The sequence below is a fragment of the Ursus americanus genome, chromosome 3 (assembly GCF_024610735.1).
Source record: "Ursus americanus isolate L20-20 chromosome 3, mUrsAme1.1.p, whole genome shotgun sequence".
In the NCBI taxonomy this organism is placed as follows: Eukaryota; Metazoa; Chordata; class Mammalia; order Carnivora; family Ursidae; genus Ursus; species Ursus americanus.
In genome coordinates, this window is record NC_142129.1 from 16,431,502 (window position 1) to 16,719,859 (window position 288,358).

The 288,358-nt window shown below is 38.6% G+C and overlaps 1 protein-coding gene and 1 long non-coding RNA gene across 4 annotated transcripts; one reads left to right on the forward strand and one right to left on the reverse strand.

The window, feature by feature from the left end:
* Positions 1-710: 710 nt before the first annotated feature.
* Positions 711-140,597, reverse strand: CHRM2 (cholinergic receptor muscarinic 2). 3 transcript variants are annotated; one of them, XM_045792576.2, is made up of 3 exons: positions 140,346-140,597; positions 139,924-140,085; positions 711-6,350 (listed from the first exon to the last, which is right to left on the reverse strand). In XM_045792576.2, the coding sequence occupies exons 1-3, from the start codon at positions 140,378-140,380 to the stop codon at positions 4,904-4,906; spliced, it is 1,644 nt and encodes a 547-aa protein (XP_045648532.1). In that variant the 5' UTR covers positions 140,381-140,597; the 3' UTR covers positions 711-4,903. The 3 variants fall into 3 exon arrangements, with proteins under 3 accessions (XP_045648532.1, XP_087716930.1, XP_087716929.1); XM_087860804.1 differs by lacking the exon at positions 140,346-140,597 and adding an exon at positions 20,765-20,938 and having other exon boundaries at positions 139,924-140,119; XM_087860803.1 differs by lacking the exons at positions 139,924-140,085; positions 140,346-140,597 and adding an exon at positions 16,385-17,090.
* On the forward strand, positions 48,786-55,465 carry LOC148110343 (uncharacterized). Its single transcript, XR_015723819.1, has 3 exons — positions 48,786-48,983; positions 52,318-52,499; positions 53,761-55,465. It is a non-coding gene; the product is annotated as an uncharacterized LOC148110343 (long non-coding RNA).
* Positions 140,598-288,358: the final 147,761 nt, after the last annotated feature.

Below are 288,358 nucleotides of genomic sequence, written 5' to 3' on the forward strand. Positions count from 1 at the left end.
AAATCATCTCCCCCACTGCCTACCTTGGTAACTAAAGACTAATAGGGATCTTGCAGATGTTCAGTGTTTCTGCTTTTTTATTAAAATGCAAGTGTCTCTTGGGATGGCATGCCCCATATCAACTAAAATCGTAACAGTATTTGTTACATAGGAACTCATGCTAATGAGCCAAAGAAAATGTTTTGGGGAATGTGGGTAGCTGAGTGGGCAACAAGGAGAGGAAGAGAAGTACTATGGAGAAAATGTAGGGCTACGGAGAAAGTGCTGTGGAGAAACTGTAGAAACAAACCACCTATTTCACCATTTCTTGGAGAAACCCGTAATATACTACACTAGAAATTTCTGGCATTTAATGTATAGGATGTTGTATTGGACTCAAACTGAAAAGAATGGTTTATAAAATATGGTGCTTGCATGTTTCTTTTTCTTCTCTCTTTCTTTCTCTCTCTCTCTCTTTCTTTTTTTACCTTGCTTCACAGAATGAAAAACATTCTGAAGGTCATCCTTTCCTCCTTGTCTGATTATTTTTTATTTGACAAAAATCAGTTAATTTGGAGGAGAGCAAAGCTGTATGTCAATGAATTGGTTGCAATCTCATCAGGCAATCAGACGTGAGATCAACACAGCTGTTGGAACAGTAACAGCCAGAAAGATTCTAGTCACAGGCCAGTCAGGAGCACAGGAGCAAAGAGCATTCTTGTCACATGGGATGACACCAGCAAAGATTTATTAATATATTCCTCCAAGAGATATTTAAAATCAGTGCCATGCTTTCAAAGATTATAAAACAGCTTAATAGTAATATGGGTAGGATTTTGGCTGTTCTTAAACCTCTTCCTTCAAAAGCAAGTACTACTTCAAAAAAAAATTGGGCATATAAAATCTAGTCTTGTTACTCTCTCTAGCAACATATACCATTTGCATATTAAGATTTTGTGTATAATATATTTATTTGCATACAGAAATATGTATTTCTATGATACAGTTCATTACTTTATTTATAGAATATGTATATTAAGCATACAGCATATTCCAGAAAGATACATTAAATATGCACACAGTTCATGCTGCAGCGTGCACCCTTTTAAAAGAAGCATATTTAAAAGGCATGGTATTGTATGTACATGCTGAAAATACACTGTGCACAATTCATCCAGCTTTGGGTGCTTCCCTAATCTATTTGCAACACCAGTGCTGTGGTTGTTGAAAGGGGTATCATCAAACTGGGGAAAGGCAGCTACCAGTGAACTAAGTAGGAGAAAATAAAAGTAAATTGCATTTCTAAGTATATGTTGCCATCATTTTGAATTTCCGTCTTCCCCAATGTCAGATCTCCAGGATCAAAAAAGCAGCAAATGGATAAGGAGCAAAAGTATGTGGGATCTCCAGCTTCCACATTCAAATGGGAAAGCTTATCCCATGTGACTTATTATATTGGTGACTTTGTCCTAACACTTGGAAGCTGATACTAAATTAATGTGAACTGGTAAAAGGGAAATCATTTTTTTTTTTTTAAAGAAATGAACTGGCTTTTTGACATTCTTAATCTCCTCTTCTTCTAAGACCACTCTGGAATATTTACATTATTGCTATGAGGAGAGAAGAAATTCTTGACAGATATTCACCTTTCCAGTGAAAATAAAGGAGGTGAGTCATATTGTTTCTGAAAGAGTCTCTCAATGTTTTTGAAAGGAAAAGTGGCAGCTCTAATAGAAACTGACCACATCAACTGCAATCATTTCAATGGCCAATTACCAGCAACCTCAATTGACTAGACTCTGTAGCAATCATAATGGGACATGAAGATGTCGGAGACAATGTGCTATGTGCATGGTCTGGTAATTCTGGATATGTCGATGTCCCCTGTGTTCCCGATCTGTGAATTACAAATACACCAGACTCATGGATGACAGTGTGTCTGATACACAATTGGTGAGCATTAACTTTTTGAAACAGGTGAGCAATTTGCATTGATATTCTAATAGTGATACAAGATTATGTTCCCATGTATACAAAGCAAGCTCCAGAATTCCTTAAAATAGACCAGGGTTTCTCGACTTTGGCACCATCGACACTTTGAGCCAAGTAATTCTTAGTTGTGTGCATGTGAGGGGGAGGCTATCCTGTGCATGTAAGCTGTATAGCAGCCTCCCCGGCCTCTATCTACCAGATGCCAGTAGCTCTCCCCCAAGTTGTGAACACCAAAAATGTCTCCACACATTGTTAAATGTCCCTGGGGGAGCAAAATCATTCCTGTATGAGAGCCACTGAAGTAGACAAATCCAGCAACAGTTCACGCAAGCCTTTGCATAAATCTCTGTGTCTTTCTAATCATCTACCGTGTTCAGTATTCTTCCCATTTCTCTGGTTCCAGTTGACAAAGCTTCCATGATGTGTTGCTCTGTAGTCACGTCCTTGCTGTAATGCGTGATTGTTTCTCTTTCAACAAGGTTGTGGTGGCTGTGGCGAAGACCAAGAACAGGAGGAAGGAAGGCAGGGAGGATGTAATGGCAAGGAAAAGCAAGAGGCAGTTTGATTCACTGTGAGTTGAATTGTTAGAGTGGACCAGAAAAGACTCAAATCCAGACTCCTGAATCCTTGAGTCCAAAGAGTTCATCCCAACTAAAGCTGAATCTACATCGTAAGAGTACAACAAGCTAGTAAGTGAAATATTCAGCCAGTCAGTTGATTCATTTACAACAAACCAAAGAGCCCATTGGCTTAATGTCCCTTCCATTCAACTGATTCACTGATTTGAAGAAATAAAATAAAAATAAATGCCAATTTAAAATTGTAAACATTTACAATAACCGTAGAGTAAAGGAATCTGTATGAACTGATCCTGTATGTTTATACCTAGAAGATTTGTGGGGGAATGATTAAAGCTTTTCAAACAGGAAGTTATTTTTATAAAGGCTAAGTTACATACAACTATTGTTGGCAATTTGCTTCTTACTGTTCTTTTTTGTTGTTGTTTATCTTGTGCTTTTTTTTTTAACTCTCAAAACTGCTGAGATGACATCGATGAGGCAAGTCACAGAAAACAACTCTAAAGTGCTAAGGTTTAATACTGAAAAATTAATCATGCTACTCACATTGATATTACTGGTTAAGATATCATAAGGCCCATAAATCTAAAATGCAAAATAGGAAATTTGGGGTGGGTTTTATAAGTTTGATTTCTACTTATCGGGCCATCTTTAGAAAATCTGATTTTTAAGACTACAGCACATACAGTAAGAAAAAAAGTTGAGGGATAAAAATAGCTAAATGTGAATCAGTACAATCATATACTAGGGGTACCGAATAAAAATTCTCTACATGGACAAGATTCTATAGAAAGCCACTGTTTGGGTAATAGTTTCTGATCTGACTTTTGATGGTCTAGAAATAAAGAGATAATGAGAAGTGACACAGGCACAGCTACCTACACTTTTTTTCAGATTTTGCTGATCTCACTTGGCCTCCATTAGTTATCCATCACATAGGTGCCACAAAGATTACTATACTTCTACGGACAGAATTTTGAAGTTAAGAAATTTTAGAGAGAATTGACAGTTTGAGGAAAATGGAACAGGTGGTTTCAGGAAATGTTTTTTAACGACTTCTTCCTTCTCCAGTGGGACATAGGGCGGCTACGAACAACCTCACTGGACGATGAATTGAGTATCATTCGTTAGCAGGCATTGAAGAGAAGGTCTTATTCTTGGGACTGACCCAGAGGTCACGGGTGCCATGAGAGTACGTTAATCCTACTTAGGATTCCAAATGAGTAAAGCAGCTTCGTCCTGCTGACAAAGGCCAGAAGGTCATGTTTTTCAAGTCAGCATTTCATACACGGGTCGGGCAAATTCCGGTTAAAACAGAATGCCCTCTCTGCCTTCCATTTGCCTTTCGCAAAATACATCTGGCCTCAGTAAACTTTCTCCAACTAAAAATGACTACTATTTAATTTGACAAAACCTCAGTTTAAAAAATGACTTTGGTTTCTCAAGCATGTTTAGGTTTTAGGTAGGCTATTGCATTCACATAAGAAGCTCGTGTGGGAGAAAACCAGGTTGGTGAAAACATTTCACCCGAAGGATCCTAAGCCAACTGAATGTTTATAGGCTTTTATACCCCAAAGAATGCAAACGACACAGTGGGCAGGAGTGAAAGGCCCATCTTCATGGCTGTGTTTGGTTGTAGTTAGTGGAAGTCCTGCAGATTTTTGCCCTTATACAATGTAGAACAGGGAAGTACGAAAGCCAATGGTATAATGAGAAAAATAATGATATGATCTAGTTAGGGTTTTTGTTTGCTTTCTTTTGATGGTGGGAAGAGGGAAAGGTAAGGGGAAAAGAGCATTTATTATGTTGCAACTCTCCAAATAAAACTGTAACAAAAGAATAATATAGGCTTAACACTCCGGAGACCATTTCTACATCCTGTTTGGACTCTCTTTCTTCACTTCTCCATTGTGTGATGTCTATTTCCTTATGTTTAAGTCTCCATGTGAGCTTGTAACTGTGGCATTTCATCCTTGTATGGACACCCAGGAACAAAAAAAAAAAAGGGGGGGGAAAAAGGAGGGAGGTTATTCTTCTTGTGCAGAGATAAAATTGTAGATTCAGAAGCCCTTCTTCAAGAGAGTACAAGAAAGCATAGATTGTCCCTCAAATCCACAATTCCAACATGTCTCTTTCATGGTCTCATTGCTCCTAAACTGACAGGGTTTATAAGGTGCAGGTTTCTCGAACTGGAGCATAGGCACGACAAAAGTGTCACTGTTAGGCTCCTTAATTGCACATTCCGTAATGAGACTATAAAGTGCAATGGCAGAGATTTTTAAAACTGGGAGCTCTTCTATCCCTTTTCTTTTTCCCAAGCTCCCCTGACCACCTTCCTTCTCTACAAAGGTGTTTCACCTTGTAGCGCCTATGTTCTTATAATGACACATGAGAAGATGTTTAAAGGTCTTCTTGAAGGTGGCGTTACAAAGTGCATAGCAGGCGGGGTTGATAGTGCTGTTGATGTAACAGAGCCAATAACCAATCGTCCACACTGTGTTGGGGATGCAGGGCGCACAGAAGGTGTTAATGAGCACCATGACATTGTATGGGGCCCAAGTGATGATGAAAGCCAACAGAATAGCCAAGATCGTCCTGGTCACTTTCTTCTCCCGGGAGGGAGGAGGCTTCTTTTTGGCGGGCTGCTTAGTCATCTTCACAATCTTGCGAGCCACAATGCTCTGCTTTTCATCTCCGTTCTGACCTGCTGAACCAACGAGCTCCACAGTGGCATTAGTTGGGGTAACCGAGTCACCTTTTTGGGTCTTGGTGACGATTTTGATGCACGTTTGCTTCGAGTTCTCATCTTTGGAATGGCCCACGGAAGTGGAAACTGTGTTTTCATCCTGGGTGACTTCATCATCTCTCATGTTAGAGGCGACAGCGCTGACGGAGGTGGAGTCGTTGGAGCTCTCTTTCTCCTCTCCCTGGACACAGTTTTCGGTCACCGCATCTCTGGGGGCCTTGCCATTCTGGATTTTGTTGTGCTGCAGGCCGTCGTCACTGCCAGGCATGTTGTTGTTATCTGGCTTGACTATCCTGCCTTGTACCAGACTGGGAGAAACTGGGTCTTGGTTGGCCACAGGCTCCTTCCTGTCCTTCTTTATCCTGCTCTTGCTGGCTCGGGATATGTGCCAGTATAATACAGTCATGGTGATCACAGGCAGGTAGAAGGCTGCGATGGCGGTACCGAAGGTGACGGCAGCGTTGGAGAAAAACTGAATGTAGCATTCCCCGTCCTCCACAGTCCTCACCCCTACGATGAACTGCCAGAAGAGAATGGCCGGGGCCCAGAGGATAAACGAGAGGACCCAGGCAGCTGCAATCATCATACCTGCCATTTTTGTGGTCCGCTTGACTGGGTAGGTGAGCGGTTTGGTGACACAGAAGTACCTGTCAAAGCTGATAATGAGCAGATTCATCACGGACGCATTGCTGACCACGTAGTCCAGGGCTAGCCAAAGGTCACACACCACAGGTCCCAAAGGCCAGTAGCCAATCACAGTGTAGAGGGTGTACAAGTTCATGGAGAAAACACCAATGATGAGGTCAGCACAGGCCAAGCTGAACAAAAAGTAATTGTTGACGGTCTGGAGGTGGCGGTTGACTTTAATGGAGACCATGACCAGAATGTTCCCAATGATGGTCACCAAACTGAGGGATCCAGCCACAAGAACAATAAACACCACTTCAAATGTCTTATAAGGACTGGTCAGAGCCAGGCCATTGTTAGAGGAGTTTGTTGAGTTATTCATTTTGTGTTCGCTAATCAGTAGCCAGTAGCCAAATACACATTTAAACCTGCAGGGAAATAGAATAAAATTAACAAATATAAACACTGGGTTAAAATATATCAGATTTCTTCCTTTTGAACCACAATTTTTTCTCCAAAATCTTCATTCCTTCTGCTCCATGTTTATTGTGCCTATCTGCCTCAATTCCCCACATAAAAGGCAAAGACATTAACTGGAGGATTCAAAAGATCCTTTCAGGCTGGCAACGTATTTGAAGTCTGATAACATTTTGAATGTGTCCATATCTAGATATGAATATCTGTCTATCATTAGTCAATTTAACTATGTTATTTTTTAAAGTTTTTTAAAGATTTTATTTATTTATTTATTTAGAGCATGAGTGGGGAGAAGGGCAGGGGAAGAGAAGAGAGAGAATCTCAAGCAGACCCCGACTGAGCGCAAAGCCTGATGTGGAGCTCGATCTCATGACCCTGACATCATGACCTGAGTCGAAATCAAGAGTCGGGTGCTTACGTGACTGAGTCACCCAGGCGCCCCTGAGTATACTACTGATGAATTAAAATGAATGAACTAAAATTACCCTTAAGACTTTCCGAAGCATCAAGAGGTTTCTGGTATATACATAAAAATTAATAAGCCGATAGGAAGAAGAAAGCATAAAACTTAAAATATTGAATATGTCACTTTTATAGCCAATAGCACCTATCCACCTGGAAGCTTTAAGCCTTTTTCATAATGATACTGACACTGATACTAACAAAGATAAGATAATAATAATTCGTTAGTCAATACCCTTCCCCCACAGACTATTATTTTTCTCTGATCTCCATTTTACACTTGTAGTTAGCATCACATAGCTAGCATTTCCAATATTCCATGCCCTGCAGAAAAAGTTGTTTATTAAATGCATACTGACAATGATTATGTGAATTCTCTGAACGTTTTATTTTCCAAGTCACTACCAAATTTATTATTCTACTGTTCTTCCTGCCAAATCTTTGGTGCAGTCTGGCTGGGATTTATATTTGTTTGTCAGAAGAAGGAACTGAAGCCCAGAAAGAGTCAGTACTTTATATAAGGTCACATATCGAGTCAATCACAGAGATAAGACTATGAACCAACTTCAGTTTGCTCGAGAATTTACTCATTCACTTTGTCCTCACATACCTACTAAGTGACTTCTCTGTATTAGGCATTTGCTATAGGCTGGATATTCAGTGATGATGAAGACAAGATCCCTGTGTGGGAGATGTATGCGCTCTGGTGGCAGCCATGGGTTGCCGAAGAAGTAGTGAGGAAACCTGAGTGTCCTTTCTGCTGCCAAACACTGCTGAGTTTCAATAAACACATCATTATCATTTTTCAGACAATATCAAGCAAGTCTGGTGACAGACTGCAGCTAGGAAGTCCTATTTCAGCTATAGTTACACAAATGTGCACAGAGGTCTACTCAGGGATGTTCATTCAGAAATGTTACAGCAAAAACAAAAACAAAAACAAAACCCTTAGAAATATTAAAATGACTCACTGACAGAGGATTGGTTAAACATACTATGGAATACTCTTACAATGGAATAGTACGCAGCTGTTAAAACAAAAAGGCAGATACATGTGTTCTGGCATTGTCGTGGAAAGTTATAGTTAGAAGACGATATGATCAAAGCAAGACTCATAATATTACAGAACAGCGTTCCATTTAAGCACAAAGGCGATTACATATATGATAGGAATCTGTAGGTCTTGAGGAAACACTGAAGAGTTTGCTCAAGGAAACGATGTGAATGAAGGTGCAACTTACCATTTTACTTTCCAAAATTATACATGTCAGTTACTGCGCTGAGAAAAAGGGTCTTACAAAGTGTCATTTACTTTTGACATCAAGTGCTTCAGAATACTGCCCAATGAGTCCATTATGAATATATCCTTTTGCAATTAAACAAAATGTAGATTTCAGGCTCACTCCAGACCTCTGGAGTGTTAGGAAACACTTCTAAGACCTCTCCTGTGTTATCTCTTTTAAAATTTGGTTTTGTATACCACAACCTATTTCTCTGGGCTTGGTCCTCACCCATCACATAAACATTCCCAGTGTCTCTTGTGTATTACATGTAGGAGAAAACACTTTCTCCAATATTCTGTTCCTCACTGGGTATTATGAAGAGTTTGGTTTTGTTAACAGATAACACGATAGGCATCCACAGGAGATGTTGAAACGTACCCCGCAGCGGGTAAGGGAGGACTACTGTAGTTAGTAGCCCTTAGGTTTCCACTTCTACAGATCCCCTGTTCATACATTGACCCACGGCACACTGATTGATACACCTATCTAGGATTTTCTTCCTTCCCTGGAAAAGCAGTGAATTTTGGCTTCTGAGTCTTCCTAGCTCTACCATCCAGCTTCCCGACTCAAATGTAATTGGTGCTCAAAAACGTTTATCAAATCAAAACAGGATTAATAATTAGTACTATTAATCCAATCTCTATTTACTTATCCAGTGGAATTGTTTCAGTAACATTTCTCTTTAACAGCACTTTTTTTTTTTGGTCATGATTCATACAACTGTTTATTCATGAAATTTATTTGAACAATGTAATTTCACTAATCCAATCACTGATTCTGATGATACCTTATTAGCTAAGGTAACTGTAAGACAGAATTCTGACTAACTTATCAGCTTGCTTTTGTCTATTCATTAAATTCATTGACAATTTTTGAATTGAGTTATATTTACATTTCACAAATTGTTCATTTTAATAAATTTTGATTGAAAAACACCAAACATTACTTTCTGAATGTCCTGTTTGACACTTCATTCTTCACATTCATTTTACTAAAATGTAGGACTATATTTATTTTCATTTTAAAAAGCCTTCTGGTGACTTCCCCTGGAGAATAATGTATAAATATGACATTTTGTCAAAAAATAAACTAGTTTGATATTTTATTTTGTAGATGAAGAAAGGGTAAGAGTAAGTGATTTGTCCACAGTCATCTGGCCTTTGCCATTGCTTGTGCTAAGAATAATACCTATTATTATTCTAAAACATCACAGTAATACAGAGATGTAACGATTCTGTTTATTTGCTAGTTTGTTTTTCTCCTTCCTCCTTTTTCCCTCTTCTTGTTTACAATGAGCGTGCATTACATTTCAGCTAAAAAAACAAACAAAAAACCCAAAAACAAAGAATCCAAAAAGCTAAAAGAAAACAGTCTTGGGACTCTCAAACATACGTTATCTCACTTAAATTAACAACTCTAAAATATATAAACATCCTATCATCCCCTTGATCTGAAGACAGAAGCTGAGGCCACAGAAGAAGCTGAGGTGATCACTCTCGGTTTCAAGGCTACAGAGCAAAAAGTCTGCCACTAAAACTAATATCCTTACCTTTGAGCTAGATACTCTTTCTCTGTTTCCCTTCTCCACTTGAGAATTATACTTTATCCGAAATTGCTAGGCATTTGTATAATGGCGAGTTATACCCAAAGGTTTCTAGCTAAGCCACATGCTGTCTGGGGGACCTGGAATTCTTACGCAGGTAGAACACAGCAAATTTATATAATATACTTTGTTGCTATCAATCTCCTCTAAATTCTTAGAGTTCTAGTATTTGCTCGTTTATACTAAGGCTATATGTAAAAATGGAAAACATTTCACTCAGAGACAAGCACAAACGTTTGAGGGATGGCGTTCCTGTCTCCCCACGTGATGCACAGCTATGGAAGGCCCGCGGCGCTTCTATCAAAGAAAACAGCTTCTTTTCATCACCCTCTTCCCACCTCTGCTGTTTACATTTCTGGAGAAGTTTTTACTTCTGGTGTGGCACCGCAGGGTTTTATTAAAGCAAAAACTGTGACATCATTGATGAAATAACGTGATCACAACAGACTAAACAATGAAGATGATCTCCAGGATTCAATATCTGAATATGGCAAGTGTTCACCAACCCATTTGTATTTTACAATGTTAGCATATGACTAAGGTTTGAAAGTATCATGGAAACTTATGAGAAAAACATTTCTCTGGCCTTACTTTCTCTATTACTTGAGTCTCTATACATAGCAGTGAGGAATGCATCATGGTTTAATATTATCTTTGCAAAGTTGCGAGTGCTAATCTCTGCTCTTAATTATTAGCTGTGAGAGTCTGATCATGTCACTAAGCTTCCATGAACCTTAATTTTCTTTTTTTCTCAAACAAGAATAATAATCACCCTATTTTTCTTCTGGAGCTGTGGGAAAGTTCAAAGTGAGATAATGTCTCTGAACCATGATCTATAAATGTTAACATTAAGTAAGTGCCATTAATATTTCCATTTGCTAAGTGGGTATAAATTAATCACTTTTCTTAATAGTTAACAGAAAATTGTGTGTATGGGGGGTGAACAGACTAGGAGGGAGGAGGTGTAGTGGAAATGGTAATACTAAATTATCATTATCCATGATATTAAGTTATCAATAACATTAAATCATCGATGACAATATATTGACAATAATTAATAGGTATTGAACATGATTACTCTTCACAGCAACTCCTGAAGTGATTATTATTATTATATGCTTTTCTATATAAACAAAAGATCAAAGAACTTGAACAAAAGATCAAAGAACAAAGTTATTTGAGATTCAACTCCCGAGTGCCTGACTCCAGATTCTGCTACAAATATTTACTGTTTGTCTGAGGAGCAACCTTACTTGGCAGCAAACGTGTGCCCCAAATATTGATTCCTTAACTTGCCATGACTAAGCCTTTTGCCCCAAATTCAAGTCAGGTCCTTGGTTCAGACAACGGAAGATCATCGTGTCCAGGCTAAAATAGTGACTTTGGGCAGGAGCTGTTCACAATAAGATACCGAATAGTAAGTAAGGTTCCTGATTATGTAAATACATGACATTTAAGATTTAAAACATTTTCCTAAAAAGCAATCATCATAAAAATATGTCACCATGTGAATTAATATATAACCTCTCACCAAAGTATTCATATCAATCACATAGAAGTTCTACACAAAGAAGCTCAGTAACATTTTTAAGAAGTTACAGAGAGAATGCTGAGCAAAATGATTTACAAAAATAAATTCTGATATGTATTTAGATACACAATGGAAATTAAATTAAAAAATGGGATTTTCTCCACACCCTGCCCAAGCGAGGCAGCATGCCTGATATATAATGATCTCTTCATAGGTGCATCCACAGTGTAATAAGCTAATCATAAATTTACCAACACATGAATTCTAACCTAAGTTTTAGAATTTCCTGCACGTTATTTTATTTAATTATCACAATAACCTGGTAAGAATTATCATCTTCTCCAGTTTTGTAGATGACAATGATTAAAGAGCTGGCAAGTACTGAGGCCATGGTTCAAATTTAGGTATCTGACTCTTCTATGCCACCCATGACATGAACTTGAAATAAAAAAAAAATGTTTTCTAGAAGAATAAGAAAAGTCAGGGAAAAAAAAGAGGGAGTCCATGATTGATAACTAGAATCCAGAGAGAAGATACATAATTATACAAAAAAAAAATTCAGAACAAGAAATCAAGGAGAAGTCACATGAAGTTGACTTTATACTTGTTTATATTTATTTAACTTTTGTTTTTCAAATGTAATCTTGGTGTATATTCCTTTTTATAGATTTCTAATTTCTGCTGCTATTTGAACACATTACCAAAAATGGCAGGGTGTTCTGAGTGTTCTCTGTCCATGTCTTTCACTGGGACGCAGGCTAACTGTTGAGCAAACACGAGGGATAAAATCGTCAGCCTCACCAGGGTTGCCTGAATGTCCTTCAACGGATAGTGAGATAAGGCCCACGGTAGCTTTTTAAATTGTATGTGTAAGGGCTAAACATGCAGACTGTTCTGAAATAATTAAAAATTTACTTCAACAATATTATGTCAAGATATCTAGCTTCAGTACAAAATACTGCTATTACAGCAAACATGAAAACTACAAGGATGGTACAATATAGTGTCTTGGAGAACCGTCAGACTCTCATTAGGAGCAAGACTACCTACGACTGAGGAGCTTAACAGAGACATTCCCACCCTCTCCTCTCTGACTGAAGAATGAGATGTGGTCAGTTTACACTGTTTTATCACCAATGAGAAAGCAAATAGAGCTTATTTGTTTTTAATTTATATATTTAAAAATAAATCTAATGTATTATAGAATAGTCTGATGAATGAGATAGTAACTGTAAGATTACCCTGACGTCGGACAGATGACCACTGGGACATACAGCCTGTATTGTTTTAGATCTTCTACACATGCAATTAATCCCACTAGTTTATAAATAGCATTGGTACAGGTAAATGATAGGCTTTGGAATTGTTCCTACACCAACGATCCATCACACCTGCCATGAATGATGGTGGAGAAAAAAAGAAAGGCAAGAGAAATAGGGAGAGATTTTAAGGAAGTCTGAGGAAAAAAATCCCCTTCTTTAAAGTTTCAGTTTTGATACCAATGCAGTAGATATAACACAGTTTGCCTATACTATGATGACCCCTACAAATCTTGAGTATCTTTCCATTTTACTTACAAGAAACGGAGAGTTCTGACCTGGGGCTTGGGGGGACAGTGCAGCTCTGAGAGCTGAACACTGACATTCCACACTCTGGTACTTTGACAACATCAGACAGAAATGGAGTAAATTTCCACCCCCCCCCCCAATTTTAATCAGGCTTCCCTTTAGCCAAAGAACATATTAGGAGGGAGTACACATACCGAGAGATTTTTCATGACTCCTGAATTTCACTACGTGAGCAGCTATGGTGGGGTGGGGGCTGCAGGAGCAACAGGGGCCCTCCTCGGAAACCAGGGCTAGCTCTGTTTTTGTTTTTTTATTTATTCTAAAACACCTTATTGAATTTCTGCTGTGAACAGATCTTCATATACCTTCAAGGGCTTCAGAGGATGGAAGTGAAGGTGGAAGGAATGACCAAACAAAATCGAACACATTCTTGTCCGCAAGGAGCTTATACTCTCAGGGAGACACAAATTACTGATGGAATTTCCAGCTACCGAAAACAACTCTGGGCCAATATAACGATTAATGGTCAAGACTCAGAATCCATGGAGGAAGGCTGGTCAGATTGGGGTGAAAAATACAGACGTTTCCCCGGATGCCTTTCCTGGTAGATCTATCACTCTTCTCTTTCTCTTTTTCTTACTCCCCTCACCGTTTGTGTGTGACATTTATATATATAATACATGTAATATAAATATATATATTTACTATGTTTTCAAGATTCTGCATTATATTACATTTCTCAGAAAAGCACAATATACTCATGAGGGGTGTTCACTCCAGTGCACTGAGCCTGACAAGCTGTAGGTTTTGAAACACAGAGTAAGACTGAGCTGTGACCTCACCTATACTGGGTTTTTAATTCTGTCTCAAAGGATACGTCAAAAGTATTTTGGAAGCAATGTGTAGGGTTGTTCTCATTTAGAAAACTTCAGCACAGAACTGCAGACTTTACCGGATATGCAATATGCAAAATATTTGAAAAAAGAAAACCACACTTAAATTGCATTTATCAAGCTGTATCCTTAAGGTTTGTGCACTTTACTATATGCAAGTTGTACTTTTGTAAAAAAGGGAAAAAATGTAAAAGCAAATGGTAGAAAAAGAGTGAAAGTAGCAGAAACAGCAATCTGATCCCCACACCAGTACAAATACAAGAGAATTCATGAGTTTTTCCAAGGTAAAAACCTTAAAGAACCTTCAAGCCCTTATTACAATGTACACATGTTCGCAGTTTTGGCTGCCTGTCAAACACACTATTCTTAGTGATGCTGGACAGACTTTCACTCCCTGTTCGCCAAACTATCTTTTCCTTTCTTTAAAACACATCCTAAACAACACTTACTCTAGAAATATGTCATGACTAAGAGGGAAAGAGACCTTAAAATGGTTTAACGAATACCTTAGTCCTTGCCTTTGAGTCCGTGGCACATTTAAGTTATTTTTCCACACAATGTACCTCATGCCAAAAAGGAAAAGAGGTCTGGATGGCTCTAAAGAAAACACGGTATGGAATAAACCATTCTTCTGACTTTTCAAAATGAAAATCCATCTGAGTAAGCACTGGTGCACCTTCCTTTTCTGTCCTAGGAATCTGACAGAACTCAGTATTGATGATGAACATAATCTCCTGAATGGTGCTGACCAAACGGTGCGCTCTAGGACCAACAGCCGCAGAGCTAGAGAAAGCCCTCTGTCTAAAGGTTATTATGTCCTGACAAGGAGAGTGAAAGGCAAATGGAAGCAATCCTCAGAGAGCTACTAAAAGTTGTATATGATTAGGCAGCTGTATTTGAGTTGATGTCTGTGTCTTTCTCATCGTCTTGAGAAGTTGGAAATGTGTATAGTTGGCTTTTTAAAAATTTTGTTCTGTTTTTTTTTTCCCCTAAAGTCGGCAGGCTTCTGGTTTAATAACTCTAAATTAGTTAATTCATTGCTTTGAATTAAACATGTGAATCAAATTTGCAGAGGAGTTGAGGCTTGTTATGACTCTGACAGAAAATTCTAGAACGAAAGCTGTTGTTCCAGAAAAGCTGAGCAACTGCAAACAATGCATCCCTTTAGGGATCCTTTTCAATGGCACACGTGCCTTCCACTGGAAGCTGAGGCAGAACACAAGGCAACAGGGAACTTCGGATAGTAGGTCAAGGACAGTTTTGAAAAGGGAAGTAAGGAGCAGTTTAGGGTCAGGGAGAAGCTAGAAGAGTTGCAAGTTAGTATTTTTCCTCTGAACTACTCTTCAGATTCAGATAGTTAAGAACTAATGGGACCAGAAATCATGAAAAGATTAGGAGGCACATACAGAAGTTAATTTCTCTTCTTCTGAGTACAAAGAAAATGCAAATTTAGATAACACATCTTATAACAGGTAAGTAGAGAAAAAGACATTTGGCCATACTTAGGAATCTATATTTATTGTAAACACATCTCTACTTAATATTATATTGTTTAAGGACAAAAAGGAAAAAAAATCAATACATGTGTTGCTCTTTTCATAAAAATATACATATGAAAAATAAACTGTACTGAATTTTATAGACATGATTTTCCTCTTTAAATAAATGTACCCTTAAGTGTAAGCTTAACAGACACAATCATTCTTCTGGTAGCAACACCCAGAATGTAGGTAGGCATGGAGTCCCAAGAAATGAATTCACCTCCATGAGGGTAAATCTGGGTTCTTCAGCTTTTCAATGACAGAAATGACACAGGCCTCATATGCCTATGACTCACATCAGATTCCGTGACACTATAAAAATAAAATAGTAATGAAGTGTAGACAGTAATGCGCAGCAACTGTTTTAATTGTTCCCAGTCGAAAGACAAAATGATTGTTTCCTCAGAGTCTGATTGCAGCCTATTTCTAGAACGGAGCAAAATGACCACCATGTTATCCCACAGAACGTAAGAAATGAGAGCACGGAGAAGATTCAAGTCTAAATGATCTACAGCAACGAGATGGGGACACACAAAAAGATGCAACAACTCAGCAAAGATTTTGTATCTAAAGCACTAATTTAGAGTTCAAGCAAGTTGGTTGGAGAGAATCAAGTTTTATGTGGTAAATCAGGACAGTCCATCCTTCTACCGGCTCGCAAGGAGATCACTTGCCCGGTGGTAGCCACGGGAACCACGCCATATTGAATGTCTGTAGTGTATGTCACTACTGCTGCCTCACCCTCTCTTCCTCCACACTCCCCTCTCCTCTCTGGGCACCATTAGTTCAAGCCTATTTCAATATTTAAGTTCCCAGCTCCCCCAACTCTTATGACTCTCTCAACACTTCGGAAAATCAAAGCTCTCATTCAGACTAAGCTAGGATTTGCTAGTCCTGTTCTTTCTCTTCCCTCAGGAGACAGGCTTCCTGTTGACTGCGCCCAGAGTGAGAGCCATGACAGTGACACTCCCTTTCTCAAATTACAGTGTCTTGGCTAGTAAACATCCCCAGGACAGTTTACGTGCTCCACCTTGTCATCTAAGAAAAAGCAGCTAAACTTCGAGCAGTTCACATTGCTGAGATATTTAAATACGTTGTCTGTACCTGAACAATGCATGAGAAGCGGAGATCATCAGATAGACAGGCTATGCCTGGATGGGGGCTTGTGCACAGATCTGCTGGGTGGGATGTTTTTCCTTCAAGTACAATTGTACCATCAGCAGAGCAGTTTTAGTTTGTGTTCTCCTGGGGCAGGACTATACACAGCTGGACCTTGAAGAGAACATGTTAGACTAGAATTCTGTGGTTAATTAATCCCCCAAACAACTCAAAGTGAAAGGAAATAGCAAGCTGAGAGAATTTCCCCTGGACTCCCTCACCTAACCACTGTGTGTGCAAGTGTGTGTGAAGAGTTTTAGCTGATGAAGAAGGGATAATGACACATCGAGGAAGAAAAGAAAGAAAGAATGTCTCTGCTCTTAAGAAGGTCTAAGTCTAGGGAAATTCTTTCACAAATGTCACTTCCTCTTGAGGAAGACAGCAGCAAAGGCCACCAGCCTGGATATCCTTCTAAGAGACACGCAAACAGGAAGGCTGGCCTCCTTGCCCCCTAAGCCTGGTCTAGCTTTTCTCTCTGTAGGAGTTATCCACGGATAACTAGGATGGGTCTTGGAATACAGCAGATTTGGTGTTGAATCTAAGACCAAAACCTATCTCTGCTACATTCTACTTATGTGAAGTTAAATCTGTTGACTCCCTTTCCACATTTAAGGGAGGTGGAAAATAAAATTTATCATTCAGAATTTAAAAAAATATATATATAATACACAAGGCTCTTAGTGGGTGCTTATTAAGAAGTCATGATTATTAAGTTCATTATCATTTAACATGTGGTTCCTTTTTTTTTTTTTTTTTTTGAGAGAGAGAGCACATGTGAGGTGGGGAGGGACAGACAGAGGGAGAGAGAATCTCAAGCAGACTCCATGCTCAGCACAGAGCCCAATGTGGGGCTCCATCTCACCACCTTGAGATCATGACCTGAGCCTAAATCAAGAGTCGGACATCTAACCGACTGAGCCACTCAGGTGCCCCTAACATGTGGTTCTAAGCAACAAGTAGAACATTAATAACAAAGGAAAGAAAGAAAGAAACAAAGAGAGAAAGAAAGAAAAAAAAAGGAATGAAGCATGCACTCTGGATTTCTCCCCCCAAAATAAGGAAGTAAATTGAAGCAATTTTTAATTTGGTGTGAGTCTATTCCATGCCACTTTTATTATTTGCTTCCATTTATATTAAGCATTCGGGAAGTCCCACGATCATTCTATGGTATCCTGATTCTTAATGCCAAGATGGTAAGACTCTTCGATCTAAACTTCAAGGCATGTCAGTCTGAAAGTTAGTGACTAATTCTGTTCCTAACTGAAAGGTCACACGGTCAAAGACAAGTAAACCTCCATTTAAAATTCCTGCTGTATATAAGGAATACGTCAATGATACTTTACAGTACTATATGCTGATAGAGCAATGGTAGGTGTACTTGCGGTGAGCACCGTAGGACGTAGAAACCTGTGAATCACTTGGTTGTGTACCTGAAACTAATGTATCATTGTGCATCAATTATACTCAAATACAAAATATCAAAAATAAAATTCTTGCTGTGGATCCATGAAAGATTATTTAGCAATTCTATACTTATATTTTAGCTGAAAGTTATCAGTTTATTTTGGAGGAAAATATGATCTTCCCAAGGAACTAGGAAAAATTTCTGCCCCTACATAAATTAAGAACAAATAATGAAACTATGAGATTGATTTGTTGTTAATAAATACAAAAACAGCAAAATTCCATTCTGTGTCAAACTGTGAATGCTTAGAGCAACGTAGTGATATGATCTGTGGACATGCATAAAACTAATCTGTGACTTAACATTTACCGTATGACTTGAAGTGCTGTTAAAAAAAACTTTTAAAATTTCATTTTAGCAGTTCTGCTAAATGAAGGTAAAATTGAAGGTAAATACCTTATACCAAGAATAGCAACATAATAGAATGTTCAGTCTGCCACAGACTAGTTTTCTTGAGTGTTTTCAGGCCTTTTCTGGCTTTAACTGTGCTTATTTCTCATGACTTCTCCAATCTCTTGATTCAAGTCTTTACCTCCTGCATATCTGCATCTCTCCCTCATCATCCCATCTTCAGTGAGTGTTCCATGTAGGAGATGGTGCAGGTTGTCCGAAGAACCCCCAGAAGAGGCCAATTTCCCAATCTCCTAAGGTCATGTTCCTTTTCTGCCATGACTGGCTAGAAGTAAGACACTTAACTTTATTTATGATATGGTAACCATGTAACCTTTATCTGGAAATATTATTCCACAGACAAGAGACATGGCCTCACCATCTTAGAATCCAGGGGTCATGCAGAGGGGTTAGACCTGACCTGCCATAGCAGGACAAAGGATTTGGACCTATTCTATGGACAATCTCTTGGGTAGAGAGGGCTCACCACAGCCTCCCAAGCAGGCAGGCCCTCGCCAGCTTGCCCCAGGGCAATTCTCATCCTGAACCTGGATATCAGGTCTATGCATCTTTCGGTCAGTCTTCACTCTGGTTCATGTGTGGCTAGTGGGATGGGAACACTTAGCCGAAGTGTTCTAAGAACAGGCTCATTTGTAAGCTGCTTCTTCGTCTCTGTTCTTCGTGTTAAAACATCCTCAGCTCTGTGTCTGCATTTAGGAATGTAACTTGTGAGCAGCCTGCTTCTGGCTCTTCCCTTGTTTGGCTGCTTTCAAAGCCCACTGGAAATCTGAAAGGTGACAGCCTGACCCACTTTGCTACATTTTTTTTTCTTTTTGGTATTGCTATTAAAATAACAAATGACTCTGTGCATAAAGCAGAAAATCGCAGTGAAACAGCCCTAAGGGGAGCAGCAGAAAGTAGCTAGGCCACAGGAATGACAAAATCAGGAGGCACGGTGGGGGGGCAGGGATGGTGAAGTGGGGTGGGGTGATGTTTCATTATATATGAGACAATGCCTGGGACAACCTCAGATTTCCAACTTGGAGCCATTTGAATAAAGTCTAATTTCTGTTTGGATAGAATTCCAAGTTTTTAAACACGCAACCTATGGCTAGCTCCTTTATCCTTACTATGAACTGCACATTCCTATTTATAGAACCCAAACAATATTTTCATGTGCTGAGGTTAAATGAGTTAGAAAATTATTAATTACTTTCAATAAAATGGAAATTCTTTGGTTATAAAGCCAGAGAATAAGCAACCATGCAGTGTAGTTTCGTGCCTGCTTGATGTTTGGATAGATAACGGAGAGAGAACGGGAGCAAGGTGGGCAGAGAGACACCTACTTTGTATCCCGAGGGTAAAGCAATGTGGGGAAAAAAAAAAAGGTGATTTGAAGAAAACACAAGAGGCCTTTGAAAATTTTTGGTTTGGTTGCTTAAAAAATAAATAGGGATGACAACCTGAAGAGAAGAAAACCCTGCTGAGTGAGGGTCTCAAGATTTAAGAGCAACAGGTGTCATCAGGAGGCAATAGCTGACAGAAGCAGAAAGAAGAGCATCTGGGGGACATGGGGAGAGAATGGCCCAGAGTTAGTGTTGCAAAGAGGAGGGAAGGGGTGAGGGTGAGAGTAGATGTGATTCGTTTGGGAGTATCAAGGAACAGGGTGTTTAGGAACCTTTTTAAAGCTATCTACTGAGTCTGAGGAAGGTAGTAACGGTAGAGGACGTCAGGCGTCTTAGAAACAGAACCCCATGGCAGTGAAGACCACTTGAAGTCAGAAACCGTAACAAACTACTGAGGTCATGGACCCAGCTGGTATTAAGAGTCATCTCATTGCCACGGATCCTTAACCGCACTTCAGTTTCAAATCAACCATCCTCATTATCTCAATCATTGTCTCTCTCTGGGTTCAGCCCTGGCTTGACCTGATTTTCTGACCACGGGCTGAGTGTCTTCCTTTTGACAACCCACAAACTCCAGTCCAGGCATGTGAGCCCACTCCAGATTTTTAGTAAGTCTCTAAATTTTCCAAGAGTAAGTTTTCTCGTTGCTTACGTACTGACAACACCTGTTCAGTAGATCCCTTTCAAGAATCAAATGAAATAATACTTGCAAATGGATTTAAACCGAGCCCGGTCTGGGCGTCTCAGCCTTTCCTCAGACATCAGTAAAGGCTGAAGTAAAGGCTCTGGCTAGGCTGGAAGTAGAAGTGGAAAGAGAATTACCTTCACAGTTTGCAAATTGTTAACTGTACAGGAGGTCTGTTGGAACTGCCATTTGACTACTTTCTGTTATTTGGAATGTATGGTCTTGCATTTCTTAAGTTCACAGGAATTACAAAGATTCCTCTACTTCTCCCATACAATAACAATGTTCACGAAGTCACAACCTCTCACATTCACATAATCGCCATTTGTTACTCAACTCTGTAGAAGTTTATAATAAATAAATATGCTAATAATTGTTACCTGTTCAGGAACATTAACCGGAAACTGATGCTGAGTTCCCAGACAGCGCGGTGTACATACCGGGGAGGCAAACAAGTGCTGGGCGCTGTGTCTACATAGTCTGTTATACAGAGCACACTGCATCACACTGTGAGTACCAAGAGCAAAACGGAGTCCTGTACGGCTTTTGTGAACCTATGAATACATTTTTGAAGGGTGATAAATAGTAAATGGCATTATTAACGGTGACTCAAATGCTCTACATTTTTAAGCTATATGATGAAAAACAAATAAATGGGAAAAGGGAGATAGGAATATAAAAGAATGTTCGTGGGACAATTTAATGACTAAATTCAGTAAACCTATCATATGAAATAGTCTCAGCCCCAAACCATCGATGTATCTAAGTGAGTGTTTTCCTCTAATTTTAGGATTTGACACTGTCTGGTATCAGCAACAGAATGAATCTGAGACATCCCTGCTCCCCTTATTTACCGCAAACCACTCATTTTGCTCTCTTTTAACTCACTAGTAGCTGGTCCAATTATTTTCTCTGCCTGAGTCGCTGTGTTTTCTTTTTTAACTTAGGACTTTGGGGGTGCCATTTGGGAGGAGCTTTATTTTGAATCTGTTTCATCTCAAAAACAAAATGTTTAATTATGCAAGATAGTGTCTTCCTCAGGACGGCAAACAACCACACCCTCCACCCATGCCCATTTCTCACAGGGATCTGTTTGTTTTCAGATAGCAGTGTTGGTCTACACTCGCACAAAGAGCAGGGGTCTGTGATGTTAAAATACCTGTATTCCCATCCTGGACTTGGTATTTAACCTCCCTGAGTCTGATTTTTGTCCTCTGTGGCAGTGAGGACGTTCGACTCCAACGTCTCTCTCGGCTCTAAAAGCATTCTAGAATTCTAATTTTACTTTAATTCTCTTAGGATCCATATGATGCTGACTGAGAGGTCAGAGATGATCGTCACTGACTTCTGCCTTAGGTCTATATTTTCCTAACTACTGAACTGCATATACCTACAGAGAAAACCACGCTCTCTCTTTCTCTCTTGAATTTATACTACTGGGGCTCTGATGTACTTGCTGAAGAAGCTTCTGCGTTGTGTCAGCTGGTTTTCTTTGTTACCATCCCTACGTCTCCCACCCCCAATATCCTGGTACGTCTCAGCTTCCCTCTGTGACCCTTCATCCATGCAAGCTTGAAAATTAGATTCAAATTGCTATCTGTATTTTCATTTCACTCTCAATATTGAAAACGTACAAGCATGAACTAATTCTCTCAATCTAGCTCCGTTTTTACCTACCAACTCATTAAAAAGTGGCTTTAGCACTGGAGCAAGAGATCATATATTAGAGCAGGAAAGCAATTTACTTGGCAAGTTCATTTGTGTATTCTCTCCAATGTCAGAGCAAAGGTTTGTCCTTGGGATAAGGGTGTCTTCTCGCCCAGTCTGGTCTCTCCGGCTGTCTGATTCCTCAATTAGCTGACACCTCTGTGGCAGTGATTTTCTCCTGGACTTGCTTAGTGGACGGACTAGAAATAGTCGTCCAGTGACTTGCATGCTGGTTTTACAGCATCGCTATAATCGCTACCTAAGTATCCCTGCACGGAAGCAGAGATGTGAAATGAGGCTCCTGGAGCGGGTGTGTTTGAGATCCGCAACAATTTGCAAAGGGTAAGGAAGGGTATTTTGACAATTTTCATTGGAAGCCTGAAGTCTAAACAAAATTACAAAATCAAACAAGAATAAACTGGCTCTTGTATTATGTTCTGTGTTACAGAGCAGAATTTGGTGCCAGAGATTTCTGTGTGAAGTCTCAACTAAGAATGGTGTGTTTATCTTTTTCATTTCAAAAATACACGAGATTTAATTACGATATATTTTTGCTCTGCTTACACAGTTCCCTCTGCCCTTGGATGCTGAAAATAAAATTTATTGTGTATTGTCTTTCTGATTTTCAAGTCAGAACACTAGAAAAGTAAACCAAGAGAAAAAGGATTTTTAGTCATTCATAGGTGACCCGAAGGGGCTATTTACTTGAGCATTCAACAGATAATTTTCTCCTAGCTAACTTCAGGGGATAAAAAAGGGAACAATGTTCACTTGTTTCCTGTTGTCAAAAACTTTATAGTATGGTTGGAGAAACCTGTGGCTTTTAGGGCTATTGATATTTTGTTGTCTATCTTCCTACATATATATGTTAAAAGTTTTAGATCACATGATATACGTCAGTCCACTGTCACTGGGGCCAGGCAGGGAACTGAAACAGAGACGCAGGCTGGGTGTGAGTGAACTAAGAGGGCGAGATGTGTGGCTGGGAGGCTCGGAGAGGTGGGCAACTGGAGTTAACTGGAGTAGCTCCCAGCTACTCCACCGTTCAGTTCCAACTGAGCTGGAAATGGGGACAGAGTTGTCAGATACTCAGAATTGTAAACATACACTGGAAATCTGGATTTTTGTGTGTGGTCTTCCAATTTTTAAATCTTGGCTCAACATGATAAAATACTGACAAGAAAGCAAAATATGTCTGTGTCAACAGATCTGGCCTGTTGGCCCCCACTTTAAGACCTTTGGCATCGAAAGGCTTACAACATTTTCAAAATAAAGATAAACATGGACATTTTTCTAGGACATTACCTAATCTTCTAATGCATCATTTTAATGGGTAAATTATGTTTAATTCTGTAGCCACACTACAATTTAATTAAACAATCCTCTATTTGTGACAGAAGTCATTTCCAATTTTTCACTTTTCACTCTCACAGAGAATGGTGCAGAGAACTTCTTTGTGCATCTTATTTTTTTTTTTGTTTGTTTATAGATCTCTAATTGCTTTTCTTGGATTAATTCCTAAAAGTTGGATCATTGCCCAAAATTACATACCCTTGGTATTTTTGACAGTAAATTCCCACCAGCAATGGATCATTATGATATTTTCCTATAGCCATTAACCAAAATAAGAATTGTCACTAAAAAACGCTGTAGATCCGTTAAGTAAAATTTTCCATTTGAAGTTTTAGTTATTATTTTGATTGTGAAGTTTTACATTTTTCATCTTATTGACCACTGGCATTTTTTATTTGCCCTTTTTACATGGAAACTTTTGGATATGTGTTGTATCTACTAATATTTAACTTTATGGTATCATATTCAAACATTCAGATTTCTTTACTCCAAATAAGTCAATGTTTAAGATAATATCCTTTAACTATTTCACATATTTTATACTTGAAACTCTAATTTATCAGACTATATTTTAGAATAAGGTATGAAGAGATTTAATATAGATTTTTTTCTAAATAGTTTTGAAAACAACTCCAGAAACATGTATTGAACAACTCACACTTTCTCCACAAATCTGAAAAGCTAACTCTATCATCTACTAAATATTTCCAAAAACCTACATCTATTTCTGTGCTTTCCGTTCTATTCCATTGTTTCATCTGGTTTGTCCTAGTACCAGCAACGTGATTTTTTTCTACTTTAATTGTATAATGTATTTAGAAGCTCTAATTATAAATCCCATTTATTAGTGTACTGTTTTTAATTACCTTTATTGCATTTTCATGCTATTTTTACGTAAACCTTAGAATATTTTGTGAACTCCTTTTCCTGATGGTATTTTTATTGGACTGTTATAAATTAATTTGAGAAAAATTAACCATTGTCTAGTATTAAGTATTCCCAGCGAGGAACGTTTTTCATTCATTCCAGTTTTGTCTTTTGTCTCTCTATGATGTCTTAGAGTTCTTTTCATATAAATCTAACATGAAATTTTTCTAGACCTGTTTGTGTATGTATATTGTATATATCTTGCTAAGACTGACCTTATTTATTTTTGGCTGCATAATGAATAGAATTTTTGTCACTATATTTCTAACTGTGATATATAAAAATGTTTATCATTCATATAGACTATAAACTATAGTCTTTGTATTTGGCCACCTCTACATAATGTATATGGAATACATTTTATGTGAAAGCTGTGATTTTACATTTGGCCACTTTATAAGTACAAATAATGCATATATTAATTAAAAATTATGCTTACATATTCACTGAAGTTCATATTATTTCACAGCCTTCTCACCTATGAATAAGGATTGTTATAACTTGGTGACTATTTTCTTGCCTCCAAGTTCATTCTGTGTAGAACTGAAAGTTCCCCTCTCAAAAAATATAGCAAATAAATCTGCATAGACCCTCCTCCTAATTAAACCAACTATCTCACTTATTAGCAGAGACTGCATAAAATCTAGTCCTACTCATAAGTTGTTTTCATCCCAAAATTTAAGATACTTAAAAACAAAAATTCGTATATAAAATACTTAATACATTTGCTGTAATCACATATAACTTGAAAAATAATTTAATAATTATGACAGTTATCTGTGTAAAGATGCTCAAGGTAAGTGTCTCTGTTGGAAAGGAGAAGGCACTGTGGAAAGTGACTACTGTATAACCAAATAAATACGTCCGTCTTAAATAAGGAATTGATGTGGCATATGTAGTGTGGTCTAGGAAGGTTGAAATGGTATTTCTGAAGCCAAAGAAATAATATTGATTAGATGGCAATGCAAGAATACCTTGCAAATAACTTTCATATGGAATGAGCGCTAAATGTTAGTAAATACAGACAGAAAATACATTACTGACTCTTCTGAATCACCATTGATGTTTGAGCTCTGACACTTTTGACTGTAAAAATGACAGATTTATTTTTGTTTTAGCATGTCCCCTCATTCTCCCCAAGGTCTGTCATTTTGTGATGGGGAGGTCAGGGAAGGGGTTGGAGCCCAGCAGCAGGTACACTCAGAGAGGCAGCGAGAGCATTTGGAATAGCAAGGTCCTGATTTCACCTTTCATCATCGAGTCTTCTGCAATTACATGGCATTGCAACGATCATAGAAGCAAGCAACCTTTAAACAAAGCCGCACACCCGTTTTTTAGCATCAAGTCTATGAGCTCAGTGAATTTTTCATTGTTCAGTTGGTGGCTGTAATTTCTCTGTTGACTGATTTTTATGAGTGCTTTCTTCTTTTGGGGAAAAAATCAGGTATGGAAAGCATTTAAGGTCTTTGTTTTCCTCCATCATACTTATTCCCTCTGCTTACTTATTTCCCATCATAGAACTTTGGAATAAGAATTCCATGTAACATATGTGAAAGCTTTTCTTTATTGATGAAGGAAGGTCCAAACCTTGCACCTAGCCCATTCCCATGCTCCTCTTAGCCTGAGCTTATTTTGGTGGCAACCAGAAAGCCACTAGGCTGCTTTCCCATTGATGGCCATCCTTGGCATGGGCTATGGCTTCACCTTCAAGGGAGTTTGTGCTGTTCAGTCCAACTGCTCTCTCCACATTTCACAGGGAGCTAGGACTGACAATAGCTAACATGTTTTGAATATCTAAAAAGAACGGGCCCGATGTCATGGGTGGTACTACAGTTATTCTCTCTTTTGGATAGAAGAAAGCAAGTTTTCCAGTGCCAGCTAACGGTGGTGCTCATGATTGAATCCAAGGAGGTCTGATGGTGAAGCTTTTGCTTCTGATCATGCAAACTTCTCACCTGTCAGAGCAGGAACATGTTTTTCTCTCTCTGTGTGTTTGTGTGATGTGTTGAAAATATAGTTATAACTTGCCTCTATAAATAGAAACACCAGTGGCTCACTATAAATTCATCAGTATCTATCAAAACTGTGATGATTAATTTTGGATGTCAACTTGGTTAGGCCATAGTACCCAGTTATGTTAATCAAACATGAATCTAGATGTTGCTGTGAAGGTAGTTTGTATATGTGGTTAACATCTACAATCAGTGGAATTTACATCAAGGACACTGCTCTCAATAATGCATGTGGGCCTCATCTGATCAGCTGAAGCCTTTAGAACAATAATTGAGATTTCTGGGAGAAGAAGACATTCTGCCTCAAAACTGCAGCAACTCCCAAATGTGAGACCAGAAACCATCAAACTCCTAGAGAAGAGAACATAGGCAGTAACTTCTTTGACGTCGGCTGTAGCAACATTTTTCTAGATATGTCTCTTGAAGCGAGGGAAACAAAAGAAGAAATAAACTATTGGTATTACATCAAAATAAAAAGTTTCTTTCTGCACAGCAAAGGAAGCAATGAACAAAACCAGGCACCCTACTGAATGGAAGAAGATATTTGCAAATGACATATCTGATAAAGGGTTAATATCCAAAATACATAAAGAACTTACACAACTCAACACCACAAAAACAAATAAGCCAATTAAAAAATGGGCAGAAGACATGAAAAGACATTTCTCCAAAGAAGACATCCAGATGGCCAACAGATGCATGAAAAGATGCTCATTATTATTTATCATCAGGGAAAAGCAAATCAAAACTATAATGAGATACCACCTCAATCCTGTCAGAATGGCTAAAATAAAAAACACAAGAAACAAGTGTTGGTAAGGATGTGGAGAAAAGGGAACCTCGTGCACTGTTAGTGGGAATGCAAATCGGTGCAGCCACTGTGAAAACAGTAGGGGGGTTTCTCAAAAAGTTAAAAATAGAACTACCCTATGATCCAGCAATTGCACTACTGGGTATTTACACAAAGAATATAAAAACACTAATCCAAAGGGATACATGCACCCCTCTGTTTATAGCAGCATTATTTACAACAGCCAAGATATGGAAGCAGCCCAAGTATTCATCCATAGACGAATGGATAAAGAAGAGGTGGTATATGTGTAATACAGTGGACTATTACTCAGCCATAAAACAAAATGACATCTTGCCATTTGCAATGACATGAATGGAGCTAGAGAGTATTACACTAAGTGAAATAAGTCAGTCAGAGAAAGACAAATACCATATGATTTCACTCATATGTGGAACTTAAGAAACAAAACAAATGAGCAAAGGGAAAAAAAAAAGAGAGGAAGAGAAACCAAGAAACAGACTCTTAACTATAGAGAACAACCTGATGGTTACCAGAGGGGAGGTGAGTGGGAGGATGGGTTAAGTAGGTGACGGGGATACAGTGCACTTGTCTTGATGAGCACTGGGTGATATACAGAATTGCTGAATCACAATATTGTACATTGAAACTAATATAACACTGTATGTTAACTATACTGGAATTAAAATAAAAACTTAAAAAACACTGTAGCAAGTCCTATCTGAGTTTTCAGCCTTTGGCCTGCTTTACGGATTTCAGATTTGCTGGTCTCCACAATCACATGGGTCAATTCTTTCCAATGAATTTAAATAAATAGATAAATAGATTGATAGATGAAGAGATAATAGTACATCCTTGTTATGTGCAGCAATTAGATTCTATAAAATCCACATGAACACTAAATCAGTGAATCCTGACACATTGCTCCTAGAGGAAATACAAGGTTAGGTTCCTGCAAGCCTCTGGTCACAACATTTCTGTCAAGTAATCAATATATAACCTTGTTTTACGTACGTATGTGTTTCTGTTTAAAGACATCTTATTTAACACACACTGTTGACTTGTTAACATTGAACTCACAGCCGACAGCACTGTATCTGTGCCTGAATGACGCCTGCTTAACACACATATTTTCTCCATATGGCACATGACAGCTTTCTGTGCTTATAAATATTAGATAGCAGTTCAACACTACACTTGAAGATCATTTTAAGCAGCAAAATCATTTACAGAAAGCACAAAAATGTGAAACATGGCACTAAGTGGACCACAAAAAGGACACAAGAAGACAGAGCATCACACTTGACCTCAGCTGAAAACATGTTATGTCACAAGACTCAAATTTTCACTCTTCCACGCATGTCTGGAATGACCATGAAAATATCACAAGTGTTGACTTGGGGATTACAATTAAATTTTAGTGAGTATATGTCAATTCACAAATATGGAATCCACACATAATGTATATCGACTGTATACACATATAGCCACACATCCTCCTGGTTATATTTCTCTGGAGAACCTTGACTGATACAATGACCATACAGCCCCAAATAAAGTGACATTTTAATTTGTTAATTATGAATAATTGATAGAAAATGAAATGAAAGCCTCATGAGAAATATCAACATTTTGCCCAATTTAACAGTAGAGCTTATTAGAATTAATCTAATAATTACAAATGTGCTCCTGAATTAAGGCTGTAATACAGAGAGAGATTGAGCCTGTGTTTCTTACACTTTAACCCATCATAGGGGGAAAATACTTCAAGTTGTTAAGATGTAAGTTCAAAATCTTGGTTGGCAGGTTGCATATGGTTGTTAAGAATACTGAATCCACTTACATGGTCTGTGCCAATGGAGGCTTATGCATACAGATAACCTGATTGTTTCTTTCATTCCTCTTTCTAGTTATCAACTATGAGCATTGCATGTAAGGTAAGTATTCACTGAAAGTTGTTCGTGCTTTATATATGTGGCTTCATACATATTATTATACATAAATTAGAATGTAAACATATATGTATTGTCATATATCTGTTATCAGCAACTTTTTTAGCCACAATATAACTGTTTTAAATGATATTTTGTCAGTGTCAATCTTACCCTCTTCTTCATTCCCTTCTACCTATCTTTTCCTTACCAATATATTAGTCTCTGGTACGTGTTTCTTGGGCCTCCTCTGCCCCTACCATCCCTCCTTCTTTAGGACTCAAATAAAGTTTGACTCTTAAGTAGTCAACAGATCAAGAGCCTATGAACTATTCAGAATAGAAGTTTGTTTTTCAACAGCAAGAAGAATGTCCAAATTCAGAACATTTTGACATATTAAGCAATGTGTTTAAAGTACCGTGTGGACCCTCTTCCTGATAGCTGAATCAACTTGACTTAGAATAGCAGATACATCTTAACAAATAGTTTGTCTCTGCTCTGTCATTGGTCTCTTCAGGCTGAAGTCAATGAAACATCCTAACATGACAACCTAGATTAACTGGTATTTCTAAAACCATAATAGTATCTGATGTTCAATCTGAACTGACATATCCATCTCTTCAAAGCATTATTATGACTTCATAGCAACGTAAAGTTGTATCTATAAATGACTTATTTTAGCAACTACAGGTTGCCTTCATGATACAGTGTATTTGCTACGTTCCCCTCACATGGCATCACTGAAAATTGATTATGCATATAACTCTATCAGGTAGACATGGCAGAGGAAGAATTTCCATCAGAGAAAAAGAAAACCAGGAGAAGACTATACATCTGTATAAATGTCTTTGAAGAAGAGCATTCCTCCAGACCTTTAGATGGTAGCTACAGAAAGCTAACCCAAGCCTGCCAATGTTCTGAAATGGAATAATTATAGTACCCATCTCAACAATTTGCTGTAAAGACTAAATGTGATCACGATAATGTGGAAGGGAGCAGACTGAACAAATTTAGAGAGGAAGAAATTGCAGGGCATCTAAGTTCAGTAGTGCTGCGAGTGCAAGATTGAGTCTGGGAGAGGTCAAAGGAGGTAGCCGAGAGTCAGAAAGAAGTTAACCTGTGGAGCACTCGCATGCCCCGCTGAAGAAACTCAGACTTTATGCTATTGGGTGGTGATCTGAAGAGGGTTGAAATAAAAGGCAGCCCAACGGACACATGTTTATTTTAAGTAGATCTATGAGGCTGTTGAGTTGGGGCTGGATTTGAAGAGACATGACCCGGAGCAGGGAGACCAGTACCTGGATCACAGCAATGATCCATGGCAAAGAAGAGACCCAGGGCAGAAGTGGTAGGGCCAGAAAATGGATGCTAGGTTTTAAAATGAGTGATGGAAATGGAGGGAAGAAGAGAAGGGGGTCATCAGAGATAACGCACACATTTCTATCATTAGCGTGAACTCAAACAAACAGAGGGACTTGAACTCCTTACAAAAGGCTAATGAGACCACCGTGCATATCACTGATGCGTATCTTTAGCAGTGAGCCTGCAGGACATGACAGATTTTATTCTCATTAAGTAAACTGCTTCTCAATTAAGCATCTGGCTTTGCATAGGTTTGCATTTACCATGTGTCACACAGAGAAAGAGCCCTCAGATCCTCATGGCCTAAGTTTGAATTCCACTTCAGTCATTAATCATTGTGTGACCTTGAATAAATGAAGTAACTAATTTAACCTTCATCTCTTTAAATATTAAATAAAAATAAAGAAGATCTATTACATGGGAAGGAGATACACGAAGGCAAGATGCAGAAAGTACAAACTATGAAAGTAAATATGATTGAGTCCTTAATAATTAATTTACTACAGCATGGATTTTCCCTAACATGTATAGAAATAAATAAGTAAAATACAGAGTCAATATAGTACTGTGGTCAAGAGAATGAGGTCTCAAGTCAGACTAATGAGGACGAGGTCCTGGCTCTATCATACCCTAACTGTGTGACTTGCACGGTTACACATCTGCATGTTTGAATTTTTTCTTTTATATAATGGGGAAAATGATAACAAGCTTATTAAGTCTGATAGGAAGACTATGTGAAATGACAAATGTAAAGTGTTTTGAATATTTCCTAAAACCTGATATGCCCTGAATATGTTATTATTATGAATACATAAATTTATGTCTCTCTCTATATATGATACATGTATATATAGACATTTACTTGTCCGAACCACATGAAATTGCCAATATTCAACCATTTGAAGATAAGAATGGTGCTGACTTATAGTACAGTCTTATATATAAGGTATTCTATAATAATATCCAATCTTAGATACATATACAAATGTATACAGATACATCTTTTGTTACTTCTCTTTTTTGCTCCTCTTCCCAGGGAAGCAATGGCTTCAGGACAGAGTTGAATTAATTGCACACTAAATTATGTTTGCCTACTTACTGTCACAACTATAAGAGAAGCAGTAAAGCGTGTGGGCTAAGGTGGACAGTACCACTAGACTCTAACTCAGATCTGAAAAACCCTGGACAAGTTATTTAAGCTCCCCAGGCCTCCGCTACCTCCTCTACAAGATGAAGGTATTATAAAATTGTCCTAAGTATCAAATGGGATAATGAATGAGGCCAGAGGCCAGAAGGTTGTAAGCACTCCAAAATGGTAGCTATTGTTACACAAGTTGCTGATTATTCACTAAAATTCCATTTTCTACAGATTATCACATTATATTCTGTCATGCAATCTACTTCCTTGCCTTCCCTTCCCTCCACTCCTGACCTCACCTTCCTCCTCTTTCTTTTCTTTCTTTTTCCTTTTTAATGGTAAATGCCTATGACTGACTACATCTGAGTTTCTCTGGATCTATCTATAAACGAACCTTTCCCAGAAGAAAATACATTGTGTTTGATTTTTTATATATATGTTTTCAGAGTGATGAGATATATATGTGAATGGCTCAGTTGGTTAAGCATCCAGCTCTTGATTTTGGCTCAGGTCATAACCTCATGATTGTCAGATGGAGCCCTGAGTCAGGCTCCATGCTCAGTAAAGAGTCTGCTGGAGATTCTCTCTTTCCCTCTCCCTGCTCCTCCCCATTCCCATGCGTGTACACACTCACTCTGTCTCAAATAAGTAAATAAAATCTTTGAAAAAAAAAGTATGGTTTATAGACACAGTATTTCTTCTCATTCTAGAAGGGAAAAATAATACTAATACGATGCTAATGTGTCCCCCTCCCCCCATTTCCCCTACTTGCTTGTAAAAAAATGTAATAAAAATGCTGGAACCTCTTTTTTTAAAAGATTTTATTTATTTATTTGACAGACAGAGACACTGCCAGAGAGAGAGGGAGCACAAGCAGGGGGAGTGGGAGAGGAAGAAGCAGGCTCCCAGCAGAGCAGGAGCCCGATGCGGGGCTCGATCCCAGGACCCTGGGATCACGCCCTGGGCTGAAGGCAGACGCTTAACGACTGAGCCACCCAGGCGCTCCAAAATGCTGGAACTTTTGAGATCAATAAAGAGTGTTACACACAGTCCGTGAAAGAAAGAAAGACTTAAATAAAGCCTGAATGTGTTTAAAAGAACACTTACATGGCCTGGAATAGGGCAATTTGATTATGGCTAAAAAAGGAGGAATGCAAATTTAGGAGGCCAATCTTCTGGGAATAGTCATCAGTAGCCCTAATTAACGTATTCATGCCTATGTACAGTTCATTCATTTGCCCTACCTCAGTCCATTGGCAAAGCTGCGGTCACTGTAAAGTGCAGTGGCAAACAAACTCACTGGAGAGAGTCTTTGGGAGTTTTTGTCTTCAGCCACTAGGTCCATGTTAGGTAAACACTGGGTGTGCAATAAATGGTGTTAAGTTAATCAAATGACTAGGAGGGACACTGGACACAGCTTTAAGAGACATTTTCTCCACACCCACCTTCTGACCTCTAATTGGTCAGGTGGAAGATACAGATGGAGATGTGTCAGAGGATGTGTCTGAAGCAAGACAGGGGAACTCTGAATGGTTGTCTAATGCAAAAGAAAGAACTTTTGAATGTGGGCTGTGGAGCCCGACAGGGGGCTCGATCCCACAACCCAGAGACCATGACCCAAGCTGAAATCAAGAGCTGGAACTTAACCAACTGAGCCACCCAGGTGCCCCTGTGCCTGGACTGATACGGTCCCCTGACGCTGCTCCGGAGCAGGGCAGGAGAGGGGCTGTGAACCTGAACCTAGTTCAGGGAAAGAAGGACAAGAGAAAGGAGGTGAAGAAAAAGAAAGAGAAATAAGAAAGAATACGTGAAAGCAGTTAGAAACTGCATCTAAGACACTGACGGTGCATTTTCTCACGTAGAAGAGAAAACCATTTTTGCTTGGTTTGTTCTAGTTTTGCCTGTTTGTTTTGGTTTTACTTCATACAAGGTGAGATATTTTGCATAGCATTACAGGCAGAATTTAAGTTAATAAATGAATAAATGTCCTCATGAACATACTGAATGCAATACAGAATAGGTGTGTTTCATATGTAATCAGAAAGATTTTGAACAACATAAAACCTCTACTCACCCTACAACTTGAAAGGGTCCCTGCAGATAAGGGAAGCCCAGATAAAGTATTATACAGGTGCTTCTGGCCGAACCTGATCAAGAACAGACCTGCCTCAGAGTAGGAGGAAAGCATTACTGACATTGTCTTAGCTGAGTATCTTTGGACCTTCAGAAAAATTTTTTAACAAGATATGCATTACCAAAATTATGACCAGGCAAATTATGGAAGGGCAAAAATAGCTCATCCTAAGTGGCCCAAACCATCATGAATGAACCAAAGGGTTGAGAAGGAAGGAGGTCTAGGTCTGGCAGACAGTTAAGCAGTTTACGAGGAATTGAACTAACCTGTTATCAGGACCTTGGGGAATCAGTATATACATTCTGCTTTTCTTTGCTCTTGTACTGGAGAGAGAGCTTGTAGCTTAGAATCTGTTGAGAATAGGATTGAGTCCATTTGCACATTGCTTAGACTTTTTGGAGAGTGAAAGACAGAGTAGGAAAGTATTAATATAAATAACCTAGTCTTGGAAGGAAAAAAATGGAGTAACCAGAGAAATTTAAAAAAGGTAGGCTATTTCATACTTATGTTTTTTTAAACCGCCCAAGTAAGAAAGTGCTTTGGTTTTTCCACAGACATGGATTCAACTTAAAAAAAACAGTCATGGGGTTGGTTCAGGGCTCCTCTCCACTCTGTCACGGCTTACATGAGTCATAAATCAGTTGACTGTATGTACATCTATTTCTAGAATGGGGGAGGGGTGAGCCACTTGATGTAGTTATTAAGGATCCATCCATTTATATCAAAGAGAAGAAATAGGAGGTGTCATCTACCCTCCAATCCCCCCCCCCAGCCCTTTGGGCTATGGAAAAGTTACTAGATTTTGCTGGCCTCGCACATCGCTTAAAAATGACCTCAGTGTGAAAGCTGGTCTTTACCAAATGAATATGGAAAATACTGATGCTACCATACATGTTCTTCATCCAAAGTGGGTTGCACAGCAGTTGAGTTCCATATAGCTCAGCAAATCAACCTTACCGTGGGTCTTCTCCAGAGAACTAAAGAAAATGCTCACATTACAATATGTCTGGAGTATAAAGACAAATTTAGGCTCCATGGAACGGTCTCTAAGATGCTCATCTAGGTTCTTCCTTGGAATCATTCTTGGAAGACTGAAATGTAATCCTATCTTAGGTTGATACCAACTTCATTGGTTTCTTCGATGTCATGACTCAGGACATTGTAGATACTAGAGGTGGTTTTCAAACAGAATTCTAAGCAATCTCCTATGGTGCATAGGGTTGAAATGCACATGTTCTAACATCTGCAGATTTCATCTCAACACTATGTGTTGAAAATTTGGAATCAGGGCTCCAACACCTTACCATGAGGCTAAACCAATATTTACAAAGTTTGTTCAATAGAACACAAGTTCCATGATTTGCTAAAAGATGTTCTGTGCAACAGACAATTTCACTGTCAAAAAAGTTTGGGAAAAATTGCACCCTCAATTCTTGTTTTGGTGAGTCATTATTTACACTGGTGTATTAAAAATGCTGCAGTAAAGAAACCATTAATTTAGATTATTTCAATACTTCTCAAAATTCTTCCACCAGAGAACATTTGTTTTCACAGGATATATATTAACATCTTATTTTTAAAAATACAGTTTGTGAACACTTGCTAAATGAATCAATAACTTGATGGGGCATTTGAATTATTAAAATAATTGAAGTTTCCTGGACATTCCAATAATTCTTGTACCTCCTTACATTTGTACATACTGTTCCTTCTCCTGAAATGACTGTCTCTCATCAGCAATCCACCCACTCTCCAGCCCTGTCCCTATGATGGTTAAGACCTTTCCCAGCTTAAAAGTAATTTCCTGGGGGAAGTCTTTCCTGATACCTTTACTGCGTGGGGTGTCTCTCTTCTGATACTTCTTAATACTGTGAGCTAGTGCTGCATTAGCACTTAAGAACTTTTCACTTCTTTTTTTATTTGAAGGAATTGGCTGCCCTTTTCCCTATTGTAAACCTACTGCCTCTCCCAAGTCCCTGTATATGGAAATGATAAATAAATATCTGGTAAACAGATGAATAGGAAAAACAAAAAACATTTCAGGGAAGCATATCCTCAGAGACGTTGGGCTGATCAGGAAGAACATAATAAGATCCTAAGGAGAGAGGTTTAGGGAATCAGAGGAAACCACGGCTTCCCTTTATCATTAGAAATGTATCCCAGCGAAAATGGCTATCGTGTAACCATTAAAATGACGGAATCGGTTCTAGGGGACATTAAACTCTCGTTCTTGTGGACAAGAAAGCCCTTGGGGTAATTTATTCACAAGTTCCTTACTAGTCTGCTTTAGAGGGAAGCCATGTGGAGAGTTTCTCTTGGATTCCAAAGCAAACAGATGTTCTGTCTCCCACAATGATGCAGAGCTACTTGCATTTTTTTCTCCTTAGAGCCAATAGTAGTACATAGTACAATAGGAATTTTATGCATTTTCATGGAAAAGCAACTACACCATTTACATAGTCAATAGACTGCAACACTTCTAGAGACAAAGCTCTGTGAATGGATTTAAGGACGTCCTTGAGGGAAAAATGCTATTGCTAGAGGCTACAGTTAGAGAATTAGGGGCTTTGTTCCAGGATCCAAGGAGATTCAGGGCTGGTGGCGAGATGCATCTCCACAACTGGGCCTAAGAATTTTTCTCTTTATATACTAAGCTTCAGTTTGACTTGAATGGTCATCTTGCTCCAAGTGAAAGTAAAACTAAAGGTTCACGAATGGACCTCCTCTGTAGTCACTAAAGCACAGTACCTCAAAACCTCAGACTGATGGATGACCACGGGCTCCTAAGTGGTTTCTCTGCTTTGGCTTTCCCTTTCACTCTGTCTTACAAATAACAAACGTGATGCAGAGATTACGATGCCAGACTGTGCCTGGTTCACTGATCTGCTCTCTCATGTGCTATCTGTGATATTTGTGCAGGTTCCCTGGCCACTTTCTCAGTCTACATCTGGAAAATAGGGATGAGGGTAACATTGTCTACATTTTTGGGTATGATCAGGATTCAGTTAGTAAGTGTCTGGCACTTTTTTTAAAAAAGATTTTATTTATTTATTTGACAGAGAGAGAGAGAGCACAAGCAGGGGGAACAGTAGAGGGAGAAGGAGAAGCAGATTGCCCGCCAAGCAGGGAGCCTGATGCTCCTGGGGACCCTGGGATCGTGACCTGAGCCGAAGGCAGACGCTTAACCATCTGAGCCACCCAGGTGCCCCTAAGTGTCTGGCACTTTTAATAAGCACTGAGTGCTAGCTATTATTAATCTCATTAGTATTAATAATGTTCATATTTTATCATTCACAAAGCAATATGTCACTCACTACTCCTATTCAAAACCTTCCAAGATCTTCCCAAGTCTAAACTCCTACCCCTGAAAATAGTCTATCTCATGTAATACTTCATATCCCACTCTTCCTTGATACTCACTCTGAAGTTCAGCTTGGAGACTTCCTATGTATACCCCAAACCATGCTTAGCTCTTAGCCTAACCTTGAGGTTTTGTACTTATGGTTCCCTTTTCATAATAAAGCCTTTCTTCTTTCTAACTAGTCGATTTCTAACCTTTCTTCAGGGTCTTGTCCAGTGGAACGTCACTGGAAAGATCATTCTCCTGTGTCCTTGATCATGATGCTGTATCTTCTGTATCAAACAAAACAACACTGCATCACGCACACGTGTGCACGTGCACACACACGCATGCACATGCGTGCACTGATGAACATTTCACATGAACAAGAACACCGTCGTTCATCAGAGGACTACAACTTCCTGATTTACCTACAGTACTGTTGGAAGAGGTGATATACCGCCCTACTCTATTTTCTTGTTCTGTTTCTGTACATCGGCTCTTTGTATTATGGGCACTAATCTTCCATAATTTTTTCCCCAAACACTGCCCCAACTTACGAAAATGAAGCGTAAGGAAGAGATAAAATAAATAGAAGTATTATGGCACTCCTAGTAAAGTAGAAAATATCTCTCCTTTGTTATTACAGACCTTGTCTGAAAACAGTGAAATATGACATTTTAATTTTTGAGAATGCTGATGTGATTATTTTATTGTAGGATTTTATTTTGTTTTACTGGCGCACTGCAGATTAATTTTTCCCAACCTAAAAAGTAAAATCTTACTGACTCTTCCCCATCTCTGAAAATAATTACTAATTAGCTCCTTTCTTCTTCCTTCCCTCCTCCTCTGTCCTTCCCTACTGGGATCTGTGATAGAAAATTTATGTATCTAATTAGACATATAATTTTATTTGGGAAAGGGCTGTGGACAATTTACCCTACTTTTTCAGAGTAAGGGTGGAGGGGAGAAGAGAGTTTCTTCTGTGGGACTCAAGTGACCCTCCAGAACACAAGTCGGAAACAAGAAAGCAAATTCTAAGTCACTTAGGAAAATTACTTTTCTTACAGAGTGCTGTATGTACCACTTTCTGATATCTCAGCTTACATCCTGACACCTTCCACAAGGAGTCATCTTCAATTATTGCTCATTCCTATGAGATTTAAAGTATTTATTTCTGAAGCTGCATAGTTTAGCAACTAATTATACACTGTCTTGCAGTGTTTGTCCCGTATCGTTAAGCCAGAAACATGGAAATCATCCTTCACTCTTCCCACATTAAAAAATAAATAAATGACTCCTCAGGATACTATTTCTTTTATTCCCTGTGTATTAGTCACCACTTCTGGTTTATTACCATCATTATATTAGTTTAGAGTCTCATCAGTTCTCACCCCAAAGGCCACCTGATGGGTCTCCCTGCCTTCAGTCTTACTCAAATATATCCTCTACTCAATGGTTTTTCTAATTTACCAACTTAATTGTGCCAATCTGCTGTTGAAAATTAATCGGGGGAGAATAAAACCCCAACATGGTCCATCCTACAAGACCTTTCATGCAATGGCTTCTGCCTGATCGCTGAGCCTTGTCTCAAATCAGTACTACCTCCTCCCACATCATATTCCTACCCAAATAATACACCAAAGCAACACTGAAGTAACGGAAGTTATTGAAATAAGGCAGCTGCATTCAGACTGGCATATTGTTATGCATTGTTTCTTTTCTTTGAATGCTTAATTTTTCCCTCCGACTCTTGGCTAAAATGTTTCCTCCTCAGATAAAGCCTTCCTTACCACTCTAGTGAAACTTAGATTTTTTTGGTCCTCTGATTTTCAGGATACTTAATGTATTTTCATTCTAACAAACTTCTTGCAATGCAACAGTGTTTGCAATTCTATGCTCTCAATTAGTGTGGGGTCAAGCACTGCATCTCTTCTCAGCACAGCGTCTGGGACACAGAAGGTATTCAATAAATATTTATAGGATAAATAAATATCATATCTTCTGACCTAAATATATTGACTTGAAAACAAACACCCCACTCAGTCCCTAAATTAGTGCTGAGTGCTCAGAAGAAGCTTATTAAGCACATTCTGATAAAGAAACAGATTTATTCAGGTGACATAAACATAAGACATGCTCCAATTTTATTTTTTATATTCATTATGGGCTCTCCCATATAAAAAATTAATAAAAATATGAAACTGTAGTCAAAGAGACAGTAAATGATAATATTACTAAATTTTTTATTCTCAAGAAAGGTAATTTAATGATTTTCCATTCTTGAGAACAAGACAAATAGTGTAATACTGATCACAAATTATTTGCTGTCATGTTAGACTATTAGATTATTGTTATATTTTTTCTTGATTATTCTACAATGGGAACAAATCATCCTCAGAACGATGAGCTCTTTGGAAGGAAAGGCAGACCAACAAATAGACCATCATCACCACCACCACCACCACTATCACTACAACCATTACCACCATCACTACCATCATCAGCACCACCTCTACCTACCACCATCACAAACACCATCCCCATTATCACTACAACCATTACCACCATCACTACCATCATCAGCACCACCTCTACCTACCACCATCACAAACACCATCACCACTACCACTACAACCATTAGCACCATGGCTACCATCATCACCACTACCACCATCACCTACTACCATCATGACCACCACCACCTTCAACAACAATTCAAATGTTGGCCACAAGCATATGCTGAAGTCCAGCCTAATTCATTCAAAGCTGAGTTCCCATTTGGCAGAACTATCAGCCATATTTTTTTTTCTTTCACAAGAAATTAAATCTGAGAAAATGCTAGAGGGAATGGAATCACTGGCCTGGAAAAGCAGAGTTTTTGGCAAGCAGCAGACCATTATGTCACTGACAGAAGGAGAGAGAATAAATAATGGAAGTGCCACAGGCTATTGTTTCTGGAAACAAGATATATAAAGTAATAGACGTTGTTATCCTCCAGGTTGGACAAAACAAGGCAGAGATTCAAAGAAGGAGGACAGATGACACAGGCTTAAAATGAACATAGATACCAGAAGCTTCCCCCAAGGTGGAAGGAGGAGAGGCATTTAAGAAATAAATAAGGATTTTACTCTCATGTAAAGAAAGTAATTCTTTTAGTTTTGTTTTATCTGTAAGTGGATTTATGTGCTTTGGAAAGATGGCCTTTACTGAACTTTAGGAAAGAAGCCAGGGTATAAAGAGTCATGCTGACGTTCCCCAAAATGACTCTGTTTCTTTTTCTCTAAGACTCAGTAATGCAGAATGTCCAAATATCACAGCAATCAGTAACAGGACAGTCCAACCATTTTTTCCCTTTTTAGAATCGTGAAAACAGAGCAGCAGTTTTCAAATAGTTAAACAGAGAGTTTGGAGATTGTAAAAACGGTCTCCTCCTTTCAGAGATTAACACCAAAAATACAGATGCAAGTGGTGGATGTGGGGGGGGGAAGAAAATAGAAAAGAAAGATCCTGTAGCTTGTAAGGAACACAAGACTCTTTTAGTTGGTTCTCATGCAGAACCTTATCAAAGTTATAGAATAAAGACAGCAATCACCAAGTGCTTTTTAAAAGTAAATCTATCCTCTTCCATTTTATATTTTTCTTCCTGGGTCTTTTTATAACTATCCTTTTCTGTCATATTTCCCCCAAACTTCTTCAGCGTACCCTTAAGTTATCCACTTAGACTCACTGAAGCATGTGGTCTAGACCATGAGATACAGTTAAAACAGTGCTGGAATGAGGTAGGACCACAGTTCTAACCTAGGTTGGCTACTCTCTGTGTGACTTGCAGATGGACACTTTAGTTTCTACGGACTTCTATTCCACTATCTAGAAAATGAACAAGTTGATCTAAATGATCTTCAAGATCTGGTTCTAATTCTAGTTTTTCTGGCTTCTAAGTTGGCAGATATCAGCAATTGTCTTGAGAATTAATTCATTCAACGTTCAATCTATTTTTTCAGTGCTTATTACTGCCAGACACTGGGCTATGCTTAAGGTTAACCAAGGGAATGGAGAAGAAGAGTAATTAATTTTTTTTGGCTCATTTTTTCCAATTATTCTCCTCAGATCTTTTGAAAGTTGAGGAAGCTAAAAGGACATTACATTCACTTTCTCTCTCTGTTTTCCAAAAGAAACTTGGAAGGAAAGATAGTGATCTTGGGCTTATAGCACAAGCAACATCTCTTGAGAGTCACCTGTGGGGCAGGTGAGGAAGGCAGTCTAACTGTAAAGTTATAAAGAAAAAAGGTAAAAAGAGAAATGGCCTTTTTCTCTAAGATAATGACATGGAAGTTTGAGGGAGAGTAAAAAATTCTGAAACTGAGAGCACATGGTGGAGAATTATATTTAGCCTGCTCTCACAAAGTAGGTAGTCACTGAACGCTGTAGAATAAATAAAAGAGTGAAAGCAAATCGAGCCAAAAATTATCTTTCTTGAGACCCACGTGCTCAGTACAAAGAAGTCTAAGACACAGTCTCTACATTCAACAAGAATTACAAGGTAGCTGTGGAGGAATTATCCCCCCCCCTGCACCCCGGCTGTCACCATGCGAAGGTCAAATAAAGTATAGGGTTGAAAGAGTTTAAGAGAATAATAGAATAATTACAATAAGCTAAAGATGGGTAGGATTCCAGAAACAGGGGAGGGTATATCTTGCAAGGGAGTCATGAGAGTAGAAATGGTATCATGATGAAAGAGTAAATAAGCAGATTTAGCTGTAGAAGAATTACGTAAAAGAGACAAAGAAATAAAACTAGAAAGATAGTTTGGAACCAGACCATAAAGACACACTTTGATCTAAACTGAATGTTTCTGTCCTCCCTCCCACCAAAACCCCTATGTTGAAGCCTTAGCCCCCAAATGAGGGTGTTTGAGATGAGGCCTTTGGGAAGGTTTTAGGGTGGGGCCTTCATGCCTCATGATGGGATTAGAGCCTTTATAAGAAGAAACACAAAAGAGCTTGTTTTCTCTCTGCAAGCTAGGAAGACAATCTCCATCAGCAACCAAATCGGTGGGCGCCTTGATCTTGGAACTCCCAGCCTCCAGAATCGTGAGGAAAAAATGCATTTGTTTGAGCCATCTGGTCTGTGGTACTTTGTTACAGCAGCCCAAGCTGACTAATGTACACTTCATCCCATAGCTAGTGGGAAACATTTGTTTTGAGATAGTGGTTTTGGGAAGATAAGCAATAATTGAAGTAGCATTTTGAAAGATTAATGTACTGGAAGGATGCATGTCAGTCTATGGGAAATAAGGAGACCCAAAACAGAAGGAAGATAGATTGGTAGCAGTGCCCAGTTAGAAGGTTCTTGTAATAATGAAATGAGATGATGTAATATTTGTGGGAACTAGGACATGAAACAAAGCACTGAGCAGAAGACAGGCAAGAGTCTAAGGCCTAATCAAAACAATACACAAAACTTGATAGGTGTTTTGGAGGTGAGGTTTTGGAATCCAGCGGGACATCTGAGATGGGATGCTTTCAAGATCTAGAGGTGAGTAAGGCACAGGGTTGAAACTGGATAAGCAGCGAGTCAAGAATTTGAGAGGCACATGGAAATCAGAGTTCAAGGCAAGGTAGCAACTAGGTAGATCATTAGGAATCAGATGGATCCAATCAGAGAAACAAACTTAAATCTAGGGCCAGCTAGATTACTTGGAACCCAAAGAAACAGACAACTTGGGATTGGAAATTTAAAAGGTACTAGTAGATAAATAACTACTTTATTGTTTAAAATATATATGAAAAGTCATCCCTCAGTCTTTGAACATTTCTAGTGCTGGGAAACTTTCAACTATGAATGTAGCTCATTCTACTTCTGTACAGGCCTAATTATTAAGAAGTTATTCTTTATTCTAAAATAAAGTCCACCACCTTGTTCTTAAAAAAATGATCCTATGTCTATTTTCTGTAGATATTTAAAATGTTTAACTTCTACATAACATCCCCTCAAATAACTGAAGATGACTATCTTGTATCTTATAAGCAAAACATCTTAACTTTTTTCAAACATTCCTCATATAACTTATTCTGTATTATTATACATTAAACTGAATATAATATTCAAATAGGCTCTGATGTGTACAATTATTATTGCTCTTCTCCTGAGCACAATATTTCCATTAAATCTCATGTGATCATATGACACATTTGATGTTATTGATTTATGTTAAGAGATACCAGATCAAGATAGAGCAGTGACCATGACGTTTATCCTTCTTACTTCTCAAATTCCCATGATGTAACATAAATGTGTGTGTGTGTGTGTGTGTGTGTATGTGTGTGTGGGTGTGAGAGAGAGAGAGAGAGAGAGAGAGAGAGAGAGAGAGATCCACAGCAGAGCTAGAAAGCTATTGGTAGTTCCAGCATTTTACAAAATTCTTAAAGAACATAAATATTTGGGGTCATATCATAAAAGAAAGGAAATCACAGGATACTACTATTCAGAGCATAAGTGTAGGGGAACTCTAAGCTCGCAGCATGGACACAGGGAGTATAAAGGGACCCAGGAATAGAAAGGGAGAAGGTTAGAGACAAAAGTCTGATAGAAATTACAGAAACAGAGAACAGAAATAAAGAAGGAAATCATAAAAAACAAGATTTCTAGATCTAAATAAAGCTTCAATCTTCAAGTTGGAAGGGACTGATGTGTGTTAAGAAGGATGTTTTGCAGTTAACTTATAAAATGCACAGCTTTTCTTTATATAAATTATTAAGCCAGATCTACTTCCCTGCTCTGAGAGAGCTGATATTTTGAACCCCTTTAAAATTTAATTTTGGTTTAATTTGTTTATTGTTCCATAATGTGAAGATCCTTTAAAATTCTGACTACATTATGATAACCGTGTGTTTTTCCATCCCTTTTTGCATTATTCACAAATTTGCTGATCATGCCCACTTTGTCATCACTGCATGGATAAAATGCTAATAGGCAAAGCCCTGCAACATTCTCACTGGGTAAGTTGCCCTTTAGGGTCCCTCCAAGGAGTAATTAATTAATCCCTCTGGATAAAAGGGTTCAGTTGGTTTTGGGCTGTACTCTATCCTCCCTACCTTCCATAGCCACAAACACAGATCCTGAAAAATGTTGCCAAATGGCTACTTACAATCAAAATGTATAAGATAATATGACATTCTTTCCTTGTATCAGTTCAGAAACCTTGATGAAGTTTTTATTTATATAGTCTTATGAATTCATGACTGTTCCCAGTCATCACAGGACCCTAATTTTCAAATGTGCATAAGTCATCAGCCTAAGCACAAAGTTTGCTCCTGATGGATGTCAAGTTCACCAGTCTCTACGTTATTAAATTATTCTTTTGCTACTTTGTGAAATCGCCAGCCAACATTTTCGTCTTTCCTGTGTTATGACACTTCTTTCATCATACAGCATTTCTCAAGAACTTTTGATACTGATTCCACGAACACATCAATAAATTATTTTAGTACCTAGATTTAGTTTCAACTCCAAATACAATGAAAATAGTGGTGGCTATGTTCTGAGATAGTCTGTGTGGAAAAAGCAAAGTACAGCTCAGTGATATATTCTGTCATTTGTGTCAAAAGCACAAGCAATTTTAATGCAAATTCCAGAACCTGGGCAGAATTACATACAGAATGAGTTACAATGGTTGCCTTTCCGGAGGGAAACCGAGAGGACAAGAGTCTGGAGGACGGGGGCAGGCAAAACACTGTGACTACACAAACCTTTTCAATTTCTATCATGTGCATCTATTCCTTACTCAAAGGAAATTTTAAGTTGAAAAAAAAATCTCTAGGAACTCCCAGGTGTTTGGATTTTGTGAACCAATAAAACTTAAAAATAGGAGCTAACATAACATTGCTAACTTTTTATTTCATGACATAAGGACAACGAACTTACACATACCATCACCATCATTTCAGTAAAACAAAAACAAAAATATGTGAAACCTGAAAAAAACCAAATGAAGAAAATATCAGAAGACACTCCTTTAAATTAAACAGAGTTTTATAAAATAAATTCAAGTAAATTGTTTTATTATTATTATTATTAATTATTATATCCTTTTGCAGAAGACAAACATTTAGAAGCCAGTGATTCAAACCACAAGACTCTCCTATGATAACTTTCCCTTTTTTGGCATCGATTATTCTTCTGCCCTTTCTAGTTTGCAGTATATTTTCCTTAGAAAAATGTGGAAGCAAAACAATATTTTCTCTTTGGTAATCTGTGAAAATTATACCGTTTTCTAAAGGCAGGGGTCCCAGCTTTTCCCTGAGCTTTCTCCAAATGAAGGCTTAAGGTTATTTTTGTCACCCACATCAGCCTCAGTCTCTCTCTTTTTTTGAGAGAGAGTGAGAGAGAGCACGAGTGGAGGGGCAGAGGGAGAGAGAATCTTATGCAGGCTCCATGCTCAGCACAGAGCCTGATGTAGGGCTTGATCTCATGATCCTGAGATCATGACCTGAGACAAAATCAAGAGTCAGATGCTTAAATGACTGAGCCACACAGGTGCCCCACTTTTTTTTTTTTTAACGCATCTTAGTGCGTTTAGGTATTTTCCCTCCTAATATCATTCCTATCTTTCCAACATGTCATTCTTTTGTATTTATTTTTGTTTTTGTACTTCACATCCTAGTTCATATATGTATTGTAAAGTTCCCTTTAAAACATGAACTCATAATAATAGCTTTGGTGGCTGGCCTGCGGGGGGCTGATTTTAGAGGACTTTGCTATGATATAATCAGATGAAAGTTCTTTTTTCATTCGTGTGTCTGTGGGAGCTTCTCTTTCTTTTTCATCACAACTGCTTTAATTAGACTGATCTCATTTTATTTGCTGGGCCCCTCCCAATTATTTTGAGCTATTTCTTCTTTTAGAGTATCTGGACATGAAATTTTACCAATGCCTCCTCTTCTGTTTAGAAATTTCCTTTGCACAATAAAATGGCATGACCACTGCCTCTGATCGTTTCTTTTTGCTTTTATTTCACCTATCAATTTGCTTTTGTCAATGAGAAGTAAATCCAGAGTAGCAATTCCATTCCCTCAACTTCTGAACTACGCAACTGACAGTAAAACAAGACATTTCCTTTTAGATGGTTTCCATGTAGCAGAAATTGAGTCCTAACTGTTATGTAGATGTTTGAATTCCTTCACTCTTAATATATGTTGTTTTTGTAGCAGCTTGGATACCTGGATTAAGAGGGTATTTTGACAAGGTAGTCTGCATAAACCATCCTGAACATCACTGCTTCTGTTTTGTTATTAATTTGTGATCATTTAAAAACTCATCACAATGCTTCTCTGAATCAATTTGTAGGTTTCTATACTTGAATATAATTCTTTCTTTTGGACATATAACTGACATACATTATTATATAAGTTTCAGGTATACAACATAATGATTTAATATTTGTATTTATTTTAATATAATTCTCGACCTACGAAGTCCACCATTGTTTTATTTAAACAAGGTGTAACTTCTGTGGCATTGTATCAGCCATGAGTCCTACTCAACAAGTTTTCCAATATCTACGAGATTCTGTAATATCCAGAAAGTAATTTATTACAACTATGTGTGTTTCAGAAGGGAAAATAACTTAATTTTGAGAGTTGTGATTAGTTTTGGTCACTTTTAATAAACTGTTACCACTTATTTTATTGAATGTAGTTGTTCCACTGGTCAGAAAGGAGCAGTAAAAAAACTGAATAGATGCCACAGACAGAAGAGAGACTAGGTCCATGGCTGCTTGGGCTGCAGACCCCTACAGACGGGATACTCCAATTAATCGCCCATGAAGGCAAGGGCAATTCTGTCTTAACAGACTTTTCACCTCCTTTCTCTTCTTTTCTTTCTTTTTTTTTTTTTCCTAACTGTAAAGGAAAATGAGGTGGGAATCTTGTATTTCCTGTGGGAGACTGGACAAAGAAAGAAGAAAGCGTTTTAGCAATGCTCACTAGTCTCGTAATATTTTCCGGTTATTTTTTGCAGGCAGACAATTGAAAACAGTTTTGCTTCCAGCCCTTAAACTGCCAACACCGACAGAAGACCTAATACAAAATGTCCAGGCAGCATTCAAAAAGCTTACAGAGGTCATAGAATGTCGCAATTTGGGTTAGTCTTCATTGCCTCTAAAATCTATAGGGAAGAAAGAGTTAATATCTACACAAGAACAAGCTGGAGAAGTTTTCTGTTAAACAACAATGATATATAGATTACTTCATAGAAATGTTCTTAATTTGCTCCTAAATCCTCTTTTAAAATAAGGAGGGCACGTATTGCATGGTGCACTGGGTGTTATACACAACTAATGAATCATCGAACTTTACACCAAAAACCAGGGATATACTGTATGGTGACTAACATCATATAATAAAAAATATTATTATTAATAACATAAAATAGTCACAAAATATATATATATATTAACATATATATTTACCCATTTCTTAGAGATTGCAATTAACAGATACTAATACATTATTTGAAAATTATATTCTCATGAAGATGTCATACTGTCAGAAATTACTTTTTCTTTTCACTAAATACACCTGGGAAAGAATTATTTGCCTGGGCACATTTTAGCCAATATATATGGCATAGCAGCAAACAGCCAAACTTTTATTTATTTATTTTGTTTATATTTTTTCTGCTTTCTTTTATTTTTTTTCTTTTAAAAATTTTTTTATTATGTTAGTCACCATACAGTACATCATCAGTTTTTGATGTAATGTTCCATGATTCATTGTTTGCCTATAACACCCAGTGCTCCATGCAATACATGCCCTCCTTAATACCCTTCACTGGGATACCCACCCCCCCCCCCCAAAACCCTCAGTTTGTTTCCCATAGTCCATAGTCTCTCATGGTTCATCTCCCTCTCTGATTTCCCCCCTTCATTTTTCCCTTCCTTTATATGTGGAACATAAGGCATAACATGGAGGACATTAGCAGTCAAACTTTTAAAACAAGAATTTTCCACAAATAAAATCTATTAAAAAAAATTTTTTAAAGATTTTATTAGAGAGAGAGAGGACATGCAAGTGAGCAAGAGGAGGGGGAAGGGCAGAGGGAGAAGAAGGCTCTCTGCAGAGCAGGGAGCAGGGCTCAATCCCAGGATCCTAGGATCATGACCTAAGCCAAAGGCAGATGCTTCACCAACTGAGCCACCCAGGTGCCCTAAAAAATTTTTTAAAAAATCTATTTCATCAATGACCAAATGTCATATGGACTCAACTAAACAGCGAAGTATGCAAAGGGGAAGTACAAGAGAGGACATAAGTGCCACCGAAAGAAGAGACTATCTCTGTTCTAGCATCTGGGACCAAGTCATAAACCTTAGATAACCCGCTATAGCAGGAGTCTGTTCAGGTCTATATGCAGGCGGCTAGTTCTCAACTCCAGAAGCACATTAGAATCATCTGGAGAAGTTTTTTAAATTAATGCCTTTGCCCAGGTTCCGCCCAAGTAACTTTGATTTAATTGTTCTGCCATGGGATCCAGGCATCAGTGGCACGTGATTCTTCTGTGAAATCAGGGCTGAGATCCCTGGTTAGCAAAACCGTGCCTCTAGGTATGAACAGATGAACCACAGCTGATCTGTCTAAACTAGATTAGTGGGGAAGTGTGTTTTGAATAAAGAAAAGTCAGTGTCATACATTAATTTCAGCATGTTCTTCCTTCGATTTTCATCCTTGAAAACAGAACATCTGAGATCCTGGAGCAAAGAGATCTTGCAGGTCTATTAACTTCCTCCTGAGCTCCCATTTGCCTTTTTCAGGCAAAGCATCGTCACCCACTGCGATGTAACCAGCGCTTTACTACTTTGCTCCCCCGCATTGCAAGTTCTTCCAAGGTAGGGAAAATGTTTTCTTTAACTCTTTTTTCATTCCTTATCACCATGCCTGGTGCTTATGAGATACATGCTTGTTCAGCAAATTAATGGAAAATATAGAGAGAACAAGAAAGCATTAGGCACGTGGGGTCTCCATTACTCTGGGTACTCCTATCTTGTTTTTTCTTTCTTTTCTTCTGGTCTAAACTTTCTACTCTCTTCCCTCCTGTTTATTTTTGTTTTGCTCCTCTTGAACACTTGGACGATGTTTTGCCTCAAAAGTAATTTTCTCTTTTCTTCCCCGTCACACTTCTCCTTTCTCTCATTCATCCATGTAATATCACAAATCCAGTTCTATTAAGTGCAGCTAGCATTCTCTCTTTGTAAATACTAGCGTAAGTGCTTAATCATAACTGTATTGAACCTATGTTGCAATTTTTTATCTTCAATTTACCCACAAGTGGATAAGTTGTTTGGAAAGCAAGGACTGTATTTTCATAATTCCTACTACAGTATAGAGCATACTTTCAGTCCTTAATAAATATGTCGACTTTCAGGGGTTTAATTATTTTTCTGTGAGTGAACTCTGAGTCACTTTGAGGCAGCTTCTCAGGAGGACAGAAACTATTTTGCATAAATGTGGATTTTCACGAGACCTTTCCTGGCTCTTGCAACCAGGTGCTGTATTTATTCCCAGTACAATACCAAGCTCTAGCAGGTGAAGCGTATCTTGTGAGTTTGTACTGTTGTTTTCCAAACCGATGCTAAGTAAATGAAATTCTTACTCTTCCACAAATTGTATTTCTCCATGAACTTTGACTTGCAAGGATGTTTTCACATTCTAAATATGAAGGGCCTAACGGATGACCCCCAAGACCAGGGCATGGCTTTCTGTTCTTATTTGGAGTTTATCTAAATTTACCCAAATTTCTTTTTCCCTCTCCTCTAGCACTCTACCCACTACCACCCATTCAGCTGACAATAATATTGTTACTCCAGAGTTTTTAAGATGTGGCTATATGCCCCTCAGTGTTGTCTGAGACCCTCCAGTTCTTCTGTTACCCTTAGAGATGCCTGAAAGAGTGCCCTGGACCTTGATCCTTTTCTGGGAATGGTACTGATGTCACATGAACAATAGTGACCCAAGTCCTCCTCATTTCGCCTCTCCTCTCCCTGCCTCACTGCACCCCTCCTTGCCCCACCCCTCCACAATCCACCTCATCCCCCTATAAATGGCCAGCCTGTCTCTGAGTTCCTTTCTGCCTTCTTCTCTTCACATTTCTTTCCTTCTACTTCCTCTCATGTTCCTTTTCTAGGTTCCTTTTCCTACGTCTTTCCTCTAACAGAATGCATCTAGATACCTCTCTCAGTTAAAAAGTTTGAGAATTTACTCACCAATAAATTTATATAATTTATAAAGAAATGAATAAATGTACATCTATTACTGTCCTCATTTTTACATTAAAATATACTCCAAAGTGTGAACCTTAAAGAATGAAAAAACAATAAAAGGAACAGTATTTTAAAATACTACTTTTTATATCTATTTAGTGAACAGAAACATGTTTGCTTTCCTTAAAAATATACAGTGAAAATACTTTTAGTGGAAGCAACTTGGTTGAAGACACATCATTTTGAAAGTATCTTGGGGTAACATTTTATAGGACAGTCATTTGAAGGTTTGGTTCCAAGCTCACTTTAAGTTCTATACTTGTGTGATTGGCTTACTGAGTGTAACACAGTGAGCTTTAAACATGAAATTGTAAGTATTTTGTTCACCACTGGCTCAACCATGCTTGGTCAAATTGCTCTTTAATGTTATCTTAGGGAGAGCCCAGATGTTTTCAGTTCCTGTGACTACTCCACTTGCAGACATCCCCCATCACTGTATCTCTGGTTCCGGAGTAGGGTGGGGGCCTGGTCTACTTGCTGCCTCCTCCTACAGAAGCACCTCGCAATGAGTGGGTGGCGTGTTCTGGCCCTCCCACCTTGCCCTCAGTCTTGCTCCTCTCATGTGGGGGAAGTCAGAAGAAGGGAAGGGGGAAGGAGGACATCCTCTTGTACAGTTTTTTACCCCTGTACTATGTAAGAGGCAGTCCTAGCTTCCGGCTCACTCCATGGCCTCTGGCAACATGGTGAACACAGCAGTCTCTGTGTGGATGATGGGGGTGGTCTTCTAGGGCAGTGAGCCGCTTTGTTCCAGCCCTTGCTATCCCCCAAGACCAGCAGCAGAGAAGCAGCTCTGTCTCTCTGTGCCCACGGGAATAGCTCCTTCCTTCAACTCCTCTCAGGCTGATGCACAGCTGCTTGGTCACAGGCTGCAGCACAGCCCCCCAGCTCCTGCCCTTCCTGTGCTGGCTCCTCTCCTGCACCTGGAGCCTCTGGAACCACCTGGATGGTATCTGTACTACACGAGGCCTCCGAGAACCAGGGTGGGGTGGCCCCATCCTTAATTTCATTTTCACTGTTTGCTCTAGTCCTTTATCATCCACTTCAAAAATTTCCAGAAAAATGTGCCACTGGTGTCTGTGACCATGTTTAAGCACATCTTCCACATTTCGGGGACATTGTGAAGATCTCCTAACAACTCTGTCAGCAGTGCTGCCATTTCCACTCTGATGGAGCTCAGAAGGGGCCTGGAGGACTGGCAATCTGAGAAACGGATGTCGGCACCCACATCTCTCCAGCACCCTTATCTCAATAAACAAATTCCTTTTACTCCCTCACCCACATCACTTATCCTGGGCAGAAGGGTACAAGCCCCTTTAAAATTTATATTTTGGGATATATTTATTTGCTTTGGGATATATTTTAATGTAAAAATTAATTTAGCAGTAGATACATATTTATTTATAAGTGATTTAAATTTATTGGTGGGTAAATTCTCAGTTTTATTTTTAGCTGAAAGATATGTATAGAGAACACCATTTAGAAGAAAGAGACGAGGAAAGGCGTGTGGAAAAGAAAGTAAGAGGAAGGTGGAAGGGAATATTAAGGGGAGAGAAAAGGAAAGGGACAAGAGGAAGACAGAGCAGGACCTGGGTAACTATTGTTCACGTGCCATTAGCGCCTACCCTAGAAGAGGTTCAGGGTGTCCAGGGTACAAACATAAGAACAGTCTCTGAGCCCCCTTTTCCAGACATCTTTCAAAGGCAAGGGAACAACTGAGACTAGACAGACTAGACAGACACACAAATTCTTGAAACTTGGGAATAATAACATTACTGTCAATTGAAGAGCCATTAAGGACACAGCAGGGGGCTCAACTCCATCCTATCTCCCTTAGAAGGCTGTTTCATATCATTTGTGTCCCTTCCCAGCCCCAGGACTTCCTCACCTGTTCTCACTTTCGCAGATGACCTTGTCCCTTGTTCTTACAATGAGAAAATACATAGGAGTTAAAGAAAACGTCCACATGCTCCCATGGTGCCATTTACAGCTACGAGCATCAGGGCTCAAACGCTCTGCCTAGCCTGCTGCGACCAGAGACGAAGCCCCAGGATCCAAGCTGGAGACGACATCTCCTCTGTTCAACAGGTGCCATCTTTTCTCATCTACCTCAAGACGTCTCTGCCAGTTTTCCTCCTCTCTCTTCTGGTTCATTCCCATCAGCATACAAATATGCTGTTAACTAATAATTTGCCAAATTCTCACTAGAAAAATGGAAGATTTTTTTTTAAAGATTTTATTTATTTATTTGACAGAGATAGAGACAGCCAGCGAGAGAGGGAACACAAGCAGGGGGAGTGGGAGAGGAAGAAGCAGTCTCATAGCAGAGGAGCCTGATGTGGGGCTCGATCCCGTAACGCCGGGATCACGCCCTGAGCCGAAGGCAGACGCTTAACCATTGTGCCACCCAGGCGCCCCAATAGAAGATTTTTTTAAACGACACCAGTGTCATCAGTTTCAAGATGTGCCCCCAAATTGAAAGGCTGCATTATATCAAGCAGCCACAAGGAATGATTGTTATTTTTCCAAATCAGGTGATCAAATGGCAAGTATTTAAGTTATTAAAGTTCTAGCTTGGTTCATTAAATATCAAAAATTAACTTGACTTCTTAGTGAACTGATTTAATTCTTGAGAATATGTTTTGATTAGAGATGTGGCTTCAATAAAATCTTTACATTTTAATCTAGATATGAAGATTTCTTATGCACTGAGAGGTCATAATACTTTTAAATTGGTTTCAGAATTCAACAAAACATCGTGTATATTCAGTAAAAAAAACCAAAAACAAACCAACCCCCCCAAAACAAAAAACAAACCTTTTTAACTGACTGAGGAGTGATGAGACACTAGATATTTAATATAATAGAGACACTAGATATTTAATATAATACAAAGACTCAGAGCCACTTGAGTTGAGTGTTACATCAACTCTTGGTTTTGGCTCAGGTCATGATCTCAGGGTTGTGGGATCGAGCCTCATGTCAGGCTGTGTGCTGAGGGTGGAGTCTGAATGAGATTCTCTCTCCCTCTCCCTCTGCCCTTCCCTCCTGCTCTCTCTCTCTCTCCAACAGATGAATAAATCTTAAAAAAAAAAAAAAATACAGAGACTCGCAGTCCTGGTACATGCCTTGTGGCCTCTCAGATAAATATTTGTCTTCCCATGGTAGCTCCTCATTTTTCAGGGATCCTAACTCATTCCTTGGGTGTCACTAAGCAATAGTCCAAAAGAATAATCCAGTATTTTCATAATATTAAGGATGTCATGGCAAAGCAAATGAATCTACTCATTCTCTCTCTGGCTTACGTCCTTGTCAGATTGTTTAACTCCGCACGCTGGTTCATTTGCAGGAGCATCAAATCAGCGGACCAGGAGTAAGTCGACGCCTTGGAAATCAGAACCCACTGAACACCATGCCAATAATGACACTACTCGGTCCCTTCCTTAATAGAGTTTTAGGGGAAAAAAGCACAATGACAGCTTTTGTGTTGATAGGAATGGGCTGCCTCCAAAAGATGGGCTGGAAAAGGCACAGAAGTGGCCATTCAAAGCCCTGGCTTCCTGCCCCCATGAGTTCCTGACTTATGTACTTGTCTATTCAGCACGAATTAAAGTGGCATTCTGGTACTTGGCCTATAGGGCCAGCCAAGATGGTTGTCCACGCTGGCCTAAATAACTTCTCCCATTAGGTGCTCCTTGAGGAGATCTGGAGGGTGGAGAATCCTTAGGTAGTAGGTCGCAGGGCTCACTTCCCATCATCCCAGATGTAGCCTCTAAGTAGTACACGTCCAGCGTCTGCCGAAGGGTCAGTGGGAAAAGGGGTCGTCATGCTACTGCTTGCACATATCTTCTGGTAAAATGGGTGTGGTAAGAACAAAAGAAAAAGAAAAACCCTTCTTATGGTCCCATTCCCTCTCTCTGCTCCCTGCCTGCACTGGTTTGTTACTTCTGTTTACATTCAACAACCCTCCTGGAAACTAACTATATAACCGCAGGCAAAGGGATCTGAGTTGAGGCTCATGTGTCAGCAGTCCCCATTTATTTAATAACAAAGGATAATAAGAAGATGGCCTAACAACAGAAGAGAAGTACATTAGTAATTTTCAAACCCACTGGGCAAGGGGGTGGGGGTGCGGGTAGAGGCTTCCTGTCTCCTTTGCAACTGATAAGCTCCACTTATATCTATTTAATATATTGGTGTTCTGTAATGGAGAATTCCAAAACCAGATCTATTTCCAATCTGGGCTTCCTGTTACTATCTATACCCATTAATCTTAGGTCAGAGTGAAACAGCTTTTCTAGATGACTAAGAGTTGGCATTTCCCCTTAAACAGTACATTTATATTAAGGATCATCTAGAAAATAGTTCAAACAGAAAAGAAATAGTACATAAAAAGAATGCATAAAAACTAAGGAAGAATCAAAACAAAAAGGCCACTGACTAACAATCCTTTCTCTTTCTTCTCGTAAAGGCCATATGCTATATTCTATGCCATTCCAGAATCCTGAAATAGACTCCTTCTTTTCACGAGCTCACCCCACTTGTTCAAAACTCTTTTTAAATTCTACTCTCTATGATGACAATTATAGTATCTCTCCTTTTCCCACCAAAAATCTACATCAGAGTGGACAGAGAATCCAAACATTTTTCCTTTTGAGTTAATTCTACCACTAAGAGCAGTATAAGGATGAGAGAAGGTATATCCAATAATTATCAGTTGATGCATTATACCCATTTATTCAAGTACAATAAAATGTATACCAGAAATTAAAATAAAAACTCATTCTATATGCATACAACAAGTATAGTGTTCATATGGTGATTCATAACACTTTGCATAGATAACATATGTTTAACATGCCAAGTTGAAATTCAGGCATCAAAAGAGCAGGTCCTCATTTTTTTTTTTTTAAAGGTTTTATTTATTTATTTGAGAGAGAGAGAGAGCAAGCAAGCAGGGGGAGGAGCAGAGTGAGAGGGAGAAGTAGACTCTTCGCTGAGCGAGGAGCCCAACGCGGCATTGATCCTATGACTCCAAGATTATGACCTGAGCAGAAATCAAGTTGGATGTTTAACTGACGGAGCCACCCAGGTGCCCCAGCAGGTCCTCACTGTTACCAACTTAGTCTCACGATAGTATTAAAAAAACAAAACAACAAAAAAACTAAGCACCAAAGAGCATAAAGAATTTCCCAAATATTGGTGTGTGTGCAAAACCAACTGCTAAGACCAGGAGCCATACTTTCTAGGACTCCAACGGCTTGACAGAGCCAATATGCCTTCTTAAGAACATGGGGAAAAATAGGCTAAGACGCTCCTCATGGGGGTGAAATGGGGAAGCTGAACCATGTTCCATCGCGGCTGTGGAAACACAATTCATAGTTGGAATTTGATGAATGACATGCTACATAGAGTAGAATGCGTCCCATTTTATTCTATCATTGAAACTGAGACTCTGCCATTGAGGAAATAATAAGAAGTCAAGTAGGAGGTGAGAAACTAAAGGCAGGAATACTCCAAGGAAGTAAACATGTACCAAGTAGAAACATTAAAAAAAAAAAAAAAGTCATTAAAAGTGCCATTTTCACTCACATTATTATTATTTGGGCCAGGAACATAATTTATAAAAACTGAATTAATTACTTGATTGTTATGACTCGAGTATCAAATGACTTGGCTAGTGAAGGAAGCAGTGAGGGCACATTTTTAGAATCTGGTCATGAAACATTGAGAGGAAAGGTGAATGTTTTTCTCAAAAGGGGAGTTGGTCAGTGTTACAGAAATCACAAATGTTTAAAATTCTTTTATGGTTAAATGGAAACTGGGACTCCTGGAGCAATAAAGGAAACTGTGAAAGATGGTTTATCCTGTGGTTACTCTACCTGTGAAAATAATGAACATACAACTAAATGACAATTATTGTAGAGAGCAAGGCCTGCTCCATTTAAATTAATGTGCCAGAAAAAGGAGAAAACAATTGAAGCAGCCAGTGAGAAATGTTATTAGGGAAAAGTAGTCTGACTAAAGCACTTCTTTCTGCTGTTAAATACATAGCACATGTTAAAGAATTTATAATAAAACTTGTTATTATACAGATTCAAATATGCCATGACTGATTGTCACATATCAGAAATGTTTTCTACAGATTTTTACTTTTGGGGCGGCTGGGTGGCACAGTCGGTTGAGTGTCCGACTCTTGGTTTCAGCTCAGGTCCTGCTCTCAGGGTCGTGGGATCAAGCCCCACATAGGCCTCCATGCTCAGTGCAGTGTCTACTTGAGATTCTTTCTCCCTCTCCCTCTACCCCTCCCACTCTTGCTTTTTCTAAAATAAATAAATAAATCTTTAAAAAAATTTAAAAATAAAGATTTTTACTTTTGTTTTTTCCCCTTGAAGAACCACTCATTTCTTTCACAGCTATAATTTGGCCATTATATATATATTCTTGAATGGGAGAAATACTCATGGAAAAAAGGGAAGAGGATAATATGGCAAGAACACTGAGAGAAACATCCCTTAGAGAACCTATGAGCACTCTCTAACCTTCTCTCCTCAGCCATTTTCCTTTCTTGCTCTGCACACCATCCCCAATGTCAACTACCAATCTATACTTTTATCCTAGAAATTCTATTCTGAGCCTCAGGCTCACTTATCCTACCACCTAGAACACAGATCTATGAGCATGCCCTAAGAGAACCAAGAAAGGAAAGTGCAGTACTTGACTTAGGGTATAGTACAAGCAGGGCTCACTGATACCCTTAGGCCTGGAGGAGGAAGAGAAGAGAGAGATTCCTGGAACCAGGATGTAACTCTGTGCCAAGGGCTGCCTGACTGGAACTCTGGCCTTCAGTAGAGGGATGCAGCAATCTATAGTGACCTGGCAGAAGGAGATGAGGGAATAAATACCCTAATCTAACTCTTCTCTTGCCTTCTGATCATCTTCTGGTGTCTCCCATTGGTTAAACCCAAATGGCAGCAGAGAACCCATGGATACAGTCCATATGGCTCAGCTTCCCGTGGCACTAAGTAAGGTGAAAGAGTGGAGAATAAAATATATCCATCGCAGCTATCTTTTCAGGTCTTTCATGTCTTTCCTGTATTTCAGTCTTCCTGGGTTGTTTGTAGTTCCATGAACTTATTGTGGTTCATGTGGAAAAATGATCAGAAAGGGTGTTCAGATAGGGAGTCCACTGACCACGAAGAGGAAAGTGCATGAGGGTTAGTCAAAATAAATAAAATAACCTGAATTAGTGGATGATAATACGCAAGTTTACAGGATCTTATGGAAAGACAGATAATGCGGAGGGAGAAGCTGGCAGAATTGTGGAATGATTATTTTGATTCCAGAAGTAAGATAAACAAGAAGTAAAAGAAAGAATGCTGAAAGTTTGGGATTTCAAACAAAACCAAATGTGTACTTGGCTTACTTGCTCAGACAGGTCACCAACTTCTGATAATGACATTTTGAGAGAAAACATGTAGATGCGTGTAGAACGAAGAATAGGAGAGACAAATCTGGGTAGCCTTGGATTATTTCCTCCTTCATTTTGGTAGCTTATGAACGTGCCAGTCTTACCACAGTCTGTGTTATGATCAAGGAAGAACACGGAGTTTCTGACTTGTCTAAGTAGCAGAGCTCCAGAGGCCCTCCCATGTTCAAGGGGCCATTTCCCCACCACAATCAATTTCCTGTTACATAGTTGACTCGTTCAGCTCTGGCCCAAGCTCCCCTCTCACTGTCATGGTGAGAGGGTGGACGGGACGTTGGACAGGAAAACGGCAGATTGTGTGTGCCTCTCTGAGGCAGGAGTCTGCTTTCTAGATCGTACTCAGTCTTCCTGCCTCCACCATCAGTCAGCAGTGTTGATGGACCCCTGCTGAGGGGTCCAGCAAGCAAGAGGCACTGCCTCTCTGATGCTGCCATGCCTTCTGGCTTGCTCTGTCTGCCTGAAAACACTGGATCATTCTTTAAATCTTAGGATATATCATGCTTGCTCTGGCACAGGGTTTGAAGTTTTGGTTTGTGTGTCCATTTCTGCCACTAGCCTATAAGCTCTCTGAGGATAAAAGTCATATCTGTCCTTTATATTTTCACTGCCTGTCAGTGTAATGCACATGACTGGTATTCAAAGAGATCACATTTGTTGAATGAACTATTGTGCATGTGGTATAAGTGAATGTCCTGTTTGATGTGACATTTTACTAAAAATGGGTTCCTAAGATTAGGTAAAATAGAGTAAACCCCTCATATAACCAAGATATTTGTGATTTTGGAGAATCCCAGAAAGTAAGTGTACCAGAAAAGCTATCTTTGTATTGAGTTGCATTCTGACAAGCTATCACAGAGGATAAGGACTCTATAAGGTCTCTGTGAGGTCCATTTGTCAATACCACAAAGTCAGCGGTATGGGGCAATAAACCTTGGGGCACTTAGCGGCTCAGTCTCCAAATATTCAACAATAACAACAGAAAAGGGAGCCCGTCTGCAAGGCTGTCAGAGGTGTCATCTGTGAGGGAGTTTCCTGGAGTATCAACTCTTGGTCACGACGAATACAGGATACTAGTCTAGAAGACAGAAGACCTGAGCTTCAGGATTTAAAAACTTAAGCAAGCTGAACAAAGTCCCTGGCCCTCAATTCCTCTTCTTTAAAATGACAGGGTTGGATTACAAGATCTTCATACCAGCTCAATAAAGAGGATATGGGAATAACAGCGGAAGGAAGAAAGGAAGGAAGGAAGGAAGAAAGGAAGGAAGGAAAGAAGGAAGGGTGGTTTTAAGGAAGGGAGGGAGGGAGGGGAATTAAAAACAAGAGATGTAGGGCGATAATTAAAGTATTGTTTCAAAAGGAATATTTTGCATGTTGTAGTGAGAGAACAAGGCATAGTTACAAATATTATAGTTTAAACTGTCATATTAGAAACAAGGAACTATTTGTCCTATACCAATATTGGAAAGAGATCACTGAGTGTCTTCAAAAGTTTGCCGTGGGCTGTCTGCCCTCTTCTCTTTCCACGACCCCACATGCCCTCACATCTACTTCTGCCCTTGGCATGAAAATCAGCCCACAGCCATGGGGCTCATCTCCCAGAACATGTGCTGGAACTTATCAAGGACTGGTGTTCTTCTCCTACCACCCTGAAGGTCCATGGTGTCAGCCCAGTGTTTATGGGGCTAGGGATGCAGACCCTGGGTGTCTCATAGGAGAGTCACCTCAGTTGCATGCAAAAAGCTCAATGGATGCTACATTTTCTCCAATCTAAGAGCCACTGAATAAGGAGGAGAAAGTAATGAGCAAGAAGGAGAGACGGTGGGCAGAACCCAAGAAACTGATAGCAGGTGGCAAGGCAAAGAATGCGTGTAGACCACAGAATGTCATTTCAAATAGAAAAACACGATTCCCCTCTAGCTCAACTCAGCATATTGTTCAAGCAAAATGATTTAGTGCTTAAAATAATGAATGGGGGGGTGGGAAGGAGTGAGAGAATGAATGAATTGATGAATGAGTGAATTCACTAAAATATTCCACCTGTACGGTATTCTTCCATTCCAGATCTCAAATTATTATTTGAGGATATCATTAGGAAATGACAGAAAATCACTTTCCTCTGTCTCCTCATATGCCAGTCCCCCACTCCCCCTTTCCTCATATGCAGTCAGAACAGAGAGAATGGCAAACTATCAAGTACATTATAAATACCATGAGACAAGGGGATACTTCCCCTTGGCTGCAGTAATAAAACCTAACGCTGACCAGCCAGCCAGCCTCTCTCGCAAGTCACATTTTATATTTGTGGCTCTGACTGTCATTGCTCTAATGCCTATCATATATCGTACATGAGGTTTCAAATCATATCTACAATGACCCCCACCTCTCTCCAGACTGGGACTTCTGTGCTAGTGGTTGCTTTACAACAAATTCCATGTATCATCAAAATTGACAGGGTTCCCTGGATATTGATGTGTCTGGCACATTTTGTTTCATTTCTGTTGGAAGAATAAAGCTGAAGTAACAAGATCCATCCTCGCTGGATATCCCACAGGGTCCCATGCTAACAGCCTCACTCAGGTGCCCACTCTCGTTCGAGGAGGAGGAATCTCAGTCAAACAGAGACCATGATTTGTGTAAAAGCACTGAATTAGTTCAGTCCTAGTTTGGGCTCTTACACCAATTTACCGTGTGACTGTGGACACCTTACTTCATGTTCTTGATGCAAACTCAACACTTATGACATAGAAGGTCTTAATAGAAAAGGGCAATAAATGAGCAAAAATGTTAATGGACATTTCATAGGAAAGGAAACATTTACAACCAATGAACAAGTAAAGAGATGCTCACCTCAGTAGCAATCAGAGAAATGGAAGTGAAGACCACCATGAGAAACCATTTTGCCACCACTAGACTGGCACCACCAACAAAACATTACAATGCCAAGTGCTCAAAAGAATGTGCACGAACATGATCCCTTCTACACTGCTAGAGAAATTTTCCTTTATAGAAAATAATTCAGTCTTATAAAGGTGAACATTTCTAATTTCTACATCTAGTAACTCTTCATAGTTGGGGTTTATACCATAGAAACACAATTACTAGTGAATAAATGAGTTATTTCCCTATATTCACAGGGATTTAAGGATACAAAAAAAAGAGGAGACTCATAAATGAAGGAGTTAATATTGCATGTATAGTTTTATGTTTATTTCAGACTGTTTTTACAAATATCTTACTTGATCCTTTAAGAAGTCAGTGTTAGACAAAGCTGATATTGCTATTTTTTTTATATATAAAGAATTAGACTTAGAAATTAATTGATTCACCTAGAGCAAAGTATAGATCCAGAGCTAGATGTCAATTCTTGGTACAACAGAAAGAATATTCAGACAAACCTGTGTTTGGATTTTTGTACTAATCACTTGCTGGCATTAATAACCTTGGAAGAATTATTTTACCTCTCTGAGATTCTGTGTCTTCATCTTTTAAAAAATGAGGATAATTACGCATACATTCGGGAGTTTTTATAAAGATTAAATGACATAATTTGTCTACAGTGTAGTAAATATTAGTATCTGTCTTCTTTACCTTCTGTAATGCAGGTCTCTTTGCAGAAGCACAGACAACAAATGCCACCTTGTGGGGGACACCCCCCAGCATGTCTGTGTGACTAAGTGTAGACACATCTTTAAATCAACGTTCCAGTTGGCTAATGCTATCCTGTCACTTGTTCTGGATGTCCTTCATCGTTGACTCAAATCACAGCCCCTCCAGTTACCACCCTCTTTCATTTCACCTTGGTTACTTTCCATGGATTTCCTCCTTTCCCTTCCTGCTCTGCAAACTGTGGATCCATGTGAACTGACTTGCCTCTGCTTCTCATCTCTGAGGATGCTACCTCCCTGGATTATCCACTGTAGACCGCTCTCTCCTCGCTCTCTGTCACGTGTGCAGGAGAGACTTCTCACTTCTTTTCATTGTTCAAACTCATTACGGAATAGAAACAACTTGATGTTCTTGCCATTTAACCCCTCTATTTCCATTTAGCCAAATCCATGGACACCCAACCATGTTTTGAGAAGATTCTGGCTCTAGATGCATGATATTCTTCTACACTTTCGATCCCACTAACCACTCGAGGGATTTAAATGTCCACACAGTTAACCCACTCAGTGTCCTAGATTAACATTTCCTTGACCTCTTTGACTCCACCTGCCCTCATTTCCACTTAAGTTTCAGTGATCCATTCCCTTTGGCACAAATTTGACCTTGTTAAAACTCAGAATTATTCCATCTTTAAAATCTTAAACTTTAATATTCCACTGACTCCAACTTAGTATTCTTGCTCTCTACCTTTCTTCTAATTAACTATCTTCTTAACTATAGAGAGATCCCTACTCGACCCTCTATTTTCCTTCCAGTTATTAGGTTTCTCCCTAACCTCCTTCCCTCATTTCCATCCCTATCTAGACAATACTCCATAGTCTGTTTCTTTACCCACTAGCGGACATGGATCACTCGTTCCTTACTATTCTGTAGAATCCTTCTTGTGAAATGTACCAATCACTCCAGTGGCAGAGTTAACTACTTCCTGCTGCTGCTGATTATCACCCGCCAGGAGGACTGGAACCATGGTTAAGACAAGATCCCAGTCTCACCAGGGTTCTCCTTAATTAGCTCTCCACCCAAACTCTCTCATTAGCTGTTTCAAACCTTCACTACTCTTCACAAATTTCCCCAAACTCTCACAATTGTCTCTAGTCTCTTACGTTGTCAGGAACTGAGGCTATAAAGAGAGAAAGCCCTAGTCATCCACCTTTGCCACCTACTGACTTCTCTCCAGTTACACCCTACTTTTTCTCCTGACTCTGTGCTGGGAAGCCTCTTATCTGCACTCAACCCCACCACCAGATCCCATCAACTCCCGACTCCTCAAGGTCCTTGATCTCTGTGTCTTCATCTGTAAATTATAAATGATAATATCCTGGGGAAAAAATAATTTTCTCTAAAGAAGCAGAGGTCCTTAGCAGCAATTCTAGACAGGTTAACTGGTGTGGGACATAACTGAAGACACCTCCTGGGCAGAAGGGCAAACCAGCAATGATGAAAAAACTATAGTAAGTTTTCCATGGAGAAGACTGTGTTGTTACTTAAGTTGATAATCACTCTACTGCATGTCTACATTGACCTTTGTTATTATCCAAATAGAAAAACTCCCAATACTTCAATTACTGTATTTTCTCATTTTTACATCCTATTTGTAACATTATTTCTACCATTCTAATACTTCCCATCCTTAGATCATGAGAAAATGGCAGAACGTAAGAAAAAGAGGTATACACATACCTTTTTTCTGATCAAATATCTATTTCTTTTCATTTTTTTCCTTTCTCAACCACCTCCACATCTAAAAAAAAAAAAAATCCTCCTCAACTGCTTTTCTAGTGAGTAATTTCACGGTTTTCCAGCTACTTTCTGGCTTTAGATATAAGATGGGCTGAACCGTTCCTCAATCTGCTGGGACAATGATGATTTGCTCAAGTTTTCACTGGGAATGAGAAGCAAAAACAATCTGGCTGACATAAAACGGCAGATTTTATCTGGGCAGGAATTTCAATAGAAGGAATCTAGTGATTAAACCCTTTGCTACACTGGGCATACAGTCCATCTTGGAAAGTGACTCTAATAATTTTACTGCTCACCATTCTCTGCATCTGTAACCAAGAACCTAGAAGCTGTTAAGAGTGAACCACAGGGTTCTACAGAGTCAGGGAGTGGCCCTCGGGGTCTTTTCCTTCCTTTTTGAAGAAAATTGCTTCCTCCAGAAATATTTTCACACCCTTCTGCCTTTAATTTGAGTGTAGATTAAGTATTTTAAAATTGCTATGCATCTCCAGATTCAAGTGATTTAATAAATATATTTACAAATGAGTAGCATCACTCTATTTGTAGTGAGCCTGAATATAAGACAGCACAGAAAATAGTGGTACTGAGCCAAGGTACATACTCTGTACTGGAGTGGATAAAAATCAAACCAAACCAAAATCAAGACTAAAAATCTCAGTTTCCGGTATTTTCAGACACAAGAAATCCTAGAATACTAGTATTCTTTATTATCACATAAACAAAGACATGCTGGAAATAAAATTAATTTTCTAAAATATAGCAGCAAATACCAGTAAAAACTCTTTAGATCATAAACCTCTTGAGGGAAGAGCTATGTCTTACATATCTTTGTATCTCCTTTTGCTCTGCACAATGCCTGATTTGCAGGTGCTCCAAAAATGCTTTACAAATCAATACAAAAAATGATTTAATATAATTTATCAGTTTATATCATGGATTTTGCTTCCATTCTCAAAGTTCCTGAAGGCCTTCTGATTACAGGACCCAAATGCTTTGCATTTTATAACTTGATTTACAGGAAAACCCCTGAGATAGGTTGTTACTCCCATTTGCCAGCTGAGGCAACTGATTCTAGGAGTTGAATGATTTACCTGAGGGAATTTAGCTAGGAGCAAGGCAGGATAAACTCTGTCAAAGTTCCCGCTCTGGTTCTCCTTCCATGTCAACATATTGCTATTTTTCATTCCATATAATACAATTTGTGCAAGATCAGAAGAATTAAGCTGACTCTGGGAGGTCATTTGGGTCAACATGAAAGAATAATCATACACAAGCATGTCATGGTGCTTAAACTCTTTGATCATATTTTTTTTCTTTGATCTTATTTCTAAGCTGGGTTTGAAGTACTAGAAGCACAATCTTGGACAATCAGTTAGCCTTTCTGCTCTCTGCCATTTTCTTCACTAACAAAAAAGCACAATGGATTACCAAATTTTAAGGATTAATTGAGATACTATAGGAAATAAACGAGCCTTTAGCCAGGTCCACAGCAAAGTGCCCAATAAATGTTTGCTGGAATGTAATAGTTAATATTAATAAAAACAAGGAAACATGTTCTTAAAAATTGAGGTGAGAAGGTCTCCAGGAAGATTCTCCATACTATACATGTGACTGATACCAAACTCAAGGTTTATTGGGGTTTTTGTTTTATTTTTGTTTTCCTAATCCTTCGCTTTCTTCTAGTTGACCTCTTACCCAGGCCTCCCCACCCACACTTACACCATTTCTTGCACTTCCCACTCTGTGCATCCTTTCCTTAGAGCTCCTCTCTGTGCTTATGTGCACCTGCAAATCCATGCCTACCTACAGGTATCTCTCAATGGAGAGCCTACTCAGTAGCCTGGCAGATGCGGCTGCTTCTCTACCAGCTTCCTTCATGCCCTGCTGTCAGAGGCCCATGCTTCCATGGAGAAAACCAACTTGGAGGGTCACTTTAGTCCTCTTACTGTAGCCATGGTTTGTCGGTAAGCCCACATTCACATCCCTGAGAGTCCTATCTGCCACAGAGCTGTGCGTGATTTTCAATTTGATCCTGCCCTTGTGTTTAAATAGGAGTCCAGATATCCCCTTTTGTATATAGGAAAAGGTGGTGTCTATATGTATTAAACTCTCTGAAAGAGTCTATTTGCCAATGTTTTTGCTTATATTTATGAGTATGCAGATTCTTTTTGTGGAATTTAATTTGAGATATCTTGTGTTCTCTGTAAGTAAGCATACAGACCATCTTAATCTCTTCCTTTCTCCAGCTGACTTCCTGTAAGATCATCTGACACTGTATCAATTTAAAACATGATACTACCTTGAAAAGCTTGTTGGTTCTTATTGCTACCTTTTTTTGGTGGGGGGGATGGGGGTTGTCTTTGCAAGAGCCTCTTTCCTCTTGCCCTAAAATATTCCTGGAAGATAATACCAAGTTAAAGATCGCTGATTGAGGAAATGAGTTTTGGTCAATAAAATATTAGCTTGGGGTCTGTTTCTAGCCTAATAGAAACAGCCTGTATCATAGATGCATATAGCAATATAATTGAAGAATTCATATTACAATGCAAAGGGTCTTAGGCTGCATTAGTAAAGGAAACAAAAAAATTCTATCTCACTTATGTTCCTCTTGTATACTTCGTTTTCAATTTGGGGGGTATAACAGCAGTTGTAAGCTAAATTATTTCCACCAGAAATTAAAGAAACAAGTCAGGAGGCCACACTGTATCAGGAATCATTGAAGGCATACAATAAGGGGAGCACATGAAAAGAGATAACATGTCTAAGAGGTGATAGATTTATTCTGTACGGCTCCAGATACAACCACCGTAATGGCTGGATGTCACCAGGTGACAGATGACAGCTGAAAATAAGAAAGATCCCTGATGACGGGTGTGCTCCCGTAATGGTATGGGCTGCAGTACAAAACAGGGAGCTTCCCGAAACTGGAGGTGTCCACTGAAAGGCTAAATGCCTGTCTGTTACATGAGCTGAAGACAGAGCCCCTGTGTGAGCTGGGCTTGGTGACCTCCAAGTTCCCTTCCAACCCTCAGAGGCTATGATTAAAATGGAAATGTGAACACATCGCATCTCCTAGCTGGGAATGAAGACTCTGACAGTCAGAGGTTAGACAATGATGTGAAGGACAAAGACAGATTTTGAAGGGAGAGAAAAAAAGGAAGAGAGAGAGAGAAGAAAAGAGCGAAATTAAAAAAAAAAAAAAATTCTCCAGGGCATCGTCTGTGGCCGCCCCAGTGAGTGCCTGCAAACCAGCAAAGCATGAGAAAAATCAAAGAGGATAAAGAGATTTGGGAAAAACTAAATTATTTCTCTGCATTCCTCTTCCCCACAGAGGATGAAGAGCAAACAGCCTGCCCTGGGGTTATTCTTCCCCGACAGTGAAGGTGAGCCTCTGTCAAGGAGTGATGTGTTAAATGAAAGGGTAAAGGGACAAGAGAACTAAAAATGCCAGACATCACAGAGAAAGGATGTGGGTTCTGAAGAATGAGAGAGAGGCACTTTGGGCTTCCTGACTAAAATGTGTTTTATCTTTCAAAATAGGCACTTTGAAAACTGAGTCCTGCGGGGGTCCCTGTTCGTTACTGGTTTTGAGTAACAGGACTGATGCTGGTCCTCGAGGACCAGTGGCCAGGAGCACTTCCTAAGGCGTGGGGGAAGAGAAGCTTTGGGAAGCTGCCCGGACACAAGAGCCTGCTCTTCCCATCACACAAAGCAGAAGTTAGAAAGTGCTTGCTGTGGCTTGTTTGGATGGGGGTCTTCTCATGGAAATTTCCAGCTCCAGCTTCCAGAGGGTGAGGACCTTCAGGAAGATGACAGTGGGTCCCAATGAGAGAAAAACAACAGACCTTAAATATTGCATTTTTTATGTCATTATCTCACTAAGGTAATGGGCCCACACCTACACTACGTGTTCAAAATAAAGACTGCTACAAAGGACAGCTGCATTCCTTGTGCCCTCAAGGACACCTCCTCCTGAGGCTCAGCTCAGCCTCTAAAGGCTAAGTAGGTGTCTTCAATTCATTTTTTCAATAAAACCTCACAAGCATCCAAAAGTAAGATACATTTTTAATTTTTTGAGGAAAGTCCATAGTGTTTTCCACAGTGGCTGCACCAATTTGCATTCCCACCAGCAGCACACAAGTGTTCCTCAAAAAATTAAAAACAGAATTACCTTATGATCCAGTAATCCCATCAATGGGTATTTACCCAAAGAAAACAAAAACACTAATTCAAAAACATATATGCACCCCTATATTTATTGAAGCATTATTTAGCCAAGATATGCAAGCACCCCAAGTGTCCATCCATAGATGAATGGATGAATGGATATAGATGAATGGATAAAGATGTGTTTATATCTATCTATATCTATCTATCTGTCTATCTATCTATCTATCTATCTATCTATCTATCTATCTATCTAATGGTGGAATATAGTGGAATGCTCAAGCTATAAAAGTAAAATCTTGCCATTTGTATCAACATGGATGGACCTAGAGGGTATTATGCTAGATAAAATAAAGTCCGTCAGAGAAAGACAAACACCACATAATTTCACTCACATGTAGAATTTAGGAAACAGGACACATGAACAAAGAAAAAAGAGACAAACAAACAAAAACAGACTTTTAAATACAGAGAACAAACTGGCAGTTACCAGAGGTGGGGTGGGTGGGGGCTGAATGAAAGGTGAAGGGGATTAAGAGCATCCTCAGTATGATGAGCACTGGGTGACGTAGAGAATTGTTAAATCACCATATTGAAACTAATACAACTAATTTATGAAACTAATATAACACTGTATGTTATTTCTACTTCAATACTAAATAAGTAAGTTAATAAATAACCAAATAAGATAGACAAGGAGAGCTGAAAACTCAAGCAAGTTTTTGTTTAGGACAAATAAAACGTGGCAAGCAATTCCAAAAAAAAAAAAAAAAAAAAGTAAGATACAAAGGTCCAAGTTTAGGCCTAGGAAAGTGAGGCTCAAAGAAGTGTACTTATTAGCCCAATGTCACACAGCTAGAAATGGATGGAGCCAAGGTGTTAAAACTGTACTGTCTGATTCCAGAACGAGAGCTTGTCTCTCTAAACCATGAGTGTATTTTGGCAACTATGGAGAAGCACCCAGTACTGCTAACATACCTCTCTATCCTTACCCTGGGCTCAAAGACGACAATGACAAATAATAAATTAAACAAAAAGCAAAAAAAAAAAAAAAAAAATTCTAGTGATTTTAACATGGCACTTACTTTGACTTTGCCTTGAGTTAAATATATACGTTTTCAGCAAATCAGTTTAGACATATTTATAGGTTCAAAAAAAAGCTACAGGAAGGTATTATTAACAGATTGTACAAACATAAACTTTTCAAGCCATGAAAAGACAAAGGAAACTTAAATGCATATTACTAAGTGAAAGAAGCCAATCTGAAAAGGCTCCAGACTGTATGACTCCAACTACATAGCGTTCTAGAAAAGGCAAAACTATGGAGACGGTAAAAAGATCCAGTTGCTTAAACCTCTGACTCTTGGTTTTGGCTCAGGTCATGATCTAAGGGTCGAGAGATAGAGCCCTGCGTCCAGCTCTGTGCTCAGCGCAGAGTCAGCTTGGGTTTCTCTCTCTCCCCCTCGGTCCCTCCCCCTCCTCTAAAACAAACAGATCTTAAAAAAAAGATCCATGGTTTGCAGGGGTTGGGGAGTGGGGATTAAGGGACAGATAAGTGGAGAGAGGATTTTTAGGGCAGTAAAAATACTGTCTGTAGATACGACAGTGGTGGACACATGACAGCATGTCTTTACCCAAACCCACAGCACATACAGCACCAGAAGTGAACAAACCCTCCTATAAGCTTGGACTTCCGGTGAGTACGACGTGCCAGTGTAGTTTCGTCCACGGTCAGGTGCTGTCTGGAGGTGGGGGGGCTGATGCTGAAGGAAGCTATGCATAGGAGCGGGCAGGGGACTTAGGGGGAAATCTCTGTACCTTCCTTTCAATTTTGCTGTGACTCTAAAACTGCTCCTAAAAAATGAAGTTTTTAAAATTGGGGAAAAAAGACAAACCTCTCTCCGAGTGGAAGAAACTATGTGGAAAGTCTACCATATTGTCCAGGGCAATGTACTTTTGCTTTGCCTCAGTTACTGTCATTGGTTTGAACAGCTTGTTTGCAATAATAATACAGAAAATGGAGATCATCTGCCCTCTTCTCTCAAGTAGCTGGAACTTCTGGGAGCTAAATTTTCCTCATATGATTACAACGGGGCAGGGTTAAATTATGTCTTAGGCAACTGTTGGTCTTAGAAGTAAATTATTCTGTTTTTCTCGCTTCTTCTTTGCTTGTTTTGTTTCTTAAATTCCACATATGAGTGAAATCATACGGTATTTGTCTTTCTCTGACTGACTTACTTCACTTAGCATGATAGCCTCTGCGAGAACAAACTGTGATCCAGCCATGAGAACTAATGGGTGGCTGCCAGAGGGGAGGTGTGTAGGGAGATGGGTGAAATAGGTGAAGGGGATTAAGGGTACACTTAATAGGCGAAGGGTACACTTGTTGCGATGAACACTGAGTAATGTATAGAATTGGGGAATGATTATACTGTACACCGGAAATTAATAAAACACTGCAGGGGTGCCTGGGTGGTATAGTCGGTTAGGCACCCAAATCTTAGTTTTGTCTTTGGTTGTGATCTCAGGGCTGTGGGATTGAGCCCTATGTCAGGCTCAGTGCTCAGCAAGGAGTCTGCTTAAGACTCTCTCTTCCTCTGCCCCTTCTCCTGCTCCTTCTCTCTCTAAAGCAAATAAATCTTAAAAAAAAAAAAAAAATAACACTGTATGTTAACTATACTAGAATTTTAAAAATAAATTTAAAGAATTTAAATTTAAATTTAAAAAATATGAAAAAAAAAGGTAAACGATTCTAGATGTTGGTTGAAAGCAGCTCATGAGATTCTGAATGCCAAGTTAAGGTATCTGGACGTTATCTTGCATATCATGGAGGAAGCACTGAAGGGTTTTAAGCTGGAGGCTGATATAATAGTGGTAGTATTTTTAGAAGATTAATCTCATAACAGGATGCAGGATGAATTGTACTAAGAAAAGCTTAGTGGTATGAAGTTCAGATAAGAGGTTAATGCAGTAAACCCAGGCCTGAGCAGATAAGGAGATGAACTAGAGCCCTGTCCTGGAGTCTTTCTGTAGGACTGTATTATTAGCTGGGCAGGGTCAAACCCCTGTTCTACTTGACAGCCCTTCAAATGTCAGGGAACAATATGCTCCTACTTGGTCCCTGCTTGTCCAGGTTAAACTTGCTCAGTGTGTCAGCTGATCCTCAAATGCGCATTACTTAATGGGTAGAGGTATTTCAAAGTCAAGCAGACATCTTATCACTTACTGGCTGTGTTATATAACCTTTCTAATTCACACTTTCATATACAATGTAAAAATAATAATACTTAACCCCCAGGGTTTTTGGAAGGATTAAATACAAATGCTTTTAGTTCATGATTTGGAGCTTAATAAATCTTTAATAAATAGTATTGAATTATTATCTTCATGCCATCCTATTCATCTCCTCTGGAAATATTCCAGGCTGTGAGTGCTTTTCTTAGTTTGTGATTCAGAATTAACAGTGGTAATCATCATGGTTAACTAGTGTTGGGCCAGGCTCCATTTCGAGCACCAGGGCTATGCTCTTAAGCTTCATTAAAACTCTGTAAGCCACGTACTGTTGTTTACTCCATTCTGCTGTTGAAGAAACTAAGGCACAAGCAGATTGAGTAACTTTCCCAAAGTCATACCACTAGAAGAGAAGTCACGGAGCCAGGATTTAACAGGCCATCAACCTAGTTCCAGAGTCTATATCCTTATAACCATCATACAAGGGTCCCTCTCGGGGAGTGGTCTGTTACTGCTTCCCGTTCGGGTCACTTTCTAAAATTGTACTCACGGCTTTCTAGCATCTGAATCACACCACAGATAGATGGGTTCTATCATCAACTAACATACAAACCTCTTCCTATTTGGTTTATTTTTAGAATATTTGTGTATAATATTGTACTTATTATCTCGAATATCATCTAGTTTTGGCTCCTTATTTAAACCTACTGATGTTGCTTAGATTTCTGATTCCAAATTATAAAGCTATTCCATTTTTTTCCTGAGGTTGTTTTCTAGGTTTCTTCTAAGCCATTAATAACTGCATTACAAAGCATAAGAACCAAGGACAGAACAAAACACAACTACTGAATGACCTGGTTCCTAGACAAACACTGATACACAATCAACATTCTCTGGATAGTAGCTGTATAACTGGCTATGAGCTCATTTAAATAAATCTTACATTTTACAATACTTAATTTTCACTGAAAGTGTAGTGGTTTCTCCTGTGAAACTTCCCAAAATGCCAATTTAAAATATGCTAAAATGTGAGTTTTATTCCTGCCACTGTACCAGTTGCACGACCTTTCCTTAATTCATTTTACTTAAGTGAGGTTCTGTCTCCTCACTTGGAAAATGTAGATAATAAGTCCTGCTATACTTATTTTGATCTTTTTAAGAGTCAAAGAACATCTAACAGTATTTACTTCATATTGCAATCCCATACTGTATTTTAAAGAGGAAAATGTAGTAACATTTACATAGAATGCTAACATATAAAAAGTTCTTTTGCGTATTTTTTCCCATTTAGTCTTCACCACAACCCATTAGTTGGGAAAAGAAATATTATCCTTATTTTACAGATAAAGAAACATTGAAAAGAGGTTAATTTCCCAAATCTACATAACTTGAAAAGGACCCAACTAGAACTTGAGCTCAAGTCTGTTTAACTCAAGTACATATTATTGTTATTAAAACCAGTGAAGCCCTGAATGAAATTACAAGTTCAATAGGTTCCACACCTGTGTAAGCCTAGAAAAGGAGAGAGAAAATAGCCCTTCTTCTAAAAGGAAACAGGACTCCTTCTTATAACGGGAAGAGTCATGGGATTTGCATTGTCTTTTAAGAGGCCCTGTGTGGCAGTTTCCCTTCTCCCACCGCCCCCCTCCCCCTGGGGACCAGGAGGTGGATGCCTACGATGGCCAATGGCCAAGTGCATAGTTCAAACTGGAGCACAACTTGAGAATGCTGTGAAAGGAAACCAGGGAGGCAGTTCCCCTCAACTAAAATCATTGTCTCTAGTGGTCCTGCTCTCAGAACTGGAATTTACTCATTAAACAGCTCCACAAGGTTACTCTGAGAACGGAGCAACATTCCAAGCAATGGACTATTCCAGAGCAGTGTGCTGACAGTATTCAGATCCTGACAAGAGGCAGAAGCAAAGGCTAGGTCACTCAAGTCCATTCTGCCCAGCGGGCCAGTTCCCAGTTCCAGAAATGCCCTCCACTCCCCTCTCATGAACAGTGAAGAACTGTGGTCCAGTGACATTCCTAGCCCTGCCCATGACAATGCCGATGTTTCTGCACTTACCATCATGAAGCCATTGGGCCTGATTCCTTTCTATTTCTGGGACAAACACCCAATTAGAGAACAACCCCGGAGGATCCTCCCCCATGACACTTCATGCCGAAATGTCATCACTGAGCATGTGTGTGGTGATGAAAGAAAATTTGTGCTCGGTTTCCCTCTCCTAAGTGATACGCAATGGTCATGTTTGAGGTGAAGAGTGTGATTCCAAGACCTGATTCTCTATTTTTCAATCTCATCTCATAAATTTATGTCAATCAAAAGAAAATTCTTCATGCTTCTTCATTTGGATAAGTGCACAAGGCTCATTTTCTCATCAACTTACTTGAAAACCTAATTATACTGAACCAGATGTTGTGTTTTACACCAATGGATGTGGCAAGCGGTTGGTTTTTGACAATGACACAAATGTCAATTCAAACTGCTTAGACTCTACCCTGGGAGCTGGAGTCCAGTGCAATCACAGTCATTGCCTCATCTCTTATTTTTAGCTTATTAAGTAAAAAAGGTGACCATCAGTGAATGTATTATATAATATAGTGAATCAACATGCAAGATAGATCTCAGAAAAGTCATTCGTATCCGAAGAAATCATTGAGAAAGAACACAGCTTTACTAAATTCTGAAATTAATTCTTATGTTCAATTTGGCTTCCTGCTCATTCTTAGGAATTAAAGTGAGAAAAAAGGAATTTTTATAAGAGCCTAAATTCTCTGTAATTCTAAAGTTATTCTAACTGTCCTGGACCTGTGTGTTTGAGTCAATGAGGGTAGTACCTTTATTTATGTGGCCATTGAAAACTGATCATTTTTTCTACAGATCACTGAGTAAATCAGAAAAACAACATCAAATTCTACCTATTTTCATTCAAGTCAAAACCTCTGTCTTTGGGCCAAGAGACAATAAGAAAAGCTGAAGTTTATTAGTATTCAGAATGTAATGAAGTGCAATGTACTTCTAGTTTAAATCACTGGGCTTATAAGAAACTCTCTTCATGTTGACTGGCTTAATAGAAATGGTTTGATCTTGGGGCTTGAAGGCATGTGTGACCTTGATCTGTTTGAAATAGAGCAGATTATAGCAGTGACACAAAGTCTTTAGCTATATTCAGACACCTCAATTTAGAGCCCTTTTAACTTATAAAAAAAAGCAAGTAGAGACATAAAGTGGTAATATAGAAGAAAATGTCAGATGCACTATTAGAACCTATATAAGCATGTTAGAGATATGTGAAGACTAGAATTGATTTTCTTTCTGATTATGAGGTAGCAAAAAGTGATTGTAGAAAATTTACGAAATGGAGAGGCAAAACAAAAAAAGCGGTAATTGTACTTAAGTTCTGTGTTACTTCAGTTCTCCATCTTGTATACATACACAATACTCAGAAACATAAACACACCCAAGAAGATCTTAAACAATTAGCTATGACTGACTGGTAATCTGCAATGATGGATATCTGGTACAGCAGAAATCTTCAGTCTCCTCTTTATCTTTCCACGGAAATTTTAGAACTTGCTCATAAAGTTCCACGAAAATTCCTATCAGAGATTTTAATCAGAATTTCAATGAATCTAAAGTACAACTAAAGGAGAATTGATATCTTTAAAATACTGTCTCCTTAACCTGGAATATAAATTAAATCTCCATTTATTTAGATCATTAATGCCTCTTACAGTTCTATGATTTTTCCTTTGCATCTTGTAATTTTTTATATTTATTTCTAGATTATGGATAATTTCTGATACTACAGTAAATAATGTCCTCTTTGCAATTATATTTTTTGGCTATTTGTTACTGGGCCATAGAAAGGCAACTTCCTTTTCGCATATTAGCCTTTTGTTCAGCCACCATACTAAAAACTATTCTATCATTTCTAATAATTTATCTGGAGATTGCATTGGGTTTTCTGTGTAAAAAAATACAGTATTTGTAAATAATGACAGTTTTATTTGCTACTGTCTAAGCCTTATCCTTCTTTTTTTTTTTTTTTAAGCCTCAACCTTCTAATTTCTGTTCTCTTGTTCAATATGCTGGACAGGAACTTTATACATTGTCAGAGCAATTGTGATGATAGTGAACATCCTGTTTCATTCCTGATAGTAAAGAAAACCCTTCTAGTGTTACATATATAATTTCTGAAATAGAATGCCTCCAGATCCCTGGGTCACTGAGTTCTATCTCTTAGGAGACTGCCAGCTCTTCAAAGACAAGTGCTATTTCTTATGTGTTATTATTTCCATGTTGCATAGCACAGGGGGAAAACGCTGACAGAATCAGGCATGACCACTAAGCCAGTGATGTCCAGTAGCAATGAGGACGACTCCAATATGGATCATGGGAAATCAGTGTGAGTGGTGCCTCCAGTGTTGACAGAACTGTGGCTGCTCAGTTCGTCCCATTAATGGATTCAGGAAAGTAATACAAGCCCAAAACATTGAACCTTACTTCGAAGTTAAAATGATTTTTTTTCAAAACCTTAAGTCTGGTCATACTTATTTAAGAAGGGAACGTAAGAATAATTAAAGTAAAAAAACCCGATTAAGATAAAGAATTAAAGAATGCTTGCTCAGCAATGACTAAGCATCTTCTTCATTTTTGGTATTGTGCTAAGTGCTGGGGATATGATGAATCATAAAGCAAGTCTGTTATAAGGAATTTACTGTTCACTTAGGACAAGTTTCTCAAACTTGACTGTATGTTAAAATCACTTGGAGAACTTTTAGAATATTTTGATGCTCAGGCTGCACCCCATACCCATGAACTTAGAAGCTCTGAGTGTGAGAGTGTGAGACGTAGGGAGTATTTTTTGAAGCTCCCCAGTGATCCCAGTGCACAGGCAAGGTTAAAAACCACTAAGTTGGGGCGCCTGGGTGGCACAGCGGTTAAGCGTCTGCCTTCAGCTCAGGGCGTGATCCCAGCGTTATGGGATCGAGCCCCACATCAGGCTCCTCCGCTATGAGCCTGCTTCTTCCTCTCCCACTCCCCCTGCTTGTGTTCCCTCTCTCGCTGGCTGTCTCTATCTCTGTCGAATAAATAAATAAAAATCTTTAAAAAAAAAAAAAAAAAGAACCACTAAGTTAGAGTCTGGGCATATAAACATAAGACATTTTTCAACTCTAGTCTATACAACTTCAGTGTCAATGGAATGATAGAGATGAAAAATGAAAGCTTGGGCCTTGCGAAAATGGTAGGAATTGATTGTGTATGTCATAACTACGAAATCTCTACCTAACCCAACATCACAAAAAGGCATTCCCTTTGATTTGTGTGTCTATCGTTATGCCAGTACCACACTGTCTTGATCACTCTAGCTTTCTGATAAATTTTGAAATTGGGAAGAGTGAGTCCTTCAACTATATTTTGCTTTTTCAATATTGTTTTAGCTATCCTGGGCCCCTTGCATTTCCATATGAGTTTTAGGATTACCTTGTCAATATCTGCAAAAAGATATTTGAAATTCTGATAGAGATTATGCTGAAGTGCCATTTTAACAACATTAAATCTTACAATCTATGAACATGAGCTACCTTCCCATTTATGTAGGTCTTACTACATTTATTTCAACTATGTTTTGTAGTTTTCACAGTACAAATTCTGAACTTTTGTTAAATTTATTTCTGAGTGTTTTATTATTTTTTGATGTTACTGTGAATGGATTATTTTCTTAATTTCATTTCAGATTTTTCATTGCTAGTGTATAGAAATATAATTATTTTGTGTGCTGACTCTATATCTTGTAACTTTGATGAACTCATTTACATATCTAATAGTTTTTCAATGGATTTCTCAGAATTTTGAATATAAAGATTATGTCATCTCTAAATAGGGATAATTCTTCTCCTTCATCTTCAGATTTTTTTTTTACAACTAGATACCTTTTTTCTTTGGCCAATTGTCCTGGCCAGAACTTTCTGTACATGCTGAATAGAAACAGACATCCTTGTCTTTTTCTTGATCCCAGGGTGAGTCATTTACTGTTAAGTTTAATGTTACCTGTGTTTTCTTCAGGGATGACACCCTTTATCAAGTTGAGGGTGTTGCCCTATATTCTTACTTTGTTGAATTTTTTTTTTATCATGAAGAAATGTTGGACTTTGTGAAATGCTTTTTCTGTGTTTACTGAGAATATCATGTGTTTTTTGTGTATTTCACTGTTTTGAAATTGTGCATTGCGTTAGCTGATTTTTCAGATGTTAAACCAATCTTGCAATCCTGAGGCAAATCTCACTTGGTCATGATGTGTGATCATTTTTATGTAGTGTTCCATTCAGTTACTAGTATTTTGTGGAAAATTTTTATGTCCATATTCATAAGAGATATCAGCCTATGATTTTCTTGTGATGTCTTTTTCTGATTTTGGTGTCAGGATAACACTGCCCTCATAGAAAAGGCCGGGCACTGTTCTCTTCATTTCTGTTTTTTTCACAGTTGGTAAAGAATTAGTTTAAATTCTTCTTTTAAACATTTGGTAGAATTTACCAGTGAGGTCATCTGGACCTGGGCTTTTTGTTGTGGAGAGTCTTTAAATTACTAATTCAAACTCTTTACTTGTTATATATCTATTCAAAATTCCTATTTATTCTTAAGTCATTAATTTGTGTGTTTCTAGAATTTTGTCTTTTCTAACTTTTTAACATACAATTGTTCACAGTATTTTCATAGTCCTTTTTATTTCTTTTTTTTTTTTTAAAGATTTTATTTATTTATTTGACAGAGACAGAGACAGCCAGCGAGAGAGGGAACACAAGCAGGGGGAGTGGGAGAGGAAGAAGCAGGCTCATAGCAGAGGAGCCTGATGTGGGGCTCGATCCCATAACGCCGGGATCACGCCCTGAGCCGAAGGCAGACACTTTAACTGCTGTGCCACCCAGGCGCCCCAGTCCTTTTTATTTCTATGTCAATAATATAAATCTTAAAGCAGCTTATTATTTTTACAGTTATTATAATTATTTAACCAAATGCAATCATATATATATATATATATATATACATACACACACACGTATATATACACGTGTATATATATATATATTGGTGAATATATGAAATTGACAAAGAGGGAGCTCCTCCAAAAACCTCAGCGGCATGGTCCCCTTGTCTTTTGTAGGGGCTCCTGAGACAACCCTAAAAAAGTCTGATTACTCTACAAACACAATTTGAAAGTCTTCCATGCAGGGCTAAGGATCATAAGTTTGTTTTTTTTGTTTGTTTCTGATCAACCTACTGAATTTTAGGTGTGTCCAGAATATTCTTGTTTTGGGATCTGGATGTCTGGATTTGAAATGTATTTTTTTGGTCACTTCTGAACTGAAAATTAAAACAAAACATTTAAGTGATTAAGAAAGGAAAAAATGTAGTCTTCAAAGGATCAGGTCAGGGGTGGTTAAGCACTGACTCTTGATTTTGGCTCAGATCATGACCTCAGGGTTGTGAGATCAAGTCCTGTCTTGGGCTGTTGGGCTCCGTGCTCAAAGGGGTGTCTGCTTGAGATTCTCTCTCTCTCTTTCCCTCTGCCCCTCCCCCGGCTCATGCTCTCTAATTAAATAAATAAATACACACATACATACATAAATAAATAAAATCTTTCAAATAAAAAAAAGGATGAGGTCAAGGAGGCAAGTCTGGACAGTGTACGGCAGGTCTGTAAAGTCAAGGAAGGAAACACAGGAATGTCCAGGAGCGAAGAATGTTATAGAGGAAACAGGAAATAATTTTGAAAAGATCTTTGTGTTTGGTATCTTAGTACAACATGGTGCTTTGCGTGATCTACAAGCAACAGTCACCAATTGTAATCATCTGTCTTTTGGGATGTACCCCACTTGGCCTCTTCTCTGACAGTACCCAAAGGCATCCTCATAGCTCCAGGAGATTCTTGCCATTTCTGTTTGCTGTCTTAAGCTGTTCCTGCTGCTCTGATGCTTGGAGCTTGCCACTTTAGGAATCAAAATCTTTATCACTTAACTGCTATACTTAGTGCATTATCTCTCTCTGGGTTTCAGCTGTTCCTGCTGTGCATTTGCTGGAACAAAAATCCCTTTCTGTCTTTGTGCCCAAAGTAGTTCAACTGAATTGAAAGCTAAAGTATTGTCACTTTCCAACATACTTAAATTCTCTTATCAGAAAAGACACATTTACATTTTTTTTTTCTATTTGTCATTTATACCCACTTCCAAAAAGGTTCTGAAGATGTATACAAAAACTGGCCATGTACATATCTCAGTCATTGAAACCAAGAATGAATGAAAATATCCCAGTAATGTAAATAAAGAAATGACTGTACCAGAAAACAGGATAAGATAATTTCTGTGACTGAACACCCTATTAAATCCCAAGACTCCTACAGATAAAGCAAAGTGGGAATATGGGATAAAGACCTTTCTGGTCATTATTTTCTACTGTGTGACCAATGATAATTTTAGTTGCATAATTAATATATTGGTCCCCAAAAATCTCCTAGAGAAGTGTTTCTCAAATTTGAATGTGAAAACAAATCAGCTAAGAATCTTATTAAAATGCAGACTATGATTCAGAAGTTCTGGGGTCTGAGCATCTGCATTTGCAACCAGGACCCAGATGAAGTTGAAGCACAATAAGATCCTTTTGAAACCTTTGTTGCTGGCACACCCTTATAGCAATTCGGCAAAGGACAATAGAAAAAATTTGTTTTTCCTTTTTAAATACCAAAAGGAAATTATAGCCCTAAAGTTAAAGATGATAAAAAGAAAGCAACTAGCAAATAATTTGGAATTTTAATTACCGAATTAATAATGTCCCTTCTCATTCACAATGCATTTCAGACTCTTAACATACATTGTACATAAGATTTATAAAAATGAATAGACTATGGGACTGCCACATAAAAAATCATATTAGCTTACACAACTGGATAGCAGCTTCACTTATCAGCCAGAGTAGTAGACAAAGAGGAAAAGTGCGGTGATTTGAGAGTCTTAACCAATCGTATCTCCTAGACAGATAAAATTAAGCTCTCAGTTGGTCACAGTATGCAGTTTTGCCACTATACGGTGGGAGTCACTATTTGTTGAATAAAATGATAAATAAATCGATGCAAAATATAAACCATATAGTTCGGAAAATCTATAGACCAGATAGCCTAGGCTGTATCCTTTAAATTTATGGTATATGAACAGAAATAACTTGTAGGAAATTAAAATTCAGCTAGATTATCACTGGCACTGGTGCCCATTCTCCATCATCAACCTTCTTTATTTCTTTGTTCTAATAGTTTCTCATACATAGCATGTACTGAGCTTTCGCTTTAAAATACAACCTGATAATCCATCATTTAAAGGAACACTCAGCCCATTTATGTTTATTGTAATGACTAACAGACTTGCTATTAATTCTTCCATTTTACAGGATTATTATTTATTCTCCTTTGTGGTTTCTTCCTTATCCTCTTTCTTATTTCTGCTGACTTAATATTATATCATTCTATTTTTGTCTTTATTAACCTGGAGGTTCATTACCTCTCCTTAATTAGTAACCTTTTTTCCTCAATAAACAGAAACGTATTTTTCCACCTTTTGAAAACAGAAGACCAAATATTCCATTCCCCCTGCCCCCGGCTCTGATCTTCAGTTCCACAACTATTTACATTCTCCTTGAGTATCTTTTTTATCACTATGAGTCAAGATTTCCTTGTTCACTTAACTCACAGGTTATCATCTTCCATCCACTTGGAAGCTCTGGTCTGGGAGGGCTAAGTCTCAGAGTGGCAAGAAGGAGGAAGGAAATAAATGGGCCAGAAAAAAAGGAGCGCTCAAGAGTGGGACTTCCTCTTCTTCCTGACGTCTGAACTTCCTGAAGGAGGCTATCCTGTAACCTAGTGGAGGCGAGGAGGCGGCTACTATATATCTTTATCTCCTCCAGCTTCTTTGGGTTGGCAGTGAAAACACGGGTGGGCTGAGACTGAACGTATAACTTCCTTCTCAAATGAACAGCTGTGTCTACAAAAATTAAGAGACAAGATACACATTTCTCCTTGCTCTATTCAGAAAAGCTGTGGTGCCTTTGGAGGCATAGAGAGAGTTCCACAGTTTTTAATGTGGTCCAAAATTAAGAAGTTTGGAACCTCCACACTGTTTTCCAAGTGGCTACCCCAATTTACACTCCCACTAACAGTGCACAAGGATTCTCTTTCCTCCACATCCTCACCAGCATTTGCTGTCTCTTGTCTTTTTGATAACAGCCAATTCTAACAGGTGTGAGATGAGATCTCACTGTGGTTTTGATTTCTATTTGATAAAGCTGAAAAAATTACGAAGTTTGGCTTAATTAGTAAATTTATTAAATACAGTATATTATTAAATTTAAATTAGTAAATTGGAAGCTCCTTCCACAGAACAAGTCAGTAGGGGAAAAAAGTAAAATGATTAAAGGTTCTATACTCCAATCTGTTGATCCTGGAAAAGGGGTTGATCCTGTGACATAGGAAGAAACATGGTTCTGATCCTTAGCTCCTGGCGCAAGAACTTCAAAAACTTTGAAATTTTCTAAGTGATAGGAGCATCTTTTGTTTTAATGAGGGAACTCTTGGTGGGTCCTGAGATAGCTTCAGGCTTGGGGGCTAGTACCAAGACCAAATGTCGATCAGAAATTAGGGATTTCATCAGCACTTCCTAACCTCCAGGGAGAGGAGAGGGACGAGGGATTGAGTTAATATTCCATCATGTCTGTGATGACACCTCCATTAAAAAAATAAATTCTAAACAACAGAGTTTGGGAGCTTCTGGGTTTATAAACGAATCCACATGCTGGGAGGATGGCATACTTCAGCTCTTCAGGAATAGAAGTTCCTGCACTTGGGATCCTTGGGACCTCACCCTACATACCTCTTCCTCTGCCTGTTTGCTTGTATCTTTTTAAATATATTTTATAATAAACCAGTAATAGCACAGTGTTTCTCTAAGTTCTCTGAATCACTACAGCAAATTACTGAACCTAAGGAGGGGGTCATGGGAACCCTAATTTAAGGCCAGGTGGTCAGAGGTCCAGGAGGCCTACAACTTGTGATTAGCATCTGAAGTGGGAGGAAGTCTTTGAACACTGAGCCCCTAGTCTGCTCAGTCTGCATTAACTCTGGGGAGGTAGTGTTAGAACTGAATTGTAGGACACCCAGTTGATATCTGGAAAGTTGGAGAACTGGTTGGTGTGGGGAAAAAACCCACACACATTTGGTGTTGGAAGTGTTAGGAGTAAAAACAGTTCATAAAGAAGAAAGAGGTGTCCTTCACTTCTTCCTGTATTTCATGCACACAATAGAATCTAAGGGGAGGGGAAACTCTTTTCCTTGTCATCCTGGGTCAGACATGGCCAATAATCAACATCAATGTTTACAGCACTCTACTCCCTCAAGAAATACGCCCACATCCATCTGAACTCCACTCTTCCGGCAGCCCTTTGAGATAGGTGCTGTCTGTTTCCATTTCCACCTCCAGTTGATAGTCTTATTCTCAGAGGTTAAATGCCTTACCCCTGAAACAGAAGCCAGTAAGTGGTTCAGTTGGCATTCAAACAAAATATCTGATTCAAAATCATGGGCTCTTACCAATATATAACATTGCCAAAAATGGTCTAGCTACAGTCCCTTTGCTCTACAGTCTTAAAATCATGAGTGAATTCTTCTCTGAAGAATATTTACTAAATAATCTCATGTAAAAAGAAATAGCAGCTGGAATAGCCACATTGCTAACTCAGGCAATCAGTTCCATTATTTACAATGAATACAAGTGAAGTGAGTGAATATTAAAAACATAGCTTCTTCTGATGTTTTGAAGAATTATGAAGCATGTGACTATGCTCCAGGATCAACACAGCATAGTGTGTACAAACCTCCTCCCTTAATATTCAGAAATAATCACTACAAGCCATTAAACATCTACTACTTTCCAGTCTCTATTCTAGACACTTTACATATTTCATTTACTTTAAAATCCAAATATTATTATCTTCAACCTACTCATGGGAACCATGAGGCTCAGAGAGGTTAATTAAATTGCCCAAGGTCACACAGTCAGCAAGCCGGGATTCAATTCTAGGTTTAACCATTAGAGCAACTAATAACTTTTTCTTTCTTTTCCTTCTTCTCCTTTTGACTAATTTTTTTTTGTTCTCACACATTTCCTTTTCCCTTTCCTGATCCGCTCCATGGTGCAAGATTCTGTCCAGCAACACCACAGAACAAGAAATAGTTTTGTTTCTGGGAAAAGAGCTGAGATATGGAATATAAAGCCTAACTTCTGCTTAGACTAACAGAAATCCTTTGTGCCACAAACACTATAGCATATCAGATAAATACCCCAGAATTCACAATCCTATTTTCAGGGTTGATATCATAAGCCTACTTTCTAGGAGTAACCAACTTAAAGTAAGATCCCTGCGACTTGATGAAAATCTCTGCACAGAATTTAGAATTTCCAGCCATATATGTGTATTTAAATTTCTGATTAGTGATGAGAATGACAATGGGGGTGTACCTGATTCTTTTGAAAACAGAAGTCTATTGATCCTGTTTCCACACTGACAGCAAATAGCTTGTCATTTGACTAAAAACATAATTCTGTAAATGCTACCCAGAAGTATAGCACTGCAGCATCATTTGTTCTATAATTTCTATATTCTGGTATAAATATTTCCTATAGGCTTTAATGCTCTCTTGAGGCGTCTTTACGAATATAATTTCCTCATAATATTTACTTCTTTTTTTTTAAAGTTGTATTATCTAGGGACCTATCAACGGATGGTGGTGATAATCTATCTTGGGGCTAAAAGAAACCTTAGCATTTAAAACACTGTAACATTCCCCCCACATATACCTATTTACACACAAGGAAACTGAGGCTCAGAGAAGCTCAATGACTTCCCAAGGTTATACAGTCACATAGTTTGCCAGCAGCACACCTGAGACAGTAACCCAGGTATTCTGGCTCCTGATCCAGGCCACCTTCTGGCATAGTACCCACTCCTGTGTCTGAACTGGAGGTAAAGTAATCATGGGAATAAAAATAACAATTAATTTTGAATGCTTCCTGTGTACATAGACAATGTTCTAAGAGCTTAGTACAACGTGGCTTATTTAACCCTTATTACAACACTGTAAAGTGGACACTATTTATTCTTCTAATTTTACTGATGAAGAAGTTGATAGACTTGCCACCGATCTCGACCCTGAATCGAGCCATAATTTGAACCCAGGCCTTCTGATATCAGAAGCTGCATTCCTGTTGCATTATTAATGTAGCCAAAGGTATGTACCAATTAATGACTTTGAGACAAATAAAAAATGTATAGCACTGACACTTGAATGGTAGAGACTGCAGCAAGGGGATCCACTGAATATGCTAGTTTAGGCGGCATGGCTTGGTTTTCTAAGTTTATCCCAGGGTATAAATAGAATTTCATCAATTATGTCTCCATACATCTGACAGCTGCAGCAGGAACACCATCAGGAGGCATTGCAAACGCACTAACTGCCTTGTTCCTGGAGGCTCACAGCAGCATCCAGACTAAGTCTTCAGAGGAATGGAGGCAGAGACGATGGCCTCCTGGGACTCAGGCCCCTCCCACAAACAGCTAATTTCTTTCATACCATCCATTCCCATCACTGTCTCTGAAATGTTTCATGCTACAACATTTATAGGCAATCTGAACTCCACTGCCTCATTGAAGAGACATGGAATAATGGGGCTCCTTATTTCACTTATTTACCTGAAATATCTAGTTGGAACGACTCAAATGTGCAAGAGTCCAAGATCTGACAATTACAAAGACAGATTTAAATAATGGAATAGAAAGCATGGATTTCCACACTGGGACAGATACTCCTCAGTATTCCATCCCAGATAATGGCACCAAAGTGTGTATGACTTTACCTGTCTATGAGCAACAGTCCATCCCTGTCTGACACATAGCAGGTGTTCAAAAATATGTGCTGAGTGAGTTAAACTGAGTTGAATTGTAAGTAGGAGTTAGTAGAATCAGATCAAAGCTTGGAATTGGGATCTAAAAGTTGCAGGCAACTACCTCCCAGGGGGCAAACAGACATGTCTACATCTGGCAAGCATCAGTGCAGAGGAAGTCAGCAGAGGTTTTAGGTCACGATAAAGAAATATTCAGTGTCAGGAATGCAATCAAGAGAGGAGAGGGAGATGCAATGAACCAAAGACAAGGAGACCTGAAAGTGAAGCAAGAACTCTCTTAGATAAAAAGCCCTGAATATTTTTGCAGATACAGGAAGTGCCAACAATAAGCTTCCCAACACCCAGTCAGTGAAAGAATCCTGCAGTACTTAGAAAATGTTGGAGGGGCATAAAAGGCTATTTCACCAAACACCTGTATTTTCTATTATGGATCTACCAATAACAAACTTTTATGAAGCTGTTTATGCTTTCAGATTGTTCTACTTTTGAGGAAAAAATAAAAAGGCATCAATGAACATCCCCATTGGGAAGCTAAGTTTCCCTGTACTCATCACTTAATTATTCTGTGACCTCGAGCGTGTTGCACGACTTTACCGAGCCTCCAATTCCTCTTAAGTAACATGGGGTTAATCATACCTGAGTAAACATAATTTATGAAAAGTTCCTTGCTCAGCCAGCTGAGATAAAGAAAGACTTGAGTTTTTATGTGACCAGAAACCCAATATCTGACACAGCTATGATAAGGCCAAGACAAACATAGACTTCATTAATAGAAATAAGGAGTTCAGATCAGGAGAAATAGCAGTCTTATGATAGTCTTCATTGCTCAGAACACATCTGGAGGGTTAGGTTCCATTCAGCCTGTCACATTTTAAGAGAAACATTCACAAATTTCTGTATGTTAGCTACTTGAAGGAAGGGATCATGTCTTATGTATCTGTATACCCCTTTACAGCACCCATACACAATACCCTATATTTAGGAAAAACTCGGTCAATGCTAGATAAATGAATGCGTAAACACATGATTATAAAACCAAGACAGAATAGGTAATGGTATAGGAGCTAGCTCTGGAGAAAAATAGTGAAAAATTATGAATTTTTCTCGAATATCCTATGTTATTCCAGAAAGCAGAAACACGACAAATGGAGGGAAGCTATGAAAAACGGAATTTGGGTTGCCATAAAAAGGAGCTTCATAACAATTAGCACTGAAGCAGAATGAGGGCAGAGGTGAAACTGCATTGAAGGGGTCAAACATGGTGTGGATGACCACACGTCAGGGCTGGCAGAGGGAATTTCCAGATTGGGTTAATTCCAGTTTGTGTTAATTCCATTGATAAATCTATGATGTTATGATAACTGATCCCAGCATATAAAAGTAATGGTAAACCTAGAATTTCTTGCTAAAGTATTAATGGGGCAGAATCCATAGGATCTTAGAAATAATGCACATAGATACCACACACATACCCTGCCCTCCCCACATTTTTCCTTTAGGAACCTTGTATTCAGGTGAACAGATGAGAAATTATTTGTAACCTACCTACACGCAGGAGATGAGAATACTGAAAAAATACAATTCCTTTCACTTCATTTTTTTAATTATGAAAGCCTTTCTTTAGTAAAAACATGAAAAAGTCAGTTGTAACACTAGTGAAAATATCATTAGGATACACGGTATATGCACATGCTCATTGAGATGTTGGCACATAGATACTACCATGCAGCTTTGGGGGTTCCTAATGTCATGCAGCCTCTTTCTGTTGAGTCTATATTCATGACCACTTCTTTTGAAGAAGCCACTCATCTCTCAGGGCCTAACTTTGGCTGACTAAAGATAAACAACTGATTAGATTGAAACAACTCCTCAATTGCTTGACCGACAAGGAATTTTCACACCTGACTCATCTCATCAGTTTGTGTACACAGAGCAAGGAGTGTATTCCTGAACAATGTAAGGACTTCACACATGCCTACTGTGATCACTGTAACTCATAATCTGGCTTGGAGATGTCACGGCTTTACTGATCATAGTGGGGGGAAAATATGGTAACCTGCTTGAGTGTTTTGGTTTTTGTCAGGTATATATCCCTCAGCATAAAAATGCAAGGAAAGAAGAAATAACAACTCAACATACAGGGCCTTTGGTAATAAAATCAGGGTGCCAGTATGACTCTCAAATTGCTCTCAGTTGCTGAATAGAGTCAAGGATTGCATCCCAGAGGAATGACATCAAATTCAACAACTGAAAGATACATTGCCATTATCTAAGCCTGTCACAGGGAGTAATGGGGGAGTGCCAGGGACACAGAGAGAAGTCCGAACATGATGGCTGCAGAATTCAGGGAGAGCAGGAATGTGAAGAGCTGTGGATAGAGTGCGTAGACATAGAGAGGGCAGAGAAACATTAACTGGGATCATAATCCATGGCAGAAGATCCCACAGGATGATAACCATCATATGAAGGAGTTTTGGTTTTTTACTAAGAAGTACAAGAAGGACATTCTTAAGCCAGTGGATGTATTGTCAAGTGATCAAACTAATTACTATATGGAGAAGAGCAGAACCAGAGAGGTACTGGTAAAAAAAATGTTCTTAGGGTAATCTAGAGGAAACATGATGTGAACTAAGGTAGTGGCAGTATAAATGCAGAGACATTTGAGAAGTAATATTGTTTGTGAAGTAAAATTCACAGGATTTCTGATTGACGAGGTGTGTTGCATGAAAGAAAGCAAAGATTCAAGGATGATGCCAAAGTTTGTGATTGAGTGAATGAGGTTTAGGAGAGTTCTAAAACAGATAACAACCCCAGCTATGGAAACAAGACTCCTGAGCATCTCCAAGGGCCCAGTTGAGGCTGGAGACCATGACTTTATAGTGGTCCCACTCTTCATAGAAGGGACATTTCTACTGCACCAATTGGTAGGTGGCAGGAGAGAGCATCAAAGAAGGCAGACTTTTTTTTTTTTAATTCAATTAATTAACATACAATGTATTATTGGTTTCAGAGGTACCAATAGGTCTGTGGTTCATCGGTCTTATATAATACCTAGTGCTCATTACATCACATGCCCTCCTTAATGTCCATCACCCAGTCACCCCATCCCTCCAACATCCCTCCCCTCCAGCAACCCTCAATTTGTTTGCTATGACTAAGAGTCTCTTATGGTTTGTTTTCCTCTCTGGTTTCATTTTATTTTTTCCTCTCCTCCCCTATGATCCTGTTTTTCTTAAATTCCACATATCAGTGAGATCATTTGATAATTGTCTTTCTCTGGTTGACTTATTCGCTTAGCATAATACCCTCTAGTTCCATCCACATCATTGCAAATGGCAAGATTTCATTTTTTGATGGCTGTGTAATATTCCATTACATGTATATATTCCATTACACACACACCCCACATCTTTATCCATTCATCTGTCGATAGGCATCTGGGCTCTTTCCATAGTTTGGCTATTGTAGACATTCCTGCTATAAACATTGGGGTGCAGGTGCCCCTTTGGATTACTACATTTGTATCTTTGGGGTATATACCTGGTAGTGCAATTGCTGGGTTGTAGGGTAGCTCTATTTTCAACTTTTTGAGGAATCTCCATACTGTTTTCCAGAGTGGCTGCATCAGCTTGAATTCCCATCAATAGTGCAGGAGGACTTATTTTTATTAGAAAAGGGGATATTCCTGAATGAGCATGACTTGAAGGCAGTGGGGAAAGTGATTTGAAGGAATGACAAGAGTAGTGCTGAAGTGATGGGTTGTGAAATTGAAATCAATGAGAAAAAGAAGTGAAGAGAGAAGGAAGGTGGGAATATGGTTAAGTGAGAGGGGAACCTTGTTGAAGGTCCTTACAGTGTTGAGGAGTGCACATAGTTAGAATAAGAGAGCTAGGACAGGAACTTGTAAGATAGAGAGGAATGTTTGAATTTAGGATTTTAAAAGGTGATGGAACTGTTCCAGACGATGACGGTTTTGTGGGTTTGAGTGACTTGAAATGAGTGAAGGCAAATCTCACTGGAGACAAAGAAGAGAAGGGGCTGAGAGACCAGATTACTAGGTGGGTGGACATTAAAGCCATCCAGGGTGACTAGGAGACTTGCAGTGGAGAAAAGGAGCGTGGGCAGGTGTTGGAGCTTTGCTGAAGGAGACAGGGTGAGCCAGAGGTTGGTAGGCAAGAGTAATGAGAAGAGTGAGTGTTGGTGACACAGCAGCATGAGCCCCAGGAGAGCAGAGATTTTTACATCACTGTGTGGAAGTAATGCTCTGGAAGTATTCACTGGGAAGGCTGGAGGATTCCAAAAGCCACATCCGGCTCCGGAGGTCCCTGGGTTGGGAAAAAGTAAGCATCCTCCATTTGAGATGGCTGCAGGGAAAGCAGTGCCTTTGAGGGCTAGTAAGGTGTCAGTGAAGACTGGGAGGTATTCAGGGAAGGAGCTGTGAGGAAGGAAAATTGTTCATCACAGAAATGAGAAATGTGGAGGGGACGGAGGGAAGTTTTGGCAGAAGTGGGTAGATGAGGCGTTTGTGTCTGGGAAGAGGGAACACTGAGTGCCATGAGTGTGAACACAGGGAAGGCTAGGTCCGGAAAGGATATTCCAGCATGGGCTGTGAGAAACAATGACAGAGATCTAAGGTGTGGTGGATTGAAGGTTGAGTCTATTTTTTCCCCAAAATGATTACTATGCAAACCTAGTTTACATATGCTCAGGGTTGTGTGTGAAGGGCGTGTATCCGCGTCTGTAAGGGCAGAAGGGGAGCAGCACTTTAACACTGTCCCCAGAAATGTTCTAAGCCGAAGTTTCAAAATGCTGCGTAGAGCCTCACAGATGTGGTCAGTGTGGCCCACAGTGTGGAGCTGATGAGCTCCTCATCATAGTGATTATGAACACACTACGTTCTGAAGCTGGTAAATGGATGTCAAGTCTCATTTAAGTTCAAAGTCTGAGTCACTTGCAAACATTCATGGTCAACTGTTTAATCACTTTGTTATGATCCCCAATTCATTTCACTAATAGCTATAAAAGGATGGGACTGAGCTGCAGGAGGTGCCAGTTTAGCTCAGGGTACACACTGACAGTAGCAAGAACGGACAAGAGCTTGATCAAGAGGGAAAAGACGAAAAAACAAACCAACCCATAAAACTCAGTCACAAAATACACAACAATCAGAATAGCTGGGGTCATTAGTCAGGGGCAAGGTGTCTCACATGTCTCTGAATGCCCCGGGAGCTTCACTCCATTGCATTCACTGATGCTATAAGCATGTACGAAGCTTTAGGAAACCCAGTTATGAGGACCACTGAGGAATACACAAAAGATGACTAAGTCACCATGAGTTAAATATCTGGACAAATAAGCAATCCAAAGATTGAGGAGCACTTAACTGAAGTAGACACAGGACACAACAGGGCCAAAAGGGCCAGGGTAAAGGGAGTGGGAGTGGCCATGCATCAGGAAAAGCTTTGTCCAGGAGGTGAAACAAACAGAATCTTAAAAGTTGAGTGGGTGGTCACAAGGTAGAAATGGAGAGAAAGGGCTTTCTGGAAAAGTGGGAGCATCAGCAGCACAGAGCTGTGCAACATTATGGCCCACTGGGGGGACGGTGTACAGTTCCACAGGGTTCCAGATTTAGGGGTGAGGAGAATGAGAGAACAAACTGGAGTGGTAAGAAGAGACACGATTTGAAGAACTTACTAGGACAAATACTTATCCTCAGGTAGTGGAGATCACTGAAGGATTCTAAGCAAGAGGATGACTTGACTGGATTTTCAATTTAGAAGGAGCAGAGTAGTTTCATTATGAATATGAATGTGACATTTGAAATAATCTATTTAATGCTAATTGATATTTATAATATGATTTTTTAATTAATGCAAACCATATTCATTAGAGCCTTAGAATATATGGAAATGCATGTTTAAAGAAATATTTCTATCTGATTGAAAGTTTTATTAAAGCATTGATCCTAATGTGATCCTATTTCAAACTTTTAAGTTTAAAGGCATACATTACCATTGTTTGGAAATTCACTTACAAAAATATCTTTTTTCCTCAGTAATGCTGGACGAATGACTGTTTTCATACAGTGCTCTGAACTGAGAACAGGCAAAATAAAATGTTATGACCTGTCCTAGGGGTCTTCAAAAGGTTGTCCATTCAGCATAATAGAGAGGAAATGGCCAACTGTTTTCTGCCACATTGCACTTCAGAAATAGCTAGCTACACAGAAGTTATAAATGTTCACTGCCTGGAAAAAGTATTTGGACCATTAGTAATAGCTATTTCTCCAGATTCACCCAGATTTCCACTTGGTTAAGAAGCCACTCAGCATGACTTTCTCATATTCATATCTCATTATGCAATGACATTAGAAGACCTCAGTGTATGGCTCTCCCCAGGAGGAATCACCACCAACAGAAATAATGTATCCATCACTGAAGAGAAGGCAGCCATGAAATGAGCTGTGAGTGTTGCCTAGGTTACCTTTCCCAGGCTATCTGCTTTAGGTTGTGAGTTTCCCATTGACCAAGAATGAAGCACAGGGTCATGAAGGTCCCACAGAAAGATATATCACTGTGCTGCTGGAAATTTCTCTGTAACCAGCCTTGAGAATCAACAGTCTTGCTGCCGACATCAAAATTTGCTGACAACATCACTTCGGGGGAATATTTCATCAAGTGATCATGAACTCCACTTTATGAGCATCAAAGTTTGAGGATAACAATGACATGGGTATCAATTCTAGAAGGTTAGTAAAACAAAACACTAGTTGAAACAAAACACTTGTTTTTTAACAACTAACAGTTGTTAGTAGCTAGTAATTTTTAGGTCAAAATTTCATCAAATATCTATACGTTAAATAGAGGGCAGAATGCAGGTGCTGACCTAAGTGAATTTCAACTTCCTGACTCTCCTGGGGTATCAGCAATTGTTATGTGAATATGTTACTCGATAAGCCTGTCCAAGATATTGAAGGAAATAAAGTTTTGAGGTGAACAGCGCCCAGCTTTGGTCAATTTATAATCTGGTTGGGAAGATAAGGCATTTTGTTCCATGTTCATGTTGAATCTTTGTTTCCTGTTCCCTTCATTCATTTTCATTTCTTTCTTTCTTTTTTTTTAATTATATTATGTTAGTCACCATACAGTACATCCCTGGTTTCTGATGTAAAGTTCGATGATTCATTAGTTGCGTATAACACCCAGTGCACCATGCAATACGTGCATTTTCATTTCTTTAAAGCTTTCTCTTCTTTCTCAGCAGAAGTCACAGTTAATTCTAAATATGCTAACAACCCCAGTATTATTGACCTACTTAGTTGTTATAAAGGGAAAAAGGTATTTATAAGAACCTTTGGAAAAATAAAATAAAAATTAAAAAAAAATCTTATATCACAACTTTTCCTAGTCTCATCTTGTATTTTCCAGGAAGATGGTGACATTAATTCACAATTGGAGTTAAGGATTAAGAAATATCAGCTCTGGCAAACACCATCAGCCATCTACTATCCATGCTTGTTTACATCATTTTTTTCTTTGTGAAGTACAGAACATGTGTGCAAAATAGCTCTGAAGGCTTGGTAATGCAGAGAGGAACCATAGAGAACATAACCAATTAATCTGTCAGGACCCTTTTATGATTCTGAACCTGTGGACAGCCAGCAACCAGTCTCTCCTTTCAATGGGTCAAACAGTATTATGTTCTCACACTATTATGAACCTATAGGGGTGAAAAGACACATAAAGTTGGTTATTCACATGTTATTTCCCCATGTCAGATCACAAGAAAGGATAAGGAAATTAAAATTATGGTGACCAATGCTGAACAGAGAAAAGATTTGAACATCCCAGGAAGGGGGGAGATAGGGATGTAAGAAATGAGAAGACAAACAGAAGTGGACAGGACTAAAAAAATATGAAAGAAAGCAAGGAAAAATGAGAAAAGTTAACAATAGTGGGTGTTACTGAGTTGTATGTAGAAACTATCATGTATTCTTTTTAAATTTGTAATATATCTATTTCTGAGAAGGACCTGGGGAGGTTTTATAACGAACTAAATGTGTATACTAGAACCGTCAACATACAGGTCAAGGAAACAGGAGTCATAAGAAAAGAGGTGGAAGTGACATATAAGAAACATCTGGCAAAGGAAACTTCTACAATGGGAATCAAAACTTGACTCTAAATTTGAGCTTCCCAATAGCTAAAGGAACTACACCTACATACACATTTACTCAGAGAAAACAATATAACAAACTGTCAATTTCCCTTAATCCTGAACTGTAATAGGGATTGAGCTTTTGTGTCTTTATATGAAAATCCCCATATAATATAGTAAATCGCATTTTTAGTGGCTGTTTACAAAAACATAGGAACATTATATGCTATAATATTAAAAATGAGGAAAAGCTTAAAAAATGAATATTTAAGGAAAGGAGATAAGTGAAAGGGGAAAATGTGAGGAAAAAATAAACCTTGAAGTGGAAAGTACATAAAGAGGAAAATACAGAAAACTATGGAAGAAAATATTTTGAGAACTTGAAATGTAGCAATACACACTCAAAGAAAAGAACAAAAAGAGAACAGCATAAAATAAATCTTCAACTGAATGGAGTAACATGGTCCTCAGAATTCATCCTATAAGGTTAAATACTTGAAAAAAACAAAAACAAAACAAAACATACCTTCCTCAAAGAAATCCAAGGCAGACCCATTATAGAGTGAGTGCCTCTCTAGAGAGGACACTATAGTATTCAAGATGAGGACCGAAAAACAGAAGAAGACATACAAGCTAAAGTCTAGTGAAGGGTGTTCTTATTTTTACTTATTCTACTTTCCAAGATAAAATTTGATCTCAAAATGATGCAGCTGTTTTTCAAATTGAGAGGCTAAAGAAGGCAGATAAGATTTAATTTATGTTTACGTTGCTCCCAATAATAAGAATTTTGATATAATGGCCAAGATGGCAACTACAGTGATCGTGTAAAAGGAAAGTTAGAACACTACTCTCTCCAGTAAGAGGCACCTAGTCCAGATGAAAGAGAGAATAATGCAGTCATGATTCCTATAAATAGGAACTACACCACTGAGTTAGATCATTCATTACTCCTATTTTTTTAGACCCTTACTCTATATTAATCCAACAATATAGAAGGACCTACAATGGACCAGCCTTGGAGATGGATGGAATTTATTACATAAAGATGAATATGACAAGTCATTAGGATATATATCTAATTCCTCCTAGCTTCTATTTCTAAGTAAGAGAGTATGATTCTCCAATACATGATTTAGATTATCTCACAGGACCAAAAATATAAGTTTCTTCCTTTCAAAAATGTCTCCTGATTTGGAAAACATAATCATGCTTGCCACATTTTCTATTGTTTAGTGTCATGCTGTACTGAATTCTCAGAGCTAGTCATCGGCAGTGTGGACAAGAATTCTGACACAAAGAATAATAGTAGGCATTTCTTTGTCCACCTTCCTCCCTGAGATCCTGAGAATTTTGCATATCACTCCCAACATAATCCTCTCTCTTGACTCATCAATTGCGACCAGAAGTTGGAACTTGTTGACATACGGGGTCTAAAGAAGAAATTACAGTTGAAAAGTTATGACATTCCTCAATTTCCCTATAAAGAAAAACACATTCCAGTCCTTTAAAAGTCTTGGGAATTCTTAATAATATACGTGATATGAAGTGAGATCAATATGCCCAAATTACTGATCACTTCAATTTAAAACCTATCAGTCAATTCAGGGAAGGTAAATTAGTCACATCAATGATTCATTATAGTCTCAAGCACTTGAAAATTGAACATACTTTTGTCAGTGAATTATTCAGTAAATTAATCTTATGGTGTGCATGCACAGCCTTAATTAATTAATCCCACTGAACCGGAGATTGATAGTGCATGAATGTACTTTGTGACTTTAAGTAAGTAATAAAGTTTTACTAAGGCATCTCTCCTATTCAGCTTTCCCTACACTCTCAAAATGAGCTTTGCAACAGCTATACATCTCTCTTCCAAAATATATCTCTTTTCTCCTCAAATACATTCCTTACAGGAATGAGCTGAACGTTGTAGTAGAAGTCCGTAGCTTGATTAATGGTGCTGACTCTTAAAAGTTTATAAGTCACACTGTGGACACAGTGCAGACACTTCGGTGGGAGCATTAATCCTTTCCTCTAGACCACTAGGGCATCACATAGGATCTCAATTCTTTGTTTTGAAAAGAAATGAGCAATTATCTAAAAGAACTGAAAGTACCCAAGGACTTAATTTTCCATGCACTCAGCAGAGTCTACTTCATTATAATAACCAACATTTCGATGTAACTTACAATTTACCAAAACATACCATTTGCATGATCCCATTTGTTCCCCTACAAGAGTTCTAACATGGGAGATAAGGTACACTTGATTAATATTTCTATTTTATAAATGAGGAAACCGAGGCTCAAAATCCCACTGCTTATTAGAGTTACCCAACACACTATCAAGGTAGCACCTGAAGCAGCAAAAACCATGTTCCTTTTGTATAATTCTGCCTCATTTTACATGTTTTAATGGGGCTTGTTCTGATTCTTTTCATGGGCTGCTCCAGGTGCAGGTCATGACGCTCCTACAGGATTCTACTTTCAGAAGTGGGAGAGTGAGGTCATTCCCAGGTGGGTCCAAAGTGAAAGCCCTTCAGTATCTTCCAGAGAGCTCTGCTCCCCTTTCTGAAGTAAGCAGGCTGACAGTTTATTCTCTTACTAACCACTATAATATGCAGTAACAACTGAAAGCTGTAATTGTTTTTCTTTCAAATATAACCTTTCTTTAGATGCTGGTTTATAAATCCTTGGCAATCAGCTGGAGGATAGGTGAGTCTGGGGTTGCCACTTCAGTGGCTGCATGATCAATTGAGAAAAATTGCATGAACTGGGAACTAGAGTAACAACTGGAACAATAATGAAATGAAATACAAGGAAGCAGAGGGAAGCAACCACAAGTGTATTTTTGGAATCCTGATGCAAGACAGGAGATTGCGTTAGGCGTGAGAGAAAAGGGGTTAAGGTCAGGTTTCACCTGGATTTTGTGTGATCTTTTGCATAAAGGTCTAGACTTTTCATTCAATATCTCCAAACGACATTTAATGCGTGACCAGATAATGAACAGTATGGCACTGTTCTTGGCACAGTGGGCTGCCAATCGGGATACAAATAGTTTCTGCATTCAGAAATGAGGTTTTGGGAAATAAGCCTAAAGTGGGCAATAAACTGTAATGGAAAAAGAAAGGCATTTGCCATCAGTCCCCCAGATCTGCTACCCATACATTTTGTCAGTTCTCTCAGATTTTAATGTATCAATTATAAAAATTTGAAATTAATACACTAAGCTGCTGAAAAAAATATCTAACGTCATGAGTATTCGTGATCTACCCAAATGCTTTCATAATATAAAAAAGACTATTCTATTAATGTACAAGCATACGTCAAAGATACTGTGGGTTCTATTCCAGACCACTGCAATAAAGTGAGCTTCATTATCGTTTAAAAATAATACCCACTTCATAGCATTGTTTTGTAAATTAAACCACTGAAGTGATAAGCACTTAGTATGCACATAGAAATGGTAGCTGGTTATTAGGTCTTCAGCAAAATTAGATTATATTACAGGGCTCCGATCCTTGAGAGCAGAGACTCAGCTCTATTTGCTATGGGCATAAGCTGAGAAGGAAATCTCCTCAAAAATAGACAAATGTGCTCGAGAGACCTCCTCCAGAAACAGACTCCTCCAGAAACTGAGAAATTACTTCAGCAAGAGTTCCAAAGATTTATGTTTTTGCTTCTGAAAAAAAAAAAAAAAGGATTCTTTTAAACAACTCCTTCTTGTAGAGATAGAAAGCTGATATTCTGCCACTTTGAATAATAAATAGGCTAATCCATAATTTATTCTCGTTCTACTCTAAATCTTTCGATCAGAAAGATGCCAGCCACAAAGAAGGTGCTCAAAAACACACACCATAATCAGGCACACTTCGTTTCACCGTGCTTCGCTTTACTGCACTTTGCCGACACTGCACTTTTTACAAATTGAAGGTTTGGGGCAACCCTGTGTCTGGCAAGTCTGTTGTTGCCATTTTTCCAAAAGCATTTGCTCACTTCATGTCTCTGTGTCACATTTTGGTAATTCTCACACTATACCAGACTTTTTCATTATTATTACATTTATTTGGTGATCTGTAATCAGTGATTAGGACCTGCTGAAAGCAAGCATTAGGACCTGATGGGACAGGCTGGTGATGGGTATTAAGGAGGGCACGTATTGCATGGTGCACTGGGTGTTATACGCAATCAAGGAATTTCATATCAAAAACTAGGGATGTACTGTATGGTGACTAACATAACATAATAAAAAAATATTATTAAAAAAAAAAGGACCTGCTGACCAAAAATGGTCAGTAATTTTTAGCAATAAAGTATTTTTCATTAAGGCACAGCCATTGTTTTTTTTAAGACATCATGCTATTGCACGTGTAACAGAATATAGTATAGTGCAAACCTCACCTTCGCGTGCACTGGGAAACCAAAGAATTCATTTTGCTGACTTTATTTTGGTTGTCTGGAACTGAACCCACAATATCTCTGAGGTATGCCTATCAGTTAATAGAATAGTCTGTTACACATTATGAAAATATTTGCATAGATGTTGAATACTTATCAAGTTAGACATTTTTTCAGGAGCTCAATGTACTAAAATGTATTAATTACAAATTCATTATAAATTAATATATAAAAATCAGTTTTCTACTTGCATCCTAGGTTTTTCCCCTCTTTTCTTTCTATATAATAGTGATGAGCTAAACAAAACTATAATAGTAACAAAACACTTATTGAGGCTTATCATGTGCCAAGAATCATGGCAAGCTCTTTGGCCGATTATCTCACTTATCCTGCATAGCAACCCTGAGATAGGTGTCCTTATTATCCCATTTCACAGATGACGAAACTAAGGTGTAGATAAATTAATGTTATGTGTGTTGCTACTAAATTCGTTTGAAGTCAACTTGTAGCTTTGTGGTAGTAATGACACAAATTCATGTTTTAGTCATCTTTTAAAAATTAATATGGTATTTCCATGGGCTAACTTAGACTCTAGTCCTATTTCTCATCAAAAATAACAACACTTTGAGGACACCTGAGTGACTGAGTTGGTTAAGTGTCCAACTCTTGGTTTCCGCTCAGATTGTGGGGTCAAGCCCCTCGTTGGGCTCTGCACTCAGTGTGGAGTCTGCTCCAGATTGTTTCTCTCTCTCCTTCTGCCCCTCCCCGCTTGCATGTGAGCACTTGCTCTCTCTCTCTTCCTAAAATTAATAAAATCTTAAAAAATATATAATAACACTTTGGGACACCTGGCTGACTCCACTGGAGGAGCCTGTGACTCTTGATCTCGGGGTCATGAGTTTGAGACCCAGGTTGGAGGTAGAGATTATGTAAATAAATAAAACTTAAAAACAAACAAACAAACCCACTTTTGGTGGCAATGCCTTTAACACCTCACAAGCTATGCCAAGAGTCAGACATTCTGGGTACAAGTCTCAGCTTTGCTACCCACTGACGAGAAAGGGGAGACCTTCTACATGAACTTATAGTTGTTCCCACCAATACAGAGTGACAATACTGTTAGGTGTGATGAAGAGAGTGTGCTGAGAGGTCGGGAGGAGGGCATGGGGTCCCAGTTCCTTTGGGACAGGGAGCAGGATTTATTATCTTTTTATTTTTCAAACCAGTATTTTTTCCCTGCTATGACACACATGGGTCAGTGAAGGGACATTCCCTTGGGCATGCTAGGAAATTAAAAGACAATAAATAAAATTCCACTTTTTCTCTCTTTCAAGTGAGTCCACTACATTGCATATGACTAAGATGAAAACAGATCTGTTCTAATGTATTAAGAAAGGAAACTGTAGATTTTTGACCCTTAAATATTATTGTCCATAAATTACTTGTGAAACATGTCAAAAATTGATGGAAACATGGCAGGGAATCTAAGCTAACTTGTGGCATGTACTCAATAAATATTTGTTAAATTGAATATACTTAGAAGGAGGAAAGAAGTCAAACAATTATTTTATTCCTTGACAGCATCAATATCAAAGAAGTAAATATTTAAACCACAAAAAACTATAATGTTATTGAAGGAGGATCAGAATGTTTAATTATATTTTTCTGATATTAAAAATTCCTTTTCCTATAAAAAGTCTCTCATAGGAAGGTACGAAAATTATAATCTATGTTTTAATCATATTTTTATTGTGAAGACAAAATTTTAACAAAGAAATTATTATAAGGAAAATGAGAAATTGTCATTAGCCCATTAAAGTATTCTTAACTTATTTTATTTCTTGAAAGCATTGTCTACACAGATATTTAATTATGGTTGTAATATGTAAAAAAGAAATGGAAGAAATTTGTGGGTGGCCACTTGAGAATGTAGTGGGATCTACCAAAAAAGCAGACCTCCTTGTCCAGAGAATATCTAAAAATCTGCCTTAAGACTTGTTCTAATCCATATTGATAAGACATCATAATATGCATTGAGGAGAAAAGCAAAGGAAAAAATAATCAGATTCATCTGAATCATAAATACTATGTAAAAAACAAGAAAATTCAATACATAAACTGGTTTAAAAAAGGAGAAGCTGATTGAACTAAGACATTTTATAGCTACATTTTAACTAGTTGCCAAGTGTTGTATGTAACTGAATACAATCATTCTACTTCCTCCCTCCTTCCTCCAAATCAGTGTGAGAGCGAAGATACTGTCTGAGGATGCAAATAAATGAGGTCAGCACGATATGGTGGTGAGGGGCATGGCTTTGACCCTGGCCCTACCAGAAACTAAGTTGTATGACTTTGGGCAAGTTACTTACTAAGCATTCTGATCTTTAATTTTCTTAAATTTAAATGGGGAAAAATAACAGCATCTACTTAATAGAGTGGCTATACATGCAGAACACTTAGGCAAGTAATAAATGTCCAGTATGCACTAAATAAATGTTACCTTTCCTTATTTGTGGTTGATTTTGCTGCTGTTATGTTTAAGAAGCGATCAATCCAAAATATCATATTAGATATTAGATATTATTTTTTTACTATGATGTCAGCTATGTGAAGTGACAAAATATTAATTTTTAATTCATATCACTGCTGAAACCCAACATTTCATCTGCTGAATAAAAACATTTGCTTCTCAAATGAATGAATAATTTACCATCATTGTACAGTAAGGCTGTTGGTTCTGTGACTTACTCTTAAGTAAGGCTATTTGGATGGGACTGATCAGAAATAGCTGAAGTTTTCTTTGGAAGAGACTGACACCATGAGTAGAGCCCCTACAGAGTAATAGAATTTGTATCCTGGAGCAACTAAATTAATGAGCAAAACTAAATTAAAAACACAACATTTGGAATGACAACTGAGTGACTATAATTTGAATAATTCTCTCTCTCTCTCTCTCTCACACACACACACACACACACACCACTTAATTTTAATTAACTGCACCAAAACTTAAGAATCATAAAATCAGAAGTACGGAACTCCTTGTCACTAACAAAACATCAGTAGCACAGAAAAATACTTAACAATAACAAAAAAGCAGATTCAAGTTTTCAAAGACGGCACCATGCTACTGAAAGGAGAGACAGTGATGGCAGGTTTAGCTGTGCGTAAGTATCTGCACACCGCCAATCATGTTCCTTTTTATGTCCTTCCTTAGTAAACACGAAAGGCTTTATTCTGAGAATCTCAGTGATGAAAAGAGATTTGCTGTCTTCACATCTTACAAAGGTGACAGGTGTAGTAGCTGAGCCAATAGAGCATTTGGTGCTTTCATATAAGGACCTTAAAGTTCTGAAAGATGATTCAAAATCCTGTTGCAGAATCTATCGAATTGCAACAATAATTACTTTGCTTCAATTTAAACTCCCAGAAAATAAGGAAGCATTAAGGTCATGTGGACACAGAATGTTACTGGAAGAAGCAATAGTATATGTGTTTACTGTGCTAATCAAAACGATGCTATTTAAAATCTGAGTATTTATAAAGTTACGATACCATGTACAGAACTGGGCAATACTTTAAATATGAAGAACCAAATGATTAGTGAGGCATCTTCTTGAATTACCTGAAGAATCTGAATGCAATGCTGCCTTTGGTCTTTCTTAGTTTACCTACTTCCCTACCCTTAGCCCCAATCCAACCCCTCAGCATGGCTAAAAGTCACACTTACCAGCTAGTAAATATACATGGCTCTTGGAATGAGTGAGTGTGTGTGTGTGTGTGTGTGTGTGTGTGTGTGTGTGTGAGTGTGTGTGTAAAATTTAATCTTGGAGGGAAAACTTACTCAACCCATAACCTGTTTTTCCCCACTGTTGGTTATACTCTGCAAATAACCTAGTACAAGATGATTTCAGTATCTTAAAGTCGGCCCTTCTCTGAGAAAAATGTTTGCTTACCCATGTGTACTTGAGAAAGACAAATGTGTGTGAACTGAGGAAGTGCATCTAAAGGTATACACTCTGGCAGGTTTGTGTCTCAGACTCTCCACAGACACGTCTGAAGAACATGAGTTTCCCGAATGTGTTTGATCGGCACGTGTATTATATATGAACACGAATGTGTACGCATGCAGAGGTAAATATAGATCTTCTTGGGATGCAATTTAGCGTAATTATAAACCTGAACTCTGCAGCTGCATCTTTTGCACTCAAATCCTAGGACCAACATCTATAAGCTGAGTAACCCTGAGCCAGTTATTTCAACTTTCTATGCCTTCGTGTCCTCATCTACAGAGTGGGCATAAAATTTTACCTACCTCATGGAGTCGTAACAAGAATTCAATAATCTTTTAAGCCGTAGTCCTGGCACACAGTCATCAGTAAAAATTATTGTCTGTTACCATCTCCCCAAAAAGAAAGGATACATGCTCTGAGAAGTATAAATGTACTTGCCATGTATGTGTCAGAGAACACTGTCTACACCTTGCATGCACTTACTATTTTCTCTTCCCCACCCCCCCTCCATAAATGTTGGCACCTTCTCTCACCACTAGAAAAAAGGAACAGAAAGAAGAGCTGGAAGCAATCAGTAAGCCCAGAGTGATCCCTGAGTCAGTATGAGGAAATTCCAGCGAGAATCCTGTGTGCCCCTGGCTAAGCAGCCTATTAAATATATTAGCACACAATTAGCACACATGAAAATAAAGCAGAAAATCTAGGTGAAGACTTATTAACTCCTTGGGAAAACAAACTTGAAACTCTTAATTCAAAATAATTTACAAACTTCCTTTTTGTTCAGTGCCAGGATAGGTAGCTCTAGCATTTCAAATTCTGTGTCTATTAAGGCGACCTCACTCATGTATTAGAGGCGCAGACTTACCTTTGCTTCTCCAGGTTTACTCTCATATATATGTTTCACCTCTTCCTTTCATTGATATATGCAGATTTGCAGGCAGTAAAAATAAATTTTCTCCTCATGTTTTTACAGTATATTCATTAACAAAATAGCTTAGATTTGCAGATAAACATACAGACCCTGTCAAAAATTCCACTTTGAAAATCAGGACGGGCTTGTTCATCTTGGAAAAAAAAAATAATACCAGATCATTCAGAATTTAGTCAATATACATAAGTATACCATTATCATCAAAAAGAAGAGAAGAGATGAAAATTCTGAAGTGCTTATTCATTAGTTAGAATGCCCAAGTCCACCTAACGTGTCAGGGTAATTGGCTTTGCCTCTGCCCCCAAATGTTTCAGTTTTCCACGTTACAGGTTTGTAAAATGTTCATCACGGTCTATATTTAAAAAAAAAACAATTTATAAAGGCTATCATAATACAATCTGAAAATACATTTATTTATGAATAAACACACTTATGCCCTATCTTACTCTGCCTTTGGTCCAAAAATGCTGAAACACTGAGGCAGCATTGCCCCACACTTAAGAATGAACACCTGGTAACTGGGCCCTTTCACCTCCCAGATGTTTGTTCATGAGCAGATTACTCAAGGCTCAATTGTCTTGCCCCCTCCCCAAAAGGATGATGATTAAAACTTTAATCTAATAAAGTTGTTCTGAAAATTAAATGAAATAATGAATAGAAAGGGCTTAGAGTTTCAGGCATAGATATTAAGCAGGCAATGCTTAGAGTCTTCAAGCATTTAGTAGCTATTATTTTTCCTATTCTCTATGTCTAAAATGCTCTTTTTGTATTTCCCAAGTAGGAAACTGGTATTTACACTTCAAGCGTAAACCCAAGTGATTCCTTTGTCAATCCTTCCTGACATCTCCAAGGAAGTCAAGCAGATTTTTCCTTATGGAGAAACTGGGAAGCATCACTATGGAAAGAATGATACTGGGAGAAGCAACAAGACAAACTCGGTAAGAAATGAAGAAAGGGATAAAGAAAGGGGGGTAATCAGAAGGGGGAATGAAGCATGAGAGACTATGGACTCTGAGAAACAAACTGAGGGCTTCAGAGGGGAGGGGGTTGGGGGACTGGGATAGGCTGGTGATGGGTAGTAAGGAGGGCACGTATTGCATGGAGCACTGGGTGTTATACGCAACTAATGAATCATCGAACTTTACATCAAAAACTAGGGATGTACTGTATGGTGACTAACATAATATAATAAAAAAATATTATTATAAGAAAAAAAAAGTAACCAGGTGAACTACAATACAACGAAAAAAAAAAAAAAAAGAAATGGACCCTACGCTGCCCTGGGTCAAGAACTTGGTGAACTGCACTTTCTCTTTCCTGAATCCTTGATGGCAGCTTCACAGTCTGAAATGCACTTTGGGGATGGAAAACGGGGGGTTTACAAAATATGAGAAAATGTAGGACCGAGATATTTTTGTTGGGAGATCTGGATCTTCCATTCTCTCTTTTGTTCTTTGGCCTGGTAAAGCCTTTGACTGAGACAGAGTACAAAACACAGGCCTGTTACACAGGCTGGCTCTCGGCTTAGAGAGGGGTACCAAGGGGCACTTTAAATTCCATTTTAAGAATTTACTCTTTCCTGGATATGAAATAAGTAGGGGTCCAGGGTGAAATGCAGGAATAGAAATATAACTAGAATGTACGGGAATGTCCCTGTTTACGTGTTTAATAATCTGAATGTCAAATAAAGCTTAGAATATTTCACACAAGCATCCATCCAATCCAATGACAGGTTCTAGGTTCTGTCAAGGCAACCCATCCCAGTTCTGTCCCAGAGAGGAAAAGCAACTGTTGTTCCTACCTCCACATTTATGAACTGAATCAGAAGCACTCACAGTGTTGACAGAAGATTCTGGATTTGAGATTGTCACAGTCATCTAAGATACTCACACGTAAAGGCAATAGAAATATACACATAGATATGCAGTGGCTCAAGAAATATCAAGTTCATTAAAATAAAGCTAAGTATTTAAAATCATTTTTCAAGCGATTAATTCAGAACAAAGAATTTAGAAATAGATCCTGCTAAACAACGCTTGTAATCATAGAAACCAGTGAAGCAAGGAGTAATAAAGTAATGGTTATACAGCACAAGGCAACTGATTGAAAATATTGGAAAAAAGAAAACATGTATATAAGTATCTGCATAAATAATGAAAATCCAAAAATTTTATAGCAACCCTTTCACTCTAAATCCTCACATTATATCACAAAAGATCTGAAACTGAGTTTGAACTAAGCAAACACACAAAATATACATTTCATCCTTTGCTTTGATAATTACCATAAAAATGATGATAGCATATAATTTTTCAAAGTAAAACTAAGAGCTAATTAAATTCTGAATACAGATTTATACTCTCTGAATCATTATTTTGAGAGAGGGAAAGAGTTGTGAAGGTAAAACATGAAGAAATGAGACAAGAAGGAAGGATAAAATGAAACCAGACAAAAATGCAAAAGGAGACAATGTGAAAGGATTAAACTACTAATTTAAAAGCAAATATTCAGGGCGCCTGGGTGGCTCAGTTGGTTAAGCATCCAATTCTTTATTTCGGCTCAGATCATGATCTCAGGGTTGTGAGTTCAAGCTCTGTATCGGGTTCTATGCTCAATGGGGAGTCAGCTTAAGATTCTCTCTCCCTCTCCCACTGTACCCCCCCCATACTCATTTGCATGGTCGCTGTCTCTCAAAAAATAAAATAAAAGCAGATACAGATCCAACTATAGCCTCTTTAGAAGAAACTAACCTGAAGAAAATGACACGGGAATTTAAAAATAAAAGAATGGCACATGTCTCTCAAATTAAAAGAGGTAGTAATATTAGCTTCATATGTACTAGAATTAAAGCAAAATGTTTTAAACAGAACACACGGTAATAATTATGTATAAAATTCAAACTATACTAAAAAAACCCTATTAGAATTTGACCAAACACAATAAGTGCAAGAAATGCAAATACAGCTAAAGAACAAGTATATTAACAACAACAACAAAAAAGAACAAAGGGAAATGAATAACATAATGAATATGGGGAATGAATATAAATATAACGTAGTGTGTGTATGTGTATAACTGACCCTCTTCAATAAAGAATACAATCTTCTTTCCAATTATCCAAGTAATTCAAAAGCTGAAAAAACTGAGAAAAATCTCAAAGAATAGACATTATATTGTCATATTTCTGACCAAAGTGCAATAAAATCAGAAATTTACAAGAAAATTTTAAATAAGAACAAAAGCAACAAACACTCAACACTTTAGGTATTAAAAATTAAAGTGACTCTTCAGTTAAAAGAAAAACCAAGCCACAATTTTCAACAAATACTATCTGTGTTGAACACTGATTTTTGCTGTCATTATACTGTACACTTACAAATATATTATCTCACTTAATCTTGCAAAGCACACTATAAGGTAAGTATTTTTACTACAAATTACAAATGAAGAAACTTAATGAGTTTAAGTTCTTTCACACTATGTGCAGAAATCAAACCCAAGCCTGCATCATTCCAGTCCCATGTTCTTATTAACTGGACTATATTTTAAATTTTAGATGAGACCAAAGCAATTGTTAGAGACAAAGTCATAAATGTTCTCAGTACTTAAACAAGAAGAATTTTAAAAAGAAGGAGTTAAGTATTCAACTCAGGATGTTATGAAAAGAATGAAAACAAACATCCCCATGGAATCATAATGAAATAACTACAAAAATAAATATAAATTATAAGTATAAATCAAAAGCAACAGAATTAAGAAAATTAAAAATTCACAAAACTCTGGCACACCTTAACAAAAGAGCATGAGAAAAATATGACTAAAATTAGGAAAAGAAAAAGATAATAACAGATTTGGAGAATAATCAAGTTTAACAGAATCATCTGCACAATTACTTGATAAAAATTGTTAAGCATTTTCACTAAATAGATAAGGAATCCATAATTTACCAAAATTAATGAATGAAGATATATAAAATACAGTCAAAAGGCTTAGAAAGAATTATAATCAATTTTTTCAATTTTTTAAAAAAATAATTTGTAAAAAAGAATTTGAGCTTTTTATTTAAAGTTTTATAGGTGGGGGGCCATTCCAATATTTAAAGAATTGATAATCCTCATGCTCTATGAACTCTTCAGCAGCATAAGGCAAAATTAATTTTATATAATCAGTATGATTCTGATACAAATATGGGCCAAAGAGAACTCAAAAAAATTTTTGAAAACTTTATATCAAATCTCAATTATGAATGTAGATGCACAATGTTTTGGTAAAACAGTAGCAAATGGAATTCAACAGTATATTAAAAGAGAAACTTATGACAATTAAAGCCACTAAATTTGAAAATGTATTGATACTAGGAAAACTAAAAATACGATACATCACATAACAGTCCCTATCTACAAGAATGTGTTGTGTGTATATGTACATACACATAATAATCCCAAAGCATTAAAAACAAAATATTTGATGAAAGTCAATTCCTTAATATCATATATAGTATATGTCTTAAACCAAACCTTGATGCCATATTATTGGTAAAAGACTTACAGAATTCTTATTATAATATAACAAGAACTGATTGTTTCAACATCGTTACTGTTTTGTAACAATACTATAGTTATCTTCAGTTTTATAACATTAATATAAAACATCGAATTCAAAAAGATGTTAAATAAAAACAAGGAGTATATTTATTGCAAAGCAAGGGACATTATCATGATTTATAATGAAAGTGTAATGCAATATATTTATAAATACTATACTTACATATCAAGTCCAATAAATTACAATTTTATAAAAAATGCAGTTTTATATGCTAGACTCACCTTTTACTAAAAATCCTTCTAGACAAAATTAAATCCACAAGTACATATTTTACTTATACCCCTGAATTAACTTTTATAAAGATAAATCTTTCCATACTTTTTTCCATCCTCATAGGTAAATTGTGAAATGCGCTTTAAGAATACCCACAAAAGTAACATATATTTTGATGCAGAGGTGGGAAGTTTGTTCCCATTTTTGAAAGAGGGAAAAGCAAGATTTCCTTTTGAAGATATGCATAAACATATGGAAGACACCAACTGAAATCCCTGGGAAGATGGGGTTAGATGTGTCCGCTGCTTGTGAACAGCTCAACAGCATGGAGTCCTCCAGGTTGGTGTATCTCTAAACGTGACCCACCTGGAGATCCATGGTGTCGAACAATGAACTTTGCACACCGGCAAGGTCTCCATAAAGTGAGGGAGCTCCTCTTCACCATCGTTGGTTGAAGAATACACAATCTGCATCTACACTAGCCCAAATTAAGTTTTGTCCTTTGTCTTCTAGGTCAAAGTTTCCTCCATCCATTTTATCCATTTTCCATTTTTAAGCTCCCGGCCAGGATGCTCGCTTCCCAGAATCCAGATTAATCCTGAGCTTGGACATTTTGCCTTGGCTAAAGAAAAATGAACATGGAAACTAGCAAAAAAAAAAAAAATTGTAGGCTGTGTCTACTTTCTCCTAAAGGTCCAAAGAGTACACAACTTTGGTTGCTATATAACAAACATATGAAATTGTACTTGGTGGCCAAATATATCCACCTTGCTGTGGAATTTCAAGGTTCAACGACTGTGCTTCTGTTAGCAGCTGTTACCTGTACTTAACATGGTGGAGGAAGGATGCCCAGCTAAGTCATGTTTAAAAACTGACCTGGGGTTGCACTGCAACCAACTTTTAAAGGCCTAGCTGTTTCTGATTTTCCCTTCTACATTCAGGGGTGTCCTAAGTACCCCTCAATCTAAGCTGCTCCATCCTCTCTGTGGTCTGCTCCTGGAGCCTCTGGAGCTGCATTTCACGGGATGCTTGAAGTGTTTTTCTGCTCTGCTAATTTCTGCCGTGCCCCTCAGCTCCTCGCAGATGGCCACACCAGATGCTCCAGAGCCCCATAGTAACATTCCCTCCAAACACAGCCATTGTCCCTAGGTTGGAGTAAGGTGTAGGGAAAGAAAGTGTCTGCATATGTGGTGTGAGTTTATAGGACCAGGGGAGGGCTGTGCTTAAATACATGTATGCCATCTGCTTCTGATTTTTAGATGCATTTAATTGGGGCAATGTCTGTTATTTTTCAACTGAAGAGAGATAAAAATTAAAGTATATATACCGTTAGAAGACACCATAGGTTAACTTTTCACTTCTTACAAAGCTGCTATGTAAATCCAAACGCTTCTGAAATTTATACCAATTGTTAATTCTGAAAACCATTCTTATTCTCTCAATTACTGACCACTGACTACAAAAGCAGATAGATGGACAGATAGGTGAGTTTAAAAGAAACATCATAATACAAATGTTAGTAGTAAACTATTATTTAATATTTTGATTGGAGAGTAGGTTCTGATGGTGCAGAGAGGACCTTGGAACCTACTGAAAACCATGGAAAGAATGAAGATCTGGTGAGGGGAGGCTGAAGTGTTAAAGATGGCTCTTCATTAATCTAGTTTAACTAAGAATATCATTTCAACATAGAAGGAGAGAATGATGGAATCCACTGACCGTTCTTCCTATCTGGCTGCAGAGTAGATTAGCAATGCCACACATGTACACACACGCCTGTGTCAGAAAACCTGGATTTCAGGTTCATCTTGGGGCTCAAACAATTTAACCAGCATCTACCTTTGCAAGTCACTCAGCCCCTAATTCCGTGCTTCTCCATGTGTTTTTTGGAAACAACACAGGAGTTTGTGTGAGGTATGAATAAGATAACGTGTGTGCAAGTTCTCTGTATGTCGTAAAGTTTACACATTTAAGACGCTTTTATAACATTATTTTAGTAAATCCAACTGGTCAAGAAGCTAAAGGGTTAGGTCCTTACAACAAATGTGATCAAATGGCATCGGCATGTTTTTAATAAAAGTAGTGGAGAGGAGGAGGAAAAAGGACAAAAGGGAATGGTCAAAGTGGGTCCATCAAGACCCAGAGATCACTGCTATTTGTGCTGTTCCACTATGGGCTCCCATGAAAAGCTGCCGGTCTGTCTGAGTCAGTCCAGCAAGAGCCCAGCACATGGTAGACGCTATGTAACTAGATGTGGGATAAAGAAAGACATGGTTTTCTTCTCTTTGGGTTGCTATTTGGTGGGTCTGTTTTCAAAACTGACTAGATGGTATATCCACACTGACACCGGAAACGTGCTGCTCAAGCACCCATGTCTGAAATGCCTCAATCCATTTCCACCTGAATACAGATGCAAACTCATGTTGTACCTTTCTACTATGCCAAGAACCAGGGGTCACTACTCGATGTCCTTAATTTTGTGCAGTTCACAACTGTGTGGATTCTGAAAGCACACTGTCACTTTCCCAGTGTAGTGGTCTCCATATAAGGGCACCTGCACTCCAAAGGTTGTACAAGACAATCTGCGGGCTTGCAGGAAGAATGTAATTTTATCTCATCCTTTAAAAAAATGTGCACATATACTGTAATATACATAATCAAGTGATACCCCCTTAACCTATATAATTTATAAATAAATACCCAATTACTGATCAGGGCTCAACATACTGGGATCAGAGGTTAAGTAGCTGACATTCTCATTAAGTACCCACCCATATCACTCCCAACTTTTGGTGTCCTCCTGCTGATTTCCATATGACCATAGCTGCTCCTCTATGTCTCAGAGCTTTTTCAGAAACCTAGAAGTCGGCTCTGCCCTCCCCTTGTGGCAAACTGGAAGTAGCCTTCAAATAATGATTTTTTTTTTTTAAGATTTTATCCATTTATTTGAGAGAGTGAGCAAGTGAGGGAGTAAGGGAGTGAGTGAGTGAGCAGGAGCAGGGGAGGAGCAGAGGGAGAGGGAGAAGCAGGCTCCCAGATGAGCAGGGAGCTAGAGGCGGGGCTCCATCACAGGACCCTGGGATCATGACCCCAGTCAAAGGCAGACGCTTAACCATCTGAGCCACCCAGGTGCCTGTCAAATAATGATTATTTCAGCCATTGGTATATAAATTCCCCAGCCCCCTCAGTCCTCAGGCAAGAGAATTATGGGGCACCATTTCTTAGCACTTCCCATGTGTTCAAGCTCCAGTCACCGCGTGAGGTGCACAGCCTAACAGAAAATCTTTTAGTGACTGCCTCTCTTCCCTGTTTCATGTCCTCTCTCTCCTACATAGCTTTTACCTCCCCACATTTACGTCCCGAGCAGAAGCAGGGTCTCGTTCCTGGGAGAACCCCAAACCCAAACAGGTGTGTGGTCAGAATCATTCAGATGCTGCTGATCCAAACCATGACCCTATTTTATCGATCGTCAAAGGCAATCTGCTCACAGTCCCTGGCAGAGAAAAATCAGTCCTGCTCTCTGTGGCACAGTGTAGCTGCATTTTGGTACAATACCAAAAAAAAAAAAAAAAAAAAAAGTGAATGTGGCAACAAAACAGGTAGGTTAGTCTTAAGACTTGTCTTCTTTCACCAGTATCTGCAAAGTCCAGCAGGGGTTGTTCCCAGGTTCTGAAGGGAGGGATGGGGAAGATAACCCACTAGGTGGGGATGATGGCCTCAGCAATAACCCTGCTCTTATGTTGGTGGCATTACTTTTTTCCCATTAATTCATGCAAACAAAATCATGGCTCACTAGGTTTCTGTGTTTGTTTTGTTTATTTAAAAAGTCTTCACTGCCTCCTGGAAAACAAAAGGGAAAATAATGACAATAATAAAAACTAAGCACTCCTCTTTATAGAAGATTATTCTTCTTTATCAGATACTTTTCAGTGTTTATCCTCCCTGAGGAATTTACTAGAGATATTTGCATGAAAACACGCTTTTTAAGCTACGAAGTACACCCATATCTACTGTTTGTCACCTAATCCATAATACTCTCTTTGTATCTTTCCTTCCAAATATTAACTCTGAAGAAGATTCTGACGTTCTCACAAACAAGTCTTTGAGTTCAAGGAACCGTAAAACAAGAGATGGATTACTACATTGTGCACTTTACAATGCACGCAGACGCCTGAGGGAGAGGATGCAGACTTCAATATGCTCTCTATATCTGCTGCACTGTTTCTAAAGGGAATGGAACACTTCTCAAGCCTCTTATATTAATACCTTCTTAAATTCTTAATTTGATTGAATGACATATATTCTGACTCTCGGTGACATGAATTAGATGCTTAAACATCACACTTCTTAACCAACAGATAAGCAAAGATAGGGCATATCTTAGAAAATTTTTCACTGAGTTTAGAATCAGTGGCTTAGATTCTTCTTGGGGTGAAGTCAATTATTCACATTACGAAGTTAATGAGCACGGGTGTCTGGGTGGCTCAGTAAGTTAAGTGTCCGACTCTTGATTTTGGCTCAGGTCATGACCCTGGGGTTCTGAGACTGAGCCCCATGTTAGGCCCTGCGCTGATGTGGAGCATGCTGAAGATTCTCTTTCTCCCTTTCCCTCTGTCCCTCCCCACCCATCCCCGACCCTGTGCTTGCTTCCATGCACATGCTCTCCTTAAAAAACTCTTAAGTTAATGAGCAGTCATCTGTGATCTGTGTTGTAACAGGAAGTTCCAGCCCAACTGTGGGGACATTTTCAGTTTGCCAAATGACAGTTTCAATACAGAATCAGGTTTCCTTTATAAATAATGAATAAGAGCAACATATGTGTAAGAACCCCCTAGAACGAAAATGTACATTTTTTGAGAGCAATGGCCTATGCCCACTCGCCTATTATTGAAACTACACAGATGATAAAGTATGAGAGATTACTAGGAACATAATCAAAATATTGAAATTCAGAATTGCGTAACATTCCTTAGCAGTAAGCTTCCTGAGAATAATAATAACTGTGATGTTTTGAATTTGGGGAGAACAAACTCACTGTAAGCCATAAATCAGCCAACTCAACTTTAGCATAATGGGATTTGCTCTACTTATAAATTGACACTTGATCATTAACTCTTTGGAATTTTCTATTCTTTTGTAACTGTTTTATGACTGTTCTTAGGCTAGCAACAAGATTTGAATAGTGAAATCTTTCCCGATTATGTCTATCTTGATAGTTAACCGTGTTGGGTTTTTTGTTTTGTTTTGTTTTTTAACAAATCAGAACACACAGTGCTCATTTTGGCCTTTTAATTTCCCATTTTGTAGCCATGTCATAGCATGGATTTGTGTACCTTCAGGGTCTGCCACACTCAGTATACACTGAATACATCCTTTATCCTACTTTCTATTTACTGTGTATCAGACACAGCTTGTCCTTTCTGGTCAGCTCCTTCTTTCTTGAAAGTGAATTAGTCACTGGGACAGTTAGTCTCATTCTTTCTCTAATAAGGCCCAGAAAAGGCTCCACATAATCTATTAATTCACACACACACACACACACGCTAATATTTAATCCACAGTCTTAGAGATTTAACAATGTGCAGTAATTAACTGCATGAATGACAAAATCAATGTGCCAAAAAAACTGATTACTGATATCACCTAAACCAACTCTTCTACTAACTCTACCTACTTAGTGCTTGTCAATGGAGATACCTTGTTACCAATTAAGAGTATTTTCTAGATTTAATGCTACTCTGACAGCATTTAACAGAGGATACGTCTTTGTTTTTAATTCTACAAGCACATAATGCAAACATGAGCTTATCAAATAAGCATTCCAAAAAACCAGTTGTATGGGCTAGGAGAAATACATAAACCTTGAGAAAAATATTTCATAATCTTCAGTGTTAATTTTAACTTTCTGTTCTTCCATTAAATTCATTGTCAACTCTTCAGCTCAAGTGTCTGATAACCAGAAATAAGATCACTTGAAATTTATTTATTGCCATCACAGTGTGCTGGCATCAGCAGCAATCCCGAAGTATTTAAGAGAGGAACGTGTACCCCTGTATAAACCAACCTCTGTGATTCTACTACAGAAACAAGCACAAAAATTAGATGGCATGTTGATTTTAGATAGAGATGACATTTAGAAAATTATTTTCTTTTGGCCAGCATTCTTATTTTAAAAAGAAAAACCTGCTAAAAACAACACATGGAGGGGAGACATAGTGAAAGACAAAAAGTGTGTGGGGTGGGGGGGACAGTGATTAGGTTTACACAAAAGGAAAAATTAAGACATGCAGATAAGCAAATATGAGCTCTCTCCTGCAAAATACAACAAAAGACATGTCTGTTTTTACTTTTCAGGACTATTATTAATGCTCGCTAAAAATGGCTGTTAACAGTGGTGCAACCAGGATCCTTTAATTATACTCTGAGTTACACCTAGCTATTCAGAAGGCAAATACAGAAAACAAAAAGCGGGGAAATGAATAAAAGATAAACTATTTTCAATTAAGAAAAATGACCGAACACTGCTTTCCAGTTCAGGAGCTCATTTATGACAAATCTGCCTTTGTTTGTCACCACTTGGCAATTTTGTTTCCTAAACGGATATAGCCTGAGAGCTTTGGAGTTGGGAACAAATGTAAGTTGAAAATAAGCTGTTTAGATATGAATATACATATGCAATAGCATTTTGCCACTATTCTGCTGGCAAATACTAAGTGTAGATCGTCAGTGCAGATCTCTGCACAGCTTACCCTAATGCTCCTCTAGGTTATGCACTGGTTTCCTCAAACTCAAACGTTCAAGACTGAACTAATCGTACTTCTTAGCAAACTGGCCCCTTCTCCATCAGCCCAACTGCCTACCCTAGAGTCCCTACTGCTCTTGGGGCCTGATTTTTGGGGGGCCAACCTACCACCCAATGCCACTACCACACATACCCAATCACCCAGGTCAATCTATCCTGACTCTTTAATTAATCTTTCCAACCCATCCTCTCCTTCCACTTGCATCAACACTGAGTTTGGGAGTCACTGCCCTTTCTTACTTCATTTATTCTTTTAGGCTCCCTCTTTTCAGTCTTTTTTTCTCTCCAAATCATTTTGCATTCTTCAATCACCACCATTTTCTTACCCATAAGTCAACTGTTTCTCTGAACTCAACCTTGCTAAGGTGATAATAAAGGCTCTTGACAGTACGTCATGGCCAACCAGCCACATCCCCACCACTCACCCCTCCCCACTCTTGAGTCTAGTCAATCTTGAACTACCTTAATTTAGCAAACACATCATGTTCTTCCCTCTGGTTCTTCAACCTTAACTGAGAGTCCATGACCCTAAAGACGTCCTTATGTACTTTTCAGTTTTGGCTAGAATCACTCTGAAAACACAGATACAAGTGCACATATGAACACACAAGGCAGAATTATGAACTCTAAAAGCACTGGGGCCTTAGATCTCTCTGGGTGGTATAGCTTACAACTTACTGAATAATCTTCCAGCCTTGAAAGTATCACATTCTACCTAGAAACATAATCACTCCTAGTGAGAACATTAATGTTGTCTTTAGATACACTTGAAGATCTCATTATGATGCTTTCCTAGACCTAGACTAGACTGGGCAATTCAGGGAGTTCAAGAGAATTCAGGAAAGTAACATTTACTTTAACCTCTCATAATCATTGAGGAATCGTGTCCCACGTCTCAGAGAACCGTGGGGATTGCCTTTCCAAGTGCCTCTGGTGAGTATCATCTCTTAGACCTTCCCAAGGCCATCTAGTTCAATGCTCTCACTTTAGGATGAGACTGAAGCCCAGATGAATGTGACACTCTCTGAACAGCTCTACTATTATTGCTGAGGTTTTTTTTTTTTTTTTCCTTTTGGAAAGATTAGAGATAATCTCCTCCCTACTGCTCAAACGCTTTTATTTCCCTCTTGCATTGTCTGTGAAGAAATAGAAAGACGAGTCTTTATTATACTCTTAAAGCCTTGGACTAGATGAAGCATGAAATAGGTAACAGAATTGTTATATGCAAAAGGACAGTTCAACCAGAAAGTCCCCCCAGTCTGTCACACTTCACACATTCCCCCAGCTCCCTGACAGGTGTATCGATTAGTTGATCTCACTGATGATACACATCTTCAAGACTTGCATGGCCAGAAGCAGGGCTTCGTATTCCTAAAACTACTGGAATCCAATCCATGTTTTATATGATGGGGACTATATTTCTTTTTCATTTAATTTTTTATTTGAACATCAAATAGGCTGAGAAAATTCCTTATAGGTTCTTGAGCGTCCCACTGGATTCTTTACATTTTAAAGGGGAAAAAGAGGTTTACCAGCGTGTTTCATTAAACAAAGTAAACCTGCAACATAATCCAATCACATCAGTAAGAGCATGCATCAGCAAAAAGACATCCTGATCCATCAAACGCAATTTGGCATTTGAGCTTTTTGCCATTAAAAGGAAAAAGTGACTTACCGAAGGAGTATCATTTTATGTGCCATGGGCAACGTAAGGAACGTATGGTAGCGGGAAAGTTTCAATTGGGTGAATCTTGCTGTTTCAACCGTGAGAGAGGGGAACTGGCCAAGTTAAGACTCAAACTCCAAAGGTTTACTAACAGGGCTATTAAAATTTATTTTCAGAGAATCCACGCTAAGAAGGGTAAACTGAATCACAGAAATAGCATGGCCAGAACAGTGGAAACATCAGAAGTTCAGAGAACCTGCCTATTAATTCTGCACTTTAGATATAACTCCTGGACTAATGAAGAGATGGAAATGGAATGAGGAAAAAGGCTATAGCTCCAAGCATTAGAAAAACTGGGAAGTCTGAACTTGAGAATTTCAAATAATATTTTATTTTAAGAGGGTTCTTCAAAGTTGTTAGGACTTATATTTTCATTATACATGCTCAAAATTAGGCATTATATGATATATATAAATTTTATCAAACTGGAAATGAGACCTATTTTAAGTACACAGCTTTATATTTCTACCCATGGGCCCATTGTGAAGATCAAATAAAGAATAATTTTGTGAATATATTTTGTATAATTAGGTAACATTATGAAGATACATTATTATTATTATTTCCAGGAATATTTGAATCCATGCAGATAAAACATTTTGCCCTAATTTACTTTGCTGGTCCTACAGAAATTTTCCAATTCTAGGATGCCGAGGGATGCCTAGATATTTCAAAGCACTGTGAGTTACACAATACTGACTCAAAAAAAAAAAAAAAGAAAAGAAAAGAAAAAAAATCAAGTAAGCTGAAGTGCAAATGTAAAGCCCATTCAATGACAGCCTTCAGTTTGTTCATTTTGTTATGCCCCTACTAGACAACAGTGACAATGAGGCCCTGATGAAGAAATACCATCCCCTTTCGGAAGAATTCTTGGTGATTGATGGGTGGCTGTATCTAGCAAAGTGCTAGATACTTCTGGAACATAATAGCTTACATATCATTTATAGTTTGAAAACACTGAGAACCTTTTTTCTGATGGAAAATACATCCATACTCATTGTAAAAATTAAAATAGAACTCTAAAAATATAAAGTGAAAGTTCATTATGTTTTTCTCTGAGAGATAACCAGGATTGCATTTTCTGTATATCCTTTGGGGTTGTTTTTACTCATATGCTACTCTTTGTATATGGTATATAAATATAAAAGGGTATATATACACCCATTTATTATGATGATCATATTATCATTGGTATCATTCTATATATAGAGTGGTCAGAGAGGATATTTTGAGATCAGATACTTTCATTTTTATCATTACAAAATATTTTGTAACCTATGATTTTAAATAATGATTTACATGAAGTATCACCTCCAAGCTGATTATGGTTTCATTGATGATAGAACCAACAAGAGCCAAGAGGGTGGGGAAGACTATGGTTTTCAGGTGGCAGAAAAGGTAGAATAAATTGATCGAGTCAAGAGCAGTGAGAGTACATAGAAGTAAAAGCAGAATGAAATAGGATTGCTTATGGAGAACAGTGTTTTAAAGCCCAGTGATCAATTATAGCTGGCCCTGGAATAACATGGGTTTGAATTGCATGGGTCCACTTACATATGGATTTTTTTTTTATAAATACAGTACAGTACTGTAAGTACTTTTCTTCTTCCTTATGATTGTCTTAATAACATTTTCTTTCCTCTAGCTTGCTTTATTGTGAGAACACGGTATATAATACATGTAATGTACAAAATATATGTTAATTGTTACTAGTGAGGTTTCTGGTAAACAGTAGGCTATTACTTAAGTTTTGGGGGAGTCAAAAGTTATACATGGATTTTTGACTTCATGGGGAGTGTCGGCATCCCTAACCCCCATGTTCTTGTATTGCCATTTCATTGTGTTCCCTCCCTATCTACACTCTTCCTTCTTTTCAGGGAGGATGGAGTTTCCAGGTCGACACAACCCCTCAGCTCATCCCCTATCTGCCTTAAGTAGGAAGGTGGTCTATCAGCAAAATAATAGCTGGAAATTAAGCTGAGATGGTTATATTATCAGATAAAAGCCTTCTTTGTAATGTCTACACCCCCTGTTATGAAAGGCTGCAGGGTAGCAGAGATCCACCTACCTGGCTTCAAGGCTGGATCTGGGAACCATGATCTGTGATGTCAAAGAGCTTGACGGTGAGGGCATAACCTCCTGAAGAACTTAAAACCTTATCCGGGAGCGATTCAGAAAGAGGGAAGTTATTCCCAGGTAATTTTGGCCTAACTGGTGACTCCATGGCCTAAGTAGTAAACCAGTGGTAGAAGGAGTTTGCACCATTATCTTGGCTTTACATCATTATGATCAACCAGTGGCAGAATTATTTTAATTGAGGCAACTGATTGTCCCACTGAGTCCTTCCAGAAGTACTGGGTGTAAGGGAAGGATAACATTTGCTTCCTACCTTCTCAGACAACAACTCTTTGCTTTAAGTCTTTGCAATACCCACCGCCTAAAAGGATCATCCCCAAAAGACCACAGGAAAAGGGAAAACATGGGTGCTGCTATCAGTGAAGTAGGGGAGGACAGAAGTCAGATAGTAAGGGGGTGGGGTAAGCAGAGTGGAGAACTGTTCCTAGAAGTCTGAGGGCAATTTCAATGAGGTCAGTGGAATGTCAGCTTTAAGAAAAGAAAGAGCAGGATAGAGGGACTTTTGTTTGTTTTAAAGGATGGAAGACAGAAGAGATATGAACCGTTAATTTAACTTCACTGTAAAAGAACTCTGGCAAAAATATCTTATTATTTTTTCTTCTTTGGTGTCACCCTTGGACACCTTCTAATATGTAACTTTTCTCCATGTTAGTACTTAAGCTTAACTTAAGTTATTCGAGCTTAAACTTAAGTCATTAACACCAATTTATTTATTTGTGTTTTTAGGCTTAGGCTATAATTTTCCATTCTGCTCATGCCAATGGATCTTTTCATACCCCTCCCCTTGAGTTTTTTCTATTGGTTTGTATAATCTTGATGTTCAGGGACTATCAAGTATGGCAATCCAACTAGGGTCTCACAAGACCAATATCATCTCACTGATAGTTTTCCTTTATTTGTCACAGTAAGTAAACCTTGTTCCTTTAATCTTCTTTAAAGTATATTCAAAGCAAGAACGATAAATGACATTAAATAAATGAACAATTTGTCAACTATCAATAATTTAAGAAAAAGGGATTTCTCTAGATATAAATTATCATCAGAATTATCTAATACTTATGCCTTTCCCTTCATCTTTCAAAGCCAAACTTGGCATTTATCTAAGGTGACATCATTCATTCATTCATTCAACTAATGTTAATATCTTCTATATACTGGATACCATTTTAAGACCTGGTGATTCAGTGGTAAATTAGAGAGCTCATGTCCCTGCCTTCTAGTGGGATATTAAAGACATAAAATAAATTATTTATTTTAGAGAGATGGGGTGGGGGGGTCACACAAGACAGAATGAATGCAGGGAGGGGCAGAGGGAGATAATCTTCAAGCAGACTCCCCACTGAGTGCAGAGTCCAACCTGGGGCTCAATCCCATAACACGTGAGATCATGACCTGAGTTGAAACCAAGAGTCAGTTGCCTAACCCACTGAGCCACCCAGGCGTCCCTGTTTTTCAACCTTTCAAAGCCCCTTTTTCCTTATCTGTAAAATGGAGGTAATATTTATCTTGAAGGTTTAGGTGAAGACTGAATAAGATTTATAGAATATATAGACACATGTATTACTGGATCTTAAGACATACTCAACAAAGGGCAGCTTTATTACTGTAAACAGTGTCTTTGGACAGACAATTCTGTCACAGTCTCCTTCAAGTGGGCAAAGCCAGAGTGGCAAACCCTGTACCCTCTTTAAGGCAGAAGGTTCTATTACTCACTACAGCAGAACCCATGGTTTTTGGCTATTGGGCTGAAACAGTCCTCTGGGGCTTCTCCCTAGAACACCCCTGATAAACAGACGGTTTCTATTCATGATCTTTCTGCCTCTGAGTCACAAGTTCTCACTCCTGCAGAACAGGGTAATTTCCTTTTGAGTACTGACATCCTTTGGGGATTCTGCAAAGGAAAACTACTTAATTTGAAAGGTAGCCAATGGTCACAAAATACTCTGTTCAGAACCTTCTTTTTTTCTCAGAATATATGATCAATATCACTGGTTATCCTTAGGTGTGCACAGCAGTACATCGCCTGGTGTGAGACGTGGTGACATGAAACACTGAGGGGATATCACAGTTCCGATTCCATTGCCCACAACCTTTCCTTAGATTACATTTCCGTTACCTCCTTCCCAATCTGTCTCAGCAGGATATACGTCGGCACTTCCAGGAATCACATCTAGTCAAGCTACACATATCTTAACTCTCCCCAAGATGAGGAATATTTTATCTCCATTTTGAAGGAATTTCCTTAAAATTTCAGGAATAACTTTAACCTAGGACACTAGATTAGAAAAAGAAAAAACAAAAACCTCCAGGACTATTAACTATAAAGTTCATGCTGGACTTTGACAGGAAACATTTAGGAACGGCTGGATACGATAAGATATGCTGAGGCAGGGAGAATTCTTTATTGCTCACTTATAATCCTAGTCAACTGCGAAGGTAGCCAGTTCTCATGTCTGCCTTATGCTTGTGAAATACCTCTGGGTCCAACAGGAATAAGTAAATCAGTCTACCAAGACAAGGAACATAAATGGAAACAAACAGCATCCCTATAACAATACTAGACAGATAAACCAAGTAAAAACAGTTGGAAGTTTTAATCTGAATCTAAATTAGGTAAATGGCAATAATAATTTTAGTACGCTTCACCTGTATAGCATTTTAAATGTTTACAAAATGCTTTCAAATTTATTGCTTCTGATTCTTGAATTATCTTATGGATTTGGAAGTATACATATTGGTAATATCCATTACAGAATAAATAAGCTTCAGGATGAATGATGTCCCGAGAGTCACTGTTTATTTGTTTTGTTTTGTTTTTTGGAAAAAAGTGCCGTGCACTTGAGTTGGAAAAATTGATTAATTTCCTGATTATGTCATATACTTGATGTTGAGATTGGGCAAACTCTTAAATACTCATAATTCCTCACCTGGAAATCAGTAATGACACCTACCTCAGAGGATTATAAAGGGAACAATAGATGCAAAATCACCTGGAAATCAGTAATGACACCTACCTCAGAGGATTATAAAGGGAACAATAGACGCAAAAATAAATCTGAAAGCCGTAAATGTTCAACGGCTATAGAAGCAGCTCAAGAAGAGCGAGGCGCACCTGAGGTCAAGTCACCTCTCTGCAAGGAAGCCGCCATTCCCGAGCACTCCAAGCCACCTGTAAAGGGCTAGCATTCCATAATGATTGAACCCTCAAGCTCACACCACCAGCCTCTCTCCTCAGAACACATCTACCCATCGGTATTGAATATGATTACAATATTCAAGAGCAATAATTCTTAAGGAAATGAGGACAGTATTAACTGGGTTATGAGACAGAAAAGTTCTTTTCTAAGAGGCAATCACTTTTAATTGGAATAATCATACTAACATTTCTTTAAAACTGCCAAGTCACTGTTTTAACAAGAATCACTATTGTTATGATTTCCCATTGGAGGAAAGAAAACAGATCATAGCCCCCGGTTAAATTAAGGGAAACTGTAAGGCCTGGGGCTCATCAACAAACAGTCTGAGCAGGAAATGCTAATCCCTCATTTCTCAAAATTCACTCCCCAGCAGAGAAACTTTTGGCCCTAAAGATAGAAGGCTGATGATTGGTGTGACTTGAAAAATGTTATTCCTACCCATATATTTAATTTCTTTCTGAAAACCTGCTAAAACACTTCTCACTGAATTCCCATAGCTTCCAACACCACAGGTCAACCATTCATGTTAGGCTGAAGCAAGGATTAAACCAGGAAGGTTCTCACAGGTTCACATCTCTCCTGGCCCCATCGCCTGGGCATGAGCACATACATTTATCAGACATCACAGGGAAGAGGGGAATTCAGCTCCTTTGCATTTTAAAACAGTAAGGCCTCTCTTAGGGTTCACGTGATGCTTTAGTCTTCTGGCGGAATTGTCAGAACACAAGTAAAACTTTCCTGTTTAAATACAGCAGGGCAAAGCAACACATCCAGCAGAGCCAGCAAGGAAGAAAAAGAACGGAGATTGTCCATCTTAATTTAGCCCTGTAGTTTTAAAAACAGGGAGTCCCAGAGACCTCTCCTCAGAGAACCCAGGAGGCACCTTATGTCTCACCCAGAGGACTTAAAAGTCCCAAGGGTAGTTTTCCTAAAGAAACAGGTAGAAGGCTGCACTTGGCCCCAACTCCTACTCTAAAACAATGCAGTGATGAGATCTGGGAACTCTAGGGCAACATGCAAATAGAAGGGGTTATTGGCTCAAATCCACACTGTTTTTTTCTGACCTCCTAATATGTACTTTATATATTTTGATACTTGTTCTTTACTTCTGTTGTGACAGATGCTGCTTGATCAATTATAGTAAAGTGCCTTTGTTCACTTCATATCTTACATACACTTACATATGTAGAGGTGTTTTTATATAAATTTATATCTTTAAAATATTTTATATATAATAAGCACTCAATTATAACGACAACAAATAATAATATAAATAATATATATTATACTCTATTTTACTCTATTTTATGTGGGTCTTCTTTTATAAGAGATTTGGGGCTTCTGAATCAAATTCACTTGGGTCCAAAACCAACTCTTTCTACCTATTTGCTTCATCCGGAGTAAGTTATTTGACTTCTTTAAACCTCTCTCTCTAATGTAAAATGAGAGATTATGATGCCTACACCAATAAGCTGTGAGAGCTGAGTGAGATGAAGCACATGGAAGAAACTACCTCCATGTCTAGCACTACTTAATAAGGACTCATTTCCATTCCAAGTCATACCCTTCTCAATTACTCATTCCATCACCTACAGCAGTGGGTCTGTGACAAATATTTTTTGTTGTGTTTAACTGAACTACGTATGTCAAGTTATCTAGCTGTGCCTACACAACCAAACAACCAGCAGAAAGCACAGAAGTCCATCAATCATGATATTTGGGAATCCAATCATGGTATTTGGAGTATTGACAGATCCTAACATATTGATGTGGTGTGATTCCCTGAGATAAACTTGGCTTTGACTGGATTGCCATTAGAGCATCTTGTTACTCTGCTCATAAACACACCTTCGGGAAAGAATACTAGAAGCTGTAATGCCCAGCAGAGAGAAAACGTTTGGGTGACCAATTCAATTATTCACTGCTTCCCCCGAGAGGTTTTAGTGTCTTGGAAACAGTCAATAACTAGTTCCAACACCAAAAATAAAATAAAATAAAATAAAATAAAATAAAATAAAATAAAATAAAATAAAATAAAATAATTTTTTTAAATGGCATAAATTTCCCACTTCCTTAAGTGTCTTGGTCACTTTCTTCAGTATAGGAATGAGCCTACTCTTCTATCTAAAGCCCAGACCATTATGAATGGGAGAAAGTCATAGAATAGTAGAGACCTATTGCTCTCTGTTTACACGGCCCCACTTTCTTTTAACACAGGACACTATGATATTGGCAGACGTCATAAGTTAGATGATCCAATTGAATGACCTAATTAATCTCTGCCATGATTCTATCCAATTTTCTACTGCCTTCTTAGGTAAATGTCAGATGAAATAGAATGGTACAGGGCATAAAATAAAATGTTTCCCTTTGATGAAAGATTTTGCTCACGGGAGCCAACAGGGTAAGTCTATACCTTTGTAATAGCATTCTGGCGTCTCGTGGTCTGATCCAATCTACCTCTTCAGCTTTCTTTCCCATATTCCCATACCCACTGCTGGAGCCACTGAGAATAACTGGAGACCCTGAATGTTCCATTCTTATGCTTTAGTACATGCTGTACCCTCTTCTTGGAGATCCTTCTTCCTCCCCAGCCATGGATTGAATGATTGTGTTCCCTCCCAAAATTCATATGTTGAAGCCCTAATCCCCAGTTTGATGGTATTTAGAGATGGGAGAAAATGAGGTCCAATGACAGTGGAGTCCTCATGATGGATTAGTGCCCTTATAAGAAGAGTCAGGAGATCTTGCTGGCTCATAGTGTCCCACTCCCTACCCCCACCACATGAAAACACAGCAAGAGGGTAGCTTGTGTAAAGCAAAAGGAGGGTTCTTAGCAGAACCCAACCATGCTGGTACCCTGATCTCAGACTTCCAGCCTTCAGAACTGTGAGAAATAAATGTTTGCTGTTGAAACCACCTTACCTATGGTATACTTATTACAGGAGCCCAAGCTAAGACACCCCATTAACCCAGTAAAATCCTACTTGCTTTTTAAATGTTCTATTAAACCAAACCTCTCCTAGGTTAAGTCCCACCTTCTCCTCTGTGGCTGCAGGAGTCCCAATACCTCTATTATAGGACCCATATATCCTATGTCATTGTTTATCCCTCACCTTATCTCCCAGGATAGACCCTAAGGGCTAGGATTATGATTAATCATCTTTGTATTCTAGATGTCCAGGCAGAGTAACTGGTAGCAACTAATTTTGCAGCAATAAATGTTGAAGAATACATGAAAAAACAAGTATTTCCAGTGTGTTACTATCTTATAAAGCACTCCCATGTGCCTTCTATACAAGGACTGAATACTGCAGGGAGATGGAAAAGTAAGCTTAAAATACAGAATGATGAGGATGATACCGACATGAGTGATGGATTTTCTCTTAGTTTTAAATATTAAAAAATGTCCTCTTTATATGTGTGCGTGTGTATGATACCTCTGGAATTTGAGTTCTTTTGCGGAAAGGGGTGGAGTTGAAGGGAGCTCCCCAGTCCTGCTCATCTTTCTGAGCAGGCTGTGCTCCAGCTTCCTTTGGAATCCATCAGACAGAAAAGGTGGGAGATGTCGGGGTCTGATTTGTTCCTCCCTTGTTGCCATCATTAAAGAGGTGCAATCTGCCACAGAAGGATTGTCATCCCTGTTCAAATATTTTTTCTTTGAGCTTATATGAAGATGAATGAAACATTTCTTAAAAGGTGGAGGCACATTAGCTTCCAGCCTCTGTAATACAGTTTCTCTGAGCACAAAGTCGCTTCTGTCTTCCGATGGATTACTGGTACCAGGGAATGGCGTCAGCTCACTGATAAGCTCAGGGAGCTCATATTGAAAAAAGACCAAACAAACAAAGCGGATTTCCTGCAATTTTTGCTGAAATGCTTCCATTTTGATTGTAGGTCTTCATTTAGTGTGGAACTCTCTTCTAGTGAGGCAAGATAAGCAGCCTTATTTCCTGGCAAAACCTCTTTTTGATTGTGCCACTGAGTAACCCCCAAAGAGAATACAGTATTTACAAACAAGGCTTCTGGCATGTTCTCCTATACTTCCTTGTCCTCTCACAACTCCAAACACCTCTTAAAATAGCTTTTCAAGTGCCTTCCCAACATTCCCCAGGAGTACATCGCATTCCAGTGTAAGTGACAGGGGTCTGCGGGAGCATTCTGTCACCTCACTGTGAGTTTTTCTGGACCATGAAATGCCCAGTGTCCCAGACAACACCAATTCCTCAACTCACCACCAACTGCTTCTCCCTGCCACTCTCCTCTGATATCAAAGAAAAAAGACAACCAAAAAAATGGGCATTTCATTTTGAAAACATTTGTGGTGACAGTGATTACACTTATAGTTATCAGCCCTTCAGATGAAGTAATCTGCTCTTTGGAAGAAAAGCACATCGACAGAATTAGGAGAGACGACATGAAAATACAGCTTTCCAATCTGTCTTTTTTTTTTTTTTTTCTTACTCTAAAGATATTGCATGGACAATTTCTGACAATTTGGCAGTAAATGTGACAACAGAGTTTCCTAATGACCTTGTGAATTGGGGAGGCAGAAGAAAGAACTGGGTTTTGACGTCATTTTCCAAAAGGCTTCATCCATCTTATTTCCCTCAGCTTTTTAAAAGATGTCATACATCTTCAGGGAACAAATACGATGTGCAATTTGTTTTCAATTATTTTTTATTATGTAAAGTTAAAAGGCTGAGTTGATATATTTTTATAAGCATCAACATTATTTAAAAAAAATATTAGTCCAAATAGATACTGCAAAGATAAATGAAAGCCCCAATTATTTACATACAATTCAGTAGCAAAAATGAATAAATGAGATCTCCAAAACATTCAGAAAGCAGGAAAGCAGCTACTCTCAGGACTGGAGTAGCCTAGCGAACCTAGTGAACTTCTGGCAGGAACCCAGAAGAATGACACAACGGTTGATTCATGCTCCCATAGGTTAGCACCATGTCACATCTACCATTAAAGCTTTGATGATCACTCATGTTTGAACCTCAGCCTTTCCCACAAAATCTTACCACTAACTGTGGAAACCCTTTGGAAATCATCAAGGAAACAGAAGATGGGAGGTAGAGAAAGAACAGAAATCCCACATAAATGAGGAAGAATTACAAGGGTTTTGTTTGTTTTTTGTTTTCTTTTGTTTGGAGCTCAAATCTTTCTTAGAAGGAATTAAACTCTAAGATTAAAAATAATCATGTGGAACATTCCATAGGGGTAGTCATGGTGAAGGAGTGAAACGGACGATGGGTTGGGTGTCAGGATGCTTAGGTGCCAAATTCTGGCACTATCACCTTAAATCATTGTCTCTCACAGGACAACTCACTACTACTTCTTGGTCACAGTCTCCTTAACTGTAAAATAAAGGTGCCAAACTAAATGAGGCTGAACACCTCACTAAATTCTTGAATGTGAAGTTGAAGGAACTAAAGATAAACTGACAATGATGCAATTGTCTCCAAGGTCATATTCTTAACCTCTACTCTACACTGCCTGACAGTGGGGACACCCTTCTCAAGTCAGAGAAAGCACTCAAAGCCTTTTCTTTTCCTGCTCTCAAGGAGGTGGTGAAGGTCCGTGGAAGATTCCCAAAGCCAGGGAGCATAGGGCTGCTTGACTGTTGAGGCCGTGGCAGGGTTGTTGTGAGAGAATGCTTACTCTGAAAGAGGTGAACATGGGCATATGTGGACCTCCCCTTCCACTAGTGATACTTGTGTGTGATGACAGAGAGGGGTCAGCTAGGAGGGAAAAGTGGGGGCACAAGCACAGTGATGTGTACAAAGTAAGTGTTTAGCAAATATCTCCTGAGTGAATGAATAAAAGAACAACTGAATGAATCCTCCAATTCTATGCATAAGACCAAAGCTATGGTATGGCAAGTTATTCAATATAGTACTTAGTTTCATGATGTAAATTGTTCTCTGTCTTTGGTCATGTATCTTGTAGATGGAGTCAACAAAAAGAATCAGTGGTACTGTAAATCCATCCCAGTATAAGAGGGGAAAAGTGTTCTGTTGAAATCAAATGTGATCTGTGCTAGCTTACATTTGTTTCAACATAGGTTCCACAAAAAAACAAACACGCAGTGTCCCTTTAAAAGTTCACGCTCTAGGTATTAATTAGATTCAGCTTAAATAAAGTAATAATACTATTCTATGTACCTAAGAAGGTAGCCCATATACAATTTTGCTCAGGCTTAGGTGAAGTGTTGGTTTCAAAAGCGGGAAAATGTGCCAGAAGGGAAGATTTCTTCTGAAAAAAAAAATTTTTTTTTCCCTAGGAGAGAGATTCTTTGAGCTTTTTCAGAAAATGATGACTTGCTATTGTGAAAGCAACAGAAGAAGCAAGTTAGGGTAGTAAGAAACTTCAGATGTTCAGGAAACTAGTGGCACAAAATTATCATTAAATAAATATTTATTGAGTTCTGTTATGTGACAAGATTAGAGCTGGGCACAAGATTAATGTTGAAAAGAATTTAAAAAGAAAATACAAATTTTGCCCATATGGAGCAGGTTTCTTCTAATGAAACCAGAGAATATCAATGACAATTCATCGTGTAAAGGAGTTGAATATAAGCTACGTGTGGGAACTGTGGAGCGGGCCCAAGCAAAGCTATCAAAAGTCAAGTTAAAAAAAGTGGGTGCCATTAGGCGCCCAGTGCAAAGGCCATGTCTGAATAGCTGGAATGACTAGATCAATAAAAAATAGCGTTACTTTTCCTGAAGGCGGAGAACAGAGGAAATGACACAACCTAAAGGAGTATGAAACAACCTCTTAGGACTTTGTTTACTTCTCAAATAGAGACAAGAATGCTCGGTCTGCTATTGGTAAAACAATTTAAGATCTATAGTGCTCCATTCAGGGGTCAGTAGAAGTATCTTGGGTAAGCTTTTGGCTCTTACTTAGCTTCATCATGACCACTGGCTGCTGGAGCTTGGACGGTCAACTGGGAAGGAGAAATGGAAAACAAACAGCTCTGTGGTGTCCTTTCTTACCTCTTCTTGTTTATGCAGACTCAATGGAGAAGAATTACCAAAACTGGATAAACAAACCACTTAAGTTTTTCACCAGAAAGGTGAAAGATTTTTGTTGCCTGAATTACCCCCCCCCAAAAAGTATCTTACGAAAAAGATAATATAGGGAAAACAAAAACAGTTCAATAAAAACCACAAGATGCCAAGTAACAATGCTCTTTTCTCACTATTGCTGAAATAGGAGTAGGGTGGGTTAAAGGGGGAAAAAAGAGAAAGAATTAAAATATTTAGAACACGAGTTCTGCTGTGGCTATTATTGGAAAGCTCCAGAATTTAAGAACATGGAACTATAAGATTAGAGAAAATTCAACACAAGAATAAAATAATACACATGATGAAATGAAAAAAAATTTTCCCCTAATGCATAGCTAAAAGGTATCTTCAAGAAATAAGAGAAAGCATTTGCTGATTTAATGAAAATACCAAAGAAAAACAAATACAATTGAATATTATTCAGCATTAAAAGCCAGTGGACTATATCAAGCCATGAAATTACATGGAGGAACCTTAAATGCATATTAGTATCTGAAAGAAGCCAAAACTATATATGCTGTGTGATTCCAAATATATGACCTTCTGGAAGAAGCAAAGCTATGCAGATGATAAAAGGATCCAGTGGTAGACAGAGATTAGGAGGGAGGGAGGGATAAATGGGGGCCACAGGAGATTTTTAGGGCAATGAAACTACTCTTTGTGACACTATAATGGTAGATACATGCCATTATATATTTGTCAAAACCCACAGAACACACAACACCAAGAGTGAAGCCTTATGTAAAGCTATGGACCTTGGATGATTATGATGTGTTAATGTAGGTCATCCACTGTAACAACTGTACCACTCCTGTGCAGGATGTTGATAGTGGGACAGGGAGTTTATGGGAATGCTCTGTACTTTCTACTCAATTTTGCTGTTAACGTAACACTGTTCTAAAAAATAAAGTTTATTTTAAAAGCATGAAATTAGTGCAGCAAGAAAGTTATCTTCCTTTTTTAGAAAAATAAAAGATTTATTTATTTTAAAGATCGAGAGAGAGAACATAAGTGGGAGGGGCAGGGGGAGAGGGAGAGAGAATCTCAAGCAGACTCCCAGCCAAGCATGGAGCCCAACAGCGGGCTCAGTCTCAGGACACTGAGATCACGACCTGAGCCAAAATCAAGATGCTTAACCAACTGTGCCACCCAGGCAGCCCAAGAAAAGTTATCTTCCAATAATTATACAGAGTAATGAAAAAATAGTACTTTGAATTTTAGATAACTGAACTATTGAAACTGTTCCATTTTCAATTATATTGGAAATGTAGAGTAAGAGCACACGGGAGTTTGAGAGAAAAAACGGATTTTAAAAAGTAGCCAAATAGTTGCTGCAAGGGGAATGAGTAAGTCACATTAATTTAATTAAAAGAAGCAAACAGGGATAATGCCCTTTAGAATATCTGACCAATACAAGGTGCAGTGATCTCAATGATCTGCGATTCCTAAGTCTTAGGGAGATGAGCTAACAGATTTACAGTCACCATCAATTATTTCTGAAAATGCATCTCATACCAAGAGGTGCCAAAATACAGAAATTGGAGCAATATCTATTAAAGGAGAAGAGAGCAGGGCTGCCAATTATAGCCGACTCTCTAGATTCAATATCTACTAAAATAATGGGACTAAACCAAGAAGAAAAATATAACAAACCGTAGGCACTGAAAAAGCTGCGGAGAGGCAGGAGCAATTAAGTAACTGAGGTTTGAGAAACGGGAGAAAGATCCAAGAGGAATGGACCATGGGGACTTGCACTGTGGTAAAGAAACTAAAATGAGCTAGTGAACATCAAAGAAGAGACACCTGACAACCTCTTTCTTCCATGAGAATGACCCCTGGGATTTCATCTGAATGCTTCAGTGATAGAAAGGCACCATTTTATTTATTTATTTTTTTGAATATGGAAACATGCTGGAATATAAATATGACCTCTTTTCTGTATCCCTGCTTGAAAATAAAAGAAATTTGAATTTTCAGGAAATTCTTACAGAGGCAGAAGCCAAGGTGTCTCCTTATAAATGAAGGAATTTTAAATGCTAAGGATGTGAATTTCCTGAAAGATGTGTTATGTAACTAACAAACTGCAAGGGAGAGGAGCAATTATCACTTTAATTAATTAGAGCCCTGTTGTAGCTCCCTTGTGAAAGATAATCCTTGATTAAAAGTGTCAGTGTGTAAAAATATTGACTGATATTGAAACGTAAGAGTGTGAAATTTCAATTAATTGTAAAAAAATTAGCTGGTATTATCATTTACCAATAGACACTAATGATTCTCTGGAGACTTGGAACATACAAACAAATGGTTAGAGTTGACAGTGGACATGTAAACAAAAATAGAATTAATCCACTGATGGTGCATCCCTCAGAATAATTAGTTCCTTTGGCCTTCTGTTTTATATCTGCAATGCAGAGGTTAATGTTAAGTAATAGCCATAGTTTTGCAGAGAAAGGGAATAGACAGAATAATATGAAATAGAAGGAGACTAAATAATATTTTACTAGCACACAGTATTTTCATGGGCAACAGAAATTTTCCAACATACATACGCTTTATAAATATTCAAGAAATCATATTTTCTGCTTTAGAAATCCCATACCGAAAGCCTTGCTTAGACTCTTTCCCCCACTGTGCCTGGAAAGAGTTCCCCGGGAACTATGAAGGAGCAAGCATCTTCAAACAGGAAGCCTAGAATTAGACTAAGCCGAGAGGTAAGTAGCCACGACACATTCTAAATCTCACCTGAGACCAATTCCTCGAACATGAACTTGGTTTTCGTGATTCCCTTTTCTAAACACTGGCTCAAAGTGTGATATGCCTCGATTCCTTTTTCTTCTCTCTCTAATTTTTCTTGTCTTATTGGAATTAAATGCCAAATGATATGAGCTATTAAAAAAACTGCTTATGGTATAGTAAAGCAAAACAAAAAATTTTTAAAATGATCGTTGACATTAAATGGGTGACTGATGCCTGAAGCAACAAACTCACTCTCAGACCTAGAACGAACTCGTGCACGTCCACGAGCTCCAATTTCTAGACTTACAAAAAAGTAAATAATAATAACAAACATCTACCACACAGGGCTGGCATGAAGTATAGGAATAACATATGTAAAGAAATGACACGGGTCCGAAAACTTGGTCTATACCTAAGGAAGAGTGGCTGTTGTTTCTTTGTTTTTGTTGTCATTTTAATTGTCACAGAAAGAGAACCTTATCCAAAATTTGAAATTTTCCCTAACATAGAAATATCCAGTCATGGTCACTGCAAAATAAAAGCAAAAGTGTGATTCCTTGTTTGGCTTTGAGTGACATCCTTAGCCAAGACAACAGAAATTAAACGGACTCTTCCACCACTCTGCACACCTTCAGTACTCCCAGCACATGGTACAAAGGGAGGAAAAACAGTTTGTAATATTCAGGCTTACAAGTGAGGACATAACTGCCCACTCCACTGATAAAATTTGATAGAAAAGTAATTTTGAGAATGAAGCAAGAAAACAGCGGTCAGATCTGGGAAATACTTTGGCCCTGGGGCTGTACTTTATCTTCTCCCTAAAATGAAACCAAGTGTCCTGATGCTCTCTAAAGAGTACAATCAAGTAGAGTTTTCCTATCATTTCCTATTTTCATGCTGGTTATATGGTAGACGCCTCTTCTCTCTATAGTGGTGCCAAGGAAGGCACAGGGTGTGAGAAAATCTTCACCGTGTTCAACAATATGAAATTGTCTGTGAAATTTATGTTCTTCTCTCTACCAATCAAGTTGTTCCATGCTTAGCTTTTATGAAGAGTGGGAAAAATTAGTCTTCGGGGAATTCTTTAGCTCCCCATCTCACTGCTTTTAAAGACATCCTTAGTTAATTAAATAATCAAGAAATAATAGGCTTGTCTTCTTATATTATTGCGTCTTGTTTACCGGCTTGGCATAGTTGGGGAGGTAAGGGGAAGCTACTTTGCTTTATTAAAGTGCAGGAATCATCTTCATGACCAAGGGTGAGCAATAACATCAGGAAAAGTCATTACAACGTTCCTATTGCTAGGGGAGATATTACATGTAATATATCAGTCTGTTACTGAGGATCATGACAGCTCACCAGCATTTCTCACCAGTAACAATGAAATGCATGCCCGTTAACTTTAAAGAATATTTTCTCACTCTAACACCTCCACTAGGGCTGGGGGGAAAGAAGAGGATGAGGGCCAGGTGCTTGGTCCAGCTGGATTAGTCATGGAAACTTTGTCAGAACACCAGACAGGAGAGAGCACAGAGGAGCTCTGGAATCATGAAGAAATCTTCCCAGGAAGATACCAGGGAGGGTGAGCGGAACTGTGGAGGAGAAGGAGTGAAGCAAAGCATAGCAAAGAAATCAAGTTGCTTACATTATCTTAAATGGCCACAGCTGACTTAGCATAAGCACATAAGATACACAGGTAGGGACTGTGCCCCTCTAAATAAACAGGTACAGGGACGGTATGAAATGGAAGAGAAGCATCTTTCCCTCTGGCTGCCCTCCCGAGTAGTTCTTGATCACTCACACCAGAAAACCAGTCTCTGGCCACAACGAAGCTCTCAGCCTCAATGGCTCACACAAGCTGGAAAACTCTTACGATGTCAGGGTGGCTACATCAAGCAGAGCATCCTATCTTTGTTCCTCTTCAATGCCCTTTGGATGCCAGTTCTTCGATCTGGTATTATTTAAAAAGTGGCGCTGTCATTACCCACCTCAATATCACCTGAGATGCTAAAGAATAGATTTCTGGGTCTGACCCCAAACCTACTGCCTGAAAATCTTTGCAAGACAGAGTATTTCAATGACATAACCTGTGAATTCATCTTTTAAAAGCCTTTTTAGAAGACAGTAGTGGTTTAACTAATTCAGAATCTAGTGATTCAAAGCACTTAACCCGATGTCTCTGAATACTGACTGCTGGAAAAGGGGTCCGGTTCTGCCATGAGATCAACACTCAACGGTGTATAGGGTTCGGAAAAGAGAAGTACTGCTTTTCTGAACCTAGTAAATACAGATCACTTCAAAATATTGCTCTGCTACCACACTTCTTGCTATTTATTTTCACTGACCTTAAAAAATCCAGATCTTCAGTTCTGTTGCTAGTACCATTGCACATTATCCACGGGCTTGCCAGCCCTACTGGTGTGTAGCCTGTGGAGATGCCAATAGCTCCCTTGACACAATAAAATAGAATGCGAGTCTATGCATACAGACCAAGGAGCACATTATCTGTGAAAAAACAGCAGGAAAAAATGAAGCTCCGTATTTCTAACGCATTTGAAACATATATATTTATAAAATTATGGCCTCTGTTCTCACTTCAGACCTTCCTGGGCCTCCCTAGCGAGCTCCAGCTGGCACTCTGCTACCCGCACCAGGTAAAATCACCCAAGTTCTGTAACACTTCTATAGGCTAACCCTTCTGTAAATAGTTCAGTTTACTCTCCAAGAACATATTTCCGCCAACCCCAAAGAACTCTTTAAAATGAAAAACCCATGTTTTCACCTTCCAAGCACTTTGCTGTAACTGTCAAGTGTCACCATTATTATATCAACTATGCATATTAAAATAACAAACATGCACTGAGTAACTGGAATGCAGTGTGCCTGGCTGTGGGAGATTAAATGAGATATGGAGTATAAAATATTCAGCAAAGTACCTGCCACATCACTGCTTTTCTCAGCTATTGTTATTCGTTTGGGTGATGGCTAATGTGCGTGTGATGTTTATCATTGCCTACCATACTACTAATAAATTCGATAAAGAGGAGGAGGGGAAAAGGAGAAGGAAGCAGAGGAGGGAATAAAGAGGCAAATATGTTGGCCAATATTTATTTAGCATTTACTCTGTGCCAGTCACTACACAGCTATTTATGTGTATTATTTCCTTGCGCAGTGGGAGAATGTAGAAAGGACAGAAAGAGACACAGCCTGGTGAAAAGGCTTTGGTCAGCTACGGAAGAAGAGCTCATGTGGGTTTGATTTTAGAGTTTATCCTAGACAGTTGAGAAACAGTGAAGAATTTTTAACAAGAGGATGACATGTTCAGATTTGCATTTTAGAAAGGTCATGCTGGCAGTGTGAGGCATAGATTGTACTAGAGAAAGACTGGAGGTGGGAGACCAGTTAGAAATGCAAGGCTCTGGCGACAGTTCATGTGAGAGATGCTAAAGGTCTGGAAAAGTTATGTGGATGGAGAGGAGGGAAAGAATTCTAGCCAAATTTCAGGGACAGGTTGGACAGGGGGACACCACGGTGTGAGCAGAATTTGGAGGGAGGAAAAAAGAAGACATGCTTATAGCATATCAACCTCACTTCTTCTAATGTCATGTAATTTGTGACTAATAATAATGTGCAGATTGGCATTACTATTCACACAACAATATAGAGTAAAACTTCCAAGTTTCTCATAACAAAACAACTAAAAATTATATATCCTATCCACCAATAAAAATGTTCTCATTCTAAAGATAAAAGACTTCCACTTTGAAGTTTTAAAGACTTAAAAATACAGAAGATTCCATTAGATTTTTCTTCCAGAAATGCTTCAATGGACTCTCTTTGTCTCCCACAGAAATATTTTCACAGCAATTTTAAACAGATAAGGGTATAAATATCCCAGCTTTCCCATAACTTTCTAGAATTCTACAGAGCAAACGGCACTCACAATGTTCAGGCTATGAACTTCTACCAATCTCTCCACTTAAAAAATATACTAATTACAGGTCTTTCTCGCTTTTGTCCATTTCAAATTAAAATTAGAATTGAAATTTTCTCAAAGTTTTAAAAAATGATGTTCTTGCCCTCTCCAAAGTAATGTGCTTCCTGTTACTGAACACCAGAGGGCATCATTCAGTGAAAGCCAGGATTTGGGAGAGAGGGAGAAAGAAGGAATTCCATTGCTAATGAAAGAAACTGATTTTTTAGTATGTACCCTTATCTACCATGAAGCATTACCATGGTAACAGCACCAGTTAAGATGATTGTATATTTAGGTCACAGTATAAAAGAAGGAGCTTGAACATGAGGGGAAAAAAGGGAAGCAAAATAAAGACAAGAATATATGAAGTGTGGAAGGAGGCAAACCAGCCAGCACCTACCTCACTCGCCCTTTGCTAATAGCTGTTTCACACAAAGTCACATCACGCCTCTCAGAAGAAAGGGGGATAGTAAATCCTAACTAAAATTAAAAGTTGCCATTGAAATTCAGGACTGTAAGCACGGGCAATCTTAATAAATTAAGAGGAACTCATTCTGCATGGCAAAATGAGGAGACACTATACTCGAAGTTGGGAGATGTGGGCTCTTCGGCAGCTCTTGGTGATCTGCCTCATGCTAGGAAAGCCTCTTCACCCACTTCAGCGCATGTCCTGAGTTAATCTGAAAGATATCAACACTCTTTTTCATCCTGTGCACCAGACAAAAGGAAATCTTAGTACAGCAAAAGACGGAAAGAACATCTGCCAAAATATCAGGTAATTTTGGTGCATTTGTTTTCCTCTGCCAGAGGCATTCACTGATTAATCAGAACAAGCATGTTGTGCCAACTAAGAATCTAGTTGGCACCGAATCTGCCTTGCTTAGGGTTTAGGGGATCCAACAAGCATATGCAGAGCTGAATTAAAGGATGGGGAGAACAATGCTGAACTCTGAACACCAGAGCTTTGACTTCCCCAAACAGAGGGAAAATGAATGCTGCCACTATTCAGAGAGCCAATCAGCACAGCGTAAGACAAAGACTGAAGTCCAACAGGCTTGTGTTTGCATCTAGGGGCTGCAATGTACCAGCTGTGCAATCTTGGGCCATTACCTGACCCCTCCGAATGCTGCAAAATGGGGAAAATTACGTCTACCTCACAGGGTTGTTACAGTGACAACATGAGAATTGATTCATCTACTCATTCTTGAATAAATATTCAACAAATATTTAATAAGCTCCTAGGATGTACCAGACACTATCTTCAACAGTGGGGATAAAGCACTAACAGAACAGATGATACAATACATGAAAGGTGCTTAGGACAGTGCCAGGGACTTAGAACACACTCTATGAAAACTCATTTCCAAGGAAAAACAACCTGCTTCCTTTGTCCCACAGAAACCACACACACCACCACCACCACGATCACATGACTCAGTTGAGCTTTGGGGTATGCAATGAGGACACTGGCTCTGATACCTTGTAACAAAAGCAGTCCCAACGCCTTGCTCCATGAACCGAAGGTAGACAAAGTGCAGACAGGTGACAGGGGATCAATGACAGGTAGTAATAGTCACAAGGAGAATACTGACGGTGTTTGATGTATAGGAGTCTGAGGAAAATGACACAGAATTCATACCATAAGACGTCCAACCAATTCAAATACAAGTTTAAATGAAGAAAACCAGTCCTTCAAGAGAAATGTGTGACAAAATGTTTGTCAGTGTCTAGATCGTACTGAGTAAAGTGAATAAAGATTAAGATAAGATCATGAGTGGGGTGTGCTGTGAGTGGCTGTGTTTAGGGAATCACTGATAGGCATCCTGTCACAGGCACACTGCAGAGACTGACATCGCTGACGAAGCACTTCGGGGGGCTGTTAATGGCACACCCACACATTCTTGCCCTCACTGACTCCTTTCCCAGTCCCTCTTCATTTCCTGTTATTCTACTGTCCCCTCTTCTTCCTCTTTTGCACTTGCCTTAACTTTGGTCACTGCCGTGGATGGGAGAGACAGGTGCCCCCTAATCAGCCTGCCTACCCTCTCCCACAAAAGTGGGTGCCATGCCTCTCCTGCCTTCCCTGACAGCCAGTAGGCTGGGGACTGCTGTACTCCTCAGACGTCAGAGGCTGCCCCTCCCTCCTGTGCCCTTGGCCCTGGGGGACGGCTGCCCTGGATTGGAACTGGAAAATGTCACTAGAAGGTACATCCAAGTGCCTGATGTTGGAATTATCTGTGTAAAGAAGGGGAAAGGGTTACATTTGGAGTAATGTGGTTTTTAAAAGTGAAGACAGCCTCTCTCTCTCTGCTTTCCCCCAGAATTGAGACAACGTGGGGATGCATCCCAAGAGACTTTTACCTACGTTTGACTACTGGTCCCTTCCCTATCTGCCCCTGAAGTTGAGAGCTGCAAATGTTTTCTTTGGGTTCCCTTGAACTTGAACATGGTAGGGATATTCAAATCTACCTATTTTGTCACTCCAGTCCCTCTCCAGACACTTTTAGGCATACTTACATAAACAAATATGCCTCTTTCTTCTGTAGGAAGACCAAGCATCTGGCAGAAATTTTGGGTCTCAGGACTCTCTCTCACTCCCACCCCACTTCATTCAGAGAGTTTTAAAACAGCAAGCTGACTTGGCTGGAATTTCCACACCCTTATTTTTCAGCTTTAATTGGCCTAATTGTTCAGCCTAGTAAAAAATATAGAATCAGCAGAATTTGCTTATCTATGTACTGCCTCAACTGGAACACATTACTAATAATAGTAATAGCAATAAAAATTCACCTGGCATTAACATATCACTTCTTGAGACCTTCAGTGCCAAATCCTGCAAAGCTTCGACACTACTAGAACAAAATTCTTCCGTCCATTTGACAAGTCTCAAAAGTCCACTTTCTAAATTGCAGCCCAATACAGTTCCCAATGTGAAACTGTCTTCTGGCCAAATCAATTGGTTTACTTCTATGATTATCAGTTCCTTGTTGTTATCACCCAAATATGACATGCACACGTGCCTAACTGTAGCTTCTAAAGTGTATCGTCATCATTATTTGCGTATCAGTGAAAATGTCATTTCCCTGCCATATGCTTTCCAATACAATGTATACACACATACAGATTGCCAACAGAATAGAATGCATGGCCTTTGCCACACAATGCCGGGTTGAGTTTCAGGAGTTTATAAGCTACCTCACTTTTAGAGCCCTCTTAAACCCGGTAAGCCAGAATAGCCTGGAGTGAAGTCAGGTGCTGGTTACCCCAGGATCTGGCCATTTGGACTTCCTTGGGAGGTTTGCAGAGAGGCTGCCCGCTGTGGCTGGGCTCTGGCCTGAGGCATGCCCAAAGCAGAAGCCTGGGTGCACCAGCCTCTGGCCCACTGACCACACACAGCTGGAGCCATAACTCCCTGGCCAGTTCCCCCAGAGCCTCCTTACCCTCACCCCACCCCACCCCCAAATTCGAGTTTTTCTCAGACCATTTCTGTTGCCCCATGGTTTCCCTCTGGAGTCTGGATGGCTCCCCTCTCCTCCAGCCCTGCCCTCTGCATGGCCCTGGCAGTGGACGCTGCTGCAGGTGCCCCAGGCTGCGGAGCAGGGGCAGCATACCAGAGAGCGGGCCAGTGTGTGGTAGAGCGTGGGGACGTGTGTTTGTGGTGCTGGCTGCGTGTACTAGGGGATGGACAAACCACACGGCTGGCTGCCACGTACCCACTGCCACCCAGCGCTAGGAAAAAGAGCAAGAAATGCAAAAACAAACCATAGAGAGAGAGAGGAAAGGGAACTAGAAAGTCAACGTGGGGGATTCCGAAGCTTGAGGACTGGGAGGTGCTGGGCTCCAGCTGGGCTTGCAGCACCTGGTCAGGCGGACTTGGAACCCTCCTGTGACTGAGGCCACAGACCTGCCATGGCCGTGAACTGACATAAGGACACGGGAGGGCGGCTTGGGTGAGCTATCAGCAGGCAGCTCTGCTTGCCTTAGGCGTTTACCTCTATTTCTCTGCTCTCCTCCTGCTTGTCTGCACCGGCTGACTCCCACAGATATTTTCATATATGCGACAGCCTTGGGGCTGGTGGCTCCATGGACCCTTGCATGGACGATTTTGTGGCTTAAAGCAGCCTTGAGGACAGCGATGGGCAGAGAAAAAGATGGGGACGCTAGAGGGAGACTGAGGCAGTGGGTGTGTGCTGCTTTCTGGGTCACTAATTCAGGGGAAACTTCCCTTCTTGAAAGCTCTCCCAGGGGGAACCTCCTCCACCCCTAAAGGGGGGGCAGGGGCACGGGGCAGAGCGCACAGGTGGGATTTCTGCACAATCCACCCTGCGCGGGCTTGGACCATACCTCACCGGTTCTGCGAGCTACAAGTTAGCAGCGATCACCCAGGTTCGCAGGTGCGGACAACTAGGGGCACTGTGGGTGCAGCAGCCCCCAACTGTGACCCCGTGCCCCACCTCGGTGGCCTAGGGCTCACAGTGAGGTGGAGGTCGGGGAAGCCCTGGCATGATCCCGGACCTTGCGGGCTTCCGGCTGGGACACTGTCCCAAGCCCAGGCGGATTGCTGACCTGGTGTGCGGGACCGAAGTGGGATGGGGTTGCAGGAGACTGCCCCCTTCCTCTGTCCTGGGATCCTTTCCTCATTCTTATAACCCCCCCCCCCCACTCCCGGCACCCCTTGGCGGAGGTCCTCGGACCGCAGCACCAAGTCTCCCTCCAGCGACCCAGCGCCGGCACCCAAGGGGCTGCTCGGAAGGCGGAGCCAGGGGACTGTGGAGCCGGGGCGAGCTGGGCCTCCACCCCAAACGCCCGGGAGACGTGGCCAGACCCCCCAACAAGAGGGAGCGTGAGGGGCAGGAAAGGGCGAAGCTCTCCTTGTCTCTTCCATGACAGCATCTTGGGGAGAGGGCTAGCAGGCTGGAAGGAGAGCAATGCCCTGCAGGCGCGGCTCGCAGGCTGCCTTCGCCACATTCCGCCGGACTCAGTGACCCGCGGAATCGCGCCCCCGCCTCTCGCTTTGCCTCGTTTGCTCCCTCCTTCCAGACCCGCCATCACTTGCCTTCAACCCTCCAAGCCCCAAAAGTCAAAGTTTCCATCTGAGAATCTGCACTTGTGGAGGACTACCGCCCAATTTCCCAGTCCCCGATCCCTCCACGCCGGGTTCTGGGGATTGGGAGAGACCCTGCCGTGCCAGGGTCCCTGGCGCGGGCGAACTGAGAGCTGGGCAGCGCGGCGCCCTTACCTGCCGCCGGTGTAGCTCCAGCTGCCTCCCGGGCTGCGATTTCCTTGATGAAGGCTGGCAGGAGCGAGGAGCCCTTCGCGGGTTCGGGGCTGACTGGCCCGGGAACGAGCTGCGCCCCGCTCAGAGTCCGAAGCCAGCCGCCAGCTCCTTTTCTCCCTTGATCTTGCAAGAGAAAAGGCAAAGATTAGTTGGTGCCGCGACAGCCAGAGGGGTGGGGCGGGGAGGCGGGGTGAGAGCGGACCCAAAGGCTCGGACAAGAGCTGCGGACCTCGGGCGCGCGCGGGCAGAGTCGCACACCCCACACCGGTCCTGGTCACTTGGCGAGTCTGGAACCCCTTCGCTGTTTAGGCTGGAGTTAAACCGACGCTGCCCCCGCCCTCCACACCAAACCACCAAAGGAAACGCAGAAAGGACTTTCAAACCTGGCTTTCACGAAGAAGAGGAGTCTGGAGAGCATAACAGAACCAAGACCTGGATGCACCCGCGAGCTGGGCGGGATTCATTTCTTCACCAAAGTGTTTGGGGAAGTAGTAATTACTGTGGGGGGCAACACCTACTTCAGTGCCTCTGGCGATGTCCTAGTGGGATCTGCGGTTTCAAGGCCCTTAGCCAACCCGCAGGCTGGCGTGTGTGTGTGTGTGTGTGTGTGTGTGTGTGTGTGTGTGTGTGTGTGTGAGAGAGAGAGAGAGAGAGAGAGAGACAGAGACAGAGAGAGAGAGAGACACACGGCGTGCGCCCGAGAGTGTGTGTGTGTGTGCGCGCGCGCGCGGTGGCTCGCTCGCCGGAGCGGGTCTATGCGCCCAGGCGCCTTTGGTATAGCAGGAGACCGTGTCTGTGTTCCTGCGTGTGTGTTCGATTCGCTGCAATGGGCGGACAATTTCTGGAGAGAACATTTACAATTTTCTTTCAATATGACAGGATTAGTTGCTGTTGAAGGCGCTCCTCCAATGAAATCTCCTCTGCTCTCTGATTTGGCGGTTCTTCTGAGCAAATATGACAGCCTTTTTCTCCAGGCTCCTTTCCGCTCCTCCACGTCCATCCCCAGAGCCTAGCTCTCCATCTGCAATTTCTACACCAGAACCTTTACAATTACCACCACCACCCAGTCCCATTTCTGCAAGTACATGATTACTATAAAGGCGACATGACACATTGGAAAGAACACAATGTTGCTTCTAGATTGCTGAAGATGCTTAAGCTCAATTTTTCCAGGTGGAAAAATGTTAGAATAAATCCTCTGTGCTTTGTAAACATGTAATCATGCTGAACTCTTTACGGATTGTTTATTTCTTTGGGATATTGGCAAATGTGTTACAGAGAGAGGTAATTTTTTTTTCTTCTAATTTTAAGCATGGTCTAGTGTCCATGTTTTCTTCAACTAGTAGGCATTAGATTACAAAGCACTGATAACACTTCATGGAATTTGAGGTCTCCACGAAAAGAATTAAGATGCAAACTTCTTGTGTTCTGAATAGCCTTAGGTTTTTATTTCTTCATTTTAATGAGAAATTCCTTCCGAGAAGACTGCTTGTTATTTTTAGATACTAACCCATTTGATAAAGGTACAATGTTATGATTCTAAAGTATAGCTGAGAACAAGACTTCCTTTTGCGAAAGTATATATGTATATGAAGATAACATCAATTTTTACCTTTTGCGATCAAATGAAAAACAATGAAACCTTAAACTGAATAACAGAATTAGATACATCACCTTTTGCATCACAAAGACAAAGAACAAGTTGGTTTAATATATCCGATTTAATTCAGTTCAATTCTTGATGCCCAGGTTTTGCTAGGTGTTTCAAAGAGCATATGGAAAAGCAAGTTAGTGCCCCTGTTCTTTATTAAGCTTTCGGTCTTATTGGTTAGGAAAGATACGCATATAAGACACCCATGTAGCAGCTGACAATCAAGATAAACAATTATACAGCAATATAAATTCACTGAGAAATGGAAATCCTATAGCGAAAAGTTTCTGCCTGTTAACTCGGAGCCACCACCAAGCAGGATGTGGCATAAACTCGATTTTGCTTGATTGAAGTCATCCTGAAATAATGCATTATAACACCGTGGCTTTACCTTCAGCCTCCATATCCCTACATCCTGCCATCACTGGAAGATTATAAGATACTTGTTAGAAAATCAAGACAGTTCTGTCCAATCTTGGTCCCAGCCTCCCCAAGTGTTTGGTCTATGACATTAACAATCTGATTTAGTTACTTCCTCTCCTTTAGGTGCTCTTTTAAAAATGAATTTACATTTTCCTTCCTTACTCCATTATTTTTATTAAACCCCTACCAACCCATGGAGTTGCTCCAATCTTTCTGAACCACCTGCCAGTACCCACCACCCCTCCCTCCACATATACACCAAAGAAGAAATGTAAAGGGGAATGGATCCCTGACCACTAATGGAGAAGAAAACCCAGTAATATGTTGCTGATTTGTTCTTTCATACCATTAACGCCTTCTTATAAACAAGACTACACATTCCAAAAAAAGTGATACAAGCAAAAAGCCAATAAAGCTAACAAATATTTTCTTAAACTTGAATAAAACAGTCTGTGAATAACTGAACTACTGTGTTTAAAGGAAGTCACTATACTCATGGCCTTTTGGAAAAGAGCTGCAAATGGAAGCGGTATTTTTGCCAAACGATCTGCAATGATGTCCATTTTCTTCTTCTAGGTCATCACTGAAGACACTTTTTTAATGTACATTTATAGTTGTGCCACTCAATGTGTGATTTTGGAAAAATTATTTAATTGCCCTGTAAAAGGGAAAAAGTGATAGTAATATCTCCTGGGGCTGTTTTAAGGAATAGAGTTAATTCATGTAAAATTTTCAGAGGAATGCCTGGTATATAGCAAATAAGCTATAATCGTAAGACTGTTAGGATTTAAAAACATAGATTCTGGGACCATACCTCTGACCTACTGAATCAGAATATTTAAGAATGAGTCTTGCCAATGGGAACCATACTGCTCATCAACACCATGCAGTAAGCATCTTAAACATAATCCAACATAACACTGAACCCCCAGGCCCCCCATCCTTCTCCCTTCTAGTTTCTCTTTCTTTACAAGAGGAGATCATATGTATTCTGAGCATTCTACTTTTATTTCTTAAGCCAGTTCTCTTTCTGAGATAAAAGAGTACACCCGAATTCTGAGCATACAGCTTTTACATTTATTCGTAAGCCATGGTGTGGAACATTTTCAAAAGTGCTTTTTAAAGACTTTGTAGAATGCACCTACGTGTTCTCCTTTATCTACATGGCTATTTTCCACCTCAAAGAACACTAATAAATTAGTAATTTCCATTTGTGAAGCCAAACTTCATTACCTACAACCTCATAAAGCTAGTTTTAGGCATGTGTCGCATAGCTCAGCTGCCTGAAAGGGATGACTTTGAATCTTTGACAAAGCTCCCTTTTGATTAAGACTGTAAATAAGGTCACTACTAACGGCGAGGAGAAGGAGAACGGCATGTCTCATTCCTGGGAAGGTGGTGCATATTTTATTGTGCCACGTTGATTTCAGTGCAGCATAATTACGCTTCAGTAATTAGATGCACAAATCAGCGCTCTATCATCATAAGTGGATTAAGAGGGTGACAAGTTCAACTCAAGTGATTTCCCACCAGGTATGGCGGCCATAACATTTTCTTAATTTTCTGCTTTCAAAGAACCAAGAAAAAAAATGAAGGTGAAAACTTGGCCTCTATGGGGGAAATGGGCCCAGAGCAGGAGAGCCTGCCTCCTTCTTCATCTCCTGCTCACACAAACCGTTCAAGAGTTGAACTAGGCAAGCACAGCATTTATCAGCAGGAAGTTTGGGAATGGCAGGCTGATGTAGCTAAAATCTACCAAAGGAACTTTTCTATTCCTTGACCTCAGTGTGAACTAGAACAATCCTGCATTAAAAGTGACCCTCCACTAGATGACAATCACTGCTTAAAACGGGTTCTTCAGTGTCCCTCACTGTTTTGAAATCTTAATAACAGCCCCGTAAGAGACACGCCATTCTTCTCACAGTTTTTTGTTTCCCATATAAACCTTCTCGGAGTAATTGTAATGCTTCTATTCTTTAGCTAGAGAAGATGATCTCCATTTCTTCTAGAAAATCCTAAGCTTTTTTTATTTTTGCAGACCCTGCAACAGGAATTTCCACACACAAATGGGAATCATTCTGATGGACAGTGTTCGGGGACAGTCTAACAAACAAATAGCTTGCCTATTTTTTTTTTCCTTTTCCTTTTTTCTTGAAGTTTGGTATCACAGCTGTGTTAAAACCTTCCTCTCCTTGCAGGGATGGTGTTATCCACAGCCTGAAAACTTTTACTGCTGCCGAGTCTAAAATATTTAAAATACAGTACAGAGCTCTTTTTCAAAAAGGGAATGCAAAGAAGGAGGGGGGAGGGAATGAAACACCGCCCTGCAAAATGTTAAGCAGCTGCAATGGTGATAAATCAGTGTTATGCATGCAGAAGTAAAAGGCCGCTGGGACGCATGTTTACTTAGAGAAGCATTTAGTGTATGTGCATTCCTCCTACCAGGAGGTAATGCTGAGATCGTCTTTGGAGGTAAAGAACTGAAACATTTCAACTGCCTTCTACCTCAGGGTGTATTTTCACAAACAGCTTAAGCTTTCTCCTTCCGCAGCCTAAGCTGGATGCTGGAGTCTAAGGCAGAGGTAAGATTCTAGAATGCAAGTGCAAAGTGAAACTTTTATCAGACCCTTCTTTGTGCACGGGGCTCCAAATTATTTTAATCCATGGCCCGTTGTGCAGGAAAGGGTAGTCTAGAATACTCAATATCCTTTTACTCTGTAAAGAAACCTAATTTCTTAGACTTTAAGTGAATTAATCACATACGGGAATTCACATAATTTCTCAGGTCATATACTTCACCCTGTCTTAATCTAGAAGGGTCTTTCAAGGGAAGGGTGGAAATGCTAACACATTCTAAGAAACCATATCCTGGAGCCCCCACAACACAGGACAGTGTCCTCACTAAATGTGATTTACCCTCTATTTAATGAGAGTGACTGAGATCACTGTGGTGCAGAAAGCAGTGGTTTGCCAAGCAAGACTCAAACTGAATGTGTTGGATAATATTGCTCCAAATAGACCTTTTCACTTTTTTTTTTTGGTCATTTTATTTATTTATTTTTATTTAGATCCCATTACCCAACATATAGTACATCATTAGTTTCCAATGTAGTGTTCAAAATTCATCAGTTGTGTATAACACCCACTGCTCATCACATCATGTGCCCTGCTTAATGCCCATCACCCATCTAGCCCATCCCCCACCCACCTCCCCTACAGCAACCCTCAGTTTACCTCCTAGAGTCAAGAGTCTCTCATGGTTTTTCTCCCTCCATGACGACTTCCCATTCAGTTTTCTCTCCCTTCCACTATGATCCTCTGCACGGTGTCTTATATTCCACATATGAGTAAAACCGTATGATAATTGTGTTTCTCTGATTGACTTATTTCGCTCAGTATAATACCCATTTACATCGATGTGGATGTAACTGGAGGGTATTATAGACATTTTCATTTTAAAAACAGACTCCTTCTCTTACTATTGTACCCAAAAAGGAAACAATCAAAACCTAAAGGCAGCCTATGGAATGGGAGAAGATATTTGCAAATGACATATCTGATTAAGGGCTAGTATCCAAAATCTATAAAGAACTTATCACCCAAAAACCAAATAATCCAGTTAAGAAATGGGCAGAAGACATGAATAGACACTTTTCCAAAGAAGACACCCAGATGGCTAACAGACACATGAAAAGATGCTCAACATCACTCATCCTCAGGGAAATGGAAATCAAAACCATGATCAGATACCACCTCACTCCTGCCAGAATGACTAAAATTAACAACACAGGAAACAGCAGGCATTGGCGAGGATGCAGAGAAAGGGGAACCTTCTTGCACTGTTGGTGGGAATGCAAACTGGTGCAGCCATTGTGTAAAACAGTATGGAGGTTTCTCAAAAAGTTAAAAATAGAACTACTCTATAATCCAGCCATTACACTACTAGGTATTTACCCAAAGTATACAAAAATACAGATTTAAAAGGGTACATGCACCCCCAATGTTTATAGCAGCATCATCAGCAATAGCCAAACAACGAAAAGAGCCCAGATGTCCATCGACTGATGAATGGATAAAGAAGAGGTGTGATACACACACACACACACACACACACACACACACACACACACTGGAATACTACTCAGCCATCAAAAAGAATGAAATCTTGACATTTGCAACAACACAGACGGAATTAGAGAGTATTATGCTAAGTGAAATGAGTCAGAGAAAGACAAATACCATAATTTTACTCATATGTGGAATTTAAGAAACAAAACAGATGAACATACGGAAAGGGGGGAAAAAAGAAAAAAGAGAAGACAACAAACCATAAGAGACTCTTAACGACAGAGAACAAGAGGGTTGATGGAGGGAGATGGGTGGAGGATGGGCTAGATGGGTGATGGGTATTAAAGAGGGTACTTGCTGTGATGAGCACTAAGTATTGTATGTAAGTGATGAATCACTGAATTCTACTCCTGAAACCAATATTGTACTGTATGTAAAGTAATTAGAACTTAAATAAAAATTTAAAAACAAACAAAAAACTCCAAAACTACTGTACCCAAAGAAGCATCCCTAAAGCACTCCTTGATTTCCTGTGCCTAATGAGATGGATCCTGGACACTTGGTCTCTTCTTCCTCATTTATTCAGCAAGGTCCCTGGGTTTGGGGCTTAAGGGTCTCATTTACAAAATCTCATAGGCAGTACTGTATAAATCCCCGCTGAAAGGGATGAGATAAGGCCCCAAGCAAAGTCAATGTACGTGCTACATTCCTACAAGACTTCTAATGACAAATCTTTCCCTAGAAAATGAGTTAATTTAAAAAGCATGCCAAATAAACATGTATTGGTAATCACTGAAAGTCTTCAATAACAACCAGTGAAAACCTAACCTCAGAGCTCTGCAGCTGACACAATGTGCTCTCCTTTTATTGATGCCAGGATATGGAGTATATAGATTCTCCTGCTTGACAGTAATCCCCTGGAAATGTTTCTTTCTTGAGCAAGTTTCATGTAAACAAGCTAAGCAATCATGTAAAGCAATCACTGGGAAGGCATTATTAAAACTTAAGGCATACACTAATGACCAAGGAAGGGAGCTGACTATGCCATCCCCAAATATGCCTCTTTGGCATATTGATTATTTTGACCTGGTTATTTTTAAGGAACAGGAGATAAAGGAGAAGCTCTGAAAACTGAGAAGTTACCTTTTTCTTTCTTTTTTAAAAAAGTTTTTAAAAAAAGTTTTAAAAAGTTACCTTTTTAAAAAAAATATTTTATTTACTTATTTATTTGAGAGAGAGAACTAGAAAGAGAGAGGGAGAGTGAGGGGAGGGGCAGAGAGAGAGAGAGAGAGAGGGAGAGAGAGAATCTCAAGCAGACTTGGCACTCAACATGGAGCCCAGTACAGGGCTCGATCTCAGGACTCTGAGATGATGACCTGAGCCGAAATCAAGAGTTGGACACTTAACCGACTGAGCCACCCAGGCGCACCATAGAAGTTAGCTTTTTGTAAGAGACATTTATAGGGGAAATCTCCATTTGTAAAGATGTCTCCCTCTCTGTACCAGGAAGAGAAGGATGACAAATCTCTAGAAACTCTTATCAATGGAGAAGGTGAGGGTTTAAATGTGTATCATGACCTGACCCTCACCTTACTGTTTTTCTGGGTAATTCCCATAACTGTCTTCATTTCCCTTCACCCAGTATTTTCTTCTGTCTTTAGCTGGAGATGTTATTCAAGGTGACAGCATGGGCCACTACAGGGGAGTTACTCAGTTTTCCTGGGTCTCTCCCATATATTCTGGATGTATACATGTTACTAAACTTTTGCTTGTTTTTCTCCTATTATGGGGGTCTCAGCCAAGAACCTAGAAGGGTGGAGGGAACATTATTTTTCCTCCCCTACACCATCTACCAAAACCATGGGCTCATGCTTTATAGTATCCAGGGTGGACAAATGTAACTAAAAGTCATTGGATTCCATGTCTAATTTCCAAGGTTAGTTAATGGAGAAGCCTAGAACAAGACAGAGGCACCTCTACACACTCTTTGTGCAGTGTCCTATGTTCTAGGGTGTACTTCCAATTCCTCTGTAACTCTTTACTTTCTTTTACTAATTTGTTTTGTGTTTTAGAGGTAATAAGGTGACTACAAAGTCACTTAGCAATGAGCGCCCCTGGCACATGGACATTTCTGTAATTTCTTGACAAGAAAACTCTTAGTCATGCCTGTTACAGCTTATTCTAATTACATAACAGCATTAGGGATGATGGTCATGTTACTTCCAACTGGAATGCAGTCCCTGTTCATGGAACGGACTCAAAGAATGGAACCCTTGTTTTAAGCCATAGTCCATACTTCCAGTTTGCAGAATGATACTAGGCTTTTCTCCCTGGGAATGTTCTCCCAGGCTTCTATATGTCTTGCCCTGAGCTGGCCCAGAGTGATGGGTGACAGAATGAAAATTGGGGGAAAAGTACATTTTCAAGGTGAAAGTGGGATTATGGCACCCAGTATCCAAGAACAGTGCTCTGTAGGAAGCTTCCTTATCATCATCTCAGAAGCAGAGATCATGTGGACAATACTAGGAGAGTGAGCTAGATGGAAATTGCTAAAATAGAAACAGGAGATTTGCTTTTAGGGCCAAAACATAGGAAAGATGGGATTTAAAATTCTCCACACAGCTTAAAGCAAGGTTTAGGTTCAGAACTTAATCAGATATGTGATCTCAGACAAAATGCTTAGTCCTTTACCTCAGTTCCCTCATATGTAAACAATGTGTAGACTGTGCCCCAAAGTAGTGCTGAGCAAATGAAGTCATATCTGTGAAAAGCATTTTGTAAAATGTGAATTATCATTGACTGTGGATATGTAATTAAACTGTGATGTGAATGACTGATTTCTTCTTGACCAATTCTAACTCACTTCAGGCAGGTGTTATAATGTCTACTTAAGAGAATATTAACCAATATGTGGCTGGAGACAGGGAAAGTGTGGGGCAGCGTGTTAATACTGTGCATTCAAATCACACCAGAAAAGAAAATATGTGAATTCCTACCAGAAAAATGAAGGAGTCGCTGGTGCCTCCTTTTGTTCATGTTCTTGGTCTCACCAGCTCCTGGTATGGAATACTGAATCTAGGTACCTTGTCCTTATATGGCTCTCAATGAAGATGAAATTTCTGTTCTAAAACAAAGATGTTTAGGGCCTGTCCTGCCTTGCATCAAATACAGAACTCCAAGATTTGCTTTGCTCTGGCTTCTAAAATTATAAGTAGTGATACCTGTTCACTTTAGGAATGAGTTTCTAATCTTCTAGACCATAAGTACTTTTTGATAGTAAAATGATATAGACTAACTCCCTATGAATCTACACATTTATAAAAGAAACTGACTTACTCAAATTCACAAATGTTTTCTCATTCCAAGCCTATTTGCTTTTAAATATCCTCTCAGGCCTAATTGCTACCCTGTTCTTACACATCCTACAGATTGGCTTGAGATTCACCAGAGAATCTTGGCCCCAAATCTGTACTTCCTAATGCTTCTGAGTAAGTTTAGACTTGGACTCCTTCTTAAATGTATATATTTCTGGTCTGAACCATGCTCCTCCTATCTCTTTTAAACCTAACAACATTTCCTGTAAATCAGGGTGTGGTCACTACAGCTGAGCTGTATGCACAGCAGACCTTCCCTCCAGTGACCAAGTCAGCTCTCTTTAACCATATTCGGTCTCAACTATATTCGATGTAGTTAACTGCTCACAACTTGAAAAACTCTAGGCAACGTTTCTCAGGATACTACCATACCGATACGGTAATGATTCTCAGGGACGAATTTTAAAACTCATGTTAAATAGGAGTTGTCTTTGGCACTGAGCTGATTACCTTTGGCCAGAACACTAATATACACACTAACGTAAACATCATTTATGTTTCATTAAAAATTATCACAACACATTAAACACATATCTCACTATGCCTGTTTAGTGACAGTGACTTACTCCGAAATGGGAGAATTGGCAAAATGTCTTATTTCATTCTCCCTCCTCTCCAGAAGTGATTGTTATTTGTGGTTCTAATCTGGAGCTATCACCGGTGAATTTAACTTGTGACCTAAAAGGAAAGCACTGGATGGACAGACTAATGAAGACAGAAAAATAGGAATAAATTCTAAAAATGTTTGCAGTGGCTGGAAAGAGATTACAGCGGACAGAGGGAATACGGGAAGAAATTGTGAAAAAGGCACTTACTTTTTCAGATACGATCTGAACAAGACAACTAATTAGCTTCTTGCATGCACCAGCACACACACCCTTGGGAGGATGGGAAACTACGCTGTCAGGAAAGGGCAATGGGACACTGCTGTTTTGTGCTCCTTTGCTAAACTGCTGGAAACTACAGCTTGGCTCTCACACTGAAGCCTGAAAGTTCTCAGCTCCTCCAGTACAGCTTATAAACCCATTTCATTGAGCTCTTAAGGTGATTAAGTAGAGAAAACAAAAACAGTCCTGAAAAAGCTTCCGCCTCCCTCTTTCTCTTTGCTCGCTTTCTCCCTGGTGTGGTGACAGTTCTCTCTGTGGGCCTCTTTTGGAAGCCTGATGGCACAGAGGAAAAGAACTTACTCAAAAGACACTTGGGGTGTGGTGATGGTGGGGAGGAGAGAGCTGAAAGTGTACAGCCACCTAGTTGCTAAGGAGAAGGGTCAGAGTCTAATACTCAAAACCAGCATGCCACTGTGTCTCTCAAAATGGATCCATGGTGAAGCAGAAAAATTAATCTCAGTGTTTTATTAAAGATATAAATAGCATCTCCTATGCCAGTATTACAAAGCACAGCAGCACTAGGGAGGCAGAGTTTTTTAAGCATTTCTATGTGACTGTGTATAAACATGCAGAGTATTTGTTTAGCTTTCGGTTCACCCTGAAGAATAGAAGTGACTCTCTAGTATAGATAATACTTCATAATGCAATTCCAAACAGCATGAATTTGCAGATGAATGGTTCTTTTGGAGATCTCCAGGCTCTCCATTCACCTTGTCCTATGTTTGCTCCTATCACCGCAAATGTTTATATATTTCCTTAATAGTGACCATCTTGACTCACTTAAAAATAACTTGCCAAACATTTGTCTATTTATGTGCATACTCTGTGTGGTGAGATCAGCAAATGGCAAACTTCAGCTTCTCACAAAAAGGATGATGTAGCCTGTACACAGCACTGCCCTGTTGTAATGGATGAACTGGGTGAATGTGCACCCGGCCACATCTGGGGACATCAGCCTCTCGTAGCCAGGTCACCTTAAGCACTGGGATATCCCTGCACCACCTATTTAGAGGAATGACCAACATCCTTTGATGAAAATCAAAGGATGACCTCACTCTATTATTTCTTAATTACCTTAGTATTGTAAATTTATGATTTTATGCTTCACTAATTTAAAAACAAATGTTAACCACTTGACAGATCTGTTCTAAAATCTATTAGAAAATAACCTGGCTTCCTAAGTGAAATGCAACAGTGATGTCTTAGTAGAAAGTGCTCTGGATCCTAATCTGAATTCTTCCAGTTGACATGGCCTTAGACAAGAAATTTAACTCATCCATGTTTCATTCTCTGTATCCGCAAAATGGCAATGTGTCCATCCTAAGCAATTCCAGATTATTTAAAAAATATTTTAATACCTTAAGACTCATTATATTTTGAGAAACCAGCTACTCATAATATTCCTTTAACTCACTTTATGATGCTTTTTATAATCTTTAATGTTTATATATGCTAAGTTCGTTAGGCAGAAAAATGTCTCCCCCTCCAAAGACGTCCACATTCTAATCCCTGTAATATCTAAACCTGTTCCCATACATGGCTAAAAATATTTAAATGGAAAATATAATTATAGTTGCTAATCCATTGCTAATCCATTGATCTTAAGATAGAGAGATTGTCCTACATTATTCAGTTGGGCCCCATGCTACGTAAGTGTCCTTAAGACTCAGTATCAGAGTAATGGGATGTAACAAGGACTTGACTGGCCATCATTGGCTTTGAACATGGAAGGGGCCATGAGCCAAGGGATGCACGAAGGCTGCTGAAGCTGGAAAATGCAAGAAAACAGATTCTCTCTTAGAGCCTCCAGAAGCAATGCAGCCTTCCTGATACCTTGACTGCAGCCTAGTGAGATTCGTTTTGGTACTTTTGAACTACCAAATTATAAGATAATAATTTTATAATTGTTTTAAGCCAAGTTTATAATAATTTGCTACAGCAGCCAGAGGAAAGTAATATACCAAGTTTCCAGCAATGTCACAGACAATGATTTAGGTATTGTAGGCTTAACATTACTTCAGCTTATCCAAATTTCCAGGTGAGTCCTTACGTTAGTGGTAATATAATTGTACCAAAAGTCTCAGTCAAGTATACTGGCTACAGTAATTTTCTTACGGTGGGGGGGGTGTGTGCAAAAGGTTTGAAGAGGTAGTTTATTGATATTAATGTTCAGCACTTAGGATACTTCAACCTATTTACTAGTTTTGAGTCAGTACCTTGGAAAGAGGACAACATACATTCTTTCATAGCAGATGATCAGGATAGGCCCAAATGGCCAATTATTCTGTGGTATCAGTCTCTGTCGAGATCTCTAAGACCTGGGAAGTGACTGATTGATCAGAACCTGGGAAGGAGTTATAAAGTTGCCTCCATTTTGGAGTAGCCCTTGCCTTACCATCAATTCCCTCATCTGAGTTTTGGCAAAGCCAGATGGAGCCAAAAGGTCAGGTTTTCCCTGACCCAGTGCTGCAAACCACATGTAGCTTCTGTGAATTTTCTTGGTCTGAATTGCTTTCCTATGTCTTTCCACATCCTAATTTCAATCTCTGCCTTGAATCTCATAGCTCTTGCTTATAACCTGTCTTTATAGTCCTGCAATGCTCTTGACCCAGAATAAAGGCAAACTGAACTCATTACTAAAAGGCTTGGACAGAAGGTATGGGCTAAAAAAAAAAAAAAAAAAAAAAAAAAAAAAAAAAAAAAGCCACCACAGATTATTCACATTCATTCATTTAATAAACAATATTTATTTACTGTCTACTATAAGCTATGTATGGTTCTATGTGGTAGAGCTAAAGGTTGACCAAGACAAAATTTTGCTTTCATGGGCATCTTGTAAGAGAAGCAGGCAGTAAACAGAAAAATAATTGTGTGTGTGTGTGTGTGTGTGTGTGTGTGTGTGTGTGTGTATGAAACAATTATAATTACTATAAAATACAAAAGCAAGTAAAGAGACTAGTCTAGATCAGATATTATGCAGTTTGCTAAATATTTCTAGTTCTCCCTCCTTGCTGACACAACATCAGATTGCAGTTTTGGTGGGATAGGCTCATGTGATCAGTTTTACTTATGAGGTATGAGTGGCACTGACAGGACTCAAAGCTGAGCATTTACCAGTGTGAGAACCTCCAGGGCTCTCCTTCCCTCTGATATAGCAACTGGAACATTCAAGATGGCAGAAGCTCCACAGCTGGGGTCCCTGAACGACTCCTGCTAACCACACTGGATAGATAATGGGATTGTGAAGTGAAACTTTGCTGTTTTATGCCACAAATATACATCTTTCCCTCTACAACATAACTTATCCTATTCTGATCGATGAAGATAGTCAGGCAAGGCATGACACTAAAGAGCTGAAACTTCATCAGAGACATAACTGGTGATAAATGAGCAACGTTGAGTTCTGGACTAAGAATATTTCTGAGAGAAAATAGCTCCCGTGAAGGCTTTGAGACATGCTCAAACTAGGCTCTAATACAATGCTGTGCACCTCAGAAACAGGCCTCAACATGGATGATAACTCTGGACAATGCCAGTTTTTTTTTCCTTAGCCTATTTCTTACTTATTTACATTTATTTACATAATAGTATTTATTTTGAAAAACATAGATGTCTGAACCCATATCTTTAATTCTTAGCAATCCTATCCCAGAAATATAGCTAAGGACCTAATTTATTTCTTACCCATACAATTTTCTATTCAGGTGCAGTCACTTTTTTTTGGTACTACCTTTATACCCTAGCCCAAGTTAGTCTTATAAATTTCTTTGTAACCCTGGGGAGATGCTTAGGAGCCCATGCAGCCTCCGAATCACTGCAATGTCATCATTTTTCACCCATTCATTTATTAAATAAATATTTATTAAGCAACTACAATATGTCAGGTTCTGGGAAAACCACCTGGGATACAATGGTGAACGAAGGACTTGCAGTGTAGTGGAGCAAACCTTAAGCAAGTAATCCCACAAACTCAATGCAAAGTGACGGCTGTGATAAACGTAATGGAATAAAGGTCATGTTGCTCTGTGCCTAGTGGGGGATCTGAATCTGCCAGGAAGGTCAGAGAAGGCTTGCCTGAGGAAGGAAAGCTTGAGCTGACATCCCATAGACGGAGGAGGAATGAATCAGGTAAGGGGCTGAAGGAAATGTTTGCCTGGAAAACGGAACTACCGGTCAAATATTCTGTGGTGGGAGAGAATGTGGAGGGTAGAAAAAACTAAAGAAAAATCTGTAGGGATGAAATGAGGAGATTTACGGGATGCCTTTCATGAGAGGTGATGGATTGGGTAGGCGTGGAGGAGGGAAGCCATGCATGAAGTATAGCTATATTTAAGAACTCCGTGTCTCCGGGGCACCTGGGTAGCTCAGTCGTTAAGCGTCTGCCTTCGGCTCAGGGCGTGATCCCAGGGTCCTGGGATCAAGCCCTGCATCGGGCTCCCTGCTCTGCTGGGAGCCTGCTTCTTCCTCTCCCACTCCCCCTGCTTATATTCCCTCTCTCGCTGGCTGTCTCTCTCTCTGTCAAATAAATAAATAAAAATCTTTAAAAGAAAAAAGAACTCCGTGTCTTTATGATGAAGGTAGTGGGAAGCCACTGGAGAATTCAAGTGGTTTGAGGAAAGATGACTATAATCAAATGTGTTGAAAAAATGTGCTGGCCACAGTGAGGAGAATGGGTTGGAGGAAGGCCAGAATAAATGGGGGCAGGCTGACATGGCCATTGCCTAAGACCAATGCACTGTGATGGGAAGAGAGAAAAATGGTGAACTCCAAAATATTTAATGAGGTGAATTTTATGAAGTTTGGCAAGGCGTGAATATGGTGGAGGAAGAGGGAGATTTTGAGGATGACAGCCTGCAATCTGAGGTGGTGATGCCATTGACTAAAACTGGAAACACAGGAAGAGAACAAAAGCTCTCAGAGAAGGTTTCATGGTGGGCATACTGAATTTGAAGGACCTTTCAGACAAACAAGAGGGAATGGCAAATAGACAATTGAAACTACAGATCTGAAACTCAAATAAAGGTCTAAGCTAGATATATAACTTTATGAGTCATTTCCTCCTAGGTGGTAATTGAAGCCATGGGTAAGGCTGAGACTGCCTAAGGAGACATTGTGGAATGAGGAGTAGCAGCAGGGGTGGCAAACCATGGGAGATTAGCAGAGCAAGCAGAGAAGGAGCAGAAGACACAGGGTTAGAACTAGAGCTGAATCAGGACCAACATCAGGCAATCTGAGGTCTGTCCACCATGGTCCAGTGAAAAAATTTTAAAGAGGTTGTGTCTCGATACACAGGTTCTCCAGAAAAGCATTTACTTCACAGATTAATCATGCAGTTTATCAGAACTAGAGAATGAAGGACAGGTCCTTTCTCTGAAATCAGCTACGGCTCTTTTTCCCCAAGTTGTCCTAAAGTTGATGGTTTATAAATGAGAGATCCATTCTAAGGATACAGACCATTGCAGGATACAGTGTCCTCAGGGAGGTGCAGGTGATTAGCATACCTGTGGGAACAGGACACCAGAGAGCCTTACATCCCAGGATGAAAATAAAGCAATAACTTACTTGGTCAAAACACAGACTTCCACCAAATGAAGTATTTGAAACATTACTGCATGTTCCAAGCAAACAGACAGACACTTCCTTTGCTTTACAAATAGATATTTTTAAAAAAAGACCCTAAGATATGTTTTGTGGGGGGGAATTCCTTACACAGACAGACGCAACTTTCTTCACCTCTCACAGACTCTGTTATCTGATTTCCAAACCAATAGAAGGTTAACTGCATTCAATTACAAAAATTAAGGAACAGGCACACAGACACTAAGGAGAATGGATGATTAAAAACCTGGAAAGAGTGAAAAAAAGAAAAATCAATAAAAAATCCTCTGAGACTTTAAGAGGCAGCGCTCTCTGGGGCCACAGAGAGAACACAAAACCTTTCTCACCACAAAGGCCCTTGCAAAGTTTGCTGTGTTACAAGTTGGCTAAATATTTTTGAGTCATTCTGATAATCCTGAGGTTGAATTATGCCAACTCTACTCTTTCAAAGGGCAGAAAAATTGATATATGTCGTAGATTAATTTCTTTAAAGAAAAAAAAAACAGAAACAGGACTTGAAGGAATCAACTTGTCATTTTTTTTTTTTTTAGATTTTATTTATTTATTTGACAGAGACAGCCAGCAGAGAGGAACACAAGCAGAGGGAGTGGGAGAGGACTCAACGACTGTGCCACCCAGGCGCCCCTAAACTTTAGTCATCTTGAAAATAAATGTTTTCCCAAGCTCTCATTTCTATATGAGCTAGACAAATACATAAGCAGGGGTTAATCAATGCATTAGCTAATATTCTTTCCTGCCTTTAGACAATAACAGGAAGCATATTTAAACTTTGTGTATTAGTTTTCTAGGACTGCCATCACAAAGTACCATAACCTGGGTGGCTTAGCAGAAAAATACTATCTTGTGGTTCTGTAGGCATCTGAGATCAAGGCCTTGTCAGAGTTAGTTCCTTCTGAGAGCTACAAGAGTCTGTTCCAGGCTTCTCTTCCTGGCTTATAAAAAGCCTTTGTGTTCACATGACATTCTCTAAATTAGGCAAGTCTGTCTCCAAATTTACTCCTTTTATTAAGACACCAGTCATATTAGATTAGGGCTCATGCTAATGACCTCATTTTAACTTGTAAAGACCCTATCCAAAAAAGGCCATATTCTGAGGTACTGCAGCTAGGGTTTCAACATATTAATTGGGGAGGGGATGACACGATATAATCTGTAGCATCTGATATCTGTGCAAAATGATGAAGTAAATTAGTAAGTTATATTTGCTACCTGCTGTTAATGTTGGTTAAAGATATGCTCCTTAAAGTGTATTTTAGTATTGCTGATCAGCTGCATTAAATTCACTTGCCTTATCTGCTTCGTGATCAAAAGCAGTATTTAATAATTAATGATTAGCCACTGTGCTCCCATAATAGTTATCACAATCAGCTTGGTGCTCTATTCTTCCATAAATATCACCTTCTCTAATTCTCTTGTAACCTTCTTGGGGACATGCACCATATACTGATCATCTAAGTACACTTGTTGCATCTAGCATCGTGCTTTGTACACGATCCGTTATTAATAAGCATTTTTTCGAGGTGGATTGAATTGAAATGTTAGTTGCGATAATAAATCTGCAAAGTCACTATAGAACTATATGAAGTTAATTGACTCACAGAGGAGATTGCCTTAGTCTCATTCACCAAGTTCTAATTAAATAAGGTAATGAAAAATTGACAAATGGTGGCTCAATTAGACCGATTTTATCTGTTTTGTTCTCTGGACACTCATCAGCCTTGCATTCCAGGGATGACTTGAATGAACAAGGATGGATAAGGACTCTGGTCCTATCTCTAAAACAATGAACCCAAGGATCTGACTGCTCAACTGTCTTTGAGAGTCAGTCCAGTAGCATCTTGTACCTGGCTAGTGAGTTTGGCACATTTAAAATTAATTATACCTGATAGAATTTTCCCAAAGTCCACATGCCATTAACTGAAATGAGAGAAAGAGTGTGAATATATGTAAATTGAATAAATTTCTACATTGTTCAGTAATTTGCATTTAGGTTCTGGTGTCATTTTTAGGTGATTCAGGTCTCAATCCTAGTATCACCTTTTTGAAGATACTTTCCTGATCACACAATCTGAAGATTCCTCTCTACCTCCTTCATTTTCTATCACTTACCCTTTTAGACATTTTCTTACTAGTGCTGACCACTACTGAATAGAACCGTTCATACTTTTGTTTACCCTATGTGCTGCTCCATGTTCCCCAACCCTCCATCAGATATAAACTCCATGACAGCAGGAGCCTAGTCACTCTTGCTTATTGATACCTTGCTCATCAGGCCTGGCTATGGTAGAAACGCAATGTTTGGTGAGTATGACTCTGCACGATTCTCCTCTGTCCCTATACCAGTTCTCTGATCTCACCTCTCACCAATGTGCCCCCTATTCATGCCGCTTAAGGCCCAGTGGTTTCCTTGCTGTTCCTCAAACACATCAACCAGCATGTCCTGCCTCAGAGCCTTTGCAGGTTTTTTCCCTTCTACTTGGAATGTTCTGACCACAGAAATATGCATGCTTTGTGCTTTCGCCTCTTTCAAATCTCTTCTCAATATACCCTAGTGCCTTTTCTGGATAGAAGCCCCCTCCTCCCACGGAGGCTCTAATGCCTTGCCTTGCCTTCTTCTTCTCCATGGTTACCGCAGTCACCACCTGACAGAGCACACATATATTTGCCATACTGGATGCTGTGAGGCATCACTCAGATATCCCTTCAGGAACTAGACATTCATTCTCCAAGCTGTGGAGAGTGGGGCCTGCTCACAGATCGTGGGTAATGAGCCTGCTCTGAGGGACACTGCCATTGACTAAAGGAAGCGGGCTCACTCAAGGTTTGTCTCTCCCATGGGGCAACCACAACTAATACATGTTCAGTGCAAAGGCCATCCCAACTCTAGGCTGTCTCTGCAGTTTTCTTGTTGGAATTAATTATCAATTTTGCCTTTTCCTTTGACCAAACCTGCTTTGATCACTTGGACATGTCTTGATCCCTCATAAACCTCCTGTACACAAACCTCCACTTCAGAGTCTGTTTTCCTGGGAACATGAGCTAAGACTTATATGGAGTGTAAGCTCCATGAGAGTGGGGACTTTGTCTGGTTCGTTCTTATTCACTATTGCATCCCCAGTGATAGTGCATACCCAGTGCCTTTGGGTAAATCACCATAGGCTCTCTGAGTTAAAGTCCCCTCATGCAAAACAATGTTGTAATACGCAGCATCTTCAGCTCAAAGGGTTGAGCATACTCAATGGAGTCAAAAGTGTTTACGAGGGCTACGTAAATAAAAAAGGAGGTACAAGAATAAAAAATATTTTCTTTACAAAAGAAATCTGTCATAAAAATGGCAAAATTTAAACCTCCCAGCATTTCACTTGTTAGAACAAAAAGTGCAAAATTTAAATATGGAAGTGAGGAGTTTCTTGTGACCGTTCCTGTGTGTTGCACACGCCCTCTGTGGTTTTCAGTTCTTAATGCACGGTGTTTATGCTGGCTACTGTTGAGCACATCATCCCATTTCCATTTACAGGCAAGAATATGGATCTGTTAATGTACCCCTATAGTTTATAAATCAGTGACCAAGGCACTAATAAATATTACCCAGGGCTTAAACTTTAATCCCTTTTCTTTTTTCCCCACAACAAGATCTTCTAGTGACATACACATATCTGTTTAATAATATTTTTATTCCCCAACTGAAATATTAGCAACAAAATTACATCTTCCAACCCCAAGGCCTCTATTATCTATTCTAACACCAGGTCCAAGATTTTTCCATTTTTCTATACCCATAGCCAGTATGCAATACAAGTCATTTTTTTAAAAGATTTTATTTATTTATTTATTTATTTATTTATTTATTTATTTATTTATTTATTTATTTATTTTAGGGAGGGGGATGGGCATAGGGGGAGGAAGAGGAAAAGGGAAAGAATCCCAAGTGGACTCCACGCTCAGCATGGAGCCCAACATAGGGTTTGATCTCAGGACCCTGAGATCATAACCTGAGGTGAAAGCAAGAGCCAGACACTTAACTGACTGAGGCACCCAGGTGCCCCAACACTACAAGTTATTTTTACATCACCTTTTCAATTGACAGGACCTCCAAATAACCCTCCCCACTACTTCTAGCCATTACTCCTTCATATCACTGCCAGATTACAGTTCCAGAAGTCTCCCACTCTGAAATCCCGAATGATGAAATGAGATAAAGCTCATCTTCTCTGGCCTGACATTCAAAACCAACTACAATCTGATTCATGCTAACCTTTTCTGCAATATTTGCCATCCTTCTCTATCAACCTTTTTCTGTGGGGGGAAAATGTTTGAACTCCCAGGGTCTTGAGAGAGATCTGTCTAAAGTCCTTTATTTTAAACTGAGATACAGAAAGATTAGGCAGGCCCAATTCCTTCAGTAAGTAACAGCCCTTTGCTCTGGACCCATAGCTCAGACATATGTCGATGCTATTCCTGCTGCGCTCGGCCACTTGCAGTGAGCTGACAACTAAGACAATGTCAGTGCTGACTCCATGGATTCTAACGCAGTACCTTCTGAGACATAACTTGAATGTGATCCCTGCCACCAATCCCCATGAGTAAGCCAGCTGGGAAGGCTATCTTTCTGAATCTCTGTATCATTTTTACTGTCTCTACAATTCACCTGAATATAAACCATGTGGTGCTTTGTGATAAGTCTCAATTTTTGTTGTTGATTTTTAAATTACAGAAGTACTACCTACTGCTGTAAAAAATTCAAACTGTGCAGAGATGTGTAAAAAAAAAAAAAAATGGAAAGACCACTAACTTGTCTACAAGATCCCTCTCCCAAAGTAACAACTACTAAGAAGTTAATACTGTTCAGGTTTTTCTACACATCTCCTGTAACGTATGTAATTAGTATACCTAGAAAAAGAACCACCTGGTCCTCCACAGAGCTCACATCCAATCCCTCATTTGCACGATCTCCCTTTTGTCTTTCCCCCAAAGTGTGCAAATACTTCATGCATGCACATACTCAATTTTTAATGTGATCATATTACGTATGTGATTATATATATGTATCTTTTGGATTGTTCCAATGTTTCACTAGGACAGGCAATTTGATGATGAATATTTCTGCTCTTCTATAGAATACTTACGTAACATTTATAGGAGAGATTTATCAAAAAGGAAATGTTGTGTCAACTGTGCATACACTTAAAATTTAAATAAAATTTCACAAGTTCCCCTCCAAAACTCACTAGCAGTACGTATGAGGATTTATTTTTCCTCACCAATCTGGATGTTTTCAGTTTTTACCAACCTGATTGATAAAAATGCTAATGTGTTATTATAATACGTATATGTTTATATTCATCACACTTTTCTTTCTATCTTTTCAGCTGTTTTTAAGCCATGTTTCTTTTTCTGTACATTTTTCTTTTTCACATTTTCAACATTTGTGCCATTATTTTTCTGAGCCCTCTTTGACATATTTTGCTATGAATTAGCTTTGTTAAACGTTTTTCTTTAAAGCTACAATGAAAACTTAAGGCAGAGATTTTCTTTCCACCTTTGTCTTCTCAGTTTTTAATACAGACTTTGCATAGAGTAGGTACTCAGTAAATACTTACAGCTTGGCTTTCTATGACAGACTGTCTAGCTGTCAATTCTGAAAGCTAAATGACACAGAAATAAGAGATATTTGCATTATGGGATTAGAGGGCTGGCTGTGGCTGTGACAAAGTTCTTCTCTGTAGAGCCAGGAGTGCAAAATCCACTGAACGAATGCTAAGTTATATACTCAATGGCCTACTGAAAGAGGCCAACTTGAAAACGTTCATGGAGTTAGGGATATTTACCTCCTTTACTGACCTATGAGACAGTGCTGCATAGAACGTGATATCCTTCTTCATTATTTATTCCACTGTCTATAACCCTCTCCACTCTCTAGTCACACACATTTTAAGGCTCCTTTCTACTCTGTGTCTTCATGTTTTAACTTCTACTATGAAAACAGGAACCGCACTTGACATCAATTGGTAAGAGTCAAAGGCTAATGCCCAATCCATTTCCTTTCTGTTGATCAGATGAAAATACGCCTCATTCTTTACATCCAGGTGAATGAAAAAATTATCAAATTAATAGGCATAATGGATGAAAGGAAAGGGAAAAAGCCCCAAATCTGTCTGTTTTTCCTGTGAAGCTTGCATCTATCTCAAGTAGAGACTGAGCCTCACCGTACCAGCTGCCTCTGCAGCTCAGAGTAAACCTATCTCTTTATCCAGCTTGAGGGAGCAGCTACCCATCAGCTGCCCAAAGGGGAAAAAAAAAAAAGTCCATGAAGTCTAACTCAAATGTCTGTCAAATTGAATATTCTTTCTGCTCTGTCACTGAAGAATTTGGAGAAATTTCCATCTTTCCTTAAGTGTTCAACATCCAGAGCTCTCTCCAACACTGTCAAGAGTTTCTGAGTAGGCTGCTGTTTCTCAGAGTTCCCAGGGAGTATAGACACACATCACTGCTCTTCTTCCCCATCATTTCCTCTGTATCCCCACTCCCACATGACTAATTTCTTCCATTCCATAATACGAACTGCTACCCAATTACTCCACCCCACTCATTACCTTGCCTTGCTGTTCCCTTTCTGTCATATAGCCCAACAACCCAAGGATAGAAATTGGTAGTTGTATACGTGATTCTACATGCTTTATTTATTTCTCAGGAATATTTAGAGAAAGTTTATAGCTCTTCTGCTCATCAGAAGAATGAACACAGTTTTACTTCTGCAGCCTGAACTTGTTCCTTCCTCCATGTGACAATGTCTTTCGCTTTCTTCCTGTGTAGTATCTTTACCACCCCTTGGAAAAAACAGCATCTCATTTGAACCCTGAACTACAATGCTGTCACTCTGTTTTCCTCCTACTCATCTTTTTGTCCAATTATTTGAATATTCCCCTCTGGTATATTTCCCCTTTCTTCCCTTTCTCACGTATACTTCGGTGCTTTGGTTGTTTTTGTTTTTAAGAATTACACATTGTTATCTTTTTTTCCCAGAGGGCCTTTAGGCTGCAGCCCTTGATATTCCTTATCCTGGTCTGTTATATAAAGGTTTCTAAAAGAGTTGTGAGACAGCTAGTGAATCCTGTGATATATGACTACTGCCCGAGCAGTGGCATGGCTGGAAGAACTGAACAAAACACACAAACTGAGGGCTTCAGAGGGGAGGGGGGTGGGGGAATGGGATAGACTGGTGATGGGTAGTAAGGAGGGCACGTATTGCATGGTGCACTGGGTGTTATACGCAAGTAATGAATCATGGAACTTTACATCAAAAACTAGGGATGTATACTGTATGGTGACTAACATAATATAATAAATATTATTTTAAAAAGAATCTCAAGGGAAACAAAACACTAATGTAAAATGGCAAAAACCTTCAAAAGGATCATTACAATAATCCAGTCAAGAACCTGTATTTTATATAAGAGGATACTGCAGCTCAAAGATGATAAGCAATTTACCTAAGGTCATACAACTAATGGGAAGCAAGACCGAGAAAAAGGTAACTAGGCCCAAGTCTCCTGCCTGCTGCTTAGGTCCCTTCTATAGTCATTTCACCATTTTTCAAGGTCCGGAATTAAGCACAAGCTATGTGAACCCTCTCTCATTTAATCTGGGGGTACACAGATCACTGGCACACATCAAGGGAGTTACTTTCCATGGAAGGGAAGTGAGTCTGACAACAGCTCAGGAGCTCACAATTGCATTGTTTTAAGAGCAAACTGCCTCTCTGTTCTGCCTTCTAAATTATAGGGGAGGAAAAATCCAAGCTCCTAATAAAGTTTTAAATAGACTGCATTGAACGGCATGCTAACTTTGAATACTCGTGCCATCCAGGAGAGCCTCACCATCATTCTGGCAGATCAGGGCTTGGGGCTAGTGACAGAAAGGAGCTGGGACTCACAAGGTCCTCAACCTAACTCTAAGCCAAAGGGGAAGGTTAAAGAGTCTCAAATTGCCTTCCGTTAGTGTCTTTATAAGTTTTACACCTGTCGAAGGAAAAAGCATTCCCTACTCTGGGTGGTTCATGATAGCTGCATGCAAGCAATTTCATTGCATTTGCAAAAGTGCTATCTCCAGGTCTGTTTCAAGATTGCAGTATAGTGGGCAAGGGGAGTGGAACAGAAGTGAGAGAGGAGGGTATCTCCCCAACTAATTCTATTCATATCAGGAATGTTGGCCCATATTTTTGAGTTCTTACTTCAATGAGGGCACACTTGGACAAAAAGTGGACCCTGTTTATTTTAAGGTATCCTATTCATGCTATTGGTGCCCTGTTTTTTGTTTTTGTGTTTTGTTTTTTTTTCCCCTTAAATTACTTGGGGAGGTGGTATGGAGGGTTTCTGAAGGAGGGAAGAAATTGCATTTTTAATTGTAGACTTTAGATGTTCTATTTATACAAACAAACCCAGTAAGCAACATTTGTGATACTGTCTTATGTTTCTACTTGCCTGGGACACACAGGATTATCTCTCATCAGGGAAGAAAACTTCAAAAACTATATTGCTTTAGTTTAGATTAGTCTTGTCAGGAAAAACACAGGACATCAGTTAAATCTGAATTTAAGATGAACAACAAATAATTTTTGTATAAATTATTCCTAAAATTTCATAGGGACATAAGTCCATTTAAAAAATCTTCACCGTCTACCTGAAACTCTAATTTAACTGGGTATTCTTATTTACTAACTCTGGCAATCCTAGTTTAGATATCAATATTGAACCATGTATGGATTCTTCTGACTGGAATTTTACAGAAATTCCAAGATGTACGATGCAGGGAGCACCTGATACAAGAAGTTAAAAGAGAAAAGGAAAAGAGAAGAAAGGGAGAATACAATACTATGAAAATGATATTAAATAACTTCAAAGTGTTTTTAGATATGCTTGAAAAATGAGGCTTTACTCTGCAGATTGAAATTATGATTTCTGCTATCAGTGTAAGGTTTGATTTTACAAATATAGCAGTTAGAAATTTTTAAAAAATCATTTGTTACAACAGTGCTGGTTAATGTTGGAGGAAACAGCTTTATGTACTCCTGGAGTTGGATGGAGAAGGAATATTTCATGGTTGTCAAGACTTGGGGTACTGAACGAGTATAGTTAACTGTTCAAATACAGGATCAGTCACTTATTAGCAATATGACGTTGCACAAGTCTTTTATATGTCCTGTGCCTCGGTTATTTCCCTTGTAAATATGGGATAACAATAGTGCCTACTTCACAAGTTCCTGGTGGGGATTAATTAGAATAATGCAGATAAATTGCTAAGCACAGAGCTTGGCAAACAAATGTCCAAGGAGCAGTGCTCTTCCTCCTCCTTCCTTTTCATCTTTCAAAATGGTTATCAAGCTATTAAATGTAAAAAACTGTGGAATATTCAATAACGGACTCCTACTCAGCAATAAGAAGAATAAACTCTGTTACCTAAACAGCAGGGTTACTGAAACTCCCAAATACAATTCTCAGCAAAAACAGCCAGATAAATGAGAATATGTTACATAATGACATGTAGAGAGGATCATTTTTAACATATCTTCACACTACCATAAAATATTTTCAGTAATAATCATAAAATTAAATGAAAAATAATAATTGGCTGAGGAAAATAAGGAAGACGGTAAAAGCAAATTAACTAAAAACTATGTTGGTAAAAAATAATCAAAATCAATATGACAGTAAAAAAGGGAAAAATCAATAACATGCACATTAGATTTTGTTTTTACAGTGTTCCATACATGTGCTTATAATTGCATGGGAAAATGTCTGAAAAACCATAACAAAATAGTGACTGATTATCCTTTTTCGGTGGCATGGTGGGATATTTTTCTTTCTTAATTACACTTGATTTTGAGCAAGTATAAATATTAAAACAAGTAATTTTTTAGAAAGAAATATTCTTTAGTTTTACATTTACTTTATTATATTTATTTTTCCCAAACACTGTCTCACTCTATTCACTGAAATGAAAATCAGTATCAACAAATAAAGCGTGATGCTTTTGTAATGACCTCATGGTGTACAGGACTACACTCCCCACTGATGGCTGATGTGAGAGACAGGAGTATGGAGTCTGGGTAAAGAGGTGGTGGGTGAGAGAGAGAGAGAGAGAGAGAGAGAGAATCAAAGAGACAAAATTCCACTTGGTTATGATTTCAAAAATCTCTTCAATAAACAACACAGCATAAACACCATGATAAAACAATTACATAAAAACTGAAATAAACTGGGGCGCCTGGGTGGCGCCATCGGTCAAGTATCTGCCTTTGGCTCAGGTCATGATCCCAGGGTCCTGGGATCGAGCCCCAAGACAGGCTTCATGCTCAGCAGGCAGCCTGCTTCTCCCTCTCCCTCTGCCTGCCACTCCCCTTGCTTGTGTGCTCTCTGTATCAAATAAGTAAATAAAATCTTTTTTTAAAATTGAAATTAATATGCAAATATGTAAAATAGAAATATGTATTTTATGTATATAAAATAGGTAAAATACCCTCTCCCAAATATTTAAATGTTCATATTGTTACATATCACTATTTTTCCATTCAGACTTGACAAACATAGAACACTATGTGTTGCGTTTGTTTCTTGTTCCTTTATTTCTGTCTCTCTTTTTTTTTTCTTTCTGGCAGCTTTTGAATTACTTTTATGTTCATAAGAATCCATTTAATCTCCATTATTGGATTCTAATTTATACCTCTTTAAAAATTTAATGGTTGTCTTGAGGTTTATAATATGCATCTTTAATTACAACCTACCTTCCAATAATACTATATGGTTTGGCATGTAGTATAAGAATTTCACAAATTACAGTAGATTGCTCCCTCCTATTTTTATGCTATTGTCATCTGTGCTATTTCTTCATAGTTATCAACCCAAATACACTGCTATTATTTATATGGGAGGCAGTAAGATATCTTCCAGAGCAATTAAGATTTCTTTAAAAATCTTTTTTTTTACATTTATACAAATATTTACATTTATATTAACCATTTCTAGGAATTTTTATTTCTTTGTGTAGATCTAAGTTTTTATTCTTATATCACATTTAGTCTTCCCAAAGACCATTTTTAAATACATTTCTTGTAGGGCAGTTCTCCTGGCAATGAATACCCTATTTTTGTTTGCCTAAAAATATTCTATTTTACTTATTGAAGGTATTTTCACTATGAATAAAATTTTAGGCTGATATCATTTTACTTTTAGCTATATTAAACATGATAATCTTTTTTGGGGGGCTTGCAAAATTTTTGATAGTAAGTCTGTTGCAATTGTCCCATTATTTTCTGTGAATATCTTCAAGATATAAAATCTCTTTATTTCTTGTTTTGAGCTATTGAAATATGATATATCTAGGTGTGTACATGTGTTTTATTTCCTTTGGAATTTATTGTGCTTGGAATTCCCAAAATTCCCTGTGTTTGTAAGTTTGATATATTTTGCTATTTTTAGAAAATTCTCAATGATTTACTCTTCAAATACTCATCCTGTCCCTTTGCAGGAGAGAGGAAGAATTGCATGTATGTTAAACCATTTGATATTTTCCTGCAGATTGAGATGCTCTGTTTTTGTTTTTCCATTTGTGTTTCAATTTGGGTAATTTCTGTTGAAAAATCTTCAAAATCACTGATTCTTCTTTTAATTATTTTGAATGTAGTGTTGAGACTATCAAAGTGACTTTTCACCTCTGTTACTGTGGTTTTATTTTTAGCATTTCCTTTTTTTTCGTATGGTTTCCATCTCTGTTGAAATGGCTCATATTACAGTACTTTGTCAATTTCCTCCACTGGAGACTTGAACACATTAATCATAGTTAATTTTAAATGCCTGCCTCAAATTCCAAAATCTTGATCATTTCTGAGTCTGATTGTATTGACTGCTTTGTCTCTTGATCATGTATAGTTCTCTATATGCATTGTTTTGACGTTTCACAACTTTTTTTTGGGGGGGGGGGGTTCCTGAGCATAGTTTGTAGAATAGCAGAACTGAGATAATTTGCATTTATGCCTGAAATGCACATGCTTCTTCTGCTGCTAGTGAAGGGTTGAGTTAATCTAGGCAAATGCTGAACTGTTTTGGGTCTTGCTATTGTTATGATTACTTTCAGTAAGTAAATAAGAAATTCACCTCAGTAGTAATTGCTGCAGGCATGATTCACTAATGCATACTACAGTTTGTGGGTGAAACTTCAAGAAACACAGGATATTTGCACAGCTTCAAAGTATCTCTCACAAATACATATTCATCGTTATGGTGGTTCTAATAGATGTCCACAAATTATTCGATATTCATGTCTACAGGAGATGGAGGTTCATTCTCTTCTCTTTGGACATAGTGACTCACTTTTAATTAATAGAGTATGGAAAGGAAAAAAATAGTAACTTTATAGTAGAGAAATCTCACAGATACTACATTAACAAAATGATCTAATAAGTTAATACCATCAGTATTAAGTCCTGTTGATATTATGTACTTCCTGATAAGATATGAAAAAGACACTTCATCTCTGTAGTATGCTTCCCCCAAATCCATAAGCTCATTCCAATTATACAAAACATGAGACAAACTAAATGAAAGGAACTCTATAAGATAACTGACCAGTACTCTTCTTAAGGGTGTCAGTATCATGAAAGAAGAAGAAAAACTAAGAAACTATCACAGATTGGAAGATACTGAGAATACATGATGATTAAAAGCAACATAGCATCCTGATTTAGGTCCTGAAAGGGACAGAGGGCATGAGTGGAAAAATTGGTAAAATCTGAATACATCTGTAGTTTAATCATATTGTACCAATGTTAACTTGTTAGTTTTCATAAATATACCATGGCAATATAAGATGTTAATAATAGGGAAGCCTGAGCAAAAAGAATATGGGAATTCTCTTTATTATCTTTAAACTCTTTTCCATAAATCTAAAATTATTTCAAAATAAAAATTACAAAAGCAAAACTCCTTAACATTTGTCTACAAGGCAAAATACGGACCTTGTCATGTTCACTCTTCCTGCCTCAGCCAGAATGGCTGTCTTCTAGCCCCGAATGCTTGGAATGCTCCATGCTACCACAGCATTTTTGCACAGGGTACAGAAGTTTTCCTGTGGCTTTAGTTAAAGCTCTTTACTCCCATTAAACTGTAGTAATCCCTTACTCATCCTTCAGATCACCCATCTCAGTCTCATTCTGGCATCCATCACTAGAATAAATCCTTTTATAGGCTCTTATATATCATCTACTACTTCTTCATAGTCCAAGTCACAGTTCTAATTATGCCTTTGCTTGAATGGTTATTTATTGATACGTGTCACTTTCACCAGGCAGTAAACTCACTTGTCAAAGACTACATATACCTTAATTTACCCAGTGCTTAGCACAGGCTCTGGGATATAGTAAGCACTCCATGAAGACTTGCTCAATAAATGATCTAGTCTCCTACCTAACTGAAGAATCCCAAACTGTTCTACTGCTTTCCCACAAAAGCAGGAGGGAGCACTTTCTTTCTGTCAAGTGCACTGGCAAGCAAAATGTCCTACTTATAAATATTGTATGGGAAAGTAATTTAAAGGGGGAGCTTTTAAGTACTCTGAGATCTTTCATAATAAGAAACAGAAATGTGACAGCTTCCCTATGTTCTTCTCTGTTGAACCCTCCACCCCAGAAAAATTTCAGGCTACTCTGCCTTGCAATGTTGAAGTCTTATGGCTCCTTCAACAGCCACTTTCATTCAGTGGATTTAGACATGACTACAATGCAAGCTGAGTGAGTCTTTGTCTCCCTTTCCCATCTCTCTTCTTCCTTTTTGTTGTTGTTGTTGCTGCTAATTGAAAGAAGTTAAAACCCATTCTGCGATTTACTGTTTACCAGGCAAATGATTCTTTGAGGCAAATCCCAGTGGGACTCACTTTACATTTTGGGGACATTCTAGTTCAGTGATAGCAGATGGAACATCATAGCTAAATTTTTTAAAAGAGAGACAATGAAATGAGTTCTGGAAAGATTACTAGGTAGCAGTTGCACAGGCAAAAAAAGAAAAGGAAAAAAAAAGAAAAGAAAGATAGATAAGTTAGATCGCTGTCTGGAACTAAAACCTGCATCCAGGTAATTGGGAAATGGGGAACGTAAAGGAAAGGGAACATTAACTCTTTCTTGGTTTGGATTTTGAAGTATTGCTTGGGATGCTTACTAACTCACTGAGAATGGAAATCCTCTATTTGACTTAATTTCTTACAACATCTAATGTTTCTTTCTGGGGGCTGGGAAAGGAATAAGAGGAGCTCAGTTCCTTCTAACACTCAGGAGAGACCCTTTATTCCTCAGTATGAAGGCGGTGTTTATTATTTGACTCTCTGTGGGATTGCTACTGGACATTAGTTGCTCTAAATAGAGAACAAAATAACTGGTTCTTTGTTAGAAGAATAGCAGGTATTAATGAGCTGATAGGAAAAATTTCAAATGACAAATGTTCTCCTGATTTGCAAAGCTCAGCTTGGCCCCTGTATGAATAATTTTGACTCATTTTATAAGTCCTGTTAGCTAAATGGATTATGAAGTGCCCATGATCAGGAATTTCTGTCCAATAAACATGTTAAACAAAAAAGACATTTATGTGTGCATTTTATGTTAATGTTTAGAAACAAAGTAGAGAGAATAAACATCACTCACCAGCACCAACCAGAGCTAACGTCTGCTCCCTTGCATATTTTTAAGTTATCACAAAGAACAGTTATCAACATTGTTTTTATTAATTCATTCACTATATCTTAATAATTTTCTCATATTATGAATGAGCCTTCCTAAATCAAATGGGATTTGATGTACAATACTGCATCAGCTGAAAGTACAGTTAAAAAACAAAACAAAACAAAATAAGACCAAAACCTCTAAGAGGTTTCAAACACAGTTTAATGTATGTGCTGAATGGGTACTGGGTGGGGTGACTTAACATGATCCCAGTTTCTCTCTCCAGTCAAATGCCAAGCTCAAGGGTGGAATATACTGCTACAGATGCAGTTTATATGAATGAGAAAAACATTTACTAGAAAGAGTTAATCTTACCAAAGATCCCACCATTCCAGCTGTGTGTTTACCAAGAATTTTCCTTAGAGAAGGATGAAGAGGCCTTTCTTCACATTGGATGCAATGTTATGGGTGCTGTTAAACTTGGCCTCAAATTGCTCCAACATTCTCTTATGATTCTTTGAAATTCTCGGTCTTTGGATGGGTATTTTGGATTAGACATTGACTCTTTCAGGAAGTACAAATGTAGGTACCACAGTATCAGTCCTTGAAGGGATGAGATCACAGAAACAATACATTTTGATTGGGCTTGGAAGGTGGAATAAAAGGGAGGTACAGTAAAAATTGAGTTCTGAACCATGGAGCACTAGCCAAGAAGAGGGGGCCAGTAAAGTGGGGATCACTGGCTAGTCCTTTGAAAACTGAACATATGGGACATATAGAGAGAGAAGGCATAGTTTTATCATGCAGAGTGGAAGATGTGGGCAGAAAGACGTGGACATAGCAGCTGCCTGATGTTTGCTGGATGTGAGAAATCACAGGAGTTATATTACATTCAAGTTTAATAAAGTCAAGGTCACGATATCTATCCATCTATCTATCTATCTACCTACCTACCTACCTACCTACCTACCTACCTACCTATCTAGTATCTGCCACTGGTATGTGTAACAGTCATTAGTTATACTTTAAACAGCTGACATGACCTGCCTCTTTGGTCTTGTTGAGTATTCGTATTATTTAATTTGTATTATTTAAGTTAATGTTTTTAGTGTATTTGATGGAAGAGAAAATACTGAGATGGTAAATTTTAAAAAATCAGCCATCTCAAGGGCTTCCATCACAGTCTTCATAGTGTGTCACCTTGTGTTCAGTACAGTGGTATATTCTTTCAAAGTAATATAATCCTGCATAAAATATTTTCCCCTTAAAATGAATCTTGACTCTACAGGGAAAGAGAAATGGTATTTACCCATAATTTACTGAAACAATTTTTTAAATTACCTGAACATATCCCGACATCAGAAACTAAAGGAATAAACATGGCATTTAGAAAAACAAAAACACTGCTTCCTCATGCATAGATTTAAAAACAGAAGTTGGATACTAATTAGTAGAGCTGAACTGTTGCAAGGGCACTATTAACTTTAATAAGTTGAGAAACACCTACAGTACGTTTTTTTCTATATTACAACAAATGCACTTTAGTAGATCTACATGAGTAAGTACATAGTTTATGAGAATGATTCATGTTTCCCTCTTTTCCAGTTCTATAAAATTTTATCGAGTAGGTAATTTCTATTAGTTTTGTTGAAACTTCCAGCTTCGAAGCCTCCTATCCTTTGCCTCAAACTTCAAAAGTAAGAACAAAGTTCGAGAAGCACCTTTTCAATACTGATATCTAGTGCTTTGCTGGTAAATGTTTGACAGGTGGTTCTCTCAGGGTAAACTAGGGAGTCCTGATTTATAGCATTTTATTTATATAGTGTAAATATTCCCATCGTGGTCAATTTCAATGTGACAACAACTGGTTTCCCAAATTCCTGAACATTTAACAGTTGTCTCTCTTGAGTTGTTATGACCTGGCTCCAGCACATAGATGCTTTTTATGGCTTAGAGGTGAAAGACATTCATATTCCTCTAGCGAAAACTCAGGAAGAATAATCTAGTTTCTGTCCTCCCTCTTCCTACAGGGCTCAAAAGCAGATGTTCAGGTGAAAAGAAGCACCAGGAGCCAGGTAGCTGGGCTCCTTCTCTTTGTGTCCATCTGCCCTTATGTATTTTACTGAACCATGACCCCATATCCAGGTTGGAGAGATCATGAGCAGAACCAAAATCACTTAAGTAGTAGCTTATCCTTCCTTACTTGTGGATATAAAAAGATTGAATGTAGACTGACTCTTAAGTGGCATTCCACTTCAAGACTTTATAGCAGCAGTTCTCACCCCTAAATGCATGTTAGAGTCAGCTGGGGAGCTTTTAAAACTGCTGAGACTAGTTCCAATGCCCAGAGATTCTGCTTTAATTGGTCTGAGGACTGGGTATTGTCATATTTTAAAAACTCCCATAATCCACCCAGGTCTGAGAACCACTGGTTTAGAGATTAGTTATAGTTATGTTATTAAATGGATGGTAATGAGAAGAAGCAAATGTGTGGAGAGGCAGTAGGTGATGTGTGAAGGGTTAGAGATGTACATTTCTGTTTTAGAAGATTCTCACATTATTATACTGAAACACTTCTGAATATTAAATAGTGTCACTGGACAAATTGATGTATATAGGGAACCAGGTTTACATATTTCAGTTTTGTTGAGAGTTTTGTGTTTCAGTTCACTGCTTTCCCTGGGACAGTTTCTAAAAACTGAGCTAGAACCCATAAGAGCAACATCTTTAAGTTTTCAGTTCAACTCATAAATCAGGAAAAAAGAGGTCTTTGTTAAGTTTTATGATAGCCTCCTAATCAAAAAGAAAACAATAGGGGCCCATTAATTACACCATGATAACTTATGCAGACTTGCAAAAGTGAAATAGTTGTTCTATTCCACCAAAACTCAATGATTCCGAGAATCTGTCTGAAGTCTAAACACTCGTTAGAATGTAATTTCTAACAATGTAACCATAATTTTCCCCACAATAGTGTAATCAAGATGAACAGTAAGAAAGGCCAGTTGCAGGACAAGGTGCGTGCATGCAGTGTGGTGGGAAGAGAATTACACAAAGGAAACAAAGGTTCTAGTCTGGGCTATGCCATTTTTAAAGTGTGCAACTAGGGGAGAGTGACTTAACTTCTCTTAACCTGTGATGGCTCCACAGACTTAAAATAATGACATTTGCCCTACCTGCCTCTCAAAGTTGTAGGGAGAAGAACAGAAGGACAAGCTTTGAAAAACACCAAGTTCTATAAATGTATAGCATTGCAGTGACTGTAACAGGGCTCAAAATGTAGTGAACAATTCAGAAGCCAGGCTGTTGTTCTCATTAAACTATTCTTGTTGCCTTTTTTATCAGAGGAATCAAATCTTTTCTTTACAGGATGCTATTTTCTTTGCTGATTCCATCCAAGGAAAAAAATCAAACACAAACACAAACAAAACAAAACAAAACAAAACAAAACAAACCAGACCACATTAGTTCTTTGGCTTTTGTTTCCTCCTAGTGAATTTCCCTTGAGAGGCAGAAATCAGAATCTCAGAGAAGACATATTTCTTGTGTTTTAAACTAATATCGATTTATGCTAAAAATGCATACTGCAGAAAATTCAGAAATATGTAAGAGTATAAGACAAGTAAAAGTCTCCTATAACCCCACCATTCAGACAATTACTGTCAGAATCCGATGGTAATGCAAGCACTAGGGAGGCAGGTGTTCAGTTCTCACTGTTATATACCCCTGCTGTGGATGCCGTGAGGCACACAGTACCACTCAATACACATTTGAATAAACTTGTGTCAAGATTTTGGTATATTTCATTTTAGTTCATCTTCAACATGTGTATGGATATGTGTACAGAAATTTATTATCCAAAAATAGACAATTATAAAATCAGAGCAGTAAAATACTGTATCACTTGGGCTCTTTGGTTACAAAGAAGAAAATATCTTCAGGTAACGTAGGTTTTAGTATAAGGATATATATGGAAAAAAGCAACATCTTGCAGGTATACTCAAGAATACTAATGTAATTTGTCCTTATGGAGATAGGAATATAGATTGTGGATGGCAAAGTAATCCAGACTCTAAAGCAGATGTACCCAACAGGTCTCAGTAGCAAAATTTTATGGCTTCATGATCTAGAATGATCATTAATATGACTTGGGTGTTTTCCACATCAAGACTGTTTTCTAGGTGTTTTTTCGTTTTTTTTTTTTTTTTTACTTCCATATCTACTAAAAATTGTTCAACTCTTTATTTAAAAATACCAAATGTCTAATAGAGTGAATCCAGTTGTTATAAATAGTTTCCTTTATTTTTGAGTAGCCCAAATTTGTACCCAACTATATCCTAGGCCACTGGCTAGCACAGAGCTTAGTTAGGTCAAATGGCCACTATGGTCTTACCTATTGTATCTAGGTCATCATGGTGACTTAAGTGGGGAAAAAAAGAAACCTCTAAATAGGCATATCAGATATTCTGAGAGCACACTGATCTCAGTAGAAATTATACGGTATATTGCTTTGCGACCTGCTTTTATATTTGGAATGTTCTTACCTCATTTAATTCATGTCATAAAACTTGATTAATGATAGCTGACTAGTGCGTACATTGGTATGCATGTATCAAAAATTTTAAGACTATTTTACTATTACTAAATACTCATATTGCTTCATATTCTCACTATTATGAATAGTGTTGAAATAAACAATTATGTCTGAAAATCTTGTTTCATATCTTCCATTATTGCTTGGGATTAAAGCTATTCTTGAGGCTGGGCAGTTCCTCAGACATTTCTTGTTCTTGACGACTGACAATTTTGAGGAGCACTGGTCAGGTGGTAATCTTATTTTTAGGGCACAGATAATAATCCTGGTATGGATTTGGCTAAATCTAATAATTTTCCTATCACTGGTCATTTGAATTGCTTTCATTTTCCACAATTAAAATTTTAATTCTGTTAAAAAAATTTCTTCATTGTCTTCCTGAGTTTATTATTGAAGAGGATAAATCTGAAGTTAGCCTGTTCTTTCTTCCTTTGTTAGCACCTCTACGCTCCTCATTCATTCATCTTCCTTCCATGGAGTGTTAGGCTATACATGTAACCCTTTCTCCCTCACTTTATATTAACTCATAAATAAATAAAAGTTGTTCTCTCCCAGACCTAATTCTTTCTTTGTAAGTAATCTGTTATTTTTGTTTAATTTTCTTTTTGTTTTATTCAGGGGAGGGGGTTCTTCACATTTCCATGATTGTTTACAGGGGCACATTTAAAAAAAATACATTAAAATATGTTATCATCAATGATTTTAACTGACTCAGGTTTTCTTCAGCTCTGGATTTTTTTTTTTCTTTTCTATTGTTAGTTTCTCTTCCATTTGCTATTTTCAGTTCTTTAGGAAGTCGAATTATCAGTAATTTATACCTAAAATGAATCAGATTTGTTAACTATTCTTTGTCATATTTATTTTCCTTTATATTTTAATATAATAGTTGTCATGCAGGAAAAAAAAAGCTAAAGATAACATGAATGTAAGTTATAAAGCACAACACAAAAGACTAGCAATCTTATCATGCTGCTCCCCAACTAAACCATTGCCAACACAGCAATCCCAGTTCAGCCTGTCTGCGTCCTTCAAGGAAGAGCCAGTATCATTTTGTTTTTGTCATCCTTCTGCATTTTAAAATAGCTTTAATATATCATACATATATGTACAGACATCCATATTCATGACAGTTCATTGATTAATTTTGCTTAATTTTAAGTTATAAAAATGGTATCAACCTACTTACAGATTTCTGGGACCTTTATTTTTCCCCCAACCATTTAATATAATGTTTCTAGAATTCTTCATGTTACATGTAGCCATAACTGATTTTCATTGCTGTATAACAATCCATTGTATGATATACAATTTTTATTTACCCATTATCTTGACAACAGACAAAGTACATTGATTCTAGTTTTTGTTTTTAAGATTAAAGCTGCAATGAACGTTTTGTAAATGTGCTCTCTTATGGACTTTCAAGCATTTCTCTAGAGATTTGTATAAGAGTAATAGCTAGGTCATAGGTAATGTGAATATTCGTATTTATAAAATAATACCAAATTGTTCTCAATCTGCTTTCACAGATTTTTTTTTTGCTTTCACAGATTTACACTGCCATTATTGGCTTATAAAAATTCAAGCAGATATACATCTCTTTTGACATTTTCATAAGTTGCTATTTTTGTCAATTTAATTGTTTTAAAATTATATCTCATTGTGCTCTTAATTTACATATCTCTGATAGTACTTTTGAGTATCTTTTTGCATGTTTATATACCATTTGTGTGTTCTTATCTATAAAAAGTCTATTCATGGTTTGGCCCATTTTTCTGTTGGATTGTTTTCTTTATTGATGCGTAGAACTTCCTTTAAAGAAGTTCCATTACTTGACAAACTCTTGTTTTTGTTTCACTTAAAATGTCTTTATTTTCCCTTTGTTCTTAAAAGGTTATTTTGCTAGGTGCAACTGTACTTGACAGTCATTTTCTTTGAACATTATGAGTATATTAACTCACTGTCATCTTGTTGCTTTTGAGTCTGCTGTCTACTTGCATTCTTTTTAAGTATCATTTCTCTTTGCCTGCTTTTAAGATCTTCTTCACTTTATTGTTATTTATTTTATCATGATACATAGAATTATTTAAAAAAATTTAATCTCTCAGGGGTATATGTGCATGTGTCTGATGTTCAAATCATCAACTGAGTTTTAGATTTCACAATTATATTTCATTTTGTGAAGTTCCACTTTAAAAAAAAAAGCTGCCTTATTATTCTCTTGTTGCTTGCAGTTTGTGTTCCTGCCCTTAATTTCTTCACCTGTTTCACGTATCACTAGTCCATAATTTATATCTGATAATTACATTATCTTCAGTTCTTGGCATCTGTATCTTTTGTTTGTTACTTCTGCTGATTCCTACTTATGATCTTCTGTCTCTTTGAGCATTTTAGATCTTTGATTGAAAATCACTGTTTGATTCTGATCTGTGGAACTCCTGTGGATCTCAATTCAGGATGATTCTCCTCCAGGGAAAGTTTGCTTCTGCCTCTTCCAGGACCCAGAGTCTAGCACGTGGATGTCTGGGCTCAGTGTAGGACCTTGGGCTCAAATCTGTGCTTTCAGCTGGCTCAAGGCTCAGTCTCCTGATGGTAAAGCTGCTACAGGCTATTATCCTCAGCATAAATCTGCTCTTGGACTTTCTGTTGCTTGTCATTCCCAACAGAATCTTCCTACTCCTAAAGGGCTGAGTAGAATTGTGAACCCAGAAATACATTTTTAAAATATGTCCTATCCAAAATATAATTCTATTTTCAGGGAAGTGGGGTGAAGTTCTCAGAGTACCTGTGGAAGTATTTCAACTTTTAATATGTTTCATCTCCTCCATTTCCTCTGCATTTCCTTAAGGAATATCTCAAGTTCACCTTGCTCATCACTAATTTAATTTTCTGTAGTGTCTCTTTGTCCTTATTTGTTCTCATACATATTTTATTTTGCCCTTTTATTTTTAATTTTATTATAAGCTACTATATCATTTTTATCAGCTTTTTATTTATATCTGCCTCTCATAGCTTTTTCTCATCTCAAATTGTAGTCTTATCAATTCTTTGTTCATTTCTCATATCTTAGAGGTCATATTTCTTTATATTTTCCTGAGAACACAAGAACTGATGCATTCTAAATTTTATGCCTGTTTCCGGAAATACTTTCTCAAAAGTATGTTAACTCTGCATACTATTTTCCTCTTAGGCTGCAGATATTATAGTTATCTACTCTATTAGTTATCCTTGAAATAAAAGCTACCTTCCAGCAAAGCATAATGTTTATTGAGAGAGAGAGAGATAAAGATGAAAATAAAGACAAAGCTTCTTCTTAATTATTATCACTGTACCTCAATTGTTAGAATCCTCATGGCAGATATCAAACTAGATAAATACACCACCTAGTCAAATTTTACTGGGTTGAAAACTATTCTAAAACAGAGTAACCTGGACCTGGGTTCTCCAGAGCAAGAGAACTAAGGATATACACAGAGAGACACAGTGGAGCATAATAGTGGGAATAGGCTCACGTGATTGTGTAGGCTAAGTCCCACTATGTCTGCTGATATGCCATAAGCAAGCTGGAGAACCAGGAGAGCTGATGGTATATTTCACTACGAGTCCAAAGGCCTGAGAACTTGGGGAGCATAGGGTGCAATCCCCAGTCCAAGGCCTAAGGCCCGAAAAAGGCGGCACTAGTCTAAGTCCTGGAATCCAGAGGCCAGGAGTTTCCGTGACAAAGGCCAAGAGAAGATGGATACTCCAGCTCAAGAAGAGACAAGAAGAAAGAATTCCTCCTTATTCCAAACCTTTTTGTTTTATTCAGGCCCTGAAGGTATTAGGTGATGCCTGCTCACAGTGGTGAGGGCCAATCTCCTCTACTCAGCCTACAGATTCACAGGCTAATCTCCTCTGGAAACACCCTCACAGACACACCCAGAAGTAACATTTACCAGCTAGCTGGTCACCCCCTACCTCAGTCAGGTTGACACATCGAATTAACCATCACATGCTATATGCTCCTTTTACTGTAAAGAGTGCTTTTGTGAATGATTTAAAGCTATTTGTGGTTTTCTGTTTCTAGAAACTTGCTTTGCTACAATGTCCAAAGGAGCTTCTCCCGTCCTGATCCATTTCTGTCCTTTCTTCTGCTAACTTCAACACCTGTCCACTTGCACACTTACCTGTGTCCCGATACTGGCAACTGTCCTATTGGAATGGATGTAGGGAGAGCAATGGTGGGAAGATACATGGTACAGAACAGGATTAAAACTCAGTGAGCCAATAAGGCAGCAGAGGGACCACTGCCTGGGTCTCTGGTTAGTACAATTCCCAGGACTTGTTATCTAGATGGAAGACAGCAGAGATGGGAAGAGGCATCCCCATGCAGTCCTTCATGCCAGGCAGAATATTTTCTCTTGAGCAGCACTGCTGTCAATATAAACTGTGGATGAATGCTTTTTATTACAGCTTATAGGTGTTAAGTTAGTGTTAATTTCTCTCAGATTCTCCTAGTAACTTGTTTTTGCTTTCAGTCTTTGATGTTACAGGTTTTCTTTTTATTTTAAGTCTGCATAGGTATTTCATTGAAAGCTCAGAGAGAACAAGTCATGGAATGCTAGTCAGACACCTCCCTAATCCAGAAGTTTGCCTGATTTTATAAGACATCTTCCATCTGCCCTCAAATGTCATAACTTATTATCTCCCAAAGAGAAGAAAATCAGAGCAGGGTCACATAAGCCCATTTCCACGTCTCAGTTACTGCTTTTCTGTGATGTCTGCTCCTTCCCAGAGCTTTGGATGACTAAGACTACCTCTGTATTGTACTGACAAAGGCATGAAGCTAAGAGTAATGAGCGAACTCTAAACCCCAGCTGTGTCAATAATCGGTTATGCAACTATGGGAAAAACACTTAAAATTTACAGCAGCTTTATTTCTCAAATGAGAAAAATATTTTTCTGTCCTGCCTCAAGCAGGTACAATTATCCACACAGAGGCCAGCAGTGAAGAGGAGCTGACATTGCATTCAAACAGATAAGATAAGCAGTGGTCCAGTGAGGGAGAGAGTAACATAGCAGAGGAACATGACAGAGATTATGGAGGAAAGAAGAGTTTGAACATCACCAGCAGGAGCAACTTATTACAGTGTCTACAGAGCAATGCTTCTCAAAGTGTGGTTCATCCAAGCAGCAGCCCTGGGGAATTTGTTAGAAATGCAAATTCTTAGGCTCCACTCCAAACCAACCAAATGAGGAACTCTGAGAATGGCACGAGCTATCTGTTTTCATAAGCCTTTGGGGTAATTTCTAATGCTCATTAAATTTTGATAATCACTGGTGTAGAAAGGTCCTTACATATATCTCCTCACCCTCGTCACACTGAAGGTGAAGACTATCTTATTCAACTTTGAATACTAAGTACCCAATTTCCTGGTAGAGAGTAGATACCCAAGCATTTTTAAAAAATTAACTTGTCAATTAAATTTGGGGCAAAAGTCGTGTTATCTAACCTCAGCTGGACTCTTGCTGATACTTAGCAATCCTATTTATTGCTTGTTGACTTCCTATTGTTCCAAACTTTTTCATTAATTTAATCACCAACTCTACTCCTTCATTCTTTATAGAGGGCTGGTGGTTTGTACTTTCCTTGGTACCTCAAGGGATTTCAGTCAATCTTCCTTTTCTAGACCTTAGTAATGATTCCATTATTTCTACCCAATTTCTCAGCCTATGCTATTGACTCAAGGAAGTGTTCATTTTTCTGGGTAAGATGAAGGCCTCCACTTTGACTCTTTTCTCATCTTATTCCTATGTAACTCTGTTCTACTTTCTTGCATATTTCACTTTTTTCCAAGCATACTGATGTTTTATGAGTGCCTACAAACACTTATTTACCTATTTAGGAAATACAGTCACTTCTATCCTGATAACCTATTGAGCAAAAACAAGAATTACTGTGATCTTCTAGGGGAGAGGAGTGCATTCCACACTCGATTTTTTACATTTTATTGTGCTAAAATTCATATAACATAAGCCATTTAACCATTGTTAATTGTACAATTCAGCAGCATTAATTTGTTGATCATTTCAAAGATTCAACTTATGGTTTTGTTAATTTTCTATGTTGTTTTTCTATTTTCTGTTCATTTATCCCAGCTCTAATCTTTATCCTTTCCTTCTTCTGCTAGTTTTGAAGGTAGCTTTTCCTTTCTTTTCCTACTTCCCCAAAGTACAGAGTTAGGTTATCGATTTTAGATCTCCTTCTTTAATGTAGGCATTATTAGCTATACATTTCCTCTGAGCACTGCCTTTGCTGCATTCCATAAATGTTGGTATTTTATGTTTTTGTTTCATTTGTCTCGAGATATTTTCTTTTTTTTTTTTTTTTAAGATTTTTTATTTATTTATTTGACAGAGATAGAGACAGCCAGCTAGAGAGGGAACACAAGCAGGGGGAGTGGGAGAGGAAGAAGCAGGCTCATAGCAGAGGAGCCTGATGTGGGGCCCGATCCCATAACGCCGAGATCACGCCCTGAGCTGAAGGCAGACGCTTAACCGCTGTGCCACCCAGGCGCCCCTCGAGATATTTTCTAATTTCCCTTGTGATTTCTTCCTTTCTCACCAGTTAAGAGTGTTTTGTTTAATTTCTACATATGGTGGTTGAAGCCATGGTCATTTGAAGCATTACCCCTCGCATGCCTGATGACTGAGCTGAGAAAACTCAAAAGTGAGGATAGTGGTTGAGGATCTCAGTTTGCAATCTCTCCAAATGGTCTCTCTGGCATGGCAGCTTCAGGATAGCAAGATTTCTTTGGAGCCCAGGGATCCAAATATGTATATAACAAAAAAAAAGCCAGGAGAAAACCATATTCCCTTGAAGTGCTAGATTCAGAAGTCACACAGCCTCACTTCTTCCCTGTGTCTGAGCAGTCACAGGTTCTGACCAAATTCGAGGTGGAAGAAAGATAGTCCTCATTTTATCATTGTCCCACTTAAAAACAGCTAGTAATATGGGCGATATTTTTATGGTCATTTATTTAGTTAAATACAACATGATATAGTACAATAAAAGTAGTATCATTCTGAACTCCAAACTAAAAAAAAAGTTTACGTAATGGAAGATTTTCTGATATGTAAAATAACAGACATGTGGTAGCTGAACAATACAACCAATCATTCTTAGTGCATTATTAATCTTTTATTTCATGTCTACCTCAAATGATACATTTGAATAAATTATGTCTGTCTTTGCTACAATCAGTAATATCACAAAATGGCTCTAGTATTGTCATTTTGTCATTTGTATAAACATAAACAGAGTGACTGTTGTTACAGCTGTCATCCACCCTGTTACTTTCTGGGCACAGATATAGCTACACAGGGATAAACAGAATTGAGAATGGAGGCACAGAAACTCAAATATATAATCATATTCACTGATGTATGAATCTATATCTTACCTTGTCCTATAGAACTCATTCAGGCCCTTCCTTTCTTCACACAAGGTCTCCTGGTTGTAAGTGCAGATACTGAGGAAAAAAGAGATGAAAGAAGAGACTTAGAGAAAAATGTCAAATAAAATATAAAACCATAATTTATGTATATATGTATACTTTGCCTCATTTTGTGGAAAGAACTTGAATTGTCAGAAAGATATGTGAAAGAAAAAGGCACACATGTTGAACATTCATAGCCTTTTCTTCCCTTTGCAAAAGCAAAACAATGCAAAAAGTGCCTTTCTCATCGTGCTGGTTCCCGACCTTGTGCAAAGTGGCATAAAGGGTAGACTGCACAGATTTGCATTGGGAAGGGCATAGGAATTCTCTGTAGAGGAAAAAACCATAAAGCAAAAAGAAGAATGATAAGAAATACAAAAATCCTTGTGTATTGGATTTTAAAGTGGAGGATGGTTAAAGTGAGAGATGGCACAAATGACAATCTCTACTTGAGCTTTGGGGAGATGGACGGGTAAAAAGAAGAGTAAAGAATATTGCATGGTGTGGGAATGGAACTCCAGGGAGGATTTTCATTTAAACTTCAACTAGAATTTCAGTAGCAGTCATTTTTGGAATTAGATTGTCATTTCTTTTGAATAGGACACTGTGCTGAAACAGAACAGCAGATTAAAGACACAACTGCTTTCTTGTCTCATCAATGAGGGTATCCAAAAGAGACAACTAACAATTCATAGAATATAGTAGAAAGAGCACTTAGTTGGGAATTAGGAGATAGGAGTTCTAGTCTAGGCTCAGAAAGAACAAAGATTCTGCCTCTAACACGTTAAGAGTCTGTCTTAATTTAGTTATAAGACAAGACAAAAGAAAGTTACCCAAAATATGTATCTGTTTGGCCTTATGCCCTTACCACTCCCAAACCAAATATATTTCTCCAAGTGGCAATCAATCATGATATAATCTTCATTTTCCACAGGAGTTGGGAAGATAGAGGTATAGATATATTACGTATGGTTTATATAATATGTATGAATAGTGGTCCTTGACTTCAGAAAGTTTCTGGGAATTCAAAATAGACTTTTAAAAACTACTATCTTTTCACCATGACCACATCTACAAGCGAACATTTTCCAGGTAAATGATCTGACTCTTCAGCAATTCATCTTCACTCAAATGATCTGGCAAACTGAGCCTGTTAGTCATCGTAGTTATCCAAGGGACCAGTTCAATTGGATTTCAGTTTGATGTGTTTTAGCTCAATAGACACAGTTTGAGATGTCTGGGAGATGCACAAAGCAACTGTCTCAACTTATAAATTATTGTAGTCTTATTTGGCACAAATCATTTCTCATGAGAGAAAATATATTTGGAGATAATTTTTTTTCAATATAGCACTCACTGTGCCTTATAGACATTTTTAAAAAGATTTTATTTATTTATTTGAGAGACAGAGAAAGTATAAGCAGGACTAGGGGCAGAGGGACTAGCAGACTCCCCGCTGAGTATGCGGCCCCACATAGGGCTTGATCCCAGAACCCTGAGACCTTGACCTGAGACTAAGTCAGATGCTTACCTGACTGAGCCACCCAGGTGCCCCTAGAGACCGTTTTAAAATAATCTCTGAGCCTATTCTTATAGTTGTCAGCCTATAGAAGCACAAAGTATCAGAAAGGTCAATGACCTAGGAATCAAATGACTGGGTTGTAGTCCTGTTTAATCTACTAACTTCAAGAATAGTTAATAATTGTTCAGAGTCCAGTTTCCTCATCATTAAAATGAGAGGATAGAACAATAGGACTGCTACACTTCTTTTCAGCTACAGTACTCTCTGGGCCATCTTTTAATATGCTTGTTCCAAAAGGTATAATAAGTTGGATCTGGAAGTAAAATAGATGCTGAAGTTGATATTACCACTGCCTGCTCTATTCTTCTGTCTCTGCAAAGCTGAATCAAGAAATAGCACTATAATTGCCATATTAGAAACCAGAAGCACAGATCCAGCACATTTTCATTAGCACACGCAAACAGTTCTTTGGAAATCAAGGCAATACGAAAGTGCAAACATTTGCCGCTACACTTAAAAGAGAGAGAGGGTAAAAATCTAGACCAAAGTATGGGAAATCTACACAGCAATAAGAAAAGAAAAGCAATGTTATATGTGGAGCACGAGCCAATATATTAGACATACACAGTCAACATCAGTGTGTTCTAAATATAAGTATTCCGGTTTTCACTGTAAAAAGTAGATGCGTGATTCTGAAAGTCAGTACCAAGATCTACCACCCCTGAGTACGATCCCACACTACTCCCTTGTCCCAACATTTCCTTGTCCCACCTGAGATGACAGTCTCATTAGTAGAGTAATTTGACTATAGGGAAAGGTATTTTTTAAACTTTCTCCAAAAAACTACTATTTAATAGCATGTACAGCCATGGAGCATGAACTGCCTCTGCTGGCTATTTCCACTTTGGCCCATTCCATGGGAACTTCAATCATTTTGTAAGTTTTGAAGAAAATAGCTTCTCTTTTGTGTCTCTTCAATCACTTCTTCACAAAAGAAATGAAGCAGAGAAGAAATTTCTCAAAAAAGGAGGAGAAACCTATTGATGCCTGGGACACCTGCGAATGTGTTTACATCAAAAAGAGATGTAGAAAGTATACAATGGGAACATTTATGTAGTTAAGTTTCCATGGCTTAGTTAAACACCAGCCTCCCAACAGCGTCATTCAAATTTCAGTTACCATGGTATATTAATTGTGAGTAATTACATAAAGTACAAACTCCCCTACTAGCTTTTGAGTCCAGAAATCAATATGCAAATAACAAGAGCACATTATCATCAGTGACCAATCATGTCACTTCTTTTAAAATCTGTTGGCGATCGGTTACTGGGCATCGATTACTCAGTTCACACAAAGACAACAAAGCATGCAGTTGTGATGTCCTCATCTCTCAGTGATAAACCCATATGACATGATACAAAAATGGATAATCTAAAGAAGTTGGCCAAAAATGATGAAAGTGCAGCAAAGCAGTGAAAACAGATAATGCTAGAAGTGGAACTTGAATCGGCCAGAAATGTAGTTACAGAAGAAACAGCAGGCCATGGGAATATTGACACAGCCTCTCTTTGAGAGCCTCTAGATATACAGTCAGAGGGACTTAGCGAAGGCCAACTTCTAATCATAAATGAGGAAACCAGTTGAGACCAAAAGCATGAAGACCTCCCAGAGGAACTGACACTGGCAAAGAACCTCAGGTTAAGGGACCTCTCAGGCATATTTCTCAACATTGAAAGCACTAAGGATAAAATGTTACCAGTCGATTCAAAATTAGAATGGAGTATGACAATCTGCCAAGGCACAGAAAAGATAACTTGCTCTATACTGTAAGTTCTACGATGAGAGGAGAAAAGCAAGCACTGTTCAAATTACTTCCTGATGAGTTTCTAACAAAGAAATAAAACATTTTAATTTTAAAATGTTTCTAATATTTTAAACCACAGTGTACTCAATAAATATGTATTTGGTATTATATTTAAATAAGTACTTCATGGATATTTTAAATTAATTAATTAATTAATTCTTAAACAGTTACAAAACGCATCCTTTTATAGAAATATAATTAAAATAATATAATTGCCATGATATAGAACATAAATTGTTTTTTAATTAATACAATTTCTACGGTTTTACAAAGTTGTAATTAGTAAGTGGAGATTTATTTAGTAAATTAACAGCTTTTTTGCCCTTTCCCTACACATATATAACTGACAGAGATTTTATTATTTTTTATAACTGACAGATATTTTAATGTTTTGACAAAAACATTTTACAGTTAAACAACAATTGTGGATTTTCCATTAATTACTGACATTTCTTTGCCCAGTCTCAACTTACATGGTCATTTTTACAGTCCTGCGCTACTGCATTTTATGGTCCTACAAGGTAAACATGGTCTGCATTTAAAATTATACTTAGCTGCCACCATACCGCTTCACATCTTTTAGTCCTGATTCCCTCAGACAACTATAATGATTTCTTCCTGCTGTGTCTTCCAGTATTTATCTCCACATTTCCAAATAATATGCTATAATTGCCTTTCCTTGACTCATTTCAATATATTTTCATTATTTTTTACTGCCTTTTCTTGAATTCTTTTTTATAGCTGTATAGTATTTTAGTGATTGAATAAAATACAGTTTGTTAATCCATTCTAACTGATGAGCAGTTGGGTATTTTCCTGTTTTGGCCCATATACATAAAGCTGCTAAGACATTATTTTACGTGTCTTTTGACATTATCTGACATTGACACCTGAGTATCAATATTTTATTTGCACAGCCATGTAATGTAATGCAAAGTCTGCTTTATTTTTGACTGCATTTACTTCAGAAATCATACACAGGATTTTTTACTGTATAAAAATTAAATTCATTACAGTGAATTCCAGCATACATGTCAGTTTTATGTAGCATATTGAGGAATATAATCACTACATTCCTGAGGGTTTGTTAAAGTTTACTTCTAAAATTACACATAAAATAGGGATGTTTACCTTCACTAGTGCTTCCTTTTTTATCACATCAATGGCCTATTCTCTTGGTTCTTCCTGGCCCTGCTTTACAAAGTGACAACAGAAAACTTCATCTGAGAAGTTAGCGTTTGGCTTTGGCTGACATGATGTACAAAGTTATATTTTAATACTTAATTGATCTGGACTTTCAGTGCTTTTAATTATCTCCTGATATTTAAAAAAATCTGAATCCATGTGTATATTAATGATTCTATTAAATATTCTTTTTTTCCATACAGGCTGTCTCTTATGGAATGTAAAAAGACTATAAATAGAATAATAAATGAATATGTTATTTGAAGATTGCAGTATGATGACTAATCACACTCACTCGCCATGCCACTCCATCACCAAGAACAGAATCGGTTGAGAGATACAGAGCAAAAGAGATGAGTGATCAAAGTATATGATTTACTACTGGTAAAACTGAAGTAGAAAATATGGCTTGTCCTGTGGCCAGGTATTATTTCCTCTGGAATTCAATGTATCCTCCCAGAACTGCCATTTCCCCCCACACCCAGGGCATAGCGTGCCACAGGAAGGGAAACGGAATCCTTGCATCTTAAGGACAGGCTGCTCAGAAGAAGAGGGGAAATACTGGCTGGGTTCCCTCTGCATGAAGCTCTTCTCTACGTTCATCTGTCCAAGAGGTTGCTTTGAGGCAAAGCCATGGTCCCAAATCTCCTAAAGGACCACGGCAGAAATATGGAAGGAAAGAATTAATATGTGGGTAATATTTACATGGTGTTTGCCATATGCTACCCTCTCTTCTAATAAATTTACATTTATTAAAATATTTAATATTTACCAAAACTCTACATGATATCTCCGCTTTAATGATGAATAACTGAAGGCATAGAAAGAGTAAGTAACTTGCCCAAGGTCACACTGTTAATAAGTGTCTGAGCTGAGATTTAACCCCACACAAAATCTGTAATACTTCCCACAGTCTGCAATTTCTTTTTCCCCCACAACTTAAGGGTAGGGCAGTATACCTCAAGGAAGAAGACCAGCTCCTCATGGGCCACTTTTTCAATACACAACACTGCTTCTTTGTCTATATCTCTGGGACTAATGTGGGAAGTTCATCTTTTGCTCCTCCCCCTCTCCAATTCAGAATTCTGAAATGGGCCTGGATCATAAATTAATTAAGTTAACCCAAAGACTAACATATACCCTCAAACTAATATCTCATCACTATTATAATTCTTACTTCAAATGCTTCCCTACCATTCTGTGGCATATAACTCACTAGAGGTTATGCAATGAACACAAATGACTCCATAAAATTACTATGAATTTTTTCATCAACATAAAATATCCCACTATCCCAATTTTGCACAATAAAAATTCTCTTTCATTATTAAATTATCAAAGAAGAGTTAAAGGCCAAAAATTTAAACTCCTTGCCCTTGCAATTTAAAATCCTAAGAAATTAAAATCCTTCAATCCTCTTCTCTAATTCTTTATTCTGATTAGTCTCAGTCTTAAGGGAGGTTCCCCAGTTCCTAGTAAAGTTGGAAGTCCTGAACAGCAGCAGCTTGGGCTTTCTTCTGTGTGAAAAGGTGTGGGATGTCTCCCAAATGTAAGTCAATCAAACCTCTGTATCTGTATCTCATGGGTCTGGATTTTTAAGTGTTCTAATGAATTTATACATCAAATATTTGTTGTTTCTCTGCCAAATCCCACTAAAACACAATTATATACACACACATATGTGTGTGAGAGAGTACGTACATATTCAACACACAGGAATAGAGAGAATGGGAAAGAGGAAGGCTCCAGCAAATGGAAGCCTTCACTGAATTTTAGGTGAGGAGAAAGCACACGGATGAGTGTATAACTGACCCAGCTGAACACAGGGGACCATGGGAGAAGAGCAGCTAGTTCTTCCTGCTTATCTCTGAGAGGTTTAGGACTTGGGGGCATCAGGGACCAAAAAGACACACAAAAAATAAATGATCTAAAAGCAAGGGAATTTTGAAAAGTTTTCATAGTAAAAAGTTGGTAGCCCTGGTGAGGTCTCCTATACTACCACCCTCTAGCCCCAATAGACATGCTTTAGGAAAACAGGTTTGTCACAGAAAAAACTGATTCAGAAAGCCAGAGGCCCAAGGGACACAGTAGAGATATAGGAGTGAGAACATCTGATCTGAGAAATCATGACATTTTCAATCCTGAAAATTTCTATTTATTTATTGATGTATAACAGATAAGTGCACAAATGTGATGTGTGTATCCCTATGGGTTTTTATATATGAATATCTACATGTTACAACATCCAGATCAATCTTTTTTAAAGATTTTATTTATTTATTTGAGAGAGAGAGAAAGAGGGCATGAGTGGGGTCAGGGGCAGAGGGAGAAGCAGACTCCCCACAGAGCAGGGAGCCCAATGTGGGGCTTGATCCCGGGACACCGAGATCATGACCAGAACTGAAGGGAGCCGCTTAACCAACTGAGCCACCCAGGCACCCATCCCGATCTATCTGACAGAACACTGTCAACACCCTTCAGAAGGCCCATTATGCCCAGTTGATGTCTACTGCCCACGTTAACCATTAATCTGACTTCTGTTATCACAGATTAATACTACCAATTGTAAACAGAATCCTACAAACTTTTCTGTGTGGCTTCTTTTACTCTTTCACATTTTTTTTTTTTAAGATTTTATTTATTTATTTATTTGACAGAGATAGAGACAGCCAGCGAGAGAGGGAACACAAGCAGGGGGAGTGGGAGAGGAGGAAGCAGGCCCATAGCACAGGAGCCTGATGTGGGGCTCGATCCCATAACGCCGGGACCACGCCCTGAGCCGAAGGCAGACGCTTAACCGCTGTGCCACCCAGGCGCCCCTACTCTTTCACATTTGTGAGACTCATCCATGTTGATGCATGGAACAGTAATCAATTATTTTTTATTGCTATGTGGTAGTCTACTCATGAACATATTTCTCCTTTCATTTTTAAGTCTTTGGATAGATATTCCCTTGCACTGCTTCCAACTTTAGCTATTATGAATAAAACTGCCACAAACATTCCTGTACATGTCTTTTGGTGGGCATACACACACATTTCTTAAAAGTATATACCCAGAAAAGGAGTTGCTAGGTCACAGAGTTTGGCGTATATGGAACTTTAGTAGACACCACAAAACATTTTCCCAGATTGTCTTGGCTATTTATACACCTACCAGACATGAATAAAAAAAAATTAGGAAAATTATTTGATTACTGTTTCTTCAGATAGTGCTTCTCTTCAATTTCCTCTATTAACTAATTCTATAATTCCTATTAAATTTGTGTTTGTGGCTTCTGAGTCTATCATCTATATATTATATTAGTTTTTCATATTTTCAATCCTTTCACCTCTCTGAGCAGGAATCTATTCTATAATACTCTTCTCTAGGTAGGGACAGAATACATGCAATTAATACTCCCATTCACAAATAATAAAAGGGGAGACACACAGAATCACTGGCCATAGCAATTCTGAAACCCTGGTAGGCAAATGTTCACAGATTTCTCTCTGCTGAGAAGGAGCTTCCTAGTCAATTTTCCCTCCTGACTCATCTCCACTGTCTGGGGTTGGGGGACATTTCTTTCCTTCTACCCCTTACCCACTACTGAAGAGGGCCCTGAAGAATATGCCCTTCTACTAGGTGGAGCTGCTTACTCACATTTTCTGTCTTCCAAGTTAACCTAGGTGATAGTTTTTGCCAAATATTTACTAATACATAATATAGTGTACATTTTTACAGTCTTTCATAATAGTTCCTTAGAGCCTGGCACATAATCAGGTTTTCTATAACATCATTACCCAACTTCTAGTACCAATTTCTATATTGGTCTGTTATTTTGGTGTAACAAACAACCAAACAATATCAGTGGCATCTAATAATAAGTATTTATTTCTTGCTCATGAAACTGCAGGTTGATTGTAGTGATTCTACCTCAGGTTTTCAGGTCTGCCAAAAGCTGGGCTATCTCTGATACCAGAAAGAGAAATTAAGAAAATGATCCTTCACACCCGCCCCCCAGCTCTCTCTCTCTCTAAAATAAATAAATAAATCCTTAAAAAGTGGGGATGCCTGGGTGACACAGTCGATTGGGCATGCAACTCTTAATTTTGGCTCAGGTCATAATCTCAGGGTCATGAGATTGAGCCCTGCTCAAGAGTCTCTCTTTCCCTCTCCCTCTGCCGCCTGCCCCTCTCCCCTCTCTCATCTCTCTCAAAACAAAAACAAAAACAAAAACAAAAAAAACCAAAAAACAAACAAAAAACAACTATAATATAGTGATGAAAGAAACTGAAGAAGACACAAATGAATGGAGAGCTATTCCATGCTCATGAGTTGGAAAAATTAATACTGTTGAACTAGTACCCAAAGCAATCTACAGATTCAGTGCAATCCTTGTCAAAATCCAATGGCATTTTACACAGGAATAAACAATCCTAAAATTTGTATAAAACCATAAAAGACCATAAATAGCCAAAGGAATCTTGAAAAAGAATAAAGCTGGAGGCATACTTTCTGATTACAAAACTATGGTAATCAAAACAGTATGTTGTTGGCATAAAAACATACATAAATCAATGGAACAGAACACAGAGCCCAGAAATAAACCCATGTATATTTGGTCAATTAATTTATAACAAAGGAGCCAAGAATATACAAAGGGGAAGGAATAGTCTCTTTAATCAATGATATTGAGAAAACAGGACAATCATAGGCAAAAGAGTAAAACTGTACCCCCATCTTACACCACACACAAAAATCAACTCAAAACAGATGAAGGACTTGAATGTAAGACCTAAACCCCTAAAATTCCTAGAAGAAAACACAGCAAACAGAGAAGAAAAGCAACAAACAAAAAACAGACTCTTAACTGTAGAGAACAAACTGATGGTCACGAGAGAGGCGGTGGGGGGGGATGGGTGAAATAGGTGACGAGGATTAAGAGTGCCCTTATCCTTATGAGCACTCAGGAATGCACAGAACTGTTGAATCACTATATTACACACCTGAAACTTATATAACACTGTATGTTAACTATACTGGAATTATAAATAAATAAATAAATAGCCAATAACTTTCTTGACATTGGTCTTGCCAATGAGGTTTTTGACACCATAAGCAAATGCAACAAAAGCAAAAATAAACAAACAGAACTGCATTAAACTAAAGGGCTTCTGTATAGCAAAGAAAACAATCAAAAAATTAAAAAGTAATTACCAAATAGGTGAAAAAACACGTATCTGCTAAGGGGTTAGTATTCAAAATACATAAAAATTCATACAACTCAATAGCAAATAAATAAATAACCCAAACAATCTGATTTAAAAATGGGCAGAGGTGCTGAATAGACATGTTTCCAAAGAAGACACACAAATACCTTACAGGTACATGAGAAGGTGTTTAACATCACTAATTATCAGGAAATGCAAATTAAAACCACCATGAGATACCACCTCTCTCCTGTTAGAATGGCTATCCTCAAAGAGACAAGGGACAGCAAGTGTTGGTGAGGGTATGGAGAAAAGGGAACCCTGTACACTGTTGGTAGGAATGTCAATTGGTGCAGCCACTGTGGAAAACAGTATGGAGGTTCCTCAAAAAATTAAAAATAGAATTATCCAGCAACTCCCCTTCTGAGTATGTATCCAAAGGAAATGAAATAAGAATCTCAAAGAGGGGGGCGCCTGGGTAGCGCAGTCGTTAAAGCGTCTGCCTTCGGCTCAGGGCGTGATCCCGGCGTTCCGGGATCGAGTCCCACATCGGGCTCCTCCACTGGGAGCCTGCTTCTTCCTCTCTCACTCGCCTGCTGTGTTCCCTCTCTCACTGGCTGTTTCTCTGTCACATAAATAAATAAAATCTTTAAAAAAAAAAAAAAAGAATCTCAAAGAGGTATCTGTACTCCCATGCTCATTATTTACAATAGTAGCATTATTTGCAATAGCCAAGACATGGAAACACCCTAAGTATCCATTGATGGATTAATAGATATGGAAAATTTGCTATATATATAGACCCTACTATATATGTATAATAATGGACCCTGAGGGCATTATTAAGTCAGACAAAGACATATACTGGATGATCTCACATGTGCAATCTTAAAAAACTAAACTCATAGGAACAGAGAACAAACTGATGGCTACCAGAGGCAGCAGATAGAGTGTGAAAGGTGGGAGAAATGGGTGAGGGTACAAGCTTCCAGTTAAGATACGTAAGTTCTAAGAATGTGATATACAGCATGGGGACCACAGTCAACAATACAATTGTATCCTTGAAAGTTGCTAAGAGGGTACTTTTTTTTTTAAAAGATTTTATTTATTTGTGTGAGAGAAAGAGAGAGCACAAGCAGGGGGAGAGGCAGAGGGAGAAGCAGGCTCCCCACTGAGCAGGAAGCCCAATGTGGGACTCAGTCCCAGGACCCCAGCATCATGACCCGAGCCAAAGGCAGACACTTAACTGACTGAGATACCCAGGCATCCCTAAGAGAGTAGATTTTAAAAGTTCTCTTCACAATAAAAATAACTGTAATTATGTGAGGTGATGGATGTTAACTAAACTTATTGTCATAATCATTTCACAATACATACATATATATCAAATCATTATATTGTATACATTAAACTAATACAATATTATATGTAAATTGTATCTCTATGAAGCTGGAAAAAATGTTGATCACAGATTTTTCACCTTCTGTGGATAAGCAATGAGTTCAGACTCTTCTTATTTTTTTGGCACTAAGCCTGACTTTGGTTCACTATATTATATGAAGATGTTCTTAATTCCTGTAGCAGAACATCAGGCTACCACTATTTTCAGTTCCGGATCTAGGAATTAGATGGCTTCACACTGAGTTTACCTCTTTGTGTTTTATAATTCTATTCTCTTTCTGGTTTACGAAGATGCTCATCTTGATTTTGAGAATGCCTACGTCTTATTAGTTTTTTTTTTTAAACATACCTATTATTGTAATACATTTTAAATATGGAGGAAAGCAATCTCTTCATTAACTATTTCTGCCATTTTAAAATATGTCTATCATCATTATACTCATACTCAGACACACATGCTCCACATTCAAAGTATTGATCTTTCAAATTCAGTAACTTTGCAATAAGACATATTTGGGGCTGCTATGTAAACAGACTGTTGCCACTGAGCATTCAGAGTGAATATACAGGCAAAGTGGTATTAGTGGAGTTAATACAAGACATTTTAAGTCTTGTTGAATTTTAATACTTAAAAATAATTTGTCATTAGTACAGTAGATACTGATCTTCATTTCACTCAATACCATCTTCACAAAAGATGTTAGCTAATTGCATCAATAGGGTAAACAAGAATATGAGGTGTAATCTACTCTAAACATCTGACAGGCTGTTTTCAAGCTCTTTTGGAAACTAATTTTGCAGCAGATGTTTGCATACAATGTGCTGATTTCAAATGGTGCTTATTTAGTTCTTGGAGGAAAATATATCAAATTATCCTCCATTTGGAAGAACTTATACATTCCCCAAGTATCTTAGAGAATTTCTTCTATAATGTCTTATATTTTAAAGATATTGCAATCATCCTTACTGGACTTAGCAGTTTAACTGGAAAGGTAGTTTACTGGAAGAAGAACAGATTTTAATGTTAGACACATCTGTGATCTAAAACTCACATCTATTATTTTCTGGTAGTGTGAGCTTGGACAAAGTTAACTTCTCCAAGCCTTAGTTTCTATCTGTAAAATGAAGAGGACAATGACTCTCTAATTTCTAGTACTTTAGGTGGTTTAACTGAGATAATGAATATACATTTCCTAATAGGGGACTGGTAACGACTTTATGTTCAATATGTATTAGTTTCAGTGTCTATTTATCCCACAACCACGAGATTTTATCCTAAAATGTAAATGTGATAATTCCATGCTTCTCCTTCTAGTCACTCTTAATGAGTAAGATTATGCTTACCAGCTCTTTTAACCCCTTCATGTCAGAATGACAAAAGCTGGATCAGAAACAGATGCTATTTCTTCATGTGTGCATATGTGTTTCCATTTCTTACTTCAGCTTTGGAAGAAAGGGGGGATACTTTAAAGATAAGAGCTTGTGGGAATCAGTGCAATCATTTAGTAATTCTGAAAGATGGCCCAGGAGATGTTCTGCTTACATAGACTCTACAAATAGATAATACCATAATGAACTTTTGTTCTAAGGAGATATTTTATACCTCTAACATATTAAATATAACAAATGCCAAATGGAATTAAAGAGATGGAACAAAACTCAGTACATTTGTTTCCAATCTAAATTCACCCTTGAGGTACATGAGGACAGAATCTGGGATATTCAGCCAAGAAGTTTTCTTCTTTTAGTCTCACAAACACCAAGTTGTGCTGTTTCTCTGTGAGCAGGTCAACAATAATTTTGCAAATACAAATCAGATAGAGAACGCTCGAGCAAGAAATGCTAAGACTTATTACTCTAATGCCAATTATTCATGGTGGGAGGTTATAAAAAATCCTCTAGGAAAATATACACACAAATATACACATACACACACTTGAAGTGAGAAGACCTGGATTCAAATCCCAGCTTCAAATCCTTCTACTAATATAACCATGCGTAAGCTAGTCTTTCCAAAATTGAGTTTCATCACTCCTAAGATATGTAATTTTTGACTGTCTAACATGTAATGGAGAGCATATACAGAAGCACACAGATTACCCTCCATTCCTTCTTGTGTAAATAATGTGACATATCCTAAAGAAAACTCCTAGTTTCTGTGATGGATGGAAAAAGTTAAGTTTCAAAATACCAGAGATAGGATTTTGATTGACCTACACATCCCGTGCCCCTAATATATGTGTTATCCAACAATCGATTCAATAGGAAGTAGTAAATTAAACATGGAATTAAACAGTGCCATCAAAGGCAGTTTTTTAAATGTGGCTTAACCTCCTTGATTCTCACTTTCAAGGAAGTTAGGAAAACCCACAGAAAACCTGCAGATGAAATAACTATATAATTCAACAAATGTTTATGACACAGCCACTTTGGTAAACAGTCTGGCAGTTCCTCAAATGGTTAACACAGTTACCGTATAATCAAGCAATTCCACTCCTAGCTACACACCCAAGAGAAATGAAAACCTACCTCCACACAGAAACTTGTAGGTGAATATGCATAAAAGCATTATTCATAACACCCAACAAGTGGAAACAACCCAAACACCCATCAGTGGATGAACTGGTAAATGCTATATCCATACAATGTTATATTATTCAGCAATAAAAATAAATTAAGAGCTGATACATGCTACAACATAGACAAACCCCAAAATGTTGTAAGTGAAAGAACCCAGTCATGAAAGTCCACATATTACATGGGTCAATTTAAAGGAACTGTCCAGAACAGGGAAAATCTACTGAAACAGCAGGATGGGGCTGTTGGAAGAACTAGGAAATGTGAAGGAGGGTGAAGATTCAGGGGTGTGGAGTTTCACTGTGGGGTAATGAAAATGTCCTAAAGTGAGTTGTCGTAATGGATGCACAATTCTGTGCGTATATTAAAAGCCACTGAACGGTACACTAAATGGATAAACTGTATATGAATTAATCTCAATAAAATTAATAAAAATACATAAATAAAGTGAGAGACATATCAACAAATAAATGATGACGGCATTTGTTGCAGAGATCCATCTCGTTCTCTCAATCACTCTTTCATCATGCACTTACTTAGTAAATACTGACTCTGTGTCAGGCACCATGCCGGGAGCAGCGTGCATACAGAGTGGTGAGCAAAACAGATACGGTTTCTATTCGCATGGAGTTAGCCACTAACAGCACAGTAACCAGTGTACTGTTGATTTTCTTTGTTTAGAAAAATGAGAGTATGACCCTATTAGCTTGTGGGAGTTAATGCCCAGTGTGTGTGTGTCCTAAGTAGAATTACTTTAAGTTTCATTTAAGATGTAGAGGTTTCTCATGTAGGATTTTTAGGAAGAGGGACAGAGTAGAAACTCAAAGAAATGAGGTGCTTTAACTTAGAAAGATGAAGAGTCCTTGATGAGAGCCTGAAATGTGATCATCTCTTTTCTGATATTAGTCAGAAATAGTAACAATTTGGAATTTCTGAGCAAAAATACAAAGACTTATATGATCAACCAAATAGTTTATATGCCACAGTTTAGGACATCGAATCTTTTTCTTTTTATTAAGTTTTTTTTTTAATTTTAATTCCAGCACAGTTAACACAAGTGTTATATTAATGCCAGGTGTAGGAGACTGAATCTTTTACTACCTCTTAACTGCCTTACTTGCCTCACTCAGAAGAGGTAGTTCAGTATACATCAAAGTCCAGTGGCAAGAAACGGAGATTTTGTGGGACGAAGTCAAAATCTTAATTCTTCTTTTTCTTTCTGTTCTTTTGTCTATCACATTCAGAATCTGTAGCCTTCTAATTTGGAGAGTCTGACCATCTCTTACTTTGTCCCTTCACCTCACCCTCTCAACACATAAAAGTAAAGCAGAAATAAGCATGAATTTTAGTAGGAAAAGGGGATGGCACAGCAACTTATTTCAGTCTGGGCTAAAAGTGATTTTTATTGATAATATACAGATAGGCTCATGAGGACATACCCTGTGGAAATTTGGAGCCAGTCTACATCAAAGGAACCACAGATCTAGGTGCCAGTATGATCCTGACACTTAGGAGAGGTTGGCATTCTACCCCCTGCTTTGCCACTAGCTAGTTGTGTGATGTTTTTTATTTTTTTTTAAAGATTTTACTTATTTATTTGAGAGAGACAGAAAGAGCATGCACGCACAGGGGGGAAGGCAGAGGGAGAGGTAGAGAGTGAATCCCCAAGCCAACTCCCCACTGAGCATGGAGCCCGATGTGGGGCACTCCATCCCAGGACCCTGAGATCATGACCTGAGTGAAAATCAAGAGTTGGCTGTTTAACCGAATGAACCACCCAGGTGCCCCTAGTTGTATGATGTTAAGCAAATTAATACTTCAGTACATTAGCTTTTCTCCTTTGTTGACTGAAGGAACTAGTCTAGAAGATCTTTCAGTTCCTCTTAGCTCCGAAATTTGTATTCTTTTCATTACGTTACATTCAATTTATGAATTCTTCTTCTTATATATTTTGAGGTACAGCATAGGGATTAAAAGCAGAGGATTTGGATCAGACAGAACTGGGAGTTAATGCACATCAGTGTATTTGTTAGAAATCCATTTGTGCCCTGGGAAAATTCTTTACAAGCTTCATTTACCTCATCTATAGAAGAAGAAAATAGAATGACCTAAGGTTGTTTTGAGTATTTCAAATGATATGCCATATAAAAAGCAGCTGGACCACACTATGTGCTCAATAAATGAAGCTACTATTATAATTGATTTAGACTAGATGTGTTCATTTTATATAGTCTGCTTATCATCTTTGATATTATATTTCTATTATATGCAAAGTTTCCATCTGATGCATTATAATATATTTCCCTAATAATGCTATGTGTCTTTCTCTGATCTATAATGGTCAGAAACAACCAATTTCTGAACCTAAGAATTGCTCCAAATATCTGACTGCTATCTCCTATCTGTGACATTCTTAAAAAGACATTTATATAGGGGGTGCCTGGGTGGCGCAGTCGTTAAGCGTCTGCCTTCGGCTCAGGGCGTAATCCCAGTGTTCTGGGATCAAGCCCCACATCAGCCCCCCCCCGCTAGGAGCCTGCTTCTTCTTCTCCCACTCCCCCTGCTTGCGTTCCCTCTCTCTCTGGCTGTCTCTCTCTGTCAAATAAATAAATAAAATCTTTAAAAAAAAAAGACATTTATATTGACAATGTGGAAAGACAATGTGGGAAACAGAGGGAAGCAGGGAGTAATGTAAAGAACACTAATCTAGAAGTAAGGGGAGAAAAAACAGTTAAAGAAAAGGGATAGTATAAAAAGGAATACCTTAATTTGAACTCTTTATATTTTTGCATTTTGCAAAAGTCTTTTCCAGAAACCAAATATTATTTTTATAATAGGAAAAATTACATATCTTCTAACAGGGAAGAATGTATCATCGTATAAGAACAGTACTTAAAAATTCGACATAGCTCTTGAAGACAGAAGAGCAGAGGCTAAGTGGATTTCTTCATCTTTGTTTTAAATCAGCCCTAACGCATGCATACATAGATGCTTCAGCATATAGCTCTCCAGTCATGCATGTATTTATAGGTACACTTCCAAAAAGAGTCACATCTCTACATCTATTTACAGTTGAACATAGGCCTGTGTTCACTAAACACAGAGATCCATTCAATCAAATAGACACACAAACTCTTATTTGTATTCATCCAAATATATAGGAATTGCAAACACTGACACCCACACTCAGAGGAAGTATCTACACCAGCTGAAACTATTCTTCAGTTTTAGTGAAAAGGAAGAGAGCAGTTTTTCTCACAATGATCTTTTAAACCTTTGTAAGTACAGTGCTATTTTTTTTTTTTTTTGCACTTCTAAAATCTGAATGTGCAAGAGATCCCAACTCATCACTAGAATAGCTTAGGATTTTAAAGTTAAAAATAAACATTATATAGTAAAATTGGATTTTGCATCTCCTTACTAATTTTATATGCAATGATTTCATAAGTACTTTAGAACAGTATAAAGTAAAGAGCTTTTGGCCTCATTACAGCAAGTTTGCTGGGCTGGCCTCAGGGAAGTAGCAGCAGGAACTCCCCAGTGCTCGCAAAAGACTCTGAGGAGACAATGCTCTCTCTGGAGTAAAAACCATCATCTTTGGTCCTCTAGACTTGTGCAAAAGTTTAAATGAGTAAATTTCAGATATGCCAATGAAAGACTCAGTAAATATACTTGGTGGGCATAACAGTGATTTTTTTTTTTTAAGATTTTATTTATTTATTTGACAGAGAGAGACAGCAAGAGAGAGAACACAGGCAAGGGGAGTGTGAAGAGGAAGAAGCAGGCTTCCTGCCGAGCAGGGAGCCCAATGTGGGGCTCGATCCCAGCACTCTGGGATCATGACCTGAGCCTGAGCCGAAGGCAGACACTTAATAGCTGAGCCACCCAGGCGCCTCCAAAACAGTGATTTTAATCCACATATTCCACATAAAAATGAGCACTGTTGGTTTGGGAGCTACACTCTGCCGTGGCGGTTCTCAAAGCTTAGTGAGCATGCAAGTTGCCTGGAGGGCGTGTTAAAACAGGAATTGCTTGTTCCCACCCCAGAGTCTCGGATTCAGCAGGTGTATGGTGGGGCTAGAAACCTGCATTCCCAGCAAGTACCTAAGTGGTGATGGGGCGGCTGGTCTTTGGACCAAACTTGAGAACTGTGCTTCAGAGGGAAGTGGGGTGGAGTCTGAGTGGGCATATGTCATTCTGCAAACTTGTACAGGGGCTTCTACCTTCAGTCCTCTCTTACTCCTGTCTACCTCTCCCCAGAGTGATAACTAACTACCAGGCTAGGAAAATTATGTAGTTTCAATCATAGAAGTGGGTAGTACTAGCCTTAAAAAAAAACTTTTTAAAATTAGAAAAATGTGTTATAGATAAGGAGTTATTATGAAGTGGGAAAAAGAAAAAGGATAGAAACCCACAGCTGTTGTCTCATCGTTGCCAAGCTCCCATAGACTTTGGAAATAGATACTTATTTATTTTTTATAGGAATGTAAACTTAAAGGCATTGATTAAATGACATGAGAGTCATAAAGTGAAAGGAAGAAAATTTACATTTATGGAAAATTAGTGCCAAAGATTTCCTCTCTGGTAATGCTGACTACAAGTTTTGTAGTCTTGGCCAATGAAATCAGCTTCTGCAGTAAGTAAATGAGCTTTTCAGTAAGTAAAGGGTGATTCTAAGGGTCTTAGCAGAGAGAAGGCAGAGAGAATTAACAGAAAGTCCAAATGACAGCAGAATGCTTTCCCTTTAAGGCAAGAGAAAGAAATATCCAGAGGACAAACTTCTGTCTCAGCTTGTGAGATCAATGAAAATGGCTTTAGCTGTCAAGGCTACAGCTATGGAGCAGCTCGTTCTCACCACACTGAATTAATGCTGGGGCTCCTTGCCTCTCTGCACAGAGTCCTTATGACTGACCCTGGGCAAGTGGCTTTTTTGGTCCCAGTTTCCTCACCTGTAAAATGAGGAAGTTGGAAGAGATGATTCTGAAGTCCCTCTCAGTGCGAACATTTTGAGTTAGAGCCTGACTGGCAACGCGGCCTCTCCCGGGCTACTGTGCACAGAGCACGTCACTGCAAACACTCCCGCACGGGCTGCCAGCTTCTCTTCACCACTGAAAGGTAGAAGAGCTAGCTTTAGGCAAAACGGTAAAGTAATCCAAATTTTATTTAGTCTTCCTTAAGTTTTGTTTAAACCTGATCATTAGGCCCTTTTAGATTCCCTTTTAGGCAACTCAGGTTGCTTTCCATTTCCTCATTATCCTCTCTTCATACTGTACTTCCAAAGGCACATCACGTGTTGATGAACATTATAGGAAATAGTTACTGGGCAACTGATAACCTCTATAAGGTATGGGTGGCTGTAGGTTAATTTGAGAAAACACTGAAAGGTAGATGATGATACCAAGACTTAGTGCGGACAATAACAGAATTCAAGGGAAGAATCTAGGGAAGCAGGCTTAAGAACCCAAGCAAAATATGGGCAACAAATTTGAGACCTCACCTAAGAGGACTGGAGATGAGCCTGGCAAACCTAAATGAATGGGATCCTTGATCCTCAAACACAATTCTCACACAATCCAGAAGAATCAAGACTTGCCCTTATAAAGGGCTAAAAAATAAATCCAAGCTTAGTTAAGTTTCGGGCATATAATTGTAAAATAACTGTAACCATTCTGGCAAGGGGGTATGTAGGCATATATCTGGGGAAATTCCTGTCAGAATCCTCCCCACTGCTCCTGAAATCTTACTGTATCTTCCTGAGGAAAGTCTGAAATCTTGGCTGTATTGTTCTGAACTCCCTTTTAAACTTCCTTCCGTTTGCTAAGGAGGAAACTTTTGAAGGACCCTGATCTGGTGGGGAGAGATGGAGGAGCATGAGTCCAGGAGTTATTGGCTTCTAACCAGGACAACTGACTTTGAAGACTTTTTCCCTGAGCACTGACATGCCTCCACACGCAGGTCATTCTCCTGTGCTGCTTCCTCTTCCCTTCCACACTGTAGCCTAACCATGGTCCAGCACATAATCATGTTCTTATGGTTTTGACCATCCACCCAAAGCCCAGTGACTCAGAGTTACTGTAACTACGGTCCTTCCATCATCTAGAATATCTAGGATTAGGTCTTCCAGACAGTGAATAGCTGAAAAGGCTCCCAGAAGACTCAGGTAAAAGGCAGAGAAAGAGAAGAACAGAAAAGAGCAACAAAAGTAATAGAGCCAGGCTGTAGTGGGTAACATGAGATGAATCAAAATTCAAAACCAGAAAACTGCCTCTGAATTAAGTGTTAGTGGATGTATGTAAATATGGAGAAAAATGTTGACTGATAGAATTTAAAGATAAATAATAACAAAGACAAGAGATTTTAAGAACTTGGCTTTACTATGAAAGAGTAATAGTAACTTCAAAAAATTTATGGAATTTTTTCCTATGCCTAATTACTACATAGAGTAGTATATTACATAGCAATTAATCTATCATATTAATGATTGACCACAGTGTAGTCTAAGTTTTATAGGATTACAACAGTAAGTTCTGGTCCAATAAACTATGATTCTGTGTCTTTACAGATCATGTTTGGAGGGAGTACAGTTATCTATTCATAACCCAAAAAGAAATTAGAGGAAAGGGTGAATGAATGAGCTGTTATGTTAATGGAGTCAGTATTATAAGACAAAGGAATATTGGCCTGTTTAAGATCTCCATTCAGAGAAAAAAAATTATACCACTACTTTTATCCATTTTCAAAACATGAAAGCAAGCTATTCTGACATGAACTGGGAGGCAACTCAGGCCTCTGAGTTTTGTTCTTAGTTGGGCTTTCACACATGCATGGCTTGAAAGAGAACCAACGACCAAATCCTTCTATTTCTTCATCCACCAGCCAGAACAGACCCAGGTTGAATGTTTTAAAACAACCAACTACCAATTTTGCTTACATCTTCAATATTTTCATATTGAATACAGAACTCAAGAGTCCCTTAGAAAATTACCAAGGGATGTTTTAAGAAATTCAGATGAAGTATTTGATTAATTTTAACTTCAATTCACTCTTCATATTTTAGACAAACGTGGAAACCTACACAGTCTTCCAAATGTCCTTGGCTTTTCATGGACTAGCTTCTGGTCCAGAGAGAATGGTAGCATGTCCAGACATGCTAGGATACAGCTGAAAGGGGTGGGGGGAGGGGAGCACAGTATGTTTAACTTAAATGCTGGGAGCAATCCAAACACAGCACTATTATAAAGAACAGAGCAGGTCACACATTCTCTAAAAAATCCTACCGCTTCAAGTAGAAGGAGCCATAGGAATTATCAATGATAGGTTATGGAGACAATGCCAAAGGAATGCTATAAAAGTGAAAATAACATGAGAGTAGAAAAGTGTTTTCAGATCTCAATGCATGTTACATCTTCAAACTTTTGCCATAGTTATCCATAACTTCTAATATTATTTACTAAATAATTTTACTTAAACATATTTAAGCAGAATTATTTAAATAATTTTAAAAATTAGCTTCTTTCTCCAAGTTAATATCACTGGTCACAATGCTTCCCTTCCCTGTATCCACACCCCTTGCAAGCTTCCCATCAAGAGGTGGAGTCTAATTATCCTTTGAGTCTGGGCAGGCCTCATGACTCAACTATGGCCAATGAAATGTGGTAGAAGCAATGTTATGCCATTTCTGACATATGTGTCTTTATAGGCTCTTGTGCACTTCTGCTTTCTCCTAGGATTCCCGTCCTCATCATAGGATAGTTTGCTGCAGTAATACCCAATTAATACAACCATCTACATCTTTTGTAGTTCTCCTTCCTCAATTTCAGGCACCTTTTGACAGGGGAGGATGGAACCTTGGTGTCAACACTAAAGATCATGTATTTTCCCTTCATGGCTGACTCCTTTGTTTCTTTATAGAGAGGTCATATATATGGTAACTCTTGAGGAAGTTAACTGTGAGACAGAACCTGCTCACAGGGTGCACTTGGCTCTGGAGGAACAAAGAGGAGACAAAGCAACACTATGAGAAAATAAAGGACAGACTTGCCACTATGGGTTGACCCTTGGTTAAGGTCTAAAGTAATAGAGTCTGGGCACGTGGGTGGCTCAATTGGTTAAGCATCTGGCTCCTGATTTCAGCCCAGGTCATGATCTCATCAGGGTCCCAACTCGGGTCCACACTCAGCACAGACTCTGCTTAAGCTCCTCTGCCTCTCTCTTTATCCCTTCCCCTGCTCGTGTTCTCTCTAAAATAAATAACAAAATATTTTAAAAAATAAAGTAATAGGGTCAAGATCACCTTCATCAGTTATAAGTCCTTTATATATTTTGGATACTAACCCTTTATTGGATAGGTCACTTGCAAATATCTTTTGCCATTCTGTAGGTGCCTTTTAGTTTTATTGAGTGTTTCCTTTGCTGAGCAGAAGGTTTTCATTTTGATATAGTCCAGTATTTTATTTTTGCTGTTGTTTTTCATGCCTCAGGAGACCTATCTAGAAAAATGTTGCTATGGCATCAGCCATATACCCTACTGTCTGTATTATCTTCTAGGGTTTTTATGGTTCCAGGTCTCACATTTAGGTTTTTAATCCATTTTATCCATTTTGAGCTTATTTTTGTGTGTGGTGTAAGAAAGTGATCCAGTTTCATTCTTTTGCATGTAGCTGATCAGTTTTCCCAACACCACTTGCTGAAGAGACTGTCTTTTTCCCACTGGATATTCTTCCCTGCTTTGTCAAAGATTAATTAACCATGTGATTGTGGGTTTATTTCTGGGTTTTCCATTGTGTTCCATGGATCTATGTGTCTGTTTTTGTGCTAGTACCATTGTGTTTTGATTACTACAGCTTTGTAATATAACTTGAAGTCTGGAATTGTGATACTTCCAGCTTTGTTTTTCCCTTTCAAGATTCCTTTGGGTATGCAAGGTCTTTTGTGGTTCCATACAAATTTTAGGACTTTTTGTTCTAGTTCTGTGAAAAATCCTATTGGTATTTTGATAGGGACTGCATTAAACCTGTAGATTGTTTTGGGTTTAGACATTTAAACAATATTTGTTCTTCCAATCCATGAGCATGGGATGTCTTTCCATTTTTTTGTGTGTCTTCCTCAATTTCTTTCATCAATGTTTTATAGTTTTCATAGTACAAGTTTTTCACCTTTTTGGTTGGGTTTATTCCTAGTTACTTTATTATTTTTGGTGCAATCGTAAATGGGATTTTTTCTTAATTTCTGTTTCTGCTGCTTCATTATAAGTGTGTAGAAATGCAACAGATTTCTGCACATTTATTTTGTATCATGAGACCTTACTGGATTCACTTATCAGTTCTAGTCGTTTTTTGGTGGAGTTTTTTTTTGGTTTTCTATTTATAGTATCATTTGCAAATAGTGAAAGTTTTACTACTTCTTCACCTATTTGGATGCCTTTTATTTCTTTTTGTTGTCTAATTGCTGTGGCTAGGAGTTCCAGTACTGTATAGAATAAAAGTGGTAAGGGTGGACATCCTTGTCTTGTTCCTGACCTTAGGGGAAAAGCTCTCAGTTTTTCCCCACTGAGTATGATGTTATCTATGGGTTTATCATATATGGCCTTTATTATGTTGAGTCAGGAAATGGTCTTGTAACATTCAGATACAATAGAGGAAATTCCTCATTTTTCTTTTCATTTGTTTTTCCTTTGTTTTCTTACATCCTAGACCCCAAATAATCTTATGATGTAACAGCAGCAGAGGCAATGGAGATCCAAAGAAGTCTAAAATTCTGAAAGAAAGGAACTTTTCTTTCCTATTAGAGAAGCCGTGGTCACAAGGGGCAGGGGAAAATTCTTATTACTTATCTGTGTCTCTATCCTCTTGGATAGACACAGGCATAGTCCAAGAAAGTACACAGTACAAGAGGGTATATAAAGCCTGGCTTCCTCAATGGAGTACCTAAAAGGGAGTACTGAGGAGACCACAGAGCAGGATGAATATGGGAATGTGACCTTGTAAAGTCCTTTATGAACTCTTAGGTTCATCTCTAAGCTAAGTATATATGAACCTAACCCTAAACAGAGTAGCTAGACTTTGATAATCAAACTATGGGATGGACCACCACTCAAGTCCCAGACTGTTCAGTGGGAGGTGTACACATGGCATATATCCTCAGAATCTGAAACTTGAACTGACATTGAAATCACAACCCACAAAAGGTTGGTTAAGACTTGCAGCCTGAGCCCAATCCTGGGCCTGAGCCTCAGGATGACTGCCTCCTTAAAATATAGTATTCACTATCGAAATTAAACCAGTCTCATAACATAATATTGAAGATGTCCAGGATACAATCCCCAAGTAGTTAGCCTATGAAGAACAAGAAAAATCTCAACTCGCATGAGAAAGAACAATCAGAAGTCAACACTGAGATGGCACAGATGTATCATTTTCTATATAAAGAAGAACAAAATGGAAACTTGAGAACTGAAAAATATAACAAAAAGTAAAAACAACAAAACTCAATGGATGAGCCAATAGCAAAATGAAGAAGACTGAAGAAAGACTCAGTGAATTTGAAGACAGTTCAGTTAGAAATCATCCAATATGAGTCAATGAAGTACAAAATTAATGGAAAAAGTTACATAGAGCTTCAGGGACATGTGGGAAGGTATTATAATGTCTGACATTCAGGCTATCAGTGCTTGAGGAGAAGAGAAAATGCAGTACAAAAAATTGAAAAAAATAAAGACTGAAAATTTCTTGAATTTGGCAAAAGAAGTAAACCCACAAATTCAGAAAATCTCACAGAAGATAAATTCCCCACAATCCATATCTAAACATATCATAATTAAACTGCTTAGAACCAAAGGTAAAGAGAAAAACTCTTAAAAGTACCCAGGGAAAAATAATGTGTATTTGTACTGGAATAATGTTTCAAATGACTATGGATGTCTCCTCAAAAATCATGGGGCCAGAAAAATGAGCAATGACAATTCTAGAAATATAATGCAGAATTCCCAAGCCAGCCAAAATATCCTTCAGGAATGAAGATGAAATAAAAATACTCTTGGATTAAGGAAAACAGATTTGTTAGTAGCAAACACACTGTAATAATATCATAAAGAAATTCTTAAGACAAAAGACAAATGCTACCCCAAAGAAACTTGGAACATCAGGAATAAAGAAACAGTAACAGAAATCAAGAGTAAAAAAATAAGAGTAAAAATCAGGGTGAATATAATAAACTATTCTTTTGTTTAGTTGTATAAAATATGTTTTGACAGTTGAAAGCAAAAGCGTGACCCTGTCTAATGAGGTTTCCAGTGTGTGTGGAGGTAATGCATAAACCACGACAGCATAAAGCAGGAAGGGTAAAGGGATCTATATGGTGGTAAGGTTCTACTTGAAGTGATAAAAACATTAGTAGAGTTAAATATGCATATTGGGGATGTCTGGATGGCTCAGTCAGTTGAGCATCTGATTCTTGATTTTGGCTCAGGCCATGATCTCAACGTTGTGAGACTGAGCCCCATGTAGGGATCCATGCTCAGCAGGGAGTCTGCTTGAAGATTCTCTCCCTCTGCCCCTCCCCTCACTCATGTACATACAAATGCTCTCTCTCGCTCTCTTAAATAAATAAATAAATCTTTAAAAAAAATACATGTATTAAAACATCCAGAGAAATCTCTAAAAATTGTACAAAGGGAAATAAAACCGCCAATACTTTTGTCAACTTATTAGAATGGCTAAAATAAGATATACTGACAATACCAAGTGCTGCTGGAAAAGAGGAGCAACTGGAATATTCCTGGAAGGAATGAACAATAGAATAACCACTCTAGAAAACAGTTTGGCAATTTCTTATAAGCACCTACATTTCATGTGATCTAACAACCTCACTTGTAGGCGCTCACAATAAAGAAATGAAAACCTAGATGCATACAACACTACTGCAAAGTTTATAGCAGCCAAATGGCCTTCAATGAGTGAATGGATGAAAATATTTTAGTGCATTCATACGGCGGAATACTACTCAGCAATGAAAAGCATGTGCGCTGTTGGTACACGGCAACATCTTGGAAGAATCTCAATCGCATGTTGCTGACTAAAACAACCCATTCTCAAAAAGTTACCTTCTATTTAGAGAGCATTCTTGTGAAGACAAAGCTATAGATCAGATCAGCAGTTGCCAGGTTTCGGGGTGGGGGACAGTGTGACTACAAAAGGATAGCAAGATGGAATCTGTCAGAGTGATGGAATTGTTCTGTACCCTGATTGTGGTGGTAGTTTTGCAAATTTATACTTGTGTAAAAAGTCACAGAACTGTATGACACACTTGCTAATTTTACTGTATGTTAATATAAAAAGTATATATTTTAAAAGGCATTCACAGAGATAAAAACAAGATTAAAATCAGAGGAGCCAAATGAAATCTATAACTCCATGGGCACTGAAGGTAATAAGACAGAATATCCTGTTGTCAAACTGTCTTTGAACTTGAGAGGTCACAGATAGCAATCCAATAGTGCAAAATTCACAGAATGTTCTTCATCTATTGGATAAATTTTATTAAAAAAATATCACCAGGCCAAATGGCATTTACTCTAAACGTTTTGAAGAAGCCCTTTTAATGAGAACCTGGTTCCTATTTTCTCTTGGGTTTTCCAGGCATATGCTATTCCACCTTTGAATTTCCAGCTACTATAGCACCTTTCATTTTCTGGCAGTTTATTGACAATCATAAGCACTCATAAATGTGAAACATAAATTAATGATGTTCGAGTCCAAAAAAGGGAGGATAAATTTAGATTTCCCCTATAGTAAATGAATGCTTGTTCATAAAAGTTACCCTGAAATAGTTCTATCTGATGTCCTGTGGAGGGAGAGGCAAAGATGAGGTTTATAATGAGGACCACTGATGTCTTGGATGCCAATCTTCTGGCCCCTGTGAAAACTCTCACACAGAAGAAGAAAGAATCTGCATTCAAGAAATGAATTCAAGATAAAGTGTGGTGAACACAGGTAATTGCCAAACAAATAATAGGAAGAAAGAGCAAGGCATTCTGGGTAACACAGAAATGAGAAATGATGAAAAATTCTGAAAATCTTCCCTTCTAATTATTCCTTATATCCATCTTTACTCATTTCCTTCAGTGAAGAGAGGAAATGAAAGAATAAATTTAAGATAACTTTTCTTTCAGTGAATGCTTCTTGCAGCTCTTTTTGTGTAATTATTGAGCAGGGCTATTAAAGTCACCTGCAAGGATCGGCTCCATTCTCCATTGTTACCAAAGGTTGACATTTTTATAATTCTCTTTTCTGTTTTCTTTGACACCTTTATTAAAATCCTGACATGACCTTCCCTGGAAGAAAACAGATTACTCAGACTTACATAAAGTCATTTCCCAATGTGATTAAGTCTCTTCATTTGGTTGAAGACCAGGGACTAACATGGTAGCTGTTTCTCTCCCAGATGTCAGATCTTGGAAGAAAAATTTATCAGCCTACTTGAACTCATTATTTCAGAAAGGAGAAACAAAGTTTCCAGGTTTGGAAATGAGAACACATGGGAAAAGAAGAATTTTGACAACTCAATTCAAAGAAAATGGCTTCCCTAACAAATGACCATTCATAAAAAGAGATTATAGGTCTAGAGTTCTCTGTTCTAGCTGCAATGATAATTTATATATGTAATGCAAATTAATTACCCCAGGAACCTACTGAGAATGAGAACAGCATTCTAAGATTATATTACGTATGACTGTTCTTGATATACCACCTGAGAATCCAACTCTGTCTCCTCTGCTCTTTGCTTACACAATACATTTTCTTTAACGATTTTATTTATTTATTTGACAGAGAGAGAAAGACAGCCAGCGAGAGAGGGAACACAAGCAGGAAGTGTGGGAGAGGAAGAAGCAGGCTCCCATTGGAGGAGCTTGATGCAGGGCTCAATCCCAGAACGCTGGGATCACGCCCTGAGCTGAAGGCAGATGCTGAACGACTGAGCCACCCAGGCGTCCCTACACAATACTTCTGAAAATCATCACAGTCTCCTCTGCACCTAATAGTACCTTTCCCTCCTTTCTTCCTTTTATTTTTTAAAGATTTTATTTATTTATTTGAGAGTGAGAGAGCAAGAGAACACAAGCAAGGGGAGCGGCAGAGGGAGAGGGAGAAGCAGGCTCCCCACTGAGCAGGGAGCCTGAAGCAGGGCTTGATCCCAGGACCCTGAGATCATAACCAGAGCAGCAGGCAGATGCTTAATGAACTGAGCCACTCAGGCGCCCCCCCTTCCTCCCTTTTAAAAAATATAAATATTATGTAATTCTAGGATCTATCTTATAGGGGTCATATATAAAACTCAAAACAAGTTACTTCATTAGAAGAAAAACTCTTATATATCAGGCAGTGAACTAATTTTAAACACTTTCTGAAATGCACATGATTTCAAATAGTCTTTTTGCTTCTATCATTGCTTAAGGTTAAATACATTTACCAAATTAAATATGTAAATTGTTTACTCTTGCTCCTCATCTTCATCTATTCTCTTGCTTCAGGACCTCCTTTCTGATTACCAAAGAATATAACATTGTAATTGTAAAAAAAGATAAAAATTATTGACTAAAAAAACAGGTTACAGAAATATATGGTGTGATGTTGTTTTGTTAAAAAAGATACATTTATGCTTGTGTTATTCATAGAACTCTGAAAGAGAGAGAAACTTATTCAACTAACTCCCAAAGAGAGAGAGAGAGAGAGATGGAGGGATGGAAAGGAAGAAGAGGAGGAGGAGAACAGAGGGGAGATCCAGGAGGGTGTACACTAAGGTGTTAACATTAAGTATGATTTTTATTATTGTTTATGATTTTTGTTATCTGTAATTTTTTACAATGTCTGTACGTATAGCTTCTATTATATATGTGTACATATGTGTATATTTTTGTATAGATATATATACACACATATATAAAACAACTTGAAGAAAGCACTAATTTAAGTTTTATTTGAGGCAACTATTTTATTCTGCTGAAAAAAGAAACAAAAGAAACACATAGTCTCTTGCCAAGGATAAATCAACTCAGATGCCAACAAGAGGTTTCAAGTTTGCCTGGAATTTCCAAGTTCATGAATGTTGAGTGGTCTCTAAATTTGGAAATCTGTTTTTCCCATTGCTAATAATAAATCCTCCCTGTACTATCATACACAAAGCCCTGGATCCCCTACACTATAAAAATAACCCCCTTTATTTATGGTCATGCTGCTTCAGACGCCCACAGCCAATTGTATTCCCTGCTTTGGAGGCCAGAACTCTTCTGGTCTCTCTTCATTTCACTCTTATCAGTCCCAATTCTCTATCAAATTTGGTAAATGCTAAAAATAAAATAGGTAATTTAATGAAAGATGATACGCAGATAATATACATATTTTACACTTTCAAATAATATCCAATGCGTTTTTTTAGTTTTCTAGTCTATAGGATCAAGGTGCTTTCCTTCCTCATACCTGACAAAAAATAGGAAATTGGGAAGCAAGGGTATGTCACTGCTAACTGAATGATGGCGTGTGAACTATGGACACTTCCCTGGGATTCCTAGAAGCCTGTGCAACATCTCTAAGTCACTGACCGTAAGATCCTCCTCTCAACCTTCTCAACCCTACCACACTGTACAGAAGGTCTTTTATAGGAGTGTAAAAGGTTCCACTCTTCATTTTCACACAAAGCAAATGGTTCCCACAGTGAATTTTGGAGGGAACAGGCAGACCCAATAGGTTGTTGCAAAAAGATTCCCAGAAATAAAGAAGCAAAAGGTAAAAATTCTCTCTCTCTCTCTCCCTCCCTCGATCTCTCTCTTTCCTCTCTCTCCCTCTCTCCCTCCCTCCCTTTCAATCACGAGCATTGTTTTCTTTCTGTAATAGGAAACTCAGGCACAGGGATATTCCCTGAGAGTGATGAGTGTGTGGGCAACTCTAACTCTATTATTTGTAATGGCTGAGAGCCTTGCCAGACTGCTATAATGTATTGATACTTCAGAGAAGCAAGGAAACATTGTAAGATTACATTTACTTAATGGCTTACAGATTAATTGAGTTCCATACAGCACTGAATGTTGTACAGTTTTCCTTATAATGTATTGTACTATTTTTTAAAACAGTACAAATGATTTTTCATTTAAGACAGCATTTTTTTCTTCTTTTGAATTAGCTAGTTTCAACTGACCCATCACATCAAATTCAACAGAAATTTTAGGGTGAAAGAAATGAAATGATATTATTCCTCTAACTTCAACAAAAAGCAGGATTCTACATTATCGAATCCTTCAGTGATATAACCCAAAGCACAGAGGCTGAGTCTTAAGAGTGCTTTTCAAATAGGGGAACCTTGCAAATGTAGTTCAATCTTTTTAGAAGAGTAGTAATTTTTAATTTATTTATGCTATGTATTTATGTTATTCTTTCATGTTGTGTATTTATTTATGCTATTCTCTCTTTAACTGAGAATGAAAAAAAAAATATTACTTGATCTATCTTGGCCCTACAGTTCTCTACTTTCAGTTTTCTCTGGATTGTACATTCCATGAATGCTGGGAAAAACTGAAGTCATAAAGATTTTGTCAAGGAACTTCTTCCCCTAAATGACAAACCTATGCTGAATAAAGGCACTTCAAAGAATTGTTTCATAAGGAGTTAAACTAATGCCACACACTGCTCTCATTTAGAAAACAAAATTAATGGTAGTCATAGAGAAGTATGCTATCCCTACGGGCCACAATAGCTAGGGAATTGTCACTGAGAAGAAGAGAAAATGTGTTTTGGACAATGGGCTTCAGTGCACATGTGGAGGTAAGAGTATTTTATGACCAAAGCGCAGGTGAGGGTATCCGAGGGTGGCTGGTGGCAAGGAGGAAAGCATCTGCCTGGCACAGCCACTTAATGTGATACAAAGACGGTGGAGTTGAAAGGTTGGGGGCATGGGTTGGGAAGGTAGACAGGGAGGGTGGTAAATAGAAAACAGGGCAAATACTTAAGTACCCATTTGAGGAGTCTGGATTTGATCCTTTAAGTGCTAAGAAGTCATAAAGTTTTCTGAAAAATGAGGACTGTCATCTGTCTAAAGGAAAGGGACAACTAAGATTTGAAAACGGGGAAAGGAAGGGCGAGACAGCCACCTGTGATTCTCTCCGGTAGTAATGAAGACGAGTGGGAAGGGCATGGAGATGGACGCATGGGAATGAGAGTAGCAGCAATGAAAGCGCCACACATCCCTGGACAGTAAGGAGCCAGAATGATATACACCTGACTTTGACCATGGTTGAGCTTTGCACAGCAATAAGTGGGCTCTTGGCAGTAGAAACAATGCAGAAGAAAAGAATTCAGGCAAGAAAGAGAAAGATCCTCAAAGCATAGGAGATACTTTCATTTTTTTCCATGTTAATAAATGGCTGCAAAGTTCAGGGGGAAAAAAGTTTATTTTCAATTAGCTTGCTGACTTAAAATCAATCCATTTAAATTAATTTGATTAACTAATTAATTAAATTTGCCTATTTTAATATTATCAGCTTACCCTATTTCCCCAGTTCCCTGTAACCAGTCCTCTGGTTGCCAGATTAGACACTTCCCTTACACTTCATGCTCCCCTACTAATGTTTCCTATGGTCTACCATGGATTTTCCTACCACCCTCAACTTTCCTAGCATCTGCCGTGCTACTTTTCCTATTTAATCTTTCTCTCTCTCTCTCAGATGGTACCAAATGGCATTATTACAAATATTTTACTGTTCCCAAAATTCTAATCTTATTTGGGTTTTTAAAAGATTTTGTTTATTAGAGAAACTGAGTGAGCATGAGCAGGGGGAGGGGCAGAGGGAGAAGCAGACTCCCCACTGAGCAGGGAGCTGGACAGGTGAGGGGCTCCAACCCAGGACCCTAATGGGATCATGACCTGAGCCAAAGGCAGAAGCTTAACTGACTGAGCCACCCAGGCACCCCTTATTTGGCTTTAAAAAAACATTCCCTGGGGTGTCTGATTGGCTCAGTTGGTTAAGCATCTGACTCGACTCTTGATTTCAGCTCAGGTCATAATCTCAGGGTCCTGGGATAGAGCCCTGGGGCATGCCCCCTTCTCAGCTGGGAGTCTGTTTGAGGATTCTCTCCCTCTGCACCTCCCCTGCGTGCACACGCATGCTCTCTCTCTCTCAAGTAAATAAATCTTAAAAAAAATTCCCTAAAAAGATAATTTCAGATTTTTTCTTTCCAACTTCTCCATTTTTCTCCCCTTAGCTTTTAATTAATGATTAAGCTTTTATTGAATTGAGACGATGAGACCAATCTGCATGAGCTTTATAATGCACTTGTCTTCACTAAAGTAAATAGCTGTCTCTAAAGTTATCCCTTCAATTCTCAAAGAATTAATGTTTTCCACTTCTCTAGTCTGAGTTCTTTCCCCTAAATGCTGGATCCTATCACTTCTTGCATCTTCTGGGGTTTTGTCTCCACTACGATATTCCATCTGCTCATAAGTAAATTTTAGCTTAGTATTTATCTTTTGAAAAAAAAAAAACATACAATCTACTGAGGAAAAACATTTGTTCTATTAGTCACTGGGATTTTAAGTGTTTGGTTTCCATTTTCCAAATTCCTATTAGAGATTCTTCTTCAGGATGGTTGACTAACATCTATGACTACCTCTCCTCCTCCTTTAAATCTTCCTGAAATGTGAGAAAACTCTAAAAACAACTGTGCCCCACTAAATCTGTTGTACCACTGCAAAAACCAAAAAGATGTGGTTAAATTATCAGAACATAGAGAAATTTCTTGACAGCATAAAACATATTATGAAATCTGACTAAGCTTAGTCTCTGCAATTCATGCACAGGCTTAAAAACAAGGACCACCAAAAAAATGAGTTTACTCAGCAAGACTTCCACAGTTTTACAATTCCAAAGGCAGCTGGAAGTGGGAGTAGGACCAGCCCTGTCAGGTGGTTAGCAGGTTGATTAATTTAAGGACCATGGAACAGTTAGATCAGTGAGTGTCTCAATAAGGAATTTTCCTAGAAGCTGAAACTAGGTAAGTGGCTCTCTACGTAAAATGGAGGTTCTGCCCCAGGAGACTCTGCATGCAGACTAGGTCAAGAAAAAAAAAATTACTGCATGGAAAAAAAAAAAAACTGTTGTACCTGTAAATTTTCTTCTTCTAACCAAAACCCAGACACACATAAACCTTCTCGTTTTCACCACCCCCAACCCTTGCTCTCAGCCAGGGTTCTTCATAATCAGGGTCAGCATTCATTGTGGGAGAAAAATTACCATATTGAAAGTAAAATAACAAGAATGAAACACCTGTATTGATGCTTTCTCTATAGTTCATTGCAGGATTTATTTCTTGATGTGTTTTCTATGTTGTTAAAGATGCTTTTAGACATTAACCCAGATACTTTTAATAAAGAAAGAACGAAAGAAGTGTTTCAAGGACTTAGAAATGGAAAAGATATATAAACATGGTCTTCAAGCACATCTGAAACAATGTGTCTTCAATATAATTATCTAATGCATGCTGATAATCAGGAATCAAAGAGCTGAGGAATACTAAACTGAATCTAGGATTATGAAAGGAAATTACTAATAATCATCATATTAAAAGTTACCTTTTACATAATTTAAGGAAAAAAGTTCTCCCTTTCCCTTTAAAAAAAAAAAATCAGCATGCCTTGGACTGTTCTGCATTTCCCCTCCTAGAAGCATTTTCAGCAAAACTAGCTAGACCTGAGGAACCAAAATACAGACAAGTATCAAATGACTGAGGAAAAAAGCTTAGCAGGGTTAGGGAATTATGGGATTATTTCCCTCCAAAGGCATTTTGGAAGATTAGAAGCATGTAGGGGTGCCTGGGTGGCTGAGTCAGTTAAGCATCTGTCCTTGTCTCACGTCATGATCCCAGGGTCGTGGGATGGAGTCCCACATCAGGCTCCCTGCTCAGCAGGAGTCTGCTTCTCCCTCTCCCTCTCTCTGCATCTCCCTGCCAGCTTGTGCACATCCTCTCTCTTTCTTTCTCTCTCTCTCTCACTTTCTCTCAAATAAATAAATAAAACCTTAAAAAAAGATTTGAAGCATGTAGACCATGACAATCCATTAATTTTCCTTATTTTTTCTACTTTCAGTGTTAAGCAAATAAAAAGCCAACCATCACTCAGCTGTGAATATTCACTAATCAAAAGACAATTCTCTCTGGCTGGGGTCAGGATGAATAACACCCAAGAAATAGACCACATTCTTCACCTATGCTTCTTCACTTTACCTTCATTCTCTCTTCCTTTGACCCTTCTCAGCACTTAGTGATCATTTTTTGAAAGGGAAATGCACAGAATTACATATAAATTATTTAAAAAAAATATTTCACAAAGAAAACTCACTTTTCCATTATGGTTAACCTATAAACTCAAAGTCAATAAAACAAGAAATTCAAGCAAGTCTGCAAGCTAGAGATGCTGGAAAGCCAGTGGTGTAATTTGGTCCGAGTCCAAAGGCCTGAGATCCAGGGGAACCAATAATGTAAATCCCAATCTGGGCACAGGAAAAGAGGTGAGGTGTCTCAGCTCAACCAATGAGGCAGGAGAAAGGGGCTAATTCTTCCTTCCTTTGCCTTTTGTTCTAGTCAGGCTGTCAGTCAATGAATTGGATGAGTGCAGTCTACTGAGTTCACTTGTCCAGAAACACCCTTACAGATACAGCAAGAAATAATACAGTTCTTTTGGTTCAGTCAAATTGACAAATAAAATTAGCTATCATAGACAATAAATAGATTGCTGAAATTTTTTTTTCCTAACCCTTTATAAATTTTTTTAACTGACTAAAGAAGAAATTGATGATAAATTGTTAAGAGTATTTTAAAATCACATCCAAATGATAATATAAACATAAGGAACCCTCTTGAGCATTGAATCCATGCAAAGAGTGAATTGGGAATCCATTTGCCATTCATTATCTTTTGAACTGAACTAGTCAACCTAACAGCTTTTGACTGAAACATACCTACCAACTTGGCATTGAGGGAGGAGCACAGGAAGAAGCTGAGTCCATGTGAATCCAACCATCCAAAACTATCTGACAGAGCCCTCTCATTCTGGCTGCCTTTCCCAGTGATGTGTGACTGTAACTTTAGACTTGTTTCACTCAGTGTAAGTGAAGAATAAGAAATGCAAGTAGAACCTGATTCAATGCTCAAATTCTCCATTACCAAAACAGAAGATACATTTATTTTTCTGTTCACTCTTGGGGATAAAGGTGTAACTATTTTTAAAAAACCCTTGTATTTACATTCTAAATTAATAATATTGTACTAAAACTTATTTTTTTAATTATACCTAAAATTGACTGTAAGTTTAACTAGAGACACCCTATAAGTGGTCTGAAGAGGCCAAACGTTTGTGTGCATGTCTATAGAGCCTCAGTTCTCTGTGCTATGCCAAACAACTCTTGTTTTCCTTTCTTCTCTTGCCCCAGAGAACATGTACAGTATGGAGAGAATTCCTACAGCCAGTTATGTGATCACTGTGTAATTTTAGATGAACTAATTCAGAAGCGAGACTATGGGAATTCTGAGCCATTCACCTATAAGCAAAACAATTCCTTCCTAGAGAGGGCTTTAGAAGGATAAGTTAAAAGTGCAAAACCTACTCAAAGTATCTTATGATAAAGAGATACTATAAATGACAGAATAATCCAGAATATTTGCGCCAGAAGGGTTCTCATACCTCATCTATTGATTTTTTTTTTAGAGGTCCAGAGAGTTTAATCTCTTACTCAGGAATACATAATTACATAAAGGCAAATCATAGACTGTAACTCAGTGTTTTGGTCTGTCCTAAAGTTCAATGATCATTCTACCTTACTCTGCCAACATTTTTTGGTGTTTTGTTTTCATTTAGGATGCTCTTCAAAAGTATAAGAGATATTTTCCTGAAGATGCTATGTAAATTTGCAAAATAAAATACAAACCATATTATAAATATATGAGCCTAACCTCTACATAAAAAACACTACCCTGATGGCAAGTGATGTGGAGTATTTTTTTCATGTTTCTGTTAACCATCTGTATGTCTTCTTTGGAGAAGTATCTGTTCATTTTACCATATTTTGACTGGATTATTTTTCTTTTGGGTGCTGAGTTTGATAAGTTCTGAGATACCACCTTACACCAGTTAGAATGGATAAAATTAAAAAGACAGGAAACAACAAATGTTGGTGAGGATGTGGAGAAAGGGGAACCTCTAACACTGCTGGTGGGAATGCAAGCTGGCACAGCCACTCTGGAAAACAGTATGGAGGTTCCCCAGGACGTTAAAAATAGAGCTACCCTATGACCCAGCAACTGCACTACTGGGTATTTACCCCAAAGATACAGATGTAGTGAAAAGAAGGGGCACATACACACCAATGTTCATAACAACAATATCCACAATAGCCAAACTGTGGAAGGAGCCAAGATGCCCTTCAACAGATGAATGGATAAAGAAGATGTGGTTCATATATACAATGGAATATTACTCAGCCATCAGAAAGGATGAATACCCACTATTTGCATCCACATGGATGGAACTGGAGGGGATTATGCTAACAGAAATAAGTCAAGCAGAGAAAGACAATTATCATATGGTTTCATTCATTTGTGGAACATAAGGAATAGCAGGGAGATCGTTAGGAGAAGAAGGGAAAACTGAAGGTTGGGAAATCAGAGGGGGATATGAACCATGAGAGACTCTCGACTCAGGGAAACAAACTGAGGTTTACAGAAGGGAGGGGTATGGGGGGATGGGGTGACCGGGTGATGGGTATTAAGGAGGGCACGTGTGGTGATGAGCACTGGGTGCTGTATACAACTGATGAATCGTTGAACACTACATCAAAAACTAATGACATACTATATGCTGGCTAATTGAACATAATAATAAAAAAACAAAACAAAAAAAACTAATGATGTTGGCTAATTGAACTTAAAAAAAAAAAAGAAAGAAAAAGAAAAACACTACCTTGAATGTTTGGCACTCCAAAGAAGTCTAGGGTAATGGTAATAACTGTGTACCTATTTGAATCATGAGCCTGATTTTCATATATTGGCACTGACTTTATTTCAAGGTGTCTTCACCCTACTGAGGTTTCTCTCCTCCTTATACATGACAACAGTACCCCTGCAAGTTTCTCAAGTCCCAGATGAAAATTTCACATTTTTCACAGACGCACTGCTGCAGTGCCCTGCCATCCAGACACTCTGGCTGCCACTATCACCTATGGCACCAGCCCCAAATGTACTGGACACAAAAATCACTTGAGAGGTTTCACAAATCTTGATGTTCAGGTTACACCCCTTATCAATTAAATCAGAACATTTAGGGGGGTGGAAACCAGGCTTGGGTACTTTTTTTTTAAAGATCCCAGGTGATTCAAAAAACACAGCAACATTTTGGGAACCACTGGCCTAGTCAGGCTGTCAGGCTACCCAAGCTACATGGTGGCCTATGAGGTAAATGGAGTAGATCTGTTTGCCCCACCTTTTCTATTGTGATCTGTTCTGGGGTGCATGGCTTAGTTCCCTCTTGGCTCTCAGCCCCACACATGCCTTTTTATTTTCTCCTCCCTTCTGCCAAGGACTGTAAGTCTCCAAACTATTTTTCCTGGACTCCTTTGCTAACTGGGTTTTGATTAAATTCTGCCAAAGGGAGGCTTTGGCAGCTGATTGGAAATCAAGAGAAAGAAGTCATTTTGATCTGCTTCTGGCTCTGGCAGCTGCTGTGATGTCAGCAGCGAGCTCAGCAGCACTGGAGGGACTGCAAGCTCCTGGCTCCTTGCTGCATGTTGTGGTAGCCCAGGTGTTCCTCTCGTGGGTTCTGGGCAATGGTAGCACCTTCTTGCCTTTACTTACATTGCCTTCTCCCTTTGGAACCTCCTTTCCAACAATTTAGACACATTTAGCTACATTGAATACTTCTGAAATGCTAGAGTGTTTGTCCCCCCAGCTCTGTCAAGGTATAACTGACAAATACAATGGTAAGATATTTACAGTGCAAGTCATGATGATTCGAGGTGCATACATATGGTGAATGGACCCTGTCCATTCAGTTAATGAACACACAGAGCACTATCACACCTGGAACCACTGAGTGAAGAGTGTAATGTCCTGAATCAGGCTGAGGAAATTTAAAGAACAGGGATGTATGCAGATCACTGAGGCATTTTAAGGGGAAAAATAGTAGGCGTATGCACTGAAAAAGATGGCAGGCACAGTGTGGCAGGAAGAGAAGCTGTGCCAGGAAAACCCATGGAAACCACCGGAGGGGTGGAGGAAGCAAGTGCTCCCAGTGCTGGTTCTGCAGAAGACGACAAACAGATTCACACCATTATTAAACTAGTAAATACTTCTCTCAGATGGCTTACTCCTTTCCAATTCTCTTTGGTTCAAGTTATGACACCTATAAAAACCTGGCTATAAAAATCTGGTAAGAGCTTATTTTAATTGTAGACAAAACACCTAAAAAGAAATGACCTTCCTCTTTTGGCTTGAGAAAACTCAAAACTATAAAATGAATTTACTTTATATTTGTGAATATGCTAAATGTTGACTTTGTAAAACAAATTTTTCTTACCTTTCTTCACAATCTTATAAAAAAGTATCACTCACCTAACATTTACTCATTTCAATATTTTCTATCTATATCCAGTCAGTCTTATTTATATTCTTCCTTTTTCTACAAGCTCAGAAATTTAAATATGTAGTATAAACAAAAACACTTAAAATGACTTTTCTATGGAAAAATCATTTTGCATGACCTGTCATCTTTCATTACCTTCTTAGGTACCTTCTTAGCTATTAAAAGAAATTAAGGATCTTATTGGCTAATTTATTTTGGGCACTTTACAAAGAGAAACAAGGAAAAACTAGTCTGTATACCCTAGTAGTAACCTTTTACTTTTGAAATTAGAAATTATTTTTATTTCTTGATTATATAAGTAATACACACTCATAATAAAAATTCAGATAATATAAGAATCTATTTTATCATAAGGGAACTTCACCGGGACCCAAAAACCAAAGAACAAAAATATTTCCCAATACAAAATAATTTAATTACATACAAATAGCTAGTTACTTTTTTATCACAAAGAGAAATGAAAGCCTGAGAGCAACTGTGCTGTTTTTTGTTTTCAGAGCATCTACCAGTTTACAGACACTAATATGCATAAAAAACATACACATTAGGGTGTTACTGCTCCTGCTTCTGTGCTCTCTTCTGAGCACTTACTCCTGCTCACTAAATTGTGACTTGATCTGTTTGACCTGTGACTTATAGGACATATTATTAGATCTTACAAAACAAAGTTATAACATGTTTGATCTCAGCATGTTCAAAGGGAAGTCAGTATAGCACCACACTCGTTCTCCTTTTTCTTTCTTTCTTTCTTTCTTTTTTTTTTTTTTGCTGCCTTTACCATCTGTATTAGTTTCCTAGGTCTACTCTAACAATTACCACAAACTGGGTGCATTAAAACAACAGAAATGGGGGGAAGAAAAAAGATGGTGGAGGAATAGGGGACCTTTATTCAGTTGGTTCCCCTGAATCAAGCTGGATATCTACCAGATCATCCTGAACACCCACGAAATCAGCCCGAGACATACAAAGATACATCTGGATCTCTACAAACAAACATCTCCAGCGCTGAGTATTGAGGTACGAAGCGGAGAGCCCTGAATCTGCACATAGATATTGGAAGATAAATGGAAGGGGGATGGAGCCGCGGAGCTCAGGCGCCGGGAAGCAGTAGCCACCTGCACTGGGGAGCAGGATGGATTCGCCGACCAGTAGCCTCCGAGAAAGTGACTGAGATGGGAGCTTGGGAGCACACGCGCGACCAGACTGAAAACTGGAGCTCCGAAGTGCGTGTGAGACCAGAATGAAAACCGGAGCTCCGGAGTGCCCACTCGAACTAGACTGAAACCAGGAGCTCAGGAGCACCGACCAGACTGAAAACCAGAGCTCCGGAGCACACGTGAACGACACTGAAACAGGGAGCTGGGGAGCACGCGCATGGGAACCGGGGGCGGCTGGCGGTGTTAGAAGCACAAAGGACAGAGATGTGCTGGCCCTGGAAGTGAGGGCTGGGAGAGTGGCTGTGGGGCGCACAACCCGGGACGCTGCCGGGTTTTTAGCAGCACCGACAGAAAGAGAGTTAAAGTGGCCAGGAGAGCTCAGTGGAGAACGGACGGCGATCTCTGTTCTGAGAAAGAGGTTAATATTCGGTCACTGCTGCTCTCTCAGCAGAGGCACAGAAAACCGCCAGGGAAAGTCGCCAGGGAACAAAAGCCTGGAAATACCAGTTCGCATTGTGCCCATCCCCACCCCTCTCACAGGGGACGGGGCGACTCTACCCAAACAGGGTTGCCTGAGTGTCAGCGCAGCAGGCCCCTCCCCCAGAAGGCAGGCTGAAAAATCAAGAAGCCCACATCCCTAAGGTCCCTATAAAACAAGTGCACATTGCTTGGGTCATGGTCAATAATCTGGACACTACATCCCCGCAACCTCCCCTCATCAGAATGACAAGGAGGAGGAATCCCCCGCAACAAAGAAAAGAAACAGAGACTGTGGCCTCTGTCACAGAACTAATGGATATGGATATAACCAAATTGTCAGAAATGGAGTTCAGAGTAACAATGGTCAAGATATGGTGTAAGCTTGAAAAAAATATTAACGAAAATATTAACGAGAATATAGAATCTCTAGGGGAGGAAATGAGAGTGAATCTGGCAGAAATTAAAAATGCTATGAATCAAATGCAGTCTAAACTGGATGCTCTGACGGCCAGGGTAAATGAGGCAGAAGAACAAATTAGTGAATTGGAGGATGGGATGGTAGAAGAGAAAGTTGAAAAAGAAACTTGGCTCAAAAAAATCCAATCTCCAGAATGTAGATTACGGGAGATCACTGACTCAACGAAATGTTCCAATGTCAGAATTATCGGCATCCCTGAAGGGGTGGAGAAAGAGAGAGGTCTAGAAGAGATATTTGAACAAATTGTAGCTGAGAACTTCTGTAATCTGACAAAGGAAACAAGCATTCATGTCCAAGAGGCAGAGAGGACCCCTCCCAAGATCAATGAGAAAAGGCCAACTCCACATCACATAATAGTACAACTTGCAAATACTAGATCCAAGGATACAATCTTGAAAGCGGCCAGGGGGAAGAGAATCCTCACCTACAGAGGGAGGAACATCAGAATAACGTCAGGCCTGTCTACAGAGACCTGGCAAGCCAGAAAAAGCTGGCAAGACATATTCAGAGCTCTAACTGAGAAGAACATACAGACAAGGATCCTTTACCCAGCAAGGTTGTCATTCAGAATGGATGGAGAGACAAAGACCTTCCAAGACCGGCAGAAACTGAAAGAATATGTGACCACCAAGCCAGCCCTACGAGAAATATTAACAGGGCTCCTATAAAAGTAAAAAGACCCAAGAGTGATTGAGAACAGAAATTTATAATCTATAGAAACAAAGACTTCACAGGCAACATGACATCATTAAAATCGTCTCTCTCGATAATCACTCTCAATGTGAATGGCCTAAATGCTCCCATAAACAAAACAGGGTTGCAGATTGGATAAAAAGACATGACCCATCCATGTGCTGTCTACAAGAGACTCATTTTGAACCTAAAGATACATCCAGACTGAAAGTGAAGGGATGGAGAAGCATTTTTCATGCCAATGGACCTCAAAAGAAAGCTGCGGTAGCAATTCTCATATCAGACAGATTAGATTTTAAACTAAAGAGTGTAGTTAGAGATACAGAAGAACACTATATTATTCTTAAAGGATGTATCCAACAAGTGGGTATGACAATTATAAATACATATGCCCCCAACAGGGGAGCAGCTAGATACACAAGCCAACTCTTAATCAGAATAAAGAGACATATAGATAATAATATGTTAATAGTAGGGGACCTCAACACTCCGCTCTCAGCAATAGACAGATCACCTAAGCAGAAAATCAACAAAGAAACTAGAGCTTTGAATGACATACTGGACCAGATGGACCTCATAGATATATACAGAACACTACACTCCAGAACAACGGAATACTCATTCTTTTCGAATGCACATGGAACTTTCTGAGTCAATACTGGTCAATACATGGAACAATACTGGGTCAAAAAACAGGTCTCAACCGATACCAAAAGACTGAGATTATTCCCTGCATATTCTCAGACCACAATGCTTTGAAACTGGAACCCAATCACAAGGAAAAATTTGGAAGAAACTCAAACATTTGGAAACTAAGAACCACCCTGCCTAAGAATGATTGGGTAAAGCAGGGAATTAAGAATGAGCTTAAGCAATTTATGGAAACCAATGAAAATGAAAACACATTGGTCCAAAACCTATGGGACACTGCAAAGGTGGTCGTAAGGGGAAAATACGTAGCCACCCAAGCCTCACTCAAAAGAATAGAAAAATCTAAAATGCGGTTTTTATATTCTCACCTCAAGAAGCTGGAGCTGGAACAGAAGAACAGGCCTAAGCCACACACAAGAAGGCAGTTGATCAGGATTAGAGCAGAGATCAATGAATTAGAAGCCAGGAGCACAGTAGAGCAGATCAACAAAACCAGAAGCTGGTTCTTTGAAAGAATAAATAAGATTGATAAGTCAATGGCCAGACTTATTCAAAAGAATAAAGGACCCAAATTAATAAAATTATGAATGAAAGGGGAGAGATCACGACTAACATCAAAGAAATAGAAACAATCATTAGAAACTATTACCAACAACTATATGCCAATAAATTAAACAACCTGGAAGAAATGGTTGCCTTCCTGGAAACCTATAAACTACCAAGTCTGAAACAGGAAGAAACTGATTATCTATACAGACTGATTAATTAGGAAGAGATTGAAGCAGTGATCAAAAACCTCCCCAAAAACAAGAGTCCAGGGCCTGATGGATTCCCCAGGGAATTCTACCAAACATTCAAAGAAGAAATAACACGTATTCTCCTGAAGCTGTTTCAAAAAATAGAAACAGAAGGAAAACTACCAAACTCATTCTATGAGGCCAATATTACCTTGATCCCCAAACCAGGCAAAGACCCCATCCAAAAGAAGAATTACAGACCGATTTCCCTGATGAATATGGATGCCAAGATTCTCAACAAGATCCGGCTAATAGGATCCAAAAGTACATTAAAAGGATTATCCATCATGACCAAGTGGGATTCATCCCTGGGAGGCAAGGTGGTTCAACATTCGCAAATCGATCAATGTGATAGATCATATCAGCAAGAAAAGAGTCAAGAACCATGTGATCCTTTCAATTGATGCAGAAAAAGCACTTGACAAAACACAGCATCCTTTCCTGATTAAAATCCTTCAGAGTGTAGGGATAGAGGGTACATTCCTCAATTTCATAAAAACCATCTATGAAAAGCCTACAGCGAATATCATTCTCAATGGGGAAAAGCTGAGAGCCTTTCCCTTAAGATCAGGAACATGACAAGGATGCCCACTCTCGCCATTATTATTCAACATAGTACTAGAAGTCCTTGCAACAGCAATCAGACAACAAAAAGAAATAAAAGGTATTCAAATCAGCAAAGAAGAAGTCAAACTGTCTCTCTTCACAGATGACATGATACTCTATACGGAAAACCCAAAAGACTTCACCCCCAAATTATGAGAACTTATAGAACAATTCAGTAATGTGGCAGGATACAAAATCAATGCTCAGAAATCAGTTGCATTTCTATACACAAACAATGAGACTGAAGAAAGAGAAATTAGGGAATCAATTCCATTTACAATACCACCAAAAATCATATGATATCTCGGAATTAACTTAACCAGATAAGTAAAGGATCTATATTCCAGAAACTACAGATCACTGTTGAAAGACATTGAACAAGACACAAAAAGATGGAAAAACATTCCATGCTCATGGATCAGAAGAATAAACATAGTTAAAATGTCTATGCTACCCAGAGAAATCTACACTTTCAATGCCATCCCGATCAAAATACTAATGACATTTTTCAAAGAGCTGGAACAAACAGCCCTTAAATTTGTGTGGAACCAGAAAAGACCCCGAATCGCGAAGGAAATGTTGAAAAGGAAAAACAAAGCTGGGAGCATCACGTTGCCAGACTTCAAGCTATACTACAAAGCTGTGATCACCAAGACAGCATGGTACTGGCACAAAAACAGACACATAGACCAATGGAACAGAATAGAGACTCCAGATAAGGACCCTAGGCTCCATGGGCAAGTAATCTTTGACAAAGCAGGAAAAAACATCCAGTGGAAAAAGGACAGTCTTTTCAATACATGGTGCTGGGAAAATTGGACAGCTACATGCAAAAGAATGAAACTGACCACTCTCTCACACCATACACAAAGATAAACTCCAAATGGATGAAAGACCTCGATGTGAGACAGGAATCCATCAAAATCATAGAGGAGAACATAGGCTGTAACCTCTTTGACATCGGCCACAGTAACTTCTTTAACGTCACATCTCTAAAGGCAAGAGAAACAAAAGAAAAAATGAACTTGTGAGACTTCATCAAGATAAAAAGCTTCTGCACAGCAAAGGAAACAGTCAAGAAAACTAAGAGGCAGCCCATGGAATGGGAGAAGGTATTTAGAAATACAGATAAAAGACTGGTATCCAAGATCTATAAAGAACTTCTCAAACTCAATACACGAGAAACAAATCAAAAAATGGGCAAAAGATATGAACACTTTTCCAATGAAGACATACAAACGGCTAACAGACACATGAAAAAAATGTTCAAAATATTTAGCCATCATGGAAATTCAAATCAAAACCACACTGAGATACTACCTTATGCCAGTTAGAATGGCAAAAAGTGACAAGGCAAAAAAACAACAAATGTTGGAGAGGATGTGGAGAAAGGGGATCCCTCTTTCATTGTTGGTGAGAATGCAAGTTGGTACAGCCACTTTGGAAAACAGTGTGGAGGTCCCTCAAAAAGTTAAAAATAGAGCTACCCTATGACCCAGCAACTGCACTACTGGGTATTTACCCCAAAGATACAGACGTAGTGAAGAGAAGGGCCATATGCACCCCAATGTTCATAGCAGCATTGTCCACAATAGCTAAATTGTGGAAGGAGCCGAGATGCCCTTCAACAGACGAATGGATAAAGAAGATGTGGTTCATATATACAATGGAATATTACTGAGCCATCAGAAAGAACGAATACCCAACATTTGCAGCAACATGGACGGGACTGGAGGAGACAATGCTAAGCAAAATAAGTCAAGCAGAGAAAGATAATTATCATATGGTTTCACTCATTTATGGAACATAAGAAATAGCAGGGAGATCAGTAGGAGAAGAAAGGGAAGAATGAAGGGGGGGTAAACAGGAGGAGGAATGAACCATGAGAGACTATGGACTCTGGGAAACAAAACTGAGGGCTTCAGAGTGGAGGAGGGTGGGGGATTGGGATAGGCCAGTGATGGGTATTAATGAGGGCATGTATTGCATGGAGCACTGGGTGTTATACGCAAACAATGAATCATGGAACACTAAATCAAAAACTAAAGATGTACTGTATGGTGAATAACATAACATAATAAAAAATGTTTTTAAAAACAGAGGAAAAAAAAGAAAAGAAAACAGAAATGTATTTTCTCACAGTTGTGGAAGCTAGAAATCTGAAAATCAAGTTGTTGGCAGCACCAGTTCCTCTGAAGGATCTGAGGTAGAAAACTGCCCTGTGCCTCTCTCCTAGCTTCTCGTGGCTGCCGCCAATCCTTGGCAGCCCTTGGCATATAGTTCCATCTTCCCCTGGCACTCCCCCCTGTGTGTGTCTGTATCTCTCTATCTGTGCACCCCCATCTCCTCTGCTTATATGAACCCCGTTCATTAGATCAGGGCCCACCCTAACCCAGTGTGGTCCATCTTAACTTGATTACATCTACAAAGACTATTCCTAAATAAGGTCACGGGCACAGGTATGACTGGGGCAACGTGAGAGGAGTTAGGCCTTCAACGTATTTCTTTGACAGACACAATTCAACCCGCATTGTTCTGTGACATCTGCTATTGTCTGTGGCTTCCTTCTAAAATGTGTCTGACTAGTACCTCTCCTAGTATTTTCTTTTACTGCAGATTAAGTTAGAAAGTAGATAGGTCTCACCTTTTAGAGAGAGAATCAAAGACTGGAAGGAGGGTATGAAAAATGGACACATCCCTGGGGAAGCACCAATTTAGCATAGTTCTCCACTGTCTCCCCTGGACAGTGCCACTGGGCACCACTGTTTACTTGAATATCTCCTGAACGCTCCACAGCCCTGAAACATGGTCTCCTGAGCCCACAAGTCTGCTGCTTCCCTAGGTGCTAGCGTCTGTGGTGAGGTAAGTACCTAACATCTCAAGCCAATTATTAGGCACTCAACACATATCTGTTAAATAATGAATAAATAAATGAATGCTCTAAAGTGTAAGAAAAAATCTTAACTTGATCCTAGCTGTCTCCAGACAAAACCTAGTGTCACTGGAATAAAGAGCACTCCAGGTGAGCAAAAGTGATGTGTTTCCTCAATCCTGTGGGTACACTCTAGAATAAAGAGCAATCTGTAACAGCTGGATAACTGTATAACCAGGATGCTGAAGAAGCATGATGAGTACAATGTAATGAAATTAAATATATTTTTGTTTTCTGCTATCTTTTTTAAATGAATTAACATACTCTAAGTCACAACGCACAGTTTCTATTTGCTAATGAGAAAGCCCGGTCCTCTGTTTTATGAGAACACTGAATCTGGCCAAATCAAATGGTACCACCCCCGGACTCATTCTTAGCCTGTTCTACCTTCTCCTTCTCGCAAACCAGGGCTTTACATCCATTTTGGATTGAACTGAGAGAGAAAACCATACACCTTTCTTGATGAGGAGCGTGACTAACTGACCAGAGCTTCTGAGCCTGCCACATATTGAGATCTCTCTTTCTTGGGTACTTTCCCTGGTCCTCCAGACGCCTCTCCCCCTCCACAGGGATGCTCCAGTTGGGCTATGTACACCTTCCTTACCAGGCAACTGCTCCCAACTTAGCCTCTGTGTTCCCCTAGATTCACTCTGCACACAGCTCTCCCTGTTGAAATCCTCACCGCTACTCCAGGCATCGTAAGGGGGTGAGGTCTGAAAAGACTCCATGGCAGTTCACTCCTTCAACTCTGGAACTTGGGAAAATTCATAGGAAGGATTCATGCATTCTTTAGGATGCTGCCTTTAGTCTTCGGTGAGAGTGCAGTTTGCACTGACGTCCCAAATCAACTCTCTCTCCCCTTCTCACTCAATGCTTCAGGCCAATAACTACTGTCTCTCTCCCTAAGATAAGCGAGACTTGTGTCAGACACTTGATCTACTGAGCACCCTAACTGCAGAGTGGTTTCTTGAGGCTGCCTGTCAGTTTGAGGACAGAAGGGAGTACCCCTCCTCATTCTTAGTAGGGTGGGTGGCAACTCCTCATGTACCCACAGGTCAGCCTCTCACCTCTCAACCTGTTTCTGTCTCCCTTGTGAATTGAAGAGCTCTCTCTATGCCAGGACATCCCCTGGGAAATGTCTACTCGGCAGTCTGGCACATTACTTTGAAATTTCACATCTACTGGGTCCAGCTGACTCAAATGAAACTGAGAAACAAAGAGCTCAATTGCATAAGCATCACATCAGTGACTGAAATTCTACTTTTTTTCAATAGTACATAGTAATTTAGTAGTTGGTAAATGGCTATATTCAGATCTCCTCCCATTTTTATTTAATCTAGAGTAATAATCAAATAAAAAGGTGTGCTAACATCTAATCATTTAGATTTAAGTTCTTGCATGGTGAAGATAGCACATCATGATGCTTATCCAGATTAATTATGTAGTATCTTCAGTGGAAAGCCTCTAGACTGCTCACCTAGTAAATCTAAATCTACAAAATGAAAGTAAAAGTTAATACCAAACTCTAAAATAAGTTTTAGCTTTGAACTCGGGTAGCCAATCTACTAATTCAAATTAGTCAGTAAGAGTAAGGCATTCACAGAATTACCTATAGCAGCCACAGTGATGTTAAAATGTAGATCATGTTAGAATTTGCCTTATTTGACCTAATCTCTTTCACCTGTACCTAAGGTGAAATCCTAAGTTCTGATCCTCAAGGCTCTAATGCAGTCTGGCCCCTGCCTAAAGCCAGACCTTTCTCTTCCCTTTCTTACCTTGAATCACTACCTTCCAGAAATGCTAGCTTTTTATATGCCTCTTTACCTTGTTGCTGTTTATCACCTCTGCACTTTATAATGCTTCTTTCCCACTGGTTCTCTCCTGGGAGCAATTTTATGCCTCCAATGGGACATTTGGCAATGTCTGGAGACATTCTGGTTGTAACAGCTGGAGTGGGGGACTGACAGCATCTCCTGGGTAGAGGCCAGGGTGCTGCTAAACATCCTGCAATTACAGAACAGCCCCCATAACAAATTATTATCTGCCCCAAAATGTCAAGAGTGCCAAGACAGAAAAAGCCTTCTCCGTCTGCAGTGATCTACCTACAAATATTCTCATGGCTTCTCCTTCTTCTCACTCCCGCCTCAGTGAAATGTTCTTCCAACCACCCAAGCAAACACAGCCCAAACACTGCCCCATCCCCTTAAAGGTCATCACCATATCTTGCTTATTATGAAGTTTTTTGTTTTGTTATCTTTAATCTCCCATAGTCTCTAGCTCTGGCAAGAGATTCCTTGTTCTCCACGCTGTAGAGCCTGCATCTGACCTGTGTCAGGCACACAGCAACATCCATTAGATATGTGTTGAATTGGCGAGACAGAGAAAGGCACATAAAAGTGAGTTAATAAGTAGCCAAAATATTATTTTTTTTTTTCACTGAAACACTTTGCTGGGCCACAGAAAGGGGAAAAGAGTTCAGAAGTCAATTCACAAAAAACAGCGGGGGTTTTCAGATGCAGTGGATTAGCAGACTAGGATTTTCAGTGGCATCACTGCTATTTTAAAAGCTCAGGAAGGTGAGAAGAGAGCTAGAGCACAACACACACTAATTTTACAGGGAAAAAAACCTATTCACACGATGGCAACTTATGGTTCCACAGATGTAGCTGAGCACCATGTGATGAGTGGCAAAGAGGGGAAAGGCCTTTAGGTGTCCCAGGAGGATAGGAGGAGACGTGCTTAAGGAAAGAACACTGGAGGAGCTGGAGCTCATCCTTTCCTTTTACCTTGGAATTTAGTCAGTCTGAGTGCTGTGAATTAACATCAAGGCAGTTGTTCATAGGTGCCCGTTTTTTTCTCAAAGCGCACCAGATGAATTTCTCCCTTCTGATTTGGTGCCTGAAAAGTAAAGATGGCATCCTTATTCCCTGCTGGTTTGATGGCTCAGTCCTCAACCATGTCTGCTGTTCGTTCAACACACAACACAGGAGGGAGGAGGACATCCCTTTATGTAACTGCAATGCTACTGAAACTTGCTCATTTTTTATCATTATCCACTCAGGTCTGACTTTTATGGGAGCAAGATTTCCCAATTTCTGAAACCCTGGGTTTGCAGAGGTGTGAGGTAGAGGAGGGGGGAAGACACCAGGAGGAGGGGAAAGATGAAACCTGTATCTCCTGAAAGTACCCTGATTCACCCCAGTTCTACCTTCAGTCAAGGGGTAAATGCTCTACACATCAATGATAGGAGTCTGTGAACCTCTCGAAATTAAATTTAGAATAATGTCTATATACATTTATTATTTTGTTCCGAGAAGAGTCTTCACTACTTTCCTGGAAATTCCAACATTTCCTCTCTTTAGTATTCTGCATTCTGAGACTATTTCTTATTTTGTGATATAGCAGTCAATTATAAAATTAGTATATACACTGGGGCCTATTTTGACGAACTTGTTTGAATGTGGGGATACATTATTCACATATTTCCTTTTTGGAAAGTACAAAGATTTAGTAAAGAAGCCTATGACTCACCAAAAACCACATGGAATCTTTGGGCTGGTGATAAACTATTCCTGAGCATCCTGTTACACCCTCTGAGAAGAAGGCAGGCCTTGTCTCCACAGAGCAAGAGTTCCAACAAGCAAATGGAACAGGGACAAAAGATGTGACCCCGCCATGTTGACCCCCACCTGGTTTTTGTTCCTCCAAATATCATATTACTTTTCAAAATAAAGGGATTTATTTGCTGAAGATATCTACGATTAGCATTCACGAGAAGGAGTCAGGAGAAATAAAGGGAGAGGGGAAACATGCAAAGCAGGACACACTGGGGAAATTCTGGACTTTTCACAACTCTATGAATAGACTGTGGAGTCTGAATTTGGGGAAGTTAAGGACAACCATGCGAGACCTTCACCTCCTGCTTGTTCATCCCACGTTCATCAGTCACATTCAGGAAAGGAGCTGAGGTTTTATCTTCCTTAACTCTGCCTGAAACATGTGGCAGGCGAAGAGGGATAGCAGGGATCAGAATATTGCCAAGTGAACTTGTAGCAAGTAGAAAACACTCATAAGGAAAAATAATGCAACTTCTTCATCTACCTGGACAAGGAATTACTTACGTTAACTTAGCCTTTTGCTTTCCTGTACATAAAAACACACGGTATTTGTGCCAAATTATATATCCCATTCCTGGGACAGGGGTGGAAGGGAGATGAAAATATTTTCTTACTTGGCAATCCTGACCTCCAAGAATCAAGAGAAGTTTCTTTGGGCGTTACACTTCTAGCTCTGTGACAAAGGTTTTATAGATAGACAGCCAAATTCCTTTAGTGACTAATCCTTGATTTTTCACCTCAAAAATAGATAATCCCTTTCAAGAGAAAGATGTGTGAATGGGTCATCTCTCCCTCCTTGAGGCTGTATATTTGATACAAAGATGGTAACATGCTGATTGTATGTATATATGCGGAGATGGAAACATAAAACAGGAGTCCTCACAGAGCAAAAACCAGTGACTGCTGAGGCTGGATTTCACATCAAGAAAAACAGGAGATCCAAACATGCTTTCTGTCTCTAAGGGCACATGGCAACCATACCCACATATTAGAAAATGGCCCTTGTGTTGTAAGAAATATGGCTAGTAAAGAAAAGATTCAATAACCAAGCCTTAGGTTATGTGAAAATAATAAAGTATGATGAACAATTCTTTATGAAAACTTTATAAGTAGATCTGGGGCATCTGTCAAAGGAAGGACAGATGAGGACATAAAATCAACACAGTGAGCCTATCTCCCTGGATGCAGAGAAAGTGTCTCCTAATGTCGCATTTGTGGTGCTTGAGGGCATACAAATGTGTTCTTTTTCTGTGATATTCACATCTGTAGCTGTGTGATTCCACTGCGACATGGGATGGCTGTGAAGCCATCCTGGGCACTAACAGGGATCCCTCTCGAAGTCTGGCACAGCTCCCCAGAAGAACAGCTCTCCACCTGCATAGTATGGCAGGTAAATCACCTCTATTCTGAGATTTGGGAGATACTCAAAACCCTCACTGTATTTTCCCCCATCACCACAGTACTGGGAAGCTTTAAAATACCAGTAGTCAATTCCCTCTGTACGGGGTCTCTAGAGGTTCCTAACACTAACATTAATTACGCTAGTATAGTATTGATTCTAGCACCTGGCTAGCTGGTAGCAGGGCTATTATATTTTTATCTTGTTTTTCTGACTAATTCACTATCATATAGCAAAAAGCAGTCAGCATGGACAGCTTCTGATGCAGAGTTAAGGAAGAGAGGAAGGGGCAGGAAAAGTTCTGTTCACTGGGTTCCGACAAGGATAGTAGAAAATCCAAAGCATTAAATGGAAAGTACTTGATTTGGTGAGGTCAAAAAAAAAAAAAAAATAGGGTGACAATTCAAAATATTTTTTTCTGGGTATTTTCAGATGAGATTTTAGGGTTCTTTCACTTGTCTGAATGTATTCCTACAGAACAATTCTTACATCAGGCTCCTCTTTTCCTTGGACACCTCAATCCTGAGACTGTGGAGTCCAGTGTGGACTGGTCTTCCTCTAGGCCAACTGCAAGCTGTGAACTTGGCAGCTCTCTTCATCATCACAAACAGCTCTCTCTCCTGTCTTCTGTGTTATAGCCCCTATGTCCTGAGTCACCCACATGCTCTCTTCTTCCATGTTTACTCCACTGAGTAAACACACATGCTTCCTGGGAAAGGGCACACGGGAAGTAAATTGTTTGAGACTTTGTACATTGACTAATACTTTGAGTGAGGACAGAATTTTAGGTAGAATTTTTTCTTTTAAATTTGAAAGCAATGTTCATTATAGTCAGGTATCTAGTGTTGCGGAAAATTTTGATTTTATTTTATTCCTATGTAATGGAGTAATGAAAACTCTGATAATCTCTTATTCTGTTTTTTAAAATTTTACAATAATGTGTGTCAGTATGAGTCTGTTCTACTATCATGAACTAGGGCACCTGGTAGATGGTTCTTTTCAGCAAATTGTTACTTCCGGTTTTCAGCATTTTTCTCTTGAATTATCATTGATAACTTCCTACCCTCTGTGTTTTCTGGTCTCACCAACAGAAAATCCCTATACGTGGATATTTAGACTTGGCAGCTAATTCCTTAACTTTATTATCTCACCTTTCCTATCAACTATCTTTTAATTTTTGTTGTTATTGTTCTACTTTCTAATAGATTTCCACAACTTTATTTTCCAAAATTTTTATTAGCATTTTCATTTCTGCTAGTATAGTTTTCATTTCCAAGATTTGGGGGAAGAGTGGAGAGTTGTTTGATACTATTTTCTGAATAGCCTGATTTGTAATTTCAGTTCTTTTTTTATGGAAGTGGTTTAATATTAATTTTAACCATAGAAGTAATTTATCTTTTCTTATCTCTCTCTCTCTCTCTTTCTGTGTGTATTTTTGCCTCCTCTCATTATTTTTCCCTATATCCTTTTTCCTGCTTTTTGTTTGATTTCTCTGTGTTTCCATGTTACGTGTTTGTTCTCAATATCTAATAATTCTTAACTGTTCTATTTAAAATATCAGAAACTTATTTGGAAGCAGGTTTTTTTCAGTGCTTGGCTTTACTACAGGATGATCTGGACCAGCCATCTAACTGGGTAATCCCCACATGACAGATTTATTATTACTGTTTTCTTAACCTGATCAGTTTCCCCATAAAGGAAACACCCAATTTTTCACGTGGGAGGAAGCTCACCTACCAGAATCTTCTTGAATCCAAGAAGGAGATAGGAGAATGGGGCATTTATCATCTAAGAAGGAGACTCATTCAATCCCTCTGTTTTCTGCATATTATTTCTGGGCTCACATATGTTTGGTGCCCACAAATCTGGTTTTCTCTCATTCTCAACTTTCATTTTCCAATGGTTTGAGAATGGAGCCACCACCCAGATGAAATGTTTATACAAATATTCAACCAACTCTACTGTCTCAAGCCCCAATGTACCCTCACTTTTAGATCTATCCAAGGTGCGTTTCAGAGTTCCTGAGGCTTTCTGGAATTCTGTGGCACAAATCAGCAAGATTCAGACTCTGAGTTATCCTTTTTAAAATGTTCTTTCTCTCCTTTCACTCTATCTCTGTCTCTCTCTCCCTCCCTCCCACCACCCATGCATCTATCAATCCATCCATCCGTCATGCCAGTAGTTTGTTGCTGTGTTATCTGATAAGGAAGCAATTACTTGTTCTCCTTTTTCTTGCCTAAGTACTAGACAAATTCAAAAATAAACCAAGTAAAGAAGTATATAGAAAACACAATAAACACTGTGCAATGTTAATGATAATATTAAGCAGTGTTTCTTTTATCTATAGGAAAGTGGATTTCCTATTATTGAGTCTTAGGATGAAAATGTCCAGTGCTGGATCAGGCTCGCACCCCTTAGATGAAGCCATTCCTAAAGATCCACAAAACATATATTACCTACAGTCTGCCGGCTCCTTAAAAAAAAAAAAAAAAAAGTAAAAAAAAACGAAAAAGGAATGTGCTGACCACAAATGCCCACTTTCTCCTTCCAATATCACCAAACAGGGTATTCCATCTCCTCTTGGATAGAGTGAATAAGTGGTTAGCAAGAAGCCAAAAGAATTATGCCAAGGATCTCCTTTCACATGGAGGTAACCATCACGAGTAAGGTAGAAGCATCACCACCTCTAGTATTTCCTAGGTTTTATTCCCTTAACTCACTGGTTTAACCACTAAAGCTATGGCTAGTTGGGAATTTGCTATCTCCCTCTTGGGAACAGATTAACTGTCCATCAGAATAATCCTTCCTGATGCTACTCTGCATTTAACAACTGCTCATTTGGCTTTCTTCTTGGATATGGGTCAGAAGAATGCATTAATTAAATCATCTCCAAGGCCACTCTGTACTCAAGGCTGAAAAGTCACTCCTTATTCTATTTCCCTTCTCAAATTATGTCCAGCTACTTTTTCTAAAGTCCTCGATGAGACCAAATGACATCATACATATATTTCAATAGTAAACTACATAAAGACACTGTAATAATAAAATTCCAGCAGCACAGAGATGCTTCAGATATGAATATAAATCTCCTGACATCATCAAATTCCCTGGGAGAAAAAAGATCCAAATATTAAATCCCCTTGCAAGTCAAAGTCCAAAGATCAAAAGATTTATAGATCTAAAATTAAATTATATTGTCCTTATATATTAATAATCTGAAGAAATTTAAGTCCATCACAATTTCTCATTTCTTTTTTTTTCTTAAAGATTTTGTTTATTTATTTATTTGAGAGAAAGAGAGACAAAGAGACAGAGTACAAGCAGAGGGAACTGCAGGCAGAGGGAGAAGCAGGCTCCACACCGAGCAAGGAGCCAGATGCAGAACTTGATCCCGGAACCTAGGATCCTAACCTGAGCCGAGGGCAGACGCTTAACCAACTGAGCCACCCAGGAATCCCCACAATTTCTCACTTCTGCTCGATTTCAAAGCTTAGTTGCATTTGTCCAGGTGGTCAAACTAGTGGATAAATGCACAGAGGCTGGATGTGACTGCCTGGGTTCAAATCCTGTGGGTATTACTTGATCATTAGACAACTATGGATAAGTTATTAAATCTCTTTGTCTCTTAGATATCCAATCTGTAAGATGAAAATGATAATTATATCCATCTCATGAAGCTGATGTTAGCTTTACAAAAAGTAACATATGTAAAGTCCTTTAAGGAATGCCTAGGATATAATAATTTCTTAACATGGTTTTACTGAGACCGCCTTCCTGAACTGGACAGCCTTCCATAGGAATGGGTAGGACTCCTTTGGGTCCTTGGAAGTTAAACTTCCTCTCCAAGGAAGTTTAAACACCTCTCCGAGGTTGCTCATTTTTAGAACCTAAATCATTAACAGGACCTCTAAGCATATGATGACACCAACTCTACACCCACCAAATAATACAAAATCCGTAGGGCCTAAAGAAGTTATCCTAAGCAAAATTACATTCCCAGAAGCCAGTATTTGGAGTTGCTGAAGATCACAGTGCATTCTCAATGGGAACTGATTGAGAGAGCATAAATAGAGAAAAATCTTTCTTTAGCCTTGCCATCATTCAAGTAATTCAGAATCCATGACCTAAGAATTTAAAATGTCCATCAAGACAGTCATTTGGGCACGTGCATTTTCAGTAAATGGCAGGAGGTGGAGGAAATCTGCACATGCGTGCTCTCTTCTCCTACAGAGCAGCACCTGTGTAAACAGCAGCTCTGACTATCAGATTGTGAACTTGGTGGCTTTATTTTGCAGTATTTTCACAACTTTTTAATTTCTTTTCCTACTATGTCTGTGAGCTTAGGACCAAATGGAGTGAGAGAGAAGAGACAAAGAAAGGGAGACAGAGAGACACTGGTTAACTACAGCCAACGACTCCTTCTAAATGCACTAAATAATTCCAGCTTTTCACAGGCAAAGCTATGAGCGGTGGAGGCAAGTTAATGCTGATTTGGCACACTGTGAGTGGAAGGACATCCTGAGAATGGGAATAAATTCCACTAATATTTCTGTCCTTCCATCTTTCCACAGAATTTAACATTTGGTTTTGTGGATTATTTTTTTATTTTAGCTTTCTCTTTCTCTAATTTATGTTCTCCTCTCATCGTGTTGTTTTTTTCTTTTTCTAACTCACTGAATTGGATATTTAACTCATTAATTTTACCATTTCTTTTATTCTAGAATCTTACTTACTTATTTATTCATTTATTTATTTTTATAATCTCTTTTAAACATTGCTTTGGCTGCATCCTGCAAATTTGGATATATAACATTTTTATTATAATTTAGCTAAAAGTTACCAAGTCACCATTTTAAGGTCTTCTTTAACCATGAATTACTTACAAGACTATTTTTAATATTCAGTTCTATGGAAAGTTTTCATTTCTCTTTTTTTCCTAACAATTATAATAAGAGAATGGGTTCTTTGTAATTCCAATTCTTTAATGTTTACTGAGACTTTTTACAGCCTAGTGTGCAATAAATTTTATAAATGTCTCATTTGTTTATAAAGAATGTATATTATCACATTGTTGGGTGTAGTATTCTTATGTTGTACAGTGTCTAGACTGGCCAACCTCTAACACTCCTTATCCTTATTTCTAACCTTCCTGAACTTTTTGAGTCCAAGGAGGCTTACTTTTCTGGACTGCACCAAGAAGAGAGTAGATAGTGTATTTAATCCTGGCACTCCCTCACAGTGAGGCCACACATTGGCAATGGCTACATGTTTCCACTGAAGGTCACAGCTTCTGTCAGACAGCTGGTTTCTACAGCTACCAGTACCATTATACCTTTCACTGGGTTCAAGGATACTCTGTGCCACCTGCTTTTTTACATTCAGGGGTGGTAATGGTTCCACACTGTACTTAACTTCTGGAAAACCTCATCTTCCCTTATTGTTTCCCTTAACTCTGACAATTCTGTTAGTTTCATTACTCAGTGCTACTCAATTAATCCATTTGAATGTGCCATGTGACCCTGCTAGGGTCACAGCTGATACCATTCTATAAATGTCTATTCAATTAAGATTGTTCATTGTATTGTTACAATTTTTGAAAACATCATTCCTTTTTTTTTTAGAGGGAAGCCAATTATTAAAAGCAATATCTTAGATGTTAGACATACTAACAGTAGATTAATTTCCCATTTTAATTCCTTAATGAATAGTTATTCATTATGTAGCCATCCTCTTTATAACTGTAACTCATGATGTTTGTTGTTTGTAAAGTTTTATTTTTTGATGCCTAATTCACATACAGTAGAATTCACCCTTTCTATAGTGTAAGTCCTATGTGTCTGGATGAGCGCCTAATCACATAACCATCACTACAATAAGGATGTGTAAAAGTTTCACCAACCTTTATTCTTCCTTGTAGTCTACCTGCTCTCTCACCCTTAGTCCTTAGCAACCACTAATACATTATCTGCTCCTATAGTTTGCTTTTTGTAGAATGTCATATAAATGGAAACACCCACCACATTGCCATTTAAGTTTAGAATCTTCACATAGGGGTGCCTGGGTGGCACAGCAGTTAAGCGTCTGCCTTCGGCTCAGGGCATGATCCCGGCGTTATGGGATCGAGCCCCACATCAGGTTCCTCCGCTAGGAGCCTGCTTCTTCCTCTCCCACTCCCCCTGCTTGTGTTCCCTCTCTCGCTGGCTGTCTCTATCCTGTCGAATAAATAAATAAAATCTTTAAAAAAAAAAAAAAGAATCTTCACGTAGCATAATGCATTTGAGATTCATTGTTGCAGGTATTGATACTTTGTGTCTTTTTGTTGCTGAGTAACATTCCATTATATGTATTCATCATAATTTTGCATTTACCTATCGATGAACACTTGGGATTATTTCTAGATTGTGTGGAGTATGAATAAAGCCACTATAAATGTTTGCATACAGGTTTCTATTTCGATATATGCTTTTATTTCTCTTGAGTATTTTTACCTTAGAGTAGTATTGCTGTAAGGTAAGTATATGTTTTACTCTGTGATAAACTGATAAAAATTTCCAAAATGGATGTATCATTTTGCATTCCAACCAATAATATCTCTTTGATTTATTCTGAGTAATTTATTCACTTAGTTTACTAATTTTCTCATTATTTAACTTATTATATATTGTTATCAAATTCACTAAGGTTCTTAATTTCAGTAATTATATATTTCATTAAAAGCAGCTTTGTTTTTCATATCCTTCTGATAGTTTTCTATGATCTTGTTCTTTTATTCTGATTCTTTATTTCTTTAAATATTTTTAATGTAGTTAGTATCCTCTCTGATATTTCATCATGTGATATTTTCAGTGTCTGAGATCTGTTTTTCCTCCCCTTCCTGAAATTTACACTGATTTTCGGTTAATGTGAACAATTTCCTAGTATATATGGTGATTTTGGATTTCTAAGTCATGTTCTTTGGGATTTGATATGTGAGAATCCATTGAGTGCTGGGTTGAGGGTATGCCTTTTAGAAATTATTTGTATTAGGGTTTACTTGGACTCCAAAATGCTACCAATTCAGGCTCATTTTAATTTTATCGACCTGAGTTTCTTCCCTTTGAAGGCAAGTTGGCTATGGTTTCAATTTCTTAGGGGATCTGAAGCAAAAGAAATGTTCCCTTATTTCTCATTTATGTCAGGCAGATACATATTTTTTCTATCAATCCTTTTATTCATTAGGTAACCCTTTAAATTCCTAACTTTATTCAGGTTTCTTAGTCTGTCTATCCACATGGTCAGGGTGAATCCATGTCTCTTTTACCCTATGGCTGCTAAAACCCAAACCTCTGGTTAATGAGGCAGATAAACTATTTCACTTATAATTCTGTTTAATGGTATTGCCCTCTGGTTATCCCCACAAATTAGATATATTATTTTCTATGGCCAATATTTTTAAAATTTAAAGAAATTTTTATCATTTTCTTTTTTCATTATTTATCTCACAGATCTTTCCTCCAAGTTCATTATCTTCTATTTCATACAGTTGCTTTATATCCTGTAACTGATAACTCCAATATGTGAAATTCTATGAATGCTGCTTAGCAGAATTATGTGATGTGTTCCTTTGTGTATTAATTGGTCTTTGTGATTTCATATTTGGTGGTTCTTTATCTGCATGGGAATCCTATGGGGCTCTGACTCTGCTTTTGCAAGGTGCTAGGGGAAGGGACTGTTTACTGATCTGGGGCCATTTAGCTCCTATCCTCCAAGTCTGTGCTTAATGTAGGAGTTTAAGTTCAGCTACCACACACTGTAGCTGACCCAAGACTTATTATCCAGATCTTAAAATTGATGCAGTATTAACACAATGCTGTAGGCAACCAGTGCCATAAACAGGGGATATAAATACAAATCTATCTGACACTTTCAGGCATTTGCAAGGCATAAAGAATAATTTCCAACATCCTAAAAGAGTGATTCCATCTGCCAGGGTCTGTGGTTCACTTCCTGGTAGTAGCTTAGCACTTTACAGAACCTGTCCAATCATCTTTTGGATAGGAAATACAGGTCAGATTAAATACATTTACACAGAAGAGAATTAAGAGATCATCCAAGGGGAAAAAATAAATGGGAAAATATGGGAAAAAAATAAATGACCCACCCAAGTTCATGCATACAGCTGATGGCAGAACATGGACAAAGACCCAATTTAGTGTTAGGTAAAATGTATGAAGTGTTTCAACAGACATAAAGATCGACATGAGCTCATCTCTTAGGAGCTGGACATCTGCAACCAAATAGATCAATTCTTATTTCGTTTTCTGCCTTCTTCCCTTCTCCTTATCCATTATCTAACCCCAGGCTCCTCATTAATATGATGTTTAGGCTTTAATTATACTTGTTATGTTATTAAACTAGATAAAGTTGTTGCAAATGTTCCATGCTGGTTTTGCATTTTAAAGATTATAAATCTAAATCATGTTATACTGCAATAACAAATGCTTATTTATATGGACTTCAATACCACATTAATCTGGAATACACTAATTTGTAACTTATCATTTGGGACAAGTGGGGCTGGAGTTCACTTGTATTTTATTTGTGAAAAATACATTTTGGAGTAAATGTGTGGTATATACAAACTTTAGGAAGTGTGGTTAACCACTTTAAAAGAAGAAATTATTTTCAATTAACATAGAGCATCTGTTTTCAATAGTTGGCATATTAATTACAAATCTTGTCTTTTCAATAAAGGGAGTCATGGATATTCACTAGCACAGCTCTGTTAAACTGATTCAGACTTCAAGGTGAAGAACTGCATTAAAAATTTTATCAAAAATTAAGACACTACAGGGGCGCCTGGGTGGTTCAGTCAGTTAAGTGTCTGCCTTCAGCTCAGGTCACAATCCTGGGGTCCCGGGATCCAGCCCCACTTCGAGCTCCCTGCTCAGCGGGGAACCTGCTTCTCTCTCCCCCTCTGCCGGTCCCCCTGCTTGTGCTCTCTCACCCTCTGTCTCTCAAATAAATGGATAAAATCTTTATTAAAAAAAATTAAGATACTACAAAATCACAAGCCACTCCACTACTGCATTTAGCTGGAGAGAATTAAGAAGTTGGGCTAAGATTTTGAAAAATTATATTTTGAATTCATTTACAACCTTACAAACTAAAAGAACAAAAATAGTAATAGAAATAATTTGTGCATTTAAAGAACCTAGTTTGGAAGAAGAACAGATTGGATTAAATCAAGTCTAACTCTGTGAACCGTAGAAGAATGGACTTTTGAGAGTTACCCAATTGCTAACTTCCTCTTCTCTCTCTCTTTTCTATGGAACCAACTATCACTGTTGGTTCTTTAAAACTCCTCCCATATGCCAACTTCTCTAGGAAAACTTTCTTGATCCATAGTCTCAATGAGATACCATTATTCTGTTCTTTCAAAATACTTGCATAATCTCTATCAGAGCACTTTTCATACACTGATGCAATAATGGTTGCACATGTCCAGACATCACAGACCAAATCCTCTTAAGGTCATTCAACCTTAATCTTCTTGAAGGTAGGAACCATGTCTTTGTTCTCTATATTCTGACTCCCACACACAATCTAGCACAGAATAGGCACTTTATAAATATGTGAAGCATATAAGTAGTTAACTCTATTCCTTAGATATAAACTGCAATTCTAGAAATATTCCACATATTGGACAAATTTTTATTTGTCCAGCACAATTTTTATTATCCATAAACTTTTATTTTACAGGATGTTTTTCAGAGGAACAACAACAAAAATAACTTATTCCCAAGAGTTCTTTTTTAAAACTTATAGGCACTGTGTTTCAATGTATTTGGTGCTTTCCTTAGCTGAAAACTTTACAAACTTTATACAATCAAGCACTTCTAAGCCACTGACTTAGGGAAAGGAGATTATATAAGAATAAGAAGTAAGAGAAGAAAGTCGATTAAGAAAAGAAGAAAGGAAAGCAGAGATATAAAGCACACTTCAAGAAACTGAGTTAGAGTCAATATCAACACACTTGTATTCAGTACCTACTATTAGCTATATATTGTATTTGATACCAAACTGAGTTTTATATGGAATTCAAGGAATTAGAGTCCTAACTTGAGAATAAAAGATGAAAATGATTTCATTTCTACTAACATTTTAAAAAGGCCCAGGAAGGAAAGAAAGCTACAGGAAATGCATTTCCATATCCATTGTACTCCTAACCTAACAGATGCCTACTGATAGAAAGGTTAGAGCTATTATTCTTGCTCTGCTACTACACAGGTATACAGCATAAGGAGAGCCACTTAACTATGCTTTCAGCAGTAATACCACCATGCAGAATGGTTTTAAGGATTGAATGCTGAGGGGGGAAAAAAGCATAAAAATGCCTGGCACATGGTAGGTACTCAATTTAAGTTTTTAGATAGTGTAGTCTTATTCTTTCTCTTTTATTCTGGGTAATAACAGACTTCTTCATTTATTAGAAACATGCAAACAATTTAAGAATTACGATACTCTTTCACATTCTCACATAATTAAAGGTAGTTTTGGTGTGCCTGACATGTATCACCAATTCTGTGAAACAACAGAACTAAGTGGAGGGAGCTTCCTCTCAGTCAGAAAAGCTCGAGTGAAACAGCAGCTGCCCAAGGTCCAGCTCAGCCCCATGGTCTGTGATGCTCTGTTTCATGGTGGGGGTAACAAATGGTTTTATCCTCTCTGTTCTATATCATAATACCAAAACTGATATATCTGTAACACACACGATCCCTAGTGTCCTGAAAACATTACTGAAATAAAAATTCATACGGTTCTTTGTTTCTAAATGTGTTATTGTTCTTCTCATTGCTTACGTTACAAAGAAAAGAGAGAAGAAAACAAGGGAAGAGAAGTACCTTGCTCCAAATCCACCAGAAGCAAACTACACAAACTTAATCTTCAAGAGGGATTACTCTCCTACTTGACATGAAACGCCAAATATGTATGGTTAAGGGACGGAAGGGATTCAAGATTCAGGTGGTTCCCCAATGCTAAGCTGAGATTTCTGCAGTTCACTTACATATATGTAAACATGTGCACATGTGTATAAACCCACAGAGATATCCTAACAAACACACATACCAGTGAACTTATAACAACTATGTGCAAAGATGTGAATAGAATAGGTAAAGATGTGTTGGGGCACTTGGGTGGCTCAGTCAGTTAAGTGTCCAATTCTTGACTTTGGATCAGATCATGATCTAGGGGTCATGAGATTGAGCCCCATGTCAGGCTGTGTGCTGGGTGTGGAGACTGCTTAAGATTCTCTCTCTCCCTCTCCTTCTACTTCCCTCACCTCTCCCCCTGCTCATGTGTGCTCTCTCTCTCTAAAAAAAGAAAGAAAGAAATAGGCCAAGATGTGAGTGAATGAGTGAGAGGCTTGGTAGGGAAGCAAGAGGCTGGGAAGGTGATATGTGGATGAGGATCAAGGTAGATGACAGGCAGAGAAAGCAAGTGTGAGTGGCTCCACAGAGACCAATGGACGCTAGTGTGCAAAACGTTTCCACTTAGAACATGAACACAACCAGTTCTAAGAGCCAGAGCCCTTTTCGTGAGGGAAGATTCTAAATTTATCTGTGCTATTTGGAGCCATCATATGCAGTCATGTTTGGCCTTCCCCAGGTGCTGGCTGTCTGATACCAACTGAGACATTTAATATGAAAACACTACATCTGGTGACTCTTTTCCTAAGAAAATGAAGAAATCCTTCTTTTCCATAGAAGGCAAGTCTTCCTTGACTAACAGCAAATGCATCAAGTCTTTATATGGGAGTATCTTGAAAACAATAATCACATTCATATTCCAAGCACTTCCTTTGCTTCTTGTTACCCATTAGGCTGGCCACCTGACATGCTACTCGATCTTTCTGCAGATCATGTTACTGGGATGTAAATACCCCATTTGAAACATATCAAGAGTTATTACCAGCCAATTAAAAGTTCACTAGAAATCCATCTATGACAGTCTACCATCTCACCATTGGGGAGAATTTCTGGACAGTGAACATTTTATAATTTACGAAATTAAATGATTTAAGCTACACAAAACAGAATATCATTGTAAAAGCTGCTATGTTGCTGGGGCAGTGTGGACTCTCTAAATCAGAATGCTTTCAGAAGTTTTCTTAAGAGAAATACAGTGGCCTGCTAGCCCAGGGAGCTCTGCCAAGTGGTCTGGCCCCATGAGAAAGGACCCTGCCTAGGTGGAGAAGTTTTCAACCAGCCTGTACTGTTAAACAGAAGTGGAAATCCTGGTGTTGCATGATGAATGGTCCTCATCTCTGAGTGTGGTCTTACTCACCCCCAGTGGTCTGCTTCCATGAGTTGGCAAAGGGAAGGCTGAGGAGATCATATTTCCCAACTGCTTCCTATTCTCCTGAAGCCTGAGATGAGGGTATCAGTGAAGCCTCCTTTAATACACTTGATCCTGCCAGACACTGGCATCAACAGAATGCCTACAGTTAGAAACATTTAGTTAGTGTGAACTATCTGCTAGGAAAGGTCCTAGTCACTTCACCTACAGCATATCACTGAACTCTAACAATCATTCTAACAAAATGGCATTCTGATATTCACTCTACATACAATAAACTGAGGCTCAGAAAGGCTCGATATAGACAAAGGCCATGTTGATAGTAAGTGGTGGGACCAGGGATTCAAATCCAGTCAATGCAACCACAAAATCATGGGAGTTTATCATGCCAGGCCTTGACATAGAAATTCATGTGAAATGCAATCTGAGTGCAGCCACACAGCCAAGTGCAGCACACCCCAGACTGGGAAGCATCTCAAGGGCAAGTCTGGGAGGAGGAGGAGTTTGAGAGTAAACACAGGGCATCCATTCCCCTGACAGATGGCTGCCTTTGTGAATCTTCCTTCCAAGGGTGGGACTGTGTGGAGAGGGATGTAGGTTTTCACCAGCCAGGAAAAGTCATGGCATAATCTGAGGAGGTGTCTGCTTTCTGGCAAATTTCACTTCTCACCAGTATAGTACCAGAGGCTGGCGACAAAATCAAGAAGAATATTCTCTCATTTCTTTTCTCAGGAGGATTGGGGGCTGACGTCCTGGCTTGGAGGCAAGGCAGTTTTTCTCTACAGCCCCACTCCTGCCGCTACAATCCCCAATGTGTCTGTTTAACACATATTTCTTTCTTCTAAGTAGTAGAACTTAAGAAGAGAGCAAGTATGCAATTTCGGAAGTCAGAGCGGCACTTTCGGAATTAACACTATTTTAAGGTTCCAATATTTTTAAAATACGGTGTCAGAAAGTAACTGAGAAGCAACTGAGAAAGGGGATTAGACACTACTTTTAACTGTGTTTTCGGCAATGGTAATACTGAAAACCTTCAGTTCTCCTGGTTCACTCTTTGGCACGTGGAATGCTTGTTTAACGGAGTCCTGTCTCCAGAATCAGATGTAAAACACCGTCTGGGTTCCCACCTAGCCTAGGCACAGTGGCCAAAGGTTTGCCTCTACAAACAAGGATACTGGTGCCCAGGGACACAAGCTTTCCCTGGGCACGAGGATGGGGAAGAGGCAAACCACCGATTTCCTCACATGAACTTCCCTGTACTCAATAATAACACAGTGTTAAAGGTAGTTAGGTAGGGTCAGGAGAACCGTCAGGGCAGTTTTTCAGTATAAAATCATCTGGCTCTTAAAGGACCTTGATTTCTCCAATAATGTACACAGAAAAATGCACAGATAAGAACACACAGAATCACACTTCAAGAATGATAAAAAATAAATAAACAAACCTCAAAAAAAGAGAAAATAATTTTCCTTCTTTACATTCTGCACTTAGATTGAAAAACAGATTGAAGATGCTGGATGGTATATTTGAAATACTGCATTTCAACCATCACAGGAAGAAGATGGGATTTCTTTCCTTCCTTATAATTTAATGTAAAAGCTTTGAGGGAAAGGACTATGTGAGCTTCTTGTTATATTTTTGGCAGTACCTAGCATGTTTCTCTCACATAATAGGTATTAAAAATACTTATTAAGTTTATTGAATTAAATTGCCTCGAGTCACACAGCTAGAACAAGACAAGCTGAGGCTGGAGCCCAGATTTTTTTGGTAACTAGTGCTATGGTGTTCTCATTACACTGTACAGTCATAACTAAAAGAAAAAAAAAAGTATCTATATATTGAATATACCATGCAGATCGTAAAATTTCAAAAAATATCTTTTGATGATGGTTATTTCATTTTTGCTCCCTGGACTTCAGCATATCCTAAACTGCTCCTTCATGTCATAAATTGTCCTCTATCTGGTACTAAATGATCTAAAGATAAAATGTGTAAAAATCTTTAAAGCACCATGCCCACATAGGAATTATCACTACTAATGCTCTCTCTGTTCATGGGATTTTAGGCATAACCAAGGCTAAGTATGACAAGCCAAAATTCTTTTGATGGCTGAGCCTTCTTGTATTACCTCATAGCCAATACTTGAACATTTAGTCTCTAGAATTTTCAGAATATCATAGATGCTTAAAATAAGCACCATACACAAATTAGACAGTTGTGGAGGAACTCAAAGTAAAATGTCACAAAGTTAAAAGAAAGGAAACTTTTACAGGGAAGGAAAGGAAATCACATCAAATTAGTGAGAAAGGTGGGTAGTGGCCACTGAGATGGGACTTAAAAACTGATGAGGACAGTGACAGATGATGTGAAGGGCGGCCCATGGCAGAAGCCATGCAGAGGTGTTAGGGCTTGAATAATAAAATACATCAAACTTGGTCTTAGAAATCATTCCATTAACCTTCAAATTATTTCTGAGGACACCGAGAACAGAGGCAAAGAGACAAACCAGAAAGACCGTTAGTGATCGAACTGTAACTGGAATTATGTTTGTTCTTACACAGATTTGTTGTGCAGTTACCTGAAAGGCAACAGCAACTTCAGGGCAAGGATATGCCCTGAGTTCACACTGGTTTGGGGGCGCAGAAGAGAAGGACGGATAGAGCAGAAGTGGCTAACTCTGCAGGAGAATCCCACTGCTCCGTGAGAGAGGACAGCTCAGCAGGGCAGAAGATGCTTTTGCTGCTGTTCCTTCACCAGCCTCTACTATTTCAGACTTACCTGAACGAAAAGCTGTTCTGAGATGACCACACAGTATAGTTCAGTGAGTGTGGCACCAGGGCCTAGCTCTGTGGACAATCATCCAGTTTTCTAGAGGATAAGATGACAGAGCTGAAAGCAAAGTATTTGATGTTTGCGAGAAAAATGGATTACTATTTGGCAGATCAGTGCCTGAGTCCCATCTTGAAGAGGTTCTCAGATTTTCCAGTGAGAAAAGAAATAACACTGAAGCTTGATGGCTCTATTTTGTAACTGCGAGGTTACTCAAGACCTGTGTGTACATGTGTGCATTTGCACTGGGCGGGGGACGGTTTCTGCACTTGCATGTGTGCCCGCTCAAGTGTTGGTGAGAGTCACAGACAAGTTACAAACATTTTTTAATGTGTTATTTGATATTGAAAGTCTTACTAATGGCTGTAACACAGAGCAGGGCAACTGGTGTCAGCTTTATAGCCACTAAGGACACACAGTCAGATAAAGCTGGATTTGAACCTATCACTTCATGTCTCAGTTTCTTATCTACAGAATGGGGATGAGAATAATAACTACAACAGTAATGCTATCTACCCGCCATGTTAATGGGGAAAGTAAACAAGATGATACATACAAAGCACTAGCCCAATATGGGCTCATAATAAACAATGTAATTGTTGTTGTTGTTATCTTAATTTGAAACCCTTTGTGTTTTGTGCACAATCCAAGGAGCAAAGCAAGGTGACAAGGGTAATTAACATGTATTAAGGGCCAACTGTGAGCCATACAAATTATTATGCATCATCTCATTTAATCATCTCAACAGCACATCAGGTAGGTAATACCATTCCTGTTTAACAGATGCAGAACGTGAGGTTCAGAATGCTATATTTAACTTGTCATAAAGCCACACAGCTTATAAGTGGCAGATAGAAGACTGGAAACCAAATCTGTATCCATTTTGAATAAATCACATGAATTATTCCTCTCATTTGGAAATTAGTTTGTTAGAGTGAAAATAGAAGAAGGTTCACATGTGTCTATATTGATGTAACAAGTCTTCATTAAGCACCTACTTTAGTTGCTGGAGGCAAGGCAGTTTTTCTGCCTTAAAAATTCCCTAAGCAATAGCTTGACCTCTGGCCTGTATGTCCTTACAGTCTGGGGACTGACTATCAACCCTGAACTGCCAGAGAGACCCTCTCCTTCCTGGAGAGGAGGGAGGCACATACACAAACCCGAGCAAGTGGAAACTGTCACCTTCACAGCCAACTCAGCCTGTCAGGCAGCCAGAGTCAGACACTGATTGCACAGCTGACATCTGTATCTCATATTAATCACAGTGTCCCAACTTGGCCAGAGACACAAAGACGGAGACAAGGAAGCAAATAACCCAGCTTCTCTGTGGTTCTTCCATCTGTCCATCAGAAATGCGTCAGCATGGGTATTACTGAACTGACATGTTCAGGGGAGGACGAAGCCCATCAGCAGAAGAGCCAAGGACAATATTTTGATACATTAGGTGTGCTCAACATTCTTGTTCAAAGCAGTGTTTTTTATAATTTCATGCGTGTTTGTCCTTAAATGTCATGTATGTGCTGTGTTTGTGACATATTGCCTCCCATTCCTCCAGGCCATAGGGGCAATTGTATCATGCTGTCTTGGAGCTCCTCAAGTATGTACACTGAGTCTTAAGATGTTAACAAAGGACAATCAGGCAGAAAACTGACTTTGCCTTGAACAAAGATTTGCCACTTGTCAGAGTTCTCCCCCACTTCGTTTTTTATACTCTTGATTTCTAGATAGGGTTTCCAACCTGATCATTTCTCTCTATCCTACCCTAAAAAAGCTCTGAAGGTCCCTTTACCAATCTTTCTTAAGTCAGGAGGCTCCAGGAAGTGCTAAGCATCCACATCATTTCTTCCTCCTCCCTGCGTTTTATCTTGCAGGCTATAACTTTTAGATAAGTGCTCTCCAGGCATACGTGAGAGAATCCATTAAGGTATCAGTAGGAAAAAAAATTTTTAACAGAAATTTAATAAGAAACCAATTGAGTTTTATAAATATATTTATTTAAATATGTATTTATATATGTATACATCTGTATCAATATATGTATCTCTCTCTCTTTCTCTCTCTCTCTATATTTATTTAAATATATATAAAGAGAAAGGGAGAAATTGATGCCATCAGTCAGAACATGGACCACAGTCACATGTCACTACAGAAAGTGAAGGATCTACAAGCAAGTGGAGAAACATTAATGAGCAGAGACTGAGATCAGGATCCTCACGTATTTGTTATCAATGGATCGAGACATCTGAAGTCTGTGTATGTCAGATTCAGTGGACTGATGCATCATACCATCTAATAGATCTTTATTAGCCCTTGCAAAATGTGAGGAACTCCACGGAAGTTCCTGCAAGGAAACTGTGGTTTGCCCATTATCCACAAATGCTGGAATCAGTAAGCAACAATATGACTGAACCGACACTTCTACTTCAGTCCCTCTGAGCAACGTCTCTGTCAGCAACTGCAGAGACAGAAATGATGGCCGCCGGTACTGTGCTACCTAACACGTAACGGAAAAATTTAGCATACAATTTACCTCTTTAAAATAAGTGAGACATTTTATTTTTAATTATAGTTACCAGAGTAACTGGCTTTTAAAAGAAATTTCTACTATGGAGAGAATATTTTTTTAATTGGATATTCTAAAATATTACCATGGTAATATGATTTTGTTGTTCAATTTAAGCTAAATGAAGAAAGCTCTATTTAGAAACTTTAATAACTTAGAAGTAAACACAAAACAAACTTAAAAACCTTATTTTCCAACCAATATAAAAATCTTTTATGCAAGATTAGATTAACTTGTTAAAAATATCTAACTGCAATTTCTTCCTTCATATTCACAGGAAAAATTTATTGGCATTGGGAACGATCTAGAATAAATAACTCTTGTGTCATGTACAAATATATCAATGAAGGTATTCATAAAGTATGGTGGAGACATGAAATAATCGATCAGTTCTGCAGCACGATGTGGGGGTGGAGGAATAAAACAAAAATGTAATATTCTTAAGTTGGCTCTTTAAAAATGAGAAGACAAGTTATTTCAGAGACCTAAATACTGGGTGAACAGCCTCTGAAACACACTGATGCAATCACTCGGGTAACTGTAAGGCTGCAGTACTGCTGGAATAAAGTCTGCAAGGTGCAGAGAATGGTTGAGTGCTGATGCTGGAGAAACACACAGGGTTAATCAGGACCATTCAGTGTACTAAAGAGTATAGCCTCTAGAAGCAACAGAAAATTGCCTCGCAAGCAATGCATCACAGTCAGATTTATAATATAGGAAGATCACCTGGGCAGAAAAATAGAAGCACTGCAAGGGAGGGGTTAGTTAGTTTGGAAGCAGAGCACCCAGTAACAAGATACTTAAAATATTACAAAGTAGTAGATCTTGAAGTCCTGAAAAATACCAGAAGCAATGGAGAAAGGAGGACAAAATGGAAAGGTCTGTAGAAAATAATAGTTGATAAACCCCCACAGTTGGCTGAGGGAAAGGAGAAAGGTCTAGGGTTAATAAAGTTATGTAGAGAACAAGAGCCACTCAGTTTAGACACTTGCACTAGGGATTTAGAAGTCAAGACATTTGATTCTAGTTCTATTCTGCAAAGAGGGCCTCAGGGATCATGAGTCATTCAGTGTCTTCCTCTAAGAATTATTTTCTTCAATTTCCAAATACGGATGTCAAAATTTATCCTATTTCTAGTTCCTGATAATAGGATGATCATGAATGATAGAAAAACAATGGCACCAGGCAATACAAAGTATAGCTAAAGCTTGTTTATATGGAAATAGGAACAAAGACATCTAAACAAAAGAGTTGTTCTAAATTTTTTTTAATAATCACATTCATATAAAAGCACTCTGGTAAACGCACAAGAACAAGTTGCTTTAATACCTAGCTCTTGGTGACGGTGGCATATGACAGGTTGTGAATGGCCAGTGGGTAAAGTTGCAATGATGCTATCTGTATAACATGGCAGGGCAAATTATTGTGACTAAGGATGGAAATTTATTCTGTCAGAGACTAGATTGTGCTGGGAGAATAGGATAACCTTTATGGAATACAGATCACTTGCTATAGAGTAGGACATACTCAGTATGTACAGGTTGGTAGACAAATCTGAAAATTAGGCATAATAAGAGCAAGCAGAAGACAGTTTGAAATCGCTTCAGAAGAGTTCCTGGATCATTCTCACTGTTAGGTTTTTCAGTGGTGCAAAAACCCACATGTCTAACTAAAGCTCAACCTGGGTTTTCTGATAAATTACTTTCTAGCAAACTAAAATGTGACAGACTTCTAGCATTTTAAGGAAGCAAGTACACGGAAAATTCAGATTTTCAGTGTGAGCGTTATTAGGAAAATGTGTGTGCTATGTTTAAGTCACTATAATTTTTTCCTAGTCTCATGGAAATTCAGTTGTTTTTATCAATATGGAGTCATGACAGATATGTATTACATTCTTCAACTGCATCCAAGTGATTTATTTATGGTATATAACAGCTTTCCAAGGTACATGATTGGAAAAACTCATTTATTTTTCATATCCTATAGGGTCAACTCTTTGTTTTCTATTTTTTAACCAGAGTGCTGTTTTAAATGAAAGATACCGTAACTCTGGAAAAATTTTCAACACAGTGTCTGGAGAATCAGGAAAAAAATGAACATTAAGATGATTTTGATGGATTGTTTGTTGCAATTTATCACCACTCCATCGGAGAGCAAGAGACAATGTGTGAACAAGAAAATAGAGTTCTGGCTTTCACAGTCTAATGGAGTAGGCTAACAACTGGAATATAGTATAGTAGGTGATCCAACACCATGTGGATCTTAAGACTGGGAAGCTATTAAGGACTAACTGGAAAGGCAGTGTCTGGGAAGGCTTTTATTAGGGGAGGTGAAAATTCAGTAAAGCATTGAAGGATGAGGAGGGCTTATCAGCTGGAAAGACAAGAGGGGAATTCCAGGCAGACAGAATACTTTATGTAAAAACAGAGAGAGATCGCATAGGTCCTAGCCTGAGTTGGCCATGTTGAAAGCTTTATTTGACTAGGTAGGGCACATAGTGAGAGAACAAAGAAGGGGAGAGCCAGGTTATCACATGAGGACATGCAAGCCAGTTTGACTTGGACAGGTCTTGTATGCCAGCCTAAAGAAGTTGAGTTTGTTTCTCCTGGCAAAGAGGAAAAATTCAAAGTTTTAAGCTGGAAAGTAATATAATCACAATTATCATTTTGAAATCAATAAATAAAACAGAGGAAGAGATGCTGGTGATATGGAATCTCATGAGAAGGCTATTAATATAACCGAGGAGAGAGGTTGATATTTATGACTTTATGACTCTGTATTATTATCATTGTGCTTGTGAGGTAGATATCATTTAACATTTTTGCAAATGGGGAAACCAATGGTAAGCTGAAGTAAACTATCTGTGGTCATTAAGAAACTAAAAGCCACTTTGTGGATCTGTCCCTAAACCTACCATTTTCTTTCCAAAAACTCTGGTGTCTTTTTTCTTCTAAGCAGAAAGCAAAACCATAAAGAATAAAAATATTTAATGGCCAATTCTTCCTTCAAAAATGTCAACAATTATTACTTAAAAATATTTATTCTAGTATCTTAAACATTTAATGCTTTTAATAATTAAAAAATCAACTAAGACTAACCTCTTGTAACAGATTACTAATATGCAAATGTATGCAACAATAGGATCAATTTTAATTGCCACTTTGTTCATTTATGTGCAGCATTCCAAACTGAAATGTTCAGGGAGACAGGGTTGGGGAGGTAGCTATTTTCTTTTTACACAACAGTGCTAAAGAAATAATAAAAATACCTCTAAAATTCCAATGAGTCTAAGCCCAATACTACCTTGTTGTGAGAGAGAAGACCTGATAGTAGATATTTCAGAAATACTATGGAAATTCCAGACACAAGGGATTAATTCTGGGACAACCTAGGTCCTTTGAGGTCCAGTTCTATAGGGCCATTAGATTTCTTTTCATAGCACCTAAATACTCTGACTCTGATATCAGATATAGGTGGGTTTGAGTATCAGCTCTCCCCTTACTAATGGGACCCTGAAGAACTTACTTAGGATTAATTTTCTCTTTTGGGAACCAATGGCAGCACTAACTTCATCAAAGGGCTGTTCTAAGGTGTAATAATGTAATCCACGTAAATGTCTTCAACCAGAGTCCAGCCAAAAGTGTGTGTTCAATACACTGTACTGTTACTGTAACTGCCCATTTAGAAATCATGGAATCAGAGCTACAGGGACCTTCAGCAATTATCTGAACACCTGAGTTTGCAACAGAAAGAACTGAGGTCTAGATAGAAAGTATTTGCCTGAGGTCACTTAGCTAATCTATCACAGAGCCAGGACTGTAACCTAGATCATTTAGATTCCGGTCTGGTGTCTTTTCCCATAAAACACACCAACTTCAGTGCTGTACGATATACCAATATACTGTGAGCTGTTTTACAGCGGATATGCGGCAGTTCTGTCTGGCATAAACATGTGTAGCATAAACTCAAGTAATTTGGATGTGTCCAGGGGAACGGGCAGAATAAATAAGAGTGAGCCTCAGATTCTGGCACAGATTGAAGAATCAAGCACGATTATAATGTGTACCGCTCCTTTTCACCTTTGGATACTTTGGGATTTACAGATCCTTCACACAGGAAGCTGACTTCTTTGAAAGACAGGTAGTGCAAGATGCATGCCCTGAACTCCGTAGTGAATAGCAGCTGAAACAGCTGCTTGAGCCCCAGCCCTGGAGCCGAGTACCCCCTTCATCTTAAGGCTGACAGACAGCTGCTGGCAGCATCTGATCCGCCAGCTCCTTCACTCCTCCAGAATAACCAAATAGTCTGGGCCCTGATCTAAGATGAGGAAAAACAACAGCATAATCAGTAAAAACTCTGCCACCAACGCACATGCAACAGCAGTTTAGGATGATGACAAAGAGGCATATAGTTGATGGAGAAGTCCATATTTATATTAAATAACTGTGTGAGTAAGTCCCTGGCTCCTCTTCAGCAGACAAGAAAATCTCTTATCAGGACTTTGCTTCCACATGAATCATTTTCAACAGAGAAAGGCTTGGCTCTCTTTTAACACTGGAAACAAAAATAATCAAAATAATATTACTTTAAATGGAAGAGGTATCACCACAATTCAATCAATATTTATTTTCTACTTAAAAGCCTCTACATGTAACTTAAGGAAGTCACCCCAACTGTATTTTTTTTCTTATGTGTTCAATAGGATGACTGAATTAGATAATCTCTGAGGGTTCTTCATTCTGCATAATATTATAACACCGAGCTTCAATGTTCAATGTTTAACTGTACCTATCTACCTAACTGTATTTCTCTATGAGCATTTACTAGCCCAGAGTCAGGGTTCTCATTGGTCGGGAAATAGTCTCTAAGAAAATATTTTATGAGCTCAGGCAACTTTATAGAACTGTTAAGAACTATTCAGTCTCTTGAAACACCAAGAAAACGATAGTTGTACCTAAAATTCATGAGATGAGAAAAGATGAAATAAAAATGTTATTAAAAACATTTTACAGCTTCCCAAATACTTCTGTATTCCATATTTTATATAATCTTCACAAAACCTGAAGAAGTACATATTTTCTCTTTTTCTTTCTAAAATTCTGCAATTCAGACAATTAATGGAATTTGCTAAGGACACACAGCTTTAGGCCTTTGGATTTCAAGTCCAAATCTCTAACACCAGTCTACATCTGCCTCCTGATGAAGGGACAGTATTCTGCAGTTAAATACATACTTTTAGTGATGAAATGGTAATGCTAAAGTTCTCCATTTTAGTGACTCATTTAAAATATATCAATATAAATACAAACTAAATATAAACTGCCTATCAATACAAACATATGCAGCAAAAGAAAAAAAAAGAGAATGAAAAGGAGAAAATTTGGATGAGAATACTTCTTGGAATGGAGCCAAGAGAAATAGTATTGAGAAGGGAATCATATAGGAATTAAACACTTCCTGTATTTAAATATATATATGTATACATATATATATATATATATGCCAAATATGGGAAAAAATATCAAGAATTGGCCAAATTGGCATATGGGTGCATAAGTGTTCATTGTATTATTCTCTATATTTTTTTCTGTCTTTGAAATACTTTACCAAATTTTTCTTAAAAAAATACATGGCAAGTGACTTCATGCCGGTTTCCCTGCGCTCTATCGTTTGCATCCATGCTTTGAGGAAGATGGACCAATCTTAATTGTTTCTACATCCCAGCACCTGCATACCTGTGTGGGTTTGTTTCATTCTGTAGTTTGTAAGTTCAGATGGCTTCACAGTATAATGCTTAAGATTTTGAAAAGATTAAAAAAAAACACTTGAGTGATCGTAACCATGAGGGATTAGGCAAATGAAGGATAAAATATGTAGCTATTCAATAATTTGGCTATTTTCTGCCTCTGCAGAGCCATTAGAACAGAATAAACTTCCCCCATAGCCAATATTTATTACTGACTGATGAATACATGATTACACTATTATTTATAATTTTCTATTTACTTGATTTTAATGAATTGTTATATCTTTTTCCATGTATAATAAGGAAGTTAGGGGGGTTTCCTTTCCAACTACTCAAAGTTTTGACTGGGAGAGATTATGATTTGTGAAAGAAGGAAAAAAAGGAAACAATTCTCCCAATGAGGTAATACCTTTAGCAAAACAACTCATTCTGTGAACAGAGGAAATATTTACTGTCAGATTAAGATAAATGTACAACATTGACAACTGGACCTATGAGAACTGTAAAGTACTCATTTTCAGTCATGAAAAGTAACCTATAATACTGGAATGAGAAAACTCTCCATGTATTCGGGCTGCTGTAACAAAATGTCTTACAAACAACAGAATTTTATTTCTCACAGCTCTGGAAGCTGGAAGTCCAAGCTCAAGGTGCAAGCACAGTCAGGTTCCGGAGAATGCTCTCTTCCTGGCTGGTAGCCAGAGCCTTGTCACTGGGTCCTTACATGGTAGGACGAGTGAGCGAAGCCTGGAAGGTCTCTCATAAGGCACTAAGCCCAACAGTGAAGACTCCACCCTCGTGACTGAAGCAGCTTCTAAAGGCCCCGCCTTCTAATACTATCTTTGGAGGCTAGAATTTCAACATACGCATTTTAGGGAGGCATAAACATTCAGACCATAGCAAAGATGTCGGGCATATTTTCATACTTTTCTGCTGCTGTTTCTGGTGCTGAGTATTAAAAAAGCAGATGCAGCTTGTTGCAGTTCTGCGAAGCATTTGAATTGCAACTTCTAGTGCACTGACTCTTCTTACTGCTAAGAACATCTCTCCGTCTAAATACCTGTTCCATTTACCTCTCAAATGTATGCCTAGAACTCCTGTTTGTAATCAGGTTTTGACAATGGCCTTTTTCTCATTACAGTACACAGTGACATTGCCAGATTCTGTTTGTCCACTCCCCTAGTCAGTAATTCCTACTGGTTCATAAGCATTCTCCAATCTGAAACTCCTCATTATACCTGTAGCGCCCAAGGGCAGGCCACCCCAAGATAGACAACTCTGGCATGAACAGTATTTTGAGTTAGAAGCAATCAAAACCCAGCAGATTCAGGAAAAGCTCTTTACCTCCCCCTAAACTGCCAGCTTATACCAAAAAGACAGCTATTAAGAGAGATTCCTCTTTTCCTAAGAAACTTACCTGAGTAACAGGGCAACTTTGTTTTCCAAACATCTCCATTCATCTTTCTGCTAATGGCCTTTCTCCCTTTTGTATCCTCAGACCCTAGTCCTCTCCTTAGCGCATGTAAGCATCATGTTGTCTTTGGAACTTCATATCTATATGGATTCCAGGTACATACACTATGAAATTTGATTTTCTCCTGTTAATCTGTCTCATGTCAATTTGATTCTTAGTCTACCTAGAAGGACCCTGAAGGGCAGAGGGAATTCTTATTCCCCAACACATCTGAGACAGATGACATTGCTTAAGAGACAGTTCCTTCCACTCCTTCTGGCATTGTAGCTTAACAAGTGAATTTAAGTCATCTTCCTTGTCGATTATCAGCCCTTCTTCATCTCACATTTTTATCAAAATTTTCATCATTCTAAGATACACAGTCTAAAAGTAGTTTCCAAATCTACACTTTTCAGCCAAACCAATATCTGATATCCCATATCTGCCAAATTAATAATCCTTTTAGTTCTATGTTGACAACACTGCCCTGCAATTATTGAGAGGAAGGGCAACCAGTTCTGACTGTAACCCTGAATGCTCAGGCTTGAATACCTCGCACGAGCACAGAGGTGCTCATAGGATGAATGAGGGAGACTCCTGAGAGAGCATCCCTGCCGGCACAGACAAGGGGAAAAGGAGGCAGTTCCTGAGGAAAGGACACAGACAAGCAACTGGACCCGACTTGTTCTATCTTTCCTACAGAATGAAAGCCTTAATCTCCAAGAAGAGGGCAACAAACACTGTCTCCCATAGGTTACTGGTGAGAATGCATCTGAGTGGAGGGTACAGGAAAGAAGCCTCTACTTCTGGTAAAGGGGTGGGAATAATACCAGAGCCAGAATGACAGCTGCAACAGTGACTGCAATGTGTTCTAAAACTGAGGCTTAGAAGAATGTCAAAGAATGTCCCCATAACTCCTACCACAAGGGTAACAACAATTAAGTAAAAACAAACTCCGAATACTGCTGGAGCAGCTCTAAGAAACACACTCCTCTGAGGTACAGTATAAAAAAGGAGACTGTATAAAGCTGAGGGGGGACCTGAGATGGAGACAAACCCTCCAGAAAATCAGCACACACCCCTCCCCAATTCCAACCATCACTAGAAGAATTCGAAGACTATGGGGCATCAAGGGCAGCCATAGTAATCACAGACCTGAAGCTCGGAATGACTGTGCATGAATTCCCTACTAACCGTACTATAGTCCTAGTAAGAGAAGAGCACGCCAATTTCTAGGAATAAAAACTACTTATGTCAGTCTATGCTATCCTACAAAAGATACCTGGTTTTTAACCAAACAGAAGGCATACTAAAAGGAAAGAAGAAAAATACACTCCTGATAGATAAAGAAATCAATAGCATTAGATTCAGATATGATGAGAGTTGTTGGAACTCTCTGACAAGGGACTTAAAATAACCCTGATTAATATGTTAAAAGTTCTAATGTAGCAGACAGATGATATGCAAGTTCTGATGGGTAACTTTAGCAGAGAAACAAGAACTGTAGGAAAGAATTAGATGGAAATTATGTATTTATACTTTGCTTTGTTTTTATGGGAACCTTTTATGGGTGATATGTGATAACAGTTTTCCTACTGCAAGTATTATTTTAAAGTTTCCTTCTGAAATAATTTTTAAGAAAAATAGTTGGATACTTTAAAAAGAAATATGAAGTAATAATGATACAGAAACCTTGTACCATATATGTCACATGAAGTTTGCGAGCAAGGAAAAAAAAAACAAAAGGAAGATAGTTGGGCCAAGAAAGGGGTTTGAAAACATTTTCCAGCATTTTAAATGAGTCTTGTAATAATCAATTATCTTCAGATTACAATCAATTATAATAATCATCAATTATCTTGAGAGAGCACTAAAACAGTCTGCAGCTCCATACCATGACTGACAGTTAAAATTATATATATATGAATGATAAGACATGCCCTTAAAGGGGATCATCATATGCACCCTCAAAATCTGCCACTTTGATATAAGGATTATTTTAAGCTGAAGGTGACTGAGAAGAAGTGGGTACAAGAAAATGCTCTGCCCTCCCCTCTCTGCCTCTGTATCTGGAAGGAGCCCCCCACTCCAGTACCAGGAAGGGTGGAATGAATCATCACCAGAGATACACCAAGCCTGCATAAACAGAACCTTTCCATAACATACTGCCCCTAAAAGCCCAAGCCTTTGTCTTCACCACTCCACAGATTTATTGCTCTTGTTAAAATGCTTATATATAAGCCCGGGGGGTCTAAACTTATGTGCATTTTCACTATTTTTCTCTGAAAGGCTGCATATGCATACATAATGAACTGTTTCTCCTGTCAATCTTTTGTCAGTTAAATTTATGGATTTCAGATGCAGAACCTAAGAAGGTGGAGGAAAACTTTCTCCTCCTCTACGTCCTCCATAAACTTTCATGAACTCTAACTTGCCATGCTCTGGAACTGTCATTCAACATGTTGCTGTAAAAAAAAAAAAAAAAAAAAAAAAAAAAAAATGTTTCCTGTTTCTCCAGAATAAGAAAAAAAAAAAAAAACACAAAAAACTGTAGGTCAAAGATAATTCTTTCCTGAATACTACAGGGACCTCAGAGTTGACTGACCCTTAGATATGAGACTCTAAAGCTTCTGCAGTCCAATGGACCTGAGTGAATACACTGTGACACGGGAGGTAGAGAAGAATTCAATGTTTCCAGTTTCAACTCCCTGACTCTGACTACAAAGAAACAGGAACCTGCTTTAATCAATAAAGAAAGTAGATTTTACCTTGAAAATACCAGCTCTACAACAAATACGGTGCTAAAGGTGGCAGTGTGTTTTACTTGGTCATTTTCTGAATGGAACAGCACTTGGAGGATGACCATTTAACTCTTTTGTTATTTATTTTAAGCAGTAAATGGAGAGGTGAGCACAATGACTTCCTAAAAACTTTAAATTGACCTCCTAGTGGCTCTATAAGGAAAAATAGAATGAACAATATAGCCAGAAGACTGAGTCATCCTGCAGAGAAAGCTTTCAAATGCAGTGTATTTGCCTTATTTTTCACTTAGGAGCTGTGTAGTCTGAAGAAAAACATGAATTTAAGGGAAGGCGCTATATAAAGCTGTTCTTTTGGGCTGTTATTTTCACAACTTATTTGCAAGAGGATGACATCCAAATCATATGTATATGTATATGTCTGATATATCATATCATATATATATATATATATATATATGTATAAAACACCCATCCTTGAGCATTATTCTCCAATTATCATGCTTTTATTTGTATTTGTACTCTAAAATGTAATGGTTCAATAAAGTTCATCTGTTTTTATTCATATTTTCAGACTGTGAAAGTGATTGCTGTGTCTATCTTCTTCTAAGGCATGTAAATTTTCTGAAATCCAAACACATTTGAGAAATGTAAACACACTTTTATTGACGAAGGACTATAACCAAGGGTTGAGCTCTGATTCGAAATTTTTTTTTAAAAAGTGCATTATAGTTTCAAAATCTATTCATGTGCAACACTTAATCATCACAATCCTGTGAGGTAGATATTGCTATAATTCTTATTTGATAAATGGAGACCACCCCCCCAATACAGAGAGTTAGTGATTTTGTCACACTTCAACAAGTGCATAGCTGGTTATAAACCATAGATTCACTTACTCAGAAGACTATGAGTAGTTATTTTGTTTATATATAATATATGCTAGGCGCTAGAGGAGAAAGAAAACTAAGGCACAGTGCCAGTTTTAAGGAGAAACAGAATAGAGAGGAGATAGACAATAAACAAAATACAGAGTACAGAATGCTAATGAAAATACATTTTTAAAAAGGTAGCTAATCCAGTTTTGCTGTGTTTATGTGTCAGGAATGGCTACCAAAAGGGAGTTGATTAAAATTTTAAGGACCAATGAGGTTAGTTAGGTAAAGGGCTGCACAGGGCAATCAAGCCAGCAGCATCAGTACATAATAAGGAACAGATTTCTGTCTGATCACCAAAACGCAGGATCCACAAGCGGCTGAGGTACAAGACTGTAATGGCATCTAAGGAGATTATGATGTGAGCAGCCAGATTACAGAGGATCCTTATAGAAAGTTGAAGATGATGAAAGGCAGCCTGGCACACCAGGAAGCCATAAAGATCATTTTAGTAGGTACATAATGTTCTTAGATCTGTTAAAAAAACAACAACAACACACTGGCAATAGTTGGGAAGAGAGTTCAGAGGTGGGGAAAGACTGGAGGCAGGTGAATTAGGAGGCTGAAAGTAGTTCAGGGTCTCCACTAAAGGCAGTGGAGCTGCTGAGAAGCAATGGGGCACAAAAGATATGAAAGTGAACACAGAACACAGGACACCTCCAGGCTTTCAGACTGGAGCCACCTAGGTGGGTTCTAAAGAGAAAATCTCGATGGACTTCAGTGCTGGATATGCTATATTTGCATGTTCAAAGGGACATTCAAGTAGAGTTGGATAAAGGAATATAGAGGCCAGAAGCCAGATTAAAATTATATTTTAGTTCTGTCAATGTTTACATAAGCGAGGAAAGAAGATTAAATTCATCAGACAGGGTAATAAAAGTGAAAATAAGAAATATCTGAAGATAAATCTCTGGGGGAGAATAACAAAGAACAAACCTGAGAAGGAGAGAGAGTTTGTTTTAAAAAAAAAAAACAGAAACAAAAATAAGACAAAATAAAACTGGAAAAGCAACAAAGAACCCAGATAGTTTTAAATAGGGTGGAGTAGTCAAAGGGAATAGAGAAGTCAAGGCGTTCTTGATGAATGGCACCAGACGACGCGAAGGAAAGCACTCTTAGTAAGGAGGTGCAGCTAGAAGTGGGCATCAAGGTTGATTCGGGTGTGAGCCACCGGTGAAAAATGAACACCACCTGCAAAAACAACTTTCTGGAAACCTGAGTGAGAAGCAAGGAATGAAACTGCCCCGTATAAAATGGAAATACAGGGCTAAGTCCTGGGCCCCACGCTCTAACTCTAAAGTCCCATGTGCCACTACTTTTTTTCTTTTTCTTTTTTCTTTTTTGGTTTGTTTTTAAAAACATGATTTTTATAACCTATTCTGATTATTTCTTCTGAGAAGATTAGTTTAGCTGGTGAGAACCTGGTGCTAATGAGGTGAAAGTTCTCCCTCAACCAAGCTGGCACTCTTGACCCAGCTGATGCCCTTGTAAATGTGCACCTTTTGACGAAACAGAGAAAATGAGGATCGTGGGAGGGCTCAGAAACCTCATTATCATCATGTGCAAACTACAGGTCACAGATCAGTAATAGCCACTTTACATAAAAGAATAGGGCTCTTAATGGTGGTAGAAATGGTGCAAGTCTTCAGAGATGCTAAATGCAAACACAAGAGTTGTGCCATATTCCCAGGTTTTTAACCCCAATTTCTTTAACGGCAAGAGTAGTCTAAGTAATAGTCTAAAGCATTCACTGGTACCCCCTATCATTTTGTTGCCCAAATTCCATATTGACCACACTTATTCTAAAATTGTCCTTCAGACAATACATTATTTATTAAACCTGTCCTTCATGCCAAGCACAAAAGTGCTCTGAGACCCTACAGACTGGAACCATTCTTGCCTTCAAGGAGCCTTCAAGGAGCTCACAAGGACAGAGGAACTGTAATACACTTGGCTTGGCATATCTTCCTCTCTCTCTGTTGGAACTGCTGACGTCCTTCCAGTCTGTGTTCAGGCATCACTTCTTTCTGAGTCCTTTAATGATCAGGTCAATGGTGGAAGCTACCCTCCTCCTGCTCTACCCTCACATATTCCTCTTCGAGGCCTTACCATGCTCCATGACAGCAGTTAATTGTCCAGCCACCCTACTAAAGCATGGTCTCCATGCAGGCAGGAATGTTCTTGGTGATGCTTCTTTCCCAGAATGCGACCTCCTACAACTCAATTCTTGATACAAGATGTTAAAATCTGTTATGAGTATTAATGACTATAATACAATAAAAAAGTATCATAAAAGAAATATAAGTAAAGTTATAAAAGAGGTCAGAAAAGAACGTACGAGTAACAGTTTACCTGGTCCTAGAAGAATTAATAAGATTTGGAGGCACAGAAATGAAGTGAGGGAGGTATTTATTGCATGTAGAGGAATTAGTGTAAGCAAAAGCAAACATTTCACAGGGGCTTCTGGACACAGTGAGTAAAAGAAGCTCAAGGGATAAGACTAAGAAGAGAGGGGCGCCTGGGTGGCACAGCGGTTAAGCGTCTGCCTTCGGCTCAGGGCGTGATCCCGGCGTTATGGGATCGAGCCCCACATCAGGCTCCTCTGCTATGAGCCTGCTTCTTCCTCTCCCACTGCCCCTGCTTGTGTTCCCTCTCTCGCTGGCTGTCTCTATCTCTGTCAAATAAATAAAAAAATAAAATCTTAAAAAAAAAAAAAAAGACTAAGAAGAGAAATTACAATCCCACTCTGGAGAACTGTGCATATCAAGTCCGGGATTTTGCTCAGCCATAACCACATTCACATTCAGATACAAATTCACCACTATAGCTGAGAATATGCAAGTCTTTACTATAATAATGACAAATCTAAGAGAACCAGGACCAAACTTTGTCCTTAATAGACACCCATTTTCATATAAAGCCTCTGTGAGTCTTCAATTTACAGACTTAGGTTCAGAGACAGCCCACTGAAGGATGAGGATATAAAGTCAGGAAGTCAGGGAATTTCCATCAGGGAGACTTCTATGACATCTGGATAGGCTGGCAGTGACCCTTCAAAGCATAGGTACTGGCCAGCAGAGGGAGAAAATCCTCCAATTCAAATACCAAGGGCCAGTGAGTACTGGTAGTCTCACAAGCAAGAGCACCAATCACCAAGAGGATTCCCAGGCTAGGACTAGAACATTTACTGTGAAAGGGACAGTGAAGGTAAAGGACGTGGCTTATTTTACTGATGGGTAAAATATTTCTGAGGTCTTGCTCTGGGGGATCCCATTTAATCTTGGCCACTTGTATGATGACTTGGTTAGAGTAAAATTCCCAAGTGTGGCATATGCGGCCACCAATCCCTAAGGAGGCCAATCAGGCACTGAGTCACTTTTGTTTTAGATGGTGGCTGCAAGGCCAGTAGTTTGCTTTCATAAACTGGGGAATATCATTTGGGGCTGATGCCCACGTATTCTCAAGACGGCCTTGGATTTTTGTCCTTATAAGAAGACCCACCTATCTTTAGTTGACTGTATTTGAATGGCATGCAAATGCAAGCAGTTTCCCTGGTGGAGCCACTCTAAAAATATGATAAATATTCATCTGAAATTTGCTTAAAATACTGTTAGGAAAGAACCATGGCAGTATAAATGAAACAAGAACATCAGAGTGTTGATAAATGTTGATGTAAGAATGTATATGTTGACATTATAGGACATAGATGTGGTGGTTTAATATACTATCTTCCTCTTTTGTATATGTTTTAAATTTTCAAAATAAGAATTATTTTTTAAAGGCAATATAATGCAATGTTTGGACTCCATCAAGCAATTCACAGTATGCTCGTGTTTCCCCAATCCACTGAAGATGCATCACCAGCTGTGGAGCTCCGGACACTCACTGCACACTAGATATACAAAAGAAAGGAAACTTAGCCTGCTCTTCCCTGTGCTGGAATATGGAAAAAAAGCTGGACCAAGGCTGCAAATCAGGTGCCAGTAACAGATGTGATGTGTTTAGTCACCATTATGATACATGTGACTGCAGGAACAACAGTGGACACTTTTCTGTACAGACCTGACAATCCACAGTGGAATACTAAGTACTAGTGACTTTTTTAAACTAGTCAGATAAGATTGTTAAACTGAGAAATAGTGTTATATAACATCCCTGCCTGCATTAAGTCTTTTATGTAGACGCCAATTCATTTCTCTACTTCTGGAAAGCAGGATTGTTTCAATCGCATGACTGTGGCATGTTTTAGGATTACAGTCATTTTTCAGCAATGCCCCTAGCCAAATGTACAGTAATAGAATCCATCAGCAGGGGTCATAATGATTTCATCCAACCATCCTGTCCTCTCACTAGTGCTGGATTTAAGGAACTCAGAAAGTCCAAATCAATTATACAGTCTAACAAAAGAACAGTAAGGCGGTCTAGATAAAATCACCAGCAACAGCTTTAAAAGCTCCAATACAGAAGGCCTTATCTAAGACTTCTCCCTGGAGTGGGGAATGGGAAATGGAGCCTCGGGTCAGAACCTGGCCTTTGCTCCACTCTGGTTCTTGCTGAGTGTGTGTGTCCCTGAATCTATCTGATGTCTATGTTTGGTCTCCATAGAGGTCATAATCTTATCTTCTCTGTGTTCCCATCTACTTTCCTTACCTATGGGAGCAGCTTCTGGAGAAAACGTGTCTTTGGCTATATTGCTGAGCCTGTGTGCACATACTCCTGCTGGCTCTTCCCAGGCTCTGCTGAGACAAGCCTCTTTCCCCTGGCTACTAGCAACTTTATTATAGTACTTTGTTCACATTACCTTTTACGTTTTGAATTACCCTGACGCTCACCCATTTTCCTGGAATTTCCAAATGATCCCTTTACTTGTGGGCTCTAATGGTCTGCAGAATCTATAGATATGATGGCTCATGAATACCCCAACTCCACAGGTAGGAGGCATATTAGTCTGGTCAATGACCTGATCCCTCTGAGGCTGTTGTGTTTCACATCCAATAATGCTCACTTTGTCACCAGCTATCTTGGTGATCTGCAGTCATCACTGGGAGGATGTTCTACTACCAAGATGGCTAATTAGAATTCTTTCATCCATGCCTTAAAGCCATATGGCTATACATGGGGTGTGTCCACTGTGATTAGCGATGGCCACACAAGGGGCACAGGAACACACACTATGATCCAAATACTTGGGTAAGGTTTATTAGGGACATTTATAGACAGATAAGTAGCCAAGCATACGAAATCCTCCCAGCCTTCACTAGCCCACAGGGAGGAGTGCTTAAGCCAGGAATAGCTGAACTGACCAATGCAGTGTGCTCCTGGATAGGGACTTTGCTTTACCCACTCTACATATATCTGTAAGGTAGATGGGAGCAGGGAGGCAGTCCTTCATTGACTATGTAACAGAGGGAGCTTCCTGGCTAGGAATAAGGCCTTTTCTTCTCTTTTTTAAGGTTTATTTATTTATTTGAGAGAGAGAGAGAGGGAGAGAGCATGCACGCCTGAGAGCCCAGACAGAGGGAGAGATAATCTCAAGCAGACTCCCGCTGAGCATGGAGTCCAACCCAGGGCTTGATCCCAAAACCATGAGATCATGACCCCAGCCAAAATCAACAGTTGGATGCTTAACTGAGCCACCCAGGAGCCCCGGAAAAAAGCTTTTTCAATCCTGAGTCTAGTTAGATAAATCTTTATACTATACTATGCTCTTGGTATCAGCTAAGGGCCTTGGGTTCCCATAAACTAACTCAGTCCTACTGAAAGAACTCACTGAAAAAGCTTCCAGGAGGGGAAAGGCAGAGAATCCAATAGAACCAAAGGAGACAAAGTATTTGTCTATCCTTACTATATGTTCTTGCCATATCTTTTCTGCCTGCTGTTTCATTAGTTTCTTATAGAACGGTCTTCATACCCCCTGTACAGGAATAACTTGGAGGGCTTGTTAAAAAAATGCCAAAATCTGAGCTCAATCTGAATCGTACTAAATCTGACTGTGAGGATTGAGCCCTGAAACCTGCTATTTTAACACAAGTCCCTAAAGATCCGTAGGGACACTAAAGTTTGAGAACTACTATTCCAGACCAGTGTTTCTTGAATCCATCCAGTCACCTGGGACTCTTGTTCAAAAGACAGGTTCTCATATCTCATTTCAGACCTACTGAATCAGATCCTCCAAGGGGATTTCCACCAATCAGGGACTGTATCTAATTCATCTTCATATTAATTCTAGCCAAGTGTTCATCATACAGTAAGCATTAAAAAAATTTAACTGAATTGTGGCTGGAAATACAGTTGTGAGGCTATTTAAGAACTTATTTAAGAAACAAGGAAAAAAATTAGAGCAAAAATGTAATTTTTTTTCAAACAGTAGAACTTTACTTTCCCAGAAGAAACAGCTTAAAAGGAAGTAGAATCAAAACAGTACTTCTCTTAGCAGTTAAAAATAAAAGAATTTCAAAGAGAAAGGTATTAACTCAATCATATACCATGGAGAGATCATATAAGGCTGCGGTAGGGGGCATGTCACCGACATGAAGTTTCCTGAGCACTGAGAGTAAGTCTGCATCACAAGCTAATGTGGGGTCAAATCATCCTTAGCTGCGAACTAAGTGAACCTTGAGTGACTGAGGGTAACTGGTCTGGTTTATTCTATCGAGGATGTGTTGACAAGAGAAAGGAGACAGATGGGACAGACAGCACCCTGAACGAAAATGAATTGGAGAAAATAAGTCATGAGTGTATTTGTAAATCAAAGGAAGAACACGGACAGAGAAAATCTGGAGGCATAAGTTGAACGTAATTGAAGAAAAAGGATCAGATTTAGGGGACTGAAGTATTTTTAAGACTAGAAAAATATCTGCTGTTTATTATTACAGGACCTTTGTCGTAATGCTCTACATGGAGCCCTGGGCCTGGTCCGTCATGAGCCCCATTAGGCCAGGGCCTACATGTACAGAACTGAAGTGGACCTTCATGACCTTTATATCAACAGGCCCACACTCCCAGGTACCATGTTTCAGCCTACCACTATATAATATTAGGAAAGATGAACCCAAGTTTTACCCTAAATTCTAGAGTACCCCTTGCCTATGTCATCTACCTCTAGGCCTTCATAGGACAGCAGTCAGGGTAGTTGAAGTAAAACCTCCCACATGTGAGAAATACCAGGATTATTTTTGCCATAACTTCTGCATAGAACAGTTAACCAAGGTTTTCCAGAAGGAAGGATATTTAAATTTGAAACCAGAAGAATTAGTAGACATTAGATATTCAATGAAGAGAGGGAGGATTGTTCCAGAACATGGAATGGGTAAATGCAATTTGCCCAGAGGGAACGTAGTGCTTTTGAATAACTAGAAGTTTAGTGTGGTTGTAATAAATTGTAAAAGCAGTGGTGCAAGATGAGGCAAGGGGGTAGAGGAAGAAGCAGATCCTGGGGACTCCAGGTCTTAACAGGGATGTTTAAACCTTATCCTTAGAGCAACAGAAAGCAATGAAGGATTCTAAGCAAGATCCCGAAGGTTTTTATTTGTCTTTCTAGAAAAATAACACTTGAGTTGCAATACAGAACACTGAAGAAGACTCTAACTGGAATCAGGGAGTGTTACAGAGTTCTGTTGGTATGATCCAAATGAAGAAACATGATGGACTGAACCCCTTTAGGGTTCCCCCCATTAGGGGAAGTAAGGGTAGAGAAATGTCAATAAATTGGAGAGAGATTTGAGAGAGGTGGACGTATCCTCCTCACTTTAAAAATCTGCCTTTCCTATAAGACGGAAGAAACTTTTCACCCACATTTCCAGTATATCTCTTCTCACAGCTTTCTAACTCCTCCCTAAGCAAGGAGTAGCTAACATTATTGGTCAAAGTCTAAGATACTAAAGGAACCAAACTTACTAGTGATTGAAGTTTTTATGCCCTGATGAACAAGAGCGATGAGTGTCTTCATCTTTCCCCTTCTGTCTCCATAAGATAAGCAGAGGAGGCTGGTCTCTGAAGGAAAGCCAGCAAATCTTATCCAGATGATGAAATTCAGGGCTCCTTTTGAGATGTGGTCATTATTCTATTTCCTTACAGACATGTCTGAATGTACACACCCCAATATTGAGATGTGGGAGAAGGCAAGAGGTACAAAGTGACTGCAAATACTCTGATGAAATTTTCACATACGAGTCCTATTCTATGGCTTGGACAAAGATTATTGGGGACATAGATGTAGACCTGTCATTCTTTCGTCAAGTGGCTGCCAGAAACCATTTTCTCTGCAGTCCCAGGCATTTTATACTAAATGGGCAAAGAAGTGAGAGACTTCATTTAAGCTACTACTTTTCAGTCTACTTTCATCTGAGAAATCCTCCATGGAGGGTCAGAGGGGGACAAATATTAGTATTTGTTCAACTGTCAGTTAAATGATAAATCTCAGTCAGGGTAGACTGGTGTATACTGTCAAAATAAACAAACCCCAAATGATGGCAGCTTAAGACACTGAAAGTTTATTTCTTGCTCCTGCTCTAAGTCCAGTGTGGGCTGCTGGGGCATGCGCCCACCACAGCTGCTCACAGCTCAGGGATAGTAAAGTTTTATGTCAGCATGTGCTTCCCAGGCCACTGCAGAAGTGAGAGGGGGATATGATGAATCCCTCATTGGCTTTGAAAGGAATCGATGGGAAGCGATACATGTCAGTTCCCCCCACATCTCATTGTCCAAAGAAAGGCTTAACCTCAGAATATGTTGTAGAAATGCAGTCCAACCCAGAGCCTGGAAGGTGGAAATCTGTAAGCACTTGGTGAACATCACTAATAAACTGCCACGTGATACCTTGTTTCCCCTTCGGCTCTTGCTTCTTTTGTCTATGCTCACATGACTGAGAAACCTCGGAGCAGCAAAAAAAAGAGAGCAGTTTTCTATGAACAAAATCCCACCCTAGACTCCTTTCAATACTTGAGAGATAGAATCAAATGGAGCTAATGACTAATTACAAAATAGGAGGGACAGAGAAGGAGTAATTCAGGAAAACTCTTAGGTTTGTGTCTTGGAGAATCGAAGAGGTTGTGCCATCTTAAGCATAGAGTCAAGGGACTTGGTGGTCCACACCCCCCATGTAGCTTCTTCAAATTCTGTATCTCATGCTACAATATACCTCCAAATATTGTCACAAATCCCAGAACTGGAAATATTTATGACTTTTAGAATTGTGTTAGACAAAATTCTTGATAATATCTAAAATTAGCTACAAACATTTTGTAACATTTTATAGCTTATTTTTTTCCAGGTGTAATTTTTTTGGGGGGGAGGGAGAAAGAACACACGAGAGTGCAAGTCAGGTGGGATGAGTGGGGCAGAGAGGGAGGGAGAGAAAGAACCGCCTAGCACAGAGCCAGACCATGGGGCTCAATCTCACGAACCTGAGATCATGTTCTGAGTCAAAATCAAGAGTCAGACCCTTAACTACCTGAGCCCCCCAGATCCCCCTGGGTGTAAAATTTCTTAAAAGAAACAACAGGTGTTGTTTCACGGAAAGATCAATGACTACCATGTAAGATTCCATTATTCCCTCTCTCTCCACCCAATGCCAACCTGTCGCAGCAGAGCCCACCCGATTTTAGTCACATGATGCATTTGGAGCCATTCAGAGAGACAGAGAACATGACAGGAAGTGAAGGTCCTGGGGAGGAAACAAGTTCAGTTTTTGCAGAGTTGAATGCTAGCTGCTGGTGAAACATCTGAGTAGAAATGTCAACAGGCACCGAGGCATGTGGGTTTGAATCTCAGGGGAGAGATCTGAGTTAGAGATACATATTTAAGCATCACCAGCATATAGATAGTAATTGAACGATGGGAGTTAATATTCTTCTTTCTTCCCCCACAGCCAGACTTCTGAGTGTTACCATTTCTCTTGGGGCCTTTTAATAGATTCAAAAAGTTCTCTCTTAAAGGAACAATCTTAGTTTTATATTCCAAGTCATAAAACTTATGATTCTTTCTGCTTCTTATGCGTAACTGATCAGAGGCTGAAATTTTACTGCTTTGAGGTGACAGTGGAGTCCTATGTGAAATCAGATCATAAGAGAAAGCGTTATCTAAGTAAGTGCCCAATCAAGAAAATTTCCAGGATAAGCTTCTTATTCATAGAATATTTTAAGTGTTTGCCTATGTGACATGGAGGATAAATAAGAAAATGATTATATAAATTTGGCTTATTTGATAAAATTGCTATTTAAGAACCAGTAATACATAGAAACTAATGAAGGTATTTATGTCCCTCAAATATTTGTCTTGATATGTCCTTCTGTGAAGCAATTTAACACTCATCATCTTTAGAAGTCTCCAACAAATATTCTTACTTTGCCTGGTTTCGCTTCTTGGCTACACAATCAGGCATATAGGCCTCTCTGGGAAATGTCATTCCTCGTGGGGTGTGTGTGTGTGTGTGTGTGTGTGTGAAATCAGACCTCCCATCTTTTATATTTCACCAATAAATATTCCTTAAATCAACGAAAGAAAGAAGAGAAAAACTAGTAATCAAAGATAAGATGGAGCAATACTCATGCCTTGAACTTCATCATTTTTGGTAATTACGTCTACTATTTTGGGGGAGGAGAGAAATAATTAATCTCTGTTTGACTGTTCTTTATGCAGCCTGTCTTCTCTAATAATATTCTCTTGCCAATTTATATTCCTCCCTCTTAAATATTTAAAGGCCTTCTAATTTGCCATCTAGTGTGTACCTAGGCAGATGCAGCATGTTTAATTAAATGATTTGCCTTTACCTAGAGTTTATAATAGGTTTTTTTTAACTGCTTCAGAAAACTCTTGCAAAAACAAGTTATTATAAAATGCTAAATTGCGTTTCAAATTTAGACAAGGTATCTGAGGTTTTATTTATTACTCTGATAACGCAGTTCCCAGTTATTATCTGTGGTCTTAGCTCGCCACTTTAGAGTATATGAGTGAACAAAATAGGCTTGTAACTATTTATGGAAATCAGAAAAACAGATCGTTGAAACTATAAAAGGTTTTAAGAGATTTTCAAGTCCAAACACTATACTCTTTTCCCCAAAATATGAAAACATAAAAACCACAGGGAAATATAGTGACATAGATGCTAAAGACATAAGAAAAGCATGTTACTGAAGGACAGTTTATATACTTTCATCAATGTTTTTTCCATAGTTCTATAAAAGAATATCTGACATCTAAGGAGGATTTTGTATCCTCTCAATAACTGAAAACTTGTACTTATCAAAAAAAACCCTGTTTCATTGTTCAAATTTTTCCTCTTCTGTTAACAACCTTTTAGATTATAATCCTGAATCCTGAAACAGCTAAGAAAACACTTAAGTGTACTGTCATCATATATCATTTTTTTCATCTTGCCCAGAGGGGGTCAGGAGGGAGCTTGTTAAGGTGAGTTTGGAAATCAAGATATACTGTGTTTGTCACATGCTCTTAGTCTGTCTCCCCAGTAAACCAACAGGGAGAAGAGCAGTGAATTTGCCACGTCTTTGTTCTAAGTTTATACTGGCTACTGACAAGCTACTTTCTCTTCTCAGTGTTACAGGCTATCTGGCTAAAAATCTATTCTAATGTTTTTTTTTTTTTCCTCAGTGATAAACATGACATTTTCTTGTCACTTTTGGGATAAACATTTTCTTTCTTAAAACAAAAACAAAAACAAAACAAAAACACTGTGTTTTCATATGTTTGAATGGATTTATAAGTGGGCCATGATGTCTGCCAGCAACAATTTCTTTCAGGTTTTATGTGTCTGACAAAGCATTTTGTCTTTATTTTTGATGGATACTTTCTCCGGACATAGAAGTTTCAAATAACAGATTTTTTTTCTTTCATCACTTTAACTATGTTCCACTGCCTGTCTTGTGACTTGCATTTCTGGTAGAAAGTTTGTGGTAATTCTTTGCTTCCTTTTTTCTCTGGCAGTCTTTAATAGTTTGTTTTTTGTTTTTTTGGTTTGTCATCACTGACTTTCAGGTATTCATTTTACTTTGGTTTTACCATGGTGCAATTTTGTATTTATTCTGTTTATTTGTATCTATTCTGTTTATCTGAATATTCTATTTGATATTGTTTCTTTGAAGTTCTTGAAATTGTGTGTTTAGTTTCCATCAACTCTGGAAAAATTTTGGCCAATGATTTTTCAAATATTTTTCCATCAGTTTCCCAATTCCACTTTATCTGTTAGACTGATATTTTCTGAGACATCACTAAGTCTATTTGGGGTTTTTTTGTTTTGTTTTGTTTTGTTTTCTATTTTTTTTCTCTCACTGCTTCATTTTGATAGTTCTCTTGCTATGTTTAAGTTAATTGATGTATTTTTTTTCTGCATTGTCTAATCTGCTAAAAAGCTCATCCAGTGGAGTTTTTAAATACTGCATCTGATTATCAGAAGTAGCAATTGCCTTTTTTATATCTTCCATTTCTCTTAGGTTTTGTCTTCCTTTAATTCTTAATCATATTTTTATAACATTATTAAAGTTTTTATCTGCTAACTGCTTTAGTTCTCTCCTTCCTGGGTCTATTTCTACTGACTGAATTTTCTCCCAGCTATGGTCACATTCTCCAATTTATTTATATGTCTGGTGATTTTTTATGTGATGACTGACTTGTAGATGTGATGTTGTTGAGTGTCCAGATATTACTGTTTTCTTTACACTGTATGGAATTTTGTTTTGGCTGGCAATTATGTTACTTGCAAATTAGTTTCATATTTTCATGGTTTGCTTATAAAAATCTCTAGCAGCTTTTTTTTTTTTGGTTGGGAAATTTTTTTTATTTCTTTAAATTCAAGTTAGTTAACATAGAGTGATTCATCAGTTGCATATAACACCCAGTGTTCATTACATCAAGGGCCCTCCTTAATTCCCATCACCCAATTACCCCTTCCCTCCACCTATCTCCCCTACAGCAACCCTCAGTTTGTTACCTATAGTTAAGAGTCTCTTATGGTTTACCTCCCTCTCTGTTTTTATCTTATTTTATTTTTCCTTCCCTTCCCCTATGTTCATCAGTTTTGTTTCTTAAATTCCACATGTGAGTGCAATCATATGATAGTTGCCTTTCCCTGACTGAAATTATTTCACTTAGCATAATATCCTCTAGTTCCATCCACATCATTGAAGATGGCAAGATTTCATTCTTTTTGATGGCTGAGTAATATTCCATCATATGTATGTATGTATGTATGTACGTATGTATGTGTATACATACACGCACACACATCTTCTTTATCCATTCATCAGTGGATGGACATCTGGGATCTTTCCATATTTTGGCTATTGTGGACATTGCTGCTTCTAAAATTTGTATGGAACCAGAAAAGACCCCAAATAGCCAAAGCAAGGTTGAAAAAGAAAAGCAAAGCTGGAGGCATCACAATTCTGGACTTCAAGCTGTACTACAAAACTGTAATCACCAAGACAGTATGGTACAGGCACAAAAACAAACACATAGATCAATGGAACAGAATAGAGAACCCAGAAATGTACCCTCAACTATATGATAAACTAATCTCCGACAAAGCAGGAAAGAAGATCCAATGGAAAAAAGTCTCTTCAACAAATGGTGTTGGGAAAACTGGGGAGCAACATGTAGAAGAGTGAAACTAGACCACTTTCTTACACCATACACAAAAAGAAACTCAAAATCGATGAAAGACCTAAAAATGTGAGACACGAATCCATCAAAATCCTAGATGGAACACAGGTAGCAACCTCTTTGACTTAAGCCACAGCAACTTCTTACTAGACACGTGTCCAGAGGCAAAGGAAACAAAAGCAAAAATGCACTATTGGGACTTCATCAAGCTGAAAAGCTTCTGCACAGTAAAGGAAACAACCAACAAAACTAAAAGGCAACCTACGGAATGGAAGAAGATCATTGCAAATGATATTTCAGATAAAGGGCTAGTATCCAAGATCTATAAAGAACTTACAAACTCAACACCCAAAAGAACAAAAAAATCCAGTCAAGAAATGGGCAGAAGACATCAATCGATATTTCTCCAAAGAAGACATACAAATGGCCAACAGACACATGAAAAAATGTTCAACATCACTCAGCATCAGGGAAACATAAATCAAAACCACAATGAGATACCACCTCACACCGGTCAGAATGGCTAAAATTAACAAGACAGGGAACAACAGATGTTGGTGAGGATGTGGAGAAAAGGGAACCCTCCTACACTGTTGGTGGGAATGCAAGCTGGTACAGCCACTCTGGAAAACAGTATGGAGGTTCCTCAAAAAGTTAAAAATAGAACTGGCCTATGACCCAGCAGCTGTACTACTACGTATTTATCCAAAGAATACAAAAATAGTGATTCTTGAAGGGACACAGGCACCCCAATATTTATAGTAGCAATGTCCTCTAGCAGCTTTTAATCCACAGCTATTTTAGCCATACTACTAAGGCTTTCCCCTTCTGAACTTTCTATTAAATGTCCTGTGTTCCAGAGGGATTTTCTACCCTGGATAAGCTGAAATGTGTCCCCAACCCCTGTGTGAGCTTCAGGAATTGTTAAGTTTTCAGCTTCTCTGACGTTCTTTACCTGGCTTCATAGGCTTTCACCCTAGGAAGACACAGCCTACTATTTAGGAACAGATTCAAGGGGACCCTGTGCAGATTTTTGGAATTTTTTCCTGCATAGCTGCCTTGTTTTACAGTAATCAACTTTGGAAATTCTCACTGACTTATTTTCTTAAAATCAGATCTTCGTTTTCTCAGCTCAGCAGGTGCCTAGGGCTCTGCTTGGGTACCCCTCGCTGCATGAGGAAACGGTGCCTCCACTTTGAAATCTGATCCAAGCATAGAGCTACCTCTGCTTCTCCCCTCTTATGGATCACAGACCTGTGCTGCCAGTTGCCCAATATCTGAACATAGTTCCAGTTTTTTAGTGGGTTATGGTAGAAAGACAAAAACTGTGCAACTTCATCATGGCATCGGTATCATCAGTATCTTTATTTCTCCATGCAGTTTCAACCTATGTGCTACCCAAAGCTTTAGCAATGCAACATTTCTTAAAAGAATGTTCCATATAGTTCCTGAAATTTTCTAACAAGCTGTTGGCCCCATACTTTTATACTATTTTTTTTATCTTACCAGAATAGATAATTTTCAGACAATAAATAAGACATATATTCTGTCTCCAATGTGTCACAATCAATTTATTGGCTGGTATTGACTACAGTTCTTCAGTCATACCATTAGAAAAGCAATCAAGTTTGAACATGTGAGAAAATTATAACTGTATCAATGCCTGACCTACAGATATTTTTAAATACCTTCAGTTATATTGTATCCTCATTTCTTAAGGGTGAAAATGTGAAATATCAATCTTAAGACTGATAAAACGTGTTTCTCATCACAGAGCAACTTTGTATGAGTGTTAAATTTCCAGGAGAACAGGGGCTAGTCCCAGTGAGCAAAGATTTAGTGGCCTAATTATATGCTCTCTGAGAAAGAGCCTCTTCCTGCCTTGAAATGAGGAACTAATTTTTTGTTTGTTTGTTTTATTTTCGGTAGAAGGACAGAGTTGAAAAGGAAATGAAAATGTAATAGAAGCCAGTGGGAGCCCACATTTAAGAGTCTTTCTTCTCTAACCCTGTTTTATACAACCATCTTCTGGAGTGGCCATGAAATTTCAGAAAACCATAATAACACCCATCATAAAACAAAAGAAATTAGGTCCAACACATCACCATCATAGCAGTAGCATGCCAGCTGTAACTTTCACCAATAGAACGCTAGGTGTGTGAAAATCAGGACTTAATTTCTTGGTTCCTTCCTCTAGGCATTTATATAGTGGATTTTTTTCCCCCTAAAGGATTCTTTCCTGCTACATCTCCTGTTGCCTTTACTGTGAGTTCTAACAGCATTTCCATATTGTGGATGTCCTCAGTTTATATGTACTAATGTCAAGTATTACAAGAAAAAATAATAGTAACATATTAACATAAAACGTCTCTACATTCCCTAGATTCCTCTCTTTCTGCAAACTCTTGCCAAGGGACATTAACTCATTTTAGTTTTTGTTTTGTTTTGAGATCTATATCCATATGTATTTATATCTACATCTATGCCTTCTTCCATCCCCCCAACAACTAATCCAAACCTGTCCCTTTGAAGCGCTGAAAAAGATATTGTTTTTTAAATGTAATTCGGTATGTGTTGTTCTTGCCAGATTTAATCTTGGGTAATTTGGAACTAGATAAAGTCTTAAACAATCCATCTCTTCGCATTTAATGTGTCCAAATTTTTGAGGAAATCTGTAAATATATGATCTTCACTTTTTTTTCTCTCCATAGATTCTACTTTCCATCCCCCAATCTCCAATAACCATCTTATTTTAAATCACTTATGTGCTGACAGTGTTGTAGAAGCCTTGTAAGTTTATGTGATGAATATAGAACTGAAGACAGAAGAGAGAAATGGGAGGGGGGCAGGGAATAAAGAGAAGGAGAGAGAGAGAAACCAAAGATATCTGCAGGTGAAAATATAAAGAATCTGTAGAAATTAGTGTCAGAGAAACTTCAAAAGACGTAAATATGTATTTATGCTTCTTTCAAGTACGCAGTTTTGCAAAAGTAACCATCAAAGGCTTAAGATGTAACATTTGGTATTTTTCAAAGAAATGTTCAGTTCTTTAAATTATTACGGCTTTCTTATGTCCATTAACATCTACCCAACACTCTGGCAATGACTCCATTGATTTAAACAGCTGGAACAAGAGACAGCAGCTACGTCCATTGTCATTGCACGTCATTTGTTCAGCGGTCGTATCTGTCAGTCATTAAATTAGCAAAAACAATACACACTCTGATAAAGGAAATATCACCAGATTTTGCAGCGTTGTGTGACAAATCTAAGGAGAAGCATTGCAAAATACAATCCTGCTTGGGAAAAAGAAAAGAGAAGACAATATAGGAGAAAAGGAAACGTAAAATAAACTTGAAGCCTCTATAAAGCAAGCAGTCTGTTAGATACAAAAGAAGTTACAACCTAAAACCTATATTTGAAGACCTTACAAAAAACAGGATCAAAAATAAATTTTAAAATAAAATCTTACAACAATAACAAAAAATAGTAAGAATAAAGTCCACGTGCAATCAATATTTATCAATATTGGTTATGGTGAAGGACTGTACTTTAACCAGTGTCTATTGTAGGTTTGTGGTTACTCTCCACTTGACCATCCAGACTCACTCTCTGTCATGCACTAACTGGGCTACATTTGCTGGCTGACTTCGGTTTGGAATCCACCACAAAATGGCATCGGAAGATCACAGAGTAGGAGGGAAGATCACAGAGTAGGAGAAGAGCCACAAGTTTCTCTCCTCCCTGCTTCATCGAGGCAGTAGCTGTGACCCTCCAAGAGGACAGGTCCAGCTGGGCAGCTCCTCTGCCACTGTTCCTGCTTGCTGGCTCCTGGAATATTGATTCCTCTCTGTCCCCTGCAACCTTATTAGCAACAATAGCTTCCAGCCACTGCTAGTCTCAGGATCTTATTGGTTACCTTAACCCTGCCCTGGATTCTGTGAGTAGTTTCTTCATTAAAGTCTCTTCGAATAATTTGGCATGATTTTTTTTCTACCAGGAACCCGACTGATATCACAAATATATGTTATATCCATTAGAGAGGATCCTGTTTATGTTTTCCATTGTGATCAATAAGTACACAAATGTAACTGAGTGTTTATATAAACACATACTTCAGTGTAGCTTACTTGAGGGAATACAGACTGATTCACTGAATCTGAAACATTAAGAAGTCAAGTTGATGTGGAACACTGGTCTCAGGATATATACATAGTTCCAGCAAGTACTGAGCTGCTGTTTCTGGAATGGGTGTCAAAAGGGCTAGCCATGCTCTTGTTCTGTTCCTAATGCTTACTAGCCAGAGTGATTTTAGAAGAACCATAAAATCACAGCAGGCTGGATTTAGGTATATAGGAGTTCATTAAGGACCTCATAGTTATAAACCTACTATGTTCCTGAATTCCCCTTATGTTGTTTTGTTAACTGGTAGTTAAGCCTGTATTTGAATACTACCCATGGTAAGAGTTAAACTAGTTCCAAGGCAGGCCATTACAAATCTGAACAGTTTTAGCTATTGGAAACTTTCCCCTCATGTTCAACAGAAATACCTCTTGTTATCACTCCCATCACTGATGCCAGCTCTACCCTGTGGTACCATTCTCTCTGTCTCATCTCATTGCCACACGATCATCTTCCAGATATTTGCATTTAGTTATTATGATCTTACTGAATTTCCTTTTTTCAACTAACTTTTCCAACAGCTTGCCAAACCCCTCCCTACTTTTATGATCAGACGGGACATAAAATTAATTTATTTCTATTTCCCCAGCTCTTCTCTGTGTCCCTGAGTAAATTCCCTTTATCGGAACTTGCTCACTTGCAACAACATTTGGACAGACTTCCCTCTGCAGCTTCTCGATGTGCATCAAGCCACCTTACTCTCTGATACTTTTCAGTGCTTTCTGTATTTCTGCACAAGTCCTCATTCACCACATGTACTGGACACACAGGTGGCTATAAATCAAATCTTGCCTAATGTGACAAGAACTTACCTACATTTGACTATAAGCACTCTTTTATTCATCCAGATAGGATTATATCCAAATCCATACAGAAATGGGAGAGAAGTGTTTGGCCTTGTACTTTTTTTTCTCTCTCCCAAGCTTAGAGGGAATATTCTTTCCCCAAATAATTGATCCATTAAAAATACTGAAATTCCTTTAGGTACCCAATCAGTGTTTAAGAGGTGGGATTCCCACTTCTTCAGATATCAGATCCTGACTCTCCTATCATCCATGATTAATCTAACAGCCAGTTTCCGAATTTTTGCTATTCCCTCTAATAATACCCGCATCAACTACTCTGTTCTATTATATAAAGCCTAGAACAAAACATGTCTTGATGACAAAAAATGTTCACTCGAGGATTCATGCACAAATATTTACGAGTGTTTCCTACATGCAAGGGCCTCTGCTTCCACTGGGCATACAAAGGGGGATGGAGAACCCCCTCCATGTTCTGGCTGTTGGGCTCTTCTTTTCCCGTAAGTACCTGGGCTTCAGCCGTGAGTCACTCTGTCCTATTCCAGTAAAAAAACTTTCAATTTTAAGATAAAAGTATCTGTATAGCCCCCATAATGTCCCTTACTCCTTATAAGCAAAGGAAGGAAAAAGTGAAGATGAAATAGATCTAGGAATACCTAGAATATCAGTTACATGACTCGTAAGCACTGAGTACACATTTCATATTGCGAATCCTCAGCACCCCAACTATCTGCTTATTTGTTTGTTTGTTTTTCTGAGGTTTTTATAGTCCCAGGCAGCAGTAAGACAGCCTCTCATCTACTGCTGGTCTTACCAAATACCAAGTATTAAAACATGACAGTACATAGTGGCTACAAATGAAATAAGACAACCCAACATCATAAAAAGAGTATGGACCTGAAAGCCATCGGTTCCATCCAACCCTAACTCCAACTCTAACAAGTTCGTGAACTTGAATGATCCTCACGTGTTCTAGGCCTTCAATTTCTCTCTTGTAAGCAAGAGGCTAGAATTTGAGGGTCTCGAAAGTCACCTTATAGGTAATTTCAAATTTTCTGATTATATCATTTTGCTTGAAAATGCTAGAGAAGCAAACAGAAGGAGCCAGCTTGCCCAGTTGCAAAGGGAGTTGAATGCTGGCACAAGAATTCAGGACTGTATGTGGGAATGTGTGATTATAGTACAATCATTATGATTCATCAAGAGAATAAATTCCCTTGTTGGTTACACATACACACTCCCCACCCCTTCCCACTCACAAATTTTACTTCCTGGTTTAGGAACAGTCTAAAAGTAGGGGAAGGATGTGGGTGGAGTGGGAAGAAGGAAGGGGAGGGAGCGGGAAGTGTTCTCTATTTGGAAGAGATCTTTGGAAGCTCTTTTTCATGCTCATTTATACCACCTACGGTGCTGTTATTCTTCCTTGCTGAATGTTTGATTACCCTAACCAGACAGAAAGTAATAAGTCAAAATAGTTACCGTCACTCCTTTTCAAGCATAATAAGCTCAGCTAAAACATCTTCATACATACACAAATGATGACTTAATTCACTGAATAAAATTAAAGAAGTCAAAATTAAGAGAATAAGTCATGCCAACAAGAGAGGAAAAATTCCATAGTAAGGAATTTCAATTTCTACACCTATGGGTGAGAAAGAAATGACCAAAGTTGACCTTTAAAAGCAATTTTCCACTTTTTGTTCTCTGATATACTGAGTCTACTCTCTCACAGTAATCAAATAGCTTAAAAGAAAAGCTTATAAGCAGGTTTTATAACCAGATAATATTCAGCTCAGGAACTCTCTAGATGAGCATAGTTGGTTTGGGCACTATCTGGATCACAGCACAAAAATCACTGGACTTTAAGTTTTCAAATATTTGTGGGAAGCTCATGACAATAAGAGGATGGGATTTAGCTGAACTTTCCATTGACCTCAAAATTAAATGTAATTTCTGGCGTGAACAAGATAGCACGGACTCATTTCTCCCTACTCCTCCTCACTAAGTACAACACAAAAGCCTGGAAAAAATGCAAGAGGCAATCAAGGGAGAATAGTGAAAAATGGAAAGAGGAAGGCAAACTGATTAAGGACCTCAAGACTGGAGGAACCACATCATATTATAGCATTTTTGGACTTTCCACCCAACAAAAGAAAGTGGTCTAGATGTTGCATCTCCAGACCCCTAAGTTGGCAAGAGAAAGTGACTATTGTGGACTGAACTTTTGTGTCCCCCCAAAATTTATATGTTGAAAGCCAGACCCTCAGTGTCATGATATTTGGAAGTGGGATCATTGGGAGTTAATTAGGTTTAGATGAGATCAAGAGAGTGGAACCCTTATGATAAGATTAGTGCCCTTATAAGAGAAAGCGAGGACTTCTGGGGAAGATGGCAGAAGAGGATCCCAAGCTCACCTTGTCCCACAAATAGACCTAGTTAACACCCACGTCAGTGTAAATAACCCAAAAACAACCCCAAGGACTGTCAGAACAGACTCTCCACAGCTAAATGTAGAGAAGAGGCCACATCAAAGAGGATCCCCATATTTTATAAACTTTAGTTCCAACAAAAAAAAAAAGAAAAACAGGAAGAGAAAAAGGCAAGCACGCACAGAGGAAAGGCCATCTGAGCATGAGGAGTGAGATAGCCATCTCTAAGACAGAGAGGGTCTTCACCAGAACCTACAATCCATGCAGGCAAACTGATCTTGGGCTTCCAGCCTTCAGAACTGTGAAAAAAATAAATGTCCATTGTTTAAGCCACCCAGTGTATGGTATTTTGCTATAGCACCCAAGCTGAATAGGACAGTGACCTAATTAGGTCATTCTTCCCCAGACAGAATGGGAGCTCTGCTGACAATACCAGAAGAAACTTGTGGCACCAGAAAGGGGACTGATCAGGACCTTCCAACTACCACTAAATGGCCAGGATACACATCTTCCTTCCCTGCTGACCCTGAGACTCCCTGCCACCACTGAGAGACATCAGTGGCTGATGGTGCCAAAGGGGTATCACTCATTTAGTCATTCAACAAATGTTTACCTTGCAGCTATTTTGTACCATACACTGTTCTAGGTGTTGGGATTATGTCAGTGAACAAACAAGCAAGCAAACAAAACAAGCTATCAACTGATAATCAAATTCAAAGATATCTGATTAAGAATTTTAAGAAGACAAGTGAATGAGAATGATGTAAAGTTTATCATCGTAACCTTAAATGCAAATATTCACACACAGATTAAAGTTCAGGCCCTCAATTTGAGTCCAACTTTTTCTAAGAAGTTGATGAAATCTTCGACTGAGATTACCAATGTAGCTACTTTAGTGGTCTTCTGCTTTGTCACTGGGTTTTTTCCTCTTTGTGCCCCACGTTGTTAATAAGCTAGCAAGTTTGTTAGCATTTCCCTTTATTAGAGTTCTTAGTCTCTGTATCAACAGTTATTCGCAGTTTAGACTTTAAATACAGTTTTCTACAAGACTGCTAAGAAGATTGTTTCTCCCCAACATACCCTGAAATGCCAGCTGCCTGCTTTAATCTAGAAAAGGCATCTGTTGATGTAACGCAATGTTGCTCTGCTCTGTGATCAGCGTTCACCAGCCTTTTACTTGCCTGAATATTCTCTGGGATCTGCCCAAGACTGTGGCAATGGGAAGTGTTTAACAGCCTCTCACTTGTTGCGGGGGAAAAAAAAAAGTAATTTTCTAACTAAATCCAAATTTAAAAGATATTCCACATGGAGCAAATCATGGAATCTCAGTATTACCCTATTAAACTTTCAACTGATTGCGGTTTTCTGAGGGTTAATTATTTAAATACTTCAGGAAAACTAGCTAGCATATTCTCAGGCAAAACTGGGCAGCACACTCCTTTATTTTTCAATGTATCATGTTTGCTTCAAATATAAAATACTGTCCACTCAGTTTACAAAAATGGGATATTGCTTACCTAAGCTTAAAATGACATTTTTAAACTATTTTTTTGGAACATACTGGTTTTTCAGAATAATTTCAGATTTATGGAATAGTTGTAAACATAACATGGAGAGTTTCTATTTATTCCTTAGCCTGTTCCCTCATTGTTAACATTTTAAATCATTTTGCTACGTTTGCCAAAACTAAGGAACTGCCATTTGTACACTGCTATCACATAAACTCTGGACTATATGAATTTCATCCTTTTTTCTATGAAATGCCCTCTTTCTGTTGCAAGATCAAATCCAAGGTGCCATATGGTTTCTAGTTGTCCTATGTCCCCGATCTCTGGTCTATGAATTATTAGTCTTTACTTGATTCTCACAATCTTGGCAGTCTTGAGGAGTACTGGCAATGTAACCTATAGAATGTTCCCTATCTGGGTTTATCTAACACTTTTTCTCACGATTAGACTGGGTATCTACCCCAAAGATACAGACGTAGTGAAGAGAAGGGCCATATGCACCCCAATGTTCATAGCAGCATTGTCCACTATAGCTAAATCATGGAAGGAGCCGAGATGCCCTTCAACAGATGACTGGATTAAGAAGTTGTGGTCCATATATACAATGGAATATTACTCAGCTATCAAAAAGAACGATTTCTCGACATTTGCTGCAACATGGACGGCACTAGAGGAGATAATGCTAAGTGAAATAAGTCAAGCAGAGAAAGACAATTATCATATGATTTTTCTCATCTATGGAACATAAGAACTAGGAAGATCGGTAGGAGAAGAAAGGGATAAAGAAAGGGGGTGTAATCAGAAGGGGGAATGAAGCATGAGACTATGGACTATGAGAAACAAACTGAGGGCTTCAGAGGGGAGCGGGGTGGGGTAATGGGATAGGCTGGTGATGGGTAGTAACGACGGCACATATTGCACGGTGCCCTGGGTGTTATACGCAAGTAATGAATCATCGAACTTTACATCAAAAACCAGGGATGTACTGTATGGTGACTAACATAATATAATAAAAAAATATTATTAGGAAAAAAAAAAGATGGGCATTATGGGGTCTTAGAAAGACTATGGTATATGTGATCCTGTCACATCAAATCAGGGGGAACATGATACCCACAAAGCATCACTGATGATGTTAAACTTCATCACTTTCACAAGATGATGTGTGCCAGGTTTTCCCACTGTAGATTTACCATTTTTCCCTCTCTATTCTATTCTTTGAGATGTGTAGCTCATTTACGCTTTTATTTTTAAATTATTAAATTACAGAAAATATAACAACACTTGTATACCTACCACTCAGATTTTAGTAAGTTTTAAAGTTTCATCATTTTTGCTCCAGGTGTTTTTAATTACAAAAAAAATTATCCACTGAATTAATATTCCTTATATGTTATTACACTATTTCATTTTCTTTTCTTGCTTTGTAGAGACAAATTGATTAAAAACTAATGTTGAGGGGGAAAAAAAGCAAATTTCATGTTAATAAATATTATGAGAACATTTATGTAAAGAAACAAAACCACCAATATTCTTTTATGACTATATATATATATATATATATACAGTATCAAAATCATTGAACTAAAAATACTTTTTATTTTTTTCTTTCCTCGACTTCGTTTTTTGAACTCCCTTCTTTGAGTTTAATTCTTATGTAAGTATATCATTTAGTAACATTACTTTAGCAGGAATTTGAGAATATTAAACTCTCAGTTTTTGGCTGTCCAAAATTATTTTACCCTAATCACTGCATAATAATTGAGCTGGGTATAGAATTCTAGGACAAAAATTATTTCCTCTCAGAATTCAAAGGTAAGAATCTGATAAAATTCTATCATCAGTCTAACAATAATTCCTTTGAAAGTATTTCCTTTTCCTCTATTTACTTTCAATATTTTATTTCATATGGTATGATGTCGCTCAGCTATGTCTAAACATGACTTGACTTTAGTTCTACTGTTTATAAATCAATGTCCTCCTCCTTTGATTCTTTGAGGATTTATATTTTGTAGATTACTCTCTGCCCAACTGTAATTGAAAACTCTCCCTCAGCTGGTAGACAGAACTTAACTACTTTCCATTTCTAGGACAAGGCAGTCCTTCAACAGTTCTGGCTTTATAGTAGTTGATCAGTTTCACCTATGCCTCTGGGCCAAATGTCTTCTTCTTGGTAGAAGATGCATGAAGCCAGTTCCTAGTTACTAAGGCTTATATGGCTTTGATGCTTTACTGATTTGACCTAAGATCTCTCACTTCTGTGACTTCCTGTACTCTTATTTAAAGGAACTGATACTCTTCCATTCAAAGTTTTGAACACATGTATTAATTTAAAATAAATTCTATTTTATCTCATCCAGAATTTCTATGTGTTTGCAGGACAGGGTAGCTCTGCCATGTTATGAGAGCCTGCCATATTAACTGAAAGCACCAGAACACTATTTCTATACTTCCTATGGAAATACAAAGAGAATGCTGAGCAAAAATATAATCTCCACTTTGTAGGTGTCTGAAGTCTAACTGAAGATATCAGGCACATACTCAAAGAACATAGAAGGAAAAATGTTATTAGGCAGCATTGCGTAATGATTTAAGTAGTATAGTGATTAGGAGCCTTGGCTCTTAAGCCAGGACGTCTAGATTAGAATCAAAGCTCCATCATTTGACTAGCATGTGAAAATTGTTGACAAGAAAGGTCAAAAACTGGTTTCAAAATTAACCTGTTACAAGGGTGATTCGGCAGAGAGTATATTTCATAATAAAGATTTACTTTGAAACAAGCTGCACTATGATTCAAACCCACCCCAAAAGTGAAGGTTGTGAGCCTACCTTTCTTTCAACTGAAATCACTCAGAGATCGATAATTTCCCATGTGATATGGGAAGCATACTGGACAGGTGTCTGATTCAAACTTGAGAACTAATCAGATAAAGAACTTGTCGGAGAGGACTAACGTAGCAAAGCAGCTGTGTCTGGAAACAAAGTTCCAGTGGCAGTGGAACAAACAAGTGAGAATCCTCAGGACCAGAAGTGGGAACCACAGCAACAGATATAGCTGGACTGGGGCCACTCAGTCCTTGTCCGAAAGAACCACTGGGAGATAAAAGGAGATTAACAGAGTATTTCTTTGCAGTGGATTGCTTTAAAGCCATGGACCAAGGAGAAGCAACCACTGGAGAAACAGAAGACATTATTTCATGGGGGTTGCAATCAGAAGAATC

Coding starts and splice junctions, on each gene's coding strand:
- CHRM2 (XM_045792576.2), bottom strand. CDS start 140,380: ATGCTCTCCAGACTCCTCTTCTTCGTGAAAGCCAG. Junction 140,086..140,345: donor CTCTTCTTCGTGAAAGCCAG/GTTTGAAAGTCC, acceptor TTCTCTTGCAAG/ATCAAGGGAGAAAAGGAGCT. Junction 6,351..139,923: donor TGGAGCTACACCGGCGGCAG/GTAAGGGCGCCG, acceptor ATTTCCCTGCAG/GTTTAAATGTGTATTTGGCT.